This window comes from Balaenoptera ricei, chromosome 5 (assembly GCF_028023285.1).
Source record: "Balaenoptera ricei isolate mBalRic1 chromosome 5, mBalRic1.hap2, whole genome shotgun sequence".
In the NCBI taxonomy this organism is placed as follows: Eukaryota; Metazoa; Chordata; class Mammalia; order Artiodactyla; family Balaenopteridae; genus Balaenoptera; species Balaenoptera ricei.
This window is the reverse complement of record NC_082643.1, coordinates 88,405,276-88,693,633: the sequence shown is the minus strand read 5'-3', so window position 1 is coordinate 88,693,633 and position 288,358 is coordinate 88,405,276.

The window sequence follows — 288,358 nt, the reverse complement described above, 5'->3', positions numbered from 1 at the left end:
ACACACTGTCATTTTGTGTACAGATAAATAAACATAAACAGTTATGTACACACACACGCACACACTGTCACACCCAGAGTCTTTTAAGAAGATTTTAATTCTATTTTAAAATCAACTTATGTATTTTTCACAATGTAGTATAGTTTTATATCCAGATCATACAAATACCTCATCATTACTATTCACTTTATAATTTTCTTGACAATTCTGATAGAAAATTTCTCTCACATGAATTCAAATATCATTTGGCCTGCTACAGCAAGGTATTGGGATTTTCAATTAAAACATATGAATTTAAATATTAATCTGTGGACAACTCATATATTATAAATGTTTCCTAGAACAGTTTACTACAATGACTTACAAATTACAAAATATGTATTAAATACCACAAAAACTCTTTGGCATATGTAAAGATGATCTGTTTTTTTGCTCTTTTACATTGACTTATTTATAATAAATATTAATACAAATATTGCCTGGTATACATATTGTACATATATAACATACATATATGAGACAGTATAATATTCTGAAAAATAATTAACAAGAGCAGCCATCTTGAGAAAATATATCAATCTCATATTTCTCTTCTGACAGAGTTTATATTTCATTTTTGTTCCTTGCACTATTTGTCTAACCATAAGCCCTCCCCAATCAGGTTTTAATCCCCACAACTCCACAAAAATGGCCTTCATGATCATAAGAATGATACCATGGGCTAGATCTTTCAGAAACCAAGTGTCAATTTTATGTGCTCATCATAACCTCTTAGCAGCATTCCAGATGACGTGATCTTATATAGAGAAAATCCTAAAGACTCCATAGAAAAACTGTTAAAACTAATCAATAAATACAGTAAAGTTGCAGAATATAAAATCAACATACAAAAATTGGTTGTGTTTCTGTATACTAACAACAAACTACTTGAAAATTAGGAAAACAATCCCATTTATAATATCACCCAAAACAATAAACTACTGAGGAATAAACTTCACTGTGGAGATGAAAACTACCAAATTGTGTTTTGAAAACTACAAAACATTGATGAAAAAAGTGAAAGAAGACCCAAACAAATGGAAAGATGTGCCATATTCATGGATTGGAAGACATAATATTGCTAAAATGTACATAGTGCCCAAAGTAATCTACAGATTCAATGCAATCCCTGTCAAAATCCCTATAGCATTTTTCCAGAAATAGAACAAACAATTCCCAATTCATATGAAATCACAAAAGACCAGGAATAGCCAAAGCAATGGGGAGAAAGAAGAACAAAGCTGGAGGCATTACAGTTCCTGATTTCCTGCTATACTATAAAGCTACAGTAATCAAGAAAGTATGGTACTGGCATAAAGACAAATTTATAGACCAATGTAACAGTATAGAAAGTCCAGAAATAAATCCATGCATACGTGGTCAACTGATCTTGGCAATGATTTAATGGCTATGACACCAAAAGCACGGGAACAAAACATAAACAAGGGAGACTACATCAAACTAAAAGCTTCTGTACAGCAAAAGAAATAATCAACAGAGTGATAAGGCAATCTACAGAATGGGAGAAAGTATTGATGAACCATATATCTGATTAGGGGTTAATCTCCAAAATATTAAGAACTCCTACAGCTCAGTAGCAAAAATCTAATATCCCAATTAAAAATTAGATAAGCACTTGAATAGACATTCTCCAAATATGACATACAAATAGCTAACAGGTATATGAAAAAATGCTCAGCTCCACTCATCAGGGAAATACAAATAAAAACCACAATGAGATTTCACCTTGTACCTATCAGAATGGCTATTACCCAAAAAACAAAAGCCACAAAGTTTTGGCAAAGATCTATAGATCCCATGCTCTCCAAATTGGAATCCTTGCACACTGTTGATGGTATTGTGAAATGGTGCAGCCGTTGTAGAAAACAACGGAGATTCTTCAGAAAACTAAAACTAGAACAACCATACAATCCAGCAATCCCTCTTCCGAGTAGTTATCCAAAAGAATAAAAATCAAGAGTTCAGAGAAATTTTAGCATTCCCATGTTCATTGTAACACTATTCCCAAAAGCCAAGATGTGGAAACAACCTAAATGTTCATTGACAGATTAATGAATAAATAAAATATGATCTATATATTTATATATATATTGATAAGTATAGACACACACAATGGACTACGTTTCTACTCTAAAAAAAAGGAAATTCTGCAATTTACAACAATGTAGATGAACCTTGAGGACATTATGCTAAGTGAAATAAGCCAGTCAAACACTGCTTCAAGTATATAAAATAATGATATTCATACTGGAATGGTGGTTTCCAGGAGTTGTGGAGGTGAGGAAATGGAAAGTTACTGATTCACTGGTATAGTTTCAGTTAAGCAAAATGAGTAAACTCTGGAGATATTCTGTACAACAGTGTTCCTACAGTCAAGAATAATATATTGTACTCTTAAAAGTTTAGTAAGAGGGTAGATACCATGTTAAGTGTTCTTACTACAATAAAATAGTAAAATAAAGTAATAAAATAAAAAATTATAAACTGACAAAAAACCGAGGGACCGTGTAAAACCAGCTAACAAACATTTCCCCCAGTGTAATAATACAAGAGTGTAATATATTGGTTTAAGATTATTAGAGATGACTTATTTCATTTAAGGACTAGATGTGAAAAGACAAGGGAATTGTTGACATGTCCAGGAAAAAGGTTATTGGAGATGTGATACAAATAGAAAGGGAGAGATATTTTTAAGAGTTATTTTAGGAACAGAAGCAAGAGGTCTTGGACATTCACTATAGTTATTATGTCCAAATAACTTAAGAAACAATAAAAAATTAACAAGACTATTTTAAAAACTACAAGAAGAAGAAAAAAGAAATGACACTAAGGATAGGAAACCATAGTAAAAATTTCTTTGCAAAATCTTGGTTGTTAAAAAAACAAGCAAGTTAGTGAAATGTCTTGAAGGGACCGGGTATCATGGAAAAAACTTTGGTTTGTTTATGTCTATGTTTCATTTGTTTTAAAAGAAAACAGAAAAACATTAAGGGTGGGTTTTGCCAGCTGATTTTATGAGATGAGCAGGAGCCAGTGATATTTCATGTACTTGTGTCTAAAGTCATTTTATTGTCCCTTCTGGTTGATACATTATCTTTGTAGCGCATTTCCCAGATTCATAATATGCACATTTCCCAGATTCATAATATGCTGGGTTGGTTTTTAACTGCTCTCAAACTATTTACAATCTCTCTCTCTCTCTCTCTCTCACTCACATACACACACACACACAAACACACATGAAAACACAAACACATAGCAACAACAACAAAAGCAAACAAGCAAAAAGCTGTCACACAGTATTTCACATATGAATTTATGTACCAAATTGCTTACTAGATTGATCTATTCATTCATTTTTTTCCTATGAGTATTCATTGAGTTCCTAGTGTGCCTGCACTATTATAGGTGCCAAGAATACAGTTGTGTGCAAGAAACACAAAACTCTACCCTCTTGCCCTTTTTTAAAATCAAAACGGGTTTATTTCTTGCTTACTCACACAAACCTAGACACAAAATGAAAATACTGTCCTGTTTTCAAATTCATGGAGAAATACATGAGTGCACAGATATGTATAGAATCATGTGTCAAATAAATACCCTGGAACATGAACTCATGCAAGGATCTATTTAGATACTGCTTAGCTTAAACTGCACGATCTCTCTTTGTTGGAGATTTTAAAAGGAACCAGGAACCAAAGGGGGTAAGAGAATAGCCACCTTCGGCCAAGGATATTCCCATGCTATTAAAGGAACTAAAAACTATTGAAACAACTGAAAGCTTAAAAGAAAAAGCTGGTGGGAGAATAGAAAATAAAGAGATAAATGGATAAAGATCAAATAGAGTAAGTATTTGTAAGTAATTATAGGGGCCATGAAGAAAGTGTAGGAGGGTCAAGGGATTTAGAGTAATGGGGGTACTTTATTGAGCATTTAAAAGTAAGTGATCATAGGCATGGAAGCTGGTTCTTGTCAATGGTAGGTCACCAAGGGCAAGAATCAGAGGGGCTCAGAGGGAAGAACTGCATGAGTGTGGCTGGAGTGTGTGAGAGCACTGAGGATTTGTGAGCCTTGAGACTGGAGGTTAGCCAGGGCACACTCCATGCAGGGCCTTACAGAGGAGAGACTATAATTCATATTTGATTCTGTGGATTCAATAGATATCTGAACATTTAATAGCTATAGTTTTGCTTTCTTGTAAATGAGAATAGTAACAAGGAATGTTATCAGATCAAATAATTATTTAAAACCTGATTTATTTTTTGTTAACTTATAGAAATTGAAATGGAGTTGTAGTAATTTGGGTGGAAATATGGAGCTCTCTTACTTCATATATTTACCACTTTGCTGCCACATCAGCCATTTAAATTATCTAAGTATGAGACTGGGGTCAACTCCTAACAAAATTAGAGTAATCTACGGCACAACTAGGGTCAGACAATTCTTTAAATACTGTCACTGGAATTTTTTTTAAGAATATTCAAAGAAGTAAGCAGAGTTACTTTGCTATCTTTCTTTTAATCTTCATAAAACCCTGTAATAACTAAAGAATAGCACCAAACTTAGAATAAATAGAAGAGAATATTGGATTTAACAAGGTGAAAGACTCCCCTAGACTCCAAAACCTTGGAAAGATTTCCTTAGTCTTTACTTTTATTGTGATTATATTAGAATGCAGAATTGCCCAGTACTGGCTTCTTATCTCAATATAAAATTTCCCTTTTTTTTCTTTTTGCTTGTGACTAACATTCTTCACAAAGCATTTTATTTTACACAGAGTTTGTGTTGCCATATAAAAATAAATGACATTTCATCATGGACACTTTTCCTTTTGATGTGTTATATGGAGTTTCCAAAATATTCTGATAAATAGCAAGTGAGGTATGTCTCATAACAAATACATTAGGACATAGTCTTTCCTTGAACTAAATGTGTAATCCTTGTTAATCTTAATATGAGTTATGTTTGCAATGCAGATTTTTTTTTTTTAAACCGGCTTAAAATTTTTATTTTGGAAATACACAATTTTCTCTTTTTTTTTTTTTTTAACATCTTTATTGGAGTATAATTGCTTTACAATGGTGTGTTACTTTCTGCTTTATAACAAAGTGAATCAGTTATACATATACAAATGTTCCCATATCTCTTCCCTCTTGCGTCTCCCTCCCTCCCACCCTCCCTATCCCACCCCTCTAGGTGGTCACAAAGCACCGAGCTGATCTCCCTGTGCTATGCGACTGCTTCCCACTAGCTATCTATTTTCCATTGGGTAGTGTATATATGTCCATGCCACTCTCTCACTTTGTCACAGCTTACCCTTCCCCCTCCCCATATCCTCAAGTCCATTCTCTAGTAGGTCTGTGGATTTTTAAAATATATCAGTCACTATAAAATATTATCCAAGAAAAATTAGCATTTGATATGAAAAGTATTTGAGGTAATATAAGAGCTAAGCAATGAAAATAGACCCTTGTAGTTATTTCACTCCAAAATCTTTGTAATAGCTTTTTTGAGTAAAGCTTTCCCTTAAACCCCTTGTTCGAAGGTAAAAGTAAGGATTTGTGCGCGCGTTTGTGTGTGTGTGTGTGCACGTAGGTGTTCTAACGAGCTGAAGTTAGAACTGAATTATTTTCTTTAAAGAATAGCAGAAACCACGTTAATAATTTATTCTTCTCTCCAATTTATCTCAAATATACCACTGATGTGAATAGCTTTGAACAGATTTGGGACTTAACAGATGTTACAGTCCACTTTAACTTCTCAGAAAGATGTAAGTAACTCTTTTTTCCACTAAAATCATCTGATGTACTTTTCATGTCAGAGGCAGATTCTTACTGATGGGGTATCGAAGTGCGCTCTGCACCAATTTATTTGCTCTGCTGGTTTACCATATTACCTGAAATTCTCTTCATTAAAATCTCTTTTTTTAATCAGAGTATTGTACCTTTAGAAGTCTCCTTTAATGTATAGTTAATGTAAAATTTCATCATATTTAATCTGTTATATGAATATAAAATGCACATATGCCTTTTATACAAATATATTCATATAAAACTGAGAAGCAAAAATTAATCGCCCCACAACCAGACAATGAGACTCAGAAAAATTGCATTCTGATATGAGAAGAAGAAAGGTTGGATCATGAAGATGAAAGCAGGGGAAGGAAAGAAGTAATGGTGTGTGAAGGGGTAGATCCAGGAGAGACACTGCAATTACATTCTTGGGCAATGAAGAAATACTATTTTGTTTTAATATCTCCCATTTAGGCAAAGCATGATTACTCTGAATATGTATAACATTTGGTATATTTACAGGTGTTTGTGTAGGTGTATATGTTTGGCATCAAACTTTTCCCATCCTGTGTCATTCTGCCTTTTCCATCTGAAGAAATGGTGTTTGTCAACTCAAGTATTTGTCATTGACCCCCAAACAGAACTCAATGAACTGTTGAAAATAAAAATGGTAGAATGGCCCCAGTTAAGTCTTCAATTGGGATTTATAGACCCTGAATATACATTAAAACCTCTCAAGGGCAAAGATTGTTTTAGAACAGGGCTTTTTGATCTCAGCCCTATTGACATTTTGAGCTGCATTATTCTTTGTTGGAAGGGATTGTCTTGTACGCTGGATATTTAGCAAGTCTCTGGTATCTACCCACTAGACTCCACTAGCGTTGTTCCTCAAACTGTGACACCCAAAAATGTCTCCCTGTATCTCCATCTGTCCCCTGGGAGGGAGACAAAATTGTCTCCCATCTAGAACCACTGGTTTAGAAAAACTAACTTCTAGATGCTCTACTCTACGTGAACTCTTTCCTATGACAGATATACCTGAGAATTTGGGTTGCTAACAGAGCATTCTTTAACAAGGCAACACAAACCCACAGTGAAACTTCATGACTCAGACATATTTCTAATGATGCTGAAGCTTGATGTTAGGAACTGTGTATTTCAATCTGTGTTGAGACTTTCTGAATTATGAGAAATACTGACGAGTTTTATTTAACAAAGTCCATTTTTGTCTGGCCTTACTAAGAAATGAAGGAAGGAAGGAAGGGAGGGAGGGAAGGGAGAAGGGAAATAAGACATTGTTTCTCTGAAAGCAATGCAAAAACACTGATATCAGATACACTGAATGTAGTGGCACATTGTTTTATCAAGAAGATAAAAACAGAAAAACTGACATTAAATATATTGAAGGTAGATAAATATTAAAAGAAGCCATACATAATTTATTTAGTCATTTTTTGAATTATATTTCAGCAAGGATTTTAAAAATTACAATGAAGCAAACAAATTCTTTTAGGAGATCTTAAAGGAAAATTTAAAGATGATTAGATCCATTATTTGGAGTATTGCCAATCAGCAATCTCAGCTATTTTGAATAAGAAACAAAAACACATGAGATTAAAAAAACGATCTTTATGCAGTCAAATTAGATAACACAAGTTAGAAATTTTAGTACCCAAGTTTCGTTGTAAGAATTATTTGTATAGCTTATCCACGGGAAATTAGAAAATTTCCTTACTCTAAATTTACTTATTCTTAGAATATACAAAATACTTACCAGTTTATAATGTCTCTCTGAGCTTGAAAATTATTGTCAGAGTCCATTCAGTTGAATATTTTAAATTTAAAAGACTGGTTTAGAGATGGATTAGAAATCACTATTTGTTGAGGGTCAGATTCTCCAGTATGTATTTTAAATGTTGAAGGTATACGCTATTGTTTTCTAGTATGCTCAACATCAATTTATAACTATTTTCAAAGTGTTGCAAAACTTAAATGAGCTATTATTTCCAGACTTCCCAAGGAGAAGATATTATTATTTTAAAAAAAGATATTATTACTTAAACTTGATTTTGAATCTCTTTGTTACATTTCAAAAAATATTTCCTTCTTAATCAAAATCTTTAATAAGTAAGCTTACATTTTATTTTTGGATCTTCTGAGAAATTGTGTTGAATGACTTTTGGACAACTATGATTATCATTTAGTTAATAACAGTGATGCAAAGGAGACAAATAGGGTAAGATCTGATGGTTTGGCATGACTATCAGAATTCAGAATTTTATAAAGTTTCTGTATCAGTTTTAAAATTTAACTTTTCCTTTGCATATGAGACTTTTTTCCAAAACATATGGTGCCATTATTCTCTGAAACTGGTTAAAGGAAAGGATTTTTTTTTTTTTTTTTGGTAAGTCATATGAAGGCATGCATTAGGCTGGTCTTCTGGCTGTCAATTTTGCATTCATCAAATATGAATGCTTGGTTTGAATATGTTCCTGAAAATAAAGAATACTGCGTTGAAAACAGTATCAATAGAGGTCATCTCCACATACAGGTTATTCATTCTCTACAGAAAGAATACGTACTCCTAAAAATAAATTCAATTATTAACAGTTATGGGCTAACATACTTTGAAGCACTGAATGCAAACAACAATTTCATTGCTAATTTTATCACAAAAAGAATAACACGTTGTTGAGCTTTGAAATGGGGAGTTTTCCATCTTCATTGATGTGTAAGTTACCTATACCAAGAAATTTTGGTAATATGTTAAAAATGGAAATTCCCATTATTTTATCCCTTAGAATACCAGTTTCTGGTAATTAGGCAGAAAAGTTTATAGTAATTAAATGTAGTATTTTGGGGGGACTACATATTTAGAGTCCTAAAGAAATTTTAGTTTATTATAAATCATAATACTAAATTTATAATTTAAAAAGGCAAGGAAAAATCCATGTGTGTGCATGTATATGTGTATTGGATCTTAAAAATCTCAAAAATATCATTGTTATGATAAACTTTTACTAGATCATGCACTTTTCTTTCTCAACTAAAATCATTACCCTTTTGCAATCAGGCTTTGAGAGTTGTATTCCCTTTTGTTCTGTCATGAGGAAAGCTTTCTTCTTTCTCGGAGAAGAAAATAATATATTATAATTCCTGGAAGGAAATTTTATTTGGTAGAACTTGACTATTAATCATAATTTGAGTATTTTCTAGCAGCAGTAGCTGAATAATTTTGACTGCTAGCTCACTATGAATGAGAAGCATACATTTCTGAAAAATAAGGCTGTGTGAAATTCTGATGTCACTTACATGATGCTACCATCTATATTTTCCTTTGTGACACAAAGCATTGATCCTTTTGGGGTCTGCTAATGGCCCAGTTTGAGCTTTTGGTTCCTGTATAACTGTGAATTTAATGATAAATCAGACCTGTGTTTGCTCTCATGGAGCTTTCAGTCTGCTTAGTAAATCTGAAAGGTCAACACCAGATCTTGGTTAAGGGTTGTAAGAATTATGACAAAATAGCTTTTAAAAAATCACAGAAATAAGAAATTACTTTTAGCTTATAGGAAAGAAAAGAATTGGGCAGAAAAAATTATATCCAGTTTAAATTCCAGTTTAATTAATTCCAGTTTAATATAATTCAGAGTAGGCTGAATTTAAATTGGATATAGAGCTGAATGAGGCGGTTAATGAAAGACAGAAAAAAAGGTAAATTCTACACCAAGCAATAAAATGAACACCTAAATGGTAAGAAGAAATTACCATCATACACATCAAAGAAGAAATAGGTCAAGAAAAATGTTCATAAAATATGTATATATTAAAATTATAGTACTATAGGGGCAATGTTATAATTGACCAAATAAATAATAGTGTGTATTGCCTAATTGAGAACAACTTATTATCTACATATTCTTGTTTTCCATTTATTTTAAAAAGTTATATATTTTTATTGATAATTTTTGGTTGAGCCATATGAGAAAGGCTTATTTGATATCAGATTTAATTTGTGTGTGAATATATGGAAACATTTGTTTGGCATATATAATTTAACACACTGAAGAATAAAGCAGCTTACCATTACTACCTCAAATTGTCTTCTGTCCTCTAAGTGCCTATTTTTTACTTGTTAGACTAAAGAACAGAAAATGAACAGGTAGTGGGATTATTAGGAATTTATCATTGTTTAGAATGTATCAATTTTAATGAGTTTGTCCTAAGGATTTTTTCTTTTTTTAATAACTTCATATAAAAATTCTTATACAGTTATTCAGTCTTTCACTTGCTGTTTTAGCATATAGTTGCATGCCATGGTATTTCACAAATAATACATTTTAATAAATTCTTAATAAAAAGGGTATTTCTGAATATGTGAGCTCAGGATGGAGCCTTGTTTTAATACCTGTTTATTGTTGAAAAAGGTACTAACTCTTATAATGCATTTCTTTAACACATAGTGGTAGATAGGACTTCTGTTTTGTCTTAGGTATGTAAGTAACTAGTAAGCTCTTTTTCTCATAATAGGCCCATATAGGAACCTATCAGTCCTGGGAAAAAGACAAAACACTAAGAAATCTTATATTATTTGTAAAGAGAGTTCTGAGAAGTTGCTTTTTCCTTTGCTGTTATTACTGTTTACTAATTTGAGAGATTTTTTAAATTAACTGGTAAAAAAAACACACATAAATAATTCTGTTTTTATGCCCTGGTGTGTGTCCATTGAGGTGAGACAAACTCTTTATTATTACGCATGTGTATGTACAAGATCATATATTTATATTTCCACACTGTGAGCAGATTTGAACACTTCAGAAAATCAAAGAGGGAATAATAAACCCAAGATTAAAATATTGAAATCTAATAAAATGAATCTTCACAGTTTGTATACAGAGAGAAGATTTTGAATACTTAAAGTCTAAGTACATTAAGCTAACCAGGATGGATTTCCATATCAATTTATATTTTTGAATATTGACTGGGAATTCAGTGGCACTGTATTACTGAAATACAATATCATATATCCCACCTAAAAGAGATTGAGAATCACATGGCAATATATGCTTGCGATGGTTATGACCCCCATTACATGACGTTGCTAGATGGCAAATGGCATATGTCTATAGTCTCATTTATTTTCTTGTTCAGGCTTTCAAATATACCGATACAGCCCAAATGTTCAGATTAATTTTTGTGTATCATTTTATTAAACTCTGGACTCTTGGAAGACATCGACCGTGATTTTCACCCTTATATCAAGACATTTATCAGAATGCTGTGACATAGCAAGTACTAAATAAAAAAGTTACTCTGGTAATTTATATCAAAGAATAGACTGAAGAACAAAATGCAATATTATAATAAAACTACCTATTTCAGGGGTGCCTTCAAGATGGCGGAGGAGTAAGACATGGAGATCACCGTCCTCTCCACAAATACATCAAAACTACATCTACATGTGGGACAACTCCTACAGAACACCTACTGAATGCTGGCAGAAGACCTCAGACTTCCCAAAAGACGCCTGCAGGCGACCTACACGCAGAGGCAGGGCCAAATACAAACCTGAACCCCAGGAGCTGTGCGAACAAAGAAGAGAAAGGGAAATTTCTTCCAGCAGCCTCAGGAGCAGTGGATTAAATCTCCACAATCAACTTAATGTACCCTGCATCTCTGGAATACCTGAATAGACAATGAATCATCCCAAAATTGAGGCAGTGGACTTTGGGAGCAACTGTAGACTTGGGGTTTGCTTTCTGCATCTAATTTGTTTCTGGTTTTATGTTTATCTTACTTTAGTATTTAGAGCTTATTATCATTGGTAGATTTCTTTATTGATTTGGTTGCTCTCTTCCTTTTTTAATTTTTATATGTATATATATATTTTTTTCTTTTTGTGAGTGTGTATTGTATGCTTCTTTGTATGATTTTGTCTGTGTAGCTTTGCTTTTACAATTTGTCATAAGGTTCTGTCTTTTTTTTTCTATTTTAGTATAGTTTTTAGCACTTGTTATCATTGGGGGATTTGTTTTTTGGATTGGTTGTGCTCTTCTTTCTTTCTCTCTTTTATTTATTACTTTTTAATTTTAATAATTTTTTTCTACTTTAATAACTTTATTTTATTTATTTATATATTTCTTTCTTTCTTTTTCTCCCTTTTCTTCTGAGCTGTGTGGCTGACAGCATCTTGGTGCTCTGGCCGGGTGTCAGGCCTGAGCCTCTGAGGTGGGAGAGCCAAGTTCAGGATATTGGTCAACCAGAGACATCCCAGCTGCATGTAATATTGAATGGCGAAAGCTCTCCTAGAGATCTCCATCTCAACGCTGAGACCCAGCTCCACTCAACGACCAGCAAGCAACAGTGCTGGGCACCCTATGCCAAACAACTAGCAAGACCGGAACACAAACCCACCCATTAGCAGAGAGGCTGCCTAAAATCGTAATAAGTTCACAGACACCCCACAACACACAACCAGACATGGTCCTGCCCACCAGAAAGACAATATCCAGCCTCATCCAACAGAACACAGGCACCAGTCCACTCCACTAGGAAGCCTATACAACCCACTGAACCAAACTTACCCACTGGGAGCAGACACCAAAAACAATGGTAACTGTGAAACTGCAGCCTCCAAAGTGGAGACCCCAAACACAGTAAGTTAAGCAAAATGAAAAGACAGAGAAATGCACAGAATGAAGGATCAAGTTAAAAACCCACCAGACCAAACAAATGAAGAGGAAACAGGCAATATACCCGAAAAAGAATTCGGAGTAATGATAATAAAGATGATGCAAAATCTTGGAAATAGAATGGAGAAAATACAAGAAACATTTAACAAGGACCTAGCAGAACTAAAGAGCAAACAAACAATGATGAACAACACAATAAATGAAATTAAAAATTCTCTGGAAGGAATCAATAGCAGAATAACTGAGGCAGAAGAACGGATAAGTGACCTGGAATATAAAATAGTGGAAATAACTACCGCACAGCAGAATAAAGAAAAAAGAATGAAAAGAATTGAGGGCAATCTTAGAGACCTCTGGGACAACATTAAATGCACCAACATGCAAATCATAGGGGTCCAAGAAGAAGAAGAGAAAAAAAAAGAACTGAGAAAATATTTTAAGGAACTATAGTTGAAAACTTCCCTAATATGGGTAAGGAAATAGTCAATCAAGTCCAGCAAGCACACAGAGTTCCCATACAGGAAAAATCCAAGGAGGAACACCCCAAGACACATATTAATCAAACTATCAAAAATTGAATACAAAGAAAATATATTAAAAGAAGCAAGGGAAAAGCAACAAATAACATACAAGGGAAACCCCATAAGGTTAACAATTGATCTTTCAGCAGACACTCTGCAAGCCAGAAGGGAGTGGCAGGACATATTTAAAGTGATGAAAGGGAAAATCCTACAACCAAGATTCCTCTACAGATTAGACATAAATAAAAAAGAAATGAAGGAAACAGTAGCAAAGATCAATAAAACTAGAAGCTGGTTTTTTGAGAAGATAAACAAAATTGATAAACCATTAGCCAGACTCATCAAGAAAAAAAGGGAGAGGACTCAAATGAATAGAATTAGAAATGAAAAAGGAGAAGTAACAGCTGACACTGCAGAAATACAAAGGATCATGAAGGATTACTATAAGCAATTATATGCCAATAAAATGGACAACCTGGAAGAAATGGACAAATTCTTAGAAAAGCACAACCTTCTGAGACTGAAACAGGAAGAAATAGAAAATATAAACAGACCAATCACAAGCACTGAATTTGAAACTGTGATTAAAGTTCTTCCAATAAACAAAAGCCCAGGACCAGATGGCTTCACAAGCGAATTCTATCAAACATTTACAGAAGAGCTAACACCTATCCTTCTCAAATTCTTTTAAAATATAGCAGAGGGAGGAACACTCCCAAACTCATTCTGCAAGGCCACCATCACCCTGATACCAAAACCAGACAAAGATATCTCAAAAAAAGAAAACTACGCACCAATATCACTGATGAATATAGACCCCAAAATCCTCAACAAAACACTAGCAAATAGAATCCAACAGCACATTAAAAGGATCATACACCATGATCAAGTGGGGTTTATCCCAGGAATGCAAGGATTCTTCAATATACGCAAATCAATCAATGTGATACACCATATTAACAAATTGAAGGAGAAAAACCATATGATCATCTCAATAGATGCAGAAAAAGCTTTTGACAAAATTCAACACCGATTTATGATAAAAACCTTCCAAAAGGTAAGCATAGAGGGAACTTACCTCACCATAATAAAGGCCATATATGACAAACCCACAGCCAACATCGTTCTCAATGCTGAAAAACTGAAACCATTTCCACTGAGATCAGGAACAAGACAAGGTTGCCCACTCTCACAACTATTATTTAACATAGCTTTGGAAGTTGTAGCCACAGCAATCAGAGAAGAAAAAGAAATAAAAGGAATACAAATCAGAAAAAAAGTAAAACTGTCACTGTTTGCAGATGACATGATACTATACATAGAGAATCCTAAAGATGCTACCAGAAAACTACTAGAGCTAACCAATGAATTTGGTAAAGTAGCAGGATACAAAATTAATGCACAGAAATCTCTTGCATTCCTATACACTAATGATGAAAAATCTGAAAGAGAAATTAAAGAAACACTCCCATTTACCACTGCAACAAAAAGAATAGAATACCTAGGAATAAACCTACCTAAGGAGACAAAAGACCTGTATGCAGAAAACTATAAGATACTGATGAAAGAAATTAAAGATGATACAAACAGATGGAGAGATATACCATGTTTTTGGATTGGCAGAATCAACACTGTGAAAATGACTATTCTACCCAAAGCAATCTACAGATTCATTTCAATCCCTATCAAAGTACCAATGGCATTTTTCACAGAACTGGAACAAAAAATTTCACAATCTGTATGGAAACACAAAAGACCCCGAATAGCCAAAGCAATCTTGAGAAAGAAAAACAGAGCTGGGGGAATCAGGCTCCCTGATTTCAGACTATACTACAACACTACACTAATCAAGACAGTATAGTACTAGCAGAGAAACAGAAATTTAGGTCAGTGGAACAGAATACAAAGTCCAGAGATAAACCCACTCACATATGGTCACCTTATCTTTGATAAAGGAGGCAAGAATATACAATGGAGAAAAGACAGCTTCTTCAATAAGTGGTGCTGGGAAAACTGGACAACTCCATGTAAAAGAATGAAAATAGAACACTCCCTAACACCATACACAAAAATAAATTCAAAATGGATTAAAGGCATAAAGGTAAGGCCAGACACTATAAAATTCTTAGAGGAAAACATAGGCAGAACACTCTATGACATAAATCACAGCAAGATCCTTTTTGACCCACCTCCTAGGGAAATGGAAATAAAAACAAAAATGGAAACAAAAACAAAAATAAGCAAATGGGATCTAATGAAAGCTTTTGCACAGCAAAGGAAACCATAAACAAGATGAAAAGACAACCCTCAGAATGGGAGAAAATATTTGTAAATGAAGCAACTGACAAAGGATTAATCTCCAAAATATACAAGCAGCTCATGCAGCTCAATATCGAGAAAACAAACAACCCAATCCAAAAATGGGCAGAAGATCTAAATAGACATTTCTCCAAAGAAGATATGCAGATTGCCAACAAACACATGAAAGGATGCTCAACGTCACTAATCATTAGAGAAATGCAAATCAAAATTACAATGAGATATCACCTCACACCAGTCAGAATGGCCATCATCAAAAAGTCTACAAACAATAAATGCTGGAGAGGGTGTGGAGAACAGGGAAACCTGTTGCACTGTTGGTGGGAATATAAATTGATACAGCCAATATGGAGAACAGTATGCAGGTTCCTTAAAAAACTAAAAATAGAACTACCATATGACCCAGCAGTCCCACTACTGGGCATATACCCTGAGAAAACCATAATTCAAAAAGAGTCATGTACCACAATGTTGATTGCAGCTCTGTTTACAATAGCCAGGACAATGAAGCAACCTAAGTGTCCATTGACAGATGAATGGATAAAGAAAATGTGGCACATATATACAATGGAATATTACTCAGCCATAAAAAGAAATGAAATTGAGTTATTTGTAGTGAGGTTGATGGACCTAGAGTCTGTCATACAGAGTGAAGTAAGTTAGAAAGAGAAAAACAAATACCATATGCTAACACATATATATGGAATGTAAAAAAAAAAAATGGTTTTGGTGAACCTAGGGGCCCGACAAGAATAAAGTTGCAGACATAGAGAATGGAGTTGAGGACACAGGTTGGGGACAGGGTAAGCTGGGACAAAGAGAGAGATTGGCATGGACCTATATACACTACCAAATGTGAACTAGCTAGTGGGAAGCAGCTGCATAGCACTGGGAGATCAGCTCAGTGCTTTGTGTCCACATATAGGGGTAGGTTCAGGAGGGTGGGAGGGAGACGCAAGAGGGAGGAGATATGGGGATGTATGTATATGTATAGCTGATTCACTGTGTTATACCGCAGAAACTAACACACCATTGTATAGCAATTATACTCCCATAAAGATGTTAAAAAAAAAAAAACCTACCTATTTGTACATGTGAAATTTTCCAGATAGGTATATACATTTTCAAATTGAATATACTAAAAATACGTATATAAAATTGTTACAAAAAGAGAGTGACAAATGAATATAGTGGAGGATGATCAACTCTTAGTAACTGATAAATCAACCAGATTTTTAAAGTGGTTTGAGCATAGATGTTTTGAAATACACAGCACATCAGATCTAATAATCAATACCCAATAATCAAAGAACACACGTACTACAAAGGTCTTGGAATTCTTATGTATTTCATTAAATACTAGACTCCAATGTTGTCTCAAAAAATATCAAATATTTGAAATTAAATACTCTGTTCCAAATGTAACTAAATTTACAGGCATCCATAAAAAATTTATCCAAAATATAGTGGAGGAAATATTTGGAGACATAATTGACCTACATTTACTAGAAATAAAGGTTAAAGATCTTAATTTGAAACAGCACATAATGTGCTAAGGAGTAGATAAAGAAAAACTTAGACCTAGATATGTTATAATGATATTTTAAAATATACAAGAAAAGAGCAAAATAATTTTAATATAAAATTTCTAGGGGACACAATATCAGTTTCAAAGAACAAGGAACATATCTACATCAGGTTTTTTGAACCACATTGCTGGCAATAAGAAGATAATGGAGTAATTCTTTTGCAAATATTAAAGAAATAGTACTTAAAATTTATAATGTTTTAATCCAGCTATGCAATCAAATCCAGTAATATTTATAAAGATAAAATACCACGACCGTATTTATTTTATTCTATATATGCAAAAAAGCTTTCATACTTAAAAATCTATAAATTTAAAATTCTCACATTAACAAATTAAAAGTAAAACACCACATTATTTAAATAAATGCAAAAACAATTTGGTACATTTTCTCATAAATTTATGATAAAAATTCTCAGTATATTAGAAATAGGGAACATATTTATGAAATAAATATTATCTTTATCAACAAATATTATTCTAAATGAGTCAATGTAGAAAGCTTCTCATTTAAAATTAAGAAGTATATAAGGAAGCATATTTTAAAATAAGTCACAAATGCTTTGGTGACCCTATCCTGAATAATAATATGATAAAAAGGAATTAGATGCCTAAAGATTGGAAAGGAAGGAATGAAACTATCATTGCTTGTATAATATATGACCATCTACTTATTAAAAAAAAAGTTAAATTCATTATTATACATAATTGTAGAGTTTATCTAGATAGTAGAACATGATAATATAAAAAATTCAAATGACTTTCTTTATATCAGCAACATAAAACTGAAAATAATTTAAGTGACCGTTTAAAGAAATATCAGAGAATATCAAATAACAGAATAAGTCTAAGCAAAGGTGTACTGGACTTTATAAAAAATGCAATAAAGGTTTATTAAAATGCATAACACCTAAAATTAATGGAGATCTGTTTTCATGTATAAGAGTAACATGACATCATGAGAATATTAATTCTTTTGAAATGTAGCTATAAATTATAAAGAAAAAGGGAGAGGAAACACCAGTTTGTTTTATAAGGCCAGTATTTCCTTGACGTCACTATCCAACAAAGACATTGAAAGAAAAGAAAATGATAAACTACTATTCCTCATAAATACAAACATCATAAATTTAATTCAGCAATATATCTCAAGAATTCAAAGCTAACGTAACATTTCAGACCAGTTATATTAATTAACTATATTAACAGAATAAAGGAGTGAACCATACAAATAACTCAACCCAATGATCATCCATTTGTGATAAGATTTATATAAGCTAAATACAAATAGATTAGTACTTCCTCAATCTAATAAAGAACATCTATGATGAATCCTACAAATAACATCATATTTAATTGTGAAAGACAGAATGCTTTCCCTCTGGATTAAGAAAAATGCATGGATGTCACCTTTCACAACTTCACAATCAACACTGCGTTAGATGTCCTAGCTAGTGCAAAAAGCAAGAAAAAAAATAAAAGATATAAAGATTGGAGGGAAATAAGTCAAGCTGTCAACATGAAAAATATTTTTTAATGTAGAAAAGTCCTAAAGAATCTACCAAAACAAATAAACTTCTACTAGTTCTGAGAAGCAAGCTTCTAGGACATGGGGTCTCTATCAAGAATCAATTATATTTTTATATACTAGCACTAAACAACTAGAAAATGAAATGAAAATGTCCACTTTCAATAGCATCAAAAAAAACCCTGAATTACTTAGGAATAATTTTAACAACAGTCAAAGAAAGATATCTATTCTGAAAACTACAAAACGTGTCTGAGACTAAAGAAGATCAAATAAATGAAGAAATATGGTCATCTAGAAAGACGGAAACGCTCAGTGTTGTTAAAAAATAATTTTCCCAAATTGATCTGTGGAGTCAACAAAATCTAAATCAATATATTAGTAGGCTCTGGTAGAAAATGATAAGATTATTCTAAAATTAATAAATGCAAAAGACGATAGTCAAAAGTCTTGAAAAAGTAGAACATAATTAGAAGATTTACACTACCGGATTTCACCTCTTACCCTGATGCTACAGACACTGTGGTAGTGGAATAAGTAGAGACAAACAGACCAGTGGAACAGAATATAGATGTAAACTAACACTTATAAGTTCAATTGATTTTTTCAATAAAAGTTTCAAAGCAATTTAATGGGAAATGCAAAGACTTTTCAGCAAACTTTTCTGGAACAAGTGGCGATTCATACGGAAAAATGCAACCTTGATTTATATTTAACATCTCACACAAGCAGTTCAAAATGAATCATGACCTGACCTAACCATAAAAATTAAAGCTACAGAGTTTAAATGACAAGAAATGGCCCAAAGTTGGCCTGAAGGTAAGTGAAGAATCCTCAGAATAAAACAGTTACTACAAAATATTACAAATTATACTTCATCAACATTAGAAACATCTGATCATCAAAAGACACCATTAAGTAGGTTAGTATGCAAACCACAGATGGGAAACATAGATCTGATAACAGACATATTCAAAATATATTTTTAAAAGTTTTTACAACTCAAGAGCTAAAGTTCAAACCAATAAATAAATGGGCAAAAGACTTGAACATTTTCTATATCTATATCTATCTATACATATATTTCTACATATATATAAATGGACTAAAGGTTAATTAAAATGTGCTTAATATCATTAGTCAACTAAGTTCTAATTACACTGAGATACCACTATATTTTCACTTTAATGACCAAATTTTTAAAAAGACTGTTAATACCAAATATTAGCATGGATGTCGAATAACCTAAATTCTCATTGATTGTTGGTGGTAGTGGAAAATAGCACAACTATTCTATGAAAAGTTTTGCAGTTTCCTATAAAGCTGAACATACTGAACATACAGCTGCCCTTTGACCTAGCAGTTATGCTCTTTAGGACTTGGGCAAGAAAAATAAAAATAAATGTCCACAAAAAGAAGATGTATTCATAAATGTTTACAGGAGATTTATTTATAATATCTCAAAACTGAAATAACATGAAATTCTATCAACAAGAGAATGGATACACACTGCACTCTATATTCATTACAATGAAGTACTTCTCAGCTGTAAAAAGGAACAAACTGATTTCTTTAACAACATGTATAAATTTCAGAGATATTTTGGTGAACAGTTAAAGAGTACATGTGGCATGACTTCCCTTATGTGAACTTTTGAAGTAGGCAAAACCAATCTATGTTGAAAAAAGAATATACAATTGTTTCTTGGTTGAAGAATATAGAAGGTTGTGATTGACTGCTAAGGGACGTGATGAACCCCTTAGTCTGAGGGAAATTTTCTTTATCTTGTTATCACATTTATTAAATGGGTATACCCCCTTGTTAAAACTTACTAAATCACAGTCTCAGTTTGTGAATATCATTATATGTACATTTTATCCTGTAAAAGAAGTAAACAAATAGTAAATTCTAGTTAGTGTATTGAGGATAATGGAATCCATGTTTCTTACTATTTAAAGACTTTCAACATTGGGAAAGTAGAAAACTACTATGTACCAAGTGATTTTAGATGGGGATTGAAAGTATCAATATGTATTCATATTATACATATATATGTGAGCAAGGGAGACAACAAGAGAAGGAGAGAGGGAGAAGAAAGTGAAAATAAGAGTGAGAGCAGAGAATAAGAAAAAGAAGAAATAAGCTCTCTTTTCAGATTTTGATTTCTGAATACCATCTCCCATTAAAAGGATCCAGGGCTTATTAGAGAAGTGGTTATTATTTCCAGGACTGGAAAAGAGTAATATAAGCCTGGTACAATCTATTGCATTTCACAGCAGGAACTCAAAGAATCATGGAAATATGTCAAAATGACACAAGCCAGTTTGACAGAACTCCCTTTTGGCTGAATTTGGAACTATTTGAGCATCAAAGTAAGTAATAAAAGGAATGGATTATGAATCCAGTGTTGAATAAAGTAATAATCCATGAGTCCATGTATATAAGCAAATGGATAAATAATATCTCTTAGAGTATAATGCCAGGAGTGGTAAATCACCAATGGATACTAAACCTAGAGGGTAAAAGTTTGACCAGGAACAGGATGGTTACATAATTTCAAAATATATCCCCACAAGCTACTTATTAGTTTCAAAGGATAAACAGTAATACCAGCATTGAGAAAGACTGCCACTAAAGAGACATGACAACTCAATGCAATATGTGACTCTGTACTTGATCCTGGAAAAGGAAAACAAATAGCTATGAAGGGCAGTATTGTGAAAATTAATTAACTGAATATTGCCTGTGGATGAGATAATTTCCTGATTTTTCCTAATTTTTTAAACAATTTTCCTTTGGTAAGAATATGTGCTTTTTGCAACATGGATGGACCTGGAGAGAATCATACTAGGCGAAGTAAGTCAGACAGAGAAAAACAAATATCATATGATATCGCTTATATGTGGAATCTAAAAAAAATGATACAAATGAACTTATTTACCAAACAGAAACAGACTCACAGATTTAGAGAATGAATTTATGCTTACCAGGGGTTTGGGCAGGGGGCAGATTGAAGTTTGTGAATGACATGTACACACTGCTGTACTTAAAATAGGTAACCAATGAGGGCCTACTGTATAGCACAGTGAACTCTGCTGAATACGCTGTAATAACCTAAATGGGAAAAGAATTTGAAAAAGAATAGATACATGTATATGTATAACTGAATCACTTTGCTGTACACCTGAAACTAACACATTGTTAATCAACTCTACTCCAATATAAAATAAAAATTAAAAAAAAAAGAATATGTGCTTTTCCTTAAGAAATAAATATTAAATTATTTAGGGTTAAGGAGGCATGATGCTTCAAACTTATTGTGATTCAGAAAAAGTAATAATCATATATGTATAGAATTAATATACAGAGGTAATGGTAAAGTGAATGGGTGTAAATGGAAAAATGCTTGAATCCAAAAAGGTAGTAAGAAAGAACTAAGGAAAAAGCAATGCAGTCCAAGAGAACAATTACAAAAGCCTGAAACTCATAGGATTACTAATGGATCCATGTGTGGTAGGGAAAGAAAAGAGGAGTCACAGATGCCACTGAAGATTTTGGCCTGAGAAATTGTAAGAATGCAATTGCTATTAATTGATATGGAGAAATGTGGTGAAAAATTTATCTATCATTATAGCGCTCAAATTAAAAAAAAAACTTGAGTTATGGCAGAGACTGCTATGCTCACCAATTTCTTATTTTGCTTCTAAGGAAGGGCTAGATTTACATTTCCACCTGGATACTACCATTTCAAAAGCAAAGTAAAGTGGGATGGTATGGAAGGGATGATCATAGAGTCTCAGCCTTTATCATGTAAGCTCTTTTTATTCCCGGGTTTACAGTATGGTGTTCACAATGCATTTCCCAATGTGAGGATACTTTGTTTTATCTAGGCAAGAGACTAAATTTCTAACACCCTGTCAAGTGTGTATGTGTGTAAGGAGGTAGGGGGTAGGGAGAGCACCCTCCTGACTCTGTAGGGTGGGGAAGGGAAGGGGATCTGAGATTATACCAGATTTTTCTTTTTGTGGTAGGTTATATTTTGAAATAATTTCAAACTTACAGTAAAGTTGCTAGAATTGTGCCAGGAAGTCTTATATATCCTTTATACTACCCTCATTGCATGTGTGTATGTTGAAAATTCTTCACTCTGAATAAAAACATCATATTTGAATTTTTTAAAAATACAGTTAATTGACCCAAAGAATGTTTTTCAAAGACATATTTGCTGAGTAGCACTGATATAAGTAACACTGTTCTCTTTGTCATATTGAACTTTTAAATCTTGTATTTACTTAAATTATTTTACTAAACCATACTTTATTTTATTTTTGAAACAATAATTGTTTTGGAACATATATTTAAATTCTCAAGTAATGAGTTTTAAATGCATTTAAAAATATTGTATACTTTTAGTACATCACTATCAGGGAATACATCCTTTTCTCAATTAATATATTAATATTAAATATATTTAACAGATACAGGAAAATGTTTTATGGACACTTGAACAGTTGTGTTTTCTAAATATGTAACTTAGTGTAGGATATGAATATCACTCTAGTTATACTTTTAAAGCCATGGCTCTCTTACGTGATTAAATAAATTTCACAATTTTGTTAGCTTATCATATTACAATTATAATTGGCAATTTCATCTACATTTCTAAAAATTTTGCTTTATGTTATTATTCATAAGTGAGTAATCAGTTTATAATTCGTACTTCCTTCAATACAATTACAATAAAAATAGTTCATTCCACTTTGTACTATATTAATATCATATTCACATTTCATTTGTCTCAAAATGATAATTCTTTTTGCTTCACATATTCAGAAAGTGAAAATATACAGACATTTCTTTAATGTGTAGTGTCTTTCCTGATAGAATTAGTATAAGTATAATGTACAGTTTTCATAAAATGCCGAACTAAGCAAAGGGAAAGAAAGGAATCATCCATAATCACAGCACACGTTAATGTAAAATATTAAATTTTAGGGTATCTCCTTCTAGGAATATATGTGAATACATGTCTCTGTTAAAGAAATTATACAATTATATAATTATACAATTAAAGAAAATTAGAACATGCATTTGACAGTTTCTATTATGTATTTTCATTTTTATGTATTCTATAACATTTTTAGTATGTGAAAATTCGTTGTGAGGAATACATACTATTGCATTGTATTATTGGGTTCTCTTATTTTGTAGTCATTTACTCACCTATTCCTTTAGTATTGGATACTGTGCCTTGTCCCAGGGTTTTGCTACCATAAATAATGCTACAATAAACATTCTTATGCATAATTCATTGTGTATATCTATGATTATTTCCTTAGGATATATTCCTAAAATGGAATAACTGGGTCAAAGAGTATGGGTATTTTGATGATTTGGATAAGTGTTGCCAAGTTGCCCTCCAGAAAGTTTCCATACATTTGTATTCCCACAAGTAGCATATTAGAATATTCATTTGCATTTCTTTAATTATAAGTCATATTGAGTATTTTACTCTGTTCATTAACCGTTTGTAGTTTTTGAGATTGTTTGCATGGGTGGAGTTGCACCAACTGGTAATTTGCTCATTGTCTATTTTCTTTTTTATTAAGAATTTAATTTTCTGAGTGACATATATAGCAGATTGTTTTCCAGTTTGCCATTTGACTGTTGGTATTATTTATATTCTTAAGATTGGCATAATTTGTAATGTATATGTACTCAAACTTTCCCATTTTTCTTTTTTATTTTAACTTTTTATAATTAATAATTATTTTAATATCATGAGATTATATACCTGCCTGTGTTTTCTTCTGGTTAATTTCCATTTTATTATTTTGATTTCCATTTATTTTGTTTTAATTTTCTCTATAACTTACTATTCTTGAATTCTAATATTTTATTTATGAAATTCATGGAGACATTAAGGGTTTTGATATGGATCCTTACCAGAGTGTGGTATCTTCTCACATTTATGGCTGTGTTTGTATCAGAGAATAAACAAGCGAGAAGCAAAATATCTAAGACATAGCTTTATAAGTTCAAAGATATAACTTCCATAGTTAATTTAACAAATACTTAAGTGTCAGCCTCCATTTTTATCCAGCAAATTATGTTTTGGAAGTTAGACTGAGTATTGTAACCATTTTTAAAGTATTACTATTCTCTCAGAAGGCTACTGATTTTTCTTGACAAATAAAATTGAGTCTGACAAAAAGTGAGCATGGTAAACATCTCTAATACAGAAGAAAAGACTTTCAATAACTTAAATGCAGAATGCTGTGATTTTACTCCATTGATGGTATTTCCCATAAAGTTTCAATGTCTAAATAAAATTGTATTACATTTCTTCCTCCTCAGCAACTTTATATCAACCAACAGCTTCCTTTTGACATTTTACTACACTGGGTCATATAGAAAAAATTTTGAGCATAACGAGTGCCTAGCAATGGGTTTAATCCACTGTAATAGCACAAAATGCTTTTGATTAATAAAACAAGTGTGAGATTAAGATGAGAGACACAATCACAATCAACTGGCCTTATTTTATGTTAAACTTAAAAAAGTTCTTTAAAAGCTTGACTTGTGAAAACTTCCATACTTTTAGTCCATCATTTTCATTGTTTTACCAACGTCTGTGAATTACCTAGTATTTGCAATTAATTCCCACATAATAATGCTATTTTTCCTTCAAAAGGCCCACATATTTACAAACTTATAGTAAGCCCATGATAATCTGTCCATGCCAGTGAGACAAAAGTTAACAGAACTTACTGAAATACATCTTACCCCATTTCTTATAGTTTTCCTGATACCCTGATATTACTGCTAAATTCCAACCCTCTTTTAATTTTGAGTTTGAGGTTTCTCCCTGATCCATGTACAGGCACACCTTGTTTTATTGTGCTTCTCTTTATTGCATTTCACAGATATTTCACTTTTTACAAATTGAACATTTATGGAACCCTGTATTGAGTAAGTTTATGGGCACCATTTTTTCAACATTTGCTCACTTCGGGTCCCTGTGTCACATTTTAGTAATTCTCACAATACTTCAAACTTTTCATTATTTTTATATTTGTTATGATGATCCATGATCAGTGATCTCTGATGTTACTATTGTAACTGTTTTGGGAGCACCATGAATTGCACCCATGTAAGATGGTGAACTTAAGAGATAATGTTGTGTGTGTTCTGACTGTGCCACCAACTAACTGTTTCCTCATCTTTCTGTCTCTGAGGTCCCCTCTTATTCCCTGAGACACTAAAATGTTGAAGTTAGGCCAATTGATAACCCTACAATGGCCTCTAAGTGTTCAAGTGAAAGGAAGAGCCTCATGTCTCTCACTTTAAATCAAAAGCTAGAAATGATTGTGCTTAGTGAGGAAGGTATGTCAAAAGCCAAGATAGGGGGAACTTGGCCTCTTGTACCAGTTAGCCAAGTTGTAAATGCAGAGAAAAAGTTCTTGAAGGGAATTGAAAGTGCTACTCCAGTGAACACATGAATGATAAGAAAGTGAAACAGCCGTATTGCAGATATGGAGAAAGTTTAGTGGTCTGGATAGAAGATCAAACCAGCCACAATATTCCCTTAAGCCAAAGCCTAGTCCAGAGCAAGGCCCTAACTCTCTTCATTCTGTGAAGGTGAGGGAGCTGCAGAAGAAAAGTTGGAAGCTAGCAGAGGTTGATTTATGAGGTTTGAGGAAAGGAGTTGTCTCCATAATGTAACACTGCAAGGTGAAGCAACGAGTGCTAATGTAGAAGTTGCAATGAGTTATCCAGAAAATCTAGCTAAGATAATTAATGAAGGTGGCTACAATGTGAATGAAACAGCCTTCTATTGGAAGAAGATGCCATCTAAGACATTCATAGCTAGAAAGGAGAAGCCAATTCCTGGTTTCAAAGCTTCAAAGGACAGGCTGACTCTCTTGGTAAGAGCTAATGCAGCTGGTGACTTTAAGTTGAAGCCAGTGCTCGTCTATCATTCTGAAAATCCTAGGGTCTTTAAGAATTATGGGGCTTCCCTGGTGGCGCAGTGGTTGAGAATCTGCCTGCTAATGCAGGGGACACGGGTTCGAGCCCTGGTCTGGGAAGATCCCACATGCCACAGAGCAGCTAGGCCTGTGAGCCACAATTACTGAGCCTGCGCGTCTGGAGCCTGTGCCCCGCAACAAGACAAGGGAGGCCGTGATAGTGAGAGGCCCTCGCACCGCGATGAAGAGTGGCCCCCGCTTGCCACAACTAGAGAAAGCCCTCGCACAGAAGCGAAGACCCAACACAGCCATAAATAAATAAATAAGTAAAATTAAAAAAAAAAAAAGACTCTGTGCTCCGAGTGCAGGGAGTGTGGGTTCAATCCCTGGTTGCTGCACGGTGCAGCCAAAAAATAAATTAATTAATTAAAAAAAAAAAAAAGAATTATGCTAAATCTACTCTTCCTTTGCTCTATAAATGGAACAACAAAGCCTGGATGACAGACATCTGTTGACAACATGGTTTACTGAATATTTTAAGCCCACTGTTGAGACCTGCTGCTCAGAAAGAGATTCCTTTCAAAATATTACTGCTCATTGACAGTGTATCTGGTCACCCAGGAGCTCTGATAGATACAAGGAGATTAATGTCATTTTCATGCCTGCTAACAAAACATCCATTCTTCAGTCCGTGGGTCAAAGACTAATTTTGACTTTCAAGCCATTATTTACGAATTACGTTTCGTAAGGCTATAGCTGCCATAGTGATTCCTCTGATGGATTTGGCTAAAGTCAATTGAAAACCTCCTAGAAAGGATTCAGCATTCTAGATGCCATAAAGAACATTTGTGATTCATGGGAAGAAGTCAAAATATCAACATTAACAGGGGTTTGGAAGAAGTTGATTCCAACCCTCATGGACAGCTTTTGGGGATTCAAGAATTCAGTGGAGGAAGGAACTGCAGATGTGGTGGAAATAGCAAGAGAACTAGAATTAGAAGGGGAGCCTGAAGATGTGACTGAATTGCTGCAATCTCATGATCAAACTTTAACAAATGAGGAGTTCCATCTTACGGATAAACAAAAAAATGTTTTCTTGAGATGGAATCTTCTCCTGGTAACGATGCTGTGAAGATTGTTGAAATGTCAACAAAGGATTTAGACTATGACGTAAAATTAGTTGATAAAACAGTGACAGGATTTGAGAGGATTGACTCCAATTTTCAAAAAAGTTTTACTGTGGGTAAAGTGCTATCAAACAGCCTTGCATGCTACAGAGAAATCATTCATGAAAGGAAGAATCAATCAATGTGGCAAACTTCACTGTTGTCTTATTTTAAGAAATTTCCACAGCCACCTGACCTTTAATAACCACCACCCTGGTCATTCAGAAGCCAACAACATAGAGGCAGGACCCTCAACCAGCAAAAACATTATGACTCACTGAAGGCTCAGATGATGGTTAGCATTTTTTTAGCAATAAAGTATTTTTTAATTAAGGTATGTACATCGTTTTTTGAGACATAATGTTACTGCACTTAATAGACTACAGTCTAATAACATGCACTAGGAAACCAAAAAATTCGTGTGACTAGCTTTATTGCAATATTCACTTTATTAGGGTGATCTGGAACTGAACCCGCAGTATCTCTGAGGTATGCCTATATTTACCTGTTATGAAGCTTGTTCATCATTCTGCTTTCTAATTCTCAGGCATCTAACTCTTTATTGTGAAAATGTGTGTATGTTTATGTGGTATGACTCTGAATTTCAGTTTAAATCTTATTCCAGGATGCTAGAAACACATCCTTACTAGTGTCTGTGAGATAAGAAATACAATAAAACCATACCATTTTTAGGACCAACTCATACCAGAGGCATAATGCATTAAATGGTTTATTCAGTTGTTGGCTGAGAGCAGAGACTTGAGATAATTACCTACAGAGGGTTAAATTTTGATAATTATGTGAAGGAATAAAGCAGAGTGTGTGGTCTTGGGTGTCTCTATCAGACATACCTTGCATGTCATCATCAATAGGGCAGAGAATGATACAGAGAGGAAAGAAAGTGAAACTCCATGAGTTTAAGCTTTCTTCATCTTTAAAATGAAAAGGTTGAATGAATGATTCTGGAATGATTTCTGTCTAAGTAGCCTCTTAGTTTGTGAGGCTATGACAGAGTCAGTGGTAAACTACCCTTTACTTCACAGATAGAATTTTTCCGCATCTCACTTTAAGGACTGGCCTTGCTGGTCTTTAATTTAAGTGAAACTTGCACTGGAGCCTAGATCTTTAAATTCTTTTTTCATGTCTGTGCATCTTCAAAACCTAGAAAAAATTTAGGTGTTTTTTTATTTAGTAGAAATTTAAAATATGAAGTATAAAGGCTTATGCTATACTATATACTAATTCCAAAGGAAGAATGATTTTCCTCCTGCATTGGTAAAGCAGTCCATGTTGTAAGTGTCCACATTTGCCTCAGCATCTGGTACGTCACAAACTTTTGGATAGAGTTTGAACATTTTCCCATGTACAGAACTGCTTTGTGTTAAATCACCATGCTAAAAGATCACAAAGGGTAGGACCTCTTTTGAGATAGGAGCTCTGCAAAATGTCATCAAGGATTCCCTTCTTTACCAAGAGGTATGATTTGGCAGTTAGCTCACTGATTGGTCTTTATAGAGATTATTGTCTGCAGGGCAGCCAGGTGATTGTACTGTTTCATTCTCAAATATAATGGGAATGTAACAACATTTGAAATTACCTGGCAACTCTCAGATAACTCTGTGGACTCTGAAGCTGTCATCTAAAGCAATCTGGACACAAACAGCTAATATTTTATGGAAACAGTACTCAAAAGCTTATCATTGTTTATTTTTAATAACTAGCAGAGATTAAAAAAATTCTACTTGCCTCCTAGGCACATTATGGAAATAGATTAACTGTAGAAAGGCACATTGATCTCAGAAGAAGTTAATTAAATTTGGGTTTGTGAAATTATTTTAGTGTCTACATACCACCACCTTCCACAATTTTCAAAGTTCATAAACTTTTATTAATAAGTGTAAGCTTCTTTGAATCAAGTATTTACTCTCATTTCATAGAATTTGAAGGGTCAATGAAACTTTATAAAAATTTCGTGCTTCTGTGAGCATGCCACAAAAAAATCGATATTTTTATGTTGATTATGTTGAAAGTTATTTTTCTGCATGAAACATGGTGTCGGAGCTATAGCTTTCTAAACTGCAATAAATTCATCACAGGAGAATATTTATTATCAGCTCCATTGGTCTCGTTGCCTCTTAAGAAATCATTGGGTAACAGAAGAGCTACTAAAGATATGCATTTAACCTTTTTTTAAATGATGTATTTAACTGATTTTAACAAGAATCACTTTATTAAGGCAGATGCAAATAATCCCGTGAGTAATAAAGACTGAATATACAGCAAAGAAGCCAAATATTAGAGCTGAAAATATTTTTCAGCTCTAGAAAAATATTTCTTTACCTTCTCATTTTAGAAACAAAGAAATTGAGGCCACCATATTACTTCTTTATCTTTGAAAAGAAGGGCATTAAACTTTCTGAGAAGTTGTTTTACATGGTGGTGAATGAAAATGCTAAGTTTTCATTAAAATATAAATGCAATAGCAGTTCGAAGACTGAAGACAAGAGTATTTGCCTTAAAATTTTCTAATGCAGAATGAATAAAATAATGTCCAATAGGTCAAATATATGCTAAAAACACATTGTGCCCCCTTTAAAAATACGCATAGTCATATAAAACTGAATTCTCACCCAATTTCACAAGGTTCATGTACTCCCATTTATGATCCTCTGAATTCATGAACCCAAGTGTATTAATCTTCTGATTGTTATTTATTACCTTCTGCAAAAGAATTCAAACAGAAATTTAATACTATTCTAACGGAACATGCTGTCTTGAAAATTATTTCTTCCCCTATTGCAGACTGATTGATCTGTAACAAAGTGAGGAAAGGGAGACAAACAAACTGAATAAGGGATAAGACATCATATCCAAATAAAAATATTCCAAACAGGAGTGTGAGATTAGCAAAACTATAGACCAGTGGAGCACAATGGGGAACCCAGAAACTATCCAACACATGAAAATTTTATTTATGATGTGTGTCAGGCTCCCAATTTAACTTTACCCCTCCAAATAAACATTGGTTAAAACTCTCTTCATTGAATACATGTTCTTTTCCTAATGATATGTCAGACCACCAGGTGTCTATCAGATTTCTATATATGTATGGGTCTGTTTCTTGTCTCTCTTTTCTGTTCCATTGGTCAGTTCTGTCGTTTTACCTGTAACACGTTATGCTACTTACTCTAACTTTGAGAGGCAACCTGATAACTTGGTGATGCATCTCCACTTTTCTTGGTCTTTTCCAAGCTATCTTAGTTGTATACTTTTTCTTGTAAAATGTGTACTGCTTTGTTAAATGTCACAAAAATCCCTGTTTGGATATTTCTTAGAGGTGTTTTATTGATCACTAAGGGTGTTCTATAGTAAGTTGGGAAAATGATACTGTATAATATTAAGCTTTCTGAAAATGGGAAATTTCTCCATTTTCTTAGGAGTTCTTTAATGCCTTTTATTACATTGTTTTATTATGCATCATTAAAAAATTCTTGCACGTTCCTTGCCAAATTTATTCCCAAACGAAATAGCTTTATTGCTATTGTAAATTAGATCATAAATCTTTTGTTCAAATATTTGTTGCTGATGTTCGGAAATAAAATTGGCCTTTTAAATCATATCCGGCGAGGCTTCTAATCTTCTCTATTTATAATGGATTGTCTACCTATCTGTTTGTGTTTCCCATGTAGAAAATCATTGATGACAAATAATAGTTTTATTTTCCTCTTTTCATTTTCTATGTATTTATTTAATTTTATTTTCTTATTGGACTGTATAAAGCCTCCAGTGCAAAAATTGAATAGGAGAGGAAATAGAGGGTATAATTCTCAATTTTAAAAGAAATGCTTCTAACATATATCCATTTAAGTTGTTGCTTATCAATATTTTGAGTTAGATGTGTAGCACTCATCAAATTTAAAAAGTTTTATTCAATCAAAAGTTAACGTATTGTCTTCTATGTGCAAGAAACTGTTCTAGATGCTGAGATGATATACCAATAAACAGAATACGCCAAATGCCTTCTCTTCCTGAAAATTATGTTCCAGAGGACCTAGTTCCCAAATAGTTTATGCTTTTTGATTTGGTTTGTTTTTCTTAATTATGAATACATATTAAATTTTATTAGAACCTTTTTCTGTATCTACTGAGATGATCATATTTATCTCTTTTAATCTCTTAATAGAGTTAATGACATTTAAAAGTATAATATTTAAACATCCTTGCATAGCTAAGAAAATCCCAGTATAGTAAATGCTGGCTTTTTAAAAGCACATTGCAAAACTCGACTTGTTAATACAATGAGATTAAGAAACGACACCAGTAGGCCTGGCAGAGAGTCACAGAAGGATTTTCCTGCATCTTTTCAATGCAAGCCCAAATTCACAGGTACTGCGTGATAGCTGTTTTATGACCAGGCATAAATGTCTCTGTGTTTTTGTGTGCATGTGTGTATAATTTCTGTCATTTAAAAATGACACATTCCTGGACTTTCAGGACAATATTGCAGATTTCACAATTATTCTAAATCATTAAAGCCAATATTATTGGCCCAATCAAGAGTTATTGACCTGGGAAAACGTTAAAAACAGAAGGACCTAATCTCACACCCCGATCCTCAAAATAGGATTTCATGCCACTTCTCCAGCAGGCCATTCCCCTCTCTTCATTTTCTTCCTCTTCTTTACTAAGATACAATTCTAACCTTCTTTTATTCCAAACAAAGAGAGCTGACTATAGGATGACATTAACTTACCAATTACCTTATTTTCTAATTTGTGTTATTGGAAATTTTGCTGAGTTTGTTTAGGATGTATGCATCTATATTCATGGACCAAGTAAGCCTAAAATTACCATTTCTCACATTATTTTTCTAGTATTGATCATCAAGGTTATATTAGCCCCATAGAATGAGATGCAGAGCATTCATTCTTTCTCTGAAAAACATCAAATTGATATGAGACTTGAAAATTTGATAGAAATATGCTTTAAAGCCTGGGATTGTTGTTTTCTTTGTAGAAAAGATGTTAAAATATGACTTCAATAAGTTTAATTAGTGTACCAATATTATTCAGGCTTTAAATTTCATCCTGAGTCAGATTAGATGTTAGCAAGTTAGATTTTCTTATAACTATTTTTATTTTATCAACTCTATTGCCATAAATTTGTGATAGTACTTTTTATTAGCCTTATAATGCCTGCTACACTGTAGTTAATATGTCCTTTTTATTTATAATGTTTCTGACTTGTGAATTCTTTTCTCTTTTTCCTGGTTGGTGTTTTTAAAGGTTTGTCCATTGTTTTTTTTTGTTTGTTTTTTTGTTTTCACACAAACACTGTAGTTTATTTTTACAAGAGATAAATAGACTGACACCAAGCATTGTACATGGATGACCACAACAGAAGCAACAATGATTGCAATTACCAAACATGAAACACACTCATACTATGTCATAATATTGACATTCAGTCCAGTAATCCTCCACTGTAACAGCTCCTTTACTTTGCAGTGAAAATTGATTTGTATATTCTTTGCCTCTGAGTCCTTGTGGGATTTTTTTTTTTAATTCAAACAGAAAGTCACAAAAATTATACTCATCCTCATCAGTTCACTCAGTCCCATGTAATTAATTTTTTTTTCATCTTGATCTTTTGTTAGCACTTTTATGAGTTCATCAGTTTTTCATTAGAGTTCTGAAAATACTTATTCATTCAGTTCAGCAGTACAGTCAGTTACCAGAAACCTGTACTTGTCAGAGTCTTTTCCATGAATTTCCTGAAGATGAAACTCTTTTATAGGAACATATTTACAAAAGCATCAGAGTACACCCAGAACTGTCTGTAAATGACAAAAGACTTAAAAATGACCATGGTTAAAGATTTGATGAAAGTTCATAATAATGCAGTTGACAAGAAAATTAGTTATTTCTGAGATATACGTTTTAAAGTAATAACTAGGATTATGACTTATAACATTATACCAGAACATATAAGATTTTTAGAAATTTCATGTAATGTCTGAAACATTTATATTAACATATGTCCATACAAATAACCCAATGAAAGTTTAGTATTAGTTGTTTTGTTTGTTTGTTTTTTTATACTGCAGGTTCTTATTAGTCATCAATTTTATACACATCAGTGTATACATGTCAATCCCAACTGCCCAATTCAGCACACCACCATCCCCACCCCACCGCAGTTTTCCCCCCTTGGTGTCCATATGACCATTCTCTACATCTGTGTCTCAACTTCTGCCCTGCAAACCGGCTCATCTGTACCATTTTTCTAGGTTCCACATACATGCGTTAATATACAATATTTGTTTTTCTCTTTCTGACTTACTTCACTCTGTATGACAGTCTCTAGATCCATCCACGTCTCAACAAATGACCCAATTTCGTTCCTTTTTATGGCTGAGTAATATTCCATTGTATATATGTACCACATCTTCTTTATCCATTCATCTGTTGATGGGCATTTTGGTTGCTTCCATGACCTGGCTATTGTAAATAGTGCTGCAATGAACATTCGGGTGCATGTGTCTTTTTGAATTACGGTTTTCTCTGGGTATATGGCCAGTAGTGGGATTGCTGGGTCATATGGTAGTTCTATTTTTAGTTTTTTAAGGAACCTCCATATTGTTCTCCATAGTGGCTGTATCAATTTACATTCCCACCAACAGTGCAAGAGGGTTCCCTTTTCTCCACACCCTCTCCAGCATTTGTTGTTGGTAGATTTTCTGATGATGCCCATTCTAACTGGTGTGAGGTGATACCTCATTGTAGTTTTGATTTGCATTTCTCTAATAATTAGTGATGTTGAGCATCTTTTCATGTGCTTCATGGCCGTCTGTATGTCTTCTTTGGAGAAATGTCTATTTAGGTCTTCTGCCCATTTTTGGATTGGGGTGTTTGTTTCTTTAATATTGAGCTGAATGAGCTGTTTATATATTTTGGAGATTAATCCTTTGTCCGCTGATTCGTTTGCAAATATTTTCTCCCATTCTGAGGGTTGTCTTTTGGTCTTGTTTATGGTTTCCTTTGCTGTGCAAAAGCTTTGAAGTTTCATTAGGTCCCATTTGTTTATTTTTGTTTTTATTTCCATTAGTCTAGGAGGTGGATCAAAAAAGATCTCGCTGTAATTTATGTCAAAGAGTGTTCTTCCTATGTTTTCCTCGAAGAGTTTTATAGTGTCCAGTCTTACATTTAGGTCTCTAACCCATTTTGAGTTTATTTTTGTGTATGGTGTTAGGGAGTATTCTAATTTCATTCTTTTACATGTAGCTGTCCAGTTTTCCCAGCACCACTTATTGAAGAGACTGTCTTTTCTCCATTGTATATCTTTGCCTCCTTTGTCATAGATTAGTTGACCATAGGTGCGTGGGTTTATCTCTGGGCTTTCTATCTTGTTCCATTGATCTATGTTTCTGTTTTTGTGCCAGTACCATATTGTCTTGATTACTGTAGCTTTGTAGTATAGTCTGAAGTCAGGGAGTCTGATTCCTCCCACTCCGTTTTTTTTCTCTCAAGACTGCTTTGGCTATTCAGAGTCTTTTGTGTCTCCATACAAGTTATAAGATGATTTGTTCTAGCTCTGTAAAAAATGCCATTGGTAATTTGATAGGGATTGCACTGAATCTGTAGATTGCTTTGGGTAGTATAGTCATTTTCACAATGTTGATTCTTCCAGTCCAAGAACATGGTATATCTCTCCATCTGTTGGTATCATCTTTAATTTCTTTCATCAGTGTCTTATAGTTTTCTGCATACAGGTCTTTTGTCTCCCTAGGTAGGTTTATTCCTAGGTAGTTTATTCTTTTTGTTGTCTGTTGTAACTTCTCCTTTTTCATTTCTGATTTTATTGATTTGAGTCCTCTCCCTCTTTTTCTTTATGAGTCTGGCTAATGGCTTATCAATTTTGTTTATCTTCTCAAAGAACCAGCTTTTAGTTTTATTGATCTTTGCTATTGTTTTCTTTGTTTCTATTTCATTTATTTCCGCTCTGATCTTTATGATTTCTTTCCTTCTGCTAACTTTGGGTTTTGTTTGTTCTTCTTTCTCTAGTTTCTTTAGGTGTAAGGTTAGATTGTTTACTTGAGATTTTTCTTGTTTCTTTAGGTGGGCTTGTATAGCTATAAACTTCCCTCTTAGAACTGCTTTTGCTGCATCCCATAGGTTTTGGGTCGTCGTGTTTTCATTGTCATTTGTCTCTAGGTATTTTTTGATTTCCTCTTTGATTTCTTCAGTGATCTCTTGGTTATTTAGTAACGTATTTCTTAGCCTCCATGTGTTTGTATTTTTTACGTTTTTGTCCCTGTAATTCATTTCTAATCTCATAGCATTGTGGTCAGAAAAGATGCTTGATATGATTTCAATTTTCTTAAATTTACTGAGGCTTGATTTGTGACCCAAGATGTGATCTATCCTGGAGAATGTTCCATGCGCACTTGAGAAGAACGTGTAATCCACTGTTTTTGGATGGAATGTCCTATAAATATCAATTAAATCTATCTGGTCTATTGTGTCATTTAAAGTTTCTGTTTCCTTATTTATTTTCATTTTGGATGACCTGTCCATTGGTGTAAGTGGGGTGTTAAAGTCCCCCACTATTATTGTGTTACTGTCAATTTCCTCTTTTATAGCTGTTAGCAGTTGCCTTATGTATTGAGGTGCTCCTATGTTGAGTGCATATATATTTATAATTGTTATATCTTCTTCTTGGATTGATCCCTTGATCATTATGTAGTGTCCTTCCTTGTCTCTTGTAACATTCTTTATTTTAAAGTCTATTTTGTCTGATATAAGTACAGCTACTCCAGCTTTCTTTTGATTTCCATTTGCATGGAATATCTTTTTCCATGCCCTCACTTTCAGTCTGTATGTGTCCCTAGGTCTAAAGTGGGTCTCTTGTAGACAGCATATATATGGGTCTTGTTTTTCTATCCATTCAGCAAGCCTGTGTCTTTTGGTTGGAGCATTTAATGCATTCACATTTAAGGTAATTATCCATATGTATGTTCCTATGACCATTTTCTTAATTGTTTTGGGTTTGTTTTTGTAGGTCCTTTTCTTCTCTTGTGTTTCCCACTTAGAGAAGTTCCTTTAGCATTTGTTGTAGAGCTGGTTTGGTGGTGCTGAATTCTCTTAGCTTTTGCTTATCTGTAAAGCTTTTGATTTCTCCATCAAATCTAAATGAGATCCTTGTTGGGTAGAGTAATCTTGGTTGTAGGTTCTTCCCTTTCATCACTTTAAGTATATCTTGCCACTCCCTTCTGGCTTGTAGAGTTTCTGCTGAGAAATCAGCTGTTAATCTTATGGGAGTTCCCTTATATGTTATTTGTCGTTTTTCCCTTGCTGCTTTCAATAATTTTTCTTTGTCTTTAATTTTTGCCACTTTGATTACTATGTGTCTCGGCGTGTTTCTCCTTGGGTTTATCCTGTATGGGACTCTATGCGCTTCCTGGACTTGGGTGCCTATTTCCTTTCCCATGTTAGGGAAGTTTTCGACTATAATCTCTTCAAATATTTCCTCTGGTCCTTTCTCTCTCTCTTCTCCTTCTGGGACCCTTATAATGTGAATGTTGTGGCATTTAATGTTGTCCCAGAGGTCTCTTAGGCTGTCTTCATTTCTTTTCATTCTTTTTTCTTTAGTCTGTTCCGCAGCAGTGAATTCCACCATTCTGTCTTCCAGGTCACTTATCCGTTCTTCTGCCTCAGTTATTCTACTATTGATTCCTTCTAGTGTAGTTTTCATTTCAGTTATTGTATTGGTCATCTCTGTCTGTTTGTTCTTTAATTCTTCTAGGTCTTTGTTAATCATTTCTTGCATCTTCTCAATCTTTGCCTCCATTCTTATTCCGAGGTCCTAGATCATCTTCACTATCATTATTCTGAATTCTTTGTCTGGAAGGTTGCCTATCTCCACTTCATTTAGTTGTTTTTCTGGGGTTTTTTCTTGTTCCTTCATCTGGTATATAGCCCTCTGCCTTTTCATCTTGTCTATCTTTCTGTAACTGTGGTTTTTGTTCCACAGGCTGCAGGATTGTAGTTTTTCTTGCTTCTGCTGTCTGCCCTCTGGTGGTTGAGGCTATCTAAGAGGCTTGATGGGAGGCTCTGGAGGTGGGTAGAGCTGACTGTTGCTGTGGCGGTCAGAGCTCCGTAAAACTTTAATCCACTTGACTGTTGATGGGTGGGGCTGGGTTCCCTCCCTGTTGGTTGTATTGCCCGAGGCAACCCAACACTGGAGCCTACCCAGGCTCTTTGGTGGGGCTAATGGCAGACTCTGGGAGGGCTCACGCCAAGGAGTACTTCCCAGAACCTCCGCTGCCAGTGTCCTTGTCCCCATGGTGAAACAGAGCCAGCCCCCGCCTCTGCAGGAGACCCCCCAACACCAGCAGGTAGGTCTGGTTCAGTCTCCCCCAGGGTCACTGCTCCTTCCCTGGGTCCCGATGCACACACTATTTTGTGTGTGCCCTCCAAGAGCGGGGTCTATGTTTCCCCCAGTCCTGTCAAAGTCCTGAAATCAATTCCCACTAGGCTTCAAAGTCTGATTCTCTATGAATTCCTCCTCCCGTTGCCGGACCCCCAGGTTGGGAAGCCTGACGTGGGGCTCAGAACGTTCACTCCAGTGGGTGGACTTCTGTGATATAAGTGTTTGCCAGTCTGTGAGTCACCCACCCAGCAGTTATGGGATTTGATTTTACTCTGATTGCACCCCTCCTACCGTCTCACTGTGGCTTCTCCTCTGTCCTTGGACGTGGGGTATCCTCCTTGGTGAAGTCCAGTGTCTTCCTGTCGATGATTGTCCAGCAGCCAGTTGTGATTCTGGTGCTCTCACAAGAGGGAGTGAGAGCACGTCCTTCTACTCCGCCATCTTGGTTAATCTCCTCCTGTCTATTGTTTTTAAGTCTTGCCCCAAAAAATCAACTTTTGAGTTGATTAATTCTTTCTGTGCTGCTTAAATTTCAAGTTTCATTGATTTCTTATTTTATTCTTTATAAATTTTCTTTACAATTTTTGTATTTATTGTATTTATTTTATGCTACCACCATTATCCATTCTGTTCCACCATACACAAATTTGAAATTATCTTTGACTCCTCATGACCCCTCCACATGCATATTTTACCTCATATGCATCTCTCAAATCTATGCTCTGCTGTCTCGCATTCCAGAAGGAACTTTATAAATGTTGGCTCTTCACACTGACTTCTCCTTTCGTCATTTACTCCATTAACTTCTCTTCAACATGTAAAGCTTCCCCTGGCATCTAAACCATTTCTTTATAACATTTATCACACTAGTAATTTCTCATTCTTTTGTGAATTATTTGATCAGTACTCTCTCACTAGACTTAAATCTTCAGGGGAATGTGAACCCAGTCTGTCTTGCTCACCAGTTTAAATCTTGGTAATCAATAATTATATTTTAAATGAATAAATATATAAAAACATGGGCAAATGAACTTGGCTACTGGATAAAGTTACCGAGACTCAGACTTTGGCTCTACAAAATACATTTTAATTCAGATAAGTAAGAAAATACTGTATTTGGTAAGTAGTTTATCATTCAGTTGGCAGAAATATTGCAAAGAAGATTCCAGAACCAAATGAGGATTACACGGGTTTGTTTTATGATTATTCCAATTTGAATATACTAGGATTAGCATTAAGCAAAAAATAAATAAATAAATAAATTCTAAAGGAAAATGAAATAGAAACATTTACAAATTTAGGAGTGGTTCAATTTATTCCGTTCAGAGTATTTGATATGGTGTGTATTTTGTCATCTTATTAAGAAAGTAATTATGCCCATTTTATATGTGTTGAGTGAAGTATGTAATCCCTTAGTTCAGCCTATTAATTTAAAAAGTTATTTCATTTTCTTTATGATTCAAAACTCTAATCATTAGGTAGAAATATGTGATAAACTGTTGACATTACATGTATGGTTTTGCTGTGCATTCTGAAAAAGAATTACCATTAGAAACATCAAAATTAATACATCCATAGAACTAGACACACTCTACTGATTAAAAGAGGGTATTTTAGTTTATTTTACTATTATTAATATAAGACTTATCCTTAAATCATTCTTAAGGTGGTTGAAAAATGAAGTCAAGAGAAGAGTCATAATAGAGTGTATAATGAGCAGTGGAAGTGATGGATAATGTTTAGAAAATCTCAAGGTGATTGCTTTGATTTCAAGTTTTATGTCACAGCCTTTGGGAAGTCTATAAAACTCTCACAGTCATCATGATGCAAGTGAAATAAACTCCTATGCTTTAAAATGTTGTGAATGAAATTGTTAGGTTGCTTCTCTAAGAAAAATCAATAAACCCTTTTAATAATGTGTGTGTGTCAGGCTATTTCCACACTAGTGTTTGAAAAAAAATTGTTACCTAAGGGAATATTTTTTTTCTTTTCCTTTTTTCTATTCTAAAAGCATTTGAAATAACATATACTGGATCTTCAAAGATCAATATGCAGTCTCTCCATATCAAATGTCTGTTTCTAGAACTAGGGAAAGTAAAACAGGCCAACACAGCAACACTATTTATGAAAAAAAGTGAAGATTGTATTTCATATAATCAGATTACATGCAAATCGTGAGCCAGTTGGCTCACTGAATAACCAGTGACACTTTTTTAACAGCAGAGAATGTGACTTTATTTTGTGAACATAACTCAAGTTTTCTTTCTAACATAGAAGTTACTCTTTCAATAGGCGAAATTATCATTGTATTTTGGGCCCTAAGTCATGGATGAATCATGGTATCTCTATAATTCCATTTACTGAAACCGTTTACTTTCTTAAAGTCCATGCTGCAATTGATAATTCCATGAAACTAATTCCATGGGCTGCTGCCCTCACTGAAAATATGATCTAGAGAGAGAGAGAGGCATGTAAACAATTACAATAAGATTCTTTTTTGAAGAATGGAGAAGGAACTCAATAAAAGATGAATGTTGTAAAGACAGAATTGGAAGCTGTATTGTGGGAAAACTTCATAAGTGATTGACTCAAGGAGAAAATTAAGATGAGAAAGTGTGAAGATATTCTAGATGTCTTTTTTAGTTTGAGTCTAAATTGGATCTTTGGGTTTTTCTTTACTTACTACATCAACATCTCCAGGCAAATTAAAACTAAACACCAAAATATATTTTTAAATGGTTTTAATGTTTTACTATTTTGTTAGAATGTAAGCTCAATGAGAAAATAGATTAGGAAATTATAGTTCCTGCCATAACCTCGGTTCTCACACACATTTTTGGCAAATAAATATTGAAAAAAGAATGAAGCTCAAGTGTCTAATATTTAACAGAAAATTACTGATTAAATAGCTCTACTCAACACAAGTATATAATTGTACTATTACAATTTTTGGTTCATTTATTTACAAGTCACCCATATGTTGTATTATTTGGTACATAGTGTGTGAATCAGTAAATAAATCTGTAAATTATAGGAATATTTAGATGCTTTTCATGAAGAAAAATGACCAAAAAACTCATGACTGCAGTCTATTACAGTTGCTTCAAGAAGTTACCTCCTCTGATGTAATGGTGATAAAAACCAAATTCCATCATAATAAATCTAATAATAGTAGCTTACATTTTGGGAGTATTTGCTATGATTCTGGCATTGTTCTAAGAATTTTACATCCATCATCTTAACTGAATACTCAAACAACTATAATAATTTGGTAATATGATTCCCATGTTATAGATGAGGAAACTGAAATACAGATGACTTAATTAAATCTAGAGTCACCAGCTATTCAGTGACTGAACTAAGACTTGAACCCAGAGTGGTAGATTCCAAAGTCTGTACTTTGCATTATTATATCATATAGTTTTCTAATTACAGTAATGATGATAATTGTGATGATGACCACGATGACAGTAGTGATAAATAAGTAACATTTATTCATCATTTATTTTTTGTAAGGCATCACGCAAAATGCTTTTTTGCATACTTTGTCAAATTGAAAACACAAAAAACTTAAAATGGTGTTAATCTTATTATCCTTGCTTTACTAGTGAAGAAACTAAAGTGTAGTATGCTCACATTTACACAAATAGTAAGTGCCAAAACTCAAAAGGCTAATTTCGGTTGAGTTAATGCTAACATAATTTTTAGTTAGTAAATATATTCTCCTGGGAAATTGAAAGGATTCTTAAAACTGCACAAAAATACTGCACCTTATCTTGAAATCAAGTGCTAAACTAAATAAATCTAACTTGATAAAGGTATTGCTTGATATAAATAGCAAAATCATAACCTTTTTATAAAGGAATGCAGACAACACATTATGAGGGTGAGTATTCCACATTCCAGTTCCTTCCAAGGTGTCATACTTTAATACCCAGGTATATGCACACACACACACTTAGGCTGGTGAGTGCATCTCTAAATCAGTAACATATATGTGAAACACAGTTTAGTTTTCTATTCATTCCTACTATAAACAACAATTCACTTATATATTTTAATTTGTTTTGATGGAGTAAGAAAAGCTCAGTGAAAAACTAGATTTAAAAAATGAAAGGACAGGACATAAAACCAAAGAATTTTGTGACTATAAAAGATACAAAAAGTTTTCTCATTTTAACGTCTCTGATACTCCAGTCACTCTACATCTCCTTTAATTTTTACAAGTCAGTCTGTTTTATTTTCAGAAGGTTGTAATTGTTACAAATATCTTCCATATTACACATTTAAATCTTGATATCTTAGCTTTCAGCTTTTTATATAATTCTTCCCCTTGGGATAATATAGAATAAGGTTATTCCTTCTTCTACAACTATTATCTTAAAACTAAATTTTTCCTCTTGAAATAAACATTCCCAGTTTTATAGCCAATTTGAGCCCTCACTTTTACTTCTCCTTTCCGTCTGGAGATTCTGTGACTTTACTCTTCAGGCCCCAGTATTTAAATTCTACACTGCAGTCACACCTTTGGTTACTAATATACTTTAACAGGTGAATAATACTTCAAGCATGGCACAACTGACCATCAAGAAATACCAAAGAGGAAAGAACAGGTGATAGACCCCTGAATTGTGCCGTAAAACTACATCCCCAGAGTGACATTGTAGGAAGTGTAAAAATGTCCACAATTCATTACAGTTTCTCCATTATGTGGGTCTCTTTTTCCCCTTCTTTAGTCTAGGATGGCTGACTTGCCGAGACAGTGAAGGCAACATTATGTGAGTTGGAAACCTGGGTCTCAGCTTTATGTGTTTTCATTCTTGCTCTTTGAATTGCCGTCTAGAGCTCAGCTGAGCTGCAGAGAACTGAGTTGAGCTGCCAAGTGTGCTACTAACCAATTAAGACAATAAGCCAAAATGAGAGGATGGTCAAGGCTTTAATCACGTCCTGAAATAATATAAGGAAGAGGCTAAACTGGAGAAAGCTTGGACTCTCCCCGTTTCCCTGAAGGTCGAAGGCCAGGTGGACCAACACAGATGTTAGGGATCATCTCACTGCTGGAGCCCCAAACAAAAGGTTCTTGCATTTTTATGGTCCTGGAGCTGAAGGAAGTGGGCAGGGGAGGGAAAGACAAAAGTGTTAAGTACTGAGTCAAAGTGGAAAAAATGTATCTTCAAAGTGGACCTTTCCTGTCTCCCTCTAAATAGAGGTCTTGCCAGAGTTCTCTGCTGATGGCCTTAGATAAAGAGGCCTCTGAAAGCAGGCACCAGAGCTAGAAATGCAGATAAGTTCAAGAGCATGGCGGGGCCTGTGCCCTCAAGGGCAACTCCCTTCAGAGGCTGCAATGCACTAACTGTGCACCAAGTCTGGCACAGGGAGGGCAACTTCTCCCTCAGGAGATGCCCATCAGGAAATGTCTTTATAATTGCCTATGATCGGACCTGAAAAATCACATATAGACTTTTGGCAGGAACTGAACTCCTCAACCCCTGCCACTGATAGCATGTAAATAGGTCCAAGATAGCCCAGTAAAGGATGAAGAACTGATTCTGTTGAGCATAAATGATCCATCCTCCAGCCAAACTGGCTGCAGACTAAACTGATGCTTGAGTGAGTGAAACTGAACTTAGCTGAGCCTGACCCAGGTCAGTAGAACATTCCACCTAAGCGAAGTTCAATTTATCAACCCATAGAAGGATAAGTTACATATATGTTTGTAGTTTTAACCCTTTTTGTTTTATTTTGGTTTGCTTCATCACACACACACACACACACACACACACACACACACACACACAGAAGTTAAGTGACACAGACATTAACCAAAAATCTTGAAATATAATCCATGAATGTATTTAAAACCACCTAATCATACTGTTATCCAGGGCATATTTTCTTGGTTTTATATTTCCAAAGCTGTTCCAAAATCAGTGGTCCATGCCTGTCATATACTTTTTTCTTGAATTTCTATGGCTATTACTTCAATATCATCTTAGATACCCTCTTAATTTTGTGGTTTGCTTCTCATATTTAGCTTCTGCAACTTTCCCCACCATTTAACTTTTTCCTCCATACCTTTATCTCCATGTCTCAGAGAAAGAGATAAGCTAAATAGTAAAACATTTTACAATGTGCATTTCCAACGTTATAGCATACCAGTCCAAATTTTCATAAATATGTAACTATTTTACCCACTTGCATATCAAGGAAGTTCAAAGATGAAAACGTAGCAAAAAGCAAAAACAAGTACTTAAAAAAAAAAATAAATTTCTTTTTCTCAGAATGAGAAAACTGAGGTCCATAAAGGAAAGAGAAATGATAAATCTTCAAAAATAGTAAAGACAGAACTGTGACTTAAACCTTGACCTTGTGGAACTGATATATCAGCACTCTTTCAAAACTTGCAATTCTGATGGTATTACATTTGGGGGACAAATTATCAGGGGTCCCTACGCTATTGGGTATGGGAGAGCCATGATAGAAATGAGACGTAATTCAGTAGAAATGAAAAGGTCATACATGACTTTAAATTTGGAGGTGTGCTTAGTGTAATAATATCTATAGATTGCCTGTGCTTAATCCTTGTTTCAGTACTCATTTTTTTAAACATCTTTATTGGAGTATAATTGCTTTACATTATTGTGTTAGTTTTGCTGTATAACAAAGTGAATCAGCTATACGTATACTTATATCCCATATCCCCTCCCTCTTGGGTCTCCCTCTCACACTCCCTATCTCACCCCTCTAGGTGGTCACAGAGCACCAAGCTGATCTCACTGTGCTATGTAGCTGCTTCCAACTAGCTATCTATTTTACATTTGGTAGTGTATATATGTCGATGCCACTCTCCCACTTTGTCCCAGCTTACACTTCCCCTTCCCTGTGTGCTTAAGTCCATTCTCTACATCTGTGTCTTTATACCTGTCCTGCCCCCAGGTTCTTTAGAACCATTTTTTTTTTTTAGATTCCATATATATGTGTTAGCAAACGGTATTTGTTTTTCTCTTTCGGACTTACTTCACTCTGTATGACAGTCTCTCAGTTCATCCACCTGACTGCAAATAACTCAATTTCGTTTCCTTTATGGCTGAGTAATATTCCATTGTATATATGTGCCACATCTTCTTTATCCATTCATCTGTCAGTGGACACTTAGGTTGCTTCCATGTCCTGGCTATTGTAAATACTGCTGCAATGAACATTGGTACATCTCTCTTTTTGAATTATGGTTTTCTCAGGGTATATGTCCAGTAGTGGGATTGCTGGATCATATGGTAGTTCTATATTTAGTTTTTTAAGGAACCTCCATACTCTTCTCCATAGTGGCTTGATCAATTTACATTCCCACCAACAGTGGAGGAGGGTTCTCTTTTCCCCACACCCTCTCCAGCATTTATTGTTTGTAAATTTTTTGATGATGGCCATTCTGACCGGTGTGAGGTGTTACCTCATTGTTGTTTTGATTCGCATTTCTCTAATGATTAGTGATGTTGAGCATCCTTTCATGTGTTTGTTGGCAATCTGTATATCTTCTTCAGAGAAATGTCTATTTTGGTCTTCTGCCCATTTTTGGCTTGGGTTGTTTGTTTTTTTAATATTGAGCTGCATGAGCTGCTTGTATATTTTGGAGATTCATCCTTTGTCAGTTGCTTCATTTGCAAATATTTTCTCCCATTCTGAGGGTTGTCTTTTCATCCTGTTTATGGTTTCCTTTGCTGTGCAAAAGCTTTTAGGTTTCATTAGGCCCCATTTGTTTATTTCTGTTTTTATTTCCATTTCTCTAGGAGGTGGGTCAAAAAGGATCTTGATGTGATTTATGTCATAGTGTTCTTTCTATGTTTTCCTCTAAGAGTTTTATAGTGTCTGACCATACATTTAGGTCTTTAATCCATTTTGAGTTTATTTTTGTTTATGGTGTTAGGGATTGTTCAAATTCCATTCTTTTACATGTAGCTGTCCAGTTTTCCCAGCACCGCTAATTGAAGAGGCTGTCTTTTCTCCATTGTATACTCTTGCCTTCTTTATCAAAGATAAGGTGACCATGTGTGTGTGGGTTTATCTCTGGGCTTTCTATCCTGTTCCATTAATCTATATTTCTGATGTTGTGCCAGTACCATACTGTCTTGCTTACTGTAGATTTGTAGTATAGTATGAAATCAGGGAGCCTGTTTCCTCAGCTTCATTTTTCGTTCTCAAGATTGCTTTGACTCTTCGGGGTCTTTCATGTTTCCACGCAAATTGTGAATTTTTTTGTTCCAGTTCTGTGAAAAATGCCATTGGTAGTTTGATAGGGATTGCATTGAATCTGTAGATTGCTTTGGGTAGTATAGTCATTTTCACAGTGTTGATTCTTCCACTCCAAAAACATGGTATATCTCTCCATCTGTTGGTATCATCTTTAACTTCTTTCATCAGTGTCATAGTTTTCTGCATACAGGTCTTTTGTCTCCTTAGGTAGGTTTATTCCTAGATATTTTATTCTATTTGTTGCAGTGGTAAATGGGAGTGTTTCCTTAATTTCTCTTTCAGATTTTTCATCATTAGTGTATAAGAATGCAAGAGATTTCTGTGCATTAATTTTGTATCCTGCTACTTTACCAAATTCATTGATTAGCTCTAGTAGTTTTCTGGTAGCATCTTTAGGATCCTCTATGTAAATATCATGTCATCTGCGAACAGTGACAGTTTTACTTCTTTTCTGATTTGGATTCCTTTTATTTCTTTTTCTTCTCTGATTGCTGTGGCTAAAACTTCCAAAACTATGTTGAATAATAGTTGTGAGAGTGGGCAACCTTGTCTTCTTCCTGATCTTAGTAGAAATGGTTTCAGTTTTTCACCATTGAGAACGATGTGGGCTGTGGGGTTGTCATATGTGGCCTTTATTATGTTGAGGTAAGTTCCCTCTATGCCTACTTTCTGGAGGGTCATATCCAGCTCTTGATCTGGATATGATCATATGGTTTTTATCCTTCAATTTGTTAATATGGTGTGTCATGATTGATTTGCATATATGAAGAATCCTTGCATTCCTGGGATAAACCCCACTTGATCATGGTGCATGATCCTTTTAATTTGCTGTTGGATTCTGTTTGCCAGTATTTTGTTGAGGATTTTTACATCTATGTTCATCAGTGATATTGGTCTGTAGTTTTCTTTCTTTGTGACATCTTTGTCTGGTTTTGGTATCAGGGTGATGGTAGCCTCGTAGAATGAGTTGGGGAGTGTTCCTCCCTCTGCTATATTTTGGAAGAGTTTGAGAAGGATAGGTGTTATTAGCTCTTCTCTAAATGCTTGATAGAATTCGCCTGTGAAGCCATCTGTTCCTGGACTTTTGTTTGTTGGAAGATTTTTTATCACAGTCTCAATTTTAGTGCTTGTGATTGGTCTGTTTATATTTTCTATTTCTTCCTGGTTCAGTCTCAGAAAGTTGTACTTTTCTAAGAATTTGTCATTTCTTCCAGGTTGTCCATTTTATTGGCATACAGTTGCTTGTAGTAATCTCTCATGATTCTTTGTATTGCTATAGTGTCAGTTGTTACTTCTCCTTTTTCATTTCTAATTCTATTGATTTGAATTTCCTCCATTTTTTTCTTGATGAGGCTGGCTAATCGTTTTTCAATTTTGTTTATCTTCTCTAAGAACCAGCTTTTAGTTTTATTGATCTTTGCTATTGTTTCCTTCATTTCTTTTTCATTTATTTCTGATCTGATCTTTATGATTTCTTTCCTTCTGCTAACTTTGCGGGTTTTTTGTTCTTCTTTCTCTAATTGCTTCAGGTGTAAGGTTAGGTTGTTTATTTGAGGTGTTTCTTGTTTCTTGAGGTAGGATTGTATTGCTATAAACCTTCCCTCTTAGAACTGCTTTTGCTGCATCCCATAGGTTTTGGGTTGTCATTTTTTCATTGTCATTTGTTTCTAGGTATTTTCTGATATCCTCTTTGACTTCTACAGTGAGCTCTTGGTTTTTAGTAACATATTGTTTAGCCTCCATGTGTTTGTATTTTTCATGGGTTTTTTTCCTGTAATTGATATCTAGTCTCATAGCATTTTGGTCAGAAAAGATACTTAATATGACTTCAAATTTTCTAAATTTACCAAGGCTTGATTTGTGATCCAAGATATGATCTATCCTGGAGAATGTTCCATGAGCACTTGAGAAGAAAGTGTATTCTGTTGCTTTTGAATGTTATATCCTGTAAATATCAATTAGGTCCATCTTGTTTAATGTGTCATTTAAAGCTTGTGTTTCCTTATTTATTTTCATTTTGGTTGATGTGTCCATTGGTGAAAGTGGGGTGTTGCAGTCCCCTACTATGACTGTGTTACTGTTGATTTCCCCTTTTATGGCTGTTAGTGTTTGCTGTATGTATTGAGGTGCTCCTATGTTGGGTGCATAAATATTTACAATTGTTATATCTTCTTCTTGGATTGATCCCTTGATCATTATGTGTTATTCTTTGGCTCTTGTAATAATCTTTATTTTAAAGTTTATTTTGTCTTATATGAGAATTACTACTCCAGCTTTCTTTTGATTTCCATTTGCATAGAATATCTTTTTCCATCCCCTCACTTTCAGTCTGTATGTGTCCCTAGGTCTGAAGTGGGTCTCTTGTAGACAGCATCTATACGAGTCTTGTTTTTGCATCCATTCAGCCAGTCTATATCTTTTGGTTGGAGCATTTAATCAATTTACATTAAGGTAAATATCGAAATGTATGTTATGTTCCTATTACCATTTTCTTAATTGTTTTGCGTTTGTTATTGTAGGTCTTTTCCTTCTCTTGTGTTTCCTGCCTAGGGAAGTTCCTTTAGCATTTGTTGTAAAGCTGGTTTGGTGGTGCTGAATTCTCTTACCTTTTGCTTGTTTGTAACAGTTTTAATTTCTCCATCAAATCTCAGTGAGATCCTTGCTGGCTACAGTAATCTTGGTTGTAGGTGTTTCCCTTTTATCACTTTACATATGTCCTGCCAGTCCCTTCTGGCTTGCAGAGTTTCTGCTGAAAGATCAGCTGTTAGCCTTATGGGGATTCCCTTGTATGTTATTTGTTGCTTTTCCCTTGCTGCTTTTAATATTTTTTCTTTGAATTTAATTTTTGATAGTTTTTTTAATATGTGTCTTGACATGTTTCTCCTTGGATTTATCCTGTATGGGACTGTCTGCACTTCCTGTACTTGATTGGCTATTTCCTTTCCCATATTAGGGAAGTTTTCAATTAAAATCTCTTTAAATATTTTCTCAGTCCCTTTCTTTTTCTCTTCTTCTTCTGGGACCCCTGTAATTCGAATGTTGGTGCGTTAATGTTGTCCCAAATATCTCTGAGACTGTCTTCAATTCTTTTCATTCTTTTTTCTTTATTCTGCTCTGTGGTAATTATTTCTGTTATTTTATCTCCCAGGTCACTTATCTGTTCTTCTGCCTCAATTCTGCTACTGATTCCTTCTAGAGAATTTTTAATTTCATTTATTGTATTGTTCATCATTGTTTGTTTGCTCTTTAGTTCTGCTAGGTCCTTGTTAAACTTTTCTTGTATTGTCTCCATTCTATTTCCAAGATTTTGGATCTTCTTTACTACCAGTACTCTGAATTGTTTTTCAGGTAGCCTGCCTATTTCCTCTTCATTTTTTTCGTCTGCTGGGTTTTTACCTCGCTTCCTCATCTGCTGCATATTTCTCTGTCTTCTCATTTTGTTTAAATTACTGTGTTTGGGGTCTCCTTTTCACAGGCTGCCCATTTGTAGTTCCTGTTGTTTTTGGTTTCTGCCCACAGTGGGTAAGGTTGGTTCAGTGGGTTGTGTAGGCTTCCTGGTGGACGGGAGTGGTGCCTGTGTTCTGGTGGAGGAGGCTGGATCTTGTCTTTGTGGTGGTCAGAACCGCGTCTGCTGGTGTGTTTTGGGGTGTCTGTGAACTTATTATGATTTGAGGCAGTCTCTATGCTAATGTGTGGGGTTGTGTTCCTTTCTTACTAGTTGTTTGGCATGGCTTGTCCAGCACTGTAGCTTGCTGGTCATTTAGTGGAGCTGGTTCTTAGCACTGAGATGGAGATCTCTGGGAGAGCTCTTGCTGATTGATATTACATGGGGTCAGGAGGTCTCCGGTGGTCCAATGTCCTGAACTTGGTTCTCCCTCTGTAGAGGCTCAGGACTGACAGCTGGCCGGAGCACCAAGACCCTGTCAACCACACGGCTATCTCCTTGTATGGGGAGAAGAAAAGAGCAGACAGCAAACAACCCCCATTCAGACAGGACCTGAAGCTCAAAGAACCAGGAACCTTTCTTCGCTCTCCAACTTGTCTAGAAGTTATACCAGCAGCCAGCGTTCAGGGCTGCCCCAAGGGAGAGCTAGTACTCATTTTCAGTATAATCATACATAAAGTCTTTATCTTCCTTCACTTTAGTTATTTTAATTTGTAAAGTGGAAGTGAATTAGTACTTATCTTAGAGGGTTATTGTGATGATACATTTAAAGAGATGATGCTGCAAGAAGTATGCGATTCATCCTTCCTCTTTCTACTTGCACTATCCTCACTGCCTGTAAGTTTCTTGAGGGCAGGGACTCCTCTGTTCAATTTTAAATCCCCAGGCCCCTGTCAAATGTTGCATGCACCTTAAATCTTTGTTGAAGGAAGTAAAGAAAGAAATCAGGGAAGAAAGAAGGAAGGAGTGATGGAAGGAAGGAACCAAAGGACAGAGGGGAAAGGGAGGGAAAAAAGGAGGGACAAAAGAATTGTGAGTCCAGAATGATTTTATGAGAAATGTCAGATTGTTTATTCAAGTGCTTAATCTGTGAGTTAGTAAAAATTGTAAACCATTGATTGAAGATAAAGAGAAAGAACTCCATATATTCGTGGATGCCCATAATTGCTATTAAATAATAATTTAGGATTATCAATGGGAGTAAGGAAGAGTAGACATCATCCTCCTAGCTCTGTGCTTTGGGACTACGATATAAAGCAGTGTATATTGGAACGATTTGCAAGAGTAGTGGGTAGGTCAGGGAAAAATGCATCCTTCATTCTTCCCAATATTCTTACTTGACTTGCTCAGTTTGCATCCCAGGCCCAATCATTATAATTCCTTTTGCCTACGCAAAAACAACTGTTCTCAGTTTTGACAGGGATTATTTTGCTAATTTTTTAAAGCACTCAAATTTTCTTTTGGAGAGTCTATTTTTTCTGTTTATTAATTTAAGCTATTTATTATTATTTTCCTTCTCTTTCATTCAAAATAATTTGCAATTATTTTATTACCTTCTTGTAATGGATTATTAGATAACTGATTTTCAGCCTTTCTTCTTTTTAAATATGTGCATTTGAAGTTAAATATTTTTTTTCTCTTCATGACCTTAATGCCTTTCCACAATTATAATATATTTTATCATCTTTCAGCTCAAAATTCTTACTAATTTCAATTATGACCAAGTCTCCAATATAATTGTAATCCATTTGACTCATGGGTTATTTAAAACTGTATTACTTAATTTCTAAATATTTATGAAAGAATTTTCAGAGTATATGTTTATTTTATTTTTTTTTGGTTAAATCTTCTGGTTTCAGATATCATAACCTAATGATTTCATTTTTTTAAAATGTTTGATGCATGCTTTATGAGTCAATATGAGTGAATCTTTAAAATGTTCTATATGCATTTTAAAATAATATATTTTGGCAGTTATTGGGTATAGTAATATTTTTTCTTTTTTGTTTTTTTGTTTTTAATTTTTATTTTATATTGGAATACAGTTGATTAACAATGTTGTGTTAGTTTCATGTGTACAGCAGAGTGATTCATTTATATATATCTATTATTTTGGTATAGTAATTTAATCCTCCTGCTGATCTAATAAGGAGGGTATTATCGTAATTATCCTATTATTCACATTTTACAGGAGAGAAAATTGAGACAGAAAGGTTAAATAATTTGCCCATATTCATATAGCTTGTAAAACAGTGCAGCTCCCAGAGAATTAGGTCCAGAGTATATCCTCTTAAACTATGTTCTTTTATTTTTTTATATAATAGTAATACAAATATTTCATTAACGAATGAAGGACAAATATATGAAAACTTTTAGGTTAGGAAATATGAAGACTCAGTGGTGAAATGATACGTAATCATGAGAAAGGAGAATTAGATTGTTTCCCCCTCTGTGACACCAAGGGGTATGTAAAGAGTAAAAAAAAAGTCGCAAAGAAATAAAGAGAAATAACACTAAAATGAATTTCTAATATACAGAGCTATCTGGAGAAAATAGACTTTGTTAAGAATGATAAGACTCTCCTAACCTAAGACTTTCAAATGAGCTGAAGGACCACTAAGTACAGGGAGTACTTAGAGAGTACTTGAGCTTATATGCCACATATATTTTAGCCACTATCACTAATATCTCCTGTAGTCAGAAGATCCTATGAATATGAAAACTGGCACTATGAATCAGCTAATGTTTCATATTCTTACTGGTCCCTTATATTTCCCTTGAAATATTGGTTTTCCTGGAGAAATAACACTTGAGTTGGGAGTGTTATGGTAGGTCATCAAACACTGCATTTTTGTCAAATGTTAAGTACAAGAAATATTGTGTTTATGTGTCCTGCTTTTTAGTCAATAATGAAAGCCATAAAAATGATTAAATCTTAGGAAAAATAGAGTCCCTGAAGAAAAATGAAAACAACATATACCTAAGAAAAGAGCAAGCTGAGGAGAAGCATTAAATAAATACTAAAAAATAAAACAAAACTCATAAAGAAATACGAAAATAATGCCTTATTCTGCCTATCCACCTCCTTCCCTGAGTCACAGATAATTCAGGTTGTAACTAGATTTAGAAATAAGAGTCCAGTGTCTAAAAAGGTTGGCAAATACCTGACAAGGGACAAATTCAAGGTGAATTATCATGTACCCCAATAACTAATACCAAGAGAAGATTAAGAACTTACAGGAAAACCAAACCAACATGCTTTGCAATAATGAGGAAATTGTAACAGGTCACAAGTAGCTATTAACTCTATATATAACTCTATTAACTTGCCAGCATTATGTCTCAAAAGGGGTCAGGAGAAACTTCTGGGTGTTTGTGTCTTGTGGGACAAGATGGTTGTGGTGACTGAATCTCAGAAGGTTTGTTAAAATTCATCCAGACTTGAGACATCATGAAGGTACAGAGTTAATCCACGTACCCTCCGCTATTCACTAGGCTCAGTCTCCTGAGATCTGGCCAATTACACCAACTCAATTGATCAGGAGATGTCTGGGATCATTGACACTGTTGTCAGTATCATAGCCAGCCACAGGATCCATTGTCTTACAGAGGAGCAGGTGATAGCCAACCAGAAGTACCAAACTGTAGCCAGAAACATGGCAGGATATGAATAGTGCAGATGGCCCTCTGGCTAGCCAGCTGTGCAGGCTTGACCTAGTCATTTTACTAAGCCCAAATTTTTAAAAAAATCCCTCATTTTTTGTAATTGAAAATTTGAAATTGAAATTGAAAACACCATTTGTCAAGTTGAGTTAGAGTTGTCCTGTACTAAAACTGGATTTCTGGAACAAATGTCAAAAGCATGGTCGTGCTTGTCTTAGTGTTCTTTCCCTTTTTAAATATACAGTTTTAAAATTTGCTACCCAAATACCAAGGGAGACAGAGCAGTGAGTGAATATGAAAAATTATATTGTTCAACAATACTTGTACTTTTTACCTTTTCATTTATTTTATTAATATTTTTTAGTTCTGGGGGCAAAGAGGTTATTTAACAGCTTTTCTTGTGAGGGGTTAAAAAAGCTGCATGATGATTTTGAATCAATGTTTATACAATACAAGGCTGTGCAACTTTACACTACAATATATTCTCACTATGTTCCGAGTGCTCTTTTGGTAAACAGCACACTATATCATGGAGGATTTTGACAAACTTAAGAATCTCTAACAGGTTAATCAGCAAGGACAGGACCTAAGATATAATGGCTTATAATGAGATGCAGTAGAGGAATTTAAGAGACTTTAGCTTAGAAACATTCTCAGTGATTTCAAATTAATGAAGTTCCGTTGTACAGAGGAATCAATTTTGCATTGATTCCAATTGGAAAATCAATGATCAGTAGGTGATATTTCACGGAGCCAGATTTTGGTTCCAAGTAAGAAATAACCAGATATTAGAAATTGAAAATACATGTCACCAGGAGCTGAAGTCTAATGGCGACTTTTTAGATGCAGTTATACTGCTGTGGGTTGCGAGTTGAACCAATTTTCCACTATTCTCCCGTTCAACTCCATGTTCATGCTATTTTCTGAGGGACGTTTCATAATGGGACTGGAATTAAAGTAGCTAAATCTACTCAAAGTACAACTGGGAAATATATAAATCGCTTTCCCTGAAGTCAACACGAAAGTTTAAAAAAATTTTATGATAGCTGTATTTAAAAAACACTATATGAGGTCACGAGACTTCTATTTTATTCCCATAAAATGAGGAAGTAAAATTTGATTCTTGCTAAGCCTCATAGAGCTGTAGAAGTCTGTAAAATGCTCTTAATTAAGGTAATAATGTTAGCATTGGCTCTGTTCTTACAAGAGGAACATGAAGAAAACTGCATAAGAGCACAAATCATAGTTTTTGAGTGGAAAAGAAAAAAAAGCTCAACCTGTTGAAATGGTTCTTGAACTGTAGAGTTAAATTTGAATTTTAAGGGTCTTGAATTACCATGTAGAAATTAGGATATATTTGTGCAAATAAAGAGATTTTATGAAGCTTAATTAATATCATGGTTTGTTATTCATCAGATACTTACTAGCTGCTCAGAATGGCTCACTTGCTGTCACCATGTCAAGGGAAAATAATTCTTCAGTGAGTGATCAGAACAATCAGAGAATCAAAGGAAATTGGTTCAAATTGCAACTTCATCGCAATCCTACGGATTATATTTGGGAAAATCAATTATATCACTTTAACTTCCATTTCTTACTTTAGAAAATACATATAGTAATAGTGCCTGCCTACAATGAATTGTTGTAAATACTAAATGAGATAATTCAAATAAACACACAGTGCTCATTATCTTCATTATTATTAATGCAACTACTCTAAACTATTAGATATTTATAAAATAAATCAGTATTGACTATAGCAAAATGTTCTCACGGTCTCATTTAAATGTCTACTATATCTATCAATATTCAAATAGCTCTAATTATAAGAAGAGAACATGGACAAACATTTGTTATCTGGAATGGAAAACAGCAATCTTTAATTTTACATACTATAGTTTTTTTTTCCCCTTTTCTTTCTCTTTCTTTTTTTGTTTGAACCCACCAGAAGCTGAACTACAGTAGTCACAATAAATATTTATTAAAGGAGCATTGAATAAATGGATTCATTTTTCTTTGCAGCTGTGCTTTAAATAAATATAAGCCGATGGGGCAAATAACCTACGAAAAAACAAGCTAAATTATGTATTTTAAGTCAAATAACTCATTTTAGTCTTCACATAGCCCCATTGTAAACTTTTAGGCCATACAATTTTCCATATAATTTTATAGTATTAATCCGTGTTCTGTGACAATTGAAAGGATGTTGTGGTTTTTCTATTTTATTTTGTTTTGCTGTTGTTTTTATTGTGAGATACTCTTTCATCAATTTTTGCTTAGATAATACTGCCAAAACCTCAATGGCTTACAACTACACGCATTCATCTCTCATCCTTAGACCTGCGGACCAGCAGCAGATGCTCTGCTCCAGGCACAGGCTTGCTCCAGGTCTGTTCACACATCCTCATTCACCCACCCAGGAAGAAAAAGCAACTACCGCATGGAATGTGCTTTTTTTTTACTGCAGATGAGAGCAGCCAAGAAGCTAAGTAATATTGAGCAAGAGCCCACACGCTATATGTCATGCCTACTCACATTTCACTTGCTGAAAGCAAGTCACAAGGCCAAGTACAACACCCTTGAGATGGGAAAGTATATTCCCTCCATGGGGATCAGGGGGCAGGTGAATATTTACTTCCCAGTAATACCATCAATCAGAGTCACATTTTATAGGCTGTCTGTGCTATCCCAGTACTGCAATATTTCACACATTTTGAAAAGATGTTTTTAAATGAAAGCAGTAGAAAAACATTCTTGGTATTAAGCTATTGTCATAATGGGACTTGCTCAAGTTGTTTTTTTACCTTATATGTCATGCTATATATGGTAAGTGGTTAGAATGAGAAAATAACATCGTAGAATTAGTCTATGTATATTATAACATGAAATTTAAGTGTGTTTATTTTTATTTTTATTTTCAGCCTTACCGCGCAGCATGCAGGATCTTAGCTCCCAGACTAGGGATAGAGCCCGTGTCCCCTGCACTGGAAGTGCGGATTCTTAACCACTGGGCCATCAGGGAAGTCCCCAAGTGTGTTTATTTTTATCTGCCAGAGCCAGAACTCATTTGACCTGAAAATTGCAACATAAGCCTTTATTTTTCAAATTTAATTTTTCAAATTTAAATTAAATGGTAGTGAGAGATTTTGATCATTAGTATAGATATTTTGTAGTACTTAACTTAATAATTCAGAATTAAAATGTTTTGAGTAGTGGAGTTGCATGGGGCTAAGAATATTAACTAAGGAGTTAACTGCTGGCTATGTCATATCATGTCTTCCCAAACCGCCATGATGAATTCTAGGTGACATTTGTGTAACAACAGTAGTTAGCCTCCAAGAAATAACAAGTAGGAATACAAATACACCAACATATGAACCATTTCTTTAATACCTTTAAGTTTTAAATGTCTGGAAAATATATTTATATAAACTTTAGATTTATTTAGATCTTCAGTTTGTAAACCTTATAGTAATAGCATGTCCTATATGTGTAAATTTGTTATATTATACCACTACCATTTATAATGTCCTCCATCTAGATATCTAAATATATACCTACCAGTTATACATTTAGCAGTGTGACAAAATATTTTATTTCAAATTCCATTGATGACAATATTCCAAATTATGTTCAATGCTATATATTTACTTTCCATATATCTTTATGATTACATATATATGTATATATATGTGTGGAGAGAGAGAGCATTATATTTATATTCATGCTAAATGTTTTCTGAGGAAATGCATGATATTTAATTACCTTCTAAATTTAAAAGACTCACATTTACTCTACATATTTTTGTTTGTTTGTTTTTTGGCTGTGGGGCTTATGGGATCTTAGTTCCCCAACCTGGGATCAAACCCGGGCCCCCAGCAGTGAAAGTGACCAGTCCTAACCACTAGACCACCAGGGAATTCCCTACAAATTATTTTTACAAATGATTTTAGCAGTTTTAACTTTGTCTAAAAATTACATATCAAATCTGGGTTGCTTACAAATTCCTTAATGAATAACATTTTCTTTATATCTGTGAACAACAAAGACTTATAGCTCATATTTAGTGAACATATAATGATATTGTCATGAATAGTTAAAATTAGCATGGATTCACTATCTGCCTTCATCTATTAATATTAGACTATGGGCAAATTATTTATTTTTATCTCTTCTCAGAACTACGTAGTTAGCCTCATCTACAAATGTCTAGTTAAGACATCCATTTCTCATAATATTGACTTTAGAATCATCCCATATTTTCTGCTGCAAAAAATAGAAGAAAAGTTTCACTAATTATGACCATATTGTATACAACATTAAATAAACTCTTTGCTCATAATCAAGTGATTGAAAACTTTCAATAATTTGTTTAATCAATCACAAATAATAGTCATTTGATTCTTCCCAATGTTACGAGAACTCATGTCAATGCTTTACTTGAAAACATGAGCATTATTGGTTTATTAAGTTTGTAATTAAGATATTATCAATGTCATTTCCAGAGTAACTGATTGATGAAAATTAAAGATGAGAGAGAGAGAGAAAGAAACTCTATGAAATAATTTAAATAAATATTAAAAGGACATTTTAAAAACACGCCAGTCACAACTCTAAAGATTTGTTTCAGAGATAGATTTAATGACTTTAGAATTTCCTCTAGTGTAATCTTTTAGTACTTGATGTTTTGAAAGAGAAGTTGGCCAGGATTGGTGATCTTGGTATCCAGATATATAAGATGAGGTTCTCAGGTGAAATATTGCCTTTGGTAGAACAGAACAAATCCTCCCTTAACCTCTGATTGACATTTAACAGATGAGAGTGCATTCAGGGTACCAGAGTTATGGTATATAAATGGAAATAGCATTGATATAAAAATGCAGTCATGGTGGAGTTTGACGTCAAGGCCATTCCTAGACAAACAAAAATAATTGCACAAAAGCCTTGAATGTGCTGCTATTTCTACCATCTCAATAATCCATTTGACTTTCTGTAATAAGAAGGATTATTTAATAATCTAATAAAGCAATATCACAGTATGAACGGTATGTGAACTGACATAAATGACAACTGGGTTTGACTTAAAAATGTCGCTTATTAATTATGATGTTTACTTGTGTAATATTCAGCCTTCTCAATACATTGTAAGTACCGTGACTGAAGAGGCCATGTTGGTTTTCTTTATTATCTTAAATCCAACGTATAGGACAGTATTTGGAACAAGTAGGCACCAAATAAATACATGTGAAATAAGATAATGAATGGTGTCTACAGTTTTATATATCTTAGGCACTGTTAACTCATTCATTCTTTAAATAAATATTTATGGATCACTTGCTAGCCACTTAGAATGTATCAGTAAGTAAGACACATAAAAAGTCCTGCCTTATTGTACTTACATTGTATAAGGGAAAATGGACCATAACAGTAAGCAATAAATAAATAATTTTATAATATGTTAGAAACCAATAAGTGATTCTGAAAAAAGAAAAGAAAAGCGAATAGCCTACTATGCTGGGGATTAGAAATTTTGAGTCAGAGTCCAGGGCAGATTACTGTATTAACCTATAGAAATGCTAGGTTCATTCCTTGGCTTTGCTACTCATTAGCTTCATGACCTCATTTTCTAAGACATTTCTGCAAAATCAGTTATCTCAAAATTTACCCTGAGGTGCTTGCAACGATAACATTCTATTACTCTTATGTCTAAGCTAAGCAACTCTGATCTATCACTGAGGATAAATCAGTGATATAAATGATTGTTAGAATCTAAGAATTCAGATGAGGGCATCATATTAAACCCCAAAACTCTGACCTTGATAATGTATGAACAAAACGTATTTGTTATGCTTGAAACTCAGGACTAATTTTATACATCACCCTGAATCTCTGCATATGAAAAGTTGTTAATTATGTCATAGAATTTCTACAGTTATTAATAATAATACAATGGTAAGCATGAAATCAATTCACAGGAGAACATGAAGAAAGTAACATTTTATAATGTTATGTAGTATAACACTATTTTATATTTATGAGGTTATATAATGCCAAGTTTGCTTGGTTTTCTGGAATACAAAATTGTGATATAAAAAATGTTAGATATTCATAGTCTGGGTTTAATGTGCTGGATGTACTGCCTGTCTACACTTTTCCAGGTGGTTCTTCAAACTAAAGCTTAACTACTTAAGAATTTCAAATATGACAAATAGCTTTTGAAGTTGACTTTTGTGTGTGAGTCAGAGAAACACAACATGGAACATGAATAAAAACAGCTCACAGAAACAAGGTTTAAGATCTGACATTTCTAAGCAGCAGGTTTCTTCTGTCCTCAGGGAGATAAACAAAACTACTGAAAACCCCATTAGGTATATTTACAGCCTGGGTTTAATGTCCAGGATGTAAACTAAGATGCCAGACTGCCAGCTACCAACTTTGGGATGGAAGAAAACAGCTTCTCAGAGTGAACATTTTCATCCTTTTCTCATCAATATTCCAAAAACATGGCACCTTAATCTTTTATGCAGCACAGGGGGAGACTTCTTTTAGATTACTTTCTGTGAAAAATTTTATTTTTTTGTAAAACATTCTCTGTGGAAAATTCACTGACCTGTTTTCTATTATACTTACTTATTCTTGGATATGGGGAGAGTGAGTTAGGGAAGCAGTGTTCAGAACTTTTCATGGGTCCTCAAATGGAAAAGAAACATGTGAATTAATAGCTAATGCTGTAGGAAGTGTACCAATGAGATATTCTAGGAAGAACAATTGTAGCTACTGGGAGGTGTGTGAAAACCAAAGAATACCTCATGTTTTAAATAATTGTAGTAGTTATAGGGTATCTAAAATACACTTTTCCATATAGCTTCAAGGGGTCTAGCTAGTATATGTTATGGACTGAGTGTTTGTGTTCCCCCCCAATTCATATGTTGATGACTTAATCTTCATTGTTGTTATATTTGGGGTAAGGAAATAAGGTTAAATGAGGTCATAAGGATGGGACCCTGATCCCATAGGATTGATGTCTTTATTAAAAGAGTCACCAGAGAGCTCTCTCTCCCTTCTCTCTCTCATTCTTTCTTTCTCTCTCTCCCTATGCACACACAAAGAAGAGGTCATGTGAGCTCACAGTGAGGTGGTGACCACCTACAAGCTAAGAGGAGAAGCCTGAGAATGAAACTTTCCTTGCCAGTGTCTTGACCTTGTACTTCCAGCCTTTAGAAATGTGAATACTAAATTTCTGTTGTGTAAGCCACTCTGTATGTGGTATTTCATTATGGCAGCCCAAGTAAGCTAATAAAGTATATAAAATTTAGGAAAAACAACTATATTTCTATATAAGCAAAACTTTCTAAATTAGTATTCTAAGGTGCAATTGACTGTTTTGAAGGAAACCCTGAGTTCACTGTAATTAGAGATCAAGAAATAAGCAAAGACTTCTTTGAGTGAGTTTTTGGTATGAATGGGATTCTGGCATCAACTACATAATGGGGTTAAGTTGTAGATTGATGAAAATTTTACTCCAAAATTGGACAAAAATTTCTGATTCTGTGAACTGAATTGGCAATGTTGACCAGGGAATACATTTATGAAAGCAATGTTAGTTAATGTAATTGTGTACTTTTAAAATGTGAGAAGAGGAAAAAAAAAAAAACAGTAAAGGAGACTAAGAAAAATCATGAGTTCCAATGTTGGTGAAAGAGATGGTATTAAGAGAGATTGAGGTAACATTGAAATATGAAAAGGAATTGTAAGATATTTGGTGATTGAGGCAAGACTGTTCAGGTTTCCATGAGTTTACTAATTAACAACTGACCATGATAATAGCTGGGGGGAAAATGATTACTGTTACTTTTATTTTGCTATCTCATATAAACCTACCTTTTTTTCTGTTTCTTTTTACTTTTTTAAGGGTAAGGGCTCCATTTATGTATTTAAAGTTACTCTTTGAGAAAGTGATCTAAGTCCCATGAATAGATTACAAGACACTGATGCCAGATTAGAAATGGTTTTTAAATATTTCTAATAATCATTAAAGCAGAATAAATTTTAAAATATTTAGTCACTTTTAAAGATTGATTCTATAATTTATAACCTTAAGCACGCCCAAGCATTGTTAAATTTTTAAAATGTTCTCTACACTCACTAGAAATTTAACATTTTTTCTCTACTATCCAAACTTATTTTTCTCTAGGACTTATTCCTTGAAATCATTATCTTTATGCTGAATTAGTATTTGTCTGAGGAACACTCTTAATATAGCAAGAAAAATAGCCTAGAGAATTCTATTGCCCTATGGATTAAACTAACAGTCCAACAATCTTGATAAGTAAGCAAAATTCACATTCAGACAAAATTTACAGATTTATTAGCCTTTGTATAAGCAGATACTTTTAAGTCTCAACTTTTTATGCACAAGTTGCCAGTTACTTAAAATTTTTTGCAGCTGCTATGTGACAACTTAAAAATAAAATATTTGACCTTTTGTTTAGAAAGCTGTGAATAAGAATATAGCATAACAAGACATTTTTCAGCTGAGATGTTTAACACGCAAAGTTTGGTTGAAACGAATGTTTGCCAAAAGTTTTTACATTCTGCCTTTACATTGGCAAAGGAAGGAATCAGAGAACTGGTTTCCACAGATTCTATATGGCAAGCCCTCAGCAACTGAATGTCAAATCTGGTGTAGAAGACTATCAAGTGTACTTTTCCATCTAAGAGAACAAAATATTTTTTATTGCTGTATTGCATTTGTCTAACAAAACTAATTGAATTTTTGAATGTTTGGGTTTTGCCTCCTTGATATTTTTATTATCTGACTCAACAAGATTGTTGAAATCGTCATCTGCAATTTTGATTTGCAATTTTACATCCCTCTAATGCAGCTTCCATGGAAATCTTTCAAAAATGCAAGTTTAATTGTTTTATTGCCAATTTAAAATAATTCAATATCACCCATTCGAAAAAGCCCATACTCTTCAGTCCATGGAATAAATATCTTTGTGTGTGCACGCGCGTGCACACGCATGTGTGTAAAATCAGGCTCATGTCTATTTCTCCACTTTCTTTAAAACTACTTTCTACTCACACCACACCACTTGAAGTTCTCGGAAAGTGCCATGTTGTTTCATCTATGTTTTATTTTAACCTCGGACGGACGGCATAACTCCCACTTTCTAAATGCCTGCCTCTTCTTCAAAACCAATAGCCTAGGGAAACAGGCTGGATTATTTTACTTACCTTTCAAATTTTATTTCAAAGATCCATTCATTTATTCCAGGTATGTCAAACACCTTCCTTCTGCAAGATTAAATTATTCAGACCAACACTTGTGATACTGTTGAACTTTGTAAACGTTTCTCTCATAAAACCTCTAGCATTTTATTGCATTTATTTACTTCTGTTGTCGAGCTCCCGCTTCAAAATCAGTGACTCTCAAGAGTTGAGAGTTATATAAGTTACATAAGAATAAGTCAATGAGAGGTGATGGACATGGGGGAGGGGTGTCAAACTCCAGGGTTTAATGTTCTTCACCAGTTGTTGTTTGCACCTAGCGTGAGAGCCTGAGATCAACTTGAGCCAAAGACAAGGTCTTTTCTGTCTCTTTGTAACCAGTACTCAGCAAAGTGTCTGGCAAATACAAGCTGCACAATAATATTTATTACACAAATGAATGGATGCTTTCTCATGAGAAGTTTGCAGATATACTGAGCGTGTGCAAACATTTTACTTTTTCTTCTCTTTTGTTAAAATTTTAAGTTGTGGGATGGAGGAAAAGCCTGTTTTATATGTTTGTATATAGTTGATATGTGTGCATGTTTATATGATGTATATTTGGAGATACAGTAGAGTCTGAACTCTGAAAGAGTGGAGTCTTTCCTGTTTTACTTCTTTGTATCTTTGTATCTCCCACCTTTTATCAGAATGTCAAGTAGGTAGGTGCTCAATAAATACTTGGTGGTTAAATGAATGCATTTGCTGATATATAGTTGGATGGAAAAGAATTGATGTTTTAAAAGCTGCCTCTGTTTTCATCAGTTGCTCTAGGAATAGAGATAACTTTCATCTTTGAAAGGGCAGCTTCCATTATTAAAGAAACAAAAGAAAGCATACACACATGCACACGCACACACACACACAAGCACATACTCAAATGTGCCTTTCTGATATACAGAGGTAAAGCCCAGGGTCTAGGTTTTATAGTCGGGAGAAAAAAGCTAAATTTTGCTCTGCATATTAAAGTAAAATGATTGCTTCTATTTCACAACCAAGACTGAGTTCTTTGGAATTTTGCTTATCTTTATCTATACAGTGCTGAGCATAATTCTTGGCATTTGATGCTTGCTCCATAAATCTTAGTTGTCTGGAACTAAATGTATTGACTTGAATGGATTTAGGGCTCAGCAAACAGCAACATTGATCCCTTGTACAATATATATCTAAGTTTATATTTGTATTACCATATAATTAAAAAAAAAACAAGAAACACATTGATATATCAGACCATAAAGATGTACATAATAGCAGAAAGTGTTTACTTAAAACCAAAAGATTATTTTGATAACTGGATTGAAATTGTTTGGAAAACCACATAACAGTAGCTTCCTGTCAATTACTATGTGCCAAACATGGTCCTAAACCATTTGTAAACATCATTACATTTAATCCTAGAAGTCATTGTTATTCCCATTTTACAGATAAGGAAATTGAGGCTCAGAGTTTAAGAGACTATCACAGGATGGCACCACTATGAGATTTGCCCAATTTCATACTATACTGCCAGATTGGTAATATTAGTGTCTTGCAGTGCTGGGCTGAAAATAAAAGCACAAATTTAGTGCCTGTGGAGGAAGACATTCTCTCCTTTGCTATTGAAAATATGCAATGTCTGTTCCAATTTAGGTGTGAAGGGGAAAATGGAGCAGCAAGCAGGATTTTTAAACCAATGATATACATTTAATTTTTTGTCTTTGAAATTTATATTGAAATGTGAATAATAAAAAACCCATAATTGTGTTCTATATGCATTTTACACTTCTATAGGGTAATTGCTTCTTTATAATAAAATATGAAGGAGATGTTTCAGAAATTTTGATCACTATTCTTCTTCCGAGAAGTCATGGCCCAACAGATGTTTTCAAAATGATAAAACTGGTTTCATCAATCTCATTAACATTAGTATTTGAGAAATTACTTTCCTTTAAAATATCTAAGGCTAGAGCACAGCTAATTGCTGTATTATGCAAAATTGCCAGGCGCTACCAAAACCCTATCAACTTTAGAAAAGTAGGAGCAGTACACCCAGAACACTGTCCAGGCATTTTTAAAGGCAAAATTTGCTCCTGCTTTTTTTTGCAATATTTAATATGAAGCACATAATTTTCCCCTCAAATAACTAAATCAGGTTCTCAGGTTCTCTGTTTTTCTCTCTCTCTCTCTCTCTTTTCCTTTCTCTCTCTCTTTCTCTTTCCATCTGGAAGTCACTCATCCTTTGCCAGTAAATGCCTGTGATATTTTATGTCTCATCTATTCATACACCTAAATTCTGAGATACAGAATACCACTTACCAAACTTAGCATGGCTGGTTGAAATTAGAGCCCTACAGTCTGTCTTAATGAATGATAATATTAATTCTGATAAAAGCATAATCACTTATTAAGTATAGTAATGTTAAGAGTTTTATTTCTCTTTTAATCAATACAACTGTTTAAGCAAGGTGATGCTAATCTGCCAAACAAAGTACTATCTCTAATCGGACAGGGTGCCTAATTAACGATATCAGATATGACTATGTCAGCTCCATCTGTTGTCTTCATTCATTCATTCATCCATTAATTTATTCGTAATAAATATATTATTGAGCACCTTCTATGGGCCAGGTACCATTCTAAGTTCTTTTGGGAAATACAACAAAGATGGAAACAGACGAAGTATCTCTCCTGGAGTTTACACCCTCTTCTTTGATAGTAACATAAATAGGAACAAACCCCATCTCATCCCTTGCCTCTATCATTTATCCTTATCCCACAGCTGTTTTTCTCACTGAATTAAAACAGACCTCAGCAGGCATTCTTGTTATTTCAATCATCTTAAATTGCACCTTAGCTCACCACAGAAGTTTTATCATGACTTTATCTAAGAAAAATGAGCCACAGAATAGTCTATTTGCATCTCAGTAGGCCACGTGCAAATGTAGAAGTGTGTAGGGCATGCATCTCATGATCTGTAAGTATCTTCTGTCAGACTAAATATTTTGCACCCGAACTGCTTTGGTGCTGAGTATCGAGTCAATAGCTTTCCAAGCGGGACCATACAACAGAAGGCTTTTTCATGGTCTGCTCTTAACAATCAAATGTATCAACAAGTAGATTAGCTAGAAATTTATGTTACACACTGAATAAAGTGCAACTATTTTAAACAACTCCATGTGTGCCACTTATTTTGTTTGTTTGCTGCAAGTATCTAGCTGAAAGAGAAAGATGTGGCCTGAAAAATCCTGATCTTTAAATCAGTTTATCTTTAACTCTTATATTTAACTCTTAACATTTTAAAAAAATGTTTCCTTTGAACAATTTAAGGACCACATTTATTTTCTGTAGTGTTAAGACCCGTTTTTCTCAGAACTCCATCCTTATACTCTTCAGATGAATATATAGACACTGTGGCATACTTTCAGTATTTTTTTATGAAAACTTATAGTTTCACACACAGAAAATTGCTCTCGGGAAACTAGGCAATATCTGGAGACATTTTTTGGCTGTCACAGTGGGGCGGATGCTACTGGCATCTAGTGGGTAGAGGCTCGGAATACTGCTTATTTACTCTACAATGCATAGAACAACCAACCCCCAACAAAGAATTATCTGGCCCCAGATGTTAATAACATTAAGGCTGAGATACCCTGATCTGGGTAGAGTGTGATGGTAAAGTCAAAAATTTCATTTCTGATGTAATGTCACTCATTTGTCAATAGGGTTGCCAGATTTAGAAAATAAAAATACAGGATACCAGTTACATTTGTATTTCAAATAATAATTTTTTTAATAGCACAGTCTGTACTATTAGGGGTAGAGCTGGGGAGGCCATTCAGTGTTCATGTGTCCAACATCCTGCCTGAAAATAGACCCTTTGCCTCCTGGAATATAGCTACTCATATACATACAGCTTTGACTTGCCATCATGTTCATGCCACAGAATTCCTTCATCAGAGAAGTCTAAGTATTAGCAGTCTTACTTATGTATTCTTTTGATTTGCTCTGATTGAACTATAAGATCCTTAAAGGCAAGGATAATATTTAAATGTGCTCTGCCTTTAATTAGTAGTCAGTTAATAACCTCCTTAACAAGACCTAGTGAAACAGAGATGGGTCTTGAATAATAGAACCTCAGATAGTAGAGAACAGTGGACTAGGTGTTCATGATGGCCAAATACATAAGTAGGCTTGACCTATACTGAAAGTGGTGTGGAATATAATCTCATTTGAAATCATGTGAATGATAAAGACTTGAGGGAGGGAAAAAATAATTAGGAAACACGTGTTCATATTTTACAGGGTTTTGATTGTCAGAAAGAGGGTTCAATGTGGTTGGGCAATGGAGAGCCAAACTGGTTACTGGACAGAGAAGCCACCTGATACAAGGGAGCTTTAGGAAAAGCAGTCATTGGTTTTTAAGTAAGAAAAGAGTTGGGAAATATCAGCATAGAACATCCAAATATTATGGAAGCCATTTGTTATTTATGCAGAGCACTTATTATAACATTTAAAAGGCACACAATTTTCTTATTCTTTGGTATTAAATTCTAATTTCTGCATCATTCTTTTATAAAACTACAATTCAATTCTGTGAGATTAACTGCAATATTACAAAGAATATAAAATCTGCCTAAAATGGAATATACCTCTGATTAATAAATCTTCAAAGATAAATCAGAAGACCTGGGACATAGTTATCTAAGGTCCTGAAATACTTCCAAGTTCTCTAAATTGTCAGGTATGCAGCTGCCCAATATTCTTTGATTTATGCACAATTTTTCAAAAAGATGTATTTTTGCCTCATGGTTAAGAAAAGATAAATGGCTATGTATTTTCCAAAGATGCCTATTAAAATTAGGCTTCAATGATGTCAGATAAAATCTCCTTTCATTTTTAGCAGAAAAGAGGCAGATCTGAGATGAAGAGTTTATTAAGTTTATGTGTCAAGGCAATTACATAACTGTTTATTGTAGTTAGCATAATATTTTGTTGAACAATCAGTGCTATTACTTTATACCATCTCTCTATAATTTGATTTTTTTTCTTTTCAAATGTGCCCTCCTACTTATTTGATGTGACTGCCCCACATACCTGTGTCTATAACGAGTGTTCAAAATATTTCTCTCAAGGTGCTCTTTGCTCAACACACCTTAGGCAATTCTATGGATAGATGTTGTGGTGAATTTTCTGAGAATAATCTCAGATCCCTGAAGTTTTCACTTGAGTTTGGCCATTGAAGAATGCCATCCATATCCTCTATTCTTTATCTTCCTGTCTACATTTACTTCCCTGCCATGCCATTATCAAATTCTACCTGATCCAAGACACCTTCCCACGTCACTTCCATCAGCATAAATTTCTCATTTTTATCCCCCTCACTCCTATAGCACTTTGTATGAATATTTATTACACTATTTATGCAAGTCTGACTTATTAACAATTTGTAAGTACTTACATTATTTACTAACTTAAGAATCCCTGTGATATTATGGGAGGAGGGGAGAGAGCAGTGGGGAAACATACACTATTGATTTTTAATTAATCACAATATCTTAAACATCTACCTTGAACATTCTAAGCTTTCAGTAAATCTTTACTGAATTAAATAAAATGTCTGAAAGTCAGTTTTAATAATTTTGTTTCGAAAAAATATTGATTTTGACAGAAAAAAATCCGGACATAGATATGAATTCAAGAAATATTATATGTGGTGAATGGCAAGAGATCAAAGTATAATCCCTGTCACTTGATTTCTGACCTTGAAAAAGTTACTTTGGGGGCACAAAATACTGATACATAATCCAGCATATTTTTGTTATTTTCCATCTTGATAATTATGTGATGTTTGAAAATGAGTACATGTAGATATTAATTTTGTCATTTAAACAATTAGAAAAATAATAGCATCTAAGTTTTTACTTCTTCATGGGATGAACATGAGCTAAGACAAAATGAGTAGAATTATAAGGACTATAGCAACTGAAATCATCATTAGTGCTACTTTCTCTTTCATGATCTACTATGTTGGATTAAGAAATACTCTCTTGTTGACTTATGCAAATTTCAATATGATTAGTAGAACAATGGTTTTAGAATGTTTTATAATTTGTAAATCATGTTTGTATATATTAACTCAACCCTCATGGTAGACTTGGAAGATTAGCTTTATCTACACACTACTAAAAATAAGCTATAAAACAAAATTTCAGAATCTTAGCTATGCTTTTGTGTGTGTGTGTGAGAGAGAGAGAGACAGAGACAGAGAGAGAGTGAGAGTGAGAGAAAGAGAGAGAGAGTCTTGTCTTTTCTTCCTTTTGCCCTAGAAAATTTACACAGTGGCTTATTTTTAGTTCAGATTTGTTTTTCTTCATGATCCTTAAACATGGTGTGAACAGTGTGAAGCCTAATATCTAAATAGAAAATACTTACTATATTATTGCTATTTCAAACAAAAAGAAATAGAGTAAATAGAATGACTCAGCACGTCAACATAAGAGGCACTGGTTATCATCATATTTAGGATGTTTTTGAGAAACACTTACTGGACATCTATTTGAGTAACTGGAAGATCTCATACGTGTGAAATAAAACCTCAACATTGCTCTTCAATGTCTTCAGAAAATGGCACATTTTTATAAGCATATCTTTCAAAAAATATTCATGTCAATTTTGTTCAAAACCGCAGAATAATTCCAAAACTTTAGGCCTACTTCATGTGACCTAACATAAACTCAATGAAGAAATTATGCACTTTGGTTAATCATAAAGTAAGGTTTTCAAAGCCTAAAAGTCTCAAAACTAGCTGGAGGGATTCTTCTGTTTTCCAATATGCTATTGCTAAGGGTGCTTTGACAAAGGTTTTATACAGTCCAAATGATGTTTTTTATTCAGCAGAGTTGATCACTTGTCGTATAAAATCCTTAATTTCTGCAATATTTGATGCCCTTTTCTAACCTACTTTGCAAATCAATTCTTTAAATTCTCATTCAGGGCGTCTAGGCTCATTGCAAACTTGAGTCATGTCTTCTATCTAACTATTCTGATATTTTTCATACTTTTATCCCCTAGAAGTCCTCATTTTTCAGAACTTCTCTCTCTTTTTAATTTCTTCTGATCATATTCTGAATCTATCCCTACAGTTTAATTTATTTTCTCTGCGTATATATTGTCAGATTTTATAGTCTGAAATCTCTCTTAAAGTTCAGATTTGTAATTTCAACTTTTTGACATCAGCACAAAGATGCTCCAATATAACCTTATCTGACTAGATCAAACAATATATGATATCTACCTCAAAACCGTCACTCCTTTTTTCATCTTCTTGATTTGTTAATTATATGAGCATTACCCTAGATATCTTCATTTTAAATAAACTCTTGAAATCAACATCCGACTTTTCTCTCATATTGTCAAAACGGATCCAATTATATGGATTCTGCCTCTGTACTACATCATGCATTTATTCATTCTTTTGTTAATTTTTCATCCATTCGTCAATCCAGCAAACATTTCTCCTTTCTTTCCCATTTAACTAAGTCTCATTAGTAGTATTCTGCAACAGTCTTCTAGCCGGTCTCTATTTCTCTTTCTGCCACCACTGGAAACCATCACACACACAAAACAAGCACACACACACACACACACACACACACACACACACACACTATTAAATCCTAAAACATGATTCTGATAATATCACTCTCTAATTAACAAACTTAATGATTTCTTGTTACTTTCTATCTTAAGCCTATTGTCCATTGGCAGCTCATGGTCTATAACATTGAGTCAGTCTATCTGACCAGACTTCTGAGTGCCCTGTGCATATGACCTATGTTCAAACAAAACTAGATCATCCACTGTTTCCTGAACACTGCTTGTGAATCTATGGTCATAATAGTCCTCTTCCTAGTTCATCACCACCACCCATCTGCATCTGTCAAGGCTTAGCTCAAATTCCATCCTCCTTAAAGATTGCTTTTGGATTCCCCTTAACTCAGTGCTATCTCTTTTCCTAGAAAGTCCAATAAATCTTTGTTTTTCCATTTCTTTCTGAATTTGTCATAATTTAGGATTTTCAAACTGAAATTCAGGGAGCTGAGGGTTTCCTCAGAGGTGTTGCAGAAATTGTCTTAGAGGACCAGGGAGAGGAGTAAATGAGTATAGGTTCAAATTTCAAAACCCAAGCTTGAATCAAACTCATTATATTTTTATTTTATTTTATATATAGTGTACTTCCACTTGATATTTATTTTGAAACAAGGTTTTCAGTTTTCATCTCTTGGAAAGCAAAGACCTTAATTAAGTTTTATGTACTCATTTAGCATGAATCCATTTCTACTGTAAGTTTGTTAAGAGTGAATGTTATATTGTACTCACTTTTGCTACCTACTCCCTTCCCTAGCATCAAAAAGAACCCTGAAGAAGTAAAATAATAGAGTGCTAAATTAATCTGGCTTTTTTCAATGGATATGCCTGGCAGAAAAAGCATGTTTCTGAATATAGATCGTGATCCATCTAGGAGAGCTGAATTGAATCCAAAGACCTTTGTTATTCACAGGCAGGGAGTTCCACATAGCAGTGGTTAGAGCCTTGTCTCCAGAGGCACTCTGGTTTCAAATCCTGTCTCTGCTACTTGTTAGCTAAGTGATCATGAAAATGTTTACATTATCTCTCTGGGTCTCAATTTCCTCATCTGTAAAACAATGAAGTATGATAAAAGTACCTACTTCACATAGTTGATGCAAAAAATAAGAAGTGAGTTAAAATATGTAAAGCTCTGGGACTTCCCTGGTGGCGCAGTGGTTGAGTATCTGCCTGCCAATGCAGGGGACACGGGTTCGAGCCCTGGTCTGGGAAGATCCCACATGCCGCGGAGCAACTAGGCCCGTGAACCACAACTACTGAGCCTGTGCGTCTGGAGCCTGTGCTCCGCAACAAGAGAGGCCGCGATAGTGAAAGGCCTGCGCACCGCGATGAAGAGTGGCCCCCGCTTGCCGCGACTAGAGGAAGCCCTTGCACGAAACGAAGACCCAACACAGCCAAAAAAAAAAAAAAAAAAAAATCCTTCCCTCTAAAAAAATATAAAAATATGTAAAGCTCTTGGAATGGTACCTTGTCTTGTACATGGTAAGAAGTATATGTGTTAGTTATTTTCATTTTAGGATATATTTATATAAATACTATATATATTTATGTTGTATTTTATATTTATTTATTATTGTATATTTGTCATCTTAATCTGCCCAGCATTGAGTTCTTTTCCTATGCTTGAAGGACTCTTGCCTGAGAAGGACCCAAAGTTCACTCCTAATACAAGAGAGCAGATGACTTTCTATTTACACTTCATGCTCAGTCAGACATGTAATGTAAGCTTAACCAATTAGATGAGCCATCTCAGTGCTTTGACGTGGGAGCTAATGAGACAAACAACAAAGAGAGTGGAGAATCTCTTTCAATGGTGGTACCAATGACAGAAGTCCTTGCAATATAATATCCAGGGAAAACTGGTAGTGGCAGGGCAGACTGCAGTGGCCAGGTGTTTAATAGTCTCAGATGTTATAAATTCATTCCAGCTGTGGTTCCAGTAGTCTGGCTACCTTTTCTTCTCAATCCTTTCATAGCCTGTTTCTCCAATCATCCCAGCAGTAATGGGAACCACCAAATACCTACTTAAATAATATATACATAACAACTTTATTGAGATACAATTCACATACCATGCAATTCACTTGTTTAAAATATACAGTTCAGTGGTTTTTGGTACATTCATAGAGTTGTACAATAATCACCACATCAATTTTAGAATATGTTCATCACCCCAAAAAGAAATCCTGTACCTCATAGCAGTCATTCCACCACAACCCTAACACCTTCAGTCCTAGGCACTTTCTGTCTCTATAGATTGGTCTCTTCTGGATATTTCATGTAAATGGAAACATACAATACATGATATTCTGTGGCTCGCTTCTTTCATTGAGCATCATGTCTTCAACGTTCATCCATGTTGTAACATGTATCATTACTTCATTTTTCTTTCACAAAATAATATCCCATTTTAAGAATACACATATTTTATTTTCTGTTTATCAGCTAATAGATATTTGGTTTGTTCCCACTTTTAGGGGTTAGTTTTTTGAGACCAGTCTTTGAGACTTGTTGTGACTCTAGGACTGCTCTTCTCAGCCGAATCTTTTGCTAGTTTTCTCCGGTGAACTAGCTGGCCTACAGCTAGCTTGCTGCACCCTTTGACCTACCAAACTCCTTCTAGTTGCTTACCACCAAAATCTCCACTGTGTTTAATACTGCCCTTAGATTTTAATTTCCCGTAGTCTGTTCAAAATGAAGTCAATTCCTTTGGAAAGGGCTTGAGAACTCTCTATTCTTATGGTCTATCTCTATGCCTACACAAAATCTCTGAGTTAGGAACAGGGACAGTGGCCCACTTCTCTCAGAGTGACGTGGGGTGTTCAGGGCGGTGGCAGCCTCTGCTTTTCTCTGCTTGCCTCTCGCAGCGTGCAGCCTCCACCCTAGCCGTGCCCTGGGTATTCTCCAGTTCCAGTATTCTAGACCTGTGTGGGGTACAGCGCCCCATCGCACATCTTACAATCCCCTGAACTCTCAGAGGCACTCACCTGGAGTCCAGCTTCTACAATGCCAAGATGAAGGGGCATCGGAAACATGGTGTACTGCAGCTTTCGAGTCATGGTAGCCCTTGGTTGGGAGCTGGGGGAAAAGAAAGCCTCCATCTTCTTGGCAACACACACCCAGGGCCCAGGGCCCAGAGCCCAGAGCGGTGCTTCCATCTGCTGAGCTGCTGTGCAGGAGGTGGTAGGATGTGGGGAACTGTGCTCAACTGCCACAGACTCTTGCTATTCTTACTAAGATTTAGTTTCTTCATTTATTACATGCCCTTAGGACCATTTATAGATACTTTAATTTTTTTATGATTTTCACCATTAGTGGTTATTTCACTGGGTGACAGTTTTGTAGAACTCTTCACACTACCATTCTGAAGTCACACCCTTCAGTGTTCTATCAGTAAATCCCCTTTCTGCTTATATAATCCAAATTTAGTTTTGATTTATTTTTTGTATCTTGGAACACTGGCTAGTATTGTATTGAAGCTCTGCCATAAGATCTCCAGATAGCAAGACCTCCTGTGGGAGTGGCCTGTATTTCTCACCCTTGATAAATGTGAGAGTGGGACTTAAATGAAAGCAGAAAATAAAATGAAATTCCACCCTGAACTTTCAAGGTTTAAGCTATTCTTGTGCCTTCTTCAATGGAATATTCTATACTTCCAAATATGGATATATTGAAGAAATACTCTCTTAGCCCTCCCTTTTACTCTGCAAGTGATTTTATGTAATCTATATTTAGTTGTATAGCAACTCTTTCATGAGGTCAAAATTCAAATGGGATCTTACCTCACTTTTAATGTAGAAATATACTTGCTTATAATTAAAAGATTTTGAGTTAATCTGCATTTAAAATTCTCTAATCTCTATTTATATATCATTCCTATAGTTTGAAAAACAGTGTGTAGAAATATCTCAAATGATATTAGTCAATATTCATGAAGAATAAATAAAATGTAATAATATGAGGGTGTATTTATTCCCACATTACAACTCTAATTCTTTACAATGCCAGGTTTTACTAAAGAGGACCTTTAGGACAAGGTGTTAAGGAGGTGTTTGCTTATTAGACAAAATTCAGACTTAATTGTAAGAAGATTTTGAAACAGTCCGTGTTTTCTTCTGGGAAAGTTATCTTGCTCTGTGACTCCACACCCATTCTGAACAACTGTGAACCTCAAAGGCAGACACATCTGCTAATGCCCATTGTAGCCAGAGGTACCAGCCCCTTGTCAGAGTTCTCAATCACCACCCATTTCTAATGATTAGGAGACGATGTGATAGAATAAAAAGTCACCAGACTGAAGTCCCACATCTTAGATTGGTGTATTCTAGTTATTTCTGTACTTGCACTTTTTCCACTAATAAGCTATAAGCTTTTTATGAGCAGAGACCATGTTTTATTTGATTTCTTCTCGGTATGCACCATAGGATCTTTTTTTCCCCCATTTTTTATTATTCTGGTAAAATACAAATTACATAAATTTACCACCTTAACCATTTAAGTGTTTAATTCAATAGTATTAAATATACTCATGATGTTGCACAACCATCACCACTGTCCATGCCATTAACTATTTTCATCTTGTAAAACTGAAACTCTATACCCATTAAACAATAACTCTTCATTCCCCCCTCCTCCCAGCCCCTAACAAGCACCATTCTATTTTTGTCTCTGTGATTTTGATGACTCTACATACCTCCCATAAGGGGAATTATGCAGTATTTGTCTTCTTGTGACTGGCTTATTTTACCTAGCATAATGTCATCAAAGTTCATCCATGTTGTAGCATAAGTCAAAATCCCCTTCCCTTTTAATATTCCATTGTGTGTACGTACCACATTTTACTTGTCTGTTCATGTGTTGACGGACCCTTGGGTTGCTTCCACATTTTAGTTACTGTGAACAATGAACGCTGCTAAATATGAGAGTACAAGTGTCTCTTTGAGACCCAGCTTTCAACTCCTTTGGGCATATACCCAGAAGTGGAATTGCTGGATCATATGGTAATTCTATTTGTAATTTTTTGAGGAACCACCATATTGTTTTCCACAGCAGCTGTACCATTTTACATTCCCACCAACAGTGTATAAAGGTTTTGATTTCTCCACATCCTCACCAAAACTTGATACTTTCTGGGTTTTTCTGTTTGTTTCTGTGTTTGTTTTTGTTTTGATAGAAGCTATCTTAATGGGCATGATATGATATCTCATTGTAGTTTTGGTTTTCATTTCCCTGATGAATAATTATATTGAGCATATTTTCACGTGCTTATTGGCCATTTGTCTATCTTCTTTGAGGAAATGTCTGTTTATACATTGTGTAAACAGATCCCTTCCCACACTGATAGTTTGGAAATGTCACATATCCTCTCTAAGCTTTGGCTTCATCATTTGCAAAATTAAATTACTTATTTTCAGTTATATTTTTCAGGCCAAATAACTGTAATTCTATTTTTTTAATATTCCATTTTATAGTTGATACTTACCAATCAACCAGTTCTTAGTAGTAAAATAGATATATATATACATACATACGTGTGTGTATATATACATATATATATATATACATACTAATCTTTTTTTTAATATACGTGCAAACACTGGGCTAACCCAATGCCTAGGGGTTTTTTTTTCTTTTTTTTTAATTTTATTTATTTCTTTCTTTATGGCTGTGTTGGGTCTTCGTTTCTGTGCGAGGGCTTTCTCTAGTTGTGGCAAGCGGGGGCCACTCTTCATTGCAGTGCGCAGGCCTCTCACTATTGCAGCCTCTCTTGTTGCGGAGCACAGGCTCCAGACGCGCAGGCTCAGTAATTGTGGCTCACGGGCCCAGCTGCTCCGCGGCATGTAGGATCTTCCCAGACCAGGGCTCGAACCTGTGTCCCCCACATTGGCAGGCAGATTCTTAACCACTGCGCCACCAGGGAAGCCCCATCCTAATCTTTCTCTCAGTTTTTTGTGTACCTAATCTCTCTACAACCTATGTGAACAAGAACTGTATTTCTTAAGTATTTGATCACCATCTTGAGAAATTAAGCCTGATGCAGACTACCGATAAAGAAAAAACTCAACTTTAAATTCTCCTAAATTTACCAACCCTTTATAGAAGGAATAGATGGTGGATTTTTGCCAGAACCTTCTTCTATGACTGTGATGATCTGAGAATATCTTGTACCAGTAATCAATTCAAAAAATAGCAGCCTGTATGAATATATCTCCTCTGCATTCTTTGTGCTATATGACAAAGACATTTCTTTAAAAAATATATTTCAGTTATTTAATGAGTTTGTGCATATTTGTTAGATTGTTTCATTTTATTTTTTTTTAATTTTTAATTTATTATTATTTATTTTTGGCTGTGTTGGGTCTTCGTTTCTGTGCAAGGGCTTTCTCTAGTTGCGGCAAGTGGGGGCCACTCTTCATCGCAGTGCGCGGACCTCTCACTATCACGGCCCCTCTTGTTGCGGAGCACAGGCTCCAGACGCGCAGGCTCAGTAGTTGTGGCTCACGGGCCTAGTTGCTCCGCGGCATGTGGGATCTTGCCAGACCAGGGCTCGAACCCGTGTCCCCTGCATTGGCAGGCAGATTCTCAACCACTGCGCCACCAGGGAAGCCCCATTTTATTTTATCTTTTTACAGAAAGATAAAACTATAGGACTACTGCTTATCATATCAATTTATCTATAAGTTATTGTCCAAGGAATATCTAAATACGCAGACAATATTAATACCAACTAAAAGTTTTAATGTAATTAACTTATATTTGCTTAAAACAATCTGTTCGGATCATACATCATGCAGTGTAGCATGAATTTTATACATTTAAATATCCCGCCAGTTTTCATGTTGATTATAGTCATGTACATGTTCTTTACTTGCCTGGTCTTTTTTCAAAGTCTGTAGGAAGATGGTTTTTAAATAATTATTGTGCAGAACATGTTCCATTACCAGGATCAAGGTGTTCTGCTGCTATAATTGAATAATGAGTCTTTTCCCAATTTGTAGAAAAATACCTAATGGAGATAATTTTTTTTTAATTTTATGTTTTTCTTCCAAATATATTTGTCTTAGAACATCAACTCTTGTTGTTTCTTATCAATCCCATATGTATGTAAAATGATATTTTATATGCCACAAAATTGTGTATTTGTAATTTAAAGATGCCTTATCCTGGGTATCTCAGTATTTCAGTGGTGTTTCACAAAGAGCACTGTGACTTGCAGCTGCTAAACCAACTGAATAATTTTGAGAACTGCTGATCTAAGTAAGAACTTGAAGAAAACAGAAGGGAAATTATAAATGTAGAAAAGATGAACTTAATATTCCTTGCCAATAAAACTCTGAATACTACAAGGTGTGCTAACCCATCTAGTGTAACTAAGTGAAATCATTCATCAAGTGCCCTTAACAATTTTCCAATAGGAAACTGTTTGAGAGATTGCCAACCAAATAGAATGGATATTGAAGCTTAGTCTTTCCTTATTTGGATGCAAATGCTCTTCGTGATAAAACATTTATAAAAGTTCATTTACCAACAGTAATGGCAATTCAGATACTGAAGCTAATTTTATTTGAACATTTACATTAAAAAAAAAAAAAAGAGCCTTGTTTTGAAAGCCATGATGCTGCAGAAGAGTTAGAAATGTGCTTTCAATGATGGGGATAGGAATCTCTGTTTCCAAGGCACAGAATTACATTTGAGAGTGAGAGAGGAGACAGCAAGTGTAAGAACCTAGTGGCAAGACGGGAATAAAGACACAGACCTACTAGAGAACGGACTTGAGAATATGGGGAGGGGGAAGGGTAAGATGTGACAGGGTGAGAGAGTGGCATGGACATATATACACTACCAAAAGTAAAATAGATAGCTAGTGGGAAGCAACCACATAGCACAGGGAGATCAGCTCTGTGGTTTGTGACCACCTAGAGGGGTAGGATAGGGAGGGTGGGAGGGAGGGAGATGCAAGAGGGAAGAGATATGGGAACATATGTATATTGTATAGCTGATTCACTTTGTTATAAATCAGAAACTAACACACCATTGTAAAGCAATTATACTCCAATAAAGATATTAAAAAAAAAGAATGAGCATGAGAAAAGGAAAGAAGGCAGGAAAGCAGGAAGGCAGAAGAAGGGAATGGAATGGAACGGAAGGGAAGGGAAGGGAAAGAAAGGGATGAAAAGGGAAGGGAAAGGAAGAAGGAAAGGAGAGAAAGAAAGTCAAATTTGAATAGCCCATGAGGGTGGTACTGAAGTATGAGTCATTACTATCCATATTACACAGTGGTGTCAATACAGACAAGTGATTGTTTTTCAGATTTTAAATATTTATTCTTTATTTGCTTGATTTTGACCCATTATTGAAAAGAATATAAGAAGAAAATGTCATTATTTGCATAATCAAGAAATAGAATATTCTTTCCTCCCTCTGCAAACCACTGCACATGATAAAAATATATACTTTGAAAAGTACGGACATCTATGGAAATGCACTCACAATAGGGAATGCCAAGTGCAGGAAATAGATGTCTGTGTTGGTTTGACCTTTAAAATAAGGTCTTCTTTTCAAATCTAATGTATGCATTTTTGTTAAAAGTAAACATTTTAATTTTGCCATTAACTAATTTAACCATTTATTCAACTATTTTTTTAAAAATAATTTGAGGTTAAACTGCTCACCTCTCATGAAGAGTTTATGTGTATATTTTCTTAGATTTTACCTAAGTGTAGTCAAGTATACCTACTCTTGCTTTCCAAATGACACAACTCCTCTGTTAGTAAATGTCTTATCAAAATTTACAAAGTCTCATGGGTAAAATAAGCTATTGTCCTGGGCTCTAGGTCAATATTAGAGGAGGCTAAGTGTTAAACTAACTTCCATGTTCAGAGATCTTCCTTTCAATCCTGTCCAATCTCCCTTTACTATCTCATTACTTGCAGCTGTAGAGTGGGAGGGATTCACAGCTGTGTCTCCTAAGATGTAATGTTGCCCTAATCATGGAGAAACAAGAGCAACCTTGAAGAGGCTGAAATCTGCCTAAAAATGACGCCAGATTCCAAGGAGAAGCATCCATGAGGCTACTTGACAATTCAGAGCCTTAGAAGGACCAAAATCAGTCATCACCCACTTAAAGTTAGTAATCCTTTACTGAGAGTCAGACTTTCTACTCTAAAATCCTAATAGGACCCAATTTCTCATTAGTTTAAATGAGAAACATTATAAAGCGCTACATGTATCTTTAAAATGTGCAAACGCTATCCACAAATGTAGATAAATTGTGTAAAATGCCAGAAAAAAAGTACGAAACTATCAGGTAAACATGTAAATTGCTTTAAACATTGCCACTTGGTATCCAAAATATTAATACAGTTATTAACAAACAGTTGTCTTATATGCAGAGACATGGACTTTACTCATCTGCTTTGCTTCATTTTGTACAATCTTCTTTAATAATTTCTCAACTTCTTTGGGACTCATTTTATCATAATAGACAAAAACAAGGGCTAAATACAACGACGTAGTGAAGTCATGCTCAGATGAGAACAATATAGCAGAGAAAGTGTCATATATGGTGCATTTTGCCAGAATGCATCTCTTAAGCCCACAATAAGCAAAACACACTTTCCAATTGTTGGGAATCCACAGGCATTTCAAATTTTCCCTATATAAATATGACATTCTACAAATTATACTTGAAATGTAAAAGTCAAGAATTTTCTCTCATATGCTTTTGTTACAAATGTTTTATAACAGGAAATAGATTTGGGGGAAGCTAATACAAATTGTTCCTATTTAAGCACTGAATGAATATCACTGTATTGAGAGACCTGTACATAAGACAAAATTTAGAGTTTAAAAACAAAGGGAAGGGGATTTCCCTGGTGTCAGCAGTGGTTAAGAGTCTGCCTGCCAATGCAGGGGACATGGGTTCGATCCCTGGTCCGGGAAGATCCCACATGCTGCAGAGCAACTAAGCCCGTGCGCCACAACTACTGAGCCTGCACTCTAGAGCCCGCGAGCAACAACTACTGAGCCTGCGTGCTCTAGGGCCTGCATGCCACAACTACTGAACCCGCATGCTACAATTACTGAAGCCCACGTGCCTAGAGCCTGTGCTCCGCAACAAGAGAAGCTGCTGCAATGAGGAGCCCACGCACCGCAACAAAGAATAGCCCCCACTCGCCGCAACTAGAGGAAGCCTGCATGCAGCAACGAAGACCCAACGCAGTCCAAAACTAAATAAATAAGTAAATTTAAAAACAAACAAACAAAACAAAGGGATGTGTTATAAGGGAAAATGTTAACAAATGAGATAGTCTGCAGAGGTCTGCCCAAATTCATATTTGGGTAACAGAAAATTTTCAGAATCGTCTCAGTTTCCATACAGTAGACCCCAGAAAATTTCCCATACATTTTCTCTACAATGCAGAGGATATGAAGATATTTATTTTGTACCTGAAATAGGGCAAAGATCCAATCTTAAAATGTTTGTTCCAGATTTCAAGCAACTGTGCTTATGTTGTGTTTGTTTAAACTTATTACCCACATTCTAAGTCCAGTATTTGATTAAAAAAAAAAATTAGTGGATACCACTTCTTCAAGTTTTTAATGAATACCATGCCCACTTAACCCATTTTGACTGCACTAAGAACAGAAAGCTTCTCTGTTCTGGGCTTTTAGCCTTGTCCCATGATTAATTATCATGCCGTTGCAACACAATAGCAGTTCAGTTTAATAAGCTATATGGTTTTACAGACAGCTGAATCAAGACCTTCATTTTTCTGTATGAGATTTCATGCCTTTAGAGAGGCAAGCTTTTTCCAGATGAAAATTATGGCTGGCCATTCCAAGAAAAAGAAAATCTAGCAAAATAGAAACATAAAAAAAAAAAAAATATATATATATATATATATATATATATATAAAACACTTAATAATTTAATCTCAAACTGTTGAAATAGTGACTAAGTGAATGATGAAACTATGTTGCCTTTAATTAATAAAGACAAATTATAATTTGAGCAAAATAAACTGGTTGTATTAGATACAACATCATCATGTTTGAGAGAGGAAAGAAAACACTGGTATTTCAGTGTGCTTTTGGAGATAGTTATCTATCCATTGAGTACCTTTATTGATGACTCCTTATTGCATCAGGTATGTAGTTCCCAAAGCAATCCACTGTTCACTGGGGATTTACAATTGATTCTCAATTCCACAAGTTATTATATATATGAATGATGACCAAATGATTATATAAAAACATGAACTAATGCTTATTGATAATAATATATAGATAATATATAATAACTATATATACATTTCATAAACACATATATATGTGATCTATATATGTTATGCTATGTATGTATTATGATCTACAAATGTTACATTAAGCTTTTATATCATCATTACATTAAGCTTTTATATCATCATTTGGTAACCATTCAGTGCTTTTGAAACTAAAGTTGAGGACTTTTTTGAAAAACAAAAAAATGATGACAGCAATAGGCCCTGCTCTCCTACAGTTTATGGTTTTAAATTATTCACAGATCTTCAGCTTCCCCATATACAAAACACATCCATAGAAACTCCAGATTAATAACTCATATTTAGCCCCTTGGGGGACAAGATATAGAGTCTATGATGTTTCAGCACTAGAGGTCCAGCACCCAGCCTCTCAGAATTGAAGATTGTCACGCTGTTTCTCTATAGTGTGATGCATGAGAATTTGATCAGTACCTGTTTTGTGCAAACTTTAAACGGCATAAAGTAAAAAATCTTTCCCAAATGCTCCATTCAAGATTTATAATGAATTCTTTTTTTTTAAAGCAGAATCCCTCCATTTTATTTGCATAATGTTGCTAACCCAGGTCGCTCTGATTTTTCCTTGTTTGCTCAATTAATGTTCTTTGCTTGGTTATTGTTTTTTGCATACATACTTGAGAACATTTTCAAGTAATTTCGTACTCTTAGATAACTTGTAAAGGTTTTTTAATGTTTTGTCCCTGTAGCTGATCTTTTTGTCTTGCTCTAAAACACATTGTTTTATTCTTTCAACTTATTCGTTTCCCCTTGTCGGTTATTTGCATGGATTTAAAAGCATTTCAGCGTCCTGCCAAATCTCTTTTTATCTTACTTTTTCTCAACCTTAATCTATTTTCCTGTACTAAGTCTGTAATTCTGCCTCCACATTCTTTTATTCCCCATGAATTTATCTCTAATCACAGGCATTTTTTTTTCCTGCGTAAAACCTACAATATGCTGTGTTACTATTCATTCCATGTGGTTCTCACAGATTCAGGAGATCAGCATTTATATTAGCATTCTGGGCCACACAGATCCATTTCCCCAGCTGGCAGCTCTTCCTACAGGTAGCTCAGCCAAATAGAGTGTCTGTAGGAAAGTTTGTGTGATGACTAGCACTGTTAATTTTATATATATATATATATGTGAATATATATATGTATATATAATGTTAGTCATTTGCAGACAATATTATCAGTTGCCTCAGGAAAGAAAGAAACAAACAAAAAATACAACTAGAATGCAAGTATTTGCTGCCTTTTTACATGAACCACCAGATCCTAGATTTTGTAGTTTTCCCTTCTCATTTGAAGGAACTTGTTTCACACCTAGAGTAACAGCTCTAGCTAGCATGAACATCTGCCTTAAATAGGTGGTTTAGAGGAATATTTAAACCAATAGTCTGAACACACCTCAAGTACCTACTGGTCTAATTCTGACCTTGTTTCTTCCTTTTGATTTTACTGGCTTTGGAATTACCCACCTGACAGAATTCTCAAAGTAACAACAAACATAGTATCTTTTTTATTTCCAAGACTTCTGGTCTTCACCTCATTGCCTCCCCTCTCTCTTTTCTGTCAGGGAGCAGATATAAAACCCAGCTTGTTAAAATTAGGATCACATCTCCTAATGGCAGAGTTTCTTATAGATAATTCCTGCTCCTGTATTCACCAGAGCTCTGCTATAAGATCTGTGGAGGGATCCTGCGATGTGGCATTGACTTTCCAGCTGCCGCTGCTGTGCTACATAAGCACACATTGCCTCTTCCTCCAGCCACCTGTGAGTCCATGCATAGGCTGCTTATGAAGATCTCTCACACTTCCTTCAGCAGGTCCCCCAGAGCCTGTGCAGTCACAGAGAGGACGATTAATTCCAAATGCTCCCACTTATCGCTGATGTAATGAATTTAAATGGCCATTGACTGTAAACATAGCCATTTGGACACTAGCTATGTCTCTTTTGTTTTTTTCTTTCCTATTAATACATGTGATGCTTATGCTTTCCTCTTTAGTCATCTCTCTGTCTTTTTTTTTTTTTCCTTCTGCTTTTGGATTTAGCATCTCAGTTGCTTTCTGTTTCACTTTTATTCTCATGTGACTCTGGCTTTAGTAAGTCATTCATTCATTCATTCAACAAACATTTTATAAACACACATGCCTGCACTCTTTACAGCACTGGAGAAGCAAAGGTAAATAAAAGAGACTGCTCTCACTGATATGACAGATGATTACAAATAAATAAGTAAAAATTACAATAATTTATGCTTGCAATAAATGCCGAAAGGAAATAAAATGGCATGAAATGATAGAGACTAGAGAATGATGACTGAAAAAAGGAGCTACTTTTCAGTTTATGGTCAGGACCAATCTCCCTAATAGAAGTCTTTGAACAAAAACTTTGATGAAGTGAAGGGGTGGAACATTCAAATATACAGAAGATCTGTGTTCCAGGAAAGGTAAAAGAGAATAAAGACCCTGTGGTAGAAAAGAGTTTAGCTGTTAGAAGAACAAGAAAAACCTGTGTTGCTGAAGAAGAGTGCGTAGAAGCATGGGTATGTGGTGAGTTTGAGGATGTTATAAAAACCTTGTGAGACATAAATAAAAGTTTCTATTGTATTTTCAATGAAATTAAGAATTAAAGAAAGTTTTAAACAAGGGAGTTCAAGTGGTTGGCTTATGTTTTAAAATGATTATAGCCAGTCCAGTAGTGTAGGTGAGAAATGATGGTGTCTTGGATCTGGGTTTTATTAATGATACTAATAGAAATAGACAGATACTTGGGTAAATTTGTAGGTATAGCTGACAAGCTGACATATTATCCTATGGATTTTGGGGGAATAACATTCTTCTTTCCGTGATACTTTATAATTTTTACATCTTCATAACGTAGCAAAAGGTTTTACTTCACATACAGAATGATTCCAGAGGGATGTTCAAGGTATCTTCAGAGACCATTTATTGTCCGGGCAGAATACAATTAAACCAAAACCAAACCAAAGTATGTTCCCTTGTGACTCCTTATTGCTTATAGTACATAGGATGTAAAACTTCAGCATGGTGTTTGTGGCTCTTCAAAATCTATCCTGTTCACCTTTATTGGTAATTATTCCTAACACATGGCTCATGCTTTTGCCACACTAAATTTTTAAATTATTCTTTAAATACTTCATTTTTTTAAAGTACTTACCTTTGCTATTCTTCCTACTTGGAATATTTTCCTCTTGTTTATCCAACTGTAAAATTATTATTTCAAGTACCGCTAAAAACATCATCTTCCCTATGAAAACTACTTTGAGGTTGCCAACAACTGTCTCCTCTATAATATGATTGCACTTACTACACATCTTTAATTTAGCAGAGTCGAATTTCTATCTAGGTAAGTTTGCCTATCTGTCTCTTCTGCTAAGTTAGGAGCTGCTTCTTGAAACCATTGATATTACTTATTTTTTTCTATGCACAATGACTATACAGAATGGTAGGCTACCAACAGATATGTGAAGCATTTAATTAAAATCCTATTTCAGAAAAACCATAATCTAACCCACAAACCACAACAACTAAATTGATGTTGTAAGGGAGAAAAAATATTTTCTCTACCCTTCTTGGTTCTTTGGCTGGTCTAATAACCAAATTAACATAAGACAGATTAACGGGAGAAAAACAAATTTGATAATGTATATATACAGGCCGCATAAGAATATGAGACCCACAGACAGGCAATTGAGGCTTATATGCTATCCTGAGCTAAGGAGAAGGAGATGTGGGTCTAGGACTTCAAAGGGGAGGAAGACAATCGACAGGGAGGTGGGAAGAGTAAATGTTTGGTATGCAAATGTTTCCCTTGTCATACAGAGGAGTCTTGCTGATGTAAAAATAAGTTATCTTTCATAATAGCTCACTTCCTGGCACACACTCCCTATCTAAATTATTTTAAAAATTAAGGAGGAGGTAAGAGCTGGGGACCTTCAAGATGGCAGAAGAGTAAGATGTGGAGATCACCTTCCTCCCCACAAATACATCAAAAATACATCTACACGTGGAACAGCTCCTACAGAACACCTACTGAATGCTAGCAGAAGTCCTCAGACTTCTCAAAAGGCAAGAAAATACCCACATACCTGGGTAGGGCAAAAGAAAAAAGAAACAACAGAGACAAAAGAATAGGGACAGGACCTGCACCAGTGGGAGGGAGCTGTGAAGGAGGAAAGGTTTCCACACACTAGGAAGCCCCTTTGGGGGTGGAGACTGCGGGTGGCAGAGGTGGGAAGCTTCGGAGCCACGGAGGAGAGCGCAGCAACAGAGGTGCGGAGGGCAAAGTGGAGAGATTCCCACACAGAGGATCGGTGCCGACCAGCATTCACCAGCCTGAGAGGCTTGTCTGCTCACCCGCGGGGGCAGGGGCTGGGAGCTGAGGCTCGGGCTTCGGTTGGATCGCAGGGAGAGGACTGGGGTTGGCTGCGTGAACACAGCCTGAAGGGGGCTAGTGCGCCACAGCTAGCCGGGAGGGAGTCCGGGAAAAAGTCTGGACCTGCCTAAGAGGCAAGAGACCATTGTTTCGGGGTGTGTGAGGAGAGGGGATTCTTTCCCTGTCTGCTCACAGAAGGCAGAGCACCACCTAAAAGAGCTTCAGAGATGGGTGTGAGCCACGGCTATCAGCTTGGACCCCAGAGACGGGCATGAAACACTGATGCTGCTGCTGCAGCCACCAAGAATGCTGTGTGCAAGCACAGGTCACTATCCACACCTCCCCACCATGGAAGCCTGTGCAGCCCGCCACTGCCAGGGTCCCGTGATGCGGGGACAACTTTCCCGGGAGAACACATGGCGCCCCCAGGCTCTTGCAACATCCTGCTGGCCTCTGCTGCTGCAGGCTCACCCTGCATTCCAGTTATAACTACCGTACCTCTCCCTCCCCCGCCCCAACCCGGCCTGAATGAGCAACAGCTGAGCAACAGCAATCAGCTGCTGCTTTAATCCCCTCCTTTTTGGGTGGGGGGGGAACAGATGCCTGAGGGCAACCTACAGGCAGAGGCGGGTCCAAATCCAAAGCTGAACCCCAGGAGCTGTGCAAACAAAGAAGAGAAAGGGAAATCTCTCCCAGCAGCCTCAGGAGCAGCAGATTAAATCCCCATAATCAATTTGATGTACCCTGCATCTGTGGAATACCTGAATAGACAACAAATCATCCCAAAATTGTGGCGGTGGACTTTGGGAGTCACTGTAGACTTGGGATTTGCTGTCTGCGACTGATTCGTTTCTGATTTTATGTTTATATTAGTTTAGTGTTTAGTGCTTGTTATCATTGGTGGATTTGTTTATTGGTTTGCCCTCTTCTTTTTTATGATTATTATTTTTTTATTAAAAATTTTTTAAATTTAATATTATTTTAAAAATTATTTTTAATTTCTTTTTTCCTCCCTTTTTTTCTGAGCTGTGTGGCTGAAAGGGTCTTGGTGCTCCAGCCTGGTGTCAGGCCTGAGCCTCTGAGGTGGGAGAGCCGAGAACAGGACATTGGACCACCGGAGACCTCCCAGCCCCACGTAGTATCAATTGGCGAGAGCTCTCCCAAAGATCTCCGTCTCAATGCTGAGACCCAGCTCCACCCAACGGCCAACAAACTCCAGTGCTGGATGCCCCATGCCAAACAACACAGGAACAAACACCACCCATTAGCAGAGGCTGCCTAAAATCATACTAAGTTCACAGACACCCCAAAACACCACGGGATGTGCCCCTGCCCACCAGAAAGACAAGATCCAGCAACACCCACCAGAACACAGGAATCAGACCCCTCCACCAGGAAGCCTACACAAGCCACTGAACCAACCTCACCCACTGGGGGCAGACACAAAAACAACATAAACTATGAACTTACAACTTGAGAAAATGATACCCCAAACCCAGTAAGATAAGCAAAATGGGAAGACAGAGAAAGATGCAGCAGATGAAGGAGCAAGGTAAAAACCCACCAGACTAAACAAATGAAGAGGAAATAGGCAGTCTACCTGAAAAAGAATTCAGAGTAATGATAGTAAAGATGATCCAAAATCTTGGAAATAGAATGAAGAAGATACAAGAAATGTTTAACAAGGACCTAGCAGAACTAAAGAGCAAACAAACAATGATGAACAACACAATAAGTGAAATTAAAAATTCTCTAGAAGGGATCAATAGCAGAATAACTGAGGCAGAAGAATGGATAAGTGACCTAGAAGATAAAATAGTGGGAATAAATACTGCAGAGCAGAATAAAGAAAAAAGAATGAAAAGAATTGAGGACAATCTGAGAGACCTCTGGGACAACATTAAATGGACCAACATTCGAATTATAGGGGTCCCAGAAGAAGAAGAGAAAAAGAAAGGGACTGAGAAAACATATGAAGAGATTATAGTTGAAAACTTCCCTAACATGGGAAAGGAAATAGTCAATCAAGTCTAGGAAGTGAGGAGAGCCCCATACAGGATAAATTCAAGGAGAAACATGCCAAGACACATATTAATCCAACTATCAAAAATTAAATTCAAAGAAAAAATATTAAAAGCAGCAAGGGAAAACAACAAATAACATAAAAAGGAATCCCCGTAAGGTACAGCTGATCTTTCAGCAGAAACTCTGCAAGCCAGAAGGGAGTGAGTGGCGGTGCTCTGAATCCCCTCTCCTCGTGCACCCCAAAACAATGGTCTCTTGCCTCTTCAGCAGGTCCAGACCTTTTCCCAGACTCCCTCCTGGCTAGCTGTGGCACACTAGCCCCCTTCAGGCTGTGTTCACACAGGCAACCCCATTCCTCTCCCTGGGATCTGACCTCTGAAGCTGGAGCCTCAGCTCCCAGCCCCGCCCGCCCCGGCGGGGGAGCAGACTAGCCTCTTCAGGCTGGTGAGAGCTGGTTGGCGCCGCTCCTCTGTGCGGGAATCTCTCTGCGCTTTGCCCTCTGCACCCCTATTGCTGTGCTCTCCTCGGTGGCTCTGAAGCTTCCCCCCTGCCACCTCTCGTCTCTGCCCGTGAAGGGGCTTCCTACTGTGTGGAAACTTTTCCTCCTTCACAGCTCCCTCCAAGAGGTACAGGACCCATCCCTATTCTTTCGTCTCTGTTTTTCCTTTTTTCTTTTTCCCTACCCAGGTACGTGGGGAGTTTCTTGCCTTTTGGGATGTCTGAGGTCTTCTGCCAGCATTCAGTATGTGTTGTGAAGGAGTTGTTCCACATGTAGATGTATTTCTGATGTATTTGTGGGGAAGAAGGTGATCTCCACATCTTATTCCACCACCATCTTGAAGGTCTCTCCAATTCACTTCGTTATACAGCAGAAACCAACACAACATTGTAAAGCAATTATACTCCAATAAAGATGTTAAAAAAAAAAAATAAGGCTATAGCTACCATAGATTGCGATTCCTCCAGTGGATCTGGACAAAGTAAATTGCAAACCTATGGAAAGGAGTCACCATTCTAGATGCCATTAAGAATATTCAACATTCGTGACTTTCCAGGGAAGAGGTCAAAATATCAACATTAACAGGAGTTTAGAAGAAATGGACTCCAACCCTTATGAATGACTTTGAGGGATTCAAGATTTCAGTGGAGGAAATAGCTGCAGGTGTGGTAGAAATAGCAAGAGATCTAGAGTTAGAAGTGGAGCCTGAAGACGTGACTGAATGGCTGCCATCTCATGATAAGACTTTCATGGATGAGGAGTTGCTTCTTATGAATGAGTCAAGAAAGTGGTTCCTTGAGATCGAATCTATTCCTGGTGAAGGTGCTGTATAAGATTGTTGAAATGACAACAAAGGATTTAGAATATGGCTTAAACATAGTTGACAAAGCAACAGCAGGATTTGAAAGGGTTGACTCCAATTTTGAAAAAAGTTATGCTATGGGTAAAATGCATGCTACTGAGAAATCATTCATGAAAGGAAGAGTCAATCATTGTGGCAAACTTCATTGTTGTCTTATTTTAAGAAATTGCCGTAGCCGTCCCAGCCTTCAGTAGCCACACCCTGAACAGTCAGCAGCTATCAACACTGATGCAGGATCTTCTACTAGAAAAAAGATTATGACTTGCTGAAGGCTCAGTTGATGGTTGGAAATTTTTAGCAATAAAGAATATTTTAATTAAAGTATATACATTTGTTTAGACATAATGCTGTTGCATACTTAATAGATTACAGTAGAGTGTAAATAAAAATTTTATATGCACTGGGAAACCAAAAAAAAAAAAAGGAGGAAGTAAAAAGAGAAACTTCCTGAGTCTACTGTTTCTCAGAAATAACCAGCCCAAAACAACCCTCATGCCTAAGAGCCACATTTTTGGGTGGCAAATTTTGTTCCTCTACAATGTGTAATTTGGACTGAAAGCAGGAATCGTTGTGATATATTGTTCCTAGAGTTACCCATCAAGGCAGGCTATATAAGTAATTTCATAGAGACTACAGTGATGTTTATCTGACATGTCCACATTTTCTTGGTCTTACAAAATTGTGGGAGGATCATGTGCTTCATACATTTTTATTACAATAATTATCATCATCATAGAGGCCAAGCCATGTCAGATGTTTTGCTAGTTGTTTTCCTGCATTATCTCAATTAATCTTACAGCATCAATTTAGGTAGGCAGTTGCTTATTCCATTTTGGAAGGAGAAAATAAAGAAGCTGAGAGAGGTTAAGCAACTTCCCCCAATATCTTACAGCAGGGAGATATAGTCTCAGATCTCCGACCCCAGAGTATTTACACGTTCCTCTGCATTACCCGACAAAGAGAAACAAAACATCATCTTAAAAGGGGTGGCTGTGAACATTGTCTTTGTTGCCTGCTTTAGGAAACAGAGAGGAGAGCCTGCATTCTCTATTTACCTATAAGCCTGTGATGTTCAGTAGGTGTTAAAAAGGTTTGCTATTGGCCAACCACTAAGGGGCAGTGGATCACAGCGATCGGCTCATTACGGCTCTGAGCTGTGAGTCATGGCAGCTCCAAGTCCATTGCAAGGAAAAGAACTGAATCCTCTTGGTTTTCTTTCTCAGTAGAGAACTGGAGCAGAAACAAAGCAAAACACTTTGTCTCCCCCCAGGTCTGGTAATACCTTTTACTAAGACGAACACATCACATTCAATTCTCCTCTCCCACCGCTGATGAGAAATACATCCAGAGAACCAACCAGAGCAGCCAGATTATTCTTACACAAAAATAGATGGTGGCTTTGTTTACAGATCTCTTTCTTGTCTTTACCCACTGTCCTGTGCTCATAGAAGCAAGCAAGTTAACATCTAGCATGAAAAGACATTCTCTTTTTGTAGCTGAGGTTTAAGATATCAAACAGGCTGTAATTTCTGAACAGTTGGCCTCCCACAGTGTCCTGGTAGCTAATGTCCTCCTAGCTCTATTAGCTCCAGATCCTTTGCATAATATCCTCGGATATTGCTTTTATGCTATGCAAGATTGGATGCAGGGAAATTGCTATTATAAAGGTTAGGGGGAAAATCCTTGCACTCTACTTGACATGGTGTATTGATCCAGTACGAAATCCAACCATTACTGAGACAGATGGGGGAGCTCTGAGACTCTCAATCCCAAAATTGCATCTGCTATTGCTGCTGCTGCACCTGCTGACAATAGCTGCGGTCTGAAAAACAGGGTTTACATGCCTGAAATAAATTGTTTTGATTAGAACCTCTAGGAGAGAAAGTCATAAGGTACAGTTTTATTGACTACTTGCCAAACAACACAGACCCATGCACTGTAAGCTTGTTTGGCTTGTGTAAGTCAAGCACCAACTAGGATTTTTTTTCTAAGGTTATGGACTTGGAGTATAATATATTATCATTTACTTTGAATTATTGCACACATAGCATCCGAGGAAGTGGAATTTATTCTCAACTATTGCTGACCTCTGTGTATGTTTGTTTATTATTTTGTTTCCTTGTGGCAAGTATATTCTAATTTTGTGTGATAAGAACTGCTTTGATTACTCAGTAATCTATTAAGTGTGTTACCAACAAAGTGAGTTCAAAAAGGTGCCACTGGGCACTAAACAAAACAAATTATAAAGAGAATATTCATATAATTACCCATATTAATAATGCCTTCTCTCCTTTTATGCTCTCCTTCTTCCCTGAAGCATATTTTTTCTCCTGCAGAGAGCTTTCTTTTAATCTGTTGCTGTTTTTCAAAAACATGACAATTCAATGCAATCAACCAAACAAAATTTGGACAAATTGATGTAAAATGCAAAATGAGAAGCCAGCAGGCTTTTTTTTTTTTTCTGAAGCTGGACCTGTGTTACATTATCTCCTAAGAAAGCAATTCATTGTGACGCTTTTTTCCCGATGAAATACATGGATATTATTCTTCTTTCTTACTTTCTTAGCCTGTGTATATATGAGTTTCTAAGTTGGCTATTACAAACAGAATTGAGCATACGCAAAGTTTATTATAAGTACTACCTGTAATGAAGCCATCCCGGTGTATCTGTTGTGCCTACACAAAAGCAAGCATCTTGCCAAGAGAGAAAATTGTGTGTGCATGTTTTTCATACTCACACTTTTATGAGAACATAAAGTTAAGGACGGGAATAAAAGGAAAGCATATATATTACATCATCTATTTTATTGCAGGCACTGTATTGTGTGTTTTACACATATTACTTCATTTTATGTCAAATTTATCACAAAAAATACAAGTAACAAATATATACTGCTATGCCTATTAAGTATGAACTTTGGTTCATCAATCTGCTGGTATTTACTAATCCTACTACGTTCTAACTTTGTGTCAGATTAATTAATCAATTAATAAAATGAATGTAGAACGTAATGACTTCCTTCTAGGAGTTTATAACCCATTCGAGAGACATGAATCATTGCATTCCACTGTTAGCTAGGAAATACTAAATGTCAAGTGATCATTAAGGCTATGTAATAAGATATCAATAAGGGCCAGATATTGCTAGATGAACAGAACAATAATTTACTTCATATAACAAATGCCTCTTTAAAGAAGGACATGTATTAATTAAAATGGCAACACCAGTATATAAGATTAACATTTGACCAATAGCTGTTCTTACTTCATAAATTTTTCTTAATATGTGCTGACACTACCAGATTTTAAAGTGATGAGATGAAGGGTATCAATTTTTAATAACTCATTTGAGTGACAAGCTGCCTAGCTTTCAATTTACATGCTGTAGGAGAGCTAAAGGTGGAATTAAATTGGCTAGAATCTGCACCTTGGATTTTGGGGTTAGCTCTGAAATAGAGGACCACAAATTATAATTTTCAACAAGCAAGCTGCATTAGCAGACACTCAAAAATGCTAATTGCAAAGTACCTCACATTATTCTAAGTGACATAAACACAGTATTGCTGTAATTTATAGCATGGAGATTGTTATCATCATTATTATTACAAGGTAAATAAAAAGATTATTACATGAAATTAGCAAAGATTTCTCTATATGCCAAAAATGGCAGATGTGATTATATGGGGTTCACTTATGTAGACACTTACCTCATCCAGCTATCCTCTGAGAACGTGAGGCTGTTGTAGGCAGCAGGAATATGTAGTTGAACCACACTGCAAGAATTAAATGCTGCCCCTCTGCTCTTAAGCAGCCAGGAGGGTCATAAGCATCGAGATGAATGCAGCATCATTTATTACTTCTGTCTCTTCCACTGTGTTTTTGAGAGGAAGTATTGGCACTTACTTTGCAACAGATTTGATCTTCTGTTCTCTGAGGAAATGCTGTCACTGGTATTATTTACACTCTGAACAACAAATCCTCATAAATTATAATGGTTCTCCAGACAGCCATTTACTAATTTAATCAGGGATGATTTCCTTGCCTGTTTCAATTATCCCCAAATTATATCCAGGCACTGTAATATACTAAGTCCTGTACCATATTTATTCCAGAAACAGGGCTACAATAAGCTTCCAATCTAAAATAAAGGATACAGATGAAAATACATCTAGCTTATAGCCTATTGAGAAAAATACTATTCCTCATGCCTTAAACTACGTAAGTAATGCAAGAGATTCTAGGTCATCCTGCGTGTCAAGACCCTTTATTACTTCCCACGGAGAACACACATCACCCAAATAACTGGTAATCATAGAATATTAACACCAACTAGAGCCTTATCCCTGTAGCACAGACTTTGAAGAGAGACAGACCTGAATTTGTGTTCTGCCACCACCATTTACTGGGTATACACCCACGAGAATATTTTACCTTCTCCAGGACTCAATTTCTTCAAATGTAAAATGGAATAATACTAATACATCTCTCACTCAATTATCATTAGAATTAAATGATATAATGTATATAAATAATATAGAGAAGTCTAGACATAGTACTCAATACACAATAGCTATTATAAACAGCCCACCTCTCCGCTCTTTTTAAATGAACCAACTTAGCCTGAAATAATTTAAGTAATTGCCAAGGATCATATTAAGAATTAGAATAGCCTTGGGGTTTGAACATGTGTCTCCAGTTCTGGATCACTTCCTATTAAACGTTTAGCTGCAGGAGTTGTATTATGTAAGACACTTGAATGTAGGTAATTCCCTCAGCATTGTACTCACTGTTTAGTGGCAATGCTACCATTTTTGTGCCATTTTGTTCAAGTAAGGATATAGAGGAGTAGTGGCCGATTACCTCTGGCTATTGCTCTAGAGATTCCAATGACGTTTTAGGCTTATCTCAGGCTGCTTTTGCAGTTGGACATGGTGCTGTTGGACATGGTGCTGTTGGACACTAATGCTGGATGAAGTTGAGCAGCCTCAAAAATCAATACTCAAAAAAAAAAAAAAAATCAATACTCAACAAGACTGAACTGATGTTAATAGGCTAAGTAAAGGACCCTAGAACAAGGGCCAAGAGTAGGGTCGTCTCAACAAACTGAAAGAATAACATTTCTCTTCCAGAAGTGAAGCATGAGGAGAAGGCCACAAGCTGGAAGTTGTATTTGATTAATTTTTTCATTTTGCTTATAATGCTATCTGAGAGCTTATAATGGGAGCCGCCAAAGAAATATGTGAACAGACAGACTGAAAGCTAAGCACACACAACTACATAGATGTATTTCTTTTTAAACAATTAGATTAACTGCTAGCTGAAATTGCAACAAGCAGACATTAATAATTTTTTTAAAATATAAAGATAATTTATAATTTGAGTATCAGTGATCATCCCAAATCTTCTGAATGTCAAGATTTCAGAAGCCAAAGAAGTAAGCTTTTTAAAATAAAAATAGGCCCAAATTCAGAAAATACTAAGATGAAAAAGTTTATGCAAAAAAATTAGTTTTAATATGCCACAGTATGACATAGGTTAAATTGGGTGAAAAAAACATAATCACATTCTACTTCTGGGTCATTAATTTTAGCTCTGAGATTATATTCTGATCCCATTTCATTGATAAGGGGAAAAAAGTAATATTCAATTCTTTCCAAATAAGAAACGATTCAAAATATACAGACTTTCAAGTTTTTAAGTTATTTTGTTAATCTATAAAAAAATACGTGTTTGTAAGTATGTATTTGGGTACATGTGTTGATGAATGCTCGTAGGTATTGAAAGTGGTTTATTGAAAGACAAATATGTATATATGAAAAGAGCTGAAGTCTCTGATGCATCTCAATAAATAACACTTCTCTTCCTTGCCCAGATGTTTTAAATTGATGTCTAAACCAAAGGAAAAGGAGATGGAGGCCAAATGTCATCTCATCTACTGATAAAGACTAAGCTGGAAAAAGTCACTTAGTGTTGGAGCTAAGTGGTTCTGCTAAGTAACACCCAGAATAGAATAGATGCAAAATAGATGTGTCTTCCTATTACTGTGGAGATCTGTGCTTTCATTACAACTCTTATGATTCTATATCATAGATTTCACTCTTTCTAAATCATTGTCTATGTTATAAACCCTGGAATGATTTATACACAATCAAGAACATGAAAATAAATTATTTTTTTACAGGGAAGTGAAACAATATCTTCATTCAATCCAATGAGAGCTAGGATTTTGCCTCAAATATCTTCCCATCTCAAAGTCTATGGTACAGCAACATCATTTCTCACCAATGTGGTGTCAGTTTTTCACTTAGATTAACAATTGTCTTGTATATGTATTGCTCATACAGCATCTACTTTTGCACTGATAGTCTAGCCAAGCAATATGGATATGTCATATCTGTTTAGCTTTAATGAGCTCTACGTACAACATAAAAGATGATTTCTATATCTGTCATGCTCTTACAATTTAATACGACAACCAAAAAATTAATAAACCTTAAATGTTTCACATTTGTTTTCTTTTTTTTGTACTTTTCATAGTGTTGCACACTTGAAACTCATCCCTCCTACCACTCAAAAGAATATACATTAAGAGAGAAGTCTCCTATCCCAGCACTGTTTTTAAAAGAATATTATCTTGTTGTCTCTATTCAAAATCTCACCTGAGAAATAATGGAGTTTTATTGTAATTATTCTTAGTGAAGCAGCATAGACTTTCCTCATCGCCTTCAACACCTTTGTCTCACCTTTCCTCAATCCATCAAACATATAAGAGCAGCAAAAGCCCATGGGGACAGATTATAAGGATATTTTTTAAAATATTCTTTTCCATACGGTTTATCAGAGGATATTGAACATAGTTCTCTGTGCTATACAGTAGGACCTTGTTGTTTATCCATTCCATATATAATAGCTTATATCTGCTAACCCTAACCTCCCACTCCATCCCTCCCCTAACCCCCTCCCCCTTGGCAAGCATGTCTGTTCTCTGTGAGTCTGTTTCTGCTTCATAGTTAGGTTCATTTGTGTTGTATTTTAGATTCCACATATAAGTGATATCATATGGTATTTGTCTTTCTCTTTCTGACTTACTTCACCTAGTATGATTATCTCTAGTTGCATCCATGTTTCTGCAAATGGCATTATTTTGTTCTTTTTTATGGCTGAGTAATATTCCATTGTATATATGCACCACATCTTCTTTATCCATTCATCTGTTGATGGACATTTAGGTTGTTTCTATGTCTTGGCTATTGTGAATGGTGCTGCTATGAACATAGGGGTGCATGTATGTTTTTGGATGAATTTTGTCTGGATATATGCCCAGTAGTGGGATTGCTGGATCATATGGTAATTCTATTTTTAGTTTTCTGAGGAACCTCCATACTGTTTTCCATAGTGGCTATACCAACTTACATTCCCACCAACCTTGTAGGAGGGTTCCCTTTTCTCCACACCTTCTCCAGCACTTGTTATTTGTAGAGTTTTTAATGATGGCCATTCTGACTGGTGTGAATTGGTACCTCATTGTAGTTTTAATTTGCAGAGACAACTTTTAAATGTGCAATATATGTTGCACATCTCATTCCTTCCTCTTGGCATATACTTAGCACAGCAGACGAAGGAGTCTAGAATTATATGGTTAGCTGTTAAGCATTTAATAACAATGGCTAAAATATTGATTAATTGCTGTCTCCTTTTGTAATACAGTTCAAGGAATGTTCATGTGAGAAGGTGACATGAAGCAGCTACTATCCTATCACTACTTACTCTAAAAGTCAAACTGAGACTACGTGGGCAAAACTGAAAATATTCAGATAGTTCATCTACTTCATTCCAAATCTACTTCATTCCAAAACTCAAGAGGTTATTGTTATTTAATTCCAGTAAAAAAATAATTCTTCCAACAGAGTAAAATATGGACCTCTCTCTGTCCTTAGATTCACTTTTGACCACAGGAGGAAGCATCACTGTTCTCATGGATGAGACTGAGAGAATAGAACTAACAAGTGTGACCCAGCCCCATTCTCTCTCTCTGATACACCTGCTAGAGGAAAGCACATGCTCTCTGCATCACCTTCCTTAAAATTTTACAAGGGCAGGACCCCGTGGAGAAGTCTTGTAAGTTTCTAGCCCCAGCTGAAACTGGGTGAGCAAGTTCAATTTCAGGGTATAATCTGAGCAAGTCCACATGGTTAACAAACTGAAAAACAATTTCTTCAGTTTAGGCTTTATCAGTATTCTTGGTGGTCTTTTGATCTCCATCTGTCTGATCCCTGTATCTCTCAGTTGATTCCAACTGGAGCAGGGAGAAAAAAAAGGGATGCTATTTATTGTTCTTTTTTCAAGTTGCAACACTTATTGATGTTTCATTTATTTGAATTTTATAAATTTATATTGCTCAAAAACTCCACTGAATTATGATTCATGTTTCACAAACACTTAATTATTTACCTCTATAGCAAAGTTATAGTTTTCATTATATTTATAATAGCTTTATTAACTTTTCATTACTTAGATGAAATTGAATACTAATAAAATTTCAAACAATGATCATAGATAGGAAACTTTAGGGAGAACAAACTACAAGAAGTGCAGAAGAAGTCAACTCAAATAACATCTAAATTTACTGGATGATTTGGAAGTCAGGAGTGTAAATTGCTTTTCTTTAAAAGTGTTCTAATTAGGTCCACTTCCAGGAACACAGTACTACCAGATTTTTAGTGGAAAGAGTTCCAAGTTTTTCAGTCTTTGAATACTACTGGAAATTTTCCAATTTTTCCTTATTTTCCTAGAACAGCTTAGGATCATTATCCTGACATTTCCCTGATTTTTTGTAAATTCAGTCATATAGACAAAGTGTCTTCTATATAACATTTTAGAGCCAGAATTTATCTGGGTACAAACCAGTTTCAAAGGATCTTTAATATGTCTTTGTTTAATTCATCAATAAATGAATCATGAGGAAGTGAAATGATTTCCTTTACCTATAGTTGCTATTTATTGCTCTTCCTCAAGAACATAGGTTTAGGGTATGTATTTTGATTTCCCATTTTTTTAGCCTTTGTACTGTATTCACTTTATTTTATTTTACATTTAAACTAAACCTTGACACCATCCCCCAAAAAAATCAGGAGAAAATGAGAGAAAAAAACAGGAATTTTCAGATTCCCTTGACTCCCTCTTGTATTTTTTGTCCTTCAAATATAAAGTGATACATTATCTGTAGGCCAAGTGCTTTGAGTTCATTTTCCATTTATGAAAATCCAAGCATGCAAATATCCCTGTGCTCTCAGAAATGCAAGCTCAATTTAAGCTATGTCACTGAGGAACAAAGGCAATTAAATTAGCCTTCCCTGTTCTCCTTGATGCCTTTCTCCTGACCATGCCACTTTACTGATAATTTGTCTCAAAAATCATGTCAAGAGAGCTCAAGATCAAACTCATATAGTACTCACCATCATAAGTGAGTACCTCCCTTCACCTCTGGAAGAAAAAGTCTTGGGTAAGACTGACTGATTTATGTTAAACTCTAATGAAAACTTTCCTCAGGAGCCCTGGATTTCTTCATTGACACTGATGTGCCCTCACCCCAAACTTAACCTTTCATTTCCACTTTAAATGTCATTGAGGTGACCTTCGTTACGGAAGCATAGTAATTAGCACAAATAAACTAGCTTAATATCACCTTCAATTTACTTTTGCCGATGCTTATCCTGGTCCACCTTAGAAATTTAAACCTGGAAAGGATCTTAGCAAAAAAAGAGTAGGTAAAAATTGCTATGCCATTTCATGACTAACATGCAACAATTTGGTTACTAATACAGATTCAGAGAATGCCTTGAATGGGAAAGTTACAGTTAAGTAAGAATTTGGGAATGGTGTCCAAGCTATTTAATTAATATAGTCAACAAGAGGAAGAATACAATTTTAAAATCCAGAATGTTAATCATGAAATTCTATTCTGAGTGCTTTGTTCTTAGAAAGGATCATAGTTCAGGTCTGTGTAGACTATTGTATAGCCAGCCCATAGCAAAATGCTTAATGCATATCAGCATTTGTTGACTGAATTACCAACAGTTTTCAGGTGATTGATTTTTTTTTATCGTTCCTAAATATTTTGATGAAATAGCTTCATTTCATTTCTTAGTAGTCTGAGAGTACTTGTCTTCTCTAATGTCTAGGAAACAATTATAAAATTTGGAAAATATAATCAAATCCATCAAGACATATCTCTTCATTGCAAAACCAGCCAAATGCACGAAGATTAGATATGCATACTGCTGTCATTCTGGTGGATTTATGTATGAGAAACTGGTTAATGTTATCATACGGTTTTATGTGATTTTTTTTTTTCTTTTTAAGAATAACAGATGTAATGTCCTTTGGATTATAATGGAAAACCGTAGTTAATACTGAGAATCCATATTCATACAATGGAAAAAAATGTGAATCAAATTCTAAACTTTGCTTTGAGTTGGATCAAGGAATGCTGAAATGTTTAACTGTCACTTTTTTTTAGCCTTTTTGAGCCAACCTGTGCAAAATAACAGGAAGAAGTGTCAACCTGGAGACACTGTCCGTCAGTCTATGGCATAGTACAAGTATCTGATAAACATATTAGAGCCCCATGGGGAATCACTTGGGGCATTGACACCTTATATTTTTACACTTATGTGAAAAGTAAAATGTTAAATTAAACTCATGCAATTATCCATATATTCCTTACAAAGACCTAAATTATTTGGGAAATGATGAAGCTGAATGACCAAGAGAGCAGTAATAAGTATTTAATGATTCTCCACAGGATCATACTAGAGTATTGGACCTCTTCTCCCTTTCTTGCTCAAAGAGGCTATTCCTAGTGATGCCAGGAATGGCTGACAGTTCTGCTAACTATACAAAGTTGGAGAAGGAACATAGCTAAACTTTCTTACCCTGTCTTCTGGAGAGGTCATTCTTTCAAGCAGCAGCTTTAGCAATTCACTTCAGTTTTGAGGAAATGAGTTTTTGTTACTTGACTACCCCGTTCTCAGAAATACCTTTAGCTTGTCAATAGGAAAGGTATTTGGGGTTCACTCAATGAGTAAAGGAAGTTTTTCAGTCACAGGAGGTTTTTACCTTTCAATAGAGCTACTTTCCTACCTCTCCTTTCCCAGGCCATTCCCAGGCTCTCTCTTACAGTTGTATTGTTTGAAAACCATTACTCCTCAGTAATGGTATGAGGATTGTGATCTAACACTTGACTGTAACCATTTCAAAGTGCTAACGGTGGTAATGCCCCCTCGGTAACTAAAGGAACACCAACTGAATTGAAATGTTCTCTTGTTAATGGAAAAAAAAGAAAACACCTATACAACTTCAGGGAGAGTAAGCAACAATGACACTTACAATGCTGAGAACAGCAGGGAGCTCTCTTATACATACCAGTTGAAAGAATCATGTCTGGATCATATTGGGGATGATTTTCTATTGGGGGTGACTTGGGCTTTTGGGCTCTGAAGAGGAATGAAAATGCCTCCCTGGGAAACCTGGGTGCCATTAGATAAAGGACGTTAAATGGCCTGGGGTGCAAATATGACACATTTCCTAATATGACAGAACAGAATCAGAATTTGACATTAACCTCCAAATAGCACTAATTCAGAAATCCATTTTTTAATCAACTTGGCTATTTCCATATGTCTATTTTTTTTTTTTTTTTTTTTGCCTGTCACCCTAATTTAAAGTCATTTTGACAAGGGTGCTATTTTGGGTTTCCATTTCTAGTCCCTCTCTATTCCTTCGTATTTTCTGTCTTTAATTTCAGTTGTAATCCGAACTAGATATGAGAATAATAAGTACACCAGACTGTGCCTTATACACAATTGGAATTCAGGAAACGCTGACGGTTTCTTACAAATAAATAATTCGTACTATTCCTGTAATTAACTGTGATCTCATGATTACAATAGTAGCTTATTTGACTCTAGATCAAAAGTCAGTATTCTGGAGGGATCAGGTCTCTTGCTAGAGTGACATCAATGCTTTAAGTATTCAATGAATATTAACTGATGGTGATAGATATATTAATAAATGGTAAAAGGTGATACTGGCTAAAAAGGAGCAGATAATATCTTTTAACTTAAATTTTAGGTTTTAATATAATAATAATTGATATGCTACTTTTATCTACTTGAGGAAGGAAAAAGTCCTCCCTGCCCAACTCCTTTTTTAAAAAGATATTAATTCTCAGGCACAGAGAGTCATTTAAAAACTGAGAGATCTATCCCTTACTGAAAAATCCCTTCCTATAATTTTTACCAGTCTAATTCTGTAACAAGGCAGCTTTTAAATTGCACTGTCAAGAGGGTAAAATTTCTTCACATATATTAAGCTGTAGCATTAAGTTCACTAACCATTCTTTTAAAATGAATACTCTACTAGACTTGCACCAACTCTCCAATTTTCAAATAAGTATATAGGTAAACTTTCTCATTTTTATTTAAGGGATCTTGGAAGAAATAATTGCTGAGTTATAAGACTCACAATAGCTATGTTTCAGATTTATAGTGAATACATATATCTTTCAGAATGCAGAACTCTGCACAGTATGATATGCGCTTTGGACATACATCAAAAAGAATTTCCAAATTTTATATTGGCATGTGGAAGAAGAGGGTAGATTATCAGTGATATTGAGATATTAATTATTCAGTTTTACTGCCATGTGTTATGAATAATGTATATGACATTCAATGGTAGAACAGCGGTTCCTATCAGCATGCAATACTCTATAAACATGTATACGAACACCAGGGCATTCCTGGTGTAATTAATTGGTTCTGGATCTTAGTATGAAGACTTCATCTTCATCAAGACTGGTAGGATAGGTCTCTGTTTTCATATGCCTCTGGTGCTGGCCCAGCAGGTAGCATGAGAGAGAATAAAGTCAATAAGGCAAAGTAGATTAATTCTGTTGGGAGAGAGAGCTTAGAAACATTTTGAACTGTGATCTATGGCAAACTGAGGTAAAGAAAATGAACTTTCTTTGCTTGTTCTTCTTTTTTTTTTTCTCTTTTAGCTTCTTTTTTAACATTCTTACTTATTACCAGTAAATGTTTGCCAGCATTTACTTAGCATCAGAAAGTAAGACTGTAGTGGTTGGTTACAAGCTCAGATTCTGGGACAATTCTCAGAGCTTTTTGCACATCAATCTGGGATCCAGGAAACTTTAGTTTTCTAATAGTTTCTTCACTCAAAGAAATGGTAAAAATAACACCTAAACTAATAGGTTGATATGAGGACTAAATGAGATAATTCTTGAGAACAAAATACTGATTACAATTATTATCATTATTGTTATTGAAGATGCACCTTAATTTTTATATGGCATGACAGGTACTATGAGAACAACTGAGGATAAAATATTACTTTAAAATAAGAAAAAAACCCCACAATTGGGGATTAAAAAATAAACTCAAAATGAAGTAAGAGTGAATTCAAATTTATTAAAAGTTTATGAGTATATGGTGAAATAAGCTACTTTTTCTGCCTTGACTAGTTGGCATGAATATCATAAGAAAGATGATTAAGGAGAAAGCTCAAGTTTCAAGCAAAGATGGCACAAAGCAGTTTATGACTCCCTCCTCAAAACTCAACTCTGGGAAAATTAAAGACAGGAGGGAAACATGGACTCCAAGAACTAATCAATCAAACAAACAATAACAATAAAATATGAGTAACCAACCAACAACACAATTAAAAAAATTATACAGTGACTAAGTGTTGTCTTACACCAGGGTGTTTAGGCATGTGTGACTGCAAACTGGAAAAGAACACACCTGGAGCCTGCAGGGAGAAAATAGCTTGAAGAAATGTTTTACGTTTTGTTCCCACCTTGGCCCCTAGTAACTTTATATCTTTAGAAAAAAACCCCACAACAATTGCCTAAGCCATTTGTAGTAGTTTCCTTGGGTTATATCTGTGCATTGAAAAGCCTGGAGTTGACAAAAACAGGTGAGAATTTAGTACCCTTTGGGTATTATTGCTTCAACCCTGACCGTAAGATTTCCCTGATGGCCTGATAGAAAATGGGAATAATCAAAGTGGCTAAAATTGTCACCAAAAAAAAAAAAAAAAAAGAGTTCTGACTTTGAAGCCTTATTCAATCCATATTAGCAGACCATATCTGACAACCTGAAGGCAACTTAAGTCCATAGACCAAAAACTAGATATCTGAGGAAGACAAACACCATAAAAGTAATTGGCCCACAGAAAGATTTGAAGCAAAATTATTGCAACAGAGAGACAAACATTTTTTAAAGAAAATAAAGATGCTAGCAATGAAAATAAACAATTTGAGATGTTATATATAAAAATGTAATGGTTGAAATAAAAACAAAGTAGATGGAGCTCATAATAGTTAAGATACAGTAAAGAAGAAATTAGTGGATTGGAATATCAGATTGAAAAACTCCCAGATAACTTAAGGAAAGGATAGAGTTGGAAAATATATAAGGAAGTCTAAGACATAAAAGATCAAACTATAAAAATTTATGGCATTTTTCTATGCCAGAGATAAATAACTAAGACATACCACAAAGCCCTAGTAATAAAAACAGTGTCATTTGGTTGGGGGCATTGATTAAAGGACTTAGAGACAGAATCATATGTATAGGGGCATAAAATGCCGTAAATATGTTGCTGCAAATCAAAAGGATGAGGGCGGGTTGTTCAGTCTATAAAAATTGGCTCACAGTATGAAAAAAAAAAAAAAAAAACTAACATTCTACCTTTATGTGACACCAGGTAGCTCCTATTGAATTAATTACTTAAAAGTGAAAGATAAAACTATGAAGTTAGTACAAGAAAATGTGAAAATTATTTCTTCCCTAGGGAGAAGGCATTCTTATGCAAAACTTCTCACCAATAAAGCTTTTTAAAAAGGATTAATTGAATCCCATCACAAATAATAACTTCTGTCAATGAAGAACACTATAGAAAAAATTATTAGAAGAATGCCAAAATGGGAGACAATATTTGCATTTCCAAAATTCACAATTATTGAATATTCCTTCCCCTCCAAATTAAGGAGATCTTGTCAATCAAAAAGAATTATGCAGCAGTTCCAAGGAACACATGAGCAAAGGTTATAAATGGTAATTTACAGAAGAGAAATACTAAAGTGTTAATAAGATAGGAAGAGATGCACAATGTCTTTAGAAATCAGAAACATGCAAATGCAAGTAACAATGAGATATTAGCTTATACCTATTTCTCTGGCAAAACTTTAAAAACAGGACAATTCTAAGTATGTGGATGGCTGTTAGAATATAGCAACTCTCAAGCACAGATGGTAGCACTATAGATTGTGAAATCTATTCTACACAACCTGCCAGGACACAGTCAAATTGCTCTAATGCATATATTTTATCCTAGCAATTCTACTCCTGGGAATTCATAATGTAGAATTTCTTACACAAGTTCAGAAGTGGGCATTTATTAGGATGTTCAATACAGTGTCCTGAGTGGTGGTGAAGAATTACAGCCAATTGAGGTACCAATCACTTGGAAAGTAGATTGGAGAAATGTAGTGGATACACATCACACAGCAGAAGAAGGAACAAACACACACATAACAGAGCATGGCTGGATCTTACAAATACAGCTCTGAGTTAAATACATACGTATATACATACATAGATAAATCAATCAGTCAATCAATCCATCAATCAATCAATATATAAATAAATAAGATACAGAGCACAATATTACTTACGTAAATTTAAAAAACACTTGCATATAATCAATATGTGTTTTAAAAGAACACATAAACAAAGATGCATAATAAACATTAGAATTTTTGTCTCTGGGGAGGAATGGAAGAAAAATATCTAGGAAATAAAGGAAGAAATCCAGGAAGGAAGGGATGGAAGTAAGGAGGGAGAAAAGGAAGGAGCGAGGAAGGGAGGAAGAAAGGGACTAATGAAAGGAAAGTGGGAGGGAGGTTGGAGCAAAAGAAGAGAGGAAATGTGAATGGACCAATAATGATATGATATCATGAGTAGTATGATGAAGTCGTTCTCTTAATTTGAAGTTTTTTTTAAAAAGGGACCAATAATTTTTAGGAGAGCATCTCTCTCATCAAGGGAAGATGCATACACACACAAATATATGTCCCATTTTGTACAAATACATCTCAGAGTTATGCAGAATTAAACAAATACAGTAGAAAAAGATGAAATCATGAAATCCATGACTCAAAACCTTTGGTATAATTTATACATCTAATATCATAGTGTCTGACAAATAATAAATGTTGAATAAGGCATTCATTAATCAAATCGTTTATACCATAATTGGTTTAAAAGAAAAGGAAAATGTTTATTCATTTATGCTCTTGAAAAGGAGTAGCACTTCAGGGTCTACAGCATTGACTGAGGTTCATATGCCTATTGCCCAAGGTACAGGTGGGTAAGACTACTCCCAGGTCCCTTGGTGCATGGTGCTGGTGACAGAACCAAAACCAAACAGGGTTGTAGCTGAGTCCTCAAGGTACAGGGCCGTTTCCAGGTCTTACAACTGGGACCACAGTCAGAGAGTCTTTGATCTCAAAGAATCAGCTTAGCTTAATTTTGATTTTTTGGTTTCCTATTTCATGATCTGCAAAGAACAAACTCATAAATAATTCACCAAATTTAAAATTTATGCTCTTTGAAAAATACTGATAAGAATAAAAGTACAATCCATATATCAAGAAGAAATATTTGGATATCATGTATCTGATAAAGGCCTTATAACCTATATATATGTATAAAATCTCAAAACTCAGTAATAACACAACAGGAAAAATTATTTTTAAAATGGGAAAAGAAATGGATATTTTATCAAAAAAATATACAGACGGCAAGCAAGCACATGAGAAGATCTGCAACACCCTTAATCATCACAGAAATGCACAGTAAGATAACCCTACACACCTATTAGACTGGCTAAAATTAGAAGAAAAAAAAAAAGAGTACCCATACCAAGTGTTGGTGAAGATGGAGAGAAACTGGAATTTTCATATATATCTGGTGGGAATATAAAATATTCCCACCATTTTGAAGAAAATTTTTGCAGTTTCTTAAAATGGTAAACATACACCCACCATATAATGTAGCCATTTTACTTCTAGGGGAGTTAAAGCATATATCTATACTCAGCCTGCACACAAATATTCATAGCTTCTTTATTTTTACTAAAAATTTAATTATTGCTACGCACAACAAGATACATACATTTCAAAATCATTATGGTGGGTGAAAGAAGTCTAACAACAAAAAAAGAGAGTACATTTGAACAGCCACATTTATATAAAATCCTAGAAAACGCAAACTAATCTATCATGGCTGAAAGCAGATCATTACCTGGGGAGAGGGTTGTGGGTGGGATGGTAAATGGGCAGGAAGGACAGGAGGCAGGCATCACAAAGGGGAGTGAGGGATCTTTGGGGTGTGATAGATATGTTTATTATTCTGAGTTTCATGTTGGGTTCATGGGTACATATGTCAAATCTTATCAAATCGTACCTTTAAATATATAGTATATTGTTTGTCAACTGCCTCAAAAAAGCTGTGCTTTTCAAGAAAAGAAATGGGTAGGGATGATATAAAGGTACAATAGAAGAGAATCACCCAATAGTGTCATGAGGGATCTTTATTTAACTCGAACAAATGCACCTGAGTGCCATGTCTAAAACTCAGTGCAGGCTTGCTAAAGTACCTTTGCAGGTCAATGTCTCCAAAGCCTGGAGTGCCCCATTAGCTATTCCCCTGCGGTGAAAAGCAGGACATAAAGCTCTTGACCTAAACTGCTATTTTTCTTACCTGTAACTCTCACTTCCTAAGGCCCTCAAGTCACAAGCACAGACTCTGTATTTGATATAAATGTATGAGGTAAGACTCACTTTCCACAAGCAAGTAATAGTTTTATTTCAACCTAGTTATTTTAAAAACAGTCCAATTTTAACTGTGATTCGCCTTCCTATTTAGCAGGTAGAAAATTCAACTTTGGTCATAGGCAGCAGCAAAAAATTCTGGGGTGTCTCCTGTACTTCTTTGTCATCAGAGTGCACTGGTTCCCTCTAAGAAAACTGCAGGTTTATTTCCAAGATTCCCTTAGTTCTCTCAGCCCTGCTGCCTCTCTGACTCACAAATCTTTGCTAAGGCTGGAACCACACTACTTTTTCCACTTGGGATTCTTGATATTTTCTTAGAAAATCTCTACTCATGATATTAAGGGCCCCCACTGATTGTCCTCACCATAGAACTGCACCCCAGCTTGCTTTCTCTAATTTCCTGATTTTGCCTTTAGGCTGAAAGAAATCCTTTCTTTCTGTTCATGTTTCTTTGTGTCTTCTTCCTCTAGGAACCTAGACTGATTGCTTCAGTGGATTTTGGTTTTAGCAAACAAATGCCAAATAAGGAGATTGTCATGCAGACCACTGCTTTTCCTTCCTGCCAAAAATGCCTCTTAAGAAAAGGCAGCTCAGAGCCTGTTATCTGCAGAACAGAAGAAAGGAGGGGAAAAATTATGAATGCAAGGAGAAAGAGAAAAATTGATGTCTCAAACATTTCTCAAGGACACAAAGTATTTGATTTCCAGACTGTTTTGGTGGCATTTGCTAAAACATTTTCCGAAGTTCAATCCAGTGAACAAACCTATTGAAGGCTGCAGTGCCTTACAAAGCATTGCACTTGCTCTACATCGTGAGCAAGACCAGTAGAGTCAGCGTGTACTCTGGCAGAAGTTAAAATATACCAGATAACAACTCTAAGATTAGGCTGTGAGAATTCACACGTGTGTGAGTCTATGTATGCGTGTGTGTGTATATGAGAGAAAGACAGAGAGATGGACAGAAACCTAAACTGCATTATTCATGAAACAATATGCTATAGTTCACATCAGTTATTTTCTCAGATACTGTACTACTCTATTCTCACTTCAGCCCTTGTGAGAAAATATTTTAATTGTAATCTCTATTTTAAAAATTAGGCCTAGAGAAGTTAAGCGACTTGCCAAAAATATGCAATTAATGTGACAGAGGAGAGATTTGAAATCAAGTTTTCCTCTTTTAAATCTCTTAATATTCTAGTATTATCAGCGCAACTGGATTCAGATTTAGCACACAAGATGTACTTTTCTCTTCTATGAAATGGGGATAACCAATTGGGTAACCACCATGCTTACTCCTCCTAAGGGAACCATGCCCACAAACGCAACGGATTGGTAAACTAGTTTGATATTCTTAATGAGAGCAATTCCTCTGCTCTCCCTGAAGATAACATGAAAGTATTTCCAAATCATTTTGATGGTGTATATCCTTAAAAAATTAAAATGTTTTCTCTCAAGTGCAATTCCAGACTTCATATTAATGAATAACTAAATTCAAGAAAGACAAACTGTGAAGCACTTTCTAAAAGAAATTATTTACTCTGTTGGTGCTGTTAATTCTTCACTGGCAAACACTTGTTACAAGCAATTTTTAATAAGTAACTAAGTACTACAAATGTAGAGGGAAAAGCTTTTCACACTACGAGACACTAAGTGAAGCAAAGTTAGCTGTCATAAAGCAGATTTCCTCCATGTTTCTCCAGACCCCCTTGCCACCTCCTACTCCTTCTCAGGCTCTCAGGATTGTTTTTTTGGGGTTGGGTGTGTTGGGTCCCTGTTGGAGAAGGGAGAAAAAAGAGTGAGGCCAAAGTCCTTATTCAACTTGCTGCCTCTCAGTGAAAGCCACTTAGGTTGTCTTTGTCCATAAAAAGACAGCTGGTTCTATAAAATTCTTCCTCTTTTGGGCATTTGGAAGCCTCTCTGTTCCCTTATCCCTTTGCTGGTGATAACATTCCTCTAGCAAATAGTCAGGAATCTTGCACTTTCCCTTTCTTTCAGTTTCCTATAACCATCCACATGTTTATAATTAATTTCTTTGTAAATACACCTACTTCAAATTACCTTAATTTGAGTGTGCCATCTGTTTCTTGTTTGGACCCTGATTAATACAAATTATTATGTAAGCTTCCAGAAATTTGCTTACTTATAGAAGTTTTTATATATTTTTTCCTGCACAATTAGTAGCATTCTCTGCACAACCTTGTTTTTTTTAGTTAATAACATATTTTGTAGATTTTTCCATGTTAGCACAATAAAGATTTACTGTGCTAAAATATATGTATACATATAGCTGATGCACTTCTTTGTACAGCAGAAACTAACACAACATTGTAAAGCAATTATACTTCAATTTTAAAAAATAAATAAAGTGAGTTTTAAACAGTGTAAAATTTAGAAGGCTATCAAATGAAAAGTAAAGATTATCTATAATGGAAATGCTTATCATCACCAAAAGAGTTTAATTCACACTCATTTTTAAAAAAAATTTTCCACAACTTCAGAATCTATTGAATGAGAATTTAATGTCACCACAGGATTGAAAATTATTCACCTTCCAGAAAGGAAAGTCATTCTTTTCTTCCAGTCCCATATGTCAATGATTTCCTTTAAAGTAAATCCTTTCATAGCTAACTAGTAAAACAGAGCACATTTACCACCTCAGTAAAGACTGTGTATCACTTGAAAGTAAAAAAAAAAATCAAGGAGCAGGTGGGCCTCATTACCACTGGGATGAAGGTTGAACCATATCAAATCAACACATTGTACACCTTAAACTTATACAAAAGTATACATGTCAGTTATATCTGAATTTTAAAACTTAACAATTCTTAAAAATAGTGCATATTGGAGTCTACGAAACCACTGCTGATAACACTGATTATGGGTCTTTCCTATAGACTAGTGTATCCTTTGAACAGATAGAATATTTGTCTGGGGTGGGGATGGAATGAGGCCATCTTTGACTCTGAGAATGGGTTAGCAGGGTGTTTGTCTCCTTTGTTCAACTTTCAGGCATCTGCAAGAATTCTCTTCCTTGTGTAGCTGCCCTTCACTTTCGTAAACTCAGTTTCATGGGAACTTTGAATAAGCCCACCCACATGTTTTCAGTCTCTTGACATCTTCTTAATTCCCATTGATATATTTATTATCAGAATGTTCTAATAAAATCATTGGACTGCCTTTCCAATTACATAAATATTCTGGAGAAGTGTTAAATAGCATTAACAAAAGAAATAAACTATATTGAAATCTACAAGGAATAACATAACTCTGAGAAAAATTATATTTTCACAGAAAATAAAACCATATGGCCAAGTGAGGACCACTTTTCCTTATTTACATCGTCTTATTATTAAATGCTCCGTATGCTATTGTCTGGGAGACTGGAACCACATTATGTTTAAACAGATTCAATCTATTCACTTATTGAAAATGACAAAACAGGACAATTGTTTATTTCCAAAAAAGCATACCATTTTCTCCAGGGTGCTCCTTCTGTCTGTGGGTTCCATCAGTTTTTGGCTAGGAAGTGAGTTTTCTCTGCCCTGGAGGAGTCCGCTTCCTTTTGGTTGGCAATTATCCCTTTCTCAAGAGTTTATTTCAGCACTAAGATTCAGAAGTCTTGTGGAACTCTATCTCTATGTTTGTATAATTCCTTTTAAAATTTTAAAGCTAAATTAGGCTTTTTAAGCCAGAGAAGAATGGGCATTTTCTGTGAATCTCAGTCTGAAAGTATGTCATTGCAAAAACACTGTAACTTCCTACAGAAGCACATTAAAACACTGGATATCATCCTCATTAGGATTGGAATTAGATATGTAATAGAAATGACCATAATGTATTATAAAATAAAGAATTTGACAAGCACAGACCTATATAACTATAAGATATCTTTAAGATAAAGATGGGCATTGGTGTAATGTACATGTTAATTCTACCAGAGGTCCCAATGTATTGATATTTCAATGTTCACACATGGTTAAGTAAAATATAGAGTCATACTATATCTTAAATCTGACCTAAATTTATGATGGTGTGGTAAGCCTAATAATGCTTCCCCAACAAAAAGTGCCTACCCCATAATCTCTGGAATCTGGGAATACATTGTATATTCATATTCAGATGTTGTTAAGGTTACTGACATTGAAATGGGGAAATTATCCTGGTTTATCCAGGTGGACTCAAAGCAGTCACATGGACCCTTAAAAGTGGAAGAGGGGGACAGAAGAAACTAGTCACAGATGCAGCTGAAAAGGGAGGCAAAAGAATTCAAATTATGAGAAGAACTGGGCCTCCTTGGCTGGCTTTGAAAATGGGGGAAGGGGGCCACTGAGAAGCTGAAAAAGACTACCAGCGGAAAACAAACAGAAAAACAGGGACCTCATTCCTACAAACAACACATGGACCTCAATCTTCCAATAACCTGAATGTCCCTGGAAACTGATGCTCCCCAAGAGGCTCCAGAAAGGAAGCAAGCCTTGCAGATATCCTTATTTCAAACTTGAAATGTAACAGAGCTGGCTCTTTATTGAATCTATTCCTTTAGGTGTAACCCCTGTGCTCTGTTGCCTGTGCTTGGTCATGCTGGTTTTGCAACTTTGTAAAAGAATGTTGCCTATAGACTGAAATATACAGGGTCGTCCATTCTCAAGGCTCTGACCTTTAAAGGTATAACACTTTTCCTTTTATACAGAGATAAAAAGTTGCAGAACAGAGAATAACATCTGTTTTTACTGGAGGTTTATAGGAACATTGTAAACAGACCTTCTTGGATAGCTGCAAGAACAAAGGATTCCTGCACCAAGAAGTTTGCAACAACCAGCCAACACGCCCCCGCCCCCTCCCGCGCCCCCCTCCCCCCCTGGCCCACAACCTTTTAGTATAAAAGGAGCCTGAATTATAACTCAGGGAAGATGGGTTTTGGGGGCACTAGTCCACCATCTTCTCGGTCTGCTGACTTTCTGAATAAAGTCATTGTTCCTTGCCCCAACACCTCTTCTCTCAATTTATTGGCCACTCCTGCAGCAAGCACAATGAGCTTGAACTCTGTAACAGTAAGACTGAGGCAGACAAGCTAAGTCCACTGACATACAGAACAGTGAGATAAATTGATGTTGCTTAAGCCACTGAGTTTGTGGTCATTTGCTAAGGCAGCAAAAGAAACCCTAATACAGTAGGTAAGCTTTGCTTGCAATAATTTTAATGGTCCAGATTCTCTTAAATGATCTGATCCATGTTACTTTAAATTTTATTTTATTTTTCTAGTTGTATCTATCTTCTTCAACAGGCAGAGGAGGCCATGCAGTAAGATGTATCACTACCCAATCAAGACAAAAACACATTAAGACAATTGAGTGGTCTTCCAAACTGCATATTATAACTTTCTTTAGTTCATCTACATGGTTTCCTAAAGAGTCAAGATGTTAGTACAACCTAGCCCCTTTGTCCTTGTTTGTTTTAGGATAGATGGCTATGTAACAAATTTCAGCCAATTCAACACTCTGTGCCTCTGACCGTGTTCCTTGGGTTATAGGGTGGAGATCTGCTTAAAGTTATGAGGGAAAAGAGAAGGAAGCTAATACACAGAGAAACAACAAAGACAGATGGAGAAACTTAAGGCATTTGAGTCTAAGGTCCAGTTATGCCATAGGCACTGTTCTAAACTTGATACGGGATGATAAATTATTATTTTCTTAAGCTAGACCGAAATGTGTTTTTGTCACTTACAAATGAAAAGAATTAGTGTTGAGTACTGTGTTTTCTTACTGAGGCTGCAACAAATTATTGCACATAGTGACATAGAGCAACACAAATTTATTATGTTACAGCTCTGTTGGTCAGAAGTCTGACAAAGTTCTCACTCGGCTAAAATCAAGGTCCAGCAGGGCTATGTCCTTTTTTGGATGCTCTAAGGAAAAATATATTTCCATGTCTTTTCCAGCTACTGGAGGACATCCTCATTCCTTGACCTGTGCCTTCTTTCCTCTATCTTCAAAAGCCAGCAACATTCCATCTTTCTGTGACTTTCTTCCATGGTCACATCTCCCTCTGACTTTTCTTCTGCCTCCCTCTTTCACTTTTAATTATCTTGTGATTACAGTGGGCCCCAAATAATCCAGAATAATCTCTCTATTTTAGGGTCAAATGATTAGTAAACTGAATACCAATTGCAAAGTTAATTCTCCACTTGCCTTGTAACCTAACATATTCACATGTTCTGGGAATTAGAACATGGACAGCCTTGTCAGGCATTACTATGTCTACCATAGGCACTAAGAATACTTAGAGTAATGGTCAAGAGAATTGGCTTTGAAGTACAGAAAAATGGGGCTCATATCCTGCCTCTTCATTTTTGTATGACTTCGGGCATGTATTAATATATTCTGAGCCTCAGCTTTCCCAATTGTAACCAACCGTAACATAGAGGCAATGGGGGCTACCTTATAGGAGTGCTTTGAAAATTAAATGTGTGAAGTATTTAGAAAAGTGCAAATAGAGTAGTAATACGATAAATGTTTATATTATGTGTTGAATAAGAAAGGAAAATGTCACTGCAATCCTTGCTCAGAGAAAAGAAAAACAGTGACCATGATAAGGGATAAAAACAATAATTCTTCTAACTTCTTGGTATATGTAGTACTAAATAAAAGGGGCAAGAGAGAGAGAAAAACTCCCTTTCATTACCAACCTTATCATTTAAAAGTATCTATTAGGTGAACTCTTCTAGGCCTAGTGATTCCTTTGGTGAGTTAAGTTGTCCCAAATGGATACTGGAAAAAAAAAAAAAAAGAATGACCACTGCTCATAGAAGTAAAAAGTGATTTAAAGGATACTTAGTAGTGGCTAGTAAAGTTGAAAAAACTACATACCTTATCTATTAGTTTTCTAGGGCTGCCATAACGAAGCACTGCAAGCTGGGTGGCTTAAATAGAAATTCACTGTTTCACAGTTCTCTCTTCCATGCCTCTTCCCTAGCTTCCAGTGGCTTGCTGGCAATTTTTGGTGTTACTTGTCTTCTAAAAGCATCACCCCTATCTCTGCCTTCATCTTTGCATGATGTCATCCTAGTGTGCAGGTGTCTCTGTCTAAATTTCCCCTTTTTATAAGGACACCAGTCATATTGGATTAGGGTCCACCCTAATGACTCATTTTAATTTTATTTCTCTCTGAAGACCCAATCTGCAAATAAGGTCACATTTTAAGGTACACTTGGGTTTGGGGATTAAACATAAAATTTTAGAGGGACACAATTAAACCTATTAACACCCTATGATAGATATTCCATTTTAGGAATATACTAGAAAAAGTATTGCGTACTTGTAACAGAACATAGGTATAATGATATTCATTTCTATATTGCTTTTCATAGTAAACTACTGAGGAAAAATATCCATATATATGGTAATAGATACTTATTTGCAAGTCTATGTGCACCATATACACAGCATTCAAAATTATCAAGTTTATATGTTTCAAGGTAGATAGATTGCCAAAACACAGTGTTGAGTGGAAAAAACAAGTTACAGAAAGAAGAGAGCTTAGATGTAATTTTTTAAACATACAAAGAAATGGCATGCATTGTTTATGCAAGCATAAAGATTTTTTTTAAAAATTGATGAAACAAACAAAAAAGCAATTTTATGAAAATCAAGCTGGGTCTGGATGGAGGGGAAGTGGGCTGATGAGAGAAACAAAGGCCTCTTTTTTACCTGTAATACCTTATTTCTTTGTTTTAAAAGGTATGAAATATTTTTTTTTAATTTTTATTGGAGTACAGTTGATTTACAATGTTGTGTTTCAAGTGTACAGCAAAGTGAATCAGTTATACATATACATATACCCACCTTTTTTTAGATTCTTTTCCCATATAGGTCTTTATAGAGTATTGGGTAGTGTTCCCTGTGCTATACAGTAAGTCCTTATTAGTTACCTATTTTATATATAGTAGTGTGTATATGTCAGTCCCAATCTCCCAACTTATCCCTCCCCACCCCTTCCCCCTGGTAACCATAGTTTTGTTTTCTACATCTGTGACTCTATTTTTGTTTTGTAAATAAGTTCATTTGTATAAGAGGTCTGAACAATTAAAAATATATATTGGTAATTCTAATATAATCATATGGTATCTAAATCATTATATTATTTACTTACTTTTCTGAATTTTTAACCTAAGAAAATTTTATAGGAGAAGACAAAATTATATTGATAACTCCAAACCTGGAATTATTAGGTTATGTTTCTCAATTCACATGGAACTCATGGATAAACTATAGCAAATGAGCAGGCTCTTAATATCATTTCTATCTTAAAGCAACCAGCTGTTTATGAAGGCACTAGGTAGATACATTTGCATTTTATTTTACATAAATATACATATAGATTTACTCGATTTGCATACTACTTTAAAGGAGTTTGACATCAAGTATGTAAGGTAAAATAAAATGCTACAACTTTAAAAACTGAATTAAAAGTTCAATTTTCAAGTCCAAAATTAAAACAGAATTTTAGAAGAAGCCCATCACAATAATGTTTTGAGGGATGATGTGGAAGTATTTCTCTCCTGGATAGCACAACTGGGAGGAAGAAAAAGAATAAATAGATTATTGGGGGGAAGTCAGGAGGAAGTATAGTGTAGTGGCTGAGCACAGGTGTTAGAACTTCCTCCTGTCTAAGTGGATGTTAAACCCATCAGTTTTCTCATCAATAAAAAATAGGCTAATAAAGATGGATACATCTTAAAGCTACAGACAGTCTTATTGAAACAGTTTGTGTTAAGAACCTGGCACAGGGCTTCCCTGGTGGCGCAGTGGTTGAGAATCTGCCTGCCAATGTAGGGGACACGGGTTCGAGCCCTGGTCTGGGAAGATCCCACGTGCCGCGGAGCAACTGGGCCCATGAGCCACAATTACTGAGCCTGCGCGTCTGGAGCCTGTGCTCCGCAACAAGAGAGGCCGCGATAATGAGAGGCCCGTGCACCGCGATGAAGACTGGCCCTCACTTGCCGCAACTAGAGAAAGCCCTCGCACAGAAACGAAGACCCAACACAGCCATAAATAAATAAATAAATACATAAATAAATACATAAAAGAACCTGGCACAAGGTAACTCTTTTTAAAAAAAAAATTAGATGTTGACCTGTTCATTTGATATTCCAAGAAACCAGTGCATCATTTTCTGGACTGTGGCATGGAACTGACTACAGAATACCTTAGAGACTGTCAAGGAAAAAGAAATCTGGATGTAGGTAAGGAGAGATTTTATTCAAATAGACTATTGTAATAGGGAGAACACTCCCAGGGTAAGATCTATGCTTGTCTCAAAGGCTAGACAGAAAGGACTCTTGTCCATAGAGGAGTAAATTAGGCTGGAAAGAAATGGGTGTGGGGGAATGGGATGAACAGATAGCATGATCTGATAGTTGAGTCAGTAATGTTTTTCCCTGAGGCCAGTCAATTCTCAGGAGACCCCATTAAGGAGGAGCTGTTCCCAATTCCAATACTTTCTTAAATTCAAGGGTGAGCCAAGGTCTAAGGACCTGTGAGGAGGAAAGAAGACTGACTAAAATTGGCCAAGTTAAGTTAGAAGATATCTTGTCTAAATTGGTCAGGTCAGATAAAAGCAAATGAGTGAAATAAAAAACAATAACAAAAAACAAACAAAAAAACCCAAAACCAACTTATAGCAGAAGCTGATTGATCCAAATGTGAGTATAATTGATTACAATTTGGAAAACACTTTTCCTAAAAAATAACTCTATGTGTACCCTTCTTAAAAGCAAGCAAATTAAATTAACACAGATTTTGTTCATTAGCAAATAGTGCTGGATTTATATTCCATTAAAGGTGTTAAAATGCAAAGAAAAATGAAGGTAATTTTTCTCTCTAAATGTTGGTTCCAAATTATTGGCTCAACATTTATTATAGTGATTTTAATCGAGACTTGATAAAGATGCATTTTGATTATTCCATGCCACTTCATGCCATGAAAAATCTTACTCTTTCTATGTCAGACCTCTGTGTCTGACTCCCAGGTTTATCACTGGCACGTTTTATCTTGTAAATTATATATCATCCCTTTGACATTACATTTTTATAGATGGCAGAAAGGAAAGAGAATGCTGGTTTTGGAAAATGTAAGCCTTTGTTTAAACATGGAGAAATTTAGTTCAGAAGGTAGGAAATATGAGAATAGTTATAGAGGCATAAAAGGTAAATGGAGCTAAATGAATTTGGGGATGTTCTCTCTCTGCCTCTCATGCATGAACTCAATATTTAACTCAGTGACTGTATTTTATTTTGCTTCTAAGTTTTACTTTCACAATTAAAAATAGTTTTAAATATTAATGGAAATAACCATTAATGTATTAACCATGTTATTGAATTTTATAAAATATGCAAATAAACTCAATGCAAATATAATTTCCCAGTATAAACAAAATAGGGTATAATCATTCATTCTCCTATTACAAAAAAAGCTCCAAGAGGTTATAAAAAACTAAAAAATAGTGTACAAAGGAGAATAAAAAGCACTAGTAATATATATGTAATCTAAGAGTTCCTTTTAGTAAAAATTTCAGAAAAGTACTTTATACATTTTATTATATATAAACTGGATTTCGAACCGTTTCCTATCTTGACCTTGACTTCTGAAATCTTAGCCTCTATTTTAGAATTCTGAAATCCTAGCTCTATATTATTCATGTTTTCTATATCTTCCTTACTAGTTTAGAATAGACCTATGTGATTATGTAATTTTTTTGTTGTTTGTTTTTTGTGACATCTCAGTTTCCTGACCAGAGATCAAACCTGTGCCCCCTGCAGTGGAGTCTTAACCACTGGATGGCCAGGGAAGTCCCATGATTATGTAATTTTTAACAAGCTAAGTTATTGGCCCTTAATGTATGGTTGTAGAGAACTATTATATCACATTTGAATTACGAACTTGGAATTCCTAGTATTTTATGCTGAAAGAAGTATGAAGCATAATTCCTCCTTTCTCTGTTTGAATGGCTTTCCTTTCACTAATAATCTGGACTTTTCATTTGTTATTTGGTTGATTTGTTTGAAGTAAAAGATGAAGTGATAGCAATAATAGAATAAAAGCAAATAAACCCTAAGTGGAAACCACTCTATTGTCTAGATTTAGGTCACTTGATGCACAACTTCCTTGTCCTCTTATCTAATTCTCCTTTAATGCAAAACCTTTGTAGCTCTGGGCTTTTTTGAAAAAGCAAAATAGAACTGAAGTGGACTTAGAGCTTTTCTTCTAAGTGGGAAGTATTTGTAATGTAAGTATGATGGGCAACCGTGCCTTTGAGGTCTCTTGATGACACTCTATAAATAATCTGGCTGAATAAAAGAATCTTGAATTAGTGGTAAAATGCTCAATGTGGAAGCAGCCACCTTAAGAGTTCCAGGTAAATCTCTTAGGGTCTCTACCTCAGGAGAGCCAAGGCAAGCTTCAGGGACTGGCAAAATGCCTTATAGATTTGTTTCTATAGATCTATACATGAGATGATTAGCTTAACACAGCAAGTAGAAAATGGGCCATACTCACTTTTTAATGGTAGTTCAATTTAACCAATATTTGTTAAACACCTTGTATATGTCAGACACTAATAGGTGCTTGGTATCCTAACATAGTTCAGTTTATTCAAATGCAAACGATAGCTATACCAAAAGAGACTTCCAATTCACATTAAATTACACAATGTAAATACACACAGGTTACTAAGGAAGCACAGGACTGGGCTCCAGTCTAGCCTGAAGTCAGGGACAGTTTCCTAGATGAGATGGTGCTTGAGGAGAAGTAGAGAAAAATACAGATGGGTAGCCCTTCAGTTACTAGAATTAACTCCCTTTATCATTTTCCTAATTATTTCCATGACTACCATTTTACAATAAATGCTTGGCATTTGTAAATTTCTTATGTGTTAAGTCCAGGTCTTGAGGAGTGACCCTAAAGGTTTATGAAAAATCTAATAATAAAGTTAAATTGCTTGCTGATAGGAATAATTGAAAACTCAAGTGAAACCAGTTTAAATAATAAAGGAAGTAATTTCAGACTATCATGCATTCTTTAGAATTTTTGTTTTTTGTATTGCTTTATTTAGCTCTGTGCTCTGTGTCCTCTGCTGCTGCCTTTTTTTATATGAATGTTTCAGACTCAGGTAGTTTTTCCTGGGGCAGTAAAATGATTTCAACTGCTTCAGTTCACCCATTTGTACAACAAACGGTCTAGAAGAAGAAAGAGCTTATCTTACTCCAACCATCAGGTATAAATCCTGGACATCAAGATTAATGTTCCAAGTTAGGTCCACCTGGGAACCAATCCCTTTAGATGGAAAAATGCACAGAAAGATTCGATTAAGTTTAGGTTAGTGCCATCCCTGAAACAATCACAGGGACAAAAGAATGGGTTTATGCAATTAGTTTAGAAGACGCATCAGCTTTTGGCTCTAGAGTAGGATGTGGAGTGAGATGCAATCTGGGCAAGTGGAGATTAGTGAGGGAGAGTGGATGCCTCAGCTCCTGGAAGAGCTGAGACATCTTCCCAGCACCTGCATTGAAACTTCTCTTTACCGGCCTCTGCTGATCTTGTATTCAACACCTATCAGCATATATTTTCTAAGCTTTCATATGTGGAAACTAATATGCTGCTTTGGTATAGGTGAACTAGAAGATTGGAAAGTCTCCAGGTGTATCACTTATGAATATCTATGAACTTCAATACTCAGATGTGTTTTTCAACACCACTAAGCAATTATCCAATTCTCAGGGGACACTGTATCCTACAATCTAACTCAATTCTGATAGTATCTACCCGAAAGATAGCATCACAGGTTAAGCACACAGCCCAACAAAATTGCCCCACCCCCACCCCACCATTTCAGCCACCAATCACAAGTCCATATTGTCACATATGCTTCTGAGCAACTGGCTATAAATCAGAAATTCCTATGATCCCTTTCTGGGGGCAACTAATTTGCAAGGGCAGCTCACAGAACTCAGAGAAACATTTACTTACATTTACCAGTTTATTATAAAGAATATTATCAAGAATACAGATGATAGCAAGATAAAGAGCTACATAGGGAGAGGTCTGCAGAACTTGGATGTGCCCCCCTCCCAGCATGTGAACATATTCACTAATATAGAAGTTCATTTAAACTCCTTGTTCAAGAGTTTTCATGAGGCTTAATCTGTAGCCCTAGCTCTCTCCTTCCCAGGGTCAGGACGGGGCTGAAATTTCTAACCATCTAATCACTTGCTCTTTCTGGCGAACAGCTCCATTCTGAAGCTGCACCCCACCCTAGGTTACCTCTTTAGATAAATTCAGGTGTGCTCAGGAAATCAAAGGGTTTTAGTAGCTCAGTGCCAGGAAAAGGTAAAAAAAGGACCTTTTCCATTATTTCTTATGCCTCAGATACTTATATTTAATTTTAGAAAACTGGCTTCTAAGATGAAAGTGGCATACATTCCAAGACTGACTCCTTCATTAGGCTTTCAATTGCTGCCACAATAAATTACCACAAACTTGGTTGCTTAAAACACCACATTTTTTCTTCTAAACTTGTGTGTGTGGGTTAGAACTAGAACGTGTGTAAAAAGGCTACATAAAGGTGTCAGCAGGGCTGTGCTTCTCTTTGGAGGCTCTAAGGAAGAATCTATTTTCTGCTCACTTAGGTTGTTAGCAGAATTTAATTGTTCCTTGTAGTTGTAGGACTGATGTCCCCATTTTCTTGCTGGCTGTAAACTAAGGGTTGTTTCCAAATACTAGAGGCTGCCACATTCCTAGACTCATGCCCTCCTTTCTCTGTTTTCAAAGCCAGTAATAGAGGGTCAGATCTCACTCATTTTGAATCTTTCTGACCCTCCTCACTCAGGAAAGATTCTCTACTTTTAAATAGAGATTAATATGATCTAATATGACTAGACTGGGTTCACCGAGATAACAGAGGATAATCTCCTCATCTAAAGGTTCCTAAACTTTATCACATCCACAAAGTCCCTTTTGCCGTATTTACAGGTTTGTGAGATTAGGATATGGACATCTTTGGGGGCCCATTATTCTGCCTACCTTAATACCCTAATCTTCACTTTATTTCCAGGGTGACCTCCTTAAAATTATTACAGTTACTATATCAGTTAGGGTTCTGCAGAGAAAAAAGCCAATGTGTCATGGTTGTTGGAGTGTCTTTGTTTGCCTAGGGGCCTTGATAGTCTAAGAGTGATTTAGTGCAGGGACTTTGGGTCATGTGGTATCTCCTTGCCATCTTGAGAGGCTAGAGTCTGAGATCAGTCATGTGGTCAGTCAACCATGATTATGCAATGGAACACCAATAAAAATCTCAAAGCTCAGGTGAGCTTCTCTGACTGGCAACACTCTGGGTGTATAGTCATGCATCCCTAAAGGGAAAGTAACACTGTCCACTGTTCCACAGGGAAAAAACTTGAAGTTTCAGAGCTGGAACTTTCCTGGACTCTGCTGTATGCAGTTCTTCCCTTAGTGAATATAAATTTGTATCCTTTACGGGTAATACACCATAACCATGGGTATAACTGCTTTCAGTGAGTTCTATGAGTCATTCTAGCAGATTAATGAGTCTCACAGTGGTCTTGGGAACCCCCTAATTTGCATTTGATATCAGAAATGAGTATAGTCTTGTGGGCAGGGCTCCTTTAACTTTGCAGCTCTCCACTGATAATCTTTACATTTCTTTTATTTACTTATTTATTTATTTTTGGGTGTGTTGGGTCTTCGTTTCTGTGCGAGGGCTTTCTCTAGTTGCGGCGAGCGGGGGCCACTCTTCATTGCTGTGCGTGGGCCTCTCACTGTAGCGGCCTCTCTTGTTGCGGAGCACAGGCTCCAGACGCGCAGGCTCCGCGGCATGTGGGATCTTCCCAGACCAGGGCTCGAACCCGTGTCCCCTGCATTGGCAGGCAGATTCTCAACCACTGCGCCACCAGGGAAGCCCCAATCTTTACATTTCTTAATCCAGTATTTTACCATCTGGTATCTATATCTAGTCCCAATCTAATTTCTAAGCTTTCCCAAACATGTACCCTCTGTTCTAGGCAAAAGGCTTCAAAGTGATCCTGGCTTTTTCTCTGCTGTGGTGTATGATTGCTGTAATGTCCCATGTTGTTCATACTTCTTTTTGTACACACCTTCGGTAGCCCCTTCCCATAGTGACTTAGGGCTTACCATGTTATTTGACTTGGCTAATGGGCAACAGACAATATGATACAAACAGAGACTTAAAAAGTACTTGCATTTCAGGATTTGCCCTGTTGCTGTTTTTAAAACCCCTGTGCTGCCATGTGAATAAGCCTGGGCTAGCCTGCTGGATAATGAGAGGCATGTGGTGACCCAGTTGCTCCTGTGGCCCCTGTCAACCAGTAGACCTGTAAATGAGGCCACATTAGATTATATAGCAGTCAGCTGATCTGCCAGCTAAACACAGGTGCATAAACAAGCCCAGCTGACATCATGTCCCAAATGTCAAGAAGGGACTGGAATTAACTGGTATTGATACATGAACAAGTGACTTACAGTGGAAAAAGAGTATAAGGGAGATGCTCCATATGTTGGTCATGTTGATACCAAGGAGGTTATGCAAGGAATGGGGACGGAAACAGCTGACCTCAGCCCACTGAATGAACGGAACTTGTGTTGACTGGAAGACATATGGTTCCTTGTATAAAAGGAATACTGGATAAATGAGTTTCTTATCCATTACAGTTGCTCATACATTTGGAGTTGGATTTGTAATTTGTAGGATCTGCAACAGTGCAACATTATCTTAAGCAGACATATATAAAAAATAGGTTGTTTAAAGAGGTTCAGTCGTATTCCGATTAGATTCACAACCTGATCTACCAATTTTTATCATGGCTCCTTTAAATAGGGATCATGCTTGCAACCCTTTAGAGGACAAAGAACAGTGGTTTCTTGCTAATGGACTATTGCATCAGTGAATACGTTAGGAATAGTAAGGTAGATATGGCACATTAATGTGTAGATGAGTTTTGTCTAGTGCAATCTGCAATATATTTTAAGTCTGTGCTTAAAATTGTAATTCAAGTCTTTGTAAAACTTAAATATTCAAGACTACTGCATGAGATCAAAGCCTCCCTGTTAAAGATTGAACCGTGTCTCTCCAAAGTTCATATGTTGAAGCTCTAACCCCAATGTGACTATAATTGAAGATAGTGCCTTTAGGGGGGTAATTAAAGTTAAGTGAGGTCATAAAGGTGGTATCTAAACCGAATAGGACTGATATCCCAAAAAGAAGAGGAAGAGACACCAGAGATATCTCTCTCCTCTCCACATAAGCACAGAGGGAAGGCCATATGAGGACACAGCAAGAAGGCAGCCGTCTGCAATCCAAGGAGAGAGGTCTCCCCGGACACCAACTCTGCTGTTACCTTGATCTTGAACTTCCAGCCTCCAGAACTGTGAGAAAAATAATTTCTGTTGTTGAAGCCACCCAGTCATTTGTACTTTGTTATGGTAGCCTGAGCAGAGTAATACATTCTTTCTCAGTTAAAACAGATCTTTATATTTTCCTCATGGGCTCTGTCTTTTTACCCATTCCATTTTACTTTGTTGTTGTAAGGAAGTACATGATGGTTGTCTTCCTGGAACCTAATTAGAGTCTGTAAATCATTTTAATTAGACCTTTTAATGAAATATTGTGTAATGGAAAATTCATTATGGCCAAACCCTATAAAAATGATAATTAGGAGTTTACTAATCCTTCAATAATGTTTATGCTTGTTTTATGTGCTTAAAATAAACTAAGTGATAAATATTATTTTTTAAACTCCAAGTACATTCTGAATATTTGTGTCTAGACTTAGAAAAATTGAGAGCAAATTGAAATGAAGACAAATTTCTATGTAAGGTACATTAGGGTCTGCATGGTTTTGCTTTGCATGCACTTGAAAATTAATATTATTGGAAAATGGAAAAGCAGTGGGACCCTAAGGTAAACTATGGACTTGGGGTGATTATGATATATCAATGTAGGTTCATCAATTGTAACAAATATACCTCTATGGAGAGGGGTAAGCTATGCATCTGTGGGGCAGGAGATATATGGGAAATCTCTATATCTTCCTCTCAATTATTTTTCTGTGAATCTAAAACTGCTCTAAAAATTATGTATGTATGTATATATATCAACCCATTTCACTAATTCAGAAATTTCACAAAAGCAACTAATAGTCTCATAATGACAATAGCATGCATTGATAATGTTAAATTTTCACCGACCAAAATTAAGAGTGCCATAAGCCATAGGGAGAATAAAAAAGCAATAAGTAGTATAGTTATTACCATGCAAATAAGTAGATGGCCATTATTCCTAAGGCTGTTTTGTCATTGTAGTTATTCTAAAACGCATATCAGGGCTTCCCTGGTGGCGCAGTGGTTGAGAATCTGCCTGCTAATGCAGGGGACACGGGTTCGAGCCCTGGTCTGGGAAGATCCCACATGCCACGGAGCAGCTGGGCCCGTGAGCCACAACTACTGAGCCTGCGCATCTGGAGCCTGTGCCCCGCAACGGGAGGGGCCGCGATAGTGAAAGGCCCGCGCACCGCGATGAAGAGCGGTCCCCGCACCGCGATGAAGAGTGGCCCCCGCTTGCCGCAACTAGAGAAAGCCCTCGCACGAACTGAAGACCCAACACAGCCAAAAATAAATAAATAAATAAAGTAGCTATAAAATTAAAAAAAAAAAAAAAAAAAAAGTACTAACCATGTGCCACAAACTCAGGAATGACAACAGAACCACAGTGGTAGGGAGTTGATTTAAAAAAAAAAAAAAAAAAAAAAAAATAAAACGCATATCAGGTCTGAATTGTTTTTTTTGATATTGAGCTCCATGAGCTGTTTGTATATTTTGGAGATTAATCTTTTGTCTGTTGTTTCATGTGCAAATATTTTCTCCCATTCTGAGGGTTGTCTTTTCATCTTGTTTATCGTTTCCTTTGCTGTACAAAAGCTTTTAAGTTTAATTAGGTCCCATTTGTTTATTTTTGTTTTTATTTCCATTACTCTAGGAGGTGGATCAGAAAAGATCTTGCTGTGGTTTATGTCAAAGAGTGTTTATCCTATGTTTTCCTCTAAGAGTTTTATAGTGTCTGGTCTTACATTTAGGTCTTTAATCCATTTGGAGTTTATTTTTGTGTATGGTGTTAGGGATTTTTCTAATTTCATTCTTTTACATGTAGCTGCCCAGTTTTCCCAGCACCACTTATTGAAGAGGCTGTCTTTTCTCCATTGTATGTTCTTGCCTCCTTTGCAAATGAAAACTACAATGAGGAATCACCTCACACCAATCAGAATGGCCATTATCAAAAAATCTAAAAACAGTAAATGCTGGAAAGGGTTTGGTGAAAGGGAACCCTCCTGCACTGTTGATGGGAATGTAAATTGATACAACCACTATGGAGAATAGTAAAAAACTAAAAATAGAACTACCATATGACCCAGCAATCCCACTACTGGGCATATACCCTGAGGAAACCATAATTCAAAAAGAGAAATGTACCACAATGTTCATTGCAGCACTATTTACAATAGCCAGGACATGGAACCAACCTAAATGTCCATCGCCAGATGAATGGATAAAGAAGATGTGGCACATATATACAATGAATATTACTCAGCCATAAAAGGAAATGAAACTGAGTTATTTGTAATGAGGTGGACGGACCTAGAGTCTGTCATACAGAGTGAAGTAAGTCAGAAAGAGAAAAATAAATACCGTATGCTAATACATATATAGAGAATCTAAAAAAAAAAAAAAAAAGTACTGATGAACCTAGTGGAAGGACAGGAATAAAGACGTAGACATAGAGAATGGACTCGGGGACACAGGGGGAGGGGGAAGCTGGGGCGAAGTGAGAGTAGCATTGACATATATACACTACCGAATGTAAAATAGTTGGCTGGTGGGAAGCAGCAGCATAGACAGGGAGATCAGCTCAGTGCTTTGCGATGACCTAGAGGGGTGGGATAGGGAGGATGGGAGGGAGGCTCAAGAGGGAGGGGATATGGAGATATATGTATGCATATGGCTGATTCACTTTGTTGTACAACAGAAACTAACACTGTATTGTGAAACAATTATACTCCAATAAAGATCTATTTAAAAAAAACACATTTTATGCACCAATGAAATTATAACTTCTGTCTCAAAAATGTAATTTCTGAGATTTCTGACTATATCTTAGTGGGAAAGAAGATGAAATGGGTTAAAAAATGATTTCCTGCTAAGAGTGATTGGAAATGTTATAGATTAGTGAGAATGGTGCATAATAGAAATGTTAGGAGTAAAAGGAATAGTTTACTCATGAATCACTGTGGTAAAAAGGCCTCTAAGAGGGGAAGGAACTGGTCAATGTCTCAGGAAACAAATGAGATATGGGGAATTTATATTTAAAGAGACTTTCTCTTCAGAGGAGAGAAACCGATAAGCAGTGAAGTTATATATTCTAGAATAAGAAGAGTAAAATTCTGCCTAAGGTTTTGGCTGATTGGGTAATAGGAACTGGGTAAAAATCTGCATAAAACCACACAACTATTTTCAACCCAAGCTCCTGTTAACACCTAGACAAGAAAGGCTTACTGTATTGGGATCCAAAGTTCCCTGTCTAGAGTACACATTTCTTCACTTTTATAGCATCCTGTGTATACATTCTCATAGGTTCTACCACATTGCATTGAAATATTTTTTTCTAAATTCCTGTTGTTCTTATAATGTCATATTCCTCCAAACACTAATGAGTAAGATTTATTTCCTTGTCTTTCCAGCACAGGCACATGCACATGAACTGGTGGTCAATAGGTGCCCAATCAGTGTTTAGAGAAGTAAACTGTAAATTCATCCTGTAATTAACTAAACAACTATTTCCCCATCCCCTTTGGACATAATATAGAGAAATGGTATTTTTATAGAATTTCAAAGACATTAGATTTAAAGAATGAAGACACCTAAAATCCAAAAGGGTGGTAGAGATAAGTGGGCAATCTACTTCTTCCTCTTTTAAAATATTTTTAGCCATGGCATTTTATAACTTTATATTTATTAATCTATTTATTAAACCAAATTTTTTGATTTTTGAGTTCTGAATGAACTTTTGCACTAACAATTGATTTAGTTATTGGCTTTTTATATGTATGCTTATCTGTAAACAAATATAAATCTCTACTTGTATTCTATGCTTCTAGCCTTTACTATACTGTTAATATGTTGAGTGAATCATTAACTGAAGTACTTAAATGTCAGGATCAAGTATTTCAATGACATTAATTAAAAATTAAAAAAACAAAACTCACTACTTCTTAAGCCAGCCCTCTTCAATTTATGAAATAGTCTAGGTTTTTATAGAATGGTGAAATCTGTTTTCTCTTTTCATTTCTTTTTATTCTTTAAATATTTGTTTGCTTGTTTAATTTTATTTCTTTTATTGTGAATTATTTAAAAATTTCCAATAAATATTTGAAATATAAAAATACTCATACTATACAAGTCCTCTAATATTATTGTTTCAGATTATACAATATATATGGGTGCGTATTAATTGAAACTGAACCTACGGATACAGGAGGAAAAGGTTAGCTGGGTACACTTTCATCAGATTATTACCTCACTCCATTCCTCCCCAGAATTAACCATACCTTACATCGGTTGTTCATTCTTCCATCAGTCATAATTTATTTCTTCAAACGAATATTTGCTGAGTGCCTATTATAAGCCAAGCATTCTCTTAGACACTGTATGGCATGCAGAGGACAGCATTTATAAAATTTACAAAAATAACATAAGTGTATGTAATCATAAAAATATATGTTTTCATGGCTTTGAAATATTTAAATGATAGAAACATATATATATTTCTATTTCTCTTATATTTTCAGCAACTTTTAAAATTGTTTTCTAAATTTAAAGTTTTTGAGAGGTTTACAGGTAAAAGACATTCCTGTGGGAAGCTAAAAGAAAAGGAAAAGAGTGAATCTGGCCATATATATTTGCTTAAGTATACATTTTGTCAGTAGTGGAGAAAAGATACACTAGCATGGAGGGAAGTGCTGTGCTAGTTGGTTTTAACACACATTCCTAAGCCTCATTTCTGATATTAACGTTGTTTATATTTGCTTATTTCCACTTGTAACTTTTGTTATTTTTACTATTGTATATTTTCTTACAAGTGGCCTTAAATATTTCCTAAAATTAGATTGAAGAGGAAAACTAATAAATTAAGCATTAACATATATGTATGTATGTATATATATATAATATATATTACACACACACACACACACATATATATATTTTTTTTTTTTTCCCCCTCCTTTTCTTGCCTTTAAAGGGATTATTTCTGCCAGTGAAAGTCACACTACCAGGAATATATGTGGACCAGATAGGATCATATTACATCTGATTTTATTATTATCTTATTATTTTATAAATCCCATACTGAAATGAGTGATCCGGAGTCTTAGCTGCTAATCAGCAAGAGACAGATTAAATAATATCTAAAATATGCAGTCTGTTTTATGGCTCTACTGAAAACAATGACTTTCTGAAATTTTTTTATTTCTAAATTTCATAAGCTGCTTGCTATAACATTTCAATGATGTTTTTCATGATTTTGAAATTAAACCATTTACTAAAATGATTAAATTTAGAATGATTTTTTTCAGCTTTGAAACCTATCCTTTAAAACAGTGCAAATCCATATTATGATTAAATAAGCAGGCTAAAAGGTGTGAGAAGAAAACTATTTATTGTATTTATATATTGGCAGTCTTTTAATTATACAACTGGTGAAACCAGAGGAATTGTTTGCTCTTTTTTCCTTTAATAGAACAATTTTGAGAATCAAAAACAGTGATGGTCTTTGCAAAACAAAGAACTGATTACATGTTTAGTCAATAAATAAAGAATGGCTGGTTACATGTTATGTTTTGTTCATTTATTTCCCCAGCTGCATTTACAAGGTTTCCTTTGAAACTGCAGTAAAATGAGATGGTCTCTGGGTAGAGAATAGAGAAAATAGTGTTTTCTCTTTTCATAATGGTCCAACACTGCAGTGCCTGATGTACAAGCAGGCTCTGAGTTGCAAGGCGATGAGGGCACAAAGGAAAGATTTCCTATGGTGGAGGTTATAATCTACTTTAAGAAGGTTCTCAAATGAGAGGGACTAGCCTAGATGTGTGCACAAGGGGCAGCCTGTGGCAGGTGTTGAAGGAAGGGCTGCTAGGAAATGTGCAAATAAGAGAAAAAGAGGAAGAAAGACTATGACCTTCCAATTTTTTCCTTTCTCAAGGATTCTATCCACCATCCTCTTAACAAACGTATCTGCTAACATTTCCTGGTCATTTATATAAGAAAACCAGCACAAGGACCTAGTCAGGAAAAGTGTCTAGCCTAGGACAGGACCTCACACCAACTCTCACAGTCATTCGTGACCAGAAGAAAGCTTCAGCCTGTCACCCTGACTTCATTTGAGCTTGGATATCAGAGTATTCATGTTGGAGAAGAAAGCATCTAGCTCATTTGCAGTAAAGTGAACTGTGTTTGAATATTGTGCTAGAAAACCTACCGGTTTTCTGCTATTGGCTGAATTAAATTTGCCCTCTTAGCTCTCAACAGCTCTGTTCATTCGAAGGTAGACTAAGGAGAGAAAGGATCATTTTACCAAATGGACTTTGGTCCCACTACAAATCTGTAGTTTCTGCGTGAAATACTGAGGCTCAGCACTGAAGCAGAGTCTGAACTGGAGAAAGGAAGGAAATGACCCTACTGTAAGCCAGGGGGACTCAGCTTACTTCTTTCTGGTTTAGCGGAAGGTGTCAAACACACAAACAATGAAACAAGGTCTTCACAAAATAAATGAATAAATAAATAAATAATAATAATAAGATTAAACATGTTAACTGCTTGTTTGACCAAATACAAACATGAATTAAGCTGAGCAGACTGTAAGTGCATGCACATGCTCACACCCACCCTCCCACGCACACACACACACAAAGACATTTTCCTGATCAGAGAGACTGTAGCAGTAGTTTAACTACTAACATAGTTCCTTTTCTGTATTTTATGATTTATATTCAAGAGATATTTTTCTGGGTGACTTAAAACTGAGAAAAGAAAAAGACACATACATACCTAAGATAATATAACATGGACAAAGTTTTTTGCTGAATATTTTCAATATTCTTGTCATCAGAAAATTTGAGAAAATAACAATGATCTGAATCCTTTTTTTCCCATTTCTTTTGTGTTTCTTTTTCTTGCCTTCCTCCCTTTTCGATAGTAGACTTGCTCTTTTTGTACTATAGGTTCTACAAGGAGAATCCTACATATTTTTTCAAGTGTAATCAAAAACTTTTTTGATAATATGCTATTAGATTTTTATATTTGCACAAGCACATATATATGCATATATATCCAGCTGTACATTGAATAGACATAATGGTTAATTTGAAAAATTTAAAAGACTTGGGATTGTATTAGATATTGTATATAGCTGGTCCATTTAAAACTGATTTTTTGGAACAAATACCATTCCATCATAGAGGTCTGTGAGGCTGAGATCTGAGATTTCAAGTAAATGCAATTTTTCTACATTTTTGTGAGAATCAAAGATTTTCATTGTGATTCAAACAAGAATGACAAAGGTGACTTAAGGGTTTCATTTTTGGACTTTGCAGGGAGTGCTCTCTTTGTTACATAGCCTTAAAGATCTCCCTTTCTATAAATCTGACAGTAGATTATTTGCCTTAAATCTAAGAGGTCTAACCATTTGGAATTTAAAAGTCCTGCATCAGTCTGACTTGGGATCATACTGGGATGAGTCAAAAGGCCAGACACTATCTCATTGGGAAAGAAAAATTATCATGTCTGAGTACCAGGAATAACGATTCTAAATATGGATGGGTCTCACTCATTCAACATTTCAATGATGGTCAAGTGACACATGTAGGGTTGGCTCAACCTCTACAGCTAGAACCTTAGGTCTTTGAGAAGATGTAGGTTTGTGAAGATAAATGACATATCACTTTTTGGGAATGAATGGAATTTCTAATTCAGACAGGAACCTTTCAGAAATCTTAACCATTACATCAATTTTTTTCTTAAGTGTTTTATTCTCTTCATCCAACAAAAGCCACAGCAACACGGCAACCCACTGCCCTCACACATATTTATTCTTGATATTAATTTTTATACATTTGCATTTAAAATATCACTATAAATATCCATATTTTATCCCTTTGACAATTATATTTGCAGTTTTTTTATGAAGAGCTATTGCAAACAAATGGAAAATAACTTAGTTTAAGCAAAAATTAAGAGAACATGTATATTAAAAAGAGATTCTCAGAACTGCATAAAATAAATGATGTAATATTTTCTATTTATAGCTCCTCGCTAAGGCAATAGACTAAGTGCAAATGACAGAGTCAACAAAAACAAGATAATATATTGCTATTGCCAATATCTTTGGTGTTACATAATTGGCTACCTTTCACACCATTGTCATAGGAGAAGCATCTCTAAAGATGTACTTCTGCACTGCTTTCTGTCCCAGAAGCCCTTGGAGTAAAATTAAGGAAAATTGATATTCAGAGAAAGGAAAGGTCTTTTGGATTGTTTACATGGTCTAAGAAAATAGGATGATGTGTTGTTTATGTAGTGAATTTTGGTATCTCCTTGGTCAATCACAAAATAAATTTTCTAACACTGTCCCTGAAATCCTAAACTGAGATTGCCCTGTGACAGTGATGAATAAAAGTACATGTACATGTACACATGAGGTAAAAACAAACTCTTAAAATAAAAGTAGTAAATTTAAGAGGTTAATAAAAGTGGCAATACCAAGGTTAATTATTTTATGCCTTATTATTCTCTTATTTGGGGGAATAGGCTTCCAGGTGTCTGCTCCTCTGGTGAGACGGGACCAGGAGACGCTATCCTCAGCCCCTTGCCTGGGTGGGCAAGTCAGGCTCTAGGGCTGGCAGAAATCCTCGTTTGAGCGTCCCACTGAGTTCCCCGGTCAGATGCTGCAGCTGAGCAGAGCACCTGCTTGGAACTACAGCTTGGGCGCTGCAGAAGCCTTCTTGGAATCTGACATGTTACCACTTTGGGATCGTTGGGCAGCTGCTCCTGACTTGGCCACATGAAGGCTCAGACTGTCCCAGTCTCTGAACTGAAGAGAACCAACACTATTAGCATATCTCTCACCACCATAAACGCAAGGTGTTTCAATGAAGAGTATCAGGAGGACATCTACAAATCCCAGATTGGCATGTGCAAGTTCTGAGGAATGGTGGAATAACCCAATGTAGCTGGCTGACCTTCGGAGACAGCTGAGACAGCGCTACAACAGGGCAGTGGCTGACAAGGAACTCATAGGCCATCTTCTCCAGCCATGTGGCTGACAGGGTCTTGGTGCTCTGGCTGGCTGTCAGGGCTGAGCCTCTGAGGTGGGAGAGCTGAATTCAGGACACTGGAACACCAGAGGCCTCCCGGCCCTACGTAATATCAATCGGCAAGAGCTCTCCCAGAGATCTCTGTCTCAACGCCAAAACCCAGCTCCATTCAACAACCAGCAAGCTCCAGTGCTGGACACCCCATGCCAAACAATTAGCAAGACAGGAATACACCTGCACCCATTAGCAGAGAGGCTGCCTAAAATCATAATAAGTTCACAAACACTCCAAAACACACCACTGGACACATTCCAGCCAAAAGAAAGACAAGATCCAGCCTCATCCACCAGAACATGGGCACCAGTCCCTTCCACCAGGAAGCCTACACAACCCACTGAACCAACCTTACCCACTGGGGGCAGACACCAAAAACAACAGGAACTATAGACCTGCAGCCTGTGAAAAGGAGACCCCAAACACAGTAAGTTAAGCAAAATGAGAAGACAGAGAAACACACAGCAGATGAAGGAGCAAGGTAAAGACCCAGCAGACCAAACAAATGAAGAGGAAATAGGCAGTCTACCTGAAAAACAATTCAGAGTAATGATAGTAAAGATGATCCAAAATCTTGGCAAAAGAATGTAGAAAACAAAAGAAACGTTTAACAAGGACCTAGCAGAACTAAAGAGCAAACAAACAATGATGAACAACACAATAAATGAAATTAAAAATTCTCTAGAAGGAATCAATAGCAGAATAACTGAGGCAGAAGAACGAAAAAGTGACCTGGAAGATAAAATAGTGGAAATAACTACCGCAGAGCAGAATAAAGAAAAAAGAATGAAAAGATTTGAGGACAGTCTCAGAGACATCAGGACAACACTCAATGCACCAACATTTGAATTATAGGGGTCCCAGAAGAAGAAGAGAAAAAGAAAGGGACTGAGAAAATATTTGAAGAGATTATAGTTGAAAACTTACCTAATATGGGAAAGGAAAGAGTCAATCAAGTCCAGGAAACACAGAGAGTCTCATACAGGATAAATCCAAGGAGAAACATGCCAAGAAACATATTAATCAAACTATCAAAAATTAAGTACAAAGAAAAAATATTAAAAGCAGCAAGGGAAAAACAACAAATAACATACAAGGGAATTGCCATAAGGTTAACAGCTGATCTTTCAGCAGAAACTCTGCAAGTCAGAGGGAATGGCAGGACATATTTAAAGTGATGAAAGGGAAAAACCTACAACCAACATTACTCTACCCAGCAAGAATCTCACTGAGATTTGACGGAGAAATTAAAATCTTTACAGACAAGCAAAAGTTAAGAGAATTCAGCACCACCAAACCAGCTTTCAAACCCAAAACAATTAAGAAGATGGTAAGAGGAATATACATATTGAAAATTACCTTAAATGTGAATGGATAAAATGCTCCAACCAAAAGACATTGACTGGCTGAATGGATGCAAAAACAAAACCTGTATATATGCTGTCTACGAGAGACCCACTTCAGACCTAGGGACACATACAGACTGAAAGTGAGAGGATGGAAAAAGATATTCCATGCAAATGGAAATCAAAAGAAAGCTGGAGTAGCAATTCTCATATCAGACAAAATAGACTTTAAAATAAACACTATTACAAGAGATAAAGAAGGACACTACATAATGATCAAGGGATCAATCCAAGAAGAAGATATAACAATTGTAAATATATATGAACCCAACATAGGAGCACCTCAATACATAAGGCAAATGCTAACAGCCATAAAAGGGGAAATCAACAGTAACACAATCATAATAGGGGACTTTAACACCCCACTTTCACCAATGGACAGATTATCCAAAATGAAAATAAATAAGGAAACACAAGCTTTAAATGATAGATTAAACAAGATGGACTTAATTGATATTTATACGATATTCCATCCAAAAACAACAGAATACACTTTCTTCTCAAGTGCTCACGGAACAGTCTCCAGGATAGACCACACCTTGGGTCACAAATCAAGCCTTGGTAAATTTAAGAAAATTTAAATCATATCAAGTATCTTTTCCGACCACAATGCTATGAGACTAGATATTGATTACAGGAAAAAATCTGTAAAAAAATAGAAACACATGGAGGCTAAACAATACACTGCCTAATAACCAAGAGATCACTGAAGAAATCAACGAGGAAATCAAAAGATACCTACAAACAAATGACAATGAAAACACGACCACCCAAAACCAATGGGATGCAGCAAAAGCAGTTCTAAGAGGGAAGTTTATAGCAATACAATCCTACCTCAAGAAACAAGAAACATCTCAAATAAACAACCTAACCTTACACCTAAAGCAATTAGAGAAAGAAGAACAAAAAATCCCCAAAGTTAGCAGAAGAAAAGAAATCATAAAGATCAGATCAGAAATAAATGAAAAAGAAATGAAGGAAATAATAGCAAAGGTCAATAAACCTAAAAGCTGGTTTTTTTAGAAGATAAACAAAATTGAAAAACGATTAACCAGACTCATCAAGAAAAAAAGGGAGAAGACTCAAATCAACAGAATTAGAAATGAAAAAGGAGAAGTAACAACTGACACTGTAGCAATACAAAGAATCATGAGTGATTACTACAAGCAACTATATGCCAATAAAATGGACAACCTGGAAGAAATGACAAATGCTTAGAAAAGCACAACTTTCCGAGACTGAACCAGGAAGAAATAGAAAATATAAACAGACCAATCACAAGGACTAAAATTGAGACTGTGATAAAAAATCTTCCAACAAACAAAAGCCAGGAACAGATGGCTTCACAAGCGAATTCTATCAAGCATTTAGAGAAGAGCTAACACCTATCCTTCTCAAACGCTTCCAAAATATAGCAGAGGGAGGAACATTCCCCAACTCATTCTACGAGGCCACCGTCACCCTGATACCAAAACCAGACAAAGATGTCACAAAGAAAGAAAACTACAGACCAATATCACTGATGAACATAGATGTAAAAATCCTCAACAAAATACTGGCAAACAGAATCCAACAGCACATTAAAAGGATCATACACTCTGATCAAGAGTGGTTTATCCCAAGAATGCAAGGATTCTTCAATATACGCAAATCAATCAATGTGATACACCATATTAACAAATTGAAGGAGAAAAACCATATGATCATCTCAATAGATGCAGAAAAAGCTTTTGACAAAATTCACCAGCAATTTATGATAAAAACCCTCCAGAAAGTAGGCATAGAGGGACCTTACCTCAACATAATAAAGACCATATTTGACAAACCCACAGCCAACATCATTCTCAATGGTTAAAAACTGAAATCATTTCCACTAAGACCAGGAACAAGAGAAGGTTGCCCACTCTCACCACTATTATTCAACATAGTTTTGGAAGTTTTAGCCACAGCAATCAAAGAAGAAAAAGAAATAAATGGAATCCAAATCAGAAAAGAAGAAGTAAAGCTGTCACTGCTTGCAGATGACATGATACTAAACATAGAGAATCCTAAAGATGCTACCAGAAAACTACTAGAGCTAATCACTGAATTTGGTAAAGTAACAGGATACAAAATTAATGCAGGATACAGAAATCTCTTGCATTCCTATACACTAATGATGAAAAGTCTGAAAGAGAAATTAAGGAAACACTCTCATTTACCATTGCAAAAAAAAGAATAAAATACCTATGAATAAACGTACTTAAGGAGACAAAAGCCCTGTATACAGAAAACTATAAGACACAGATGAAGGAAATTAAAGATGATAGAAACAGATGGAGAGATATACCATGTTCTTGGATTAAGAATCTACATTGTGAAAATTATTATACTACCTAAAGCAATCTACAGATTCAGTACAATCCCTATCAAACTACCAATGGCACTTTTCACAAAACTAGAACAAAAAATTTCACGATTTGTATGGAAACAAAAAAGACCCCAAATAAACAAAGCAATCTTGAGAAAGAAAAACGGAGCTGGAAGAATCAGGCTCCCGGACTTCAGACTATACTACAAAGCTACAGTAATCAAGACAGTATGGTACTGACACAGAAACAGAAATTTAGGTCAATGGAACAGGATAGGAAGCCCAGAGATAAACCCACGCACATATGGTCACCTTGTCTTCAATAAAGGAGGCAGGAATATACAATGGAGAAAAGACAGCCTCTCAATAAGTGGTGCTGGGAAAACTGGACAGCTACATGTAAAAGAACGAAATTAGAACACTCCCTAACACCATACACAAAAACAAACTCAAAATGGATTAAAGACATTAATGTAAGGCCAGACACTATAAAACTCTTAGATGAAAACATAGGCAGAACACTCTATGACATAAATCACAGCAAGATCCTTTTTGACCTATCTCTTAGAGAAAGGGAAATAAAAACAAAAATAAAGAAAGAGGACCTAATGAAACTTAAAAGCATTTGCACAGCAAACGAAACCATAAACAAGATGAAAATACAACCCTCAGAATGGGAGAAATATTTGTAAATGAAGAAACTGACAAAGGATTAATCTCCAAAATATACAAGCAGCTCATGCAGCTCAATATCAAAAAAACAAACAACCCAATCCAACAATGGGCAGAAGACCTAAACAGACATTTCTCCAAAGAAGATATGCAATTTGCCAACAAACACATGAAAGGATGCTGAACATAACTAATCATTAGAGAAATGCAAATCAAAGCTACAGTGACGTATCACTGGACACGGGTCAGAATGGTTGTCATCAAATAATCTGTAAATAATAAATGCTGGAGATGGTATGGAGAAAAGGGAACCCTTTTGCACTGTTGGTGGGAATGTAAATTGATACAGCCACCCTGGAGTTTTTCCTTAAAAAACTAAAAATAGAACTACCATAGGACCCAGCAATTCCACTACTGGGCATATACCCTGAGAAAACCATAATTCAAAAAGAGTCATGTATTACAATATTCATTGCAGCTCTATTAACAATAGCCAGGACATGGAAGCAAACTAAGTGTCCATCAACAATTGAATGGATAAAGAAGATGTGGCCTATATATACAGTGGAATATTACTCAGCCATAAAAAGAAATGAAACTGAGTTATTTGTAGTGAGGTGGATGGACCGAGAGTCTGTCATACAGAGTGAAGTAAGTCAGAAAGAGTAAAACAAATACCGTTATCTAACACATATATATGGAATGTATAAAAGAATAAAATGGTTCTGAAGAACATAGGGGCAGGACAGGAATAAAGACACAGACGTGGAGAGTGGACTTGAGGTCATGGGGAGGGGGAAGGGTGGGCTGGGACGAGTTGAGAGAGTGGCATGGACATATATACACTACCTAATGTAGAATGGATGGCTGGTGGGAAGCAGCTGCATAGCACAGGGAGATTAGCTCGGTGCTTTGTGACTACCTAGAGGGATGTGATCGGGAGTGTGGGAGGGAGACGCAAGAGGGAGGGGTTATGGGGTATGTGTATAGGTATAGCTGATTCACTTTGTTACACAGCAGAAACTAATGCACCATTGTAGAGCAATTACATTCCAATAAAGATGTTAAAAAAAATTGGGGGAAATAAAAAATTATTCTATTTACGTTGAGCATATATTTATGTAGTTTTTTTCAAATACAGGGGTCAATCAGTGGCTAAGTTCTAAAAAAGAAATAAAATACTAGCAGAAAAAGACGTTTTTACAAAAAATGCTCATTTTGTTTTAATTGAAATATAGCTCACTAATGGGCTTTCATGAACTACATTCTTTAGATTTCATCACTAATTTAGACTACTTGTCATAAGTTTCACTACAAGATATAGTCAGATAATATTTCCAACTTATTTAACATGTTTTTGTCTAGCATCTACTATGTATCTGGCAGAGTGAAAGAAATTGAGTATATAGCAATAAACAAAATATAAATGGTTCTTTAAGATTTATTGGAATTTATTTTCATTTAACTTAATACTAATAAAATTTGCTAACATATGTAAATTTTTCTGATATATGAAATGCTTTTAAAAACATCTAATTGATCCTTTTTATGATCCATGAAAAAGTATAAATTGTTATTATCATTATTTCCATGTTATATCTGAAGGAATAAAACTCCAAGAGTATAAGTATATTTACAAGTATTTTTGGCTTCTAAGTAGTGCAATTGGAACTTAAGTGTAATTCTATACTCACTGCTTCATGCTTTGCAGTTGTTCCCTGTAATGTAAGGGTTGCTTGTTCATTTTCTAGATCCTCTACACACTTTTTCTCTTTATTTTTCCTTTATCAAGAAGTCCCAGTAGTTTCTTCCATTTTAACATATAAAGAGTTATATTATTTCTACAATTTTAATTAATTAATGTACAACATTTTTTGGAGAATCATAGAGTAAGGAGGGAGTGTGTTAAGTCTGGTCTAACATCCTCCAAATAAGTAAACACATCCAAAGTCTCAAATACTAAACAATTCATCCTTAACATTTTTTTAAGACTCCAGCAGACTGTTTACTTGTGTGTTCTAGATTTAATCATCCTTGGAAAGAAAAATTAGTTATTCTGAACATTTTCTCTGAATACAACTTAAATCCATTATTACCTGGCTTAAAGTTGAGAATGATTGATAAAATCCTATTAAAATATTACCATCTCTCTAGAGCCAAATATGTTTCATCTCTGACCACTTCAAATGTTAATAATCTATTTTTTTAACTCTGAATATTTATGGTATTTACTTATTGTCTGTATTACACAAATAGAGTAGTATATGTTGAATCCCATTTTACATTCATCATTGGGGTTTTATACGCTTAAATTCCATAAAAGGTAAACATAGTAAGACTTTGTATTATTATTCACAGATGATATTTTATTTGGATGGTTTCTCAAATGGATTATATAAAGACTTAAATCCAAATTTATATTTAATTTCCCATTTTCCTATTTTGGCTTTAAGCTAAAGTCTGTTATATCCAATGGTTAATAAGGCAATCTTAAAGGCAATGCCCAATTCCAGTGAATGAGCTCAAGTAGAGCTATTCTCCATAGCTCCCTTGGATTAATATCATTCAATTTCATAGACATATGCATTTCCAAAATCAGCGTGTTTTGTTTTAAAGTGGCACCTGTAGTCCTTATAACTATTTGGTAAATACCATTGTGTACATTACAGCACTTAGACAATAATCAAGAGATAATATATGGCAGAAAACTTTAACTCCCGTAACAGCAGAAGTACAGAATTTTGGAATGAAAAAATACATACTTTTGCATTGATTAGAAAAAATTTCATGGAGAAACTTTGAGGCAGGCCTTGAAGGATAAGTTGAGGTTAGAGCCATAAGAATTGTGAGAAATCTACTGTATGGGAAATAATTGTTATTACCATTCAGTGGTATGGACAGGATTGCCTTCTTTTATTTCCATTAGTTTTCTGGGTTTTTTTAAAGAAGGGAAGCGAATGAAAGTCTGTATTCGAATTTTTATTTATTTATTTGTTTGTTTGTTTGTTTGTTTATTTATTTATTTATTTATTTATTTATGGCTGTGTTGGATCTTCGTTTCGTGCGAGGGCCTCTCACTATCGCGGCCTCTCTTGTTACGGAGCACAGGCTCCAGACACGCTGGCTCAGTAATTGTGGCTCACGGGCTTAGTTGCTCCGCGGCATGTGGGATCCTCCCAGACCAGGGTTCGAACCCGTGCCCCCCTGCATTAGCAGGCAGACTCTCAACCACTGTGCCACCAGGGAAGCCCTAGTTTTCTGTTTTAATCATTACAACACCATCCAAAAAATGGAAAGCTACTCTAGCTGTACATGTAGAGGGGCAGTGATGTAGAGGAATGCATGATAGACGGAAAGTCAAAAGAAATGTTTTGCTCGTGATTTTATTTCTCATTAGATTTAGGTGTTTGTTAAATCTATGTAAGCTCTCCAAAAATCCGTTTCCACATCTGAAAAATAAATGAGTTAATATTCATTAATCTCCCACCAGAACAAATATTCAATGTTTACAATATTTTTTTAAATGCTTGCAATTATCTTTTCTGCTTTTCTATTCTTTTTAATCTAACCTGGTATTTTAATCTCAGGGTTTTTCTCACTTTTCTTTGCATACGTCTCTACATAAGGCTGAATTTCACAATGATTGATATTCACTCCACACTCTTCCAAGTTGACCCATTGGGACTGAGCCAATAGGAAATAAGAAAAGCAAAAGGGCTAGAAATTCAGAGTGAGTTTAGGTAATTGGAGATATTTGTATGAGGCTGGTTTTTAAGAAGTTAGACAGAGATGTACAAAAGCAGGACAAGCAGACAAGGATATAACATGTCATGCTAAAGAGTTTGGATTTTACTGTCAAGAAATGGAAAACCATTGAAAGGTGCTAGGTGGGGGAAATGGTATGATAATATTTGCAATTTAAAAAGCTGACTTGGGACTTCCTATTTTCCAACTGGCAAGTGAGGAGCTTGGAAGTCACCACTCCATTGTAACAAGTATAAAGCTGAACAAACTGAAAAATTAGCAACTCTTCTTACATCCTTGAGAGAAGTGGGTTCACAGGGCAAACCACTAACCCCAAAATGAAACAGACAGGCGGATACACGGAATCAAAACTTACCAGAGCAGAAACACAGCAGCAGAAACCTCTACAGGAGCCAGTGCCAGTGTAGGAAAACCTAAAGCGTACCTGATAAATTGCTGGAGACTCAGTGTGGATAGGTCTGAGAGTCAAAAGCTCTGGGTAGATCCGGTCCACACACCTTTCTGCGTTTTACCTCCAGGAGCTCAATCAGGTTCTTATAGTGAATATCAGAGAGAAATTCCCTCATACTTCTGGCAGAGAGAGTGGAAAAGTTACCATTTTGAAAAACACCAGAGTATATTGTTCTTAACAAGGTCTACTCACAAGAGAAAGTATTCAACCAGAGACTAACCTGCTGGGGTTTTATCAGAGCTTCACCTACCTGGGGGAAGGGAAATACCCCAATCCAGCTCACTGTAGCCATCCCGTCCCACCTAAGGGTGATGATGTTGGTGGGGAACTGAGAAGCCCATGTGAAGGTCACAGTCCAGAGACACAGGCACACTAAAATGGTGAGACCTAATCATAGGACTACAGAACACTTCCCCTCCCCGCACACCTTTCCACCTTGTTACTGAAGGCCTTTTTAGAGAAGTTTCTTTTACCTAGTGCATGTGCTGTAAAGAAACAAATCACAAGGTATACTAAGTGGCAAAAAAGTTTGAAGAGACAAAGGAAACATCAAAACCATACTCAGATATGGCAGACATGTTGGAATCATCAGAATCAGAAACCTACCAACCCTTCCAGGTGATTCTGATGCACACTTAAGTTTAAGGATCTCTGATCTATAAGATTGGATTTGAATACTAAATTTCCTGTATGTGATTTTTCCATTGTTTTTGGTCATTTCACTCACAATTCTTCTCAATATAGGCTTCAAGTAATTTCCATTTGTTCTATTTTTGTTATCCTTATCTATACAAAAATACCATAAGTTCTTTGAGTGGTGTACCATGTATGTATTTTATATCCTTCATGGCCTAGCATGATGCTGCTAAAGAAATATTCAGTGAGTGTTTAGTGAATGAAAAGTCAATAACTTGACACATCTGCTAGCTAAGGCTGGTTTTGCAGACGACTTGTCTGCAGACAGTCTGACCTGGATAGAACACTGCTTTCTGGGTGATGTTGAATGTCAATGTGAATACCTCTAAAGTCCATGGAGCAGAGATGACTCCCATTTATTCAGAGACGTCATGTCCCATTTAAGATTTTCTAAGCCAGGAACTCCTGTTCTGTCTCTTGCCATTACACAGCAAGTATACAGAAGAGAGGAGAGAAAATAAATCTGATATACTGGAATGTTGCTGTTTAGTATAAGTTCTGGTAAAGGGTTTGATGGAGGATGAGCTGTGAGTGGTTGATAAAAACTAAGGGTCCTGACTAAGCAATTGGTACCTTTCATTCATCAGGGTTATTCCTGTCGCCCATTGGAGTTGATTGAATATAATTTATCCTAGGGGAAAAAAATGATAGCTCAGGTCAATCCTACTCTTATTCCAAAGTACCCAAATGAGTAGGTGCTTGGATTTTACCCAGAACTTGTTCATTTCTCTAATTCATTTTTGGTCATGGAAATCCTGAGTTATGTAAGAACCAAAGAAAGTTGCTTTCCAGTAGAGATGGCCCATCTATAATTGTGAATACCTTCCCAATAAAAATTAAAACCTGTGCTCAGATCATGCTTTCTTCTTGTTTATCAACCATAAAAACAGACTCTTAACTTGATCCAGCCTCTGCAGAAGCAAACTACAATTTGTTAAGTAGTTGCTGTGTCCACTGTTCTTAGCAATCTTCATGTATTTAATTTATATGATGAACTAGTGAGAGATATCTAGTTACTGATTAATGGAAAACTGAGGCCCATAGAGGTTAATTAACTTTTAACGGGTTACACAGTTAGTAAAGAATATAAAAAAATTTAAATTCATATCTCTTGTGGTAGAAAACCCGACCTCTTAGCAATATCTTGGACCATATGTGCACATTTATTTCTTCAGAAATTTTAAAGGATATAGCCTCAGGTGCCTTCATTATTTTTTCAACTTAAAATTATCTTTTGGTGGAAACCTTGGTTTTTTGGCTTCCCAGTAGAAATTTTATTTAGTGTTCCTTTACTGGTCAAGTCTCCTGTGAATATTCTATTTACTTCTCTCATGGGGGGAGAGAGGGATGTTTGCTAACCTGGTGGTACACTCCATGCATTGACCTTTTAGTATCCCTTCCGGTCTTGGTTGTTGGAGAATGTCTTCTTCCCACCTGCTTTTTTTGTACTCTATGAACCACTGTTTGCATTTAATTTTAAAATGTCTCCTTCCATTACCTTCTCTAGTTTTCAAATCATTTTTATGCTACTTTCTTTTACATGTTTGATACTTTCCAATTCATCTAAAACTTTTTACAAAATATATTCTAGAGCATGAGAGAAGACACCAACTGAAAGTGAACCCACGAAGGGAAAAAAGAAGAAAAAAATTATAATGGACAGAAGTGTCAAAAAGATTGAAATACAAGGAATACTGAGTTTAGAAAACACTTTAGACCTAAAAATGTTCTTAGACAGAAGTAAAGGAAATAAAGTGAAAGTGAGGAAAATAGCATAGTAAAGAGTTTGCAACAACAATTGCGTAGATAAAGTTACTATAGATTTGCCATTAAATCCTAGAAAACTAAATGATGAATCAACTGTCTTCACATAAATAAGAGAGAAGAATCTGAATTGGCTTCTGTTTAAATGAGAAAACAAACAAATATGCACAGACACAGGCAACTATGTTTTATTTCTTATAATTCTGTAAAATGGGAATTTGACCTAAATAGTTCTAACTAATACTGTATGTACTAGGTGGACTCTTGATCAGAGAAGATGTAACATGAGAAAAAGCATTTGTGAGATGATAGGGCTAATTTCTCTCTCAGACTGGGCTCATCCAGAACAAAAACTGATGACAGTGAACGCTGAATATTCAGATTCAGGTCACTCTGGTTTCAAAGCCAGAGATAGATTCAGGTTATGTGAAATCTGAATCTTACACAATTTGGTGAGGCTACTGTAAGAAAAATAATTCAAAATTATAAATGATACTTAACTATGAGAGTATTTTTTGGAATAAGGACAAAAAGCAAAATGTGCATATTTTAATAAGCAGTGCAAACAAAATAAGCATTACAAAATCCAGAAAAATAGCATTTTAAATTAAATATCAGTATCATATACCTCCACAATACCATTTTTTCTACATTTTTGGTTTCATATTCATACTACAAAGATTTTATGTTATTTTCTCTAGCGATAATAGAAAGTTTATTCAGTCTTCCCACTGTCAAAGTTGATCATATTTGTCTTTTTTAAAAAGATTTTGCAAAAGTTTTTGAGCTTCACAACTCACTATTGGTGTATTAGTCTGCTAGATCTGCCATAACAAAATACTACAGATAGGGTAGTTTAAACCACAGAACAGTTCTGAAATCTGGAAGTCCAAGATCAAGTTGGTGGTTTCTCCTGAGGCCTCTCCCTGCTTTGCAGTTGGCTGCCTTCTCACTGTGTCTTCACATGGCATTTTCTCTGTGCGCACACACTTCTGGTGTCTCTTCCTTTTTTTTTTAAGGAAAGTCCAGTTGGATTACCAATCCACCCTTATGAGCTCATTTAATCTCAGTTACCTCCTTAAAGGCCTTATCTTCAAATACAGTCACATTGACGGTTAAGCTTTGACCTATGGATTTGGGGGGCAGAAAATTCAGCCCATAACAACTGATATTGTCATGAAACTAGTTCAAATTGTCATCAAATTTTGAAAAATTCTCTATCAAGTTTTTTGCGTATATGAGAAGTATACAATGATACGTTTTTCATAGTACTGCTAGTACATAGTACAATTTTGTGCTCTATGATAACAGAAATTCTGATAAATTATATCTCCATAATTTCTATTAAAGTTATTGGTGGTATATTTATAATTACATTTGGCACATTGTCAAGTAGACTACCAGTAGAACAAACCAGAAAATTCATAAACTACTTAATCTAATCCCTCTGGGACAGTCATAAGTTCTTTAGAGTTTACTTATAGGAAAGCTACAACTTAATTTTAATTGTACACTGGCCCACATTACTTACTATATTTTTGAAACATTGCCTGTTTAATTTCATCTCATTCTCTTCTCAACCATTGCTTAACATTCTCCAGTCACACTAATTTTTATTTCCTCAAATATATACATTCCATATCTACCTCTGAACATTTTTGCTGGTTGGTTTTTCTTCTCCCAGATCTTCATTACAGCACTGCAACATGACTCTTTCAAGTGACCTCTGCTCCCAGAAATATTGGTGTAACAAGGACACAATTTACTTCCTGCCTGAAACAAAACCAATACTTCATATAAAATACACAAATTTTTTGGCTATTAAGACAGTGTAGAACAGTGACAATTTAGACATGGGAAAGAAATGAGGTGATCACTAAAATTGCCTCAACTTGCTAATTGGAGAGATGTTTCTGGCAGTGGACCAGGGGAAAAGAATTGAGTTAGAGCCTGAGAGTTTCCCTGTGCTGAGGATTTGGATATGGAAGTCTAGGGAAGGCAAGGCAGCTATAATTTATAGGGGACAGCACCAGACAGGAAAAAGCTCCAAGGAGAAAGAGTCCCAGAGACCTGTAGAGAGTCCACTTCAAGTCTTTAATTGAGTACTGATCAGTGAATGTGTCTAAGGAAACTACCCAATGCCATGGAAAATCTACTGAAGTAGAGCAAAGATAAAATCCTGGAGCTTGCATAGGGTTGAGAATAATTTATGTTACTACTAGCCAGAGTTGAAAATGTCATAATTCATGGGCCACTGAGTAGAACTGTCAGAAGGGTACTGGCTCAGTAGTGTGATAAAATCAGCCCAAGAACTAAAGCCTGCTCTGATCATATCTAACAAAGTTTAAAAGCAAGTCTCAAAAGGATCAAACATGCTCTAAGTAAATTAACTGCTCAAACATGTTCTAAGTGAATTATGGAACAAAACTCAACAAATGTATAGGAATACAAAAATATCCTGTTCCTAACATAGTAAAATTCATGGTGTTTTTAATCCAATCATTTTGTATTATTTTGTAATCAATAGTTCATTACTTTTAATTGTTGAGTAATATTCTATGGACTGGATGTACCATAATTTTTATAACCAATCACCCATCAGATGAACATTGTATTGTTCTACAGTGGGGCTATTTGAAATAAGGGTGCTGTGAACATTTTTGCATGGATTTTTAAATAAACCTAATTTTTTGTTATTCTGGGATAAGTGTTCAAGACTGCAGTTTCTGAATGGTGTGGTAATTGCAGGTTTAACTTTATAAGAAACTGCCAAACTGTTTTTCAGAGTGGATGTACCATATTACATTCACATCAATATGAATAAGTGATCGAATTTCTCTACATGACTAGTATTCGGTGTTGTCACTGTTTTATCTTTCAGCCATTCTAATAGATGTGTAGTGATATCTCATTTTCCTTTAATTTACCTTTCCATAGTAGCTAATGATACGGCACATCTTTTCATGTATTTATTTGTCATATGTATATTCTATTCAGCAAAATTTCAGTTTATGTCTGTGGCCCATTTTCTAATCGTATTTATTTATTTTTCTACAGTTGAATTTTGGGTGTTTAAAAATATGTATTCTAGATACTAATCCTTTGTTGGAAATGTGGTTTTCAAGTATACTTTCCTAGTCTTTAACTTTATTTCTAATATTCTTACCAGGATCTTTTGTAGAGCAAAATAGTTTAATTTTGATAAAGTTCAATTTATCAACTTTCCCTTTTATGGATCATGCATTTGATGACAAGTTTAAGAACTCTTTGCTCAACTCTAGATTCTGAAGATTTTCTCCTATGTAATTTCTCTAAAATTCAATAGCTTTATATTTAAGGCTGTGATCTCTTTGGACTTAATTTTTCTATGATACCTGAGGTTAGATTTGTTTTGTTTTGTTTTGCTAATAGATGTCCAATTTCTCCATCATCATTTTTTGAAAAGACTGTTCTTTCTCAATTTTTTTTTTAACATCTTTATTGGAGTATAATTGCTTTACAATGGTATGTTAGTTTCTGCTTTATAACAAAGTGAATCAGTTATACATATACATATGTTCCCATATCTCTTCCCTCTTGCTTCTCCCTCCCTCCCACCCTCCCTATCCCACCCCTCTAGGTGGTCACAAAGCACAGAGTTCAATTGAATTGCTTTTGTAACTTTGTCAAAAATCAGTAGAGCATATCTGTATGGGTCTATTTTGGGGTTCTCTATTGTTCTCCATTTATCTATGTATAGGTCTCTGTGCTAATACTACATTGTCTTGATTACTTTAGCTGTGTAGCAGGATTTAATTCTTAGAATGATTACTCCCATTTTATTCTCCTCTTTCAAGATTGTGTTAGCTATTCTAGGGTCTATACAATTCCATATAAATTTTAGAATAAAGTTGTCTATGTCTTCATAAAACTTTGCTGATACTTTGATGAGTTGCCTTAAATCTATAGATAAATTTGGGAAGAATTGACATCTTTACTGTGTTGAGTAACATAGGGTATGATTTGTCTAATTTTTCACTGGTTTCCACAATTAGAAAATATTTTCACATAGGTAAGAATAGCTTACCTAAGAATAGGCTATTAATAGCTTTTAATAGTAATTTAATCTTCAGCAAAAATTTATGCAAATTTATGCATAAGGAAATTATCTCAGGGATATAATTTTGGCAGTTTGAAAGGGGCAGATGTTCTCTTTTTAGAATTTGGCTTATTTAAATGAAAAAGATAATGGGACAAAAAGATCTTCTATGTCTAACATGAAGATCGTGTAATTCTTCAGCTCATGGATCAGAAATATCCTCTATTTATATATCTCATAATACTTTTTTTTCTTACAATGCTATCAAAATTTCCTTCAGCAATTAGAATTGATCTACTTCCTTGCTCCTTCACCTTGTTCTATTTTATTGTATCAAAAAAAAAAAGTTCTGGCTACACACATAATTCCATTGAAATTTTTTAATAGTTTTTAGAGTTATCATTTTCTTACATGTAGCTACAAGGCAAATGATTTTAAATATATAAAACTGCTTCACATTTTTCTGCCAAAAATGATTATTCTTTCAACTTGTAGTTTACTTTCCTAAATAGGTGGAAGAACAATACATGGTATATTCTGAGGTGGGCATATGACCTAAAATGGTCAAATCAGATGGAAGGAAAAACTTAAATATTTGAGGAGTGTCCTATCTCTGTTTTTTCTTCTCTGTCTCTATAGCTGTCTGTCTTTCTTATTCTTTTCTACTGAACAAGAGACTTTTTTGTTACAGTTGGTTCTGGAAGCCTTCTAGTGATGACAAAGGACAAAAATAACACAATAAGGAAGGAATCAAGAAATATGATGTGATGAACAATCTCTGAATATGTGATACTCTGTATCTCTTGTTAGGTGAAATTATAAATATTCTAATTTTTACAGTTACAGACAGATTTCTATAAGTTTTCCCAATAGACTCTAATGATTAAGAATTCTTAAATATCATTGAGAAAAAGGTAAATATCACAGTAGAAAAAGAAAAGAGGACAAAGAAAACAAAGAGAATACCTATAGGGAGAAGCATAAATAACTAGTAAATAAAATGCTTAAGCTTGTCTTAAATGCATTTAAAATGTCAAATATTACATTATTTTTTCTCTATCACTTTTAAATAAAAGCTTTTATCATTTAACACCAATACTTAATTAAAGAAAAAATTAGGTGTGAGTGTGAATATATGCATGTTAAATGAAAAAGTACTAAATTGAATTTTACAATTAAATTTGATGATATATCTGGGGATTCTTTTCTTCCTTCTGCATTTATACACTAAATAAATATTTACGAAGTCCAAATAATGTTTTGTGAAAATAGATAAAATGTAAGTTGTTTTTGAAATGTAAATAAATATAACATGAAAAATATTAAATGTGTGCATTATAACAGTGCTGTTATTGGTCAATTCTTTTCATTTCTCAGAACTTGCACTTGTCATGTCAAGAATTCTTAGCATTATCATCAATAAATTCTGCATGTTATCATCAATAATTGACTTTTATCTACAAAAACTTTCCAGGAAAAATATTTTCCCCCTCAGTACAAAAGCTATATTTGCATAATGAGTGCCATAACGTATTTATAAACTCTGTCTCATTTTATGTATTATATATATAACCATAGCTATATATAAAGCATCAGATATGTACTTAAGATTATTGATGGTGAAATAATTTGTTTGAAAAGTTACCTTATCTAAGCATGTCATAAATATTAAATAAACCTTTGACTATAACAAACTGCACGACAACTTAGAAAAGTATAAAACCTTTGTATTCATGCATATGAGTGCATCTATTAATAATACATCTTTCAGTTGTGTGGGATCAATTTATAGAACCAGGTATGTTATCATAATCATATTTATGTTTAATAAAAATTTGCTTTGAATCTCCTTGTTTTGATTTGTTTGCTATTTGTTATATGTATTCCATAAGTAATTTCCTCAAACAATGTAGATGGTTGGTTTATTTGTGTTTATTTTCAAATCCTAAAACCACTTCCTGTAGCTTTTAATTTTGATGTAATTCAAAATTTATACCAAAGATGCAGGAGTAGTAAAAGGAATTCTTATACTCTCTACCCAAATTCAACCATTGTTCACATTTTGCCCAGTTTGCTTTATCATTCTCTCTCTCCATATATTTATATTCAAATTTTTTCAATTGTCCTAATAATGCCCTTTTTACCTGTTGGTTATCATTGTCCAGGATCTAATCCAGGGTCTTTCAGTGCATTCAGTTGTCATCTCTTTTTGGTCTCCTTCCATCTGGAACACTTCCTCAGCCTTTCTCTGGGAACTTTGACCTTGACACTTTGAAAGATAATAGACAATTATTTTGTAATGTCCCTTAATTTGAGTTTTCTATTGTTTCTTCATCCTGAAATCTTTTTTATTTACCCATACGGACAACATATTAGACAGGTAAGAAGAGAATGTTGAATCACAGTGCTGTACCCTGTATATTTTTTAAACACCTAAAAATACAATGATAACTTATTAAAACCACAACTAGAGTGGACGAGTTTAATTAACTTATTTTAGGTTTGACATTTCAAGAAAACTAAATATGTAATAGAGTTGAAACTTCATTTGGAGGAAAATTAAGAGCCTTAAATAATTTTATTTAAAAAAATGCAGATAAATTATTTTTTTTAATTTAAAAAGCTATGAAATCAAAATTAATGAATGGAGCAGTAGACATCATGTATCCAAATGCTGAAACAAAAAATAAAATAATTTAAGAGTACATTAAGAAAATAACACAAAAAATAATAAAAAGAATAAATAAAACCAAAATATAGTCAAATAAACTAGATAAACCACTGGTCAACTTGGTTAAAAACAAAAACAAATAACAAAGAAAAAACCAATAAAATAAATCAACAAAATAAAAATAAAATAATAAGGAAATAATAAAGAATATTACATGTAACATATAACATTATGTCAATGAATGTAAAATTTTAGAGGAAATTGATGATTATTCTAGAGAAGTATAAATATCAAATTTGGACTCAATAAAAGATAGAAAACCTGAGAAGATCAATAACATCAGAAAATACATTATAAATCCATATTGTTAAATGTCCCAGTGGGTGTGACTTTACCATTGAATTGTAGCTAATCTTCAGTAGAATAATTTCTATTCTATTTCTATTACAAAGATCATAGAAAATTATAAGTAGCTACTAAACTGAATTAAGAATCAAGCATAACAATAATAAAATACTAAAAAACAAAAGTCTAACAATTTAACTTATAAGTATAGTTGAAAAAAACCTAAATATAATATTAGCAAAAAGAAAAGCAGTAAATTCCAAGAATAATGCCCAATCACCAAATACAGTTTATTCAAGGAATGAAATAAGTGTGTCTTAATGAAATAAATCAAAATATATTAGTATACTCATAAAATTATGAGAGAAAAATATCAATGCAATTATAAAAATATACTTTAAAGATCTATTTCATACATTTTAGTAAATCACTAATAATTTAAAAATCTAAGTAAAATGGGAATAGAAGTTATCAATTAAATGTGTGCAGTCAATATAACAAGGAAAGTTACCTACATTAAATACTGAAACTATTAACGGATTTTAGGAACAGAATGTGAATGTCCTCTTACCATTATTATTTAAAATTAGTAGGAAAATTAAATAAACATTATGAAAATAAAAGAGTTGTAAAAAGTCACTTATAGGGCTTCCCTGGTGGTGCAGTGGTTGAGAATCCGCCTGCCAATGCAGGGGACACGGGTTCGAGCCCTGGTCTGGGAAGATCCCACATGCCGCGGAGCAACTGGGCCCGTGAGCCACAACCACTGAGCCTGCGCGTCTGGAGCCTGTGCTCCGCAACAAGAGAGGCCGCGATAGTGAGAGGCCCGCGCACCGCGATGGAGAGTGGCCCCCACTTGCCGCAACTAGAGAAAGCCCTCGCACAGAAACGAAGACCCACACAGCCAAAAATAAATAAACTAATTAATTAATTTAAAAAAAATCACTTATAATTGCACAGTAAGAAATCCAAGATACTTAACAACAAATAATCATATTTTAATGGAGATAATTTTAATTAAATAGAAGGAAAATACATAGCAATGAATAGCTTTTTATTTAAAACACCTTGTTTGTTTATAAATGTAATCAAGAACATGTCCTATTTATTATAATCAAACAACATTAAACGTGTAGAAGTAAACTCAAAAAGAAAAGTAAGTTACTTGCATTAATCACACCGTGAAATTTTACTGAAGGACATAAAGTTTAATCAGGAAGTGATGTACAAGTTTTTAGAGTGGAAGAAATACCAGAATACTTCAGCTTTCACAAATAGCTCTATACATTAAATGCATTTCCAATAAGAATTCCTTTATAAAACTGGGTAAAATAATTTAAGAGTTTACATGGTTAAAAATAGTCATTTGAGAACTGCCAAGTTTGTTTTGAAGAAAAGAAGACAAGGGAGAGAGGACTCAAGTAGAACATATTATTAAAGTATGCAACCATCTATTATAAGAATTGGCAGAACAGGCTACTAGATTAGTGCAAATGGATAAAGTATAGAAACAGATGGATATTTGTAACCATCTATATATACAAGACAAACATATATACACATATATATATATAATGTTAGATAACTTATTTATTATATAAAGTGGAATATCTCTAACATTATCCAAACAAGCAAACAAAGAACAAAACAAAAAATGCAGATTCAGAAGGAGAGCAAACAATATCACCCATAACCCACAGCTACAGATACTTTGGAGACAATGATTTCTAAACAAATTATTTTTCATGTAAATGGACCTTCTGAGACCAGCCATGTTAACCCTAGTGCCCACACAGAACCAGAATGGCAGATTGGGATGGTATGGAAAAGGTAAGAAAGGTACCAGTCAAGGTGGGAAATAGTGAAAGTAATTCCAATACCACTGGGTCAGGCTCCTAGACCCTGGAAATTTGAAAGAAACAGGCTTGAAAAGTGCATGGACCAGTGGTGGCTGTGTTGGAAAAGCTCTATCTCAGTAATAAAGTGAAGCACCTGGTAATAGGAAATATCCCTTAGAGAAATGGTGGTGAAGGAAAAAAAAAAAAAAAACAACAACAGAAGTAGGGTAATATGAATGAATCAGAAGGATGGATATATTAGTTTCTAAGAACTATTCCTCACTAAAAAGAATCAGGCTCCTTGGAGAAATGGCTACTTCGTAGACCAGGAAAGGAAAAGTATTACGTAACATTGGGACATCTTATGTCAGAAAGCAAGGAAAAATTCAAAAACTAGCAATGTAGGCATGCCAAAAGACAAAGAGGTCAAGCCTAAATGGCCTCCTATGGGCTAAATCTGGAACATTTAAATAACAACAACATTAGTAAGTTGTTATTATCATTTCTGTAATTGATTGTAAAGAAATAAATAAAAACCCTAAAAACCCATGAGTCCTTTGTGTGTGTGTATGTGTGTCTGTGTGTATGTAAGAGGGAGTATGAAGGAGAGAGAGAGAGAGAAATGAATGCTAAAACCAACGATTAAAGTGTTTCAGAAACTAAAAATTTGAACAGTGCCAAAGCCACTCCATAGATTATCTGAGAATTGCAAAGGGGAAAAATAAATGGGCCTTTCCTTACAAAGATCTGATTACCATTTTCTTTGAAATAAAGTGATCAAATTTCACATCACTAATAGCTGAATTCTGATTCAGGAAAAAAAACACTATGAATTTTGAGAATAAAAGGAGAAATTTAATATAGACTGATGTAGATGGTATTAGGGAAAAATTATTGATGTTCTAAATGGAGCAACTGATTGAATGAACCACTGAAATTTTTCATATTTTTAGGAGATGTATGTAAATATTTGGGGGTAAAGTATCAAGATTTATGTAACAATTTTAAATGGTTCAGCAAGTACAATAAAGATGGATAAAGAAGATATAGTAAAATATTAACAGTTATTAAATGTAGACCTTTTGTATAAGAGGGATCATTGTATTATTATTACTTTTAAATTTAAGGTATACAATATTTTTTATAAGAAGTGTTGGAAAAATTAACAGGTAAATAAAAAATTAAGAAAAATTGTATATTCTTGAGTTGTGGAAACTAAATATTAGGGAACATCTAGATAAAATAGTCATATAAAATTATATACATTAAATTATTCATATGCTAAACAAAGTGAAATATAGACATAACAAGCCAGGAGTTAAATTCACAAACATAAAGACAATTTTTGAAAATTTATTAAAAATATAGATTCCAATAAAAAAATAGTTTACAAATTGGTAGTTCACACACAAAAAATTTAAAAATAGTCAAAAAATCATATTAGAAAACAGGTCAAAATCACTGGTATTTAGAGAAATGAAAATTAAAACAGTAAAAACTACCACTTTTTAAAAAACTCTTATATTAGTGACTATTTTATAGACCGATATCATTCACTGCTTTTAGGTGTATGAGGGAAGAAAAACAGTTATGCTTTGCTGGTAGAAGTATATATTGGAACAAACTTTGGGGAAAAGAATATGCCAGTATCCACTAAAAATACGTTTTGCTACAAAACAAACAGTAACACTGCCAGATTAGTGTATTTATACAAGGATATTTATTGAAGCATGTTATTTAACTGGAAATAACCTGGATGTCAAATGATATGGAATTGTTAAATAAATTGTGCTACATCTGTAGTTAGAAAATGAAGCAGTTAGTTTATTTAAACTAATTAAATAAATTAGTTTGTTACTCATACATTGACCTAGAAATATGTCTATAACACATTATTCAGCAGTGGATAATTCTGTTTTTGCAAAATATAAAAATTAAAAAAAGGAAAACAAACCATCTATATCTAGATCTAATCTATATTATCTATATCTACCTCTATAACTATATCTATACACGGTTAAAAAATAAGTTTGAAAGCAAAAATGCAAACTGCTAACACTACTTAGCATACCTCAAGGTAGAGGGAGAGGAAAGGAGGGGAAAGGTAAGACTATTGACACAACTTATATCTGTATTCCATGAATTGTTACAAATGTATTCTTTTTCTAATTAAAAAATAAAAATAAATTTTAAAAAACCCTTAACAATAGCAACAAAAGAAATTGCTGTCAAATTGATTATATCTATTCAGGCACAAATTATTTTCTAATGTGCAGAAATTTGACTGTAGGCATATAGCAAAGAGAAAGGATTTATGAATCTTTTCATATAAAATTAATGATGGGTTATAACGTGTGGTCTTTTTACTTTAAAAGAAAGTATCACAAGGTGATACTTTATTACTATGCCATTTTAATTGCTACATCTCTGTGTGCTTTATTATGAATATTTTTGGTTTTGAATTTTTGACTGTGGGCAATTTCATTATGAATTAAGTTTCCCTTTCATAGATTAGAAAATGTTACAGATCAAAAGGATAAATTATAAACACAATGAATTATGACTTGAAATCTTAAATTTTCTCATATTTTTCTCTTTATCCTGGTGGAATAAAGTGAACACTCAATAAGTTAGTGTGAAATGAATAAATGAAAGAAAGAACTGCAATTATTTTTAGAAAGAAGTTTCAGAGAAAGAAGTTTACTTCAATTATTAAATCAGAGAAATCAGGAAGCAAATGATCTCTTTAAGGCTAAAACATAAAATGTTTTGAAAATGCCTAGAAAAACACTATGTTATAATATCTTATAAAAAACTAAATAGTAAATACAATTTATAGGATTAGTAGTCCTCAAATCCCACAATACAAACATTAGAATAACATTGTAAAGATAATAATTATATGGAAATCTCTCTTTTTTTAAAAATTTATTTTTATTTATTTATTTTTGTGTTGGGTCTTTGTTGCTGCATGAGGGCATTCTCTAGCTGCAGCGAGTGTGGGCTTCTCATTGCGGTGGCTTCTCTTGTTGTGGAGCACGGGCTCTAGGCACGCAGGATTCAGTAGTTGTGGCACATGGGGTCAGTAGTTGTGGCTTGTGGGCTCTAGAGCACAGGCTCAGTAGTTGGGGCTCATGGGCTTAGTTGCTCCCTGGCATGTGGGATCTTCCTGGACCAGGGCTCTAACACTGGCAGGCGAATTCTTAACCACTGTGCCACAAGGGAAGCCCTGGAAATCTCTTATCCCAGACCTATTTATCCCCCTCCTATTCTTGATCTTCAAGACCCTACAGAGATGCAAATCTGTTCTGTAAAGCTTCTCTTGCCCATGAGGTTTGTAAGCTATTCTTGGGTTTCCTTCTTCACTTGGGTGTAATATACACAAGATATATGAATCTGTGGGGAGGCACAGACATTCAGTCTGTAACACTGACTCTACTGCTTCCCTCATATAAGTATCCTTGTGATTATATTGGGCCCACCAAGATAATCCAGACTTATCTCTCAAGATCCATAATTTAATCACTTCTGCAAAGTCCTTTATGTCATTTATGTAACGTATTTACAGGGTGTTGTATTAGGGTCTCCAAAGAAACAGAACCAATAAGATGTGTGTGGTGTGTGGTGTGCATGTGTGTGTGTGTGCATATGTATATAAGGAATTGGCTCACATAATTATGGAGACTGAAAAGTCCCAAGATCTAGCAAGTTGGAGCCTGAGGAATGCCAATGGTATAGTTCCAGTCAGTGTCTGAAGGCCTGAAAACCAGGATAGCAGATGGTATAAGATCCAGTATGAATCTGTATCTCAAGGCAGGAGAAGACCCATGACCCAGCTGTAAGATAGTCAGGCAGAGAGAAGGAATTCTCCCTTAATCAATCTTTTGTTCTCTTCTGGCCTTCAGCAGATTGGATGAGGCTCTCCCACATTGGGGAGGACAATCTGCTTTACTTGTTAATCTCATTCAGAAAGACCCTCACAGACACACCCAGAATAATGTTTAAACAAGTATCTGGGTACCCTATGACCGAGTTAAGTACACATAAAGTTAACCATCACAGATGTGGACATTTTTGGGAGACCATTTCCAGCCTACCACAATTCCTATAAGCATAAAACGTGCTCTAGCATAATTATCTTAACAAGTTTATTGATGCCACACTCTCCTCCAGTTTACTCCATATTTCTCTACATCTTTTCCCATGTTAACTTGAAAGAATTCTGTATTTTCTCTCAAGCCTTATAACTCCATTCTCCACTAAACCCTTCTTAAATGGAATTTGAGCCCCTCCATTTCACTTAGTCATCTTACATCAGGGTAAAAATGACCTTCATGTTGCCGTATGTAATGATCATTTCTCTGCTCTGGTTTTACTAAAAATCACAAACTGCTGCCTCAAACTTTCCCTTCTTGGTCTCTATAAGGGTAACTTCTCAGACAGGCACACATATTTGAACGAATGAATAGCTGAATTTTATTACAATTTGTAGGGTATCACTATCAAATTTTTATCTAATAGATATACTAAAATTAGAGTTATAGTAATCAAAGGATACAGATCTCATTTATGGCGATGTTGCATTTTACTACAACCAAGACTAATTAAAAATTGGTTCCAGAAAAGAGTTTATGCCAAATTAAAAACAGATTCTAATGATGGAGTGGTTGGAGTAGCCAATAGAGAATGATTATCGACAGATAGGTAGATAGATAGAGACATAGATATAGATAGATAAACACATATGTACATATATAATATAATACACATACATATATATGCTTATATGTACATTTATCTTGATATTTTTTAAATAAAAAATTTTGGTATATAATCTAACATCATCATATAAGAATACTTTTCTAAAATTACCGTAAATTTATTCAATTCTTGAAAACAAATTAATTTTTTTGTATGCCTACATTTGCTCCTGAAATAATATCCATTAAGGGCTAAGGTTATAGATACTTAAAATTTCAATCTAATTTAAATTTTTGGAAAGATTAAGTCTTCTGACAGTTCAGGTTATAAAATGACCACACTTTTTTTTTTAATAGATGTTCAAACTGTCAAGAAAAATTTGTGTCTGATCTTCCATGGGTTAAAGTCATAATGAGAATTTCTGCAATTAACAAGGAGTAAAAAGTTGAAGTTTTAAATTGTTACCAGTACATAGTGATCATTATAATGTGCAAAGAAGAACATACAAAACTGAATCTCGTCAAATAAAGACGTTCTGAGTGCTTTATATCATGGAATGTTTAGGAAAAAATTTTAATTTGTGCCTTTTCTTATTAGAATTTGCAAAATATTGAATGGGGGAAGTAATTCAATTAAAGTTATTTGAAACAGCAGGAGGAAAGTAAAATATGTAAACTAGAGATATATTTTACAAATAATTGATTTAATATAAGGTATAGTTTAATATTGCAAATGTATAAATACAAGCAGGAGACGTGGATTTTAATTTTATCTTCTCTAAGGGCTACGGGTCTATGCAGTGATTCTCTAAATATGGTCCATTGACGTCTAGGGACTCCTGAGGCCCCTTTAAAGGATATATAAGGTGACATCAAAACTGTTTTCATAATTGCACTAATGTTATTTACCTTTGTGTTGACATTTACACTGATGGTACAGGCACAATTAGTAGCTAAGACTTCTGTTTCCTTAGCACATACTAAACCAGTGGTGCTAAACTCTACTAGCAGTCACTACGTTCTTTATTGCTATGTTCTTGCCGAAATGCATCCTGGCAGGCACATGCACAAACAAACACATACTCACACACTCTCACACACACATGCACACACAGTGACACCAGTTACACTTAAGAATTTTCTTTTTGAAGCAGTAAAAGTTATAAGACCTCAACCCCTAACGTATTTCTGTGTGATGAAACGGGAAGTACATATAAAGCACTTCTGCTGCTGAACAAAGTACATTGTTTACTCAATGAAAATTACAATGTGATTGTACTGCAAGCTGTACTAGCCACCTTTTTCAAGGAATGATCTTTTTGGAAAACACAAACCGATGGACAACACATGACTATTTGGCTTTGGGTATTTGGCAGATGTTATCTCATTGTCAGGGAGGGGGAAATTTTCCCCTTCCAACCCTCTCGAGTCCTTGTGGCTGACTAATACTAAAATTCTCACAAAACAGATTAACAGAAGGAAAAAAATTTTAATTTATTCACATGGAGTACTCATAGACATGAAACCAAAGAAGTGGCCAAATCAGATGGCTTTTATTTATTTTTTATTTAAAAAACAATTTTTAACATCATTATTGGAGTATAATTGCTTTACAATGGTGTGTTAGTTTCTGCTTTATAACAAAGGGAATCAGCTATACATATACATATATCCCCATATCTTCTCCCTCTTCCATCTCCCTCCCACCCCTCTGGGTGGTCACAAAGCACCGAGCTGATCTCCCTGTGCTATGCGGTTGCTTCCCACTAGCTATCTATTTTACATTTGGTAGTATACATAAGTCCATGCCACTCTCTCACTTTGTCCCAGCTTACCCTTCCCTCTCCCTGTGTCCTCAAGTCCATTCTTTATGTCTGCATCTTTATTCCTGTCCTGCCCCTAGGTTCTTCACAACCATTTTTTTTTTTTTTAAGATTCCATACATATGTATTAGCATACGGTATTTGTTTTTCTCTTTCTGACTTAACTTCACTCTGTATGACAGACTCTAGGTCCAACCACCTCACTACAAATAACTCAATTTCATTTCTTTTTATGGCTGAGTAATATTCCATTGTATATATGTGCCACATCTTCTTTATCCATTCATCTGTCGATGGACACTTAGGTTGCTTCCATGTCCTGGCTACTGTAAATAGAGCTGCAATAAACATTGTCGTACATGATTCTTTTTGAATTATGGTCTACTCAGGGTATATGCCCAGCAGTGGGATTGCTGGGTCGTATGGTAATTCTATTTTTAGTTTTTTAAATAACGTCCATACTGTTCTCCAGAGGGGCTGTATCAATTTACATTCCCACCAACAGTACAAGAGGGTTCCCTTTTCTCCACACCCTCTCCGGCATTTATTGTTCATAGATTTTTTGATGATGGCCATTCTGACTGGTGTGAGGTGATACCTCATTGTACTTTTGATTGACATTTCTCTACTGATTAGAGATGTTGAGCAATCTTTCATGTGTTTGTTGGCAATCTGTATATCTTCTTTGGAGAAATGTCTATTTAGGTCTTCTGTCCATGTTCGGATTGGGTTGTTTGCTTTTTTGATGTTGAGCTGCATGAGTTGCTTGTAAATTCTGGAGATTAATCCTTTGTCAGTTGCTTCATTTGCAAATATTTTCTACCATTCTAAGGGTTTTCTTTTAGTCTTGTTTATGGTTTCCTTTGCTGTGCAAAAGCTTTTAAGTTTCATTAGGTCCCATTTGTTTATTTTCGTTTTTATTTCCATTTCTCCAGGAGGTGGGTCAAAAAGCATCTCGCTGTGATTTATGTCATAGAGTGTTGTGCCTATATTTTCCTCTAAGAGTTTTATAGTGTCCTGCCTTACATTTAGGTCTTTAAGCCATTTTGAGTTCATTTTTGTGTATGGTGTAAGCGAGTGTTCTAATTTCATTCTTTTTCATGTAGCTGTCCAGTTTTCCCAGCACCACTCATTGAAGAGGCTGTCTTTTCTAAATTGTATATTCTTGCCTCCTTTATCAAAAATAAGGTGACCATATGTGCATGGGTTTATCTCTGGGCTTTCTATCCTGTTCCATTGATCTATATTTCTGTTTTTGTGCCAGTACAATACTGTCTTGATTACTGTAGCTTTGTAGTATAGTCTGAAGTCAGGGAGCCTGATTCCTCCAGCTCCATTTTTCTTTCTCAAGATTGCTTTGGCTATTTGGGGTCTTTTGTGTTTCCATACAAATTGTGCAATTTTTGTTCTAGTTCTGTGAAAAATGCCATTGGTGGTTTGATAGGGATTGCACCAAATCTGTAGATTGCTTTGGGTAGAAAAGTCATTTTCACAATGTTGATTCTTCCAATCCAAGAACATGGTATATCTCTCCCTCTGTTTGTATCATCTTTAATTTCTTTCATTAGTGTCTTATAGTTCTCTGCATACAGGTCTTTTGTCTCCTTAGGTAGGTTTATTCCTAGGTATTTTATTCTTTTTGTTGCAGTGGTAAATGGGAGTGTTTCCTTAATTTCTCTTTAAGATTTTTCATTATTAGCATATAGGAATTCAATAGATTTCTGTGCAGTAATTTTGTATCCTGCTACTGTACCAAATTCATTGATTAGTTCTAGTAGTTTTCTGGTAGTGTCTTTAGGATTCTCTAGTATAGTATGTCATCTGCAAACAGTGACAGTTTTACCTCTTCTTTTCCAATTTGTATTCCTTTTATTTCTTTTTCTTCTCTGATTGCTGTGGCTAAAATTTCCAAAACTATGCTGAATAGGAGTCGTGAGAGTGGGCAACGTTGTCTTTTTCCTGATCTTAGTGGATATGGTTTCAGTTTTTCACCATTGAGAACAATTTTGGCTGTGGGTTTTTCATTTATGGCCTTTATTATGTTGAGGTAAGGTCACTCTATGCCTACTTTCTGGAGGGTTTTTATCATAAATGGGTGTTGAATTTTGTTGAACGCTTTTTCTGCATCTATTGAGATGATCATATGGTTTTTATCCTTCAATTTGTTAATATGGTGTATCACATTGATTGATTTGCATATATAAAGAATGCTTGCATTCCTGGGATAAACCCCACTTGATCATGGTGCATGATCCTTTTAATGTGCTGTTGGATTCTGTTTGCCAGTATTTTGTTGAGGATTTTTACGTCTATGTTCATCAGTGATATTGGCCTGTAGTTTTCTTTCTTTGTGACATCTTTGTCTGGTTTTGGTATCAGGGTGATGGTGGCCTCGTAGAATGAGTTGGGGAGCGTTCCTCCCTCTGCTATATTTTGGAAGCGTTTGAGAAGGATAGGTGTTAGCTCTTCTCTAAATGCTTGATAGAATTCGCTTGTGAAGCCATCTGGTCCTGGGCTTTTGTTTGTTGGAAGATTTTTTATCACAGTCTCAATTTTAGTGCTTGTGATTGGTCTGTTTATATTTTCTATTTCTTCCTGGTTCAGTCTTGGAAAGTTGTGCTTTTCTAAGCATTTGTCATTTCTTCCAGGTTGTCCATTTTATTGGCATATATTTGCTTGTAGTAATCACTCATGATTCGAATGTTGGTGCATTTAATTTTGTCCCAGAGGTCTCTGAGACTGTTCGAAATTCTTTTCATTCTTTTTTCTTTATTCGGCTCTAAGGTAGTTATTTCCACTGTTTTATCTTCCAGGTCACTTATCCGTTCTTCTTCCTCAGTTATTCTGCTATTGATTCCTTCTAGAGAATTTTTAATTTCATTTATTGTGTTGTTCATCATTGTTTCTTTCCTCTTTAGTTCTTCTATCTCCTTGTTAAACGTTTCTTGTATCTTCTCCATTCTATTTCCAAGATTTTGGATCATCTTTACTATCATTACTCTGAATTCTTTTTCAAATAGACTGCCTATTTCCTCTTCATTTGTTTGGTCTGCTGGGTTTTTACCTTGTGCCTTCATCTGCTGTGTGTTTCTCTGTCTTCTCATTTTGCTTAACTTACTGTGTTTGGGGTCTCCTTTTCGCAGTCTGCAGGTCCATAGTTCCTGTTGTTTTTGGTGTCTGCCCCCAGTGGGTAAGGTTGGTTCAGTGGGTTGTGTAGGCTTCCTGGTGGAGGGGACTGGTGCCTGTGTTCTGGTGGATGAGACTGGATTTTGTTTTTCTTGTGGGCAGGGCTGCATCTGGTGTTGTGTTTTGGGGTGTCTGTGACCTTATTTTGATTTTAGGCAGCCTCTCTGCTAATGGGTGGGGTTGTGTTCCTGTCTTGCTAGTTATTTGGCATAGGGTGTCCAGCACTATAGCTTGCTGGTCGTTGAGTGGAGCTGGGTCTTAGCATTGAGATGGAGATCCCTGGGAGAGCTTTTGCCATTTGATATTATGTGGAGCCAGGAGGTATCTGGTGGACCAATGTCCTGAACTTGGCTCTCCCACCTCAGAGCCACAGGCCTGACACCTGGCTGGAGCACCAAGACCCTGTCAGCCACACAGCTCAGAAGAAAAGGGAGAAAAAAAAAAGAAAGAAAGAAAAAATAAAATAAAATAATTAAAATAAAAAATAATTATAAAAATAAAAAAATTAAAAAGTAATAAAAAAAGAAAAACAAAAAAAAGAAAGAAGAGAGCAACCAAACCAAAAAACAAATCTACCAGTGATAACTAGTGCTAAAAACTATACTAAAAAACAAGAACAACAACAACAACGCCCCCCAAAAATAAAGAGACCAACAGAACCCTAGGACAAATGGTAAAAGCAAAGCTATACAGGCAAAATCACACACAGAAGCATACACATACACACTCACAAAAAGAGAAAAAGGGGAAAAAATATATATATCATTGCTCCCAAAGTCCACCTCCTTTGGGATGATTCATTGTCTATTCAGGTATTCTACATCAAGTTGATTGTGTAGATTTAATTGGCTGCTCGTGAGGCTGCTGGGAGAGATTTCCCTTTCTCTTCTTTGTTCGCACAGCTCCTGGGGATCAGCTTTGGATTTGGCCCTGCCTCTACGTGTAGGGCGCCTGAGGGCGTCTGTTTTCCGCTCAGAGAGGACAGGGTTAAAGGAGCAGCTGCTTCGGGGACTCTGGCTCACTCAGGCCGTGGGGAGGGAGGGGTATGGAGGAGGCGGGGCGAGCCTGCGGCGTCAGAGGCCGGCGTGACGTTGCAGCAGCCTGAGGCGCGCCGTGCGTTCTCCCGGGGAAGTTGTGCCTGGATCACGGGACCCTGGCAGTGGCGGGCTGCACAGGCTCCTGGGAGGGGAGGTGTGGATAGTGACCTGTGCTCGCACACAGGCCTCTTGGTGGCGGCAGCAGCAGCCTGAGCGTCTCATGCCTGTCTCTGGGGTCCGCGCTGATAGCAGCCTCTCGCGCCAGTTTCTGGAGCTCCTTTAAGTGGCGCTCTTAATCCCCTCTCCTTGCGCACCAGGAAACAAAAAAAAGTCTCTTGCCTCTTCGGCAGCTGCAGACTTTTTCCCGGACTCCCTCCCGGCTAGCTGTGGCGCACTAACCCCTTCAGGCTGTGTTCACGCCGCCAACCCCAGTCCTCTCCCTGCGATCCGACCTCTGAAGCCCGAACCTCAGCTCCCAGCCCCCACCCATCCCGGCGGGTGAGCAGACAAGCCTCCCGGGCTGGTAAGTGCTGGTTGTTGGCGCCGATCCTCTGTGTGGGAATCTCTCCGCTTTGCCCTCCGCACCCTTGTGGCTGCACTCTCCTCCATGGCTCTGAAGCTTCCCCCTTGCCACCGCCCGTCTCCGCCCGCGAAGGGGCTTCCAAATGTGTGGAAACTTTTCTTCCTTCACAGCTCCCTCCCAGAGGTGCAGGTCCTGTCCCTATTCTTTTGTCTCTGTTATTTCTTTTTTCTTTTGCCCTACCCAGGTATGTGGGGAGTTTCTTGCCTTTTGGGAGGTCTGTGGTCTTCTGCCAGCGTTCAGTAGGTGTTCTGTAGGAGCTGTTCCACATGTATATGTATTTCTGATGTATTTGTGGGGAGGAAGGTGATCTCCGCGTCTTACTCTTCCGCCATCTTGAAGGTCTCTCTCACAGATGGCTTTTACATGTTTCAAACAAAGAAACAATAAATTTATGAGGAATTGATAAAACAAAGAAACTTAGGTTTCTGGTGCTCAGTTAGTGAGGAATCTAGAGTTTGGAATTGGGGTAGTAAATTAAAAAATAACAAGGTGTGTTTATAGAGGCTGCTTGTCACAAATTCCCTATCTCTGGAATAAGGGTGTCCTTCTACTTCCAGATGCAAGGACTACACCTTTCACATGAGAGATTTATTTCCTGCTTTCAGGGAAATGGAGAGGAGGGTCAGAGTGTCCCTCGTGTATTGGCGATTTCTTAAGTAACTTTAATACAAAATAATCAATATGCCATTGTGGCATATTTTGGGGTGTCCTGCATTGAGGTCCAACATCATCAACAAACAGTGAACCTGTCACTGTGAGGAAATGACTGATAGTGTTTGTTGCTGAGAAGGGAAAATTCACTTTTCCTGTGTTTCCCCTTACTCTCACACTTCTCCCCCATTCACAGCACTTCTGATACCAGATCTGCAGGTTTTTTAACCACACTAAGCAGTTCTCTGTGACTCCAGCTCGGTGCCCTACAATTTAACTCAATTCTGACACTATCTACCTGGTGATAGCAACAGATTCCACGGGTTAAGGGCTGAGTCCCATGGGACTGCTCCCCCTCCTCAGATACCAATTGCAAGTGGTAGGTCTCCAGGTTACCCACAACTTCTGTCTGACCTGACTATAAATCAGAGGTTCCCATCTCCTCGTCTCCCTTGAACACGATTATCTGCAAGAACAGTTCACAGAACTCAGGGAAACACGTTTAACAACTTATTACATAATAAAGGATATAACAAAGAATAGAGAGGAATAGCCAGATGACAAGATACAAAGAGGGAGTGCTGGGAAGGTCCTGAGCACTGGAACTTCTCTCTCTGTGGAGGTAGAGAGCGTCACCCTCCTGGTAGGTACATGCATGTGTTTACCAACCTGGAAACTTTCCAAACCCCACACTATTAGGAATTTTATGGAGGCTTCATCATGTACTTATGATCAATTACTAACTCCATTTCTGGTCCTTCTCCTTTCTCTGGAGTATGGGGAATGGGTCTGACAATTTAAAATTTCTAACCCGGGTTTGGTCTTTCTGGTGACCACTCCAGAGTCACCTAGTTAGAACAAAAGACTCTCCTATAGCTCAGGAAATTCCACGGGATTTAGGAGCCCTGTGTCAGGATCCTGGGTCAAAGACTAAATATTAGAACAAAAGATGCTCCTAGTGCTCTTATCACTTAGGAAGTTACGAGGGTTTTAGGAGCTCTGTGCCTGAAACTGGAGTCGAAAATGTTAGAATGAAAGATTCTGCTAACACCCCTGTTTTCGAGGATGTTAGGAGCCCTGTGTCAGGATACATATATAGACCTGTATATATACATGTATATATATAATTTCTCACAGTTGCCATTGATAAAAATAAAAATTCAAAATTTGAAGCAAGAATTACAATTTTGGAAAAGTTGTATTTGCCAACCTGAACTTGACAACTTCCCAACACTTAGAGATTTTTCTGGTGAGGTCAATGATGACATGAATAATTTTTTCATTGTGTAATGAAATGTCTTCTTTTAGAAAATCTATATGTCAGTGACAAATGAATGATGTTTTAAATCCATGCATGGGTAAAATATCCATTTTAAGTTGAAGATAAATCAATGGATTTTAATATCATATGGTATGAAACTTTTTTTAGTATGGTTTCAGATTTCACATTGCAAGTAACTTTAAGAAAATATTGTTGCATAGTTTTGGTGTAGTATCAAAGAAGAACATTCACATTTATTAACAATTCTATTTAAATATTCCTCTATTTTCAAATTATTTATACATGTGAGTCTTCACTTTATACACTTCAACCCAAACAACATTTTACTCCATATTGAATGCAGATGCAGATAAAAGAATCCAGTGTTTTTCTATAAAAGAAGCCAGATAAAAGAAGCCAGAAATCAGAAAGATTTATTAAAATGTAGAAAGTGCCAATCTCACTTCTTTAGCTTTGAAAAGTATAATTATATTTCATAAAAATATATATTATTTACATATCATTTAATGGATTTATTATTTGTAAATAATTGGTAAATATATGTTTAAATTTTAAATCATTTTAAAATTTAAAAATTAGTTTTTACTTCCAATCTGCTAAATGTCAGTAAATATAACACATGTAAGTAAAAGCTCTTTGGGACGCTCAATAATTTTAAAGAATGTAAAAATTTCCTGAAAACAAAATGCTTGAGAGATACTTAGCTATAGCAATAGTTTTAAGATTCTTTTGAAGTTTGATGCTTTTTTCCCCCTAACACAATCTTTCTTGAAATTGCAAGAAATGAAAGAGAGTGTGGAGCTTCTCTGTTGGAAGTGAGAACATACTGGCAGCTAAATGGCCCTCACTATTACGTACATAATGACTACTAACTAAATAGATATAAAATAGATAGAAAATACTGGGTTATATGGATATGTCTCATATACCCCTGTTCAAAAATGGTTACACTGATTTGATGGCAAGGCTAGTACATGTAAGTGTGCATGGATTATATGAATTAATATGCATACTACATGCATTTGATTGCTGGATCATATTGATCTTTTGATCCACTGTAAATATGAAAAGGCAATTATTCCACATCAGCCTGATTACAAATAGTTCAACCAAATTGTATATAAGCTGAATGAAACTGTCTAAGCACAGACAACCAATTGATGCAGGATTTACATTACTATTTTATCAAATACAAATACAACACACTTTCACTTCATGAAAGAGTAGTACACTAAAAGGATTCACTTGGTAAAATGATTTGATTTTGAAACAATATGAAATTATTTCTTTTACTTACTATCAACATAATGCTTATCTTTTAAAGAATCAATTTTGTGGGGGCATTCATTATGTTTTATTTGAACATTCTAGATTTTTAAGTTCTTAATCAAGTTGTAAGTTTCTCACCAGAGACCTAAAAATGTATAGAATTCTAAGCATGGATTGTAAAGAATACTCACAGAGGCATATAACTGGGTGATGTCTTGTACGATGTTGGTGCAATGCTTTCTGTTGGCTCACAGAGGATTTTGCTCCACTGATTTGATGGCAGGTTGTCCTAGGTCGCATTTTAACAAGTTTCATTTCTGCTAACAGACGTGTTATCATTCTCTAGAGCTTTCTTCTCTGCACAGCATTTTCCAGAGGATGTGAGTGCAAGTGAGTGAGTGTATGTGTGTATAAAAATGCTCCTCTTTTACCATGCTGAGTATTCAATAGGTAAGGTCACTTTTAAAAGCAGTCCCTTTAGTATTGATAGAACTGTCTCCTCTGGCTTGTTTCTCTCAAAATATTGGCTAATGGATGTCTACAGGTGATTTTTAAAATAGGGGCATTAGTCAGGGATTAGAGGGTTATAGCCTCCTTTCCTTGTGTGAGAAGATGCCAGTCTGATGTGTGATGGATGGTCTTGTAAAATATTAGAAGTCTCTCTCTCTCTCTGTATGCAGTGTCTTTGACCACATATGAAATAAAATCAATATATGACGTAATATTGTGCATTGATCTATTAGAATAGCTTGTTGACCCAATATTCTTAAATGGTTTCTATGTAATAAATGCCTCAAAGCAATAATAATAGTGTGATTTTCTAGTCTTTAGAATGGCAGTCACATGACTGGTAATACTGTGTGGTTTGAGATTGGCGTGGGAAGAGAGCTCTGCTAGTGCACCCTTCAGAGGAGACATTGAGGGAGATTTCTTCTTAATGGGGTATTAGTGGTCAAATTGTGTGTCCCACCATTGTATATTAAAGTCCTGACCACCAGTACCTCAGAGTGTGAACTTAATTGGATATAAGTCCATTTCAGGTGTAATTAGTACAGTTAAGCTGACTGTAGTAGGATGGGCCCCTGATCCAATATGACTAGTATCCGTGTAAGAGAGGAAAGTGTCATGTGAAGACACAGAAACACACAGGAGGAAGATAATGTAAAGAGACAAGGGGAGAAGGCCACGTGAAGACGGAGGCAGAGATTGAAGTGATGCATATCCAAGCCAAGGAACACCAAGGATTGCCAGCTATCACCAGAAGCTACGAGAGAGGTTTGGAACAGATTCTTCCTCAGATTCTTCAGAAGGAACCAACCCTGCTGAACCTTGATTTCTCACTTCTAGCCTCCAGAGATTTGAGAAAATAAATTTCTGTTGTTTTAAGTCACCCAGTTTGCAGTACTTTGCTATGTCAGGCCTCGAAAATTAATACACAGGGATTCTAAGGTTGTTGGTGTAGAAGGAGAAGTGGGGCACATAATTTATCAAAATAATCATCAGTTAAGTTATAACTTCAACATAATCATTTTGTGCGGATGAGCAGAGAGGGTCTTATGGAGACATGTTCCTCCAAAGAGCTCACAGTACAATCTGTATTAAAATTCACAAATATTGACCATTTTCACTTTTATTTACATATTTTTGCATAAAATTTATATATTTTTAAAAATATTATGCAATGAGGCCACAGGGAAACTTATGTCACCTGCAAATTTATTAAGTGATGGAATATATACAGTCTCCTGAGGCTAAGGGGAGAAATAAGTGCTAAGAAAAACAGCCAAAATTAACTTTGAACGGACAGTCATCAGGTCTTTTACAAGATGAACCAGAATAAAAGTGTGACATTAACATTGCATTATACAAAAGCGATAGATATTGAGAAATGTATTCACTTTTTCATAGGAATGGTAATCTCGCAATTGCCTTCTCCAAAAGATCATCAACCAGCACTGTGGCTTGACAGGGAGAACACTTTCTTCTAACAGAGTCTTTGCTTTCACCCATTAAACTGGACTTTTTCTGACTGGTGCATGCATGAGAGGGCACAACTTTGAAGGAATGGGAAAGAGTGTGAAAACATTCAGAGGCCAGAATTCTATTTCCACTTGAGAAGCTGTAAATGTAGAAAATACTTTTGAACTGACAATAATCTTTGATTTTGTCATTAGCATGGTGCTTGACTTACAGAAATTGTTTAAATGAATAAACTCATTCTTTGGTTTATCTTTTTTATTATATAGGGCTGTCATTTTTATTTTTTTTTTATATTTATTTTTGGCTGTGTTGGGTCTTCGTTTCTGTGCGAGGGCTTTCTCTAGTTGCGGCAAGCGGGGGCCACTCTTCATCGCGGTGCGCGGGCCTCTCACTATCGCGGCCTCTCGTTGCGGAGCACAGGCTCTAGACGCGCAGGCTCAGTAGTTGTGGCTCACGGGCCCAGTTGTTCCGCGGCATGTGGGATCTTCCAAGACCAGGGCTCGAACCCGTGTCCCTTGCATTGGCAGGCAGATTCTCAACCACTGTGCTACCAGGGAAGCCCAGGCCTGTCATTTTTTTTAACTGTTTTGTGATTTAATTATCTTAATGTTATTCTGAGAGGATGGTATTTATTATGAATAATTATTTAAGTCACCAGTGCTTCTTTCTATTTTCTATGGCAGGACTGGATTTTCATTCACTTTTATTTCTGGCACTTTGATGAAGAAAATCTCACAGTCCTCTGGGAATACAGTATAGAAATTATTTTTTAAGATTGTATAGATCATAGAGAAAATATGAACATCCCATTTTTTAAGGACTTCACGTTCTAAATATTAGAAAAGATGCTGAAATAAAACTTGTAACTATAGATGGAGAGACACTCTGGAGATCATCCAATCCAGTCTATTTCCTTCACATTCTAAATAAGTGAACACAGTGGAGCTTCAAGAAGAATGCATGCAAACTATTTCCTGATTATCCAAGAAGTGGCAGGCTATAGTACAGGAAATTTACTACTATGATTCCAAGTAATTCTTAATCTGCAGTTTATAAATTTGTGACCTGAAATTCAGAGAAGTTAAGTGACAGAGGAGTTAAGGTCATGCAGAAGGTAAGGGCAAACCCAAAGTTTCCCGTTACTCCATACTATGATCATTATAAACATTTTTAAAAGTTGAAAAGTAAAAAAGATCAAAGTATCCAATGAAACAACCCTTTCTATTACTTTTTTCCATCTGGATGCCTTCTTATTAATATTTAAAAAGTTGTAAGCATAGCAATATTTTAGTTTTTGTTTTCTGCATTTCCTCTTTATCAACATACTATCATTTCTCTGTCTATACTCCTAAATTGAGATAGTCAATCTATTTGAAATGCTTTTTTTAATTTAGGTATTTCATATCTATATCTATTTCTATATCTATATCTTCTAGTGTGTTTCTTTAAAGTATTCATTTATGGTTGAGATTAATGATGTCAAAAATATGAATGTACTTATGCTTTATATTATTTCCAAAATGATATCAACGATTTACAAAACTGAGTTCTGAACTCATTTTGCTAAATATTAAAGAATCTTTGGTATAGAGAGTTTATATATATATATTTCTAAATTCTAAGAACAAAATTATATTTTTAACTCTGTTTTGATTAGCTATAGTGTTCTTTATAACTTTCATTTTCTCTAGCTAATTATTTCTTTTTTTGTAAAAATACAAAAGCCTATCTTTTTTTCTTCTTCCAGTTTTTTGAGATAAATTTACATACAGCACTGTGCATTAAGGTATACAGCATAATAATTTGAATTTCATATATCACAAAATGATTATCACTGTAAGTTTCTCATAAATAAAGAAATAGAAATTTTTTCTTGTCATTAGAACTCTTAGGATTTACTCTTAATAACGTTCATGTATGATATACAACAGTGTTAGTATTTACTGTGTTGTACAGTACATCCCTAGTACTTATTTATCTTGTAACTGGAAGTTTGTACCTTTTGACCACCTTCATCCAACTTACTCCCATCACCCCCTGTCTCTGGTAAACACAAACTTGACCTCTTTCTTTGAGTTTGTTTTGATTGTTTTTGAAGTATAACTGACTTACAACTCTATATTAGATCTTCTTACACAACATAGTGCTTTGGTATTTCTATACATTTCAAAATAGTCACCATGATGCCTACTTAGAGTATGTCATCATTCAAAGATATTACATAACTGTTTACTATATTCTCCACATGGTACATAGCAATCCTTCTATGTATGTATACATGATTATTTTAAGTTGCAGATCTCTTAAGTTCAAACACATTTTAGCAACCTTGCATTTTTATTCCCCTACCCTTACCTTTAGTGTTTTTGATATCATATTTTACATCTCTTTGTTTTGTGTACCTCTTAACTATTTATTGTAGATATAGATGATTTTACTACTTTTGTCTTTTTACCTTCCTAGTAGCTTAGTACATGACTGATTTACTACCTGTACTGTATATTTGCCTTCACTAAAATTTTTTTTTTCTTTCATGTTTATAGTTGTGGTCTTTTTCACTTAGATAAGTTCCTTTAACATTTCTTGTAAACCTGGTTTAGTGATGACCTTTTTTAGCTTTTGCTTGTCTGTAAAGTTTTGATCTCTCCTTCAAATTTGTACTAAAGCCTTGACAGGTAAAATATTTTTGGTTATAGTTTTTGTTTTTTTTCCTTTCATCACTTTAAATATACTGTGCCCTTCTAGCCTGCAGAGCTTCTGTTGAAAAGTCAGTTTATAACTTTATGGGAGTTCCCTTGTATGTAACTTGCTGCTTTTCCCTTGATGCTTTTAATATTCTTTTTTTATCTTTAATTTTTGTCATTTTAATTAGAGTGTCTCTTGGTGTTTTCCTCTTTGGGTTGATCCTGTTTGAGACTCTCTGTACTTTGTTGACCTGGGTGTCTGTCTCCTTTCCCAGGTTAGGGAAGTTTTCAGCTATTATGTCTTCAAGTATTTTCTCTGCCCCTTTCTCTCCCTTTTTTCTTTCTGGGACCCCTATAATGTGAATGTTAGTGTGCTTGATATTGTCCTAGAGGTCTCTTAAACTGTCCTCATTTCTTTTTATTCTTTTTTTCTTTTTGTTGTTCACTTTGGGTGATTTTCACTACTCCATCTTCCAGCTCACTGATCCATTCTTCTGTACCATTTAATCTACTGTGGATTACTTTTAGTGTATTTTTAATTTCAGTTATTGTATTCTTCATCTCAGTTTGGTTTTTCTTTATATTTTCTAAATTTTTGTTAAAGTTCTCACTGTGTTTGTTCATTCTTCTCCTGAGTTCTTTGAACATCTTTATGATCATTACTTTGAACTTTCTATAAGGTAAATTGCCTATCTCCACTTCATTTAATTCTTCTTCTGTGGTTTTATTTTGTTCCTTCATTTGGAAGATATTCCTCTGCCCGCTCATTTTGTATAATTTGCTGTTTTTATTTCTATGTACCTTGTAGGTTGGTTACATTTCCTGACTCTGGTGAAGTGTCCTTTTGTAGAAGATATTCTATGCACCCCAGCAGCACACTCCCCTCTGGTCATCGGAACTGTATGCTCTAAGGTTGCCCCCTATTTGGGCTGTGTGGGCCCTTCTGTTGTGGGGGGTAATTATGTGGCAGTTTTGTAGGTGTGGCTGGCCCCTGGTCTGGTTGGTTGTCAGGTCCTGCCTTGTGCAGAGGCTGCCAGCCACTGGTTGGTGAGGACAGGTTCTGGAGTGCATGGATGTGGATCTGGGGATCAAGGATCTCGTGTTGGCCTGCTGGTGGGCAGGTCCAATTCCTGATATGGCTGGCTGTGGATTCCAGGCTGTTCCAAAGCTGGTGTTGGTCTGCTGGTGAGTGGGTCTGGGGCCTAAGGAGTCCAGGATCTAGGGCCTGCTCACTGGCAGGAGGAGCTGAGTTCCTGGGTATCTGGGTACAGAGCCCTAGGGTTCCAGAGCTGGTGTTGGCCTGCTTGTGGGCAGGGCTGGAGCCCAGTGGATCCCAGTGCTGGTGCCAGCCTGCTGATGGGTGGTCTTGGTCCTGGTACAGGAGGTCACAAGGCTGTGGCAGTACTTGGGCTAGTGTCAGCTCACTGGTGGCTGGCATCAGGGCCCACAGGATTCCAGGGCTAGTTCTGGGGACTCGTCTACCTGGTACTGATCCCCCAGAAGGCTGGGGAGCCCAATGTGGGGTTCAGACCACTTACTCCTTGGGGAGAACCTTTGCTATTGTAATTATCCTGCCATTTGTGGCTCGCCCACCAGAGGGTATGGTCTTGACTATACAGTTTTTTCACTCTCCTACCTATCCCACCTTTGGTTCCTTCTTTATATCTTTAGTTGTAGATGATCTTTTCTCTAGTATTCCAGTTTTTCTCATCAATAGTTGCTCTGCAAATAGTTGTAATTTTGGTGTGCCTGTGGGAGGAGATGAGCTCAGGGTCTTCTTGCTGCACCATCTTGCTCATTTTCCACTTAATTTTTTCAATGTATTTTTTTTTTCAATCTATTGGGCACTTAAAGTTTTCCTAGGAACATAATATGTGCCACTTGTGGTATAATTATTTTATATTACTTATCACATTAACATAATTATTAAGACTACCTTATGAGTTAGGCACTATTTTCTGTATATTTATATTTCAAATTAAGATGTGATGGCATAGTCAGCATTTGAGTGCAACATTGCACGATATCAAATTTTGTTGTAATTCCTACTCTAAAAGCCTCCTTTTAATTTATACATGTAAATCAAGTATCTAGGCTGGCCTAGAGGGTCTTAGAGATCCCTGAGAAATTTATACATACTGTTATCTATGCTTCAAACAGTTACCAAGATCTATCAATAAATCTTCTAGGCTCTCTGAAACATAAACATCAATAGTTATTTTGGATTGTAATTTTATGGTAATACTAATCCTATTTTGTTTCACTAGGAGAAATTTTTGAAGTTAACGTTAAGTTATTGTCTGAGGGGAAAAAACTGCACTGTGCTCCTGACATGTAAACTAGCAGCAGTGTATGTGCCACATATTTGTAACTGACAGTACCTATGGCTCCATTTAGGTTTGATCCATCAGTCATGTCATCTTCTGAAAGTACTAGAAATAGTGGCATAGCTGGAGTGTCTTTTGAGATGTCCTTTTACATTTCCATAAGGTTATTGTACATCCATTAATACAGATGACAAAGGAAATGTCATCTGAGTTGAGTGAATGGATGCCAAGACACTAAAAGCCCCATTGTCTCAGATGAAGGGGCAAATGTGCAGCCTTGGGAAGTGGAAATTTCCAGTTCTCTATCTTATGTAGTCACACAGGATGCACATTGTCCTTACACATTTGTGAGAAAGAGGATCCTCAAGCACCAAATAACATGACATAAGTATCCAGACCTTGAAGTTAGCCCACATTAGTTTTCATCTGTTTCCAACTGATGGTCTCTCGCATATAATAAATGTCAGTTGCTTAGGAGTGTGAAGCCACAATGGGCTTCCAGGGCCAAGAAAGGCCCCAAATAAGGTCATGCTTAGAAGAACATGGGAAAGATGTCAGAATTTTGTATGTGATGTTATAGCAGAATTGGTTTCAAGGAAATGATGTGCTGGTTAAGAGTCACGTTTGAGTCAAACCAACTCTGGTAGAATAAGAATAAAAATAAAACTGAAAAAATATAGGATATTTGATGTCAATGAACCTAATAATCTTTAAAGCAGTTAGAAATAGAAATACATGAAATAGGTAGAGATGTTGAAGGAGAAATACATTGAATATTTGTGGTTTCTATTTTCTGAGTAAAATGAGACAAAAGCCCACTGAGCTAAGGGAAGACTTTGGAAACCTAAGGGCCTATATTACGAGACCAGTTTTTCTCTAACATAGTTCATGGCTCACCTTTGGAGCCAGTTAAAAGTTCAGAATTCAGGGTCCCCTTCAGATCTAATGAATCTTAATTGTTAGGAATGAAGTCTGGAAATCTTGATTTGAAGCAAGCTCATAGTTGAGTCTTACAGAGATCCATTGAGGTGAACCAACAACTGGATGGATTGTCTCAAGCACTCCTTGGTCCAGTCATACCCTTTTGCCTGCCTCTACTTTCTTCCTCTGCCCCAGAACTCACCCTCTTCTCCATTCCACGGTGTTCATAATAGGAGAAGTTGATGTATTCTCCTACAGGTCTAGTTGAAATTGAGAAGTTCCAGAGGTTTGAAAACAAAGTTAAGTCATCTGGTGAAAACTGTGCATAAATATTAAGTAGCCATTGTGGGGATTCCCTGTGGCGCAGAGGTTAAGAATCCTCCTGCTAATGCAGGGGACACGGGTTTGATCCCTGGTCCGGGAAGATCCCACATGCCCTGGAGCAACTAAGCCCATGCGCCACAACTACTGAAACCCGTGCTCTCTAGGGCTCACGTGCTGCAACTACTGAAGCCCACACCCCTAGAGCCCATGCTCTGCAACAAGAGAAGCCACTGCAATGAGAAGCCTGCACACTGCAACGAAGGGTAGCTCCCACTCACCACAACTAGAGAAAGTCCGCGCATAGCAACGAAGACGCAAAGCAGCCAATAAATAAATAAATTAATTAAATTAAATTAAATTAAAGTAGCCATTGTATCTTAGAAGAGAGTGCATTTGTGAAGGTTGTATATGTTTTATATGTTCACAGCATGATCACAGAACAATGAAGAGATAGGATGCTGAGGAGTAGTTTTAGTAGGGATTGAGTTAAATGCAATTTCTGAGTAAAATGGAAGTAAATTTTCCTTCTGGTAATTCTGGAGTCAAAAAGCGTTAATTGATAGGAGGTAAAATGGATGAAGTCCAAGAGTTTTGATTTTCATTAAGTTGGGATCCAGAAATAAGATTGTCAGATAATTTGTAAACAAAAGTTCCCTCTTGATGGATAGGGTTCAAGTTAAGTCCTTTGAATAAAGTCTAACAATTTCAGTGGCATCACAAAAAATTCTATCACTGTTGCTCTTCTACAATCTCTAACTTTATTTTTCAAACTAGCTTTAGGAAAGAATTTTACAGTCACTTTCCTTTCTACATCCTGAAAATAAATTGTAGAATAATATTTTGTAGAAATAGAGGGTACAGTTTTTAGGTTAAGTTTAGACTCTTGGTAGCCAGGTCTTAGTCTTGGGTTATCTTTTTGCTAAAATACAAACTAGAAAAAAAGGAAGCAATAATTAAAATTCAAAAGTCAATATGTGTTGATCATTTATATAAATTTTAAGTTGATAAGTAACATCAATCAATTATATACTAATATTAATAACAACAAACAATTTTATATATATATATTTCCTATATTAAGGTTCTCCAAAAAGAAACAAATATATATATATATGTGTAATTTATTTATATTACACATAACTCATAGGGTGGGTTGTAAGGATTAAATTAATAAGTGAAATTAAATATATATATATATATATATCTCCAGCATTAAGCACTGTGGCAGGCACAATATTTGCTCAGTAAATATAACTTGGACTAAACATTTATATATAAACCTACCTCAACCTCCAATTTAAACTTTATCCTTAAAATTTCTTAACTAATGATTACAAATCCATTCTTCATGATTATTTGCTGCCATTTGAAAGTAATACCTGATGACAAAGTTTAAATATTTATAAGCTTTCACTGTCTTTATTCAAGTTACAGTAGGAAAAAAAATAAACAGAGACTTTCGAATTATATAGACATAGGATGAAATCTTAGTCATTCACCTAGAGTAGTGTGACTTTGGGAAATCACATTCCTAAGCCTTTGTTTTCTTACCTATAAAATGGTTACCATGATACATAACCCACGGTGGTGTCATTGTGAGGTTGATTGGTCCACACTGGGCACTTAAAATTGAATGTATTATTATGTTCATTTTATGTATAAATTTCTAGCATTTTCTAAAGTGGCTTGTACCATCAGAGAGCAGTTAAACTAACTGTATGATTTTTTTACATTCAGGAATCCCTTGTTTATGCTGGCTCTTAACTGGGTAAAATTTCCAAGGAGCACTAGGTGCTAGGTATAGATGTCAGAAATTTTTCTGTTAATAATATTAGGTGATTTGGGAATTAGAAATGGAAGTTTTACACTATGGAAACAAAGCATTATTTTTAAAAAATCAATTTGGTCTTCGGTCAAATGACCTGCTCAGTATTTTACCTGTCACTCACAAGGCATGCTCTTTTAAATAGATTTCTGCTACAAATGTCTCTCAAACATGTTAGCTATACATAGAAGTACTCCACCCTTTCACTCAAAAATCAATGCACTTTACCATGGTTTCACTGATAGAACATCTTCAGTAAGTAATGTGAACTGATTTTACAGAGATGTAATATTCAAGCATTTTAACAGAACAGAGAAATATTCCATAAGACTTATTGCTTCATTTAGCATTTACATTTGGATAGCACTTTGTATCTATTAAGAGCATGGCAATCATTTTTATTAGTTAACAGTGAGTAAGGTCAATATTGTTTCTCCCATTTTTCAGAGAAATGGAGAGATTTAAATCATGCAAGTACGAAAGCGATGATATGTGAATTCCATTGTCAACTTTAAAGATATTGTTATATTATGACACTCAAATTACCAACCCAATAATTACTCATTCTCACAAGAGAATGGGGAAAAAGTGCCCAAAGATCACACTTACAGCCCCTCCTTTTATAGACCTGTATCTATTTAGAGAGAAATAAAATTTAAAAACTAGAAATTAAACTATTAAATATACTATAGTCATATCTTCTTTAAATCCTTTCTCTCCTACCATACAGATCATGTCTAAGATTGTCTATCTTCAGTAGGAAATTAGGAAGTACAAAGAGAAATAAGGAAATAGAAGGGGTGACTGAACTGTAGACTAAATTGTTTATGTTGTTAGATACACATTCTAAGCTTTTTAAAAAATTGTAATTACTTAATTTCACTCTAAATTCTAACAACATTTACTTTCTAAATAAAATATCCAAAGTTTGCTTTTGATAAGGAGTAAGAAAGTGATTAACCCGAGACTGGTTTTGTTTGAGGACCATAACCAAGTATAGAATTTCAAATAAAAATAATAATCCTAAGAAATACTTTCTGGTTAAAAAAATTAGTTAATTTAGTATAATGGAAGATAGCCAAAGAGCTTAGAAGAAATAAGCATTACAAATATTATCATAACTCAGAAACAGAATTTCTAGAACTATTTAATACTCTGTGCTGGTAGCGTAGTATTCTCTTATCTAAAATTATTTAAAGTCATTCATATACTTTGAGCATTTGCTATGCTGTCAGTCAAAAAATATGTAGGTAATAGATAAGTAAAATTATGGTTAAAAACGAATTAACTGCATTAATGTTAGCAAAAACATGTTGGAAGCAGCCTTATTGTAATCATGTTTACCTTTTCTCACAATCTTATTTAAGTATCCACTATTTGTCTGGCAAGTGTATGGCTAACACTTTGGGGCACCAGGAATACTGAAATGAAAACCTCTAAGTAGGAATGGTGTGGTACAGAAAAAGCAAGAAATCCTTTAAAGTCAAATTATCACCATAAATTTCATTTTAGTCTACATAATTTCCCCTTTCCTTTATATCTAGATTTGATCTTCCAAGATGTACAAACTTGTAGTGTCTCTTCCCACTTTGACATCTCCCAGACAGACTTGGTAGTAGAGAAGGAAAAAGGGGTGAATAAAACTGAAAGCTCTTATCCGCTCTCACAGAATAACTAACTGACTTTAGGTAAATCAATTAATGCACTGGAATTTCTGTTTCCCCATCTTCACTACAGAAATAATGACACCTTCCATGGTGCCTCAAAGAGGGTTATTATAAAATTAATAGAAATTTAGAAATGGACTAATATCCAAGGTCCATTTCTGACATCAAAGAAAATAGATGGCAGACTCCGCCTGATGTCATGGAATCCATTGGGCTTTGGCCTATGGATTTTAAGATATCTACCTCTCCTAGTATTCTGTTTTTTCTTCACAAAGAAGTAAGGAACTCTTAAAAAGGCAAAAATAGGTGTTTCATCAAAAGTTATTTTCTTAATATCGCCAAAGCTATCAAAAATTTATATAATCCTCACTGCTCAAGGCCAATCTATTGATTTAGTGCCAACTCTGCTATTTAAAGATAAGGCTGCAAAGAAAAACAGGTGCAAAAAAAAAAAAAAAAAACCCAAAATATATTTTATGCTAGTATTTTTTACTGGAGTCAAAAAGAAGCTACTGAATGACTTAAAGCAGGAAAATGGTATAATCAGATTTTTGTGTATCACTTGGAGAGAAAATTGCAAAGGAGCAAGAGTAAAGAGTCCAGAGAATGTTGCTTTAACCACATGAAAGATAATAGTGGCTTAATCTAGCCCAGTGACAAAGAATCTAGAGAGAAGGAAATAATAATTAAAGGAGAGGGAAGAGGTCAACTGGACAGTACTTACAGAGTGGTTGTCTGTGGGAAGTAAAGATGAGGAAAGAGTCAAGAATATCCCTCGAATTTCTGGTAGTGCTTTTCATGGAGTAGCGGGCCAGAGGAAGATCAGGTTTGTAAGGGGGTATAGTTAACGCATTCTATTTTGAATTATTTTGTATAGGTTGAGGTGCCCATAGAATAGCAAGTGGAGTTTTCTAGTATAGGCGTCATATCTGAATATATATGTCTGAAAAAATATATATGTATATATACATAAATACACATATAATATCTATATTTGAATATATATGTGTGTGTGTATATATATATATATATATATTTGAAGATTAAAAGAGAGAGAGATGTGGACTAGAGCTATAAAATTGGGAGTTATATGTAGAATATCTTCAGCCTTGATGGTGAAGGGAACCATTCAACAAATTTTTATCATTTACCTATTATGGATGAGCCTTAATTAAGGTGTTGGTTACATCATAATAGAAAAGCAAAATATGATCATGGCCTTTACTCTTATGATTCCACCATATCTTCCTGGATGAAAGTGTACAGTAAGAGAATAAGACTGGTAGCAGAGCTATTGGCACTACAAAATTTTGATATTATCTGGGAAAAACAATAGAATGTTGCCTGACATATATTCTTTTTACTTTGTATATTTTCTACTTTCTGTCTGAATTTAAAGTAATTCTTATTATTCCTTTAGATTGTAAGTTCAGAGATTCTGTTAATTTTCTACTTTAAAAAAAAAATTATTCATTCTTTCTTTTTCTTCTGCAACAAACACTACTGAGTGCCTGTAAGTTTCATTGTAGACATTGTTCTAGGTGCTGAGGACACAAAGGTGACTAAACCACATTCTTTGAAGTCAAAATATGCATAGTTCCTCCTCTGTTGAAATTGCATAATTTGTTGCATTTTTTCTATCATAGGGAATTTGGTAGCAGAAAAAAAAAAACTGATCATGTGGGGGTGATGTTTAAATGACAGAAGTAATGATAGTGGAGCAGAACGTTTCTGAAGGACAGGGAGAGATCTGAGATAGCCATTACTGCTACTCAACCTTACTTCTGATTCTCCTCTTACTGGGCAGGCACATGGCAAGATAGATGTCCCTCAATTCCCTTGAAATGAGGCACAATTATGTGATTTGATTTACCCAAGAAATGAGGCCTTTAAGTGTCAGTCCACAATCTGACACACTCTCTTCCCCTGCTGGCAGTGTTCCAGATAGTGGAGACTCCATACTGGATTCCAAATAAAAATATGAAGACTCCTCTGCCTACTCAAGATAAATATGTAGCATGAGAAAAATAAGCCTTTGTTGTTTTAAACTTCTAAGATTGTGGAGGTTGTTAGATGTAGTGGCATAGCCTAGTCTATTCTGGTTGATATAAGAACCAAAGTGCAAATACAAACAACAAAGGTCAACTACCAAACTGACTTTTATTTTAAAGTTTTGAGCTCTGTTTATGATATGGGTAATCAGGAGGCACAAATAAGGTAAAGAGGGGCGTAAGGGTGGAAATCTTCCTGCTTTTTGAATATTGCAACCTTGATGATTGACTTTTGAGAAGTGCAATGTCCTTTATAGTCAGCACGTATTGAGCTGACAACATTGCAATTTGCTTGTTTCATAATGGAGACTTGGAGAACACTGAACTGAAATGTTTGCAGAGTCATTTGATTAATGTTCTGCAGAGACTGAACTTCACTGAAGAACTAGTTTCAGGGTATTTTCCTGATTAATTATTTGAAGAATTGTAAAGGAAAAAGATGGAAGTTGATAGAAATATTTTAAAATGTGTACTGTTTTCTTCAATGGGTACAACATGTCTGACAAACAATACGTAATTTTTGTTTTTGTTTTTTTAAATTGTTAGCACCTTTAATTATTATTTATTAATTTTTTTTTTTGGCTGTGTTGGGTCTTCGTTTCTGTGCGAGGGCTTCCTCTAGCTGCGGCAAGCGGGGGCCACTCTTCATCGCGGCCCGTGGGCCTCTCACTATCGCGGCCTCTCTTGTTGCAGAGCACAGGCTCCAGACGCGCAGGCTCAGTAGTTGTGGCTCACGGGCCTAGTTGCTCCGCGGCATGTGGGATCTTCCCAGACCAGAGCTCGAACCCGTGTCCCCTGCATTGGCAGGCGGATTCTCAACCACTGCGCCACCAGGGAAGCCCGATGTAATTATTTTTATTTCACAAATTTGAAGGTATGAATACCAAATGTTTGATACTTTTGCTGTGGTATCTTGACAATTCTGTGTTTGTTGGACTCTGGGATAAGCTATCAGTCAAGAATCTCTTGAGAACTGAATATCAGAGAAAGCTAAGTGTTTATTTCATCAGCTGTTTGTTACATACAATAGTTTCCTGTTTCAACCTGCAGGCCAATTCATCTCAAAGTGCTTGGCAGTTTAAGTATCACCTCTGCACGTATAATAAGAAAACTATATCCTTAATAGCGAGTGGTGACAGAGATAATTTAAAAGGAACAGTGAGTACAGAAACATTGAAGCTTTACTCGTTAACTTTAAACCAGGGAAATGTTGAGCAACTCAGTGATGTTTCATCTTTTCATTCTGCCATGTGGATGACAGCACATCTTTGGTGGTTGAAATCAAGATAGCAGGAGAGAGAATAAGAAATGTGGGTGATCCATTAGAATAGTGTATGAGAAGTTCAAAGTCTTATTTTATAAAATGTTAGACTCTTCCAGACCAGTGTTTCTCAATGGTAGATTATTTTGTTCCTAAGGGACATTTGGCAATGTCTGGAGACATTCTTGGTTGTAGCTACTGGAATGTTGGGATGGGTGCTTCTGGCATCTAGTGTATAGCCCAATATGACAATAATGTCAACACAGAGAAATTCTGTTCTAGACCAACCTGCTCATTTTACAGAGACTATATCTAAGGTGTGTTCATCTGTACTAAAATATTTATTAAATGCCCACTGTTATCGAAGGGCCTGTGCTGAGTATACGGACTACAAAAATGAACTAAAACAGTCAAAATCCTGCCTTCGGGATGTTTTGGGTTAGAGGATGAAGAAAGAGATGTTGTGATCCATAGAAATCCTTTCAGCAGAAACATCAGGTAAAAAATATCTGAAACTTTTGAAGCATGAAATTTTCCTTTGGTCATTTTATATTCCTCTCTTATTCCATAAGCCTTGACATCCAATAGCCTAATAAAGATTAAATAAAAGAATAAACAAAAGAAACCCATTATCATTTATTAAAATAAAAAATCCAAAGTGCAATTATTAAATTACCATTTTATAGAACAATAATGGATTCTAAGCACACCTCTACATTTTGGACATATCAAAGTTAATAAAAGAGGCGAAATTCTCTCCTCTCATGGGACTTATGCTTTAGGAAGAAGAGGTGTAAAAACCAAATAAATAAGTAAATTATATAATATTTAGGGCACTTAGCAAGAAAAATAAGAGCTGAAGAGGAAGAAAGTGTGGTTATTTGCCTAAGGGAATGATATGTAGTAAACAGTCCCACTAAATTACTTGGAACTTCCATGAAAATTATCAGGACAATTTTTATGCTTAACTAAATATTTAAGCTTATGATAGAGGAAAATAGATATGATGGTAGGGAGTTCTGGGGGCGGAAGCAGGGTTAAAATGCAAAAGAGCATGGTTGGGAGATAACTCACTGGGAAGGTGATATCTTAGCAAAATCCAGAAGAGGAGAGGCAGTAAACTATGTAGATATAAGACCAAGGCGGGTGGTGGTGGCAGTATTCCAGGAAGAAGTAATAATGAACGGCATACAAATGAGCTAATGTTCCTGGATTGGAAGAAACAGAAACAGAATAGGAAATGGGTTCTTAGAGATAAAGGGACTGGGGGATTTGGAGTTGAAGTTAGAATGTCACAGCTCATAGTGAAGTCTTTGGTTTCCACTCATACTAACATGGGAAGGCATTGGCAGGTTTCAGTGGTGAACTGAAGGATCTGAGTCACCTATAACAGAATCACTCTGTTTACTTTTGAGACAGTCTGAGGCAGTGGGGATGGAGAAGGGGGAATGGAGGACCAGAGGGTCCAGTTGGGAGGCTATCTCCACAATTCCAGTGATTGATGATGGTGATTTAGACCAAAGCGGGAGATCCTGAGAAATGTTCGTTTTCTGCATACATTCTGATCATTTTGAAGATACAACTAAGAGAACCTGCAAGTGGATGGATTGTGAAATATGACAGAGAGGATCATGGATGGCCCTAAGGATTTGGTCCTGAACAATTGGGCATCTGCAGTTTCCGTTTACTGAGATGGTAAAGATTCTTGGAGAAGCAGGTTGAGCTGGGTGTGGGAGAGTAACATCAGAAACTCAGATTCAAAGTCACTGGTCTTAGGTTCTTCACCTAAAAGGGAACAATATAACTTGAAAGTCGTCTGAAAAAATACTGAACATGTAGACAGGTAGGCTTCTCACAGAAGGTATCTGAAGTGTGTTTGCATCATGATTCTTCCTTTGTCTTTTACTCATTTGACCCCATATGTCTCTTTTGAAATCTTTTCAGAATATACTAATTCTCATATATTGTATTTCTGATTGTGCATTTTTGCATCTCTCAAGATTGAGTTTTGGCACAGATTTCTTACAACATAACATAATCACTTCAAGTTTCGCCACACAGCAAGTCTATAAATACTGATTAAACCATGACCAAAATGCAAGACCTGACAATGCATGTTCTTTAACAGTAGCCCTGGAGTTCATCAATTTTGGGGTAAAATAATCTGACAGCTGGAATACTGTATTTTTGTAAAGATATAAAGAATTAGAAACATCTTTTGCTCAATATCTGAAAACATCTCTAATAGCAAAATTAATTATTTCATGAGCTTAGAAATGTCTGTCAATTAAAAGGAACATATTATTATGCAGATAAGAAATGATATAAATTCAATACGAACAGTTTATGGTCTTGTGCGTCTTTGAAAAATGTTTACAGAAGCCATTTTTTATTTTTCATTCCCACTTTGTCTGAGATTATATATGTGACTGTTTTTTGGTTTGTTTGTTTTTGTTTTTTCCCTTGTGTTTGCTTTGTTTTTTGGTTTTCTTTTGTCAGGGCTACATGGATGCTGAGGGAAACTGTAATTTAAGAAGAAATCCTTACATCCTTTGAGTTTTTCTTCATCCACAGAGATACATAAAATTAGTGTCGGTCTTGTAACTTATATTTTTCTTATTGGTCTTCATGTTGTACATGATGCTTAGGGTTAATGGATTTATGCACAATTTGTACAACTTTCACTCAACATTTGCATTGCCTTTTCCTGAGCCCACTAAAAGCAACATTTTCCCCCTTTGTAGTATTCTCCGTCCAATGCTATGGGTGTAATTGCACTGCCCAATTCACCGTTTCAGAATGAATGAGGATGGAAAGGGGAGAGGAATTTGCTTGGCATATAGACCTCACAAACTTTAAAGGATACAAATTGTCCCCCTGCAGACCGCAGAATTAAAATATACCATCGCGCGTGATTTGTTGAATTATTGATTTACTCTCTTCTATTTCTCGATCTCATGTTTCACAAGCATAAAGCTGACCTGTGTATTAGAACCTTAATGGCACACCCTTATGAAGAAATATGGAGAGAGCAGATGAGAGTTCCTAGAGGTTTACTGTGTGAAAATTTGCTTCAAAAGCAGCTCAGGGATGCACATTACATACCACAGTAGAGTTTTAAAAGCATCTTAGAAACCACAGCATTATGCCTTGACATTTAGGTCAATATGAGTTTTCTTCTGCGTGCCTGACCCTGCTAAGATCTTATAGAAAGCCAAGTTTGTATCCCTTGGTAGGGAAGGACAGATCTGGGGAAATTTGCAAGGTAGTAAAGACTCTGCAAAGTGTGAACCTACCTTAACATTGAGATGGGAGAAACTTAAATCTCTTCAGCTTATTTTCCGTCTACTCTCATTTAAAGAGAAGATTATGTGGGCTCTGTCCCTGCAGGGCAGTACATTTATTTTTTAGAAAATAGTTTCGGAAATACCTTGGGGTTATAAACCCAGTTCCTGAGAAACTGTGGCTGGTGAATCTTCACATTTATAATTGTATCTGTTATTGAATGTGACAAAGAATTACGAATGGGGTAGAGAGTGAGCAAAAGAGAGATTCAGAGAGACACAGAGACAGAATATGTTGGGAAATTTCTATGGAAGAAATAGTACATGTGTTATAAAGAGGCAGCAAGTTTGCTTACAATCTTTACACACTCTTTAGTGCCCAAGTCATGCTTTGACAACAAATTAGAGGCTGAGATTTTTCCTGGCAAGGCCAAATCCTAACTGGTATTATTTTATGCTGTGTTCAGAGCTCTGAGGAATCTAACAGTGTAATAGTTACACAGTAAATGACAATGAGTAGAAATTAGACCCCTTCGCTAGGTAGATTAGTCTACATACTTGAGCATCTGGGATTATCAGAAGACTACTTCATTAGATTTTAAAATCACAGTACAGGTGGTGTAAGAATTAAATTCAATTCTTACTCTAAAGCTGAGAAGAGCAGTGTAGAATCCCTCACTGAACAATTAGAAAATAAAACCAAGGTAATGAAAGTTTGGCAATCTCTAACGACATCAAATCAAAGAAAAAGAAAAACCTGCAAGAGCAGCAAAAGATTGTGGGTCAACAAAGCATTATTTATTACAGGGCTTCTTCAGACTGATGATGCTAATTAATGTCTGGTCCTTACTTTTAGGTACTGATGATACAGTTTGTTTTGGAATATGTAAAGTTGGAAAGGAATGAGTTCTGGCTGAGGAAAAGAGATGGTTCATGAATAAGCTCTAAAAAATGTAAAAAATATATTTTTGACCATTAGCTTGCTGTATTTGATGCTTATGTGCACCAAAATAAATATCCCTATTCCTCATTTATGGAAAGCTGAAAATAGTTTGAGAAGACAGTTAGAATATGGCATGAGTGATAAATGTGTTTAACATGACTAGGTTAAATTTTCACTAAAGATGTCTCAAAACCATTTTAGAAACTGGAACTTATCCTTGTTCTCGTATGTCTCGGTACATGTATTCCACAGTAAACCTCTTCTTTAGAACTATAACGATTCCAATCCAGTCATGTTATATATCCATTCATATTTTTAGCAATGGATTCAGCACTGTTAACATAGAGGAAAGCACTATTTTGAGCCCAAATTTATTCATCTCCTAATTTATCAATAGCTAGCACACATGGTGTTTGGCACACTGCAGTCACACAGTATGTTTCCAACATGCAAAAATGCACATATGCTTAGTGACGTGTATGATGTTCATCACATTCATGTTTGCTATGTGATGAAACTAGTCTGTACCTCGGTGTTAACATCACCAAACTGCTTCTTGTATTTACTTAGAACACCCTATAAAATGACAATGCCACTTATGTAAATATTCATTCCTAACTTCAACTCATGACATATTTAACCTAGCTAGTCAAATTAAAAACTTCAGTAGTCATGTCAAAATTTAAGTGTGACTATTGCTTTAAGCATTTATGACACCTTAAATCAAATTATGCTTAAAGCATTTTCATATGTTGTTTTACTATTAATCTAATCATTATTTGTAAATAAAATGATGATTTATATTGTACATGAACAAATATTTTTAATTTGGAGACAACCTAATCAGAAATTAAAAGCCACTATGAGCTCACAGATACAAAATGTCTTTTTTAGAAGTTCCATTGACAACTCCAGGCTAGAGAACAAGATTGTCACAGATCTGGCCTCCTGGTGAATTGTTGGCAAGTGAGGAGGATTTACTGTAATTACTCATGCTGTGATTTAGATTGAGCCACTTGCAGGTTCAATTTACAAGCACTTATGAAAATTCTCACTCAGATTTACTTAAAAGAGTCCCTTAAATTTCAGACTATTGTGTTAGATAATCACAGCAGCCCATTTACTTTAAGTGCTGGATAAAGTAAACTCTAAAATAACCTTTACCAACTGCACAAGTGCAAAATAAAACTATTTTGCTGCTGAAGTTTAGTAAACACCTGTTCCTACTTGATTTAGGTGAAGTTGGGTTTAGTAAGAATCACGATGTGTGTTAAAGCAGGTCTAAATATTTATGGCATTACTCATCGCATGAGAAAATAATTTAGTCCCAATTCTTGTAAAAAAGAATTCTGTGATTTGAGTCTTTTGGCAATAATTAATTAATTAATACTCATACAACTCTATGGGTTCATCAGGGGTTTTTCTCTGATGTCAGATGCCATGGTTTTTTTTGACATCTTCCTCCTTTCCTCTTTCAGCAACCCTGGGTTAGTGAGAAGCCTAGACAGCTAATGCCCACAGGCATACCCATGCTTTGCCTCTAAACTTGCTCTTTTCTCTCTCTGCCCTGAAATAAAGCCTAAGCCCTTCAACAACATCAGCTGTGTTGTCATTGTGACCAACAGTGTACTGAAGACCTCTGTAGGATAAAACCTCTAACTTTTGCTATTAAAGAGATAGTAAACTGTTGTCCTGTGGTGCATTCTGCAGCGTAGATCCCCCAAATTTTGATCTATGCTACCTAGATCTCACAAATATACCATAGATAGAGATCTTTTAGTTTCCAGGCTGTGGCATTGAGTGGATAGGGGCTGGACTAGATGAAAAGAGACGGTAGATGCAGTACTTTGTTCTTGCATGGCTTATGTAATTAGGTGCCTGTGTATAGTTTACGACTTCTTTGCCCAATGGAATGTGGACTTCCATGACAAGGACATGAGTAAGTATTCTCTCCCCACTATGAGGAGGCATGATAAGGATAGGGATATCATAATTGTACAGGGAAGAAAGCAGATGATTGTAAACCACTTTGCAATCCATGAAGCTTTGTAAGTCAGGATGAAGAGTTTTGAATTTCTTTTTAGTGAGATTGAAAATCACTGAACTGCTTTAAGTAGAGAAATGATTTAATCTATTGTATAGTCTTAAAGATCTGGTGGTGGCCATGTGAAGATTAGACTGTATAGAATTTAGAGGGAATGTAAGAGGTCCAGTTAGAAATCTATAGCTCTTCATGAAGGGGATGATATAGGATTGCTCTAGGATGATAATGAGACAGAGAAAAATGAGTGAAATCGGGATACTGTTTGGAGGCATGTCAATAGGAATTGCATGGGTGGTACGTAGTGAATGAAGAAAAGAGAGGACTCAATGATTGTCTGCCTTCAGAGCTCCTTCTTAAGATAAAAAGGATCATTATGACTTAAAGTAGGTCTTCCTATTCCCACCCCCCCAAGAACAAAAGCTTGTCAAAATCTCTGTGTTTATGAAACCTGATGATTTTAAAGAAAAGGATGTCAATTCTAAGTCACTAAGTCATAGACAACTTTTTAAAAAAATTTTCCAAAATATGACATGCTCTGGCCAGATGGAGTTATTGGCCAAGAGAAAAAAAATGACATACAATGTTTTCCTTGTATTGCCATAATGTTTCCTTTTGCAGTTTATCTTTTAAAAAATATATAAGCTAAAGTACTTCATCTCCTTGAAAGTTGTCTGTACTTACACCTCTATTTCCATTATTGTTTACTTTTTCTCCTTCTGTTCTCCTTTCTCAAACTTTTTCTCCATTTTCTTACTTGAACTTCTAGCCTGGCTGCACATCAGGCTTTATAGACCATTCCCTTCATTATCTCATTTCTATCTCCTCTTCTTCCATCTGCCACAAAGCTTGCTTTTTGTCCTTTACATCTTGTTTTCACATTCTTACTAGATTGGGAGATACTTCTCTCAATTAAAGATTCTGCTAACATAATAGGTTTCAAGTTTAGTCCAGTTTAAGAGAAGCAGGACAAGGAAGTCCACCTAATTGTCTCCATTCTAGAGAAAATGAGAGTTTGCAAGTTTTCAGAGAAAAGTCAGTTCACCTCCTAATTTTGTGATGTGGCCCAGTCAATTTCTAGCCTGATAAGGTACGGAGGAGTAGTTTAAGTTGGAGAAAAGATGGTAAGGTGAACAGTCCCCTATTCACATCCATTTTTCATTACATTGCTTTCTCTTCTGTTTCTACACTACCACATATACTACACTCAAATGTAAATGCTAAAATCAAAGAACAGTGATTGTTTATAACAACAATGCCATTCTTTTCCTCCAGTTATTTTAGTGAACTATTTCTGCCTAAATCATATATATACATTTATCCCTCCATTTCTTCTGTGTTATCATGATTTTAGAAAAAAGAAAATGAAGTAAGAGAGTCAATAAAGTATTGCTTTAAACACACACACACACACACACACTATATCACAGCACTGTATAAAATCTATCTTTTTCTAATATAAAACATCTGGGTAAAATATACTTCTTCATTCAACAACATTTTATTGAACCTACTATGAAAGGCAATGTACTGGGTGCTAGTGATTCAAAGGTGAATAAGAGAGATGTGGTCCTGTTTGTATTGGTTCTTAGAATGGAGTGAAGTTTTTAAAAAAGCAAGTCGCTACTCCCAGCGTGCTGTTTGCAGTTTGGGAGGTATAAGGACACATTCAGGCCATGAATCTCTTTGTGAATTTCTAAATATATTCAAAAGTCCAGAAGACATTCATGTGCATATTTTCTCCCAGTACTGTCAAAGAGAACAGGTGAGTCTTAATTTAATATCTAGGAAGGTCCTAGATACTCATTTTCCTTTGAAGCCTGGCTCATTGAACACTTTCCACAATGAAGTCCTTTCACTCGTCTTTTGCCATCTGAACCAGATAAAATTTTCCTGCACACTTAATGTCTTTATATGAGCAATACCAAAAGGGAATCATAACGTAAGTAACCACTAGTTCAATTTCTTCATGTTCCCATAAAATATTGTCATAAAGGCTTATGTTCTATGTTATCTAAAAAATGGGTTATTTCCCTTCCTGCATATAACTCAGCTTTGGAAAAGGACAGTTAGTATAATTCCACTTGGAATTTTCCTAAAACCGAGGACAATAATGATCTGTTGTTTTCAAAAGAGTGACAACCAAAAGAGGGTTAAAAAACATTTTCTAGTGTTCTAGTGTTTAATTGCTTTTTTAAAAGGAGGCTTTCCCTTAACTTTAATTAAATATTTAATAGAGATTGCAGACAGAAAATATATTTTCCCATTGAAATTAAGTTACTTCCCCCAAAGAAAACTGTGTAGGTGTCTAACAGGGTGGGTCGGATCTTCCGTAGAGTTCTATCTGTCACCTTCTTTTTCAGAGTAATTACTGTCCTGTTATTAACACTCCAGGGAACATTTCCGGATCACTCCTTTGTGTGTGACTACACTAAATACAGGATTTTTTCTTTGTTCCGAATGTGCAGGAACAGATGCTTCAGCTACTAATTTTTTGTCTCATTTGGAGCATTAACAAATGAGACGCTAGTTCCTGCACAGATAAAAGCTGTCCCCTTAGCAGCTGGATCTTTTACATTCTTTGGGGAGATGTAACTTGAGGGCCTCTCTGTGCTCAGGAAGTTGAAGGGAGGAGGTACAGATTTTTACCTTCTGACCTGAGTTCCTTTCACAAGTCTTTAAGTCCTTCTCAACTAGCATGGCTCTCAGAGTCTCTAGCTTCTGTCAGTTCATTAAATGCTGATTTAGATTTTTATGGCAACATTTGTCTCAGATGAGAATTACAGTAAAGCTCATCATTAAACCTTAATTTTTAGTGCAGTGTAATTTTTATAATTTTTAGTGCAGTGTATAATTTATGATTCCATTTAAAAGTCAAATCCACCGTAGTAAATTGTCTTAAGACTCTGAAGATACATCATGCAGTTAGCTTTTTCTGAGTAGCATCGTTTATAAAGACGGGATATGACTTTATGCTTGAAGAGTATATTTTATTTAGAGCACAACAATGCATTGATGGATTTGTAAATTATCTCAAAAGGAGAGTATCTCAGAAGAATAGTAGCACGCATAATGACCTACATCCACACGCAATGGCACCAACACCATTTTGGATAACATAACAGTTATTCAGGAAAGATAATTGAAAAAAAAATTTTTTTCAGACTTAACTTGAATTGGATCAGTTACTATATGAAAAGTCTTTCATACACTGGGTCTAATTTACCTTCTGTGTCTTAGCTCAAATTATGAAGCAGAATTCTTTCTTATGCATATTGTACCGTGGTTCTACTAAGGGACTCATCATTTTATCTTTAGACAACTATAATATTTTCATGATTATTCACCTATCTTCCATTATTACCCCAATGCCCAATCCATTTAAATTATTGTTAAAGTCAGCCATATAAAGTAAAACTATGATTGTGAATCCCAGAGTTTGTTGAAGTATTCCAGTGGCTTTCCATTTCATACAGGATAAAGCTCAAGCCTTTTTAATGAGACAAACAAGAGCCTTTCTTAATTGGTATCATTATTCTTCAAATCAAAATTCACCATGGTATATGTTGTACTTAATACTCTGACAATGTTATTTTGTGTCTTACCTCACTATTTTATGTATCATTTTTTCCCATGAATACTTATTGTGCATCAACTCTCTTGAAAGTATTTTGCTCTGTATTGAGTGAACAAAATTGGACCTGGTCTCTGACCTTATGATTCTTACAGTCTGGTGGGGAGACAAATATTAATCAAATAATTACATAAATACATATAAAATTTTACTGTGACAATTGAAGTAAATGAGAGGAACACAGTGATATTTATACCTGTTACAGAGGAATTTGATCAAGTCAGAGAAATCAAAGAAATCTTTCCCAAGGAAGAATTTCATAGAAAGGGTCTAAAGGCCATAGACACTTTCTTTGCAAGGACAGAAGGGGAAGAACATTATAAACAGAGTGAGCACCATCTACTTTCTTCCAGTCTTTCATTGATTTCCTTGAGCTTTTTCCACTGCCTGAAGTTGCTTTTCCTTTGCCCACTTCTGCCTTTTCACCTGATTCAAAATTGACACCCTCTATAAAACTTCCCTTATTCTTTTCTTATCAGACCAATAAACTTCCTTTGTGTTCCTCCCCAAATAGCACATTATCCACATTGTATAGTTTCTGTAGTGCGAGGAGAAGAGAGAGAGGAGGAGTGACGAGGAGAGGAGAGGAGAGACAGAAGTAATGCTGCTCCTCAAACAGACAATTTTGTTTTCTATTAAAAATCTACCCATTTGTTAAGATCAAGTTAAAAAAAATCTAACTTTCTTTATAAAGTCATTCTAGATTTTCTGAGCCAAATATGTTTTCGTCTTACTTGAAACTCCACGTATTTAGACTTATTTTATGGGTTTACTCCATTCTACTTTGTTGTTGTTGTTTTTTTCCCCACCACTAAGTGATTTCAAAATCCTTGAGGTACGTTCCAGGTTTACTCATCATTTAATTCAACATTTTATATATTTTTATTGAATTCATGAGATTCAATAAAATTAATGTTATTTCTCTCTCTTCCTCTACTAATAATTTTTTTTGTATTTTAGACTGATTTATGCCAAAGTCTCTAATGTCTTTATTGATCTCTAAAACTTTTGCATGGCTGCTTGAAACAAAACCATAAATACAAAGTGTAAGAGTCACAGGACAAATTTCTTGGACATGTTTTTTAATCAGAGTTTCTCAGCCTTGACACTTCTCACATCATTATGGCCCTGATTGCTATTTCTGGGGGGAAGCTGTCTTATGCATTGTATGGTGTTTAGCAGCATTTCTTATCACTACCTACTATATGCCAGTAGCACCCTCCTCCAACCTCCAGTTGTGACAACCAAAAATGTCTCTAGACTTATTTGCCAGAAGTCCCCTGACTGAGAACCACTGCTTTTAACTATCAAAGAGTCCAACTTTCCTCAGACAAAAACTAGGAATTCAAAGGATTTTCATGAGGCTCTAATGTTCACAGAATGCCTCCAAGTTTGACACAAAGTAGATGCTCAATGTTTATTATTATGATTCTTATAAGTTTGTTTATTTCCTATGCAGACATACCTTGGAGATAGTGTGGGTTTGGATTCAGACCACCGCAATAAAACAAATCACACATTTATTAGTTTCCCAGTTCATATAAAAGTTATGTTTACACTACACTGTAGTCTGTTAAGTGTGCAATAACATTATGTCTATAAAATGTACATACTTTAATTAAAAAATTCTTTATTGCTAAAAAATGCTAACCATCATCTGATCCCTCAGCAAGTCAATCTTTTTGCGGTTGCAGGGTCCTGTCCCCATGTTAATGGCTGCTGACTGATCAGAATGGTGCATGCTGAAGTTTGGAGTGACTGTGGCAATTTCTTAAAACAGGACCACAGTAAAGTTTGCCTCATTAATTGATTATCTTTTACCAACAACTTCTCTGAAGCATGCCACGCTGATTGATAGCATTTTACCCACAATAGAACTTCTTTCAAAATTGCAGCCAGTCCTCTTAAACTTTGCAGCTGCTTTATCAACAAAGTTTATGTGATATTCTGAATCACTTGTTGTCATTTCAACAATTTTCACAGCATCTTCACCAGCAGTTTCTATCTCAACAAACTACTTTCTTTGCTTATCATAAGAAGCAATTCCTCATTTGTTAATTTTGATCACGAGATTGCAGCAATTCAGTCACATCTTCAGGCTCCTCTTCTAATTCTAGTTCTCTTGCTATTTCCACCACATCTGCAGTTCCTTCCTCAGCTGAAGTCTTGAACCTCTCAAAGTCTTCCATGAAGGTTGAAATCAACTTCTTCCAAACCCCTATTAATGTTGATATTTTGACCTCTTCCCATGAATCTCAAATGTTCTTTATGATATCTAGTATGGTGAATCCTTTCCAGAAGATTTTCAATTTACTTTGCCCATTTCCATCAGAGGAATCACTATGGCAGCTATAGCCTTATGAAAAGTATTTCTTAAATAATAAGACTTGAAAGTTGAAATTAGTCTTTGATCCATGGACTGCAGAATGGATGTTATGTTAGCAGGCATAAAAACAACATGAATTTTACCGTGCGTTTCTATCAGAGCTCTTGGGTGACCACTGCACTGTCAAGGAGCAATATTTAAAAAAATTTTTTTTCCTCAATAGTAGGTTTCAACAGTGGGCTTAAAATATTCAGTAAGCCATGTTGTCAACAGATGGGCTGTCATCCAAGCTTTGTTGTTCCACTTATAGACCACAATCTATGTAGACTTAGCATAATTCTTAAAGGTCCTAGGATTTTCAGAATGGTAAATGAGCAATGACTTCAACTTAAAGTTACCAGCTGCATTAATCTCTACCAAGAGAGTCAGCCTGTCCTTTGAAGCTTTGAAGCCAGGCATTGACTTCTCCTCTCTAGTTATAAAAGTTTTAGATGGTATCTTCTTCCAGTAGAAGGCTGTTTCATCTAAACTGACAATCTGTTGTTTAGTGTAAACACTTTCATTAATTATCTCGGCTAGATCTCCTGGATAACTTGCTGCAGCTTCTACATCAGCACCTGGTGCTCCACCGTGTACTTTTATGTTATGTAGACAGATTCTTTCCTTAATCCTCATGAACCAACCTCTGCTAGCTTCCAACTTTTCTTCTCCTGCTTCCTCACCTCACTCAAGCTTCAAAGAATTGAAAAGAGTTAGGACCTTGCTCTGGATTACCTTTGACTTACGGGCTGGTTGTGGTCCCTTCAGACCACTAAAACTCTCCATATCAGCAGTAAAGCTGTTTCACTTTCTTATCATTCGTGTGTTCACTGGAGTAGCATTGTTAATTTCCTTCAAGAACTTTTTTTGCATTCACAACTTGGATAACTGGAGCAAGAGGCCTAATTTCAGTCTATTTTGGCTTTTGATATGACTTCGTCACCAAGCTTACTCATTTTTAGCTTTTAAATTAAAGAGAGAGATGTGCAACTCTTCCTTTTTCTTGAACACTTGGAGGCCATTGTAGGGTTATCAATTGGCCTAATTTCAATATTGTTGTGACTAAGGGAATAGGCAGCCCCAACAAGAGGGAGAGAGATGGCAGAATGGCTGGTCAGTGGAACAGTCAGAATACACACAACATTTGTTGGTTAAGTTTGCCATCTTACCTGGGTGAAGTTCCTGGCACCCCCAAATATTTACAATAGTAATATCAAAGATTCCTGATCACAGCTCACCACAACAAGTATAATAATGAAAAAGTTTGAACTATTGCTATAATTACCAAAATGTGACACCGAGATACAAGGTGAGCAAATGCCATTGGAAAAAAATTTCGCCAATAGACTTGCTCAAGGCAGGGTTGCCACAAACCTTCTATTTGCAAAAAAACACATCTGAGAAGTACAATTATACAAAACAAGGTATGCCTGTATTTTTCCCAGCGTGACCTGTTATTATGTTTTCTTTTTAAGTCAAATCACCATATTGTTTCAATAATTTAAAGAAATTATTTTTAAAGGCTTGAAAGTTTTTTTGTTGTTGTATCAATAGTTATTGGAGGGAGGAGGGGTGGGGAATGTGAAATGAGCTCCCTCAATTTTATTCTTGTGTAATATGATTTCAGTTATTTTCTCCAAGAGTATGAACTTACATTTTCCCCTATTGTCTGCCACATTCTTACCCACTCACACTGATAGTGAGATTTTGAAATGAACCCCTGTTGACTTAACATTTCAGCACATGGGAGAGATTAGAATCATTGGTAAGCTATATTCATATTCTCTTTCTTCTGGACCATTTATAGAAATGTTATAAAAGACAAAACTTCCACCTAAGTACCAATTTCAATTCTTAAACAATTTGCGGCATAGAAACTTGTGCAACATTCCTTAAACCAATAATTGATTCCCTCTGACCACATTTGTATAGACCTCTTCAAGGAAATACTGCAAGTATTCCCTATTAAGTCAAACATTTTGCCTGTAAGATGTTTTAATTAAGAGAGTTTTTTCCAATCTGAGAATTAAGTAATTCCCTCATCTTAAACCAATGCACCTACATCTGCTCTACAGTGTTTACTTAGAACTATATAATAATTGCTTGATGAAGTATGTATCTTTTTTATCTTCCTGAAATGTGTGTACTGTTTTTCAATTTCTTTAGTTAAAAACATGATTTATTACAGATTTTCTAATATTTTCTTCATAAAATCAATGCAAAATTAGTGGTATAGTTTTCCTATTCTTTTGAAATATCGCAATTAGTGTTAATGACATCTATATTGCTCTTGTTTAAATATGAAGAATATAATTTTTAAAGCATATGTGCTCAAATTGATTGTAAATGTAATTTAATAAACTTAGATGTTAAACATATGTTCTACCAATTACTAATTATAGAATCATTTTAATTGAATGCAAATAAGAGATTTTACTTTTACTGCAGAAATTTAACACTTTTAATTTGTGTGCTAATAGTTCACTTTTTCATATATACAATTAAACATTTTCAGCTTTATATATTTTTTCTAATTTGATTTTAGAATGCTTATCAGGATAATATATTAATAAGATTAAAGAAAAGAAAGATACACTATAGATAAAAAGAAATAAAGACAAAAGCATAGAAGTTTTAAGCTAGGAAAAATATTTCAGATCATTCAGATCCTATCCACTCATAAGCAAATGAAACAACAAAGATTGTGAAAAAAAAAAAAAAATATATATATATATATTTTTAAATTTATTTTTGGCTGTGTTGGGTCTTCATCCCGGTGCGAGGGCCCTCTCCAGTTGCGCCAAGCGGGGGCCACTCTTCATCGCGGTGCACGGGCCTCTCACTATCGTGGCCTCTCTTGTTGTGGAGCACAGGCTCCAGACGTGCAGGCTCAGTAGTTGTGGCTCACGGGCCCAGTTGCTCCGCGGCATGTGGGATCTTCCCAGACCAGGGCTCGAACCTGCGTCCCCTGCATCGGCAGGCAGATTCTCCACCACTGCGCCCCCAGGGAAGCCCCTGAAAAATATTTTTAAATGGTTGCACAACTATTTAATGATTACTGCTTGGATGCTGTCTTGGTCTTTGGATTTATAGTTCAATGATATTTATAACTCATCACTGAGTCAAACATTTTTGGAGGTGCAACAGACCAACAAGTCCTCCTGTTTAACTCTCTTTTCTCTTTGGGTGCTTTTTAAATGACAAAGAGCTTCACCCTCTGAAGATGCAGAGTGTATCTCTCTATTTGTTCAACTTATCTTCGGTATACTCCCAGTCCCTTCATAAATTTTACCACTGGTGTTAGTTTTGTTCTCTAGTTTAACATAGGACTGTTCTTCAAATGTTGAAAACAACCATCAGGATATCTCAAGGTCCTTCTGTTGCTTTAATTTTTTTTTTTTAATTGATTTATTTATTTATGGCTGTGTTGGGTCTTCGTTTCTGTGCGAGGGCTTTCTCCAGTTGCGGCAAGCGGGGGCCACTCTTCATCGCGGTGCGCGGGCCTCTCACTGTTGCGGCCTCTCGTGTTGCGGAGCACAGGCTCCAGACGCGCAGGCTCAGTAATTGTGGCTCACGGGCCCAGCTGCTCCGCGGCATGTGGGATCTTCCCAGACCAGGGCTCGAACCCGTGTCCCCTGCATTGGCAGGCAGATTCTCAACCACTGCGCCACCAGGGAAGACCCCCTTCTGTTGCTTTAAATACACCAAATTCAATAATTCATCCAGATAATTTCTTAAAGGAATATTCTAATTTGCCATTATACCTTCTATTCCTCCTAAAGGAATAGAATACATGTAATTTTTTAAAAAATAAATTTATTTATTTATTTTTGGCTGCATTGGGTCTTCATTGCTGCACGTGGGCTTTCTCTAGTTGCAGTGAGGGGGGCTACTCTTCGTTGTGGTGCATGGGTTCTAGGCGCATGGGCTTCAGTAGCTGTAGCACGCGGACTCAGTAGTTGTGGCTCAGAGCTCTAGAGCACAGGTTCAGTGGTTGTGGCTCATGGGCTTAGTTGCTCTGCAGCATGTGGGATCTTCTCAGACCAGGGCTCGAACCTGTGTTCGATTCTTAACCGCTGCACCACCAGGGAAGTCCTATACATGTAATTAAGCACAAATTTTCAGGCATGATCAAACATGTGAGATATTGCTGCCCTTGTTGTGAATATTGTAATTGTATTCATGAAGCCAACCTGAGGTTTTATTAACTTGGGGAAAAATCAATTCAGTTATTCAGTAATAATTATAGAGATTCTACACTAGTCATTGTACTAAGTGTGAAGTTATAAAATGATTAAGATGTGACTCTTGCTTTCAGGTATACAGTAGGATTAATCAATTAATGTAAGTGAAAGCCAATGCGGAGGAAGAGGAGAATGATTCTTATTGGAAATTGGATCAAGAATAAGGATTTAACATCTGCTCTAAATTTTTAAAGAAAATGTGATTTCTCAAGAAGAAGTGAAACTATTTTATGCACGGAAATAAAGCATATGAAAGAAAAGATTATCATAAAATAATTAGCTATTTTGTGGTACTATAAGTAGTTATAAAATTTCAGGTCACAGATTATAAGGGAATATAATGGTAAGAAAATAATTAAAGCAAATTTTAAAAAATGTGTATACGTTTAGGAATCTTTCTGTTGAAAGTGTCAGAAAATGCAATGGAGGCTGTAGACCAGCTTAAGAAAAAAAAAAGAAAAGAGAAAAGAAAAATATTGGCAGTGCTTTCATTTCTTTAGCTATTTAGCTTGTGGTGCCACTTCATCAAGGGGCTTTCATTATTCTACCAGGATCTGATCTCTCTACCGCTCTCAGTTCTGCCCTCCTTCATGTTGTTAGAACCGACTTCGTAGCAAGATGGCTGACAATAGTCTAGCCCTACATCTTTGCACTGGCAAGCCTAACATGAAGGAAATTCACTGTCGGAAGTTTGAACAAAAATCTGAGCACTGACTCTCATTGGCCCACACTGGGTCAAATCACAGCTTTTGTGGAATAGTGTGTACCGTTTTGGCCAGGTCTGAATTACATATCCATATCCACCGACAGAGAACAAATGGGAGTAGTATCAACTTCACCTAAAACATATATAAAAATTGAAGATTGGGATAAGTTTATCCATCATTCCCCCCAAACCGAACATCAAGTTTCTGATAGCAAAAGAAAGAAGAATGGCCAAAGGTGTAGGAGGAGAGGAAACGTGCATTGTGAGATATAATATTTTCTAGGACTATGCCAAAATTATCTCTGATGTATGAGCAGCTATTTATTCAGTAATTATATTGTAGGCGTTACCCATTGTGTATAATCCTTACAAATTCTCTGTAAAATTCTCATGTAGTTTCATCTCCATTTTATTATTGAGGAAAATTAAATTTGTCAAAGTATATGTGCAGAAGAGACGGAATTTGATCCAGGCAACTTTTAAACTAAAATTGATATCTTTTCTATACATTACAATGTTTTCATGAAATAATTATCGTAATATTTATTTAAAGTAAACTTTAGCTCTACCTTCAAAGGAATAGTCTAGATCATTGTTTATCAACCTTGGCTGCACTTTGGAATCACCTGAGAAGCTTTACAATATACTGAGTTCTGGTTCTCACCTTTAAAGATATTGATTTAAAGTGGTATGTAGTAAGGCTTGCACATCAGGATTTCTAAACCTTCTCATGTGATCCAAATGTGCATCCAAGTTTAAAAACCACTGGTATAAAAACAAAAGGAAATATGACATAGGAATTTCACTCTGTTTTGCATCTAGGGTTTATCAGATTCTATATTAATAATACAAAATTAAAGTCATGGTATCAAAGTCAGATAGGGACCATATCTCCTTCTATGGCCCTGTTTAGTCTTACAAAATGGCTCTTAATACCTCATTGCCATCATGAAAATCTATACTTATTTCTTTGCAAGGCTATTTACTAAGAAAGTTGAATTAAATGGAGGAGACATAGTCACTGCCATATAATGATTTCTCTTTCTGAGCTTCAGAGCAGTTCCCTCTCCCCTCCAAAAATGTGATGATTGGGACAAATCTGAGAAGGACGTGAAAGTAGAGACAATGGCTTTTTTCTCTCCGCTCTGCTTTTCTCTGCCATGTTGACCAGATACTGCTGCCTCTTGCATCCATGCTCTGCATGCAGAGAGCAAGGATCTGTCTTCTCAGCATTCCCATAAACCCTTTAGTACTGTTCTTTAGTTTCTGTCATACCCAATCCTTAGCTCCTTTGTAGAAGTTTGTTTTGAGAAGAGGGAGATAATTATCTCCCAGAGTCTGGAATGGCGTGGCACTGTATTTCTGACCTAAATTAAAAGGTAGAGGAACATAGACAAATACAGTGCTGTAAAATCTAGTTGGTAGGAGCTTAGAAATGAAATAAAGTCAGACTTGGAGATCAGTACACTTTTTTTTATCATGGGTAGAGTAATGTGTAAAATTCCTTGAGTGAGTGCCTAAAAGCCATTTAAATTGTTGCTAAAGAAAAAATTAGGGCTTGGGTTAAAATGATCCAGCTTTATTCTCAGAGCAGTGTCATACCTCACTAGGATAGAGTTTCAGAATATGTTCTTTAAATGTGTTAAAATGTATGACTATATTATATATTAAATGCTATTCATAGTCATATAAATTCTTATAATAAACTACAATAAATGCTAAAGTTTAATGTATTTCCTCTTTTCCCTGTAGATGCTATTTCTACAAAGAAATCATTCATATCTTTTCTAAGGTGCATAGACCATTTTTAAATATTTAGTAGAAAGTGTCACTTCTTTTTGAGTCTGATAAAAGTAAGACTTTTCTTTAGCCCTTTAAACATAAAAGAAGCAATATCACTGACATCATTCTCTCCTTTAGAAGAGTGTTTTCAAATTATCAAAATGAAAAAAAAAAACACCTTTCTTCTCTAACTGAACTTAGACTGCTAACCCTGAAAACAATGTTAACCACATGCATTTTTAGTATTATAAAGTTTCTATGGACTGTAATTATTTTTACTTTCCAGATGGAGGATGGAATAGTCTAATTTACTGAGAAATACTTTCAACTCTTTAAGCATCACATATCCATTGAAAATATTTCAGGAAATAGAATTCAAAACTCATGTTTTGGGATACAATGTAGAGAATGCCAAGTCATATAGAGGTTCAAGATTGCCTCCATGTTACTGACAGATACAGACTGAGATCTTTAACATGAGCCAGGACCTGAACCAGGCACCAAGGACCCAGCCTGGGAGCCTATGTAAGAGAGTTTGCATGTTATTTCATGAACAAAGGGAGGCATTGGAGTTTTCTAAGTGGAGGAGTGACACTAACTTATCTATATCTTAGAAGACCATTGTATTATCTTGGTGGATAATAGCTTTAAGAAAGGCTAGTATGAAAATGAGAATTTTTGTTAAAATGGTTTGGACCTCCCAAGGGCATTGATCTCTCACAATCTGTTAATTTTCCATATTATATGATTGCTTATTTTCTTAAATATTTTTATAGAAAGTGTCCCCAAGTATTCTCAGCATTCTCAACCGTTAAGAGTATTTACATGGAGAAAACCAGTGAGGTATAGTGGAAATGTATAACCAAAATTATTTTAAATATTAAAATACTTTTTATGTATTTAAAGTTACCTTCCCAAATTGGGACTTATCCAGCCATATACTTCCTTGGACACAGAAAGATAGCTCATATGTTTTTTCTGGGAATCAGATACAAATATACTTTACTAGATAAAGAAGATAGAGCCAATGCTGGTTCTCAAGAAACACTGTCAAGTCTGGAGGTCATCTTATGAGAAGAACAGACACAGTTCCAGCTATTGAATCTGGAAGGAGAAGTGCCAATCATAGCACTGGACCAAGTCCCATAAGGAACTGTGCATGGAGTAATTGTGAAAGGGACCTCATGGAGGAGGTAACCTAGGGAAAAGCTGTAAATTAATTAAATCATTCAGCACAGAAGTACTCACTGATATGTGCCTGGCTATGAGCTGGTTGCTGAGTACAGAGAAACGGAAGACAAAGAAATGATGCTTTTGAAACTCACATCAAGAAGGGAAGTTCAGGGCTTCCCTGGTGGTGCAGTGGTTGAGAATCCGCCTGCCAATGCAGGGGACATGGGTTCAAGCCCTGGTCTGGGAAGATCCCACATGCCGCGGAGCAACTGGGCCCGTGAGCCACAACTACTGAGCCTGCGTGTCTGGAGCCTGTGCTCCGCAACAGGAGAGGCCGCGATGGTGAGAGGCCCGCGCACCGCGATGAAGAGTGGCCCCCGCTCACCACAACTAGAGAAAGCCCTCGCACAGAAACGAAGACCCAACACAACCAAAAATAAATAAATAAATAAATAAATTTATAAAAAAAAAAAAAAAAAAAAAAAAAAAGAAGTTCACAATCTTATTTCCTAAAGAATTATTAATATCAGGTCCAGGTGATACTGTGTACCCAGATAATATGAATATTCTTCCTGCTGTAGAAACAGAAGTCCTGGAAAAATCCTTTTTAAAAAATATAATACATCTAACAGAGGAACATTTCTAAGTACAGATGATGAAAAAGACATACACCTTTCTTCCTTGGATCCATTTCATATAAAAATGGAGTGATTTTTAAAAGGTTATAAAACTACAAGGATAGAGAGAAGGGGAGAGGTGAAAATAGCAACACTAAGTATATGTATATTTGTCTGTATATTGTAAAAGAAAAATTGCACTGATGGGGTTAAACAGGCAAGGAAGACCTCATTCAAGCTTGCTGTAATAGGGGAGCCACATAGAACTCAACAAGTACTGGAGAATGGTAGTGGGGAGGTGGATCAATGTGATTAAGCCATCTATGTTCGCTAATTGACACTTATTGAAATTATGCTCCCATCTTCATATACAGACTAAAAGATAAAACCCTATCTCCTTCTAGGATTATATTTCAAAGAGATGGCCCCAGGTCCCAGAGAAAAACATTCCTGGGTTATAAAACTGGCAAAAGGTTAGGGGAAGATTTGCATTTCAAAGGAATAGCAAACGAATTTACAGTAGAAATTTTTCTAAAGTAAATGTTCTCAGAAAAGGAGGTCGGGGCCTATAGTCTGGAAGAAGCCTGTCTCAAGTTTAGTTAAGCTGAGGGGAAATTTAAGGCCATTTTGGTTAATATATGCATGTGCAGGGTTTTGTTTTGTTTTGTTTTCATTTTGATATGAAAATGAGGCAAGGACAGTGTAAGGAAATTATAGCCCAGTTTTATGAGGCCAAATAGAGGCAAAAATCCTAGATAACTAATTAGCAAACCAAGTTCAGTACTATATGAAAAAGGAAGGAAAGTATGACAGAATGAATTCAATATCTGCTTTGAAATGAGAAGTTAAGGAAGCAATTTCTAATATAATAGAAATTACATTAAGGGTATTTGAGACTGTGAGTAAATTAATGTTTTGGGGCCTCAGTTTTTCCTCTGTAAAATAGAAATAGGTTTGCATTCCTTGAATGGCTGTTATAAGGATTAAGTAATGCATTTTATATATAGTGTCTAACACAGTGTCTGGTTAAAAAAAACTCAGTAAATTGTTATTAATGTTAATTAGAATATGACTTCATGAAGAAAATCTGATAAGTTGAACAAATATATATACTCAAGTATACAGGGATGTGAGGCAGTATAGTATATTTGGAGAATCACAAATTAATGCAGCTATAAAATAGAGTAAGAAGAAATATGGGGTCAACAAGACAGGTATCTCAATAGGTAAGACAGACCTCAACTGATGAAGGGTAGCATTTCTGTACTTTGGAAATTATGTAATGTATCATGTGGGTGTTAAAGAGATTCACTGAGGGATTTAAATAAGAGGAGGGCATAGTGAGATTCAAATGTTAGAAAGAACCCTGACAGTAGTCTGGAGAGTGAGGGTAGCACAACTATACACTTGAACAGTGCATTGAACATGATAGGCAACCAGTAGAATCTGTTGAATGAATGAATGAATGAAAGAATAGAGAATGAAACTGCTATGAGGTAGTAACATATTCATTAAAAAAATTGTTATGAGTCTAGTAGTTGCCAGAATTATTGAAAGAGCTTGGGAATAGCATCAGAAATAAAATACAGACTCTTGTCCTTAAGACATTTACATTTGTGATTCCCTGTCGAGAAAAAGCTACAATACAATTTTGGGGGCAAGATTTCCTCCACTAGTCAAAGCTGCAGTCAAGGAGTAGAAACTGGAAAAATATTATGGCACATTCTAAAAATATATAGTTCACATGTTTACTGACCTAAACCGTATTCCATTTCTGTCCAATTCTCCTTTTCCCTTTTTCCCTTGGAAAAATAGTTGTTGGGGCAAGAGGGTGATATAAGGAAGAATACTGAGAGCCCAGTGTAATATATTTTAAAATGGAACTGTTTCCTTAACTGTTACACACTTAACAATTTCAAGTTTTTGATATGACTCTATTTTCTTGAACTAAAATGGGCATATAAACCAAAGCAAGTGCAAAAGAAGTATTACAGTATAAGCAAGCAGTCCACACTCTTTCTCCAACATCACTTGTTATGTTTTTCATGCTATGACCTTGGATCTAACCACATTCCCAACAAAAGCTATTAGGAGGTTAACAGATGATCACATATTTATACATTGAAAGTCTGTACACATATGTATGCATAGTAATAGCAAAGAATATGACAGTAGGTTTCTTCCTGAAAGGAATAAACAATATATTTCATACTGTTGATTCTTCCTGGAATATATGAGGCAGTATTGAAACATGGATGTAAGATCACATGACCAGCAAAATAACAAATGTCTTTCTGTTAGTAATAGTGTAATAAAAGTGTTGTATCTACCAATTATAAAATAATTAAATGGCTTGCTCAAGATCACCCTGCTACTAAGTGGTAGACTTGAATTTCAATCAAATTGCAGGTGTTATTTTCTTCTAATTTTTGGAAGATTTTAAAATTCACAAATAGGAAATGATTATTTGCTTATTTGGAGAATATTTTTACAGGATCTATATAACTTCGTACTAAAATTGTAAGGCAGAATTAAGTTGCATGTAGATAAAATTATACCTTGAAGAAAGTCTGCATGTTTTTTGTAAAACACACACCTTTAAATAATTTACATCTTGATGTTAGATGAGTCATTACACTGCAGTATATTGTGATGGAGAGTTAGTTTCTAATACAATGACATAATTTTGTTAGACATCATTAAATGTTGATGATATGAAGGACAGTCATGTTTAAAAGAGGACACACAGGGCTTCCCTGGTGGCGCAGTGGTTGAGCATCTGCCTGCCAATGCAGGGGACACGGGTTCGAGCCCTGGTCTGGGAAGATCCCACATGCCGCGGAGCAACTGGGCCCATGAGCCACAATTACTGAGCCTGCGCGTCTGGAGCCTGTGCTCCGCAACAAGAGAGGCTGCAATAGTGAGAGGCCCGCGCACCGCAATGAAGAGTGGCCCCCGCTCGCCGCAACTAGAGAAAGCCCTCGTACAGAAACGAAGACCCAACACAGCCATAAACAAATAAATAAAATTAAAAAAAAAAAAAAAAAAAAGAGGACACACATATTCTTACTACACAGGAATATAGAACTAGAAGTAATAGTTGGAAGTTACAAGGAAGCAGATTTCACCTCAACCTAAGGCACTGTCTATAATAAGAATTTGCTCATAACTGAGCTAGTTGCCTAATAAAAAGATAAACAGAGAAATTTCAAGCTGAGAGTTCTAGCATTTTTTTTTTTTTTTTTTTGTGAGGGTGAGAGAAGCAATTGGTGTTTGAGGAAGTCTTGGATCTATTCCGAAATGGAGCACAAAGCTAAAACTGGAAAACAGGAGTATTTTCTGTGTCATATACTCAGTAACTGTTGGTTCACAGAAAGTTTATTCGTTTTCTGCATTGCAGAGTTGCAGAATGTGAATTAGGGCAATTAAGAAAGGTTGTACAAGAGTCTGAGAGCAAGTAAACTACATATTGAAAGCAGTTAGCTAGAGGGAGGAAAGAATGTGAGGAACGAGGTAACAAGATGCAGACATCTGGATAATGTTGATTGGCAGTTTAATGGCTCTTGTCTTCCCCAAATTAGGCATCCAGTGACTGTTTCTATTCTTTCTTTTTTTTTTTTTTTTAAAACATCTTTATTGAAGTATAATTGCCTTACATTGGTGTGTTAGCTTCTGCTTTATAACAAAGTGAATCAGTTATACACATACAATATGTTCCCATATCTCTTCCCTCTTGCATCTCCCTCCCTCCCACCCTCCCCATCCCACCCCTCTAGGTGGTCACAAAGCACCGAGCTGATCTCCCTGTGCTATGCGGCTGCTTCCCACTAGCTATCTATTTTACATTTGGTAGTGTATATATGTCCATGACACTCTCTTACCCTGTCACATCTCACCCCTCCCCCTCCCCATATCCTCAAGTCGATTCTCTAGTAGGTCTGTGTCTTTATTCCCGTCTTGCCACTAGGTTCTTCATGGCCTTTTTTTTTTTTTTTTTTTCCCTTAGATTCCGTATATATGTGTTAGCATACTGTATTTGTTTTTCTATTCTTTCTTTTTTTTTTTTTTTTTTTTGTGACTTAAAGCAACAGAAATTTATTCTCTCACAGCTCTAGAGGCCAAAAGTCCAAAATCAGTATCGCTGGGTTGAAATCAAGGTGTTAGTGGGGCCACATTCCCTTGTAAGAGAGGCTGTAAGAGAGAATCTGTTTCGTGCCTTTTCCAGCTTCTGGTGGTTGCCTGCATTCCTTGACCTATGGCTGCATCATCCTGGTCTCTGCTTCTGTGATCACATTGCTTCCTCCTCTTCTGTCTGTGAAATCTCCCTCTGCCTCTCTCTTATAAAAACACTCATAATGGCATTCAGGGTCCACCCATTCAGGGTCCATAATCTTCTCAGGATTAGACTGTTAACTCAGTCACATCTCCAAAGACACCCTTCCCCCTTTTTGGCCATGTAAGGTAACAGTCTCAGGTTCCATGAATTAGGATGTGGATAGCTTTGGTCAGGGGGCATTTTTCAGCCCACCACAGCCAGTCTTTCTAATTTTAGTCATTTTAACAGGTTTGTAGTAGTATCACAGTATGGTTTTAATTTGCATTTTTCTGATGGCTAATGAAGTTGAGCATCTTTTCATGTGTTTAGTTATATTTATATATCTTCTTTGGTGAAGTATGTGTTCAAATATTTTGCCCATTTTTTTTTTTTTGCCCATATTTAAGTTGGATTGTTTATTTTCTTATTTTTGAGCTTTGAGATTTCTTTATGTGTTCTGCAAGGAAGTTCTTTATCAGATATATAATTTATAGCGTTTCTTCCTGTAGGTGGTTTGTTTCTCATTCTCTTTTTATATATATATATATAAATTTATTTACTTAATTTATTTATTTTTGGCTGTGTTGGGTCTTCATTGCTGTTCATGGGCTTTCTCTAGTTGTGGCGAGCAGGGGCTACTCTTCGTTGCGGTGCGGAGGCTTCTCATTGTGGTGGCTTCTCTTGTTGTGGAGCACGGGCTCTAGGCACGTGGGCTTCAGTTGTTGTGGCACATGGGCTCAGTAGTTGTGGCTCGCGGGCTCTAGAGCGCAGGCTCAGTAGTTGTGGTGCACGGGCTTAGTTGCTTGGCAGCATGTGGGATCTTCCTGGACCAGGGCTCAAACCCGTGTCCTGCATTGGCAGACGGATTCTTAACCACTGCACCACCAGGGAAGCCCTGTTTCTCATTCTTTTTTTTTTTTTTTTTTTTTAACATCTTTATTGAAGTATAATTGCCTTACAATGGTGTGTTAGCTTCTGCTTTATAACAAAGTGAATCAGTTATACATATACAATATGTTCCCATTTCTCTTCCCTCTTGCATCTCCCTCCCTCCCACCCTCCCCATCCCACCCCTCTAGGTGGTCACAAAGCACCGAGCTGATCTCCCTGTGCTATGCGGCTGCTTCCCACTAGCTATCTATTTTACATTTGGTAGTGTATATATGTCCATGACACTCTCTTACCCTGTCACATCTCACCCCTCCCCCTCCCCATATCCTCAAGTCGATTCTCTAGTAGGTCTGTGTCTTTATTCCCGTCTTGCCACTAGGTTCTTCATGGCCTTTTTTTTTTTTTTTTTTTCCCTTAGATTCCGTATATATGTGTTAGCATACTGTATTTGTTTTTCTATTCTTTCTTAACGTATTGGTGCATACAGTGTGGCAATTGTGAGGAGGGGAAATCTAGTGAAAAGACTGCAGAGGACACTAAATACTGGGATTTAGAAATAACTGGAAGAATTTAGCAAGGAACCTGTACCAATCAATGTCCCAGCACGGAACAAAAGCCATACTCAAATGAGACAATCAGAGGAGAGTTTCATAAAGGACCTTTGGAAAAAGGTATGGCCATAATTGGGAAAACTACAGGGATTATGCAGACCTCTGCTCTTAACATTAGAGCTATTATTACCCCTACATCCAAAGGGATTCAGAAGTACATGTCAAAACTTGAAAGGAGAGAATCATGCAGAGCAGAATCTGTAGTAGGGTTGCCAGAGAAAATACATGTATTTGGGACAGATGATGTTAACAATTTATTCATTGCTTTTCTGAAATTCAAAATTAGTTGGTATACCGTATTTTTAGTTGCTAAATCTGGCAACCTTATCTGTGGGGGAAGAACCAAATTTCTGTGTGTTTTTGTTTGCTGTGTTTTGTACTTTCTGATCCTTTGCAAACTGATATTTTTGTAAAACAGTAAAAATAAATTACTAAAAAAGTGAAGTAAAAAAGACAAAATGCAAGCTCCACCTTTTAAAATTAGAACCCAGTAGACCTAAAATTTCCCTGTAATATAAGTTTTCAGATGCTTCTTGTCACCAACATGGGTCCATGGACCACACTTTGGGTAGGAGTAATGAAGAAAAGGGTACCTGGGAGGAGCTGTAATACTGTGAGAGGTGTAGAGCCTTCTGGCAAGATGCTAGGGAGATAAGTCCTGACCTCTCTTTCATGTTTCTCTTCCTCATCTCCTGCAATTTTTCATTGGCCAGAAGGCAGGTGGGCCACCTAATGTAGCAATACAGGTCTCCATCATGGGAAGGAGAGTAAGGTGTAGAAGGATGGAGAATAAATTTGAAGGGAAAGATTGAAGATATTTAACACAGAAGTCCAAAGTTTTTATCATAAACTACCTAAGTACCTGCCAAATGGATGCATTTCATTGTCAGATACTATTACGGTTAGTAGCTCAGTCATTATTTAAAGAAATTAGCTTTCAAAATATTCCTGGTCTTGCTAAAAGACAAGTAATAATAATAATCATAATACTAATTATTATTTTTAATATCTGGGAGAATTCAAAGAGTTGGATTTTTTCCTTTACTGAGCTAATAAGTAAATTAACAACAGAAAATTTGATAGTTTTAGAACGTCCAAACTTGGGATCACTATCATACACTAAATAGTGCTACAGTCTTTAGATTCCTGGCCAGGGTGACATTCATAGAAAGAGTAGAAGTGTACATTATTAATACATATCTGAGTAATCAATGACCTACTTCAACCTAACTCTTAGAAACATAATTGTGCATTTTATATGTTTCTATCCATTCACAAATTAATTATGATTATATAAATAGTGGTGTTGAAAATTAAGTTAAACCATCATTTTGAGTCTTCTTTATCCACAGAAAATAATGAGAATGAGCTTGATCAAGAGCTTCAAAATGATGCACTAGAAGCTGACACCAGCTCCTAGTTTTATTGCTTTTGTTGTAATTTTAACTAGTTGCCAATTAAACATTTAAAAATTATACAAAATTATAACACTGAACCACATGCTAGCAAGGCAACAATCATTTCGAGCTGCCCACCAGCAGCTCAACAGCAGCTCAGCTGCCCAACAGCAATTGTTGATTGCCCAACAATCAATCCCAACTGCCCTATTTAGTTGAAGAGAGATGTAAACCCAACTCTCCTATACCCGACATGCTTTACTCATGAATATTGCCTTCCTAGTCCCTGTAGATACTTCTATCATGATTCTTGAAACTGAGCAAAAACCAACCCCCTGTTTTTCATTAGTTTGTGTTTCACATAATATTTTAACATAATAAAATGGTAGGTAGGATGGTCTGGGGAGTGCAAGCACCTAGAGAAGAATTACATTTATTGAAGAATTATTGTTCCCAAACTAGGCTATGCTGATCAATTACTTAAGAAAATTGTTAAAAATGCAAAGGCCTGGGCCCACCACCTGCACATTCTGATTGAATAAGTTCAACATAGAAAACAAGAGTCTATTTTTAGTGTGTATCCTAGATATTTAAATCCAAGTGTCTTGAACCAGTGTCTGATCACAAGATATCTCACAATAAGAAATATATTTATACTATTTTGACATGTGCTTTACTTATGTGTGCAGCTGTTCCAGTGGCAATGTCATTTTCCCTATCAAAGTGCTTAGTGACTCTCTCGATTTCCAGCCCATCAATATCTGCACTTGGGCATTCAATCTGAATATGTTTGAATCTGAAATTCAACCTGCACCCACCAAACGTAAAAAAAACAAAACAACTATCATCCCATGTTCTGCAGTTCAACGGCTGGTACTAGTAGCCCCCATTACCCAAGCCAGAATCACCTCATGCACCCTGATCTGTATCCCTTACCTAACTCTCAATGCTCCATCAGTAACTAAATTCAACTTGGACTTATGCAGGTCCTGCGGAGTGAATAGTTTCAAGATGAAAATTTTAACATGAAAGTGTTTTTAATATATTCTTAACTATTCATAGGATAAAGATTGAACTCCTTATTTCACACACAGATGTAGTTTACAAACCATCTTTCAAACTTTATGTTTTGTCATGGCAGTGCATTATGGTGCACTTGATAGTTTTCTTTAAATCAACTCATCATGTTAAATTTAAATATATATTTTAGCTTCACAACCTATATTACAAACTTCAATAACAGTTTATATTAATTTTTTCTTAAGTTATATTAAAATAAGCATACATTTTAAAATATTGCTCTGGATACCTCCTAAAATTATCTAGTATATGTATGACAAAAGTCTGGAAGCATGAGAATACAAAAGTTCGTTTTACCTTTTCTTCCTTCTCAAGCTTCTCTCTTTCCCTTCTCTACCTCCACTGCGTCGTACCTTCTGCTCTACAGAACTGTCTGCAATTTCTTCAGGATGCCAGGTTATTTTATACATGAATCTTTTGCTCAAGTTGTTCATACCCCATGAGCTTATCTATCTCATGGACGCTTACTCATCTCTGAAGATCAAGCCTCTGGGTTCTATGCTGTATAAATTGTCTCTTGACTTGCTTTATTCAAGTCAAGAAGGCAGATTTGACTTCTCACCTTGTTTTGCCCACTTTTCTAACACTGGCCCTTTTACATAGTAATCATGGTATTTGTGACACATTTTTAGAGGTGTATATTATCTGTTCTTGTTAGAAGCACAGCAAGATACAATAGGTAAGATATTTGGATCTAGAGTCAGACTGTGTGGTTTCAATTCTCAGCTCTGACAACTACTAGCCATGTGACCTGGACGAATTACTTTACTTCTCTGGTGTTCAGTTTCATAATCTACAAAATGTGGTTCACAGCTTGTGTCATAGATTATGTGATGAGATTAATTCATGTGATGAGTTTACCATGGTACCAAGTTTGCAATAATTATCAGCATAGCTAATAATAATAATAATACTTACTATTATTATTTTTACTTTATTAATATTACACTACAATTTACCTAGAGATTGTATTTTCATAAGTCTTATTGAATATCCAAAATCGAATTACCTGGAATTTAATAAAAGCTTAGATCATGTTTATTTAAGGAATGAATTAATGGTTATGATCACTTAGCATTTAGATAGAATATAACAACAATAGTCAATACTTTTTATGTATTTTTTATATTCAGATCTATGTATATATGTAGACTTTTAGAAAAATATCTGGACTTGCAACAAAAGTATGTATCCAAATATATCTCTAAGTTAATGAAGATAATTGAAGAAATTGATTGAATTTAATCAACTTCAAGTTGAATCAATTGCAGTAGCTTAAATCTGAGATCAAGGCACCAGTTTCCAAAAAGACAATACAGACACATAGAGATACAGGCACACACTCATAGACGATGTTTGATTAGGTTTCTTTTTCAGCTAGACATACAGGTAATATCAGATGACTCTGAATAAAAGGCATGAGTTACTTCAATAAAACATCTCTACCTCATTGATTCAGACTGGTTACTTAAATATAATGGTGCACATACCCGTGTATTGATGTCAACATCAGTGTTTTCTTCTGTTTTTTCATTTAAAGATACAGGAAAACTTGTTTGTTGAAATTCATTTGTGTGTTTTTCTTTCCTGTTTGATGTAGATCACTTGCTGAACCCAATTCACATAGGTGTACTTTTTGTTGAGATTTTCCCTCCACTATTTGAGTTCAAATGGTCATAATATCCCAATAACCTCGTGCTTGTTCTACAGTTGGCACTGTCACTCTGAACTAATGAAGGTAAATTGTAAAGCAATAAATAAATAAGCAGCAATTAACCTTGGGTTACATAAGTACTGCTTTTAATTACTTTAAAGAAAGCTGTCTCAGAGCCAATAATATGAATTCATTGTTTGATAAACACACTGGAAAAATAAGAGCTCTCATTTTGGCTTTTTATAAATTTATGAGGTTACATTAATGGAAGACCTTAGTCATACAAAGCCTTCTATAATTGAGATGTGTCATCCTGGGGGTAACTATATAATGAGAGCATTAACTGAATGGAAATAAGCGCCAGGCACTGGTGCTTATCTTGATGTGAGACAACATGAGATGCAATAGGAACTTTGATGAATGTATATTATAAATTCTGATTCTGAATTTCACAGTTGTGCAGTCTGTACAATACAATTATAGTAACAAAGTAGATATGTAATGCATTTGCCTTAATGAAAATAGAAGGGCTCCTACGGTATCACTCAGTTTAGGTGATATGGATCAAGTACTGTATTCACTTTTGTGTTTACCAACATATTGAACAAAATTTCCCCAAACTGATGAAGATGGTGATGATGATGATGCATATATGCCATATTCAGAGAAAGATGGCCAAGTAAGCAATCAATTAAGAAAGTTGCTTACCATTTTTTAAGGCTGAATCGTATTCCATTCTATAATTGGCGCTTTGAATCCGTGGATGCTAACCTGAGGATATAGAGGGCCTACTGTACTACACCCTTTTATATGAGTGACCTGAGCATCTTCAGTGTTTGGTACCTGCAGGGGTCCTGGAACTAATTTCCCCCAGATATGAAGGGAAGACTGTATAAACATATACCACATTTTCTTTATCCATTCATCTGCTGATGAACATTTCTAAAATGGTCAAATTCATAAAATCAAATATTGGAATGGTGATTACCAGGGAATGAGGAGAGGGGGAAGAGGGGAGTTATTAATTAATAGGCATAAAGTTTCAATTAAGTAATATGGATAAACTCTGGAGATCTGCTGTACAGCATTATAGCTATTATCAATGTAATATATTGCACAAAAAAAATTGTTAAAAGGATAGATCTCACGTTAAGTGTTCTTAACCACGATAAAATAAACAGGTCAAGAATGTTGCTTACCAGGTGCACTTGCCATCTGATAGCTATAAGGTTTTCCCAAATAATGTCCTTCAAAATCTTAGTCCAATGATTTATTCTTGGGTGGAAATAGGTACAACTTTTTATCCCTTGGAGAGCCAGTGTCCATTAACAAGTTAAAAATTTTATAAAGTTCTATTATTTATCCTTTCATTTATTCATTCAATATATATTGACAGGTGCTGACTATGAGCCAGCAATGGAACATTAAAAAAAAAACAGAAAAGATATCCTTTACAGAAATTTTCTTATAAAGGAAGAAGAAAATAAACAAATAAATATATTCTAGGTGGTAATAAATGCTGTGTTAAAAGTAAAGTATTAAAAGGGGGCAGCAAATGCTTGAGGATACTGTTTATAAAGGATGATTAGGGACGAATCTAAGAAAAGGATACACTTGAGCAGATATCTGAAAGATGTGAAGAAGCAAGACACAACTATATTAGGAAAAGAGCATCTCAAGCAAGTGAAGGAGCTGGTACAAAAGTACTGTGACAGGAACATACTTAGAATGCTTATGAAATAATTTGGCCAGTCAGCCAGGACGGTGTGAATAAAAAGAGATGAAGCCAGAAAGTTAGCAGAGACCACATTCACCAAGGTAGGGAATTTGGCTTACATTGAGTGGGTTGGCTGCCCCAAAATGTGCCCCAATGGCATATTAATTATGTTGAGTTAAAGTTACCTAAGAAGTGACCAATAAAAGAGGAATACTCTCACCCTCCTTTCTGTCTCCTTGAAAGCAGAAAATAAATCTCTCATGTGAAAGGTACACTCCTTGCATCTGGAAGTGGAAAGACACACTTATCGTCAGAGATAGGGAATTTGGGCTGAGAAGCCAATATAAACAAACCTTGTTATTTCTTTAATTTACTACCTCAAGCCCAAACACTGTTTAGATTCTTCGTTAATTGACCACCCAAAACCTAAGTTGTTTTTTTTTTTTTGTCCTGTCAATTCCTCACAAATTTATTGTTCTTTTTTTGTTTTGTTTGTTTGTTTTATGTGTGTAAAAAATATAAAAGCTGCCTGCTTTGTCCATTTTTTAGGTCCCATATCTATGAGACCTCCATGAGCAAGAATTAAAATTTGTTTCTTTTTCTCCTGTTAATCTGCCTTGTGTCAATTTTATTATTGGTTCAGCCACAAAGACTCAAGAAGACTAGAGGGGGAAATCCCCCTCTTCCTGACAAGTGTATGTGAACATATGAGTGGCATGATATCATTTTAATTTTTAAAGGATCATTATTACTGACGAATGAAGAATAGATTTTACCAGAGCAAAGGTAGAAACTGGGGGAAAAATAAAAAAATCTTTTGCAATAATCTAATGAGAAATAACGATGGCTAGAAACTGGATAAGGGTGGATAATATGGTAAGATTGTGTATATAATTTGTAGATATAGCCAATAAAAAGTTGTTGATAGATTGCATATGAAGTGTGCAAGGAATATTCCTTGGCCTGAGAAACTGGAAAAAAATGAATTGCCAATTGCTAAGATGAGGAAGACAATGGAAAGGACAAAAATTATTTATTTTTTGAGGCATCAAATGCTCTTTTTTGGAAAATATAAAATTGGAGCTGCTTATTTAATATATATATATATATATATATATGGAGATATTGCAAAGTTATTAGATATAGGAATGAAGATTAAGCTATGTAAAGTGAGACACTAGATTAGATCACTTGAAAAGTGAAAGTAGATAGTGAAAAGAAGTTCTATATTTGAGTTCATGGAGATAAGGAGGAAGTTGTAAAGGATATTAAGGTGTAAGAGCAACAGATATAGAACTTGAAGTAAAAGGTAATGATGTATTGGAAGTCAAAGGAAGAAATTGTTTCAGGAAGATTAGAGTCATCATCTGTGTCAATTGATCTCAATAAGAGCTCAAGCTGGTTATGGAAGAGAATTGAAAAAAGGATTTGGCAACAAGGATGTCTACAGTGACCTTGGTAAAACCCATTTTGGTGGATTTGAGGGTTTGAAAGCCTGACGGGAGAGGGCTTACTAGATGATGGGAAGAGAAGTGGACAGGGTGAGTGAAAACGACTTCCATTTAGAGCAAAAAGATGAAGATGGTGGATAGCAGATTGTGGGCTCCTGAGGGCAAGAGTGGAATGTTGTGTTGGCTTGGAAATGGGCTCAGTCACCAATTTTCAACACTGAATAAGTAAATTTTCTTACATAATGGCCTGTACTGTTACAGCATTATGGCTGTGTTGTGTGGATTCTACTTCCATATATCACATGTACAGAACACATTTCATACTGCTAAGGTTATATGATAATTGCACTAATTACCAGCTTGTTTTATGCTAGCACTTTTTTGGAAATTATTTTTACCTCAACTGACTAAGTAAATCAGAAAAACGTCAGTTTATTTGTTTCTTTATTTAATAAATAATGAGGCTATTTTATATCAATGGAATAAAATGTAATAAATTTGAGAATATTTTTCAAGTAAAGTATATCAGCCCCAAATTGCCAGCATTTATGCACTGTTCATCCAATCTTTTATCTGTTTATTCTTGCTCTCAATGAAACATGACTGTCTCCTATTAACACTGATTCCCCCCAAAATCTCTCAAGAGCAGTCTGTTTTTCCTACCACTCTCTACGTGTATGAGGTCTTAGTTAGTGAAGATCTACTCCTTGTCCACTAATGCTGGTCAGACTCTCCCTTCTACCTCGTTCCAAAGCTCAAGCTCTACGAAACATATGCAATCAGATCTTTCCACTTATCTTTCCACTTTTCTGCTGTTACTACTGACACCCAGGCCATTCCTTCTCATTTTTCCGTCACTTGACTGACTCATTGTCTTCTTCCTCGGTATTCTAATTGTTGACTCTTTCATAATGCAGGTAAATGTTACACACAACACTCTGATTTCTCAGTTTCTTCACTCTTTAGCTCTAACAATTTTTTCTCTTTTGTTGTTGTCATTTTGTTTTATTTCTGCTTCAATCATCACTAGACCTTGTCATCACACACAAAAAAACCCATTTTCAAGCATTCCACTCTGTTCATCATATCCATTCTCAGCTCACTTAGCTGTTTTTCCTTTACCAAAAGTTCTCTATTAATGTTAAAATGGAAGATATATCCCTTTATTTACTAAGAGCTAACCTGTCCCCAATCAATAGTACCTACCCTTCATTCCTTCCACTCTTGCCTTCTCAATGACCTTTCTCTAGCAATGATATCTTTTTTCTCTATATTATTTCTTTCTCTTTAAAGGATGAATGCTGTGGGTCTGTAAATATACATTAATTTCATCCATGGGAGGAAGAAAATACAAAAATGGTGACAATAAAAATAAAAAAGAAAGTCTTTTGATTCCCACACCCCACCCACTGTCCCATTTTTTTCTGGGCTACTTTACAGAGAAATTCCTCGAAATACAGAGTATCCACATAAATATACTACAGAGTGACCCCAAAGTCTCTAAATACCAGAAAAAAATAGTATATCTTTTGTACTCTTTTCAAATAAACAACTGGACTTTGGGTTTTAGGTTTAGACATAGCATGATTGAAAAAGATCTGGAGGTTAAAACATATTGAGCAGATTATTGGAATATGTAACCTTTAAACATAAGTTTATTCCAAGCTTTCTATCTTTCTGGGCCCCCTGTAGTATTCTAAACTCATTCATTTGTATCCATTTGTTGGCCCCTTTCTTGTACCACCTTATTCTATTTGAGTATTTGTCTCTACCACTCCAGTGTACTGTTCTTAGTAAAGTCACCAAACTGATGATTAATTTTCCATTTTCCTTTTACCTCACCTCCTAGTAACTTTAGTTATGATGCACTAGACCTTCTTTCTTGTTAATGCTTTCTATTCTTTGCTTCAGGGAAATGACAGTTTCTAGAATTCCCCCTGATCTCACTGTACACTCCTTCTTAATCTTATTTACAGACTTCCACTTTTTTAAAGATCAGAGTAGAGTATCCCAGGGATTTTACTTTGGCACTCTTCTGTTTTCACTCTGCACTCTCTTCCTATGTGATCTCATTCTTTTCTATGTGTTTAATAATGTTATCTTCCAGATTCTTACTCCTGAGTTCGACACCTTCCACAGCCTACATCTATCTTTGCATCTGCAATTGGCCATCTTAAACGGGACAAATCCTAGCTTCCCAAAAGCCTTTCTCATCTTAATATATGTTACCAAATCTACTCACCTGTATCAGTCAAAAACCTAAGAATTATATTTTAATTCCTCCCTTTCCTTCATACACCATATCTAATCCATTGATAAATCTTCAACTTTACTGTCAAAATATATTCTTAAAATGAATATTAAATATATTCTGAAGATAATATCAAATTAATTCCCCTTTTCATCAAATTCTCTACAACCACCATCATAATCATCAGCAGACCTCACTAAGACTGCTTCAAATTCTAGCTGATCTTACAATTTTTAAATTTTGGCGCCACTACCATGCATCCAGTATTAAGCCGTCAATGTGGCTATTCTCGGGTTCAAATTAGATAATGCCAGCTCCTTCAATGGTTTATCAAGATGATAACAACAAAACTGAAAATTTAAATGAAGTCCTAGAACGTCCTACAACATCTGTTCCATGTTTATTTGATCTAGCTCTTTTCATCCTGTACTGCCTATGCTACTTTTCTTTTTTTAACTTCAAACACTCCAAGTTTATTCCTGTGTTAGGTTTTTACCCTTGTTAATCCCTAAGCTTTGAATGTTCTTTCCCTGATCTCATGAATGCAGCTGTATTCTCATCACTTTGATTTGATTTTGAATTTTTCCCCAGTGTCACTTCTTCAGAAAGACCTTCCCTAAAAATTTAAGGGTATCCTCTGCAGTTTTCTGGAGCTTTCTGTAGAGTGTTGTCTGCCCTCTTCTGTAGTTAACTGCCTCATCCTCCACAATCTCAGATGTCTCCTTAATCCAGGGAGACCACAAAGCTCTGTTTGAGTTTCTACTTCCTGCATAGTATCATGCAGGCTGCCTCAAAGCCTTAAGCATAGGCTTACCTTGCCTGATGACCACTGCTCACTTCTCAGAGAATATAGTCCTGCACCGCCTGTCACTGCTATCTGTAATTTTTTGTTTTATAAATTTGTCTAGTTTTCTGTTTGTCTAAATCTGTAGGGTAAATCTGCTCCCTGTTACTTCATCATACCTAGAAACAGAAACCTCTTAATGGATTTTAGACACATACATCCTTAAGGACTTGCTATGTCACTCAGTTTCTTTCTAGAAGAATAACTTATAAGGAAAACAACTTAGTAGGTATGGGATTTGAATATTTTGAGGTATATTAGTTGTTTTATATTACTGTTTTATATTATTATATTATGTTTTATGTTAAACTTTCCTGTTCTTCCAGCTTTGTGTATGACTAAAAAATAAATTGAGACTTTAACACCCAGTTATAGGGAATAAACAACATCTAAGATTCATCAACTTTCTTCTTAGACAAATGGGAAGATGTGGCCTATGCAGAGATTCCCTCATTTCTCTCTTCTTTTTATGTTTCTCTCACTTTTCTTATTAACATGAGAAATTATTAAGTTTTATGATCTTAAAATCCTGTCCTGGAGGTGAAAGCAACATTTTCAATGATTTTTTTAAATGGAGAAATCTATCTGCAAATAACACAATTTTTTTTGATTGTGGAGGAAATTTAATTTTTCCAAGAATATGCGTGTGTTTGTGTGTATAAAATATTTCATGTAGTTATTTTGTATTTGTTCTAATGTAACAATTTTAACTATAATCTCTATTTTATCATGGAATTTGACATGCATATGCATATGTATGTATAGATTTATAGCTTATCAATGAGTTTTGGCTAATCACCATTCATGTGTCTAAACTTATAATTAGAGACATGTTGAAACCTATGCTTGTTGAAAACACATTTGGCCATGTTAATGATCACAGAATGATTGAGTCTATCATTTTCTTTGTTTTTTCAAAATGTGTAGAATTTAAAATGGTAGTATTACAAACACAGATATATTCTGAAGAATATTGTCACCTTTTATTTAACATCATGGTGATTGGAAGCGGTAGCAAATAAGGTCTATTTCCTAGTTACAACTACTGAAGATTTTGAATTCGTTATTGTAACTCATACCATAAATGTGTATTGAGCAAGTCACATGAATGAAATATTTTGTTTTCAGTGTGGGAACTACAGAAAAAAATGCATCATCATTTTCCAAGGTTAGAAACCTAAGTATCTTTAGGATTCAAATGAATCATAGCAATTCTGAACATCCTTTATATGGCTCGAAGGAAAGGATTTCTATCGTTTACCATTGGTGTTTCTATATTGTTGTCCAAGTCTAGTGGTGGTGATTCCTCCTGGCTGATGGTGCTGTTATCACTCAAGAATGCTTGTACTTCTGAGGGAATTCAGCCACTCCTCAGGAAAATCACAAAGCTGCTGCTTCTACAAACTCTTATTTCTGGCACCGTCACTGCAGATATTCTCTACATGTAGTGAGAATCGGGGACCAGACAGAGATTAGAAGTACATGGGATTTGCAGGCACAACGTTGGAAATTTAGCACAAAATCTACCATTTGTTGCCCTTCTGATGGTGCTTGCAGAAGCAAGTGGATATTGATCCGATATCAATATCTGATACAGGCACAGTAACAGACTCAGGTTCAGTCACTGACGGTCCATTGTGAGATGGGCAGCTTCAACCTTGCAGGAGGGGAGAGGTGGCATATATGTGCTTTTGTCATTTATTTCCCCATGTGACATTTTAATACTTTGTGTTTCACCAAGCTTACTTTTCCTTCCCCTGTCCCTAGCATAACTGTGAGAGAGGGTGTATAATCATTACCCCTTTCATTCCGGTGCTGAAAACTGTCTTTCAGCTTATTTCTGATATGCTACTTTTCTCATATCCAATTCCCCTGAGGAGGCTTTTGCTACAATACAATGTAAAAATGTATATGAATTCCATTGAATGATTCTGTTGTAAAATTTTTATTGCTATTCATAAGTGAAATTGGTCTGTAATTTTAATACACTATGTCATCTTTTTCAGGTCTTGGGATCTTCTTTTTAAAAAATATTCAGAAGTTTTCCTGATTTTTCTATTCGTAGTAATTGTTCAAAATAACGTTGGGATTATTTGTTCCTTAAAGGTTTTGAAAAGCCCTTTGTGAACCCATTAGGGGAAATGGAAATTTTTTGTGAGGAGGCTTTTTGACTAATCTCTGTTTTCTTATTCCATGGAAATTAGTTGTCTAAATTTTCTAACTCAGCTAAGGGCAATTAGACCTCTTACAGCTATGCTAAAAAATGCCTCAGGTTGATTTTAACATGCCACATTTATACACTTTATTTTCTTCTAAAATTACCAATTTGATTTAGGTTTTCAAATGTGTGTGGACAAAATGATTTTTTTTAATTGCCCTTTTCATTTCTTTTTTGAATTTGTGCTTTCTCCTTTTAAAAAAACTAGGTTATTTAATGGTGTGTTTCTTTCTAATTTATCAAAGCACAATTTATTTATTTTCCGTTTTTGTTTTCTAAAAATAAATTGAGTTTTTTTTTTTTTAAATATTAATTTATTTATTTTGGTTGTGTTGGGTCTTCATTTCTGTGCAAGGGCTTTCTCTAGTTGTGGCAAGTGGGGGCCACTCTTCATCGCGGTGCGCGGACCTCTCACTATCGCGGCCTCTCTTGTTGCGGAGCACAGGCTCCAGACGCGCAGGCTCAGTGGTTGTGGCTCACGGGCCCAGCCACTCCGCGGCATGTGGGATCTTCCCAGACCGGGGCACGAACCCGTGTCCTCCGCATTGGCAGGCAGACTCCCAACCACTGCGCCACCAGGGAAGCCCCAATAAATTGAGATTTTATCTCTAATAATTTCTTGCTTTATTTATTTTAGATTATTTTGTTTTATCTTTTTGGGTGCAAGTGTCTACTTCATTTGTTGTTTTTATTGATAAAGGTGTTTAATACTAGGAATTTTTCGCTGAGCACTGCTTTGGTTATATCCTATGGAGTATAGTACATTAAGAGATTATCCTGAATTTATAAAAAAATTTCAATATTAAATTATATCTCACCTTTGATTCAATAGATTTTTAAATAGAATTCTGTGGTTGTTTGATTTTCGTTTCCTTCTGGAAGTGCCCTTTTTTGAATATTGTTATTAATTTTTAACTTTATTACATGTGGCAAATTTACATTTGTGTATATATACTATTTGCTTGTTTGTTCACGTTAAGGTTGTCTGTGTTTTAGTGTCTGACAAGTTTATTGCCTCCTTGATCTACCAGAGTAAGACAAGCATGTCAAACTCTCATATTATTATATATTTCTGTTTCTCCTTCTGTGTCATAAATTTTGAGATTGGTAAGAACCTAGTGAGTTGCAGGAATTTCAAGAAGGAAGATGTGAATAAAGCTTTCTGAATGAGAGGCATGTTTGAGTGATAGTCAGGCATCAGGCTAGGAGGGGCTTTGTAGTGCATGATTAAGAGTTTTGGATTTTGTTCACAGGCCAGTGAGAAGTCATTGAGGTGTTTTTGGAGGTCAGAAATGGGATCCTGTGACTTGTGTGACTTTTGCTGCTATGTGGATGATGCACTAGGGGAGGAAGAGAAGGGAGAGCAGGTAGCTTAGTTAGGAGGCTGTGACAGTGATCTAGGCATGAGAAGATGATAGTCCCTGCTAATGTGGTGGCATTAAAATTGGGGAGAAAAACAAGGATTCAAAGTGGATTTATGCTCAAGTTTCTTTGAGCATAGTTTACAGGAACGTGATACTAATATAAATTTAGGGTCATTCTCAGGAGAGATTGTACTGTCTCTACATCTATATTTGATGACCCATTTTAACTGGGACAGTACTGGAATTTTTCTTGGTATAGTTATCAATTCTCAAAAGCATCCCAGTTTGAATGACAAATTAGAAGGTTACATTACTCACACGGAAAGCCACACTTCAGGGTAGGAGCAAAGGAGCTGGAGTTTATTGTTAAATTTTGGGTATGGATGTCATGCCCGGTTTTGAGAGATCATCACTCTCTGTTTAATGCTGATGGTTAGAATGTACATTAAAAATTGCTTCATAGAAAGATGCTACATATCCAATCCAAGGAGTAGTTCTTACAAAGCAAAAAGCTGTTTTTAGAAAAAGGAAAATGGATTAAATCAAATACTAGATATACTCTTGGAGCTTAAAACATGAATAGTTCTTTTGCAATAAAAATAATACATAAATAGTTTGCTTTTTAAAAATATCCATTTTAGACTTTGCTTTTTAAAGTTCATTTTGCTTTACTTTAGGGAAATAGTAATAATGATGATAGCTAGCACTTTTGTGGTGTTTTCATATGCCAGATCCATTTCTAAGTGATGTACATATATTAATTCACTTAATCCTTAAAAACCTTTGAGGCAATACAATTTTAAATAAATTATTATCTTTTTAATAAGTGAGATAGCAGTATTAATGAAGAGATATGCTTATGATATTTAATGCAGCTGAGTGGTATAAATTAATAAACCTAGTGTTATGCAAATTAGACTTTCGTATATATTTATTTTTGAATATATTTCCTATGTCTTTATATCTTAAATCATTAATTTATTTTTATTTTTATTCTATAATTTAACTCAATATGAAATATATATACATGATAAAATGTTTTAAATTTTAGTTTCATATTTATTATTTATACACTAACTTGCGTTGTATGCGCAAAGGGTTGAGTTAATGATACTCCTCTGTTTGTGTAATGCTGATGTCATTGGTACTTGAGTAACTTCTTTTTATTCATTGATTGAATTTTATCTCTACTTTTTTCCTCTGATTCTCTTACCCTCATGGGAAAACATGGCTATATTTTTCATTTCTATGTATAAAACTTGTGTTATTATTTTGCGTGTAAATAAATTGAATTCACCTTTATTTAATTTTGCTCCAGACTTCTTTTTCACCTAGCAATATGTTTTTAAGATTAAACCCATATTACCATGTGTACAGATCTTTAATTAATAGCGTTCTACAATGGCCTTTCATCACTTTTTCCTTACTTATTTTCATGTGAGAATTTCCCAGGCTTACATGTATATATGTGCATATATAAACTTGTATAAATAATACAGAAAAATTTAAAAAGTCTCAGCAATGGCATATCTGTATCTATGCTTACTTTATTACTTTATCTTTATGCTTATTTTGACCAAGCGTGGCTATATTGCTTTAGTGCTTTCCCAGAAGTGCTAAACAGGTTCTACTCTCATCAGTGAGAGTAGCTGGATTCCAATATTCCTGCCCAAAGTTAGAATTATCCAGCTTTCTTTTTTTGCAAATCTCAGATGTGTAAATTGATAACTTTTTGTTGTTCACAACAATCTAGGAATTCTCCAGGGAGATTTATGTTTCTTCAACCATCTTCCTTCTTTCCATCCGAGTCTTTGTTACCACAGTGGTTAGCATTCATATTTCTACTAACACTATATTCAAGGAAATCTAGGCTTTTTTAGTCACACTGCTAAAAATTCTTCCAGCCCCTGCTTACTGCCCCCAATTCCAAGATCGCTTCCACATTTTAGGCATTCGTTATGGTAACACTCCACTCCTAGTAACAAAATCTGTATTCATTTTTTACTGCTGTCCTAACAAATTACTACAAACTTAGTGGCATAAAACAACACTAATCTATTATCTTATAGTTTGGTAGGTCAGAAGTCTGATAAGGGTCTCACTGAGCTAAAATCAAGGTCTCAGCAAATCTACATTCCTGTCTGGAGGCTCTAGAAGACAATCTTTTTCACCTCTTCCACCTCCTAGAGGGTGCCTGCATTCCTTGGCTCCTGACCATCTTTCTCCATCTTCATGCAGCAGAAGTGTCACTGGCAAAGCCCATTCACAGTTCCCTGGGGAATAAAAATAGAACCTGGGGAATAAAATAAAGTCTAACTTTTTTTTTGTTTTTCTCTTCCTTTGTGCTTAGCCTGGTTTCACTTGCTCATAGGGTGCCGCGTGCTGAGACCTTGCTCCCGGCACATCAGACCAGAGTTCCCAGTGCAGAATGGCTGTGGCGACACCTCAGCGTGGAGGGCCGTGTGCAGAAGCACTTGCACACACTCAATTCGAGATGGCGGGCCGTGTGCAGAGACCTGCGCCCGGCCCTGAGATCTGGAGCGGGGGCCGCACATGCCCTGTGAGAACTCCACCCTCTCCCCTCACTGATGAGGAGCTCTGGAAGCTCAAACCTCTCCATTCCTTGATCAAGGAATAAAGCTTTCCTTTGCTTTTGAACCAAACTTGATCTTCTTCCATTGGCACAAGCAAAACCAGGCAGAAGGACTCTTTTTAGGAACCTTCTCCCGGGGGGTTGGTAACAATGATGCATCTCATTGACTATTATTCTTCCGTCATCACATAACTTTCTGGCCACAACCTGGAAAGGTTCTCCACTTTTAAGGACTCAGGTGATTAGACTGGGCCTACTTGGATAATCCAGGATGACTCCACATCTCAAGTTCCATAATCTTAACTGTACATATGAGATCCCTTTTTCTGTGTAAGGTATCATATTTATAGGTTCTGGCATTAGGACATGGGCATGATTCCACTTACCATAGGGCATCTATCAGATTATAATAATTATTATGAGCAATTCCAGTTCCACGGTCACTCGGTGTCTAAGTGTTCTGTCTCTACTAGGATCTGGTAATATAATAATAAAAATTGTTTTTTAAGAGGATTATAGTTATCTAATGCAGATGGCATTGTCTTGCTCCAGAAATTCAGAGGTATTCATTGTGATTCTCTCACTTGGTCTTGACACAAATTCTACACAGCGTCTTTTTGAACCACATATAACGCCAACACTAGGATGTACTAAGGTTATTATATTTAATGGCAAAAGTGGCAGCACTACCTGCACTACAATTTTTTTTCTTCCAGTTTTATTGAGAAATAATTGACATAAAGCAGTGTATATGTTCAAGGTGTACAGTGTAATGGTTTGACTTACATACATCATGAAATGATTATCAAAATAAGTTCAGTGAACATCCATCATCTCATATCATCACAAAATTTAAAAAATAGAAAAAAATATCTTTTCTTGTAATGAGAACTCAACTTTCATATATAACATAGAGCAGTGTTAATCATATTGATCATGTTGTACATTACATCTCTAGTACTTATTTATCTTATAACTGGAGTTTGTGCCTTATGACTGCCTTCATCCAATTCTCCCTGCCCCACACCCCACCTCTGGTAGCCACAAATCTGATCTCTTTTACTATGAGTTTGTTTGTTTGATTTTGAACTTTAATTGACCAACAATACTATGACCTACAACACTTACATCACAGTCTTAACCTCAGAACCTTCTCCTACTCTGGGCCCCACTGAAAGCTGGCAGGAGTTGTGTTTTGTTTTTCATGATAAGAGATCCAAGATGCAGTAAGTTGTCTTTGGCTTTGGGGCCATGTCTTGGTTTGTACCTGACTACCACAATTAAAAATATTTTATACATGTGGTAGACCTCTGAATTTTCACATGGTTTATCTTTTATACATTAGAACGCATGTTTCTCAGTAAGGCGTCCTGAATGCAATCCATCTCATGCTCATTCAGTCCATTCGACATAATGTATCAATGTAATTGATCCATGTGGTATGCTATTCTGTGAGATGGCTACAGATATCTTTGAACTATTTTATGATGAAGGTTATGAAAGTTACCACTTTTCTGGGGAAAAAATGTAAATGTATATTGTTCTCTATTCCATGTGAATACAATTTTTTTTTTTGCAAAATTTTTCTCTTTTCTGATGATATAGAAAAGAATGTTTTTTGTCAAGTTAGTTGTCACAAACCGTGTACCTGAAGTACCTTACAAATCTACTTGAGCAAAGATACCATATCTGACCATCTGACACTATAGCTAAAATTTGGCCTAATTCTTTTTTTTTGGGGGGGGGGGTATTTATTTATTTATTTATTTATTTATTTATTTATTTTATGGCTGTGTTGGATCTTCGTTTCTGTGTGAGGGCTTTCTCTAGTTGTGGCAGGTGGGGGCCACTCTTCATCACGGTGCGCGGGCCTCTCATTATCGCGGCCTCTCTTGTTGCAGAGCACAGGCTCCAGACGCGCAGGCTCAGTAGTTGTGGCTCAGTAGTTGTGGCTCACGGGCTTAGTCGCTCCGCGGCATGTGGGATCTTCCCAGACCAGGGCTCGAACCCATGTCCCCTGCATTGGCAGGCAGATTCTCAACCACTGCGCCACCAGGGAAGCCCTGGCCTAATTCTTGAATGAACTAGCAGTACCCTATAGTGATCTTCTAGATTCTCACTGGATTCTACAGGTGGCTTTCCAGTTGGGGGAGAGGGTGTGCAGGGCTGGTGTTTATGGTTCATGATGATGCTTTAGAGCTCTTGGCAACTATTCAACTCATATCCTGTGTTCAAAGGTCTTTGAAATATCTGGACATTCTTCTTTTGACCAAAGGTCCCTTGTAAGTACTGCGGAGTCATTACCATTTATACTTGACATGATTTTTCAGGGCCCTTGTCTCTGGATATATGGTCACCAATGTATGCATTAGTTCCTGGACCCGAAAACTGCCTCAAATTTGAAAATTCTACATGGGATCATGGTTTTCATTGGAATGACTGGTCTCTGTCTCCCAGGCATTTATCTTTTATTTATTCTGCTGTCACAATCTGAGGGTTAACATTGTTTTATGTCCATTTTTTTTGCACTTCCACTTGTATTCTACTAACTATCTCTACAAATCTTTACATATCAGGCCACCTTGAATGTCATTCCAGTCTTGGTGGCCATTGCAATAATTGTTAACCCTGGCTTTCGGAGGTTAAATGTTGCTACCTCTTGTTTTTGGATTCTACTATCCCCGTAGCCATAAGAAGGCCAAGTTCTTTAACAGAGTTTTATCTTACTCTCAGGCCTGGCTACAGAGAATCCACAATTGAGTGATAATCACACAACAGTGTTTTTCTCGTGGACTTGGTAAATGGTATGCCTTGGCTTTCTCATGAAACAATCATTTGATGAGTGTTCTGGATGTGGATATCATGCCCATATCACTGAAACTTTGCATGCCTCTCTTCACCTTCTTCCATGGGAACTTTGGCATTTCAACTTTGGTCAGTGTACCCATTGTTTTCTTCAAGGTTTTAGCAGTCATTGTAGTTGTAGGTTTGAACCATCCATGGGACCTTTGTCAGGGTCTTATACCTAGAGTTTTGGGTGAATGGTCCCACATCAATAAATTCTTATCTATCCAAATTTATAATCTAGCCTTTCTGATCACTCTCAACATCAAGTTGCATGTGTATTTCTCATTCTGGGGCATTAAATATACTTATGGCATTTATTTTTTCATGACTACTCAATTTATTTTTCCCTCCCAATGTTCTAATTGTGCATGGGAGTTACAATTGTTTATCTGATTGGAGATTTGCATTTCAATATAAACTTCAGATTTAACTCTCAAAACATATTTAGAATCAGAACATAATTCAGGGCAAAGTGACTTGACCCAGGTGTTATGGGCTGAATTGTGTGCCTCCCGAATTCATATGTTAAAGTCCTAACTCCCAGTACCTCAGAATGTAACCGTAATTGGAAGATAGGATTTTTAAAGATGCAATTAAGTTAAAATAAGGTCATTATGGTGGGCCCTAATTCAATATGACTTGTCTTTATAAGAAGAGGATATTTGGATACAGATGGCTACAGAGAGAAGACCAGGTGAAGAAACCATCTACAAACTGAGAGGCTTAGGAGGAAACCAGAAGAAACCAACCTTGCCAAAACTTTGATCTTGGGCCTAGCCTCCAGAATAGTGAGGAAATTAATTTCTGTTGTTTAAACAACCCATCGTGTGGTACACTTTTTGGGTAGCCGTAGAAAACTAATACACTAGGAATGAAATATCCTGGTTTGCTTAGAATCCATTTTAATTCATTCAAAACGTAATTTTTTTCTTTTGTTTTTGAGCTACAAGATACATTTGTTGCAACACTTTCCTTGTTTGACTTAAGTAGCAGTTTGGAGAAGGGGGTCTAAATATTAATTCTTATTCTTAGGACCTGAAGTGAACTTTTGTTTTTTACTTTCTCTTATCCTTGCATAGTTTCACTTAAAACATGCCCTTTTGAAATATGAAAGGAAGAATAGATAAATATAGATATTTAAAGAAAACAACACAGAAAATATGAAATTTGTATTGTTATGAATTACTGGTCAACAAATAATTTATCAGCCCTACACAGTTCAAAGAAAAGGTACATACAAAGATGCAATTACACATTACAGAACTCAGAAGATTTAAAGAAATTGTTCATTAACTGGATTTTAATTTATAAATACTTAAAATGGACATTTATTGTGTGTCTGTGCATATGTGTGTTTATCTCAGGATCATAAGATAGTCCTGCAAAGATAATGTACTACTGGAAATCAAATTAGAGCTTAACTAAAATGTTGGATTCTGAAACTATACTGGGGCAATAAGACCTTTAGGGATTACCTCTTTTCTATAAATTTTTTAAAAAAATGATTTTATATTTAAATCACGCACTCCAGCTATGCCTCTTTCAGCTTTCTAACCTGATTTAGAATCTCATTTAAAACTAGTTAGACTCTCCATTTTGTTTGTGAACCATGAAGCAAAATTATATAAACCTCTGAGTCTAGCATGTGAAGGCTTGCTGTATGAACGTGCCCATATGAGACGTGCTCTATCACAAAACAGAATTTGTTCTTTGGAACATGGACTTTTATAGCTGTTAAATTACAGTGTTTTATTTGAAACCCCTTTCCATGGTGCTTTTAATAAATGGCAGATCTCTCCTGATTTGCAGTCACAGAAGCCTCTTATAGCTACAAAGTTCCCACTGTCTTGGTGGTCACTGTCACCCTTTGAGTTTCCTCTTGGGTAACTGCCCAAATAATTTTGTGCACACTACACAGATTACATGCGAGTTTAAGGTATCCAAAACATATGTTACAAATGTGATATAAATCTGTCCAACTGTTTTTTAGGTATGACTGTAACAAATGAAGAAAACAATTTTATTTGTATATATATCCACTTTCAAAAGTTATTACAACATTTCATTCTGCATGAACCATTTGATGATCAGAATCTATGTTAGAAGAACTAACACAGAATTATTGGTAGTACAGCCTGTATTGTGTAATCTGTGGGAGATTTATTGGATAACAGGGATGGAACAATAAACAATAAACCAGAATTTATTTATGTAATCTATCCATTCATAAGTTAAACTTAAAATCAAATTACACAGAAGCAAAGAATGCCAATTTTATCTTTCAACATTTCTAAGAACCAGTAATTTTTCTTACAGTCAATCTTGAAAGATGTATAAAAGTGTCACGTGTGTTTCAATGGATGTGGTAAATCGAGATATTTTGTTCTTGATTGTGATTTAAAAAATGGATATCTCTGTGGATAAGTAAAATTGGTTACATTTGTAAAGAATAAACATATTGAAATGAATTCCAATTCTAATTGATGGTGTAGTTTAATTTTATCTAAGCCCTTATAATTTCACAGGCTACCTGAGATCCATTTACTCCTAACAAATTGTGTGATACCATATCACTATTAGATCTGGACAAAAGAGACAGAGAGGTTTGTTTGTTTAAGTTGAAAGTTTAAGTAAAGCAACTTCCAGATCTTGTCTTTTGGTTTTAAGATCTTATCCTCAACAAGAGGGAAAAACAAAAGATAACTGTACCATTGATTCTCTTAATTAAAATTTTTTTCTGCTGAATTCACTTTAACAAGAGAAACACAATAACAATTATAGCTGCTCACAAAGGATTATAGAAATTGTAAAAGGGCCAGCTTGAAAATGCCTATTTTTAATCTTCCAGAGAGAAACTGTACTGTTTTATTTCTGTTGTACTAGAGTTTAAGAAATCGATGACAGGTACATCTCTCTTTGGAATCACTTTTGTAACCTTCCCTCAAAAAAAGTCTCTATTCTCGGCATGCCACCCACAGTTCACTGACTTTGAACTAGTCATGTCCAATCCCCGGTGCAACTAGATTGTTTCAGCTATGTCTGGTGGAAGAATCCCCTGAGACTTCTTTGCTGAGATATTTCCAGTTGCTCTTCTCATAATAAAGATGACTTTTTAGAAGCCAGCAATGTTACTCATTAAATGAACTTCAGAGCTTACTTATTTTCTTTTTTAACATTTTGAAGGTCATATCAGTTTACTTGTATATATGTAAAAAATAAAAAATACTTCCTAAAAATTTATTCTTTTTATCCCTGTGTTTTATCACTTCAGAATTCTTATGTAATTATGTCTTATATCCTTTTATTATTCTGAAAATGAGTTTCTCCTTTAAGAAATAGCAGTACATGATTACTGTAATTAGTAACACAATGGGCTTCTTTATTATTTGTCTTAAATAAACAGTTAAAATACAATACCAAAAATCTGATGAGGATGCAATTTTGCTGCCATAATCATGCAGATTTCCAGGCCATTTTACTGTCTTTCTAAAGATTAATTAATTAACCCAGTAAATTTTATTGAGTCCCTAGTGTGTGCCAAACACTATATGGTACATTGAATGTAGGAATAAGAACTAAGAATGATCATGAATCTTGGAGTGTACTTATTAATGGGAAGAAAAAGAAGGTGAACATATAAATAAGTCCATTATACAGTACAGTAGAAGATGAGGCATGCTTGGGAAAAATAAAGTATGATGTTTACTCTGGGGAGCACATGAATGGGAGTGGGGAGGTTCTTTTTTTTTTGAGTTTTAAGAAATCAGGCTAAGAATAAAGGAGAAGGGAACAGTGTTTCAAACAGAGGAAAATAACAGTGGTAATACCCTGAGACAGGAGAATATCTGGCATATTTGAGAAATGGCAAGGAGGATAGTGTGGCAAATGAAGATAGGACTTGTGGTGAGGTCAGAGTTTTGACACACTCGGGTTGTGCAGAGCATGCTGGCCCATTGGGAAGCCACTGACTTTACTCCGAATGTGATGAGGTGCCACTGGAGGATTTTCAGCAGAGCAGTGATTTGATAGCACTGACATATTGGAAGGGTCACTTTGGTTGCTGTGTTTCCAAGAGTCTCTGTGGGGACAAGAATGGAAGTAGGGATAGGAGATTACCAAGTAATCTGGGCGAGTGGTAATAGTGCCTTAGAGAAGGCTTGGGGCTGGGGGGAGGTGGTGGGCTGTCATCAGGTTCTATGCATATTTTGAACTAAAGTCAATTTTTTTGTCATATTAGTTGTGGGATATAAATGAAATGTTTCAAAGATGAATCAAGCTTTGTTTTGTTGTTGTTGTTTTTCCGATAGACTAGAATGTTGGAGTCCAATGACGGGGAAGAACGTGTGTGGGTGGAGCAGGTTCTAGAGGAAAAATCCACATTGTGTTTGGAGCATTTCAAATTTGAGGTGTTCCAAGTAAAGATGGCAAGTACACAGTTGTATAGAGTTTTATAGAGTTTAGTGGAGAAGTCTGGACAAGCGATACAAATTTGGGAGTCATCGTTACATAGATGATAATTGAGATTGTGAACCAGTAGAAATCACTGACAAAAAAGGAAACTAGAAGAGTCAAAAAATGATTCCCAGGGCATTCCAAATTTAAGAAGTTGATAAGAATTGTAATTAATAGGGGAGACAAAGTATGACCAGTGTCAAAGGAAAAAAAAAAAAAATCAAAGAATGTGATGTCTAGAAGCCAAGAATAGAACACTTCTAGGATGAAGATGTTATTAACTTTGGTAAATGATGATATGTCAAATAAGGTCACGACTGAAAGTTGGTCATTGAATTAAACAATGTGGAGGTCAATAATTATCTTAAAAAGAATACTTTAGGTACTCCTTTGATTTCAATCCTCCTCCTTTTTTCTTATCATAAAGGCTATTCATTCTTTTCTATATTTAAACATTTTTACTGCATATGCATATATCTATACATAAAATACACTGTTGTTTTACATGTATTCAAACTGTATAAATGGAATATTTTTCATAATCCAGCCATTTTCTCTTTTCACTGAACAAATTATTTTTCATATATATGTATGAATTGAATATATATGGCTCTAGTATATTCATTTGAATTAGCAGTAAAGTGAGACACATATGATGTTCCACAATGTATTTATTATACCTAAAAATATAATAAATTGTTTCAATTTTTAGTGCTCTAAGCAATGCTGTTATTAACAGTCTTATGTATATCCTTCTGCCCATAGGGTGAGGATTTTCTTTAGGAGTAGAACTACTAGCTTAAGTATATGTTTATAATCAACTTTATTAGATACTTATTTTTTTTGGTCCTTGTCTTGCTAGGATTTTTTTGTGCAATGTTGAAATGAAATAATGGCTGGGGGCACCATGCATTGTTCATGACTTTAATGGGAATGCATCGAATAGAATACTTCATCATTAAAATATTTATTGAACATATGTATTTCCTTACTCTGTTATCTGATATGCCCTAGAATCAATTACACTCCAGTAGGAATAAGCACATCTAGTTCCCAGATTTTTGGTTTTTAATACCAGTCTACAATAATTGGAACCAAGACTCTTTGAAGTTAATGGCTGATACTAGGACTGTGACATTGAAATATATAAGCTGAGCATGGACTATCTTTTCATGACAGAAAGGAAGGAAATACTCAAAAATCCCCAAACCCCACAACGATGGGAATACAGGACTCAACTGAAAAAATACCTCAAGGATCAAATATGAAGCAATTTGAACAGTAAAATAACAAAGTATTGGATCATAACCCAAAGTATAAAATAAATATCTATGACTTCATATTGATGTAAACAAATAATTGAATAAGTAAATAAATGGGAGAGAAGAGAAAATGTCCCTTGCTGAAAAATGATCAATAATTTATGTAAACACTCTGCCCTGAAAAAGGAGGAACATAATGTCCACTCCTTAGGTATGGACTGATCTAGTGTCCTTCTTCCCAAGAGTGCAATATGGGGGAATAAAGTAACTTAACTGACAAACACTTCTTTATTCAGATGATCAAGATTAACATCACCAGTGATGTCATGTTAGTAGTATGTACTCTTGATATGATGTTATGAAAATATGACTTTATGTTAGTGGTCTTCAAACACAAACCCCAGTCTATTATGAGAAAAAATTCCAATAAGCCAGATTCCAATAAGGGAATACTCTACAAAATATCTGATCAACATTCTTCAAAACTGTCAAGGCTATCAAAATCAAAGAAAATCTAGAAAATACCACAGTCAAGAGGAGCTTAAGAAAATGTGATGACTAAACGTAACGTAGTATTTGGAATGGGATACTGGAATAGAAAAAGTCATTAGATAACCATTAAGTAAATTTTAACTTAAAGTGGACTTTACTTCATAAAAATTGTATTCAAGTTCTCCAGAGAAACAGAATCAATCAATTGGAGATATCTATATCTATATCTATATATAGATATATAGATATATATATAGATATATATATATCTATATATCTATATCTGGAGACTTACTATAGAAACTGGCTTGTGCATTTATGGAGCTGAGAAGTCCCATGATCTGCACTCTGCAAGCTGGAGAACCAAGAAAGCAGTGATATAGCTAACTCGATTTGAAACCGAAGTCCTGAGAAATTGGGTAGGGTGAAGGTGATGGTGCAAATACCGGCCTGAGTCCAAAAGTCAGAGAACCAGGAGTACCAATTTCCATTTCTGAGGGCAAACAAAGATGGATGTCTCAGCTCAAAGAGAGAGAGTGAGTTTGTCCTTCCTTCATTTTTTTGTTCTATTTTGGCCCTCAACAGTTTGGATAATACCCATTTGCACTAATGAGTGTGATTATTTTTTACGCAGTTCACTGATTCAAATGCTAAACTCTTCCAGAGCCACCTTTACAGACATGCCTAAAAATAAGCAGCTCTCTTGGCATCTCTTAGCCTAGTCAGGTTGACACATAAAATTAACCATCACAACCACATATCAATATTATGTCATTAATTGAACAAATATACCATACTGATGTGAGGTACTATTAATCTGGGAAACTGGGTGCTACTTTCTATAATACATTTTCAATTTTTCTGAAAATCTAAAACTTTTCTAAAATGAAAATTTTATTTAAAATGTGTATTAAGAGGATTTACTAAGACCTTTCAAAATACTGAACAACTTCCTCCTTTTCCTGCTTTACTAAGATTTCTTACTATGAATTTGTGATGAAAGTTACCATATACTTTTATCATATACTGATACAATCATTCTGTTTTCCTTTTAAATCTGATAAGACATGAGGAAATTACATTAATAGCTTTTCCAACATTGAAACATCTTTATTAGTCAGAATGTTATAGAATAAGCTGGAGTAAAAAAACAACTCCCTAATCTCAGTGACTTGAAAATCAAATGTTTATATTTCTCTTGAACCACATGTTTATCTTAGTTCAGTGGGCACTGTGATCCATGTCATTGTCACACAGGGGACCCAAGTTAAGGAATATTTATCATCTGGATGTCACTGGACACTGTGAAAACAGAAAGACATAAGATCAAAGGCACAGAAACACATTTTTGAAGGATATTTTTTGTTGGATCATTTCTTTTGCCATGTCTAGCCTATCATTTAGTCTCTCCTGTGAATTTTTAATTTCAGATACTGTATTATTGAATTCTAAAAGTTCCACTTGACTTTTTTCTTATTATGTTTTTTCCCTTTGATGCAGTTGCTGACTTTAAAAATGGTGTCTAAGAGGAATGAGAAAAGTGCTTGGTAGACTCATGAAACCAGAGGGAAGAGTAGTACAAAGTGAAGTTCAGTGCCTCCCAAGGAGGAGGAGTCTAGAAACAACTCAGGCATTCAGCTGGGATTCATATGGGATATATGCCAGGGATAAGTCCTTAGCAGGACCGAAGCTCATACTTGAATCCTGTCATTTCCCTGATTAGATCAAGATTACAAGGAATTGCTGGTTCTCCTTGCTAGCAGCCTTACAGAGCAAAAGTAAATCCTGTCTGGGAGAATATAAATTCACTCAGAACCTTAAACTATAATTTTTAATTTGCAATGTCTGGCACTTAATTCATAATAATCAAGTATATGAAAAGATAAGTCTTGACCATAGAGACAAAAACAGGAAATAGACACAGGTCCATAGGAAATCTGGATGATGCAGTTACAGATACAGACTTTAAATTAACCTATTTAATAAGTCTAGGAATTGCAAAATATGTTGGAGAGAACTACGGAGTACAAAAAAGAATCAAATGAAAATTCTATAATTGAATTTTTGTCTCTATCTGTTCATAATTTTTTCCCAGCAATGTTTAATCTGCTGTTAAAGTGATCCACTAAGCTTTATTTTTAGTTATATTTTTTAAAGATCCATAACATAAATATGAAAAGAATACCTGGAATGATATATGTAGAGGAAACATAGAGAAAAGTTTAAAAGAGAAGAGTGCCAACTTAATGTTAAGCTAAAGAGTCAAAGAATATGCAAGAATATTTGCCTTATGATTTTATTTATATAAAACTAAAAGGCAGGAAAACCTAACCTATAATGTTAGACGTCTTCACAAATTTTAACTTTGGAAAGAGAGAGGAGATGGTACTTGGGAGAGAAGGAAAAGCCTGGCTGTTCTTGAGTGCTGCTAATGTGGTATATCTTGGCTAGATTTGTAGTTATATGGTGTGTCCATTTTGTGATATTTGTTCAGGCTATACTATATTTTACACTCACTGATTTATTTACCCTTTTATATTTATTGTACATCAGAAAAAAGTTTACTACAAAATAAAGGCCTTTATTACTTGTCAAATTTACCAATGCCCTCCCCATTCCCTAAAGTAAGAATCACATCAATATTTACCAAATTTAATTTTGGAGATAAGTGATTTTCCTGTGATAATCTGTTAATTTCAGGTTTTCTTAATGATAATAATGTTAAATTCTAATTTAAGAAGAGTCTCAATCATCTAGATGTCTACTTATTATTGCTATTTGATTTTGGCAGGTGTGTAAGGTGGTCAGCTGAACTGGCAAGAGCTGAGCTGTCAGGTGTCAGAATAGCCATTAAAGCAGCAAGACAACAAGGAAGGTAACAATCAATCCTTCAATCACTTACTATGATAGTGTAAGCAAGTGACTGCTCTATTTTTCCCAATGGAACAGCAGGCTGGTTGGTGATAAGGGAACTCTGAAGGAAAGGTCCTGGCAGTTTTATACACTCTTGGGTCTGTTGGTTTCCTATGATTAGAACTGTTTGTGCCATATATAAAAGGTGTGTTTCTAGCCCACGGTTGTGAAAACAGCTACTTTTATTTTCATACAGAACCTTTAAAATATTTCCTTTTACATTTAATGTATGATCTGTTGCAAATTGCTTTTTCTGTATGATGTGATGTGGAGTAGATTGTGTTTTTGTTGTTGTCTGCTTGCTTGTTCAGTTTTTTAAAAATATGATTATTCTGACTGTCCTTTTCCCATTTCATTGCACTGACAACTTTGTTGAAAATCAATTAATTATATATGTGCAAGTCTATTTCTGGAATCTATTCTGTTTCATTAGTATGTGTTTTTTTTTTTTTTAATCCTTATGTGAAAATTGCATTCCCTTGATTACTACAGTATATATTGTTATTCAGAGAGTATAATTTCTCCAGATTTGTTTTAGGGATTCCAATATATTATATTCTACTCAGACTTAATATTGTACTACTTCACATGAAATGTAAAACAAAACAAAACAAAATAATATAATTCCATTTATTCCTCCAAACATTTGTGTTTCTTGTCATATATTTTATTAATGTTATTATTTTTGCTTCATGTAGTCAGTTGTCATTTAAATATACTAATAAAATAAAACAAAGATAATGTTTATATTTATCCTTATAATTTCCATTTCTAGTCCCTTCTGTTCATTCATGTATATCTGAGTTTCTGAGCGTCTATCTAGTACCATTTCCCTTCGGCATGAAGAACTTCCTTAACCATTTCTTATAGTAGTTTCTGCTGGTAACTAATACTCTCAGCTTTTGTTTATCTGAAATTTCTTTATTTCTTTATTTCAATTTCAGCTCCTTTTATGAATGGTAATTTCTTTAGATATGGAATTCTAGGTTGACAACATTTTTTAAACATATTAAAATGTTCATCTATTTTCATCCTACATTCACTATTTCTGATAAGTCTGCTGGAATTTTACGTTGATAAAATATATCTAGTTTTTTCTGTCCTGTGCCTATTCTCTTTATCTTAGGTTTTTAGAGGTTTGACTATGATATACCTATGTGTGGTTCTTTATATTTATCTTCCTTTGGAGTTACTGGTCTTCTTGGGTCTGTGAATTCTCATTTTTCACCAAATTTAGAAAATTTGGAGGCCAATATTGCTTCAGTTTTTTCCTTCTCTCTCTTCTTTCCTTTGGAGAATCCAATTGCATGTATATCACATTTGATCCCTCATGTAACTGAGTGAGTCTCTGTTGTTTTTTTCCCAGCTTTTTTTCCATTGACTCAGTTTGAATAATTTCTATTAATCTGAATTCAAATTTGCTGATCATTCTGCTTTTCTTATAACTTTTTCATATCAGATATTTTATATTTGAATTTTTCAGAATTCGTTAGAATTCTTGTTCATAGTTCCCATATTTGTTTGAGATTCTCAGCTGTATTTCTTTTTTTCAAATTCTTGATCATATTTATAATATCTGTTTTAAAGTCCTTGTCTGCAAATTCTAACATCAGTTTCATTTTGGGGTCTGTTTCTATTAGCTCTTTTATTTTTTTTGGTGGAAGAATACATTTCTGTTTCCCTTGGCTATGGATTACATTTCTGGTTTCTGTTTTCTCATGTCTAGTAATTATGACTTTTTGCTATATTGTTAAATGTCTGGATTATCTTTCTTCTTCTAAAGTATTGTGTTTTGTTCTGGCAGATAGCTAAATGAAAATCGATCATTATGAGCTTTTATTTTAGGCTTTGTTTGGGTGGCTCTGTTTCAATGTTTTGCTTAGCTCTAGTCTGTGATCCTACTTTGGAAGCATGATTTTTCTGGAGTGTCAACTGCACACCTAGGGTACTCAGCAAGAATCTCCACTCTGGCTGAGCCATACTGTAAAGTTTTCAGCACTGAGAAACTTCTAGTTCAGTTATTAGTCCCCGGCAGCTACTCTCTGACAGGCCTTAAAATCTCACCCTAAGCATTCATAGCCTTTCCTTCAACCAAGGGACAGAGACAATAACATGCTGGCATAAGTATTTTTCTCTGTACAGCTTTCTTTTCTACTCTTCTGCCTCACAAACCAATTCCAGCTCGGAAGCTCGGAACTCTTATTTCTGCCTGCTTCATTCATCGAGACTGCAGATTTTGTCTTGGGTTCCTCCTCTCTGTGCTGTGGTCTAAAAAAAATCTCCTAGGCAACAAGTCAGAGTGAATGCAGAGTTCACTTGTAAGAGTGTTTCTCTTCTTTCAAATAAAATAGGCTTGCCCTCTGTTGTCCATTACTTGAAAACAACTGCCTCACATAGTTTATCTCTTTTCATACTTGTTTACAAAGGGTACAATAGTCTGACATAGTAATTGTGCTATGGCTAGAAGTGGAAATCCTAAATATGTATTATTTCCATTTAGATAAAGAAAACTTGAGGTGTCAGGTTTGCTATATTTATCTCAAAGCAATACTTTTGAGGAAAGTGCATTCTTCTTTGTCTCAATCTAAAGAGGAATTAGCTTGATTTAAATGAATTTGTTAGAACCTGGTCTAGAATATTGCCATGGAGACAACAGTATTTAAATATTCACCTGCGATTACAGGGTGACAAAACATCACCATCATCATCATCATTATCATCATCATCATCATCATATGAATATTGAATATGAATATTCAATAGTCATATTGAATATTGAATGTTGAATATTGAATATTCTTACATATATTACATTTTTGAACTCACTCATTTTTGAACACTCATGGCAAGCTTGTGATTTGACAATATTTCATATAAGGAGACTTTGACAAAGAGAGATTAAATAATTTGCTCAAAGTGACACATAAAGGATGCATTGGAAATCTAAAAGAAGAAGATCCAGGTCATACTATTAACTAGTGTGTTTTACCACTGCAAAAGACCAGCCTTTTCCCTTGTGATTTCCAAAAACATGCTTTTCTTCACTTCCTGATATACCACTCCGTTCTACTCCACTGCCTCATAAAATAGGAGTAAACTGAGGAGTGTAGAAAAGATGGAAAACACAATCAGAATTAGAGATAGGCACAGTGAAAATTTCTAGGAAAGAGCATCTTATGATCAGAATTATTAATTTAAGACATATCTGTACTTCCACTTCAAATTCCACATTAAAGATGTATTATTTATATTTTGGAACTCAATTTAGATGTTGTTACTTCTACAACAACTTTATTAAATACTCACTTTTATCTCACCTCTAAATTGGTTGGAAAGCCCTTTTCTGGGTCTTGGAATCTTTACCACAGTGCTCATAACACTATGCTGTAAATTGCCCTTTACTTATCTACTTCTGGACTCCAGCTCCAAAAACTTGAATCTTGAAATCTGGGACTTGTATTATTTACTGTTTTATCTTAAGAATAGGAGGAATGTGCCTAAAACACGGAGGGAGTGCAAATTAAAAAATTATATGTATGCATGCCTTGTACAGCCAAGAAGGTTGAAACACAGCTATACATGATTCAGCAAAGATCTGCCTTCAAAAACAAGATAATTTCCACCTTTGCAATCACTCTGATAGTGAAGCCCAGCCTGATTATGCTATGATTATTGTTTGCTTTTCTTCAGGAAACATTTGCCACTGTGCTTGTACAGTGGAATATAGGCTCATTTACCCCTTGAGATAGTCATAGAAAGACCAGCTTTTTCATGTTAACTGTAGCTGTGAAGTATTATTATTTACCAGGAGTATAATCTACTAAAATTTTGATATGCTCATGTATTATCTCAATTGTTTTAGGAAATAAATGACAGTTGAGATATTTGACAGAACATATAAGCATTAAATGTAAAAGAATAATTTAACAGCATAAATTTTTTAATGGAGGGCCCTTAATTAGTAAGAAAATACTTCCTTTTTCATACAGATGTACAATCAGCGTGTTAAAACAGGTCACTAAAATTGTTTTAAAAGGTGACATAACCTGTGTCACACATTTGGCAAAATATGAATGCTTTCAGGAAAATAATCCTACAAAAACACCTTTAGCTAAAAATAACAAGTTTTTTCCCATTCTACCTTTTCCTTCTCTACAAGTGGGTCTCACTTAGTAAACTGTTTATGTTGCTTCAGGATATAAAAACTGTCAAGAACATTATTGAGACATGGGGGAACGTTGGTAGAATCTTCTCTGTCAGAATAGATGACAACTAATTATAGTCCAGAAACTGGAAACCCTTGGGGAGGAAGTGAAGTCTGAGTCAGCCCAAATAAGATTGTTTGAGGATATTTTTGATGGTGAGAGTATTTATGAGTTGTATTAATAATAGATGAACTAAATGTTATAGCACTAAAATATGAAAACATTCTTACTTCACCACTAGGAAGTTGCTTGCTTGGCAACAATAATAAAAATAAAATAAGCATTAAATAATAAATCACTTCTTTTAAAAATGTTTTCATGGTGTTCTTTAATATTCATAAAGTTGTTAACAAATGTTTTTAAAAGCTTTACAGTGTGTCATTCTAAGAGAGACAAGGGAATATGTTTTCCTTAATTTAAAAGATGCTTGGTGGTTTCTTTCTATAATAACTGTGCTTTCTTAGTTCTAATGTTGTTCTCAGTGTATTCTCTATTATTAAGCAATGAATATTATTTATAATAAAATACCACTATTAGTTTACCTTTCTACGAGCTAAGATTTGATAGTTAAGTAATGACCCTTGAGATTTTATTCTCTATCTTGACAAGGGAGAAGAAAGGGCTTCTTGGTTTTTCTCTTGAACCTGCATAAAGAGCTTTCTTCTAAGTCAGTCTGCAGACCTAGGGAGTATGCTGGAGAAGCAGTACTGGCATGCTTTGATTTGACGTATTCCTAAACTTCTAAAGTCTGAAGCCTCAGTCAGACTTTGGTGCCACAACGACTAAAATTTTCCCAGGTGTATTAGAGCATTTGTATTAAGCAGTGTCCCTTTGCTTTAGCTTTTAGTTGCAAAATCAAATGGGTGCCCCCATGGGGGAGAAGACCGACAATGCTGCCAGTTCGGTGTGAATGAGTATTTTAGATCCTTTGTCACTCCATCTTGAAGCATGTGCAACAGATGGTGAAAAAGGTAACTGCGGAAAAGGAAAGACACATTTTGTTTTCTCATTTGCCCACCCTACACGTAAAACTAAAAAGAGAGATAGAGCCAGATTAGATAGATCATAAATAATAAAACTGAAAAGAGATAAATAATAAAACTAAAAAGATACAGACAAATAACTATCTTCCTGTTTCATGGACTAATTAACCTTACATGTATAATTCTAACAACAATTTTTACTGTCATGATAGGAAGCAAAGCTAGAGCAATGAGGATAATGCCTTTATTTATTGTCCATTTCATTACGGGACTATGGTTTCATTATTATAATTGACTAGTAGGGACATGCGGAAATGGAAGACTGCCTTGGAAACCCAGTAAACGAATAGAAACAATATATTTAGCATGTGAATGGGTTTAGAATTTTAGCGTGTCATACAGATTTTTAAACACATATAAATTTTGTCTCTTTTTCCAAGTAATTTGAGAACTTTTGCAATAATAGGCTCAAATACTACAAAAGCAAAAAATTACAACAATAAGAGTAATAGGAAAGTGTCAAAATTCTAGGAGGACAGCGGGGTGAATAGATAAGAGAAAGAGTCAGAAAACTTAACTCTGAGTTTCTTCAAAAACTGACAAAGAGGTGCAGAAGAAGAAAGCATAGTTATTCAAGAGGGAGACACTTTCTCATAACTCCAGGCTTGGGCTAATTTACTTAAATGCATAATTATTCAAAAGATTGAATTCTATTGAATGTTTTTTCTTGATGGCAGCTGTACATAAAATTTGGAGAAATTCTCTATAAGTGCATATGTGAAATTATTTTATGAAACCCCAAAACACAATTTCAACTGTCATGCCATACATGTAGGTTCATAAGAATCAGAATAATAGAGTACATTTTCAAAGAACTTGGACAATGTACCTTAATAAAAGGAGAGATCCTGGAGAATCTAAAAAGAGATTTCAGGTCCCAGTGCCTACGGATGCCTGAGGTATAATTGTAAATGAGGGAAAGGAGCTGATTCTATTATGAGTTAACACCTATGTACTGCTTACTATGTGCAAGGAAGTCTTATTAGCAAATTTAGCAAATAAAAGTACAAGACATTCAGTTAAATTTGAATTTCAGATAAACAATGAACAATTTACTTTTTAAATTTAAATATGGCCCATGTAACATTTAGGACAAACAAGTGCAATATTAGGGACATCTTACAATAAAAATTATTAGTTTATCTGAAATTCAAATTTAATGGCACATTCTGTATTTTATCTGGAAACCCTATTTAGCACATAAAACTCTTAACTCATTTTATTTTTCAAATAACCTGACCTAGTAGATATTTTCACTTTACAGGTGATAAAACTGAGGCAGAAAAAGGTTATATAGTTTCCTCATGAAACTTTCATGAAGATAGTGAGCTATGAAACTAAGGCTCAAAGCCAGAGGTTCCAGAGACTGTGAAGCTAACTGCTCTCTAACTAGCCTCTGTATCCACCCAGGGATGTGGTGCAGACCAGGCTCAACTGGAGAAAAATGAAGGACTGACAGGCAGCAAACCTCTGGTAAAATATTAAATATAATAATAACTCCGTGTTAGAATCCCTGCTTCTAATATCATCCCACTATAATTGTCACCCTGCTGCCATACGATTTTTCTAAAATTTAAATATGGTCATGTTAATTACTGGTCCAGATTCTTCAGTGGCTCTTAGACCCTCATGATAAAATCATATGCTTTTGCATGATAGACTAAGCCTTCATAATTGGATCGCTGCCCGTTTCTATTACTTCACCTCTCTTCATCCTCCTTTATTTCACTCTATTTACATGTATACACATAGGTACTGTGCCTCAGAAATAATGAATTATGTTAGGTTTCTGAATAAAAAGAATATCAGAGTATCATCAGATTATCTGGAATATAAATGGGCTCAATATAAAGCTGTTAAACAAATGCTCTTTCCTATCACCTTGCATTGCCTATGCCATTATGCCATTTTCTTTTCACTCTTTCCTTTGGCAAATTCTTACTATCTTTCACTCTCTGAATGCTCTCTTCCTGGGAAGCTGTGCTTGACTCTCCAATGCCAACTTCCATAATGGCTCTAACCATTTTCTAAATTGTGCTTTAGATTTAAAGTAGTTCAATTTTGATATCAGACATTTAAGCAATATTAAAAAAAAAAAAAACAGAAACAAATAAATGCTTTCCAAAGCTTTATTACCCAGTTAGTGCATTTAGTTATCTTTTGTACTTGCACATTATAAGGTCTCAAAATGTGTGTATCTGTTGATTGAGTGATTGATTCCCTGCTTGTTATCTGTAAATGGCCTCTTAAACAATGGATTAGTGAAAAAACTACATCTTTGCATAAAGTAATCCCTGATAATAAAACTTGAGATATCATTGATTCAAAACCTTAAGAGTTTCCCTGGTGAAATCTGAAACTGGCTCCTGTACATGGAGGGTAAGAAGGGACTTCTTACCCTCCAGAGTTGGGGGACAATTGTGTAAATTGTGTTTTAGACAATTGTGTAAAACAAATGAAATGTTGAAAAAAACCAAAAATATGGAAGCACAGTATCACAAATGATCAAAAGAGAAACAGGCAGACCACTCCAGATTGGTCAGTGGCAGTTTTAATAAGCAAGGGGACTTAATTACGAGGCTTGTCTTAGGTGGCCACATCACGAGTAGATCTCTGCATCTGTCCGCCAAAAGCATGGAAGTCTAATATAGAGGCCTTAACTGGGTTCAGTCATGTATACAGTCCAGATGGTGTCAACAGCACATGCTCTCTCAAGGCTGCGTCCTTGAAAACGGCTCCCACTGGGGGACCAGTGGGCGGAACGTACATTCCAAGGACAGGGGAGGACGTAAGGAGCATCAGATTGCCCAGGTCCAGTGATCACTTCCTCTTGATTACTTCCTCCAAAGAAGATTTATTATGTGCATGTTTCCAGATACAATGTATTAAAACAGTTAATCTATCATCAAGATTCATCTAAAATTCTACTGAATTTTATGCTGAATCTTATGATGAACAAAATTTAAAATATATAGTAACTGCTCAATAAATTTTAGTTGATTATTAAATTCCAAAAATGACAGCTTCAATGTACTTATGCATGTTAATATTATATTCAGTCTTCCAGATGTCAAAGCTATAATTCTCAGTAATATAAGTAACTCACTTATACTATCTCTTTATCCCTTCTTGACCAACAGAATGAAACAAGTAAATTGATAAAGTTTTTAAAATTGGGCTCATGCTGGTGTTGGTGTTGTCTTAGTTATTGTTGTTCTTCTTTCTCTTCATCCTCTCTATTCTCCTTCCCTCATCCCCCTCCCCCTCCTCTCAGTTGTTAGAAAATTGGATAGTAGCTTGGTATGGAAAAATAAGTAGTTGGTGTCAGAAAAAAAAATCATATATTTGCTGTCAGAAAACACTACACAAAGCTCTCTATAAGGCTATATATAAAGAATATATATAGTATGTTTACATATTCAATATGTTTATATATAGTGTATGTGGGGTATCTGTTATAGCACATATGTATGCTTATATGCATATATAAAAGATACACATGTTTATATACATAAACACAAGATATATGTGTGTATATATCTGTATATATATTTACATTATATATCCTAAAATTAAAACAAGTTTCAATATTTAGCAAATTATGCATAGGACATACTTGTAATAACAAATTACTCATTATTTATCTTAAATTCAAATGTAAGTGAGAATACTTTATCTGACAACCCTAAATATACAGCACTTGCCTAAATGCCATGCCACGCCTTTGAATCAGTTACTGTTTGCCTGCTCGTACACTTAAATTAGGCTTACTTCAGTGTTACTCTGTGTTGGCAGCAGAGAGAAAACAAGTTTGGGAATTAGTAGCTAAGTAAATATCTAAGCAGACATCAATTTTAGAGGTCTAGCTTTTTAAAATGCTTATTTATCCTGATGTGTTAATACTGAACCATCTTGTCTCCAACTAGCAAATGCTTGAGACTTAACATTTGTGTATAAGTCAATTGCTTGGGACTTAGCAATTATGCTTTTAAGGAGGAATATTCTACAAGATTGTTAGTTCATCAGGCCATATCACAAAAGGCTATTTGACATATAATATAGTTGAACTACTTGTTAAAATAAATTTTAAAGTATTCTTTAGAACTCAAGACAGGTACACAAATTGTATTCATCCTTCTGTGATACTGGAGAGGAAAATTGGGTGGCTTCTTATACCACAGGACTCACTATTCCATCCTAGAAAGGATTTTGACCTTCCAGTGGAGCCCACTGTATAATTATGGGTTTTTTAAGTTTAGTATTAGTGTCTCAAGGTTGCTCACTATTCTACAGAGAATAAATTTTCATTTGATTCTCTTTTTTAAATGACCTCCTATTCTTCTCCTTTGAGTTTTTGTTTGCCTTAAGGCTTTCTCTGCTGATTTTTAACTGCATTTTTTCAACATTTAATGAGAGAATTGTATGGTTATGATGATGAGATGGAGGAGAAGCAAAACACTAACAAACAGCACTGCCATTCTTGAGCATGTGTTCGGTACCAAGAACTGAGCTAAGCACCACTGTCTGTGGATTACAAGTATTACTTCTTACAGCAGCCCTGTGAGTTAGGTTGTATTTCCATTTTGCAGAAGAGGGATATGAGTCACAGAATAGTTACCTAAGTTTGCATGGCTGGTAAATGGTGGAGGTAGGATTTAAACTCAATTTTTCTGACTTCAGAGGACCTGTGTATTATTCATAATGCTATGGCTTGGACAAGAAATCTGATACATATGTAGTTGAGAACTAAATATCATAGCATATCCAAACAATTAGTTGAAGTGGACAGTTTGAGATAAGTTGGCTGAAAATATCTTGCATAAAATAGCCCTATACAATGAACCAATGGGACATAAAAATGTATTCCATTTGTCTGACATTCTTGGTTTCAGATTTTTACTTTTTTTGTTTATTTCTTGTTATTCTTACACCAGTACTTTCAAGACCATTATATCATATAGAGAATGAAAACTCCAAAAGATTAAATTCTAAAAAAGGCAGTAAGAGATAAAACAGATTCTCAAATGTGTGTCTAATGACCCCGAGTTTATTATTTTCTCCAATATACTTTTTTTCCAAAAAAATATTGTGTCAGCAGTGTTTCATATTATATTTGTCTTAAGACTTTTAAAATGATCTATTATATTATAATTACCATAAAAATGGAAACTACATAATTTTGTAAGATATTTCTTTTCCTGATCGGACATATTGCAAAAAACTGTAACAGTTTCTCAGTCATACTTGGTGTGGCTGATATTTTATAGTGTTTGTCCCATTGTGGAACCTCAGAATGGTAATAATGAAAACACTGGATAAATATACAGCTAACATGTTTTGAATGATTACTATGTACCAGTGGCCATGCTCAAACTTTTACATAAATTGTCCTACTTAGTCCGCCAAAATAAGAGAATGATAAAAAGAGAGTGGCTGGCTTTCCTGAACAAAGTATTGCAGTAATCTTTTACATTTAATAGTTTCATGGGTATATGATTCTTTTTTCCCCCAAGTTTTAGACAATTGTGTAAAACAAATGAAATGTTGAAAAAAACCAAAAATATGGAAGCACAGTATCACAAATGATCAAAAATACACAGAAAGATAACAGAATAAACGAGGCATTAACACAGGGTGACTGTCTCATTGGAACAAAAGGGAAAGAGGAAAGTTTACCTCATTAATCTTTTATTCATTCCCAAAATGACAGTCATAAACTTCTGAGAAATGTCATGGAAATTTTAGAATGTCTATCCAACCTCTACAGATTTCTATTCATCTGATAGTATACTAATGCCATAGTCACTTTTTTCAGAACTTCATCAAAAATAGCTCATTTTGTTACTAAGAGCAGAAAAGGAATTGAAACTACTAGATCTTCCCATACCCTTTTAGGAGTCCCACAAAAGGACTTGTTAAAGTTGAATCCAAACTCTTTTATGTTCACTCCCTGCTATGGAATTTTTGATGCACACTATTTTTATGTACATTTTCAACGTTAATTCCCACTTACTTTTAATTTGCAATGCCTTTGTTTCAAGTATAGAGATGCATGTAGCTGGTTTCCATGTTTTGATCAATGCCAAGCACTGACAGGTTCAGTACTGGTCACAGTGGCAGAAAATCTTAGAAACAGGAACTCTGGTACAACAGATAAAGCACAGACTCTGACTTCAGATAGTGTTTAAATGTTTTCATATACAGATATTTGGTTCCTACACTCCATTCTGCTACCAAGCCTCACAAAAAACATTTCTTCACCTTGAAACACTAATCCTTACATAATTAACCATTTCCTTACTTGCTTTGTGGTTATTTCTTCCAGGACGTCTTCCTTGGCACTTCATATCTTGAATAGGGGGCCCCTCCTTTGCACTTCCATGGGGCCCTGAGCTTATATCATCAGCGGATTTCTCCTAGGCTGATTAACATTCCTATCTGTGTCTACCCAGTTCTCTGTTTGATTTCCAATACATTTCTTAGGGCCTGGAACAGAGTAGTTCCAGCAAATAGAGTTCCAGTTATTGTTGGATGTTGCTGGATGTCCACGACTGGCAGTGCCATCTCCATCAATAATCTCCATCTCCATCACTGGCATGGCTGCACTCTACCACACTGCTCTAAGAAGCATGGGGTCTTGCCAGTGGATGTGGAGATCCTTCCTCAGCTGTGGCCTCTTCCTATACAGGTTGTCTTGTCTCTCCCTTTCTTCACTCTTTTTACATTAGAATGGATAATTTCAGAGAGCAATTGTGGCTTCTCCTTTTCTCTAAACAGGAATTTCTCACCACTCGAAGTATGGCTAAGGGAGTGGGGTGAACAAGAGTAGATCAACAGCTTCATGAACTGTTCATGTGCCAATTTACAAAGCTTGGACTGTCTTAGAGTTTGTGGTGAGTCAATGGAGGGCTTTAATTAAGAGAGTGACAAGGATAGATTTTCATTTTAGATAGATCACTGTACTGGCTCTGAAGAAGATGGATTTGAGGAGAAAAATATTAGGGAGCACGGAAATCAATCATAAGGGCATTCAGTACTACAGACCTGTATATTAAGGGCCTATACCAGGGAAACAAGAAAACTTGTTTTCTGTAAAGGACCAGATAGTACATATTTTAGGCTTTGTCACAACTACTCAACTCTAACTCAGTAGCTAAAAATGTAGACAAAAGGTAAATGAATGGGCGTGTCGGTGTTCCAATAAAACTTTCTTTATGGAAACTAAAGTTTAAATTTCATATAATTTTCATTTGTCACACACTATTATGCTTTAAAAATTTTTTTCAATCATTAAAAATGTAAAAAACAAAATCTTATTTGCTAAACACACAATAACAGGTCAGAGGCTGGATTTGGGCCAAGTATCATAGTTCTTTGACAACTGGCTTATACCATTCATTTGTTTGTAGAAGAGAGGAGGGATTAAAAAAAAACTAAAAAGTTATAAAATTTTGAGTCACTGGTCCAAAACCTTGGATTTCATGAGCTCCTAGACTACTACGTGCCAAATAGTAAATACTCAAGTATTTTTTGATGGAAAATATATCAAAATTTGGTGACAACAGATTCTGGTGAGGAAGGAGGCAAGAACAGATGTCATATTTTAAGTTTTGGTGATTTAAAGTATTGTGTGGCCATTATCCATCATGGAGAATTCTGGGAAAGGAGACCTGGAAAGCAGAGGCAGAAGATGTTTGTCTTCTTTTCTGTTTGGCTGTGCTTCTACTCAGGACAAGGCATTAGCTGGTTTTGAACTGATTAGAATTCTCTACTTAACCTCCATGGTATCCAGAGTTTCTGTGTAAACTCTCTAGATCTCAGAGTTCTAGATCTCTCTCTTGGGCTGCATGATTCTCTTAGTGAAATATTTCCCATAGGCTCTTTATATCTTAATTAGCACGTTCTGTGAGCTCCTTTCAGTTGGGAACTTTCCTTTGAAGTTTTTCCATTGGAGAAAGGACACAAGATTTTCCTCACAGAATTTTATTTTGTTACATCATCATCATCATCATCTTGAGGTACAGACATGAGAAGTCATGGCCACCAGGTGGAAAAGCTGGTAGAATAATTATTGCACTTATAAAATTATTACCTTTTCTAATTCAACTCCATCTTAGGCTTCCCCAAGGCCAAAGTGAAGATTGCCATTAGAGTCTCTTCCCTTATATTCTCTGCCTTTGCCTCCCAATCCCTTCCCTAAGCTTGTGGACGATTCTCCTCGTCCTCCACTCCTCCTCTTCCTCCTCCTCATCGTCCTCTTCCACCTCGTCCTCCTTTGTATTCATGAGCATTCATACCATTGAGACTTGTAGCTAATATGACTAATATCTAGAGTGAAATTTAAGTACTTTATTTCTTCGTATATATATATACTAATATGCTCCAAATGGAATAATCTGAAATATAACAGAACAGATGAAAGGAAGCATATCAAATATAGCATTGGAGAAATTTATCTGCCAATTGTCATCCATGCAAATCATCTGTGAAAAAAATGGGATGTCATTTTGGAGCAACCAAATAAAGAATCCAGTTTAAGCAATGGAGGAGCTGCATTTTGAGGGCTGTCACATGAACGAGGTCCTATAGGCTATTGCTTTTGTAAGATAAGCAGACTTTTATTGTATAAGAAATCTATGGAATTCAGAACTATAGAGAAGTTGAAAAACTTCTAATTAAAAAATGGCATAGGGGAATCCTACAGTCTGATTGGGTCAGTTGCTTCCTGGCCTAGTTAAGAATTAGAATTACTTCTGCTTACTAATGGCATTACATAAAACATTAAAATATTTCTACAAATCAAGGTTATGCAGGTTAATAAGAACAAGGTCTGAAAGCATCACTGAATACATTGTTTTTAATATTTAAGCAACTCTTCATGAGTAAAAGTAGGATAAATACAACATTATCATTGCATTTCATGTTTTGTACATACATTATGTTGGAATGGTCTCTAGCATTATTTTTGTTTCTTTAATTCTCCTAGTTGCTTATTATTATTTTAATTTTATTCTGGCCTGTTTGCTTGTTTTTTTTCTTTTCTTTTTTCAAGTCATTTTTTTCTCTCTTTACATGTACATACATACAAAAAAATTAAAGGATTTTTGTTAATTGGTTAGAACATTTTATTCTTAATGATTAAAATCAGAAGCAAAAATAATATAATCCTGAAGATTATCCTCCCCTTCTTCCCAGCACCTGAAACAAGATAGAAAAAACAAAACACAAGATTGGAAGCCATAGAGACCTCATTTGGATCCTGACTCTCTTTCTACTTTTATTTCTAAAAACTTAATTCAAACTGATTTAAAATCTAATAATGTATACTTATTTTGGTTAAAATTGAGTGGTTAATCCTCTCATTAATTAATGCATTTATTTTTCTAATACATGTTTGTCGAATCCCTGGTATGAAAAAGGCCATATGCTCAGTACCTTCAATGATAAAAAAAAAAAAAAAAAAGATACTAGAGCATAAGATCTGCCTTCGAGGGACTAAGAAAAGGTGGATGATATGTGTATATTTATATGTGACACATAGCAATATAAAATGGAAATATGAATTCTTTAAAAGACAAAAAAGTAAATATTGATATAAAACCACCCAAATATCTGAGTAGATAACTCAGAATGGACTTTTGAGAGAAATGTCATTTTATTTTGACCTTCAAGGATAGAATTCATAAAGACAAGGATTAGAGGGGAGAGGTAGATGAAAATATATTTATCTAGGATTCCAGGCAAGGAGAAGTTTATGTAAATGGATGAAATTTGAGAAAAGAGAGCCAATAAAGTAATATAAATTTATTCTGTAGAGGTACAAACACGGTTTATAGAGGTTAATCTTAGAGCTGTGATGAGGAGAGTGAAAACTCACAGAAATTGAGACATTAGAATGGTAAATTATATCAGATCCATTTTCTCTCTGCCTCTAGCCAAGCATAACGCTGATAATTATAATAATAATATTAACACAACAGCAACAATAAACATTTTCATTGCTTACTATATACCAAATGCTGCTAATAAATTATAAATAAAACTCTAAGTTAAGTACTATAATTGATCCTATTTGATAGATGAACAATTTGAAGCATAGAGATATTAACCAGGTTCCTCAAAATAACATAGTGCCAAACAGGTAGAGCCAGGAATTAAAATATCATGCTTCAATCTCTTTGGTATCTGGAAAAAGAAGGAAATAAGTAAAGAAGAGTGGAATAATGATGCACATAACTGAAAACTGTGTCCCACAGTGTCCAAAATTGAAAATGGAAGCCATCAACTTTCCTTGTTCTCTTTGTGCTTCTAATCTCAGCCAGAAACCTAATGGCAACCCTTTCCTCCTCCACCTCTCTGATTCCAATATTATCTATTCTATGCATTCAAATCGTTTATGAGAATTCCCTCCATTTGGTGTCTACTGTGACAACTTCACATTAGTCCCCGATTCTATCTTGCTTGACTTACTGTGAGAGGTATCTAACTAGTGTCCTGCCTCCAGTTTTCCTGATGTCTCCCCAGCCAACTACCACTCCATAGAGCATTCTTCCTAAAATGCAATTCAACATGACACTCCACCGCAAAAAGACACCTGTCATGTCCCTCAGAGCTGATGAAATAAAGTCTAAATTCCTTCCTATGGCATAGAAGACGAGCTAACTAATAGGTCTCCTTTTTTGCCCTACTGTAATCTCCAGTCATATGTAGAGACTAACATGTTTTATTTTTTTCTAAGGAGCAAAATTCTTTCATATCTACAAACTTCACTATTCTCATGTTTTTGCCTGGATCCACCTGGTGAGCTATGACTTTCATTTAAAGACTCAAACCAGGGCTGACCTCCATTATGAACCTTACCTGAACTCAGAGATCAAAACCTGTTTTTCTATTTGCAAATGTAGAACCCTATATTTTCTTTTAGTGGAGTACTTATAATACTCCAAAGTTTCCTTCATTTAAATTCTGAGCTTACCTTTAAGATCTTTGAAGTCAGAAGCAATGTCTTACAGTTACTGGCACTCTCAGGGGTCTTGCACAGAGCCTGGCACCTACTGGGGGTTGAATAAATGAAACATGAATTAAGAGGAGGGTTGTAGATGTAATTAGTAGATCCTGGCTCCAGCAGTTTACTCCCTCTACGAAGAAAGCAAGAAAAAAAAATGTAATTGAAGGAAAAAAAAAAGCAGAGGCCTCCCATCAAGCCTTTCCACTGTCCAATTTGTCATATAATTTAATTATATTCTGGGTCAAGGAAGCCACATAGGATAAGACAGAGAGTTTACATTGTGTTTGTGACAGTGCCTGAGCTTTCATCTAATACTTGAAAGGTGAAAGTCTGAATTAAAGCTTTCATCTAATACGTGAAAGATGAAAGTCTGAATTAGTTGAGAACTGTCACACACGCCTGTTCTGTGCTCCCAAAATGATGCCTGGAAAGCCGGATTTGAGGGGGTGAGGGTGGGAGGCAGAGAGCAAGGCAAAGACAGAGGAAAGAGGGTGTGGGGACGACGTGAGAGAAATCCAGGAGGGCAGAAAAGAAAATGCAAGATAATTAGCTGTCATGATTAAAAGGTTTCACTTTCCAAATCACTTTTCCATCTAATGCACACCATGTGAAATGTTAAGATCTATTTCGAGGCTGAGTAATATGCTGTAGTACAAGATTTTGATAAATAATTATCTTCCTATTTTATCCATAAAAATATTAAGACAGATTCTTGTAATTATCATAACCAAGCACTACAGGGTGCTGGCTGGGCCTTGATGAATCGCCTTTTCCTGCCTGACTGAAGTGTTTGGCCTTGAGCCTCATGTATGAACACCTGGGGGCACAAGCTGGCCCACCTCTTTCTCATTTTCTGATGTTCAAGCTTCACTCTGCCCTTAGGGAATGGGATTATGACAGGCACTTTATCTCAACACGCTGAGTCTCCTATGAAATTGTCACTTTCTCTTGCCGCCTTGCTAGTTAGTTCAATATCATGACGAGATATACAGAGTGACATTTTATACAGAAGCCAAGCTGGGAGACTTGTTTAGGGGAAGTGCACTACTTTACACACATTTCTGAAGAACAAGAAATCAAGGAGGACACGGGAAAGGCAATGAAGCTGGGCCATTTCACAATGAAAATGGTTTGTTTGTACAACTCTTTGTGTGTTCCCACATATTATCTCAGTTAATTTTCACAAATTATCAAAGAATGCTATCATATGCCCCCCTTATTTTTATTATTAGAAAAAATGAGGTTTTGGCAAAGGGCTGAGAAAGAAGCATTAATTTCTAGGCAGACTCCTTTTTGTGTGGTATAATAGCTTGTAAGTGAGTTTATGAAAGTGCCAACAGCCAAATGCTGGTGATAAAAAAAAAAAAATAATACATTTAGAGGATGAGTCCAGAACACCTAATTATTACCACGTGAGCATTCTAATCCATGCATTTTGGGGAAATATTTATTAATATGTATGTCACTATTTGATATCCAAACCAATATTTTATTTAATGGTCATTTCCTCTTGGCAACTGCTCTAGTCTGTACTTCAATGGTTAGAATTCTACAGAAATGGAACATTTTTACTCTTTGGAATGGGATGTGGAGGGCATCTAGACACTAAGTTTTGGGTACCACCATCTGTGGATGTGACATTTATACCTTCTAATTGACATAATTATTTCTCTTTCTTTTATACTGGAAATATGTCATGTTTTGTTACTGATTGTTCCTGCTTACTCCTTCTGACTCCCATCAAAATTACTGTAAACAAATAAATAAAGGGATAAAGCCACAAGAACAAAGAAAATGAAAAGAATGACAGCAGTACAACATTTTTTAATGGCTGAGTAGCATTCCATTGTGTATATATATATATATATATATATATATATATATATATATATATACACACACACATATATATATATATGCCACATCTTCTTAACCCATCCATCCCTTGATGGACATTTAGGTCATTTCCATATCTTGGCTACTGTAAATAATGCCACAATGAACATAGGAGTGCATGTATCTGTACCTTTTCTAATGACTGTTTTTGTATTCTTTGGATAAATACCCAGAAGTGGGATAGCTGGATCATATGGTAGTTCTATTTTTAATTTTTTCAGGAACCTGCATACCGTTTTCCACAATGGCTGCACCAATTTACATTCCCATCAGCAGTGCACAAGGGTTTCCTTTTCTCCACATCTCTCCAATATTTGTTATTTCATGTTTTCTTTTTTTTTTATAATAGTCATTCTAACAGGTGTGAGGTGGTATCTCATTTGGTTTTTATTTGCATTTCCCTAATAATTAGTGATGTTAAACATCTTTTCATGTGCCTGTTGGCCGTATGTATGTCTTCTTTGGAAAAATGTCTATTCAGAGCTTCTGTCCATTTTTAATTAGGTTGTTTGTTTTTCTATTGTTGAGTTGAACAAGTTCTTTGTATATTTTATATGTTAACCCCTTATTGGGTATATCATTTGTTAATATCTTTTCCCATTTGGTAGCTTATCTTTTCATTTCATTGACGGTTTCCTTTGAGTAGCACAACATTTTGAAAGCTGCAAAGCAAATAGGTCAATAACAAATGACTTTGTACAAAGAGGTTTTATGAGCAGGCAGAATGGAGGCCCAGAAGCAAGATAATTACAATCAAACAGCTCCAGAAAGGCATGGGAACTGGGTGTTCCACTTAACTCAGAAGCTGGTAGTGCAAATGGAAATAAAAGCAGGATTCTTTTCAAGTATCTGAGAAATAAATATTTGATGCCCTCAAATCCTCCCCAAATAACTTGATGACTCCCTGACCCCCACGTCACCCTGTACAACTATGGCAAACACTAGGTTTACTCACTGGCGACTTTGAAATAGCTATACTATGTTTAAGAGACCTGGAGCATCTGAGGGTGAAAATATAACAAAATCAGGAAAATAATGGAAATCTCTACATTGAAGAAAGAAATCTCCCTCAACCACTTCTCCTACTGCAAGATCACTTCTAGGCAGGGGATTGGGTGACTTCTCTCTGGTGAAATTCCCAGATCCAAATAAAATGCTATATATACTAAGACTTGGTGGACAGCCAGAAATAAAATCATCAAGCTTCCTCTAGATTGAAGTACACCAGTTAACAAACTACAAATGCACACAGAGACTCAGATTAGGCATTTTATTTCCTAGCTCTTTAATGTGAGTTCATAGCCAAGAATCAAAGGTAGTTGAAAAAGGGAAATAAATCAGACCACAAATTTTTTTAAAAAAATGCAAATTAAAACAAAACAATGCAACCACTAACATGCCATAGTGACCTGGATAAACCAAAAAAGAAAAAAAAATATTCTTAGATATCAGGAGAAAGAGAAACAATAGAGAAAGAAGAAAACTGAAAAATAACTTCTCAGAACAGTCTTCAGAGAGATGAGGGACTATTAGAACCATGAAAGAAGTAAAGAAACAAAACAAATCAAAACACATGCAAACATAAAAACCCACTCAGAGACCTAAACAGATCTCAGACACACAAAATAGGAAAAAAATTGAAATGAATAAAACAGTTACAAGATAATAGTAAAAGTGAATGATATCTCCCAGAAGTTAAAAACAACAAAAAAGAAATGGGAAGATAGGGAAATAAAAATAAGATACTTAGAGGATTAGTCCAGAAAACATAATATCTAAATAATAGACATTTAGAAAATGGAGGAGAGAAAACTGATTTGAATAAATTATAAAAGAAAATAATTCTCCATGATTGAATGTCATAAAATTATAGATTTTCATAAATCAAAAGGCATCCAGCCAAACAGATGATAAAAGACCCACCCCAAGGTCCACCAAACTTCCTTCTTTCTATTTGTGGACAGGTAAATAATCACTTAGAAAAATTTGGTTGTCACAATGGCATTGGATTTCCCAATTAACAATGAAATCTCAAAGTCAATGGAACTTTCCTTCAATTCAAATAATTTCAGACTGTAAACTCTATAGCCAGGCAAACTACTAATAAAGACATTTTCATCTGTATAAGTTCTCAATGCTTTTATTTCTCAAGTCCTCTTTCTCAGGAAGGTACAAAGAGATCATCTCCTTCCCTCTGAGAAACCAAGAAAAAAGAAGTGACACTTAGGAAAGAGAATTTCCAACATATAGAAATTTCCAGCTTTATATAAATGTAATACTGACAGAAAATGTTCAAATGTAATTAATTTAAAAATAATATTTAGTGACATTAATGTTCCAAGTGTCAACAGGCAAGTAAAAATGTTGAAAATAATGTAATAATAGCTAAATATACTAAAATTTTTACCTTATTAATGTGCTAGGTACTGTGTCAAATTCTTTATATCTATCATCTCATTTTTAACACTCACAACTATACTCTGAGATAAACATAACTACATCTATTCTGTAAGCAACTACATTGAGGTTTAGGGAAGTTTGTCAATTTTCCACAGTTGAAACCTCTTCCAAGTGCCAGAACTGACATTCAGACCATGCTAAACTTTCATGTAAGTCAAATATGAATTGATAATTAGTCGTCTGTGGTGTTGAATGAATGGACATACAGCTTAGTAGTTCTTCCTAAAATTTACCTTTACCTTGACTGTGAACCTCCGACCTTGGGCCAAGGTCTCATAATGCTGAAACATTACTAACCAGCAAATTCATCCTCGTAAATCAAAAGGGAGAATGAGAAACTATTGACGAGAGTAATAACTTATTATTTTTATAGTTTTGTTACACTAAATTCAGTCATTTGAATTCACATCCAACCCACCCTCTGCTCTTTCATATCATAAACAAGTAACATACATCAACAAAAACAAATGTGATTTTTAAGACCTCCTTTGCTACTAGAGTTTTGACCATCAGTTGAAAGTATAACAATCATTGCTGTGCAAATTAATTGTTTATAAGTGCACTTTAAAGGCATGTCTTACAGCAAAAATAATTAGCTGGGCTAATTATGTTTCTTTTTTCAAAACTCGAGTAGGAAAATCACTGTAATGTATTGGATGCCATTAAATTAGACCACTTAAAACAGAAAAAATGTGTTTTAAGCTGTTTTACCTGCAAAATTTCTACTCTTCAAGGAGGGCCATCTATGCTATGAAGTAATCATGCTAGAAAGAAGGTCGAAGACATCCATGCTATCCAGCTACAGTGTATTTACTAGCATGATTCTAGTTTAGAATTGAAAGGAATTCAATATGATAACAATCAAAGCTGACCCTTATATAGAACAAAGATGTGCCAGGAATGGCTTCAAGTTCTTTCAATTCAATGTTTTATTTATTTTAACCTCAAACAACTCTATATGATGGGTATATTATTCACATTCTCACATTACAGATGAGGACACTAAGGCACAAAGAGAACAAGCAACTTCACTAAGGTCGCCCAACTCGTAAGTGGCCAGAGCCAGGGTTCATACATTGCCACGCTGGCTCTAGAGTTTGTGCTCTCAAAGCGTCTCTCGGGAAAAATGGGAAACTGTGAAGTAGGGCTTATCCATTCATATTTTGGTACCATGTTTGTAAATTGAGTGACTTGCATAAAATACTTTGACTCTCTGGGCCTCCATTTCTTCATCTGTAAAATTGGGATAATCATGATAATCAAAGAAATGAATGACAGTACATGTGTGAGCAATTTGTAAACCCTTAAATCATATATAAAATACTATTTACTTTTAAGGGAAGCAAATTCACCTGACAGACGTTTTTCGAGACCCCCGTTACAAACTATATACTGGCAGAAGCGACAGAAACATGTTTATAACTTCTGACCCCTGTAATTCTACAGAGTTGAACTTTAATACTCCTTTTAAATTAGGGACAACTGAATGACAATGTACACTGCAGTGGGGACTAGAGTGTGGTAAGATGCATCAATAAGCTCACCTGTGTGCCGCAGAAATTGAGAACTTGGAGAGTCGATGAGATTTTTCGACTTAATAGGACAAATGTAATTAACTGAATAGGAAGTCTTCTTTCCCACAGGACTGCAGTAGAAATTGGCCTTTGACAGAATAGCATAATTTAGCCAATGATCACATTGAAGCGGTGAGTATAATTCAAAAGCGGAGGCTGCAGTGAGATGCATCAGATAATATATACTCCTAAATACTGTACTCATTCTGTTGGCCTGAGTATTGCTAAGTAATATTTTTTCATAATTCACAGAATTCTTAAACTTGGGAATTACAGATTTTGAAGGTCTTAGGTGACTATAAACCTCATAATGAAATGCAACTCTTTCAAGGTCAGGAAGGACATCTATGTTCCAGGATGACCCACTGCCAGCTGTATTTTAAATCAAAGAAAAAAAAAAATTAAAATAGCAAATACAAGTTGAATAAAGAGTTAGGACTTTTAATCACTGAAAACTCAAATTTTACTTCGTTAATTAGCAGCTGGCACATCAAATGATATATGATGCCAACTCTGGTATAAAACAGAACTTTAAAAATAACTTATGAGTAGGTAGGAAAAGCTTTTTAAATAAATAAAGAGCAGGGAAATTCTGAAATTGGATTGAGGTTCAAAACATGTCAATTTAATCTAACTTCAGCAGAGAATTATGTCAACTATTCGAGGATCATTATCATCAGTGGACATTTTTTGCTCTTCTGCTACTAATGCCTCCAATTGGCAATTAAGCAAAAAGGAGACAATTAGTGTGAAATGTAATATTTCACTCTTGACTCAATATTTGTTGAGTTCAAGGTCCATAAATAAGAAAATCTATTTCTTATAACTTTTTAACGTTGCAAACTTGATTTCTTGCTGTTTATGGATATGGTTGAAATTCCCAACAACTAAGAACAGTAAAAAAAAAAACAAACAAAAACTTTGCTAGGCACAAAGATAATCTGAATTTTCTTAAGATCTTATGTATGCTGGTCTTGCCAGCCTTTTACCCACAATGCAATGCTGCATATGCAAAATGAAAAAAAAAAAGAACAGATGGGAAACTAAGTTGTGCTAAACTAGGCATTCTGGGGGAAGCTAGCAGCCGTAGGTATGCCAAAAGCTACAGAAAAAAACAAAAAGCCAACTTACAGAATTCATGCCCCTAGAGCACATGGCACCTGCCTTCATAGTCAAAATGGAGAGGAAAATTGAAGAGAGAATCTAAATGTTCTTGGAATTACCAAAAGCAGAATCATGGGGTCTCTCACTTTCATTTTTAACTAAAGGAGTTACTTTACAAAATCTTTCTATAACATTTTCATAAAGTTCTGAAAACACTACATTCTTGAAGATGCAACCCAGTTTTTAAATGATCTTAATTTGGTAGTGTGAAGATATGAAATTATTTTTTCCTGATATTTCTTTGGATAATACTCTGTGCATCTCAATTTCTTATCACTGTTTGATCAATCAGGGGCTTCCATAGCAGTTTTAGTCATTTAAAGCACAACAAAAAACAAACTTTCATTCAAGTTAAAAATTCCAGTCACGTGTACACTCACTTATTCCTTTTTCTCAGCCCACTGCTATGTGTGTGTTCATATATATGTGTCTATGCACCTGTGTGTATGTGTATAGTAGTGATGGATTCTGCTAGCTATTCTTCCTTTCTCCCCTTTTCTGTCTCAATCATCTAAGAGTAGTAGAAAATTTAGAGGTTACCTGATAAACTTGACGGCCTATGTAACATCCTTTTTTGGCTGTTGCTTCTCTTTTGGTGGATGCTAATAATCATTGATGTCCTCTGTATGTCAGACATCAAATGGTAGCTTTCTAGTGGGAAGCATGTTTAGTACTTCAGAGCTTGGTAGGGGAGTATACTCTTTGGTCATCTTAAGTAGGAGATTTACTCTGGCTTGACCTGCTCCAGACACAGCTGCCCTAGGATCGCCCCCATCTTCATTTGTAGCGTCAGTGCTGGTTTTCATAGGACGAGATTATATCAGGATTATCTATAGCCTGCCCAACTTCTTTACTGTTCAGTTTAATAGTGCAAAATGCATGCACATTTTAAGCCAATCATGAGGATGCTAGCTCTGTTTAATAATCACAATCTATTGGCTGTGGTAAGAAGTATGTCTAGAATAATATTCATAGAATTCAACACTTTCATTACTGAAGCCAAAAAAAGAAATGAAATATATAAATCATAAAATTAAAGGTGATTAAGGAAAGCAGAAATGGTAATAAGAACAAAGCTAGACATTAACAATTAAATAGATTTTTTAAAGTAGGATTATTAAAATGTCCAAAACCCTTCTTTGACCAAACAAAACAATATGTAAATTAATTAGATTAATGTAATCAAAATGCAGAAATAAGGCCTCAGACAAATGCACATTGACACTAAAATAGTCAAAAACTGATTTTTACAATATCATGCTATTTATTTCAAATAAATTTGAAACTTAAATGATGTATTATTTTAAGGTAATATTTGTTTTAAAATTTAATTTCCAAAATTATTTGTCAAAAATAAGTAATCCATTAATGATTTTTATATGAAAAATTTCAACTTTCAACATATGATTTTCTCAATACTTTAATTTTATAAATGAACAAAATGAAGAAAATAACCAGAATTTTTTGTTTTTGTAACACATATCAATACCTGACAGAGTACAGCAGACAAAAAAAAAAAAAAACCCCAAAGCACAGAAATGTCATTCTATTTTACATCTAAAGTGTGATGTAAATCTTAAGTTATACTTTACAAAATAGAGGAATTAACATAGTATGCAAAATAATGATACCTTCTGATATATTAGGGTTCATTCAAACAAGTTCATATGATGAATAATATAATTCAATATAGTTATAATTCAAGGAAGGAAAAAAAATACCCAATAATAGACAAAAATAATTTGGTAAATTAAATTTCTGTTTTTATTTAAAGCAATGTAACTACAAACAGTTCATAAAAAAACAAAAACAAAAAAATCATCAGTAATAATAAAAAAAATTACGTACCTTTTATACTAACCTGTATATTAATTCTGAATTACTGTCAGTTAAAAATGTAATTAGGCAAGAAAAACTGCAAGAAAACAAAGCTGAGTTTCCACTTTGTCCCACATACTATATTTTTGTTGCTTCTCTTTACTGTACAAGTCCTAAAACTAGCCATTTACACTTGCTGCTGTCAACTCCTCTTTGCCCATGCTTCTTTAATTCTATTTCAGTTAGGATTTTGCTCCAACTAGTATACAGAAATTGCTTTCTTCAAGGTCACCAATAACCTTCATTATATTTAATGCTCGATCATAAAGTATTACTTAGATAAAACAGTTGACCATGCTTTCCTCCTTGATTTACCATATCGCTTGTATTTCAGGACACCATGCATTTTTGGTTTTTGTTCTGTCTCACTGGCTGCTTCTTCTCAGTTTATGTACTACCTTCTCAACTCTTTGAAACCTCTCAACATTGGTGAACTCCTGAGTTCAGTTCTTATATCTCAACTCATCTCTGTCTGCCATTACTCTCTTAGTGACCTTCTGTAGTTGCATGCCATTAAACAATACATTTATATGCCCTGAAATCCAAAATTTATATCTCCAGTTCAGATTTTTTGCTGATATACAGATGTGTATATCCAGCTGCTTACTTGACTTTTACTTGTCATCTCCAAATGGATATTTAGTAGACATGTAAAAATGTGTATGACTAAAACTGAATTCTGAATGTTTCCCCCCTTCCACTCAAAGGAAGTCTTCTAAGTTGATGACAATTCCATAATTCTAGCTGCACAGACCAAAAACCTTGAAGCCATCTGGCTCCACATTCGATTTATCATGAAAATCTACTGATTCTTTCAAATTTTAGTATATCTAAAAGCTGACCACTGCTCGTAACCTCTACCGCTAACACTTCCACCTGAGCCATCATTAATTTTCATTTAGCTTAGTGCACTAATTTTCTGACAAATACTCTTCTCACTATAATTGACCCCACTCCTTATAATTTGCTCCCCAAACAGCAGCCAGAGTTAATATCATAAATGAAAGTCAAATCATAGATTCTGCTCAAAACTTTGCAACATCAGGATAGGGGAGAGGGAGGCACAAACTATTGGGTGTAAGATAGCCAATATTTTGTAATAACTGTAAATGGAAAGTAACCTTTAAAATTACATTTAAAATTTAAAAAGAAAACCCAACAACTCTGTAATCATTCTCTAGTTTACTCAGAGTCAACATCTTACAGAAGTATAAAATGTCCTACATGATACAGTTGCTATTTTCCCTTTCTCTTTTTGTCTGATATCATTTCATTATCTTTCACTCTATTCCAGCCATATTGATCCTTTTCTGTTTCTCTGTAACACCAGGCATATTCCAAGATGCCCCCCCCCACCTGGAAATATACTCTTCTGGATAATTCCTTCAATCTCTTCATATCTTTGCTCAAAACTTATTTCTTTTTATTTTCACAATAACGTGCCAATCATCAATTTATTTCCTTGCAATTGCAAATTCACCCTTCCTTGTTGGCTGTAAGAAAATGGGGATGAGCTCTTTAAATGTTTTCTCTTTGTCAGCTGGTATGTGTTAACCTTTGCAGGAGAGGGCACTGAAGAGACATTACAAGAGAAAGGTTTTTCTCCCTGCTTCCAGTATGCTGTCTCAGCAGGCTCCTGCAGGGCAAAGGACTGTTCCAGAGTTTGGCTCCTACAGCATGGGAGAATTCTCCAGCTCCAACCTTCTGTAGCATAATAATTTTCTCCAGCACCTGGGATCCTGCAGAGTGCTGTGTTCAGCTCAGCAGTATCAAGAACTTCTGACACTACCCTCAGGCAATTATGTTTGTGAACATCTTTCCCACAAACCCAAAATGGTAGATCCCAGCAAGTTCCACCATCACACACCTCAGTGATTTCTCTGCTATTCAGTGCATCACAGCCGTGCGTCCTCAGACAATGTCTGAATTGCCATTTTACTTTGTACTTTATACATTTACCATAGTCATTAGACTATGCACAATTAAAAATAACAATATTATTAAATATTTTAAAATATAGTTGTGACATATTTCTACATATCTTTTCATGTACTTAAAAATTACTTATTTATTTGCATCAGATAGGTGCAGCCCCTTTGTTGTGCTTACATCTACTCTATGATCAGCCATTCTATGTACATTGGATAACACGGGAGAATTTGAGATTCACAATTTGCTGTATCTCTGAAAAGTCTATTGCATTTTTACAGATTATTGTTTTGTTCACCAACTTAGTAATTATTTAGCAAGATGGCCAAATATAAGTTTAACAAAAAAAAGTGCATTGTTTTTCTGTAAATTATATAGGAAATTCATCAATAAGTAGAATGACTATATTTAAATGGTGTAAAAATGAAAAAATAATAAAATTCCAGCAATCTGGGAAAATGAAGTTATGGAGACAGAAAGAAAGAGAGAGAGAGACAGAGACAGAGACAGAGACAGACAGTCACAGAAAACGAGGCTATGGAGACAACTTATTCTGAGCATTCTCTGCTTTCTATTATTCTTCAGGCAGTTCTTTCAGAAGGCAATGGCCCAGAGCTGAAAACTAGATTTTTGTTGTTGTGAGCAAAACCCAGTTGCCTGATACTGCCAATGTCTTATGTGCTAGAAACACATTTAAATGATAATAAAACAGCAGTATTCAAGATGTTCCAGCTCATATTCATTTGACAATGAGAAAGTATAGTATGCTTTGATTGTAATTGCTGTCAGACTTTGCAATCGTTCTCCTACACATGTTTATTCTAAATTTATTTTCTCTATAACTTGAAATGGTGTCACCAGCCAGTCAGTAACCAGGAAACAACAGGAAACACGTCAGGTAAATTTGGGAGTTTTTCATGTTGGAAACGTTGGGCCTAAACATATAGTTCTGACACAAGCTGATTTATAGTGGTGCTGTTGGTTATTTACTGTGTTATCATGAAATAACTCTGTTGTATTTTTGTAATTTACCAAGTGCTTTATGTAAAATTCTGGGTGGTGATTTAACACAGCTCTCTAAATAATTCCTCTCCTCTCTGAGTCCCTGATGCTCACTCTGATTCATGTCAGACTGAAGATGAGAGGCTTCCATATAAAAAAGATAGTTTATGAGTGGGAATCTTTCTATGGCATCCATGCTAGGTATTGAAGGGGTCTCATTTAGGAGCTAAAATGCCAACAGGCATGGCCAGAGACGGCCTGTGAAATCATGGATCTCCACAGCTGTCAAAATTCCACCTAATCTGCTGCAGCCAAGACCCCCTCTAAAGTTTACTGAACTTCCCATTCATCTTGAGAAGAGCTCGAACCAAATTTGGAAGAAAGAAATAGGCCTATGTTAGGGAATAAATCAGCTTAGTATTCTCTTTTTTTCTCCTTTTCTTCCACCAAGTCTAAATGAACATATAGGTACATATCCCAGCTTTGAAAGAACAAGGTTATTCGGTGTGATATGTTCTATTCAATATTTAGAGGAATAGAAAGGTAAATCAAGTTAGTTATCCCACCAGCATACCTAGCAAACATCAATAATTTATTATAGAGACAATATGAAGTGAACAGTCAGCAATTATCCAGTTAATGTGATCAATCCAGGTAGGCGATGGGCCATGGCTGATTGAAACCTTACTAATGATAGATAATAATGCTATTGTCAAATAGGCTGTGTGACATTAGTTATCTATCATTATGTTTGCCCAAATGAAGAGACTGATGCCATTTTGGATCTATTCATTTTTGCATATTTTAAAACATGACCAACATTAATCAATTTGCATAATCAGATTAAAAATTTTAAATGATAGTAAGATAACTGTGAAATTATCCCAATTTGAGGTTTGTTTAAAAAGCCATTGAATCAACAAGTAGATTTTGGGAGTTATTTCACTTGTTACTTTGGGAACCAGCATCCTAATCTCTATCCACTTGGAAACTATGAGTACTAATTTTTTTGTGACCCATGCTTCCTAGAAAATAAATGTACCCTGCACCTTGACTTGACTGAAGACCCAATCAGAATGAATCTTGAGGCTATTCTAGCTGCATGTTTTCAGATATAGATAAACTTGTCTTGTTATTAAATTTTATAACATATCTACCACTAATCAAGAAATCAATGATATTATAGGATATAATTTCTGAATATCTAGATTTATGATCAGAATAAGTGAAGTATCTGTTTTAAAAGATTCTTTACACAATTGTAGCCTTTTAAAAAATATAGATCTCTGTAAATTAAGCCATTTACTTCTGTATATTTGTGAAGGGCAAGGTTATATCAAAAATTGAATATCAGTTGACACATATAACTTTAGATAAACTATATTTTCTTCTCTCTGTAACTCTCTTTCCTGTTTTGTATTTCTACTTATTTCACACAAGTACTGGTCTCTGGTGTTTCTCAGCCCCTGTTTTAGTGCTGGAAACAGATTTCCTACCTTGATGAATGAGCTCTGCCAGAGTTTATATACTTTGATGCCCTGGCAACCTTTGGAGTAATAATGAGAACTGCTGCTTCCTAATAGGTATTGCTGTTAACTCTAGTGAGAAAAGGGATTTTACAAGATGATTTATTGACTACACAAGATGATTCCAAAACGGATTTGCTGGCTGACAAGTAACAATAATATTACCAGTTGATATTAAACTTACATAAATGGAAAGTTAATATAAAAAGCTGATTTAAAACAAATATTTCTGTACTGACATATCTAAAATGAAAAGACCTAAGTCCTATATTTTAATGGCTTGCAGGCTGGAAAATCAACTGCATGTAATATAGGTAGCCAAATACCTGATGGTTGTGATAGCTCATAGATAACCTTGAGAGAATAATTATCTATAGATGTATCCAATTCCTTGCCTTGATTTTTCTCGTCCCAACAGTCTCCAAAATTTGTGTTCCTATACCAGTGATAATGGCATTTTTTATCAGAATACAACATGAAATGCCATGTACTCATCTATTAAATGTCTTGAACTACAGCCCAGCCTTCAGAAATAAAGTAAAATCTGATTATATTAAGCATATTGTAAAAAGGATATTATCTCTTTGCTCTATACAGGTGGAAGGAAAATAAGTTTAACTGCCCGCTGCATGATGCGTGGGTGGGTGTATCCTACTAAATTCTGGCAATAGAGTTATGAGGTGGGATATCTCTATCTCTATCTATCTATCTATCTATCATAAATGTGGACCAAAATTCCAAGAGGAAAAACAATTTGTCCTGAATCCACAAAGCTATTAAATTTGGAATTAAAATCTAGGTCAATCTAACTTTATAACCAATGCTCTTTCCATTATGTTAATACAGGTATAAAAACTTTTGATTTATTATTGTGATTATTACTGACTTATTGTGGAAAGAAAACACGCATGTTATGTAAAAGCATATAATAAAAAAAAAAAATGTAAATCTGTTTGCTTACGACTTCTGTGGGATTCACCAGAAAACCAAAAATAAAAGCAAAAACAACATCAAGCATCTCTTTTCTGCACCAGTAAAGAATAAAAAAGCTTTTTTTAAAAAATTATAGTATAATTGCTTTACAATGTTGTGTTAGTTTCTGCTGTACAATGAAGTGAATCAGCTACATGTATATGTATATCCCCTCCCTCTTGGACCTCCCTCCCCCACCCATTCCACCCATCTAGGTCATCACAGAGCACCAAGCTGAGCTCCCTGAGCTATATAGCAGGTTCCCACTAGCTATCTATTTTACACAAAGCTTTTAAAGTATATTCTGTGAAGCAAAGTTCTTTGAAGATTTCTGAAAAGGAGAAGGTCTAGTGATTTAGGCACTGCGTTCACCACTTCATGGTACCCCCTCGTACCTTTTATCCAAAGATGCTGGTTGGTAAAAGACCTAACTAAAAATATGTTAAGATGGAATCATTGGTCACATATATACCCTTCATGTTAGAGATGAGACATTTGAAGGGAATTATCTGAGCTTACCCAGACAGATAGAGGGAGAGCTGGGACTCAAAGTTACGTTCCTGATTCCCTGAACAGAGCTCTTTGCACTTTACCAAGCTGCTTTTCTGATATTTGACTAGCTTTGGAAATTGCAGATTCTAAAGGCTATGAATCCAAATGCTTGTACATTTGGCTTTTCCTTTGTATATTTTATAATAGCTCAGTGGCTGTGGAGAAGGTAATCTACTTCTCAGTGTGCATGTTCTTTTACTACCGACGATAATCTACTGAGTTCTGGAGTTCCCGTAATATAAGCAACTCCCTTTGTGACTTTCAATTGCTGTAGGTCTGTAATGGTGCTTGGCACTTTAATAATTAGTCTACAGGGAACTATAATAGAGTAGGGCAACTGTTTTAATTAACTTAATCCCCAGAACATGAGCTGACCATTAGACATCAAATCACATTTTAGCTCCAAGAGTATTTGAACTCTGAGGAAATCACAGTTGTACCTACAATGGGGATAACATTATCTTCTGTTATAAAACAATACAGCTGCAGCTGATTTGGCTTCACTGATCTCTGACACTGTGGTAAATGGAAATCATTATTTCTATTGGAATGAATGTATAATGGAAACGGCTTAAAAGTTGGCATTGGGTAGTGTAGAAATGATGTGTGCTGGCCTAATTCATGAGAAGCAAAAGACAAATAGAAGGGAAAGCCATTTTAAAACTTTCAGTGTGAATATTTTCAGCTGAGTAAAGAAATGCATGTTGCAAAGTGACTTAATTTGGCTCAAAAAGAACAATATTACAATGACGTGTTTTTATGCTCTAATAACTTACTTTGTTATTTTTTTAAACTATAGGACTTTCTATTTTAGTCACTCATTTATTCAGACATCTTTATTATACATAAACTGCATATAGGGAAAATGCTAGGTGCAGAGGACATGAAGAAAAGTATTTGCAACCATAATAAAATCACAAGCTAGAGTTTACAAAATATGTTTTCATCTACATAAAGGGATTTTGTTCTCACAACAAACCGAAGAGATTTTTTTCACTGGTTCATGTATTCCTTTCCACATTCCACATACAGCTGAAACATCTATTATTTAGGCAGGGTATTAGGCCCTGGGGAGTGGAAAGGAATAAGACACATAAGGTAACCTCCAAGAACTTAAAACAAAGTGGATAGGACAAGCAAGTAAAGGGGCAATTAAACGCTGTGTGATTAAGTTGGATACTAATGTTAATTATAGGGTGCCACAAGATGACGTAGGAAGGACACACACTCAGTCTTGAGATTCCAGAAGTTTCCATAGATGACATGATATTTGGATTAAAAAGCTGAAGATTGAGAGGCTGTAGTCAGACCTCGAGTTGGGTAAAGTTGTTCCAGCAAAAATTAGTAAATGTACAAGGACACGGATTCAAGAGATATTTTGCCTGATTTTTAATCTTATCATTTTCTTCTCCAAACAAACCTCTAAATTAAGATGATTCTACCTTAACACTTTAAAGCATGCTTTCTATTGACATGAATTACAGAATTATAGAGTCATAAAAAATCAGATATGGGAGAAACATTTAAGTAACAGAATGCTCGACACCTTAATGGATTCTTACTATTTCTGACAAGGCTTCATTTAGTAAAAATTAGAATATCTCTATTATACTATTAAGAGTATTCATTCCAGTTTTGAGCATCTTCAACATTTGTTAAAATTCTCTTTGGCTTTCCACCCATCTTCCCAAACACTACTTCTGAAGTCACTTAAGTAAATCTAACCTCTCTTCAAGAGTAGTTACAGTCATTTCCCTTTATTAGTGGGGGATACTATCCAAGACCCCCAGTGGATGTCTGAAAACATGGATAGTACTGAATCTTATATATACTTTATTTTTCTATACATACATACCTATAATAAAGTCTGATTTATAAATTAGACACAGTAAGACATTAACAACAATAACATAATAAAATAGAACAATTATAACAATATATTGTAATAAAAAGTATGTGATTTTGGTCTCTCTCTCAAAGTATCTTATTGTTTCGTACTCACACTTCTTCTTGTGATGGTGTAAGATGATCAAATGCCTACATGATGAGGTGAAATGAGGTGAATGAGGCAGGCATTGTGATGTAGCATTAGGCTACTTCAGTTGGCAGTTCCGCATCTGTGGATTTGATCTGTGATTGGTTGAATGCGCAGATGCAGAAGCCGCAATTACAAAGGGCTGACTGTACTACACCATTTTATATGAGACTTGAGCATCCACGGGTTTTGTTAGCCATGGGAAGTTCTGGAGCCAACCCCCCATGGATACTGATCTTCTGATAACACATTAGAAGGAGGACTGTCTGCATCGGGTGATGCTGGATCATTGAGCCATAATGATGTCAATGATTTGATGTCAGGAGTAGATGATGTCGATGGTTGGGGACCCCAGTGGGGCAGAAGTGGGACAGTGGGACACTTCATCACAGAACTCAGAATGGCATGCAAATGAAAACTTATAAGTTGTTTATTTCTGGAATGTTCCATTTACTATTTTTGGCCCTCGGTTTACATCAGATAACAGAAACCGTGCAAAGCAAACCCAAGAATGGGGTGGGGGTGGGGGTTTACTGGATTTGAATTTCTGAAGCTGTATCTCAGGCTCCTTATAAATCTTACATTTAACGTCATCATATAACCATATAACCACAGGAGCCTTGTTATAGTTAAGCAGTTAGGTTATAAAATTAGGAAGCAGACTAACTTTACTTTCAAGGGTTGTACTACCAGCAGGTGAGATAAACCTGTAAAATATTGACTCTAATGCTAGGCAGAGTGATGTGTGCACCAAAAGTAAATGGAACGTGCCACCAGAACTCAAAGCAAAGATCCAAATGTTCTCACCCAGATATTACAGATGTTAGAAAGGAAAAGGTATTTTAGGTGAGCCTTACAGAATGGGAAGGCCAGGCCCGGAATGAAGTGAATGGAAATCTAGGATAAGAATAGCTATGTGTACAGCCTGTTCAGTGTTTATAATGACATGTTTGTTACAGGGTGTTTACAATAATGCAGAAGGGGATAGGATTAGAAAAGGATTATGAGTGTAAAGTCATGAAAAAAAATCGTGAGCTTCCGAACAAAACAGAGAATGTTTTAATACATAATGTCACTTATATGTGGAACCTAAAAAATAATACAAAGGAATCTGTATACAAAACAGAAACAGACTCACAGACATAGAAAACAAAATTATGGTTACCAAAGGTGGAGGAAAGGGACAAATTAGGAGTTTGGAGTTAACACATACAAATTTACACATAAAATAGTTAAGCCACAAGGATTTATTGTATAGCACAGGGAACTATATCCAATATCTTGTAGCCACCTATAATGGAATATAATCCACACACACACATACACACAAACTGAATCCTGATACTGTACACCTGAAACTAATGCAGTATTGTAAATCAACTATACTTCAAAAATTAAAAAAAAAAAAAAAAAAGAAAGCGATCTACTGCACAGAAGTGAGTAATCAATATACATCCTTCCTCCCTGGCACTTTATGAAGGAGAGAATGACTGTGCTGATGAATTAATCTCTTCTATTTTAATACAATGCTTCTTTGCAAGTTTGTTTTCTGAAGTAAGATACCGACTTTGGTTTTTTTAGGGTAACCTCTGCACTATTATCTGTTTATCCTGTTGGAATTTTGGCTTCCTCACAAAATCCCAGAAGTTCTTTATAGAGTACCTTGAAGCATAACCCCAAATCTCCCCATGAATGCTCCCAAAGTATTCTTAAAAACAGTTTAGTATTAAACTGTTAAAATAGCTACTAAAATGGTTAAAGCATTTTTAACATTTTGAAGCAGTCTTTTAAAATTTGGAGCTCTATGTTCCCAAATACTGTTATCCAGGACATAGTCATGCTTCCATAAATTTTAGTTTCAGCTAGGATAGCATAATGATATAATGTTTCCAGGTGCATCCATAAGAGAGGGAAAGCAATAACCAAAACAACTCTCTCCCCTGGCATCAGTGACCCTCTGGCCAGACGCCCCATCTTCCCTTCTATCTTGGTCTGTTTTCAATTTGGGCAATGCTAAGTGCAGCAGTGTCCATCATTGCAAATCATTGAAATTGTTGGAATAATCTTTGTTTCAGGGACTCACAGGGACCTTTGTATTCTGAATTAGGATTACAGATAATCATTAGAAGAATAAAAAAGGCTATACCCAATCAAACTTGTATATATGCTCTACCTGAGCAAACTGTATAAAGAAAAAGATCATTTTTATAAGACTAGTTTCCAGCACCATTCCCAGGTAATACATTAAAACTGACCAAACACCCTATTCCTTTAGGAGACAATGCACAAGGTCCAACTGACTATGTACCCATCAATCTTGTGTCCCCACAATCATTTATTCCAATCACTTAATAAATATGTATTGAATGTCTGTTATGTGTCAGGAATGGTCCTAGGTTCTAAGAATACATCAGCGATAAAATCAGACAGTAATCTCTGTTTTGGGGGAGACAAATAGTAACCAATAAATAATAGATAATAAAATATGTTATGTTAAGATGTTATAATGCTGTGGCAAAATAGATCTGGGAAGAGAATTAAGGAGTCTAGGGCAGAGGTTAAAAATGGTGGATGCTATCAGTCTCACTGAGAAAGTGACATAGGCATGATTTGAAGGAGGGAAGAGATGGACCAACAAGGGAATCTGAGGAAACATTCAATGCCAAGGCCTGAGACAGAGAGAGGATTCCAGAAGCCTTATAGTTCTAGCATGTAGTGATCATGGAGGAGAGAAATAAGAGGGGACATTAGGAAGAAAAGAGGGACCAGACTGTGTCCAGCTGTGTAAGGCATTGTAAAGACGTGGGCTGTTACTTTTGGCCAAAAAGGTTGGCATCAAAGAGTATGAAACAGACGAATGTCTTACTTTTTAAAAGAAACATTTGGCCTCTGTGTTGAGAAGGGCCAGGAGAGGAGAAAGGATACAAACTGGGAGACCAATTAGGAGACTGTTGCGATAATCCAGAAAGTGATAGCAATGAGATTAGAGAGAAGTGTTCTGAGTCTTTGCTGAAGTAGAGATGATGTGATTTCTTAACTGATTGATGTGGCATATGAGAAAAAGAAAAGAGTCAAGGATGTCTCCAAGGTTTTGACTGAACATCTGGAAGGACAGGATTGATATTAACTGAGTTGAGAAAGACTGTAGATACAGCAGGTTTTGGAAATGGACAGGAGCATACTGTAGATACCACTTTTCCCAGTTTTCCAGAGCCTCTGCACAATCACTCCCATGCCAACCTGTAATGTCTGAACCCTATTCCTTCAAAGGTCCTGATTAAATCATTTGAAAAAACTAAATTTGAGAGATCCACCGAACTAACAAGAAAATGCATCTTGAAAACTCCTATTGCCTCAGGTTGAATCATACCTTCATACTGTCCACAGATCTCTATTCAAATGAGCAATGTAAAAACTAAATATCTTAGACCAACTATCAAGTGAGAGCTGTGCTAAAATAAGCTGGGCTGTTTGGAAAGTCAGAATCTCAAAATGACATCTAAACCATACTATGTGTGTAGCTTCCTACCTTGACCCTGAACCAAGCCAGGAGTGCCAACTTACCCATTAGGTTCAGTAGGTAAGATGCCATAGCATCTTAGGACCCGTGATAAGTTTAAAGGTACACAAGAATGCTTTAATTTATTGTAAAATCAGAAAAATAAATTAACATAACCAGCCTGGATTACATTCACCTTTATATGAAAGCAATCATAAAATGCAATTTTATTGTTTAGTTGAAGAAACGACCCACAAACACAAAAATGACTAAGACCCAGGAAAGTTGTACCGTGACCCAGAGGTTCAGATCGAATTATGACTCTACTCCATACTTACAGTCACCTGGTATTATTGAGTTTATTCTTTTGCAGCAGAACACCCAACTCTATATCATCAGAGATCTGAAACTCCATTTATCAAACTATTCCTTCAGATGGATATTTGTTTATAAAAATGATACACTTGGTTTCTGAACATTGTCTATTAACTCTTTTTTTTTTAAACATCTTTATTGAAGTATAATTGCTTCACAATGGTGTGTTAGTTTCTGCTTTATAACAAAGTGAATCAGCTACACATATACACACGTTCCCATATCTCCTCCCTCCCGCATCTCCCTCCCTCCCACCCTCCCCATCCCACCCCCCCAGGCGGTCACAAAGAACCGAGCTGATCTCCCTGTGCTATGTGGCTGCTTCCCACTAGCTATCTATTTTACATTTGGCAGTGTATATATGTCCATGACACTCTCTCACCCTGTCACATCTCACCCCTCCCCCTCCCCATATCCTCAAGTCCATTCTTTAGTAGGTCTGTGTCTTTATTCCCATCTTGCCACTAGGTTCTTCATGACCTTTTTTTTTTTTTTTCCCTTAGATTCCATATATATGTGTTAGCATACTGTATTTGTTTTTTTCTTTCTGACTTACTTCACTCTGTATGATAGACTCTAACTCCATCCACCTCATTACAAATACCTCCATTTCATTTCCTTTTATGGCTGAGTAATATTCCATTGTATATATGTGCCACATCTTCTTGATCCATTCATCTGTCAATGGACACTTAGGTTGCTTCCATGTCCTGGCTATCGTAAATAGAGCTGCAATGAACATTGTTGTACATTAATCTTTTTGAATTATGGTTTTCTCAGGGTATATGCCCAGTAGTGGGATTGCTGGGTCGTATGGTAGTTCTATTTGTAGTTTTTTAAGGAACCTCCATACTGTTCTCCATAGTGGCTGTATCAATTTACATTCCCACCAACAGTGCAAGAGTGTTCCCTTTTCTCCACACCCTCTCCAGCATTTATTGTTTGTAGATTTTTTGATGATGGCCATTCTGACCGGTGTGAGATGATACCTCATTGTAGTTTTGATTTGCATTTCTCTAATGATTAATGATGTTGAGCATTCTTTCATGTGTCTGTTGGCCATCTGTATATCTTCTTTGGAGAAATGTCTATTTAGGTCTGCCCATTTTTGGATTGGGTTGTTCATTTTTTTGTTATTGAGCTGCATGAGCTGCTTGTAAATCTTGGAGATTAATCCTTTGTCAGTTGCTTCATTTGCAAATATTTTCTCCCATTCTGAGGGTTGTCTTTTGGTCTTGTTTATGGTTTCCTTTGCTGTGCAAAAGCTTTTAAGTTTCATTAGGTCCCATTTGTTTATTTGTGTTTTTATTTCCATTTCTCTAGGAGCTGGGTCAAAAAGGATCTTGCTGTGATTTATGTCATAGAGTGTTCTGCCTATGTTTTCCTCTATTAACTCTTGATTGCAGTACACTATTTCTTTGAAAATAAACATTAGGGAAGTACAGAGAAACATAATAATATTTTCTCTTTCAAAAGCCAATGTGTTTCTCCTTTTTAAAGAAATTCTTCTTTGATATTCTCTGTTAAGAGTTGAATCTTGGAAATATGATTCAATAATCAAGGGAAATAATTACATAAAAGTGCTGGACTAGGGCAGTCTAAAACAGCAGATAAATGTAATCCCATATCTGATACTCCACAGGGTTGGCAAAGCTATATTTTGCTTACTTTTAGGAGTCTGAAAAGGATTGATGGACAATAGCACAAATGAAAAGCAAAATGAAACAGCAGTGGCAAATCTGTTTCTTTCTGCAAAGTGAGCCAAAAAAGGTTTTTGATTGATTAAAAAAAGGCTGGCCACTCTACAGTCACAGCTGGAATACTTAACTAAAAACAATAATAAAACTAGGCAACTCTTCTGATTCACTGAGAACTATCTTTTGTATGTAAATTTTTGGTTTTGTTTTGTTTGTCTGCTTGTTAGTGCATGGAAGGCAACATGGAGACTTAAGGCATGAGGCCATTTGATGAACTTTCTAGAGATACTTGCAATGGACTGTCCAGTGATTAAAATGCCCTTGAATGCTCATTCTAGGCACCTAGGAAGGCCTGGAACAATGTCCTGGGCTGAGGTTCTGGGAGTTGGGGTAAGAAGGTAAGAGTATGCTGGCATTGCTGTGTGACAGTGGAGCATGCTTGAGATATTTATGAAATACCAGGGCTCAGAACCAAGAAGAGGGACCAGAATGAGAGTCGTTGTAAGGTCCAAAATTAGTGAGCAAGAGATTGATGCTTTAAATACAAATTGCTGCCTGAACTGACAGAATCGAGGACAAAAAATGTCCCTCAGAGCCACGCATTTACCTACAATCTTTCATTCTACTCCTTCCTCCTTTTTTCTCCCTCTTTTCCACTGTGAGAGGCAATTTAACCTGATGAATAAGAAAGTTGCACACAGACCTACTAGAGAATGGACTTGAGGATATGGGGAGGGGGTGGGGTGAGATGTGACAGGGTAAGAGAGTGTCATGGACATATATACACTACCAAATGTAAAATAGATAGCTAGTGGGAAGCAGCCGCATAGCACAGGGAGATCAGCTCGGTGCTTTGTGACCACCTAGAGGGGTGAGATGGGGAGGGTGGGAGGGAGGGAGATGCAAGAGGGAAGAGAAATGGGAACATATTGTATATGTATAACTGATTCACTTTGTTATAAAGCAGAAGCTAACACACCATTGTAAGGCAATTATACTTCAATAAGGATGTTTAAAAAAAAAAAAAAAAAGAAAGTTGACTGAACAGTTTTAAACCTAAGTTCTGACTCTTCCTGGCCTTGTACTGTTACCTAACCAGTATGAACTTGCCACTATAGCCCATTCATTAAATAGGCATAAGAAGTAAACACCTCATACGTTTGTTTTGAAGTTTGAATTTGATCATTTATAATCAGCACAGAACTTGACATAGTACAAATGTTAAGCAAATATTAATTATTTTTATTACTTTTATGTTCTTTGACAAGAAAACACCAGACTGAATTTGCAAACAAGATATTACAAAATTTAAAGTTTACTTTCACATGGGAGTTAATTTTTGTGTCTTTACCTCTCTTAAATTTCCCATTCAACTCTTTTGAACCCACTAATATTTATTGGAAATAATCTTTAAATTCTAATGACTCCAATTTTCTTAGTTACTCTCCAGGAAACAATGTATAATTTTTGCCGATATTCACTCCGTCTCTCTTTCTGTCATCCACTTTAATAGATTTAAAATCCTTTAACAACAGGTAGTTTGTTTTCCCATAAACCACCCTTATAATAAATATCCCCAAATGGCTGAATTGGCATTTCTTTCATTAAAAAAAATAGTATTTGAAGATGAATACCAAGTAGACTAATAACCACATGACACAATGTGGTTAAATTTAATAATCTATCTTTTAAAAAAAAATCACTCTGAAATTACTGTAGTACTACTGTGGTACATCTATTCTTCTTATAATTCAATTCTAATGCTTCCATTCATTGAAAACTTTAGAACTAAAATTTTTGATGAAAATAGGATAAAATGTTCAGCCTCATTGTTTAATAGCACATAAAAGGAAGATGAGATATGTATAGCTGATTCACTTTGTTATAAAGCAGAAACTAACACACCATTGTAAAGTAATTATACTCCAATAAAGATGTTAAAAAAAAGAAAAAGGAAGATGAGCTGAGAAAAAAAATGCAATCTGTCTTTCAAATATGAGCTGCAAAACAGAAAATGATGCTGGGCCATAGAAGTTCCTAGACACTATTTCTTTTTCTTTAACCAACACTTGGCATTTTAGTTCTATGTCTGTGACTGGACTTTAAGACTACTTTATTCATCTCAGTATTCTTTCCTGCACATTCTACTCACTTTTTTCTCACAGTTCCTGGCACTAATGTGCCCTTAGGAAATGTCTTGAATGTATGAATTATTGCAATTCATTTGAGCTTATTTAGGGAGTAAAAATTATGTGTAGGCCCTGTGTTAAGAGCTGGGCATAAGATAAAGAACAAAACTGATCAAATCCCTGTCCTCAGTGTGCTTATATTGTCATAATGATACAGTCATAGAATTTGTGACAGTAAGTATCATCCAGCCAGCACGGGTATGCACAGGCCTGAGTGTAAGGACAGTCTGTCATGAAGCTCTGAGATTCTGGGACCCATGAAGGTTTTCTCTGGAATGGGCAAAATAAACTCTTATTATGTTGTTTCCCTTTCACATATGGAGTTTTTTGGGAGGAAAAACACAACTGTCAAATAATTCAATTTCTATCTCTAAGGGGAAAAGGTTCAAATTGCAAAGCTTCTGCCCAGCTGGTGTAGAATGAAGAAGTGACTGCTTATATTGGGGGTGGGGAGTGTTGATGGCTCCAAGTTTTTGAAAAAAGTATTACAAATAAAGACTAAAATTAAAATTTCCAGCGCACAGGCTGAAAATGAATATGGAAAAGGAGAAGGATAAAGAATGGAACTAAAACTACTCTGTCGGGTAATGTGAAAGATATACTCTATTTGTGGCCCGTAGGAATGTCTGTGGATTACATGATCTTTGAAAAAATAGTTCTCTTCTTTATATGGTTTCACAAGGTATTTGTAGTATATACGTAAGTGCAAGTGTGTGTGCTTTGCCCAATAATTAAAAGTTGCCAGAAGAAATTTTTTTAAAAGGCACATACCTTCACCTCACACTGGCTGTAGTACTTCTAGTGGGATTGGACCCTGTGTTAGTATTCTGCAGAGAAACAGAACAGATAGGATATGAATATCTCTATCTCTGTCTCTATCTCTATCATCTCTATCCCTCTATCTCTCTGAAAGAGAGAAAGACAGAGAGAGACAGGTAGACAGAGAGATTGAGACAGAAAGAGGAGAGAGGAGAGAGAGAGAAATTTATTATAAGGAATTGGCTCATATGATTATGGAGGCTAAGAAGTCCCTAAATCTGTACTTCTGGTCTGAGTCCAAAGACTTGAGAAGACGGAGAAGCCAATGGTTTAAGGTCCAGTCCAAGTCCAAAGATAATACAAGGCCACTGTCCCAGCTTGTAGAGAGTCAGGCAGAGAAAGTGATTTCTCTTACTTTGCTTTTTGGTTCTATTCGGGCCTTCAGTGGATTAGATGAAGCCTGCCCACACTGGGAGGGCAATCTGCTTTACTCAGTCTACAAATTTAAATGTTAATTTCCTCTATAGACACCCTCACAGACCCAGAATAATGTTTGGCCAAATATCTGGTGCTCTGTGGCCCAGTCAAGCTGACACATAAAATTAAACATCACAGACCCACTCCTGGACTACTCTGGTAAAACCCTATGGGGTGTTCAGAATAATCCCTCAGAGACCAAACAGTGTACTCTGTGGATTATTATGTGCCATTGTCTGGGTGAAGGGAGTGGTGGGGATCCTAGAGGGATACCAAGTTCTATGTGTAGATGTTGAAATGCTCCAAAGAGGGGGAGGGATTGGCAATATCAAAAATTAAAGAAGGGGTTTCTCTCTCTCTCTCTCTCTCTCTCTCTCTCTCTCTCTTTCTGCCACTCATGCACACTAGTCATGTATTAATGGAATAGTAGAAAATTTTGAGAATGAGACATAAGTATGTGAGGCCTTTTTGTGTCACCTCTCTGCTAAGGACAGTAATCACAGCCATATTTCATCAAAGGAAGATCCAAGTTCCTGGAGAGGGTCTGGAACAGGGTACAGGAAGCAAAACAGAGGTAAAAGCGAGACTTGAGCAAGGACGCTTGTAACTCTATGAACTATCTCTGGAGCAGATAAAATACAAATCTTTCTCCCCTAAAAATTAGAATGAGAGCATAACCTATAATAGATATGTATGGGCAGGTTGGTGTTAGAAAAGATAGACATCTGAGCTCATTTGAAAAGTCCATTGGCTTGTTCTGAAAGATAATCAGTACTTGGTTCCTTACCAAAACTTCTCTGACATCAAGCAAATGCACAGCTCATGTTTATCTAGATAAAAGCTGAATCTATGCCTGTAGGTTTAATATTACCTGTCAGTGAAGATCCTCTTAAAACAGATATAAAAATAATGGACTATGTCTTGCTTCTTTTAAAAAGCCTAAATTATTACTGTGTCTCTTGCCTTCTGTGAAGACCCGCCACTTAGCACAGTGCCTGGACCACTGCATGCATCTCCATTGAAGAAATGCACAAAGATGCTGGGCCAGAGTCTTTGATGTTTTACATCTGCTCAAGGAACTTGCTTTTTTGAAAGAATTCTATTATCAATGCCTTTGAAAAGAAAAATGAAACTGTTGGGTCAGGAATTGTTTATCTAATCTATCTTTCGTGATTATCTGGATATTTTAAAGGAAAGTAGGCCTGAAGGAAGAAGTAATGAGCATTTTCCTCTGAGAACAAGGCATACTTCATTCAAAATATACTTGGCTTTTAGCCAGGCTTTCATTTATCTTTACTTAAATTCAAGTGTGTGACTGAAGATAAAGGTCATTTTATTTACCAAAACCAAAATGTCAACAAATAAGCATTTATTCTCTCTCCTGCTTTCCTCAAATCAGCATGCATGGAAGAGAACACAATGCTCTAAGACCTTCTCCACAGAGATTTAAATGGAAGCTTTAATCCATACAAAATATGTTAATTCCTGGTCTATTTAGCCCATGGGAACAGAAAGGATAATGTGTCAGGAATCAAAATCTTGTGTCCTAAATAATCCTTTCATTAAGTCTTACTGAGCAGGAATCCCTGGGAATAATTGAAGTGATCCTGGAAGGTCTGGCCTGAGAAGTAGGACACGGGTTCTGAGGGCATCAGTGCTATTAAGTGTATGTACAACTGTAGACAAACTGCTTTGACCCTCTGGCCCTCACATTTAACCACCTACCTGAAAATTGGTGATAGAAACTTACCTTAAGACTGATTGCTGTAAAATGGAGCTGGATACTGGAAATGGTGGGAATTCAATAACTTACAAAAGCTAAAAAATATCATATGCAATTGAATTTTAATGGTAATGATCGTGATGATGTGATTATACTAACTGTGAGTGTGGACACTTTTTTTTATTGGAGTATAGTTGATTTACAATATTGTGTTAGTTTCAGGTGTACAGCAAAGTGAATCAGTTATACATATACACATATCCACTCTTTTTTAGATTCTTTTCCCATATAGGCCATTACAGAGTACTGAGTAGAGTTCCCTGTACTATACAGTAGGTCGTTATTAGCTACCTATTTTATATATAGTAGTGAGTGTGGACACTTTTGATGAAGCTTCTGTGTCCTTGCTGATGTGCGCACAGTGGGCACGTCTATGAATTCTGCCATTCTGGAACCACTTTTTTGAACCCCTACTGTGTGCCAGGCACTGTGATGTAGGCTGTACAAGGTAGTAGTAATAAACTGTTACAACTGTTATAGAGAGAATCTATGCACTTGAGAAACCAATGGGAAATAATATTAGAATGTAAGCAGTATTGTGATATAAAGCAGAGGGCGTTGGGGACTGCCTAGGAGATGCCCCGAACCCAGGCATCCAGGAGGAAAACATCCAGCAGAAAGGACTGCCTGTTGCAGGATGGTTGCCTTGTTGTTAGAAGTTGATGTTCAATTCTTAGAGAAAGACTGATAAGTAAAATATCAAGTGTAACTTCCATTTTTCTGGCTTTTATGGGAGGTAATAACTAAATTTCTTCTATATAGAGACATAGCATTCTTAAAAATCTTATATTCTGAAAAATTGTGCATGAAAAATGGGGCTCATGGGAAAAATAGGACTGATGCAGATCACTCCAAAACCTATTGTAAACAGAATGCTAATAAAACACAGCTATAATCCAAATAAAAATAGCAGCTTAAAGAAAACATGTTAAATCCTGCAGAAACAAACAAACAAAAAAACCTGCTCTGGAAAATATAGGGCTTTACCTTAAAAAGAAAAGAGGTAAGTCGTTTAAGAAAACTTATTTAAAAAATTTCTGGGATGACTGTGTCATGAGGACAAGGTTACAATATATACAAATCAGGAAAACGTCTCCCAGAACAGAACAGGTGGTCAATCTGAGCCCTGGGAGGACAGTGGGCAAGACTGATGTACAGGACAATTTCCTCAACTACTTGCTGTGCTTAGCTGATATCACTGCAGAATTAACTGGCAAGGAAGAATCCCTTTTAAACTAATGTAACTTCTCCATTATGCTGACATCAGTATCTTATTTATCAAGTGCATGTGAGCTGATTCACATTATAAAAACTCACATTGTTGCAGAAGAGACTGTTGAGATATTTATTAAAATGTGATGATGGATTCTGATTCTGAGGAGTTCTGCTCTGGGGCACATTATCTTGCTTGCCATAGTTCCTGTCACATTGTGTGAGCTGAATAAATATTTCTTTATTCCACGAATTCCTCTAAAATCCAGTACTCCTCAGTGGTTTTGTTCAGGAGAAACTGGTCTCACTATGTACAACTTTCTCAAGCCCCCAGTGATTGGTACTTCAGTAGTTTATGATTGCTTACCCACTTCTCATTCCTTTATTAGGAAAAGTGTGTAATTTATTTAATATTAAGCATCTACGATAAGTAGGAATTTGGAGATCAGCTGCTATTTATTAACTGGGCACAGTTTTATGCTTAAATATGCTATTTCATTTAATCTTAAAAGCCAAATTGTGTGCTAAGTTTTATAGGTGCAACCAAAAAATGGGAAAAAGAATTGAGGTTCATGAGGATTAGGTACTTTATCCAAAGACACTCAAGTAGTAGTTGTTGGAACTGTGATATAAATCTAGGTGTGTCTTCCTCTGACATTTTTACTCTCTTCCCCGTCTCATGCTAAATGAGAGGAGTAAAAAGCTTATTCACATCAATGTAACTAGTTTCCTTATAGAATTCAAAATCTTAATCTTAAGTGACAAAGATTTGCATTAGAATGTTAATAATCATCTCCAATTAAATAAAAAGGAGTGGTATTCCTATGATACTTCAGTTGTTTAAATTTCACATCCATAGTTCACTTGAAACAATCTCTCAGAGACAGATGTTTAGAGCCTTCACTTTAAGTGTACTCTGTTGCCACATAATCCTTGGTCCAAGTCATAAATAGAACTGGTAAAACTTCTTATAGAAATAGAAATGGCTTATCTAAGCTTTTAAGAGCTTTCAGAGACAGTGAAGAGTCTTTGGATTCCTGCCTAGTTAAATATGTTTTTATAAGCACCCTAGAAGTTTCTATAGTATTTTTTCAGACCCGAGGAATATAATTGAAAGGATCCATTCATTTTTTAGTATAGTATGTGTCTTAACTCATGAAGAGTCCAAATAAAATGACCTCAGTTGTCTTGCCTGCAGAGAGAAAGAAATTTGCTCCATAGCGGGACCTCTAATCCAAGTTTTGTCAAATTGTTGGCAAAACAGATTTTCTTGTTATCCATTGTGTGTAAAGTCTGGCCTTCTCTAATAACTCCCTTATTTGTTTGTAGTCATAATTGATTTTGCTTTTAATTCAGTAATTCATTCAACTGTTCTGTGTACTGGGAATACACTGGTAAAAACAAAACGTACAGGTTCCTGTTCTCTTGGATCATACCTTCTGGTGGGGGGGGGACAGTTTGAGGGAGAAATTATAAGCAATAAATAAGTTAACTTCAGATTTGTTTTATGAAACTGATAATCAATTTTCTTCAGTAGGATAGTTCAAATCCATCACCATATAATCTGGAATAATACATTTTCTTTTCTACATATCAACAACTTAATGTATTTTAAAAATATTGTACATGTTCAGTGACTGTGTTTATCTCATTAGCCCTTACTGGGACTTTTGTCCTGTAAGAGAACAGGGTCCTCAAGAAATGAGGCGCACAGTGACTGTTTTATAGGGTATAAAAGGTACAAAACATCAGTTGGAATGCTAGAGTCCATGGAATGGTGCTGGGAGGGAACAGCTTGCTCTAGCCATATGGGTGGGCACTGTGACAGGGCTCTTGTCTTAGAGCATTTCTGGTTAATTGCACTTTACAAAAATGGCCACAGCAACATATCTGGTGTTACATAGTCTTTCAGAACTTTGATACTCTTCCCATCAAAAGGTGAATTCTGAATGTTGTCCCCTCAAAAAAGGAATCATATATGGTGACATGCATCGTGTGGTAGAAGTGACACTTCATGGATTCCATGGCTAACAAAAAGTGATGCAGCTTCTAGCTGGTTCTCCTTCTCTTTTGGGATCTGACCTTGAGATCTGTGAGCTGACATATAGGTGTACATCTATCATGAAGTTTCCATATTAAAGAAGCCACATGGCATTAGAAAGAGATGTCCAAGTAGCCCCTCAAATTTCAGTACCTAATCATTTGAGTCTTCTTAGTGTCAACCACTGGAAATATAAGTGAACAAACCAGTCTCAGCCTTCTAGTTGAGCTGGCTCATGGCATGTGGGACAGAAATGAGCTATCTCCACAGAATTTTGCCCAAATTATAGATTAGTGAGCAAAATAAATGTCATTGTTTCAGACTACTCAGATTTGTGGCGGTTAGTTACACAGCACTGCAACTGAAACACTTATATATGTACAAGTCAAGAGATAGCACCATGTGACATGTTACAGAAACTTAATATGTCCTACATAACTGAGTGGGGCAGTTAGAGATTTGCCTTGACTATTGAATGTGCTTGTTCTTAGACACACAAAAGATGCACCCAAACTGAGATTTCTAGAACACTTTTTTGTTCCTCTGAGTAACTGTCTTTCGAAATAGAAAAATCAGAAGTAGGAAATGCATTTTTGCTTTGCAGTCATTGTCTTGGTGTCATTTTTCTGTGCAAAATTCAAGCAAAATACTAACTGGTATTTTTAAAACATTTGTGCTCTATACATCATAATCTGATTAAAAATATTGGCTTGGCCAAAAAGTTCGTCTGGGTTTTTCCATTAACATTTTACAGAAAATCCCAAATGAACTTTTTGGCCAACCCAATAAAAAGGATAGTGAATATGGAAAATTGAAGTAGTTGGCTCTAATTTTTTTGCCCTGCTTTAATCCATATCCTTTGTCGTATAACTTTCCAGTGTCAAACCATTATGGACAAGATCTACCTCACCTCTTGAATCTGAACTTGGTTTTGTGACTCATGACCAGTGGATATGAGTAGACTTGAAGTCATGAAGAGGCTTAAAAACACCTTTATATAATTTGCTTGTGCATTTGTGTTTCTACCATTTCTATTAAAACATGCCTGAGGTTACATGTAGGAGGTTGGAGATATGTGTAGAAGAGCTGAAATGCCAATAGCACAGTCACCCAAGGAAGGACAGTCTAAATCAATTGACAGCTAGCCAACCCAGGCATGGAACTGAACTGGGCAGAAATTGAAAGCAACACCCAATCAAGGTCATTATAAATCTCTTGCTCTCAGACTCATGAGGTTATTAAAAACATTGTTGAATCCTGCTGAGTTTCAGCATGGTTGTGATATGCATCACTGACACAATTAATATAGTATGTATTAAATTTCAACAAATGGCTTTAACATTACCATGGGGAAGAAAGTTATGCATGTGTAAGAATGGAATTTTTACTTGAGCAATAATTAAACAATGCCTTTTTGGTGTCTATATTTGTATTTCAGTTACCTCAAAACATCTTGTAGTGTCATAAGTAGTACAATGGTGTTAGAGAAAGAATAATTCACTCAGGATTGCAATGTGCAGAAGATTACAGAAAAACATGAAACTTAATAGGATATGAAGTAATGGGAGCAACCACTAAAAAAATTAAAAGGAAAGTATAACTGATATGCTAAGCAAGGAGAGAAAATGGAATCATATAAAATGATCAGTTAAAACCAAAAAATGCGGAAAAGAGAGGAAGACAAAAATAGGAACAAAGAACAAGGGCAACAAATAGAAAACAGTAACAAATATGGTAGATATCTAACTATATTAATAATCACTTTGACTGTCAATGATCTAATGAAAAAACAGTTCGTCAGAATAAATAAAAAAATACTATGTAATTATATGTTGTCTGCAAGGAACTCACTTTAAATATAAAGATACCTAGAAACCAAATGGATGTTGAAAAATATACCATGATAATACTAAGCAAATAAAACAGGAGAAGCTTTATTAATTTTAGGCAGAGAAGACATTAAGAAGATTTATTAGGAATAAAGAAGGGCTTTACATAATGATGAAGGGATCACTTTTCCAGGAACACATAACATTCCTTAACGTGTATGTGCCTGGCAATAGAGCATCAAACCACATGAGGCAAAAACTGATAGAATCACAGGGAGAAATAGATGAATTCACTCTCACGGTTGGAGATTTCAACACCTCTCTATCAGAAATGGACAGATCCAGAAAACCCGGAATCAGTAAAGGCATAGTCAAATTCAGCAACAACGTCAATCAACTGGATATAATGGATATCTATAGACAATGTCATCCAACAATAGAAGAAAAAACATTATTTTCAAGCTCACATGAGATATTTACCAAGATAGACCACAATCTGGGCCTAAAACACACCTTAACAAATTTAAAAGAATAGAAATCAAATAATGTCTGCTCTCAGATCACAATGGAATTTAACTAGAAACAAATAACAGAGAATTAACTGGAAAAACTGGAAACTCCCAAAATACATGGAGATTAAATGATATGTGTATACATAACTCATGGGTCAAAGAAGAAATATCAAGAGAAATTTAAATTATTTTCAAGTAAATGAAAATAAAAACACATCTTATCAAAATTTGTGTGATGCAGCAAAGACAGTACTTAGTGGGAAATTTATGCTGTTGAATGCATACATCAGAAAAGAAGAAAGAACTAAAATCAATCATCTTAGTAAAGTAGAAAAAGAAGAGCAAATTATATCCAAAGTAAGAGAAGAAAATAAATAATAAGAATTAGAGCAGAAAGCAATTAAATTGAGCACAGCAAATCAGTAGAGAAAATCAACACCACCAAAAGCTGTTTCTTTGGAGAGGTCAATAAAATTGACACGTCTCTAGCCAGTCTATCTAAGACAAAAAGAAAGAGGGCACAAATTACTTATACCCGAAATGAAAGAGGGGACATCATCACAGATCCCATGGACACTAAAATGATGATAAAGGAATATTATAAACAACTCTATGCCCATGAATTTGATAACCTAGGTGAAATGGACCAACTCCTTGAAAGATCCAAGATGTCAAAACTCACACAAGAAGAAACAGACATCTGAATAGGCCTATAGCTATTAAATAAATTGAATTCGGATAGCTCTGGGGGCAAGAAGAATGACATTAAATGAGATATGAGATGTTACCACAAGCATGGGCATTACAGAGACTGAGATTCCATGTTTTTTTAATAAACTTTTTTTCTTTTAGCACAGCTTGAGGTTCACAGACATATTGATTGGAAGATATGAAGTGTTCCACCTTTACACATGCACAATCCCCATTATCAACATCCTGCACTAGAGTGGTACATTTGGTACAATTGATGAACCTACAATGAAACATCATTATCATACAAAAACCATAGTTTACATTAGGTTTCACTCTATGCTCTTGTGTACTTTATGGGTTTGGACAAATGTATAATGAAATGTATTCCCCATCATAAAATCATACAGAGTATTTTCACTGTCCTAAAAATCCTGTGTTCCGCCTATTCATCCCTCCCTTCCCCTTAACCC